At 37.3% G+C, this 288358-nt stretch overlaps 1 protein-coding gene and 1 pseudogene across 3 annotated transcripts; one reads left to right on the forward strand and one right to left on the reverse strand.

Annotated features, from left to right (window-relative positions):
• The first annotated feature begins 35837 nt into the window (after positions 1 to 35837).
• PTH2R (parathyroid hormone 2 receptor) lies at positions 35838 to 137791 on the forward strand. 3 transcript variants are annotated; one of them, XM_038585591.1, is made up of 14 exons: positions 35838 to 35939; positions 57598 to 57706; positions 66709 to 66819; positions 66957 to 67078; positions 75124 to 75221; positions 79133 to 79322; positions 80792 to 80945; positions 89976 to 90036; positions 93028 to 93094; positions 100883 to 100977; positions 108639 to 108777; positions 110471 to 110512; positions 111966 to 113397; positions 137629 to 137791. In XM_038585591.1, exons 1-13 carry the CDS (start codon positions 35865 to 35867, stop codon positions 112359 to 112361), a joined length of 1659 nt encoding a protein of 552 aa, XP_038441519.1. In that variant the 5' UTR covers positions 35838 to 35864; the 3' UTR covers positions 112362 to 113397; positions 137629 to 137791. The 3 variants fall into 3 exon arrangements, with proteins under 3 accessions (XP_038441519.1, XP_038441520.1, XP_038441521.1); XM_038585592.1 differs by having other exon boundaries at positions 111966 to 113388; XM_038585593.1 differs by having other exon boundaries at positions 57598 to 57700.
• On the reverse strand, positions 115697 to 188807 carry LOC100687481 (annotated as a pseudogene).
• Between the last annotated feature and the right edge of the window lie 99551 nt (positions 188808 to 288358).

The raw sequence follows: 288358 nt of genomic DNA on the forward strand, positions 1-288358 counted from the left end.
TGCTTAACAAAACTAAGATTTTTTTTAACCTAAGTTTAAAAATTGTGGTTAAAACCACGCCAAATTTATCAACTTCACCATTTTTAAGTATATGGTTTAGTAATGTTAGCTGCATCCACATTGCACATTATACCCCCCAGAACTTTTTCTTCTGGCAAACCTGAAACTATACCCATTGAACCACTCTTCTTGCTCACCCTAGACTCTGGTCACCTTTGTTTTCACTGATTTGACTACTTTAGCTTCTTTAAACAAAACCATACAAATTTGTCTGTGGCTGGCTTATGTTACTTAGTATAATATCCTCAAGGTTCGTCCATATTGTAGCATTTTCCTCTTTTTTAAAAATTCAGTGACATTCCAGGTTGAATGATGTACCACTGTTTTCTTTATTCATCATCAGTGGACATTTGCTTCCACCTCTTGGCTACTGTGAATAATGAGCATGGAAGTGCGAATGTACTTCAAGATCCTTTGAAAAATTGAAAAATTGTTTTGGATAAATACAGACAAGTGGGATCACTGGATCCCATGGTAGTTCTGTTTTTGTTTTGAGCAACCTCCACATTATTTCCCCTGGCAACTATGCTATTTTACAATCCCACCACCAGTATAGGAGGGTACCAGTTTCTCTACATCTTTTCCAACACTTTGATGGTAGCCATCCTAATGAATGTGAGGTAATATCTCATTGTGGTTTTGATTTGCATTTCTCATGATTAGTGAAGTTGAGCATATTTTCATATGTGTGTTGGTCATTTGTATATTATTCTTGGAGACATGTCTGTTCAAATCCTTTGGCCATTTTTAAATTTGGCTTCCTGGGGCACCTGGGTGGCTCAGTGGTTGAGCGTCTGCCTTTGGCTCAGGTCATGATCCCGGGGTCCGGGGATCGAGTCCCGCATCGGGCTCCCTGCATGGAGCCTGCTTCTCCTTCTGCCTGTGTCTCTGCCTCTCTCTATGTGTCTCATGAATAAATAGGTGAAATCTTAAAGATTCGTTGGAGGGCTATTGGAGGGCCCTTGAGATTCCATATATGTTTTAGGATGAATCTATTTCTGTCAAAAGAAAAATGCCGTTGGCATTTTAGGGACTGTGTTGGTTCTGTAGATTGCTTTGAGTAATATGGACTTTTTTTTTTTAAGATTTTATTTATTGAGAGACGCACACAGAGAGAGGCAGAGACACAGGCAGAGGGAGAAGCAGGCTCCATGCAAGGAACCTGATGTGGGATTTGATCCTGGTCTCTAGGATCACGCCCTGAGCTGAAGGCAGACATTCAACCGCTGAGCCACTCAGGTGTCCTGAGTAATATGTCCTTCTTAACAAAACTCATGATCACAGGATGTCTTTCCACTTTTGTGCTGCTTTTAATTTCTTTCACTGGTGTCTTACAGTTTTCAGAGAACAAATCTTTCACCTTTTGGTTAGGTTTATTCCTAGTATTTTATTTATTTTGGTGCTGTCATAAATGGACTTGTTTTCTTAATTGCCTTTTCAGAGCAGTCATTGTGTATAGAAACACAACTGATTTTCGTGTTGATTTCATATACTACAATTTTATTGACTTTAACATTTTTTGTGTGTATATACTCCTTAGGGATTTTTACATATAAGGTGGTGTTATTTTATCTTTTTAGTCTTCCTTTGTAATTTCCATACCTTTTATTTTGCTTTCTTGCCTAATTGATCTGGCTGGGGCTTCAATATTGTTTTTTATTTGTTTAAAGATCTTACTTATTTATTCATGAGACACACACACACAGAGAGAGAGAGAGAGAGAGAGAGGCAGAGACATAGGCAGAGGGAGAAGCAGGCTCCATGCAGGGAGCCCAACGTGGGACTTGCTCCTGGAACTCCAGGATCACAATCTGAGCCGAGGGCAGAGGCTCAACCGCTGAGCCACCCAGGCTTCCCTGTTTTTTAAAAGACTATTTATTTATTTGAAATAGAGAGTGCGTGTGCTGCACTCAGGCATGCATTGCACACAAGCAGGGGGGAGGTGTGGAGGGAGAGGGAGAAGCAGACTCCCCGCTGAGCAGGGAGCCAGATGTGGGGCTGGATCCCAGGGACCCTGGGATCAGGACCTGAGTCAAAGGCAGACACTTAACCAACTGAGCCACCCAGGTGTCAATGTGACTTTGGATGTAAATGCTGAGTGTGGGCATCCTTGTCTTCTTCCTGATCTTAGAGGAAAAGCTTTCAGTCTTGCACTGTGGAGAGCGATGCCAGCTGTGGACATTTCCTATGTGATCTGTATCATATTGACATTGTCTATTTTTAGTTTGTTGAGTGTTTGTATCATGAAAGTGTGTTCAGTATTGCCAGATGCTTTCTCTGCATCGATTGACATGGTTAAGTGGTTTTTATCCTTCATTCTGTTACTGTGGTATATTACACTGATTGATTTTCTTATGTTGAAGCATCCTTGCCTCTTGGGGATAAATCTCATTTGGTGCTGGTGTCTAATCCTTTTAATGCACTGTTGAATTCAGCTCGCTAGTATTTTGTTGAGGAATTTTTCATCTATATTTAGCAGGGATAGTGGCCTATAGTTTTCTTTTTCTTGTAATGTCTTTCTCTGGCTTTGACATCAGGGTAATGCTAGCCTTATAAAATCATTTTGGGAGTTTTTCCATTTCTTCAATTTTTAGGGAGAGTTTGTGAAGGAGTGGCATTAATTCTTATTTAAATGTTTGGTAGAATTCACTAGTGAAGCCATCTGGTCCTGGATTTACTTTGTTGGGAGGTCTCTGATTTTTTTTTAAAGATTTTATTTATTTATTCATGAGAAACAAGCAGAGACATAGGCAGAGGGAGAAGCAGGCTCCATGCGGGGAGCCCGATGCAGGACTCGATCCCAGGACCCCGCCCTGAGCTGAAGGCAGCTGCTCAACCGATGAGCCACCCAGGCGTCCCGGTTTTTGATTATTGATTCATTCTCTTTACTAGTTAGAGGTCTGTTGAGACTTTCCATTTCTTTCTGATTGATTCAGTCTTGGTAGGTTGTATCTTCCAGGACATTATCCATTTCTTATAGGTTATCCAATTTGTTGGCCTACAGTTGTTCAAAGTATTCTCTTATGATCCTTTTTATTTCTGTGACATTAGTTATAATGTCCCCTTTTTCATTTCTGATTTTACATATTTGAATTTTCTGTCTTTCTTTATTGATTGGGGGACTGTCCCATTTTTTTGATCTTTCCAAAAACCCAACTCTTTTGTTTTTTTTTCTATTCTCTACTTTTTCTCTGTTGTAATCTTCATTAAATCCTTCCATCTGCCACATTTGGGTTTAGTTGTTCTTTTTTTCTAGTTCCTTGAGGTGTAAAGCTACACAGTTGATGTGAGATCTTTCTTTTTCGGTATACATGTTCACACTTGTGAACTCCCCTCTTCAGCCTGCTTTCACTCTATCCCTGAGTTTTGGTATGGTTTGTCTAATTTTTCATTTGTCTCAAGATATTTTCTAATCTCCCTTATGATTTCTTCCTTGAATTTGTGATTGTTCAAGTGTGTGTTGTGTAATTCTCACCTATTTATGGATTTTCTGTTTTTCCAACTGCTTTGATGTGTAGTTTTATTCCATTGTGATTGGTAAAGATACTTGGTATGATTCCAATCTTAACAATTCATGCCCAAAAGAAAACTTATGTTCTAGAACATGTATTCTGATGTCTTAGGTTGGAACAAAAGAGAAGGGAGATATCTGAGTAAAAAGTTTTGAAATTGAATGTCATGAATGAGACGTGACTACCAGTTGCTACCCTAGGAGTTTTTCTCAATGTTTTCACCTATTGAAAGAAGGCGGTTGGTTTTTTTTCCCTCTTAATCTCTAGCCCTGATTTTTAAGACTGAAAATAAAAGCTATGAAATTATACTCTGGTAAATGTCCTTTAATGCATCCTTGGAGTTAGCTGTCTTGAATTTGGCTCTGATCATTTGCTGTTTGCTGCTTATTACATTTAAAATTCTCAAATTTTCAGAATATGTGTAACAGGGTGGAGGAAACCTTTTAACCTTATACATCCCTACCTTTAAGACAGTGAATGCACTTATATGGCTCTCAGCAAGATATCATAAAAGCTGCCCCTGCTCTCATGGTTGAGGGAGGAAGGTTGAGGAAGGAAGGTATATTCAGGGAGTTTGCTAAGGTTGAGTATGGACCCAAATGAGGTTGCGGTGGTTAGAAGTGGCCACTAGAGGGCTCTGAAGTACTAGGATCTAAAATAATGCGAACTAGCTCTTCAGAGGTACCCCTGGGACAAGGGGACCCATGTGCCGATTTTTTTTTTTTTTTTACCAGAGTCCTACGTGCCTTGAAGTTACTTTTTGTCAAGAGTCTGTTATATCTTAGAATACGTAGTTTTCAGAGAGAGGTGTTAAGTTAGAAGTAGTTTAGTATTCCCCCCCCAAATATTTTATTTATTTTTTTGAGGGAGGGGGAGAGAGATGGAGGGAGGGGGGAAAGAGAGAGAGAATGTGTGTGTGCAATCAGGGGGAGGGACAGAGACAGAGGGAGAATCAGACTCTCCCCTGAGCAGGGAGCCCAACGCAGCCTCAGCCTCGATCCCAGGACGCCTAGATCACAACCTGTACCAAAGGCAGACACTTAACCCACTAAGCCACCCAGGTGCCCCTAATTTAATATTTTCTACTCAGAATTGGAACTCGTTTTTTAAAAATGAAAGTAGCACTAAAAGCTTTTCATTTGAAAGAGCACATATTTGATAAATTTGATGTCCATACACCACTGAAATAGAGTCATAAGTACAAACAAGTGACTATCAGAAAAAGGGACATTAGGAAGAACTAGGCAAATCTCAAACGATGGACTTTGAGAAGAAAGCATCAATGTCAGTTCATTAATTGTGACAGGTGCACCTTACTGAATGTAAGATACCAATAGTAGGAGAAGCTGGCTGTATGGAAACTATCTCTACTCTGTGATTTTTTTTCTGAATCAAAAAACTAAACAAGGGATTATATTGTAGATAGGAAGAGCCTCACTTTAGAGATACTGAATTTAATGAAATTAAAGCAGAGGGTCGTTTTTGTCCTTTATTGTTATTATCTTATTAAAATACTTTCTTCCTTCCCCGAGTCAAAAAAACTAGCTGTCCTTTAGAAGAAGATAGGCAAGCGAAAAGAGGCTATGCTTGCATTTCTGGTGGCTTCTTCCCCCCCCCTCCCCCATCCTGCTGTGGGCAGTCTCCTCATGCAGCGAAGAGCAGTGCTGCTGGGCACCCCACCAGCTGCAGGTCTCTGGGGCCCTCTCTGGGAGGCCCTCTGGTCTCCTGTACTCTGTCCCACAAACTCAGCTGCCTTGGGTCTTCCCTAAGGAGTAGAACAGGATCCTCCTCAGTTGCTCCTCCCTCTGCGTTGGCCTTCAAACTTTCTGAGCATAATCTGGGACAAACTGGGCTCACCCCATTTGTTTGTCACCTCTCAAGGATCCACTGTCCTTTATTGGCTGATCCCCAGTTTTTTTTTTTTTTTTTAATGATAGTCACAGAGAGAGAGAGAGAGGCAGAGACATAGGCAGAGGGAGAAGCAGGCTCCATGCACCAGGAGCCCGATGTGGGATTCGATCCCGGGTCTCCAGGATCGTGCCCTGGGCCAAAGGCAGGCGCCAAACCGCTGTGCCACCCAGGGATCCCTGATCCCCAGTTTTGAAAACTGTTGTTCTATGTATTTTGCCTGGTTTTCATGATTGTTCCAGTAAATCTGGACCCTACTACCTCACTTTGGCCAGAAGCAGAAGCCCAAGTTAGGTGGAATTTATAAAGCTTATATCTAAATGCTGTGTTGAATTAAGATACAATGTTTTCTCTGTCAAGGTAAAAAGTAAAAATGTTTTTTTTGTAAACATTGTAAAATGTTTAGCTGTTGTAAAAATGATTTAAAAAATCTAATCTTTTCCTATTGAAGTCCTGTTTTCTACAACGAATTAAAATAGAAAATGTAGGGATGCCTGGGTGGCTCAGTGGTTGAGTGTCTGCCTTTGGCTCGGGTCATGATCCTGGGGTCCTGGGATCGGGTCCCACATCAGGCTTCTCGAAGGAGGCTGGCTTCTCCCTCTGCCTATGTCTCTGCCTCTCTTTCTGTGTCTCTCGTGAATAACTAAATAAAATCTTTAAAAAAATGTAAGTAGGAAAAAATTGTATTTATTTTTTTTGGTGGGGGGAGGAGAAGAGGGAGAGGGAGAGAGAGAGAATATCAAGTGGGCTTCATGCCCAGCATGGAGCCTGATGTGGGACTTGATCTCACAACGCTGAGATCATGACCTGAGCCGAAATCAAGAGTCAAGATGCTTAACTGACCAAGCCACCCAAGTGCTCCTAGGAAAGGAAATTTTAGTTCAATATGCAGAAATATGCCTTGGGGTGCCAGCAGGTAATTGTGATCCTATACACGGATATACAATGTCACCGGGCAGGGCATGTTCTGGGGAGAAAAGAACCCTGAGCCAGGCTCCTGGTATTGCCACCATGTTTCAGCTTCTTGGTTTCTCATCTTGAAAATGCTATTGAACTTCAAGGTTGTTCAAGAATGTTGAACATTAGGCATAACTAATTGCCCTCTAGTTTATTGGTAGCAGAGCTTAGTAGGTAAACTTGTAGATTTTTCCACATAGAATTCGACAGGCATTTCTGTTGCTAACACACTGATGGATCTGGGGGAAACCCAACGGGCAGCTCCAGCCAGTCCTGCAGACTCTGATTCTTGTCATTCCTTGCAGGGATGCCACATAAAGTGCCAAACTGCAACATGTTAATCATTAAGCAAGTACTCCTTAGGGGGAGTCCAGCTCGAGCTGCTAACAGAAAAGCACACCTTGATGTTCTAGAAGTGATTCCTCTAGTACCATCTATTTTGACTGGTCACACCATCATTGTATAGGGGCCCTGTTGGATCTTTTCCACCCTCATTTCTAAATACCCAGAGGTGGAAATTGCAGATGTTGCTCTTAATTTCAGAGGTATTGCTTTTTCCTTGTTCACTAGAAGTGAGTGCATCGTAAGTGATGCTACAGAAAATGGGTGTGGTGGCTCTGAGAACTCCTAGCTCTACGATTATGATGGAAGATGGACATGCACTGCCTTAGTCCAGGCCTGGAAGCTGCTATCTGTTGCATTCCATCTGGCTGCTGCCAGAGTGAGATTTTTATCTGCTACTTCCCACTAACATGGTATGTGCTATTTCACAGTACTGAATCAGCAACACTTCCGTGTTGGCTACTGGTGGTAATAAGCACCTTCACTCATTCAATCAAGAAACATATGGAATGTGCACTCTTGACTAGGTCCTGCTGCTGCAGAGATGAACGACCCCACTCTCAGCCTCAAGAAGCTTATGGTTCAGTGGCAGAAATGGATATAAAACAACCATAAGGTGTGAGGTAAAGACTGATAAATATTTGTTTTGTTAATGGGGGTAAACTGTATTCTCTGAGAATATACAGTTAGCTACATGACAAATTTGCTGGTTTGAAGAATGCTATGTTTAAGCGACTTTAGAAGAGATCTGTTTTTTTTTTTTTAATTTTAGAGAATGTTACAAAAATATTTTTTTTCTTTACGGCGTGAACTTGATGCAATCTGCTTTGTAAAGTGTTGTGTCTCCCCTGTGAATGTGAAGAAGAAAGCTTAACGTGAATAATTTTAAGCCTCTCTCATGGAACTAACTGAATTGTTCAGTGAGGGAGGTTCTCTAAATTTAGGCAGGAGGATAACTCAAAACCCTTGTGAAGACATCTAAGGGAAATCCCACCTAAAAACATACTATTAATAGATTGAAACTGCTCTGTGAAGGCAGAGACCTTTCTTTACTCATTATTGTGTCCCCCGTAACAGTTTTTTGCATAGTTGAACTGGAGACAAAGCGATGACACTCTTGGGACAGAGTGCTACTTATGCAGCCACAGTTTCTTCTGTATAAACTCTCATGATTTTTGTCATGAGACTTGGTGGTTTTCATGATTCTTACTGGTTGACTCCCCTTTCCTTTATGCCCAAAGCGACTCTCCAAATAGGCTAGATATACAGAGCCTACCAGCCTGTGAGATGATCTGGTCTGAGGAGTGTGTCCAGTAGAAGGACTCCATGTTGGATGGTGCCTAATGGATCCAGTCAAATTCTCTTCTTTGGTCATTTGGATTTTCAGAGAAGGCAGTAGAAGCAAGGACTGTGTGTGTAAGTTGTGTGTGTAAGTAGCTGAGGGAGAAGCTGAGAAGGCAGCTGAGTCATGAGTAGAGTGGGCTCAGGAGAGGAAGGAGTGAGACAAAGCTGGCTTCTGAAAGGTTGACTAGATGCCCCTGTCTCCAGCCCTTGCCACTCTCTCCTGAATAACGACCATTTTTCTAGATCTGCATGAAGTCCACAGAGGTCCTAGGGCTTCCTTGCTTTCTCGCATGTGCATAATAAATACCCATCAGGTGAGGTGGGCATCACCTGCTCCTTACAGCCTCTAAGAGTCTCATACAATATTTAGGCAGTAATAATTCTAAAAGGAATTAATGCTTCCATTGCCATATCACACATTGTAACAGCATGCCAGCTTCACCATACTATTCACGTTTAGCCTTATGTTGAATCTGTTTGCCAATTAGTAATGCTTGCATTTTTTTGCCAAGATAATATAGTGTTAAATTGTAATGCTTGAAAAACTGTGATTTTAGTGTAAACTAGCACTTTAAAAAGTATTACAAACCAAATTAACTAGGTAAGAAGGAAATTTTATTATACATATTATTTTGGAATAGTTCTTATTATTTTGGAATAGTTCTTATTTAAATCAAAATGCCTGCTGTTCTATTTTAATGTGTTTTGTACATATAAATAAAATCAAGACTGGCAAAAACATGATTTTCATCAGATAGACTTCTTTGAAGATTAAATGCTTTTGTAAAACCTGTTTGAAGTTGAAATTTCATGTTGCCATGAGAATTGATCAGCAGAAGCTCATTTACAATTGGTAAATTGATTTATAAGAGTACCCGCAGGGTTTTAGCTATTATTTTTGGACTTGCTCCCCAACCCACACAGGCAATTAAATAAGAGCGAGAAAAAAAGGAAACACTCATCTGAATCATCTATTAAAGTCTAGGTTACACTTTACGACACAGCATTTTATTTCTTAGCATATGCATTTGTCATATTCACATGGATGGGCTCTATTTTCTGCAGTAGACCAATTCTCCTTTCACCTTTCCTTAGTATGTAGTCCCCTATTGATACTTGCCTCTTTCAAGTATCTAGGGTACATTTGATCGACAACTGCCTTCAGCACCTAATGCTTCCTCCCCTCCTTCAAGGACTTGAGAACATGTGCCTTTTTTTTTTCTTTTCCTTTTCCTTTCTTTCTTTCTTTCTTTCTTTCTTTCTTTCTTTCTTTCTTTCTTTCTTTCTTTCTTTCTTTCTTTCCTTCCTTCCTTCCTTCCTTCCTTCCTTCCTTCCTTCCTTCCTTCCTTCCTTCCTTCCTTCCTTCCTTCCTTCTTTTTTTAATGGGGCTATTCATGAACATAAAACCGGGAATTCAGATTGAAATGAGGAAAAACTCAATTATTCATGTATGTTTGGTCTCCCAGATGGAGCTGGTATCCTTGCTACTGAAGACTGATTCAAGCTCTAATAGAATTCAGATATGTTTTGATTTAATTTAAATATAGAGGTAACTCAGTGGCTGTGACATTCAAGGGTTTCCAAGTAGAAAGGACATTGTAGGGCATCTAACAATGAGTGTGATTTCCCTAGTTTCCACTGCTCTGTGAATTTAAAAGCATTTAGCAAATATTTAAAATGATCAACCCAGACCTTTCACAAGCAAATGTTATAAATAAGTATAACATAAAATAAGCATGTATTGGAAATATAATGGCCTTTTCATAAAAGTTCAAGAATTTCATAAGGACCTGAAAAATATAGGAAGGCAAGGAGGTAGCCAATTGATTAAGAATAGTTGCTAGATTTGTATTAGGCTCCTACTAAATTAAGTCTTGAAATCACAGGCAAGCATTTATTGCTAGGTCAAGATTATGGAAGTTCCAAACAGAGCCTGATCCACCATTGTGTAGATTTGGGCATTTTTCTTTTCTTCTTTGTTTGTTACCTTGCTTTTGATTCATGTATTTGGGAGATCTTCTTTACTTACTGAAAATAATGAGTCACATACAAGGAAGACCCTCTTCTGCAATGAATAATTATTTCTGTTTCAGTAAAATTCAATAAATAGCCACTTCCTCTTAAACAGGAGTAATGCCAGCAGCACATTACAGAGATACCTGTTCTCAGTAATTCTCTTTGGATTCTAACCAGTTTGATGTAAAAAATTCTTTTGGTGCAATCAAGATTTATGTTCTAACAAACAATCAGTCTACACATTATGGGCATTTTCCATCTTAAACTAGAGGTAAGATCCTGGCTTATTTATATTAATCAAAATACATAATTGTTTTGTTGTTTTCCTGGAAAATAATTTTACATTCATTGCAATTTGTTTGCTAGCCTAATATTATAGATCAGTAGAGCCTACCTTTAGTAATTTCTCTTCTGTAGACATAAACATAGCCTGTCTAGAGAATAGAGAAATTATTGAAGGTGGGTTCTACAGATCTGTAATATTAGGCTAACAAGCAAATTGCATATAAATGTAAAATTGTCTTCCAGAGGGGAAAAAAAGTCTTGTTTAACTTATGACATCCACCCAAGAGATTGTGTTTTATTTTTTCCCAAACCAGTCTTGAAAGGAGAATTTGGTTTCCATAAAGCTTGAGTAAAATATTTTTACTAATAATTGTGCAACCCCTATTTTCATGAAATCAGCACCATACAAAATTGATTAGGCATATTAAATATTCAAATACTTTAATAGAACAAGAAATGCATGAATGGTGTTAAAATCAGTACAAAGAAAATATTCAGAAAAAATATGGTTTACTTTTGAGTCATTAAAAAAAGATGTTTCCTTTCATTTTTCTATTGCCTTTTTAAGCTAAACTTGGGTTCTTTTTATTTTTTTTTTTTCTTTAAGGAGGCACCATGCTATGATGGAATGCCACGTTTGGTAGGGAAGAGGGGACAATGGCCCTGACTTTCTGTTTCAGCTCCCATCACACATGCACTCTGTGGCCTTGGCAAGTCACCAGAGTCTTGGTTTATTTGTTGATAAAATGGGGGTGATAATAGCTACCTTATCAAGCTAAATAATACATAGGAGTAGAATGGCTATGGTGTGTATTATGGCAAGTATATGTTTATAATTATAAATTACCGAACTGTTTTCTACAATGGTTTCACCATACTTGAGTTTTAAAAGAAGACCTAGATTAGCTACTTTGAGGCCGTATATCCACAACCTTAGAGAATCAAATAGCTTCCTGGTCAGTGCAGGAATTGTGCAGGTAATGCATGGAGACGGTGGAGAGATGGAGCAGGTACATGGAAAACCTGGGCTGGAAAGTTTTGCTTTAGCTTGCTCATCCTACCACCTTGTAGAGTCTGACCTGTACACACAAAGAGATGGATTCTTCAGCCTTCAGGCCCTTTTCTGCTCTAGTTACTGAACTAGCACACAGAGGCAGGAAGGATATATGCTATTTCAGGGAAATGTTGATATTACTTTGTATTTATGGATTCCCTGAATGGCCATGCAGGTCACCCCAGCTGCCAGCTCAGCTGGAGGTTTATTAGCGCGGTGTTGACCAGTACACTCTGTCATTGTGTGAGGTTCACTTCATGCTGTTAGTGTGTGCCCTGGCTCAAAAGCAGGGTCTTCAGCGTTGGTTCTACACAGACTCCTTGCTCTGCCTTCCCATTGCTGTCCCCTTGGGTCCTGGGCTCCATCTTATCATTATTATTAGTCTATTCTGCCTAAGAACTGTACCTACACACTCATCAGGTCACTCTTTCTGTTTCATCCTTATGGAAAGATCTGGGGCTATACCAAGCCTTTTTTACAGTAAAATTGTTAGGTTGTCTAGAAATTTATCAGTGAAAAAAATACTTGCAGGGAAGTAGTTAGAAGCTGTAAGGTGCTAAATATTTTTTCTTTCTTTTAAGTGTAATTCGGATTACACTTTAATTATGTGCACAATGGGCACATAATAATTGCACAGAATTATTATGTGGGCAGAATTGTGTTAAAGAGCATGGCATATCTTTGTTTGCAGCCCTGGATGAGTCTGAAACTGGTCCCCAGTACATGGGATAAAGGGAGAGACTGGGGAAGGAAGCAGAACATTTCACATTGGTAAGTGGCAGCTTTAATAAGCAAGGGAACTTACATAGGGGACTTCTCTTGGGCACCTGCAAGATGAACCAAACTCTGCAACCCGACCCCTATACCAGACTCCCACTACCCTCATGAGAATCTTAAAAGTTTATATGGAGGCCTTCAGTGGGTTCAGTAAGTGTACCACCCAGGTGGTCTGAACAATACATGATTTTCTCAATGCTGCATCCTTGAAATGGCTCCAGCTGCAGGAATGGGGGACAGAATGTACATTCCAAGGACAAGAGAAAGGACGAGGAAACTTTGATTTTCTGGGTCCAGCTTGTATGGTAATCGGTGGTCATGTCCTCCCGATGACCTCTTCCAACAGCCTGGTGTCTCTGCTGAACCGCTCACACGTAACTGCCAGTGGAGATTTAGGAGAGTCATACACACAGCCGAGGAGAAATAATATTGTCGGGGACCCCAAGGCACTTTATTTTTTATTTTTATTTTTTTCCCAAGGCACTTTAGAGTAAGGTATTCCTTAAATTTTCTGGTAGAATTATTGCAAAAGGTAGAAATGCATAAATGTTTAAGATTCTTGTGACACTCATACAACATGCAGTGACAACTCTAACAATTCTAAAGGTTGGTCTGTTCTGGCTACCTTGTGCAGCATAGAAAAAAAAAGTCATTATTTTTAGCTTCTTGACCTGTTAATGATCCCAGGGAAACAATCTAGCAATACAACATTTCACTGATGTCATGAATGGAGAACATATAGATTCCCAACAGCAACATGCAAACCTAAGCATGATGTATGAGTGTGAGCACGGGTGTTGATGATCCCCCATGAGAACTGTTGTCACTCCCCCGCTGAGACAAGGGGCACATCCCAGTCCTGCACTGAGCATCAGTGGGATCCACATGATCTGGGCAAGACAGAGCTCTTCCATGTTGAATGACTATTTGCCATGACAAAGATACTCATCTGGAGCAAATGGAGGGTGGGACATGGGGAAAGATCAGGCTTTTCCCTCCAAGTAGGACCTTCTCTGTGTAAGCTAGGAGTAGGGAATTAATGTTTCCACCTAATATTACTTTGAAAGGGAACATATCAAAAAAAAAAAAAAAAAAAAGAAAGAAAGAAAGAAAGAAAGAAAGGGAACATATCTGTGTGAAAAATAGAGTCTCACTCCAAACAAGTGAGTGTATGACCAAGCAGCAGCATGTGGGGCACAGAAAAACAAGTGCACAAGCAGTTTAGCAGAGTACTCCCTCTGTGTGGGCCACATGGGTATGAGCAGGCTTCTTGGTGAAGGTAGGGCTTGACCAGGTCCCTAAGGATTTGGATTGGTGGAAAGAAAAGGTGGGTGTCTCACGCCAAAACCCAGCCATGCCAGTGGATTTGAGGACACATGAGTTTTCGTGTCAGAAAACCCAGTAAAAGTAGCGTGTGATGAAAAGAAGGAATCCTTGAAAGTACAGAGGCTCTTTCTTGATTTCCATTTGGAGGCATGTTGATGAGGCACTCTGGAAATTTAAAGAGCTACATATGAAAGCTTTTTTAAGATCTGAACTTGATCAGCAGAATGAGTTAAACCCCAAACATCTGACCATTCTGTTACCTCTTTGGCAAGGAATAGTACCCCTGATAACAACTTAGTATAAAAAAAGATTGTTGATTCAGTGCTGAGTGCCGGTTTCTTTATATGCACACACACACACACACACACACACACACACACACACACATTCTTCTTTTGAGAATTTTTCTATCAGACAGATGAATTGTTGTTTTAGACTAAAGTCACTAGTCCTGTAAAACAATAGACCATTTAGTTGCTAACCCTCACAAGGGAGATTATCGCTAAGTATATATAGCAAACCCAATTCCGAATTCCGGTTCAGTGTTTTGGATTGAAATAAAAAAGCGTAAGCAAAAACAGCAGGAACATTTGAGAAACAATCATCTCCCTTCCAACACTCCCTTCTTAGAACAGACATGAAAGCCTTGTGCTTTAAAATATTGGCTAGAGAAATTTTATTTGTGCTTGCCCTTCTCCATGTTACAACACCTGATAGTGTTAATACTTTTATTTAGTACCTTTCTTTTAAAAATACAAGGAAATGACATGTTCCAAGAACTGTGTCCTTTAGCTTAATTGTGTGTGTGCTTTGATTATTTTTAAAATGGCCTGTTGAGTAAAGGACATGAACAGGTCATTTAAAAGACCAGCAGTAAGCAGGGTTAATAAACACGTTAAAAGTGTTCCCTTACTAATATTCAAAGAAATGCAAATTAAAATAATGAGATACCATTTTGCCTCTAAAATTAATGCTTTGAAAATTGTTGTGTAAATTTTATGGATGGGATTGCAAATCAACACAACTCTTTTGGCAATTGATGCACATAATAAAAACCCTTATGATTTGCCCCAGCATTTCTACTTCTAGACTTTGCTGCATAGAGCTCTGTGGTCATCTGAGAGAGAGCCTGATGAGGTCCAGAGGCATCAGAACAATGCAATCCTCTCCTGGCTCTTTCTTGCAGTGGTTCAGGCTCTGATTTTCAATATTAGGGTAAGTCAAGCTCCTAAGTCAAATTTATTTGTAGGACTCTGGATCTGAAGGGGAATCGGGCTTTTAGACATGCTATGGCTTCTCCCAGCTTCACACTCAAAGGCCTCTGAAGAGCTAGACACAGAAGATAAAAAAAAAAATTCCTAGACAAATACCTTATTGCTGGAATTACCACCCACTAGGTCAAAAGAGCTAAACCGAGGAAAAACTGTAAAGTTTTCTTCTTATTAAACAAAACAGCTCTACCCACCTGAAACACATATGAAGAAACTGCCCACCTCTACCCTGACTCAGAGACTCCAAAATCTAGGCACTCTTTTTTACTATATTCTGTGTGAGTGATTACTTTTAGCAACTAGATCTCTGTCCCCACTGTTGATTTTACTATGTCTCTTCAGATACAGAAAGTCCCAGGAAACATTTGAATCATCAAATCTTTGATTTGTTTCATATATCTGGCACAAGAAGGTGTCCTCATTACCTTATGCCAGAGAAAGTGAGATTTAGACTTACATTCTTTATCATATTCATCTTCTGGACATCACAGATTAAATCCTGATGAGTTGTACTCACATAAGTCACATCGATACGCATATGCATATAGCACATCGTGCTTGTGTTGTAGTTTAATTAATTAATTTGAGAGAGAAGGAAAGAGAGAGCACATGAGCAGGGGAAGGGAAGAGAAAAAGGCAGAAGGGGGAAGCAGACTCTGTGCTGAGTGTGGAGCCTTAAGTGGGGCTTGATCTCATGACCCTGAGATCATGACCCGAACCCAAATCAAGAATTGGATGCTTAACAGACTGACCTGTCTAGTGCCCCTGTGTTGTGATGTATTTAGATGTAAGTACATGCAGATGATGATACAGGTGGCATAATATTGTCATAGATACAGCACAGCTGTAGAATTCCATTTATATTTCATATTCATCTAGAATGTATCTAACACCAATATCTTCCTGAGTTTTTCTTCCTTTATTTTTTTTTTAAAGATTTTATTTATTTGTGAGAGACACAGAGAGAGAATAGCAGAGACACAGGCAGAGGGTGAAGCAGGCTCCTCCCCGATGTGGGACTCGATCCCGGACCCTGGGATCACACCCGGACCCTGGGATCATACCCTGAGCAGATGCTCAACCGCTGAGCCAACCAGGTGTCCCTCTTATTGAGTTCTGAGGCATAAATAAGGTGATACATGTGAAACTCTTAGCACAGCACTTGGCACATTGTAATCAATAATAATTACAGAGAGAGCAAGAGATAGAGAAATATAGGGAGACGGGCAGAGAGAGCCAGACACAGAGAGAACCTGCTAATAAATGTAACTTATTTGGTAATATCTTAGTTTGGGCTGCTACAATAAAATATCACAGAATGGATGGCTTACCCAACAGACATTTCTCAGTTGTGGAGGCTGGGAGGTCCAGAATTAGGGTTCCAGAAGATTCAGTTCCTGGTGGAGGCCATCTTCCTGGTTTGGCCACCTTCTTGCTGTATCTTCAGATGGCAGAGAGATAGAGACAGAGATAGAGATAGAGAAAGATATAGAGATACGGAGAGATAGGGAAAGAGAGAGAGAGAGAGAGAGAGAGAGAGAGAGATTAGCTCCCTTGTGTCTAAGGGCTAATCCCATCATGGGGGCTCCACCCTCATGACTTAATTACCTCCCAAAGGCTTCACCTCCAAATACCATCACATTGGGGCTTACATATACATTTTGGGGAGACCAGATGTTCAAGCCCATCACAGGTAAGTTGCAATATGTTAAGATTTTGCATTCTTTATGTAAGAATCTGTCATTAATGACAGATATTTAAGTTTAAATGGCAATTTGTAGTCTGTGTTCTCTCTTTAAAAAAGTTCTTTTACTTTTCAGTTCTTGAACTTCCATATGCAAAGGAACAATAGTTTGACTAAAGGATTCTGCTTTTGGAAATCTGGATTGTTATTTGCACTATTATAATAATGATCATCCTATAATCTTATATTTGCAGAGATGGCACTTTATATTATTAAAAAGTTTTATGTGCTGTATCAAATTTGGTTTTTCATGAAACATTGTACGAGGTAGAAAGGTCATACATGTTTATTTTTCAGATTAGCTCCAGGTGGAGTCTGGGGTAACTTATACAGCTAGAACATAGTGGTGTTAAATCCTAAATAAAAAGGCTTGTTTTTCCAAATGCACATTCAGGTATCCACATCCCAAGCCATCCCATTAATCTGACAGGCAGTACACTATACCCTCAAAGGAACACCCTCCTGAAAGTCTCTACCCTATTATACTTTTTGTCCTTACTTTCCTGATCACTGAAGCTCCTGTGTCTGCTGCTTTGGCTCCTTTAGAAAAAATTCCTGGGGCTTCAGAAATGTGGAGCCACTTAATTACATTAGAACTCTATCCCCCTCTTGAAAGCGTGGCTCTGTTCTTTGCAATTAGATGATCATTTTCCATAATGAAAATCACTGAGACAAAATAACATTCAGGTGATTTTGCTTCTTTGTTCCCCCATCATGCTATTATTACCTAGAGGATGTCACACCATTGTCATCTTTTTACTTGACTATTCTCTAAAAGAGAGTTAACCACATCTGTCTCAATCACTAATTACAACATTGCAACAACTCTGATCCGAGTGTCCCTCTCCACCCCCCCCCCCTTTTTAAATTAATTAGTTAAGAGAGCGGCGAGGGGTAGAGGGAGAGACAGAATTTTAAGCAGGCTCCATGCTCAGCAAGAAGCTGGACTCAGGACTTGATTTTGCAATCCTGGGATCGTGACCTGAGCTGAAATCAAGAATCCAACACCCAACTGACTGAACCACCCAGGTGCCTCACCCACTATTTATTTTACCAAGAGCAGGAAACTGGTGTTCAAGTGTGAACTTATCTCAGGATCGCAGATGATCCTGGTAGTTTCAGAACCTAGATTAGGGTGCAGAGCTCACTTACTCAAAGTCAGTCCATTAACACTGTGCCATGTTTCCTAGAACATAGGTTACAGAGTTGTGGATAGAGCCACAGTGGACTTGCAATGCTTGAAGACTTCAGCCTTCAATCCACATTGGTCTCAACAGCACTGAAGTTCTAATTCCACACATTATTTCTGTGAGGTCTCACCTTGGGTGATGTTACATGCCATTGATTGACAGTCATAAGATGTTTCTCTTCCACTGTGGCCGCTCTTGAGTCTCATTCAATCAAGGCTTGACATAACCTTTTTAGGTCATATTTATCTCCCTATCTACCTACTTTGTGTTGGTACATAGATAATGTGAATCCTGAAATCCTCTATCTTTGCATAAAATGCATTGTTATGAATTGTGTGCTTTGAATTTTCAAGTAGTAGTAATTGCTATGCCACAGACGTGTTAAGATAAGAATCATATCATTGGGCAAAGTAGAAGTGGTAAAATAAACATGACTTAGAAAGAAAACCTTCAAAGACCTTGGCCAAACTATTAGGAGGAAACACAGCAATTCACTGCCCAGTATCCTTGAACTTCTGCTTCTCTTGGTGTTTGGTTGTAATTCTACCCCCAGTAGCTTCAAATGCAATTTTTAGTGGGCATCTACACAAAAGGAGAGACTACTAACCCGGGATTTGATACCCAGTAAGTGCTCATGGATGTAACCAACACATATCCTGTAGCCCAGACTCCTTGGAGTATAACACACACATAAGAAAGCAGTGGAAGATTATTTGAACGTTTCATGAATATGTTGAATTGAATAAAGTAGCCTTAGTATCAATATCTTTACCCTCTTCTTAGAATCAAGAGATTCTGATTAATAATTACAGGGTGTTCATAATGAAGATGCTCTCACTATATCCGAATTTAAGCATTAGAGAGTATTATACATTCAAGATATTGGAAAAGCCTAAATTTCTAATTTATTTTCTATTACTCAGAATGTTAGAAGTATGCTATACTTTTTACATATATTAAAAGCAAGCACAAACATAATTTATTAAGAAAACATCTCTAAATAGATTGTCTATACTCCTTAGTGCAGGTCTACAGCATTATGCACCATTTCATTAAAATTTTTCTCATTATTTTTAGCTCTTGCCAATTGTTCTGCTTAATTAACTCAATCAATTGTGGATTACTGCCAGTTATGTTTGCAGAAACTATGGTGGTTTATTAACTCGCATAAATGCCAAAAGATAACAGAAGCACTGGAGGACTGATAATTAAATGCATCTTTTAATTTCTAGCCTACAAATAAGATTTAGCTCATGTTAGTTGGCAGCTTGTCAATGTGTAGACTCTGGAATAGTGCTTTCCTCAATGTCTAGGCTGTATGTAACCCATGAGAAGTTAGTGAATCATGTTAAAGTGACTTTTGCATTACTGCTGACACTGTGTTCCCAACATTGATATTTTATTGCAAATCAACAATCAGCAAAATTTTAACCTTCTTGAAAGAAGATTTTTTAAAAAAAATTACCGTATTGCCATAATCTAGAAAAGCCACTGGAACATATTAGGTATTCAAAAAATTTTGTTGGAAAGATGAACAAGTTGCTTTTAGTCCTTTCTTTCAGAGGGCACTAATATTTTTCTTGGTCTCCAAAGATCACATATCAGAAAATATTTATTGAAAGTAAATATTTAGCCCTTTCACGAAGATGGCACCGAAGGCAAAGAAGGAAGCCCCTGCCCCTCCCAAAGCCGAAGCCAAAGCAAAGGCTTTGAAAGCTAAGAAAGCTGTGCTGAAAGGCGTGCACAGTCACAAAAAAAAGAAGTTCCGCACATCACCTGCATTCCGGCGACCCAAGACCCTGAGTCTCTGAAGGCAGCCCAAATATCCTCGAAAGAGCGCCCCCAGGAGAAACAAGCTTGATCACTATGCCATCATCAAGTTCCCCCTGACTACTGAGTCAGCCATGAAGAAAATAGAAGACAACAACACACTTGTGTTCATTGTGGATGTCAAGGGCAATAGCACCAGATCAAACAGGCTGTGAAGAAGCTCTGTGACATTGATGTGGCCAAGGTCAACACCTTGATCAGGCCTGATGGAGAGAAGAAAGCATATGTTCGACTGGCTCCTGACTATGATGCTTTGGATGTTGCCAAAAAAATTGGGATCATCTAAACTGAGTCCAGCTGGCTAAAATCTAAATATATATTTTATCACCATATATGTTTGTTTGTTGACTTCTGGTTGGGTTTCAGGGAGGCCATACTAGGTATATATACACACTTAAGTAACAGGGATTAGGCAAGACTCTTGGTCTACTTACCCTGTTGGAACACTGCCTTATTACTACACCACACTTCTTAAAATCCCAGCAGTGGAAGCTCAGATATTTGGGGCCCAGATTGGGGTTCATTGTCCTGGGACAACTACAACTTGCCACTGTTGGGGGTGTAAGAAAACAAACAAGAATCCTTCCCTTTATCTGGAAGAGGCTTTGTAGGGAACCAATACACTGAGTTCTCATTAGCATCCAAAAAAAATAAAATAAATATTTATTCTCCAGTTAATTATAATACATATGATTTATTATTAGAAAGCACTTTATCTGATCTAAAAATAATGTCCAGCAATAGAAAATTAACTTTTTTAGTCTTTGATTCTTAATATTCTTTAAGCCAAAAAAAAAATATTCTTTAAGCCATAGAAGTCTTGGAAAAAACTGAATTTATGGGATACGTAGGTGGCTCAGCGGTTAAGTGTCTGCCTTTGGGTCAGGGTGTGATCCCAGTGTCCCGGGATAAAGTCCTGCATCAGGCTTCCTGCATGCAGCCTGCTCCTCCTCTGCCTATGTCTCTACCTCTCTCTCTCTCTCTGTGTCTCTCATGAATAAATAAACAAAATCTTTAAAAAAAACCCCAGAAAACAAAAAGCTGAATTTATTACTCTAGTTGTTTCATTCAAAAATACTGGTTTCTTTTTCTTTCAGAATGGTGTAAATGTTAGTGCACATATATCTTCATTATCTTTATTGAAACGGTAATGTTTACCTAATTTTTAATATATAACATCCATATCCCACATTTAGCACTCCTTGGTGTTGTCTTCAAGGATTTGATGCCAAAATGGCCATGAAAGCCAAACACGTGTCTCCTGCAAGAAATGGATTAACACATTCACAGTGGGTGTATAGTAATGATTGTTTGGAAGGGTTTATTTGTTTCTAGCAGCTAAGATCAATGCTCTACCCCTTTCCAATCACCGTGGTGATTGGAATGGATGAGTTAAATCTGTGTCATTAGATACAGAACCTGAAAAAGGGCAGAAAATTACACTCTTGCATTCAAAATGAAAAGCTTTTTAAGGGATATCATTATTTAGAGAGTCATTTTAGAACCTGTATATGGGGAGTATGCGTGTGGTTTAGGAATGTAATTACACCATTCTGCTAAAATTTTTTTTAATTTTTTTAAGGATTTTATTTATTTATTCATGAGAGTCACACAGAGAGAGAGAGACAGGCAGAGACACAGGCAGAGGGAGAAGCAGGCTCCATGCAGGAAGCCCGATGTGGGACTCGATCCCGGGACTCCAGGATCATGCCCTGGGCTGAGGGCAGGTGCTAAACCGCTGAGCCACCCAGGGATCCCTCTGCTAAAAATATTTAAGGGGACTTCTCTCTTCCCCAAAGTTGTTATACTACTAATTTTTAGTAGTAGTAAAATTTAATTTTACTAAAATTAAAAAATTTTAATTTTTTTCTTGATTTTGTGCTATTTGATACATGCCTAGAATAATTTGGGTCTTAATGTAGAGAAGAGTTGTCTTGTTGACCCATGTCCTTTGTGATAACACTGCAGAGGTTTGACTTATCAAATTAGACCCTCTTGAATACTAGCTCTTAACCAGCACCAAACTTGACTAATGGTTCAAAAGTTCAGGCAAACACCAGTCACGAATAAAACTGTCTTTTCTTGGAGAAGTCTGAGTCCATTCAGCATGGCTTCTTAAAATGGCCCTATTCTTACACAGTAGGGTGAGCTTTGGTTTAGATTTAATAGACAAGATTCTTCCTAAGCAATGTATGTGGAAACATTGTTCAAAGGGAGTAATTTGGGTTAGGGAATATTTCTTCTTCATAGCCCATTGATTAACTCTTTGAATGATCAACCCTTATTAAGCAACAAACCATATCACCAATAAATCTGCAAATTCTATGTTTTTTTTTTAATAGACAACCTACATAATCAAGATAAATCCTCCCAAACATTTTATAGATACCAACCCTCCATCATCTTTCCTCTCCTAGTAAATACCATTAGTAAGTTTCCTGGGACATCTGGTCATCAGCATATGTGCAGGAAAGGGTTAACTGAGCAGGCCTGGGATGCTCAAACCCTGCACATTCCCAAGAAAGGTCAATCTTCAGGACTTGGCCCTGAGCTGGCTCCTGGGTGACCAGATCTGAGTTTTTGGAATACTCTGCTGGATAAGAGGGGTTTTATATGCTTGAGGGCTTGTTTGCCTCAGTTTGACCAGGTAGTTTGCACTAACAATGTGATCTGTGGCAAATGTCTGTTTTTGCTTGAGGTGGAAGAAGGCTGGAGTAGATGAAGTTAATAAAAACAATGGCCATCAAACCTCGGGTGAGCTTCCTTGGTTTGCAGTGCTTTGCATGAGTTGTCATGCTTCATTCTTCAGAGAGTTAAGCTTGTCTGTGCCACTCCACTGGGAGAAGACACCTGGAAGCTTGTGTTTGACTCCTCTTGAACTTTGCATTGTGTGCATTTTCCCTTCATTGAGTTTAATCTGTATCCTTTCACTGCCATGAACCGAGGCCAAGAGTATAACAGCTTCTGAGTCCTATGAGTCCTTCAAATAAAACACCCAGAGTGAAGATGGTGGGCTTGGAGACCCCCCAATACTGCTTGTTTACAAAGAGATTTGAGGTTTGACCTTCCTTTCTGATAGAAAGTTTGCAGACTTTCTACTAACCTTTTTCTTCTTAGTATATTATTTTAGAGGAGTGGAGCGCCACACCTCTCTGTAATATCCTCCCAGTCCTTTATATCGACATTCACTCACTCTGTCTCTGGAGACTTAAACTTTCATTGACAATCCTATAGGGAAAAAAATTCAATAGCTCTTCAGTTAAATCACCTGGAAAATTAAACTCTTCCTAAATCTCACGCTACTTCTTTTAGTTATTTGGCCCAATTTGCTTCTGCAGAGAATGCTGCGTTTATTGCTTACCAAAATAAATATTATAGTGGTTATATGTCCAGAGGCTGGTAACATACTTGCTTATTGCCAACAAAATAGAATATGAATTTTGAATAGTAATGTCCAAATTTCCCAAAATGTGAGGGATAGAATTGACTTCAGTAGAATTTTCTCTTTTGTAATATTTTAATATCCTGAGAAAAACTTGCCAAAAAATCTGCTCAGTTATTAAATTAGTCATCAGTACCTATCTTTGGGACCACCTAAAATGAAAGGATATGTCTATTTACACTGCAGTGGGATATGTTTATATTTTCAAAAATAGCAAGAGCTATTTGAATTTCCTCATTAGAGCTTTTTTCTTTGTCTTTTTAAAAAGATATTTAATTTAGCCTGGTATTGTGATAAAAACAGCAACATTACTCAGATTTCTAAGGGGTGGTTCATAATAAATTATATTAGGGATTATTTTGGCATTAGGCGTAGTATATTATCTATAACTTTTTATACAGATCCTGTTGATTTCTTCTAATTTAGGGAAAATTATTTTAGACATGGGAAAATCAGTAACTTAATTTTATCTAAGTTTTTTCAAGTTAAGTCAGTAAGAGTTAAATATATAATCGTTAAGAATAGTTTATTTAATTTCTAAAGACTATCTATATTTTATTAGAAATATGTGTTATATATTCACATTACAATATACATTCTATATATATTCACATACTAGAAATATGTGTGTTATATTGAACTAAGCAAGATTTTCTTTTATTGAAAGACATTTGATGTCTAACTGGATATTTAAACAGATGTATTTGTATCTCTTGAACCTTTCCCTACAAGCAAAAAAGTTTTGTGAAGAAGATAAATGTACATTTTATAATAGATCTTAATCAATATTTGACAAGTGTTGACTTCCTGTTTCTGGAGTAGAAATCAACTGGATAGGATACAAGAGGCAATCGATCTAGTTTAGCAGCATTGTGCTTGTACGTTCATTAATTATACTCCAGGTATGTGTGTATACAAATTCTATAAGGAAATCATTTGCATTCTTGCATATATTGAGTTTCTTCAAGTAACTCATCCACTCGTGGTCTCAGCTTCCACTTGTATCTGGACTCTTCCAAATTTAAAATCTGTCTTCAGGGCTCATCTTTGCCCCACTTCCTCTTCTCTAAAGTCACGAGTTGTCCCCCTCCTGCCACCTGTATGCTCTAATGTTACTGGAAAGGCAACATGAAGTGTTAAAGATGAGCATCTCTCCCTTCACAAAACAGTGTATCCTTTCCTGCCTTTGACACTGTCCCCATTCTTTGGTCCCCAAAACTTGCAAAAGGGGATTTTAAAAAATTAAGTAATTTTTAAGATTTTATTTGTTTATTCATGAGAGACACAGAGAGAGAGGCCGAGACATAGGCAGAGGGAGAAGCAATCCCCCCATGTGGGACTGGATCCCAGGACCCCAGGATCACGACCTGAGCCGAAGGCAGACACTCAACCACTGAGCCACCCTGGTGCTCCTATTTATTTATTTTGAGAGAGAGAGAGCAGGGGGAGGGACAGAGTCTTAAGCAGGCTCCGACTCTAATGCAGAGCCCAAGTAGGGGCTCCATCATCCCACCCTGAGATCATGACCCTGAGCCAAAACCAAGAATTGGGTGCTCAACCGGCTGTGCCATCCAGGAGCCCCAAAAGGGGATTGTTTTTAACCCCACCATCCCTTTTACCTTTCAATGTCGGTCAGTGACTAAGTCCTGTTAATGTTTTTGTTCACATTTTCTCACAGCGCTGTCCCTTCTGGTGTATTTTCCTACTTCTCATTTTGATCCTCTGGGTTTATGGGTTGCACCGCTCCCTCCTCCTCACAACTGCTATTCTAGAGCCCATCATGCTCTCCATGTCTCCCTCCCTTTGCACACGCTTTTCTCTCTGCCTGGAACCCCCTCTTCTGTGTCCTCCGTTGACTCAGGCACAGCCGCTCTGCACACTCAGTCCCCATGTTCTCCGAAATCCTCTCTCACCTGCACAGGGCTACGTGTCCCTCTTGGGGACACACTGGAGGCAGAAGAGGATTGCTCCCTGTGAGGCTCTGGCATCCAGCTCTGGCCCTTCCTACTACAACTGGTCCTCTGACGTGGCTCCCTGGCTCCTCCTCCTGCATCTGTCCTGCGCAGGCCCAACAGAACGCTTTTTCTCATGCAAACATTTTAATGTCTCAGCTTTGCAGGTGCATGATTGGCTGCCATGCCGTTGCCAGTTCTGTGCCTTAGGTAATGAGGGACACCCAGCCCCTGCTACTTCTCACCTTCCTGTTGTCACTGGCAAGGCCATTTTCTTCCTGCTTCCTTGTACCTATTATACAATGTGGTTCTATCATAGTCGTATGATATACCCAGCTTTGTAGTGAGTTTGGGCCATGGCAAAGCACATAAGTATCCTTTCCTGTTGTCATATCACCTTAGAAGCTTTGCAAATCTTCCTACCTTCCAGAAGCCTCCTTCGGGTCCCCTCAGTCCCAACTTGATCACTCCCTCACTCTGTACCCCATAGCTATTTTCGTAATACGTTGTTTTGGCTATGTTGGCATTATGCTTTGTCATATATATTCTTTTTTTGTCATATATATTCTTTAGGACACAAATAATATGTTCTGTTTCTTTGTTTTTGTCAATATTTACTTCTTATAGTGAGCTTCGATATCTAGAAAGCTCCTAGTATAAATTGCTAACAAACTCTCACTTTAAAGTCTTAATCAGATTAGCTTCTTCAAGATTCCTTGAACCTTTTATTTTTTTTAAGAGTTAGAGAAAGAACTACATTAAAATTTTCAATGTTCTGGGTGCCTGGGTGGCTCAGTAAGTTAAGCATCTGACTGCAGCTGAGGTCATGGTCTCAGGGTCCTGGGATGGAACCCCATCAGCAAGGAGTCTGCTTGTCCCTCTCCCCCTGCTCCTTCCCCTACTCATGCTCTCTCTCTCAAATAAATAAAATCTTAAAAACAATTTTCAATGTTTTTTTCCTAATCCATCTCCAAATTAAAGTGTCATTCTTTTTCTTATCAGGGTTAAATTTCACTTTTAAGTGTTATTTAGTATATCATTGGGAGCATATGGCTCCTTGTGTTAAAAGGCTCAAAAAATAAATCACTGATAGATATGTCATACTGCCTGAAATGTGACTAATCCTTTGGTTTAACAAGAATCTCTTAAAAAAATGTGATTCTGCTGGAAATTGTCTTTGTGGGAGAAATGGGAAAATAATTGAGAAGTCACTTAGTAGGTTTGTGGAGTTTTACATAGATGCTGAAGTGCATTCCAGAAGGGTAGGGTTGGCTAGTAGGGAAAGTGATGGATGTGGAAATGGAAGACCCAGGCCATGGTCCCTACCTGCTGCCGTGTGTCCTTCTGCAAGTCACTTGGCTTTTCTTTGTGTTGCTCTTTCCTCATCTAAATGGTCCCATGACTGAAATGAGTGCCTTAGTTTCCTCATCTCCTAGGATTGTTTGGGGCATCAGGGATATCTTGTTGACACAAATATTTTGTAAGATATGAATTTATGAAGGGAATTTGTAAAAATTTTATAGAGCACTATGAAATCCAAGAGATTGTAATTGGCAGCCGACTGTAGCCCTTTCATCTGGGCTACTGCTCTGTCCAGTCAGATGCTTTCCATGTAAATCTCACTACCTCAGGAATCTTTTTATTGAGGAAATATGGCTATAGGTTTGTAGAGGTGATTTAAGTATCAGGAAGAAATTGAAAGATTTTTCAAATACTTGTATTTTATGGCATCTCTGGGGAAGAATCACATTTCTCAGAAATTCTTGACAGAAGAATGAGTCAACTTTGAGAAAGCCATATGATTTTGGAAAGACAAAATGGAGTTTTAAGGCAGAAGGGGTTACCTGTCTAGTCAACATTTGGCCAAGATTGAGTCATGGTTACAAATGACCTAATAATGAAACCAAGTTATTCTCATATTCTATGCCAATGTCTAGATGAGATTTTTAAGAAGAAGACTTTATTATTTTTTTAGAGTAGTTTTAGATTTACTTCAAACTTGAGAGGAGGGCACAGAGATCTCCCATATGCCTACTGCCCCCACACATGCATAGCCTCAGTTTTGTCAGTGTTCTAGATTTTGGCCATTCTAATAGTTGTATAGGGCTATCTCCTTACTGTTTTAATTTGAATTTTCTTAGGGACGTGTGGTGTGGAGCATCTTTTCATATGTTTATTTATCACCTGTGTATCTTCTTTGGTGAGGTGACCGGAGAAGCTCTTTGGTTCATTTTTTATTTTTATTTTTATTTTATTTTTTTTTTTAAATTTTTTAAATTTTTATTTATTTATGATAGTCACACAGAGAGAGAGAGAGAGAGAGAGAGGCAGAGACACAGGCAGAGGGAGAAGCAGGCTCCATGCACCGGGAGCCCGATGTGGGATTCGATCCCGGGTCTCCAGGATCGCGCCCTGGGCCAAAGGCAGGCACCAAACCGCTGCGCCACCCAGGGATCCCTGGTTCATTTTTTAAACTGGGTTGTTTGTTCCTTACTGTTGAATTTTAAGAGTTCTTTGCATATTTTGGATGACAGTCTTTTATCAAATGTGTCTTTTGAAATATTTTCTCCCAGTTTGTGGCTTCTCTCCTAATTCTCTTGATACTGTTTTTGCAAAGCAGAATTTTTAAATTTTATTGAAGTCCAGCTTATCACTTACTTCTTTCATGGACCATGTCTTTGGAGTTACATCTAAAAGTCACCACCATATCTAAGGGCATCTGGGTTTTATCCTGTGTTATCTTCTAGGAGTTTTATAGTTTTGTATTTTACATTTAGGTCTATAATCAATTTTGAGTTAATTTTTTAAAAAGTGCGTAAGGTCTGTGTGTAGATGACCTTTTTTTTTTTTTTTTTTTTTTTTGCATGTGGATGTCCAGTTGTTCCAGCGTTATTTGTTGGAGAGATTATCCTTGCTCCATTATATTGCCTTTCTCCTTTGCCAAAGATCAGTGATCCTATTTATGTGGTTCTGTTTCTGGGCTATTTGGTTCCGTTGATGTATTGTCTCTTCTTTTGCCAATGTCACAAAATTGTGATCTTGTATCATAATATCACAATTTTGACTACTGTAGCTTTACAGTAAGTCTTAAAGTTGGGTAGTGTTAGTTTTCCAACTTTTTTTCTCCTTCAGTATTGTGTAGGCTATCCTGGGTCTTTTGTCCCTCTCTATAAACATTATAGAGAGATCTCGTGACCACAGGAAAAATTGTTTGATGGTGCAATAGTGTTCAGTTATTGCTGTGTAACAAGCTAACTCAAATTTGAATGACTTAAAATAACTACCACCATTTATTAGCTCATAAATCTCTGCTCTATAGCAGTAGCTGAGGCAGCTCAGCTTGGGTTAGAGGATCCATTTCTGACAATGCTCACTCATATGGCTGCTGAGTTGGCACTGGTTGTTGCCTGGAATATCAGAGATGAGAGCTGAGGTCCTCAGTTGTCTCCATGTGAGTTCCTCTGTGGGCTTTTTGGACTTCCTCAGAGCATGGTGGCTAAATTCCAAGAGTGAAAGGGAGTCCCTAGAAGTGAGAGCCACCAGTTTCTGAAGGCTAGCATTCACTTCCACTGTATTTTGTAGGTTGAACAGTCACAGAGCCCAAAATCAAGGGGAAGAGACACAGAATCCCCCACACAGATGGGAAGATTTTCAAAGAATTTTGGGAACATATTTTAAAATCTCTACAGATAGAGAATATAAAGAGAAAACAGGGGGCAGAAGTCTTGGAGGCAAGGGTAAGTTGGGGTGTGAGTTAGCTATTGGGAAAGAGGTTCACATCTAATTTTCAAGAAACAAATGAGAAATACTGGGCATTTAACAAGCCAGGGAAAAGGGAGATGTGAGCGAGAGGAAGTGTGATGATGTCAAATGCATAATTGTCCAACTTCCTAATTTTCTTTAGGCTTTATCCTGACTGAGGTGGCCTCTGACTTTATTTATTATTTCCTTTAATTAGCCGTAGGAAAACCTTAAGATTTGCTGTTGCTTCCTTTTCATTATTTTCCCTTAAGCTACAAATTAATTACTGAGTATTTTGTAGGACTTTTCATCTTAACAATTATAACTTGAATGTAATAGCTATATGAAAGTATCCTGTAAATACCGACTCACTGTCGTTTGTGTAATTCTGTACAGCTGATAACTTTCTTTGACTTAATTGCCTCACTTAATTCTCATATGAACATTGGAAGCAAGTTATTAATGACAACAACCATCCCAGAGTAAACAGACAGAAAGCCACTTGGATGAGAGCCACTGCACATCAGTTTGTGGTCTGGACAGAAGCCCACTCCTTGTGGAGCACCTCTTCCCTTCTGAGTAACTGACCTACACCTGTGTATAAGTGGCCAGGCTTGGGGTGCCTGGGTGGCTCAGTTGGCCAAACATCAGACTTTGGTTCAGGTCATGATCTCAGGGTCCTGGGATGGAGCCCCTTGTCAGGATCCCTGCTCAGTGGGGAGTCTGCTTCTTCCTCTGCTTACTGCCTTCCCCTGGCCCTTCTGCTCTTCTGCTCATGGCTTGCTTGCTTACTCTCTCTCTCAAATAAATAAAATTAAAAAAAAAAAAAAAAGGCCAGGCTTTTCCCTGCTGCTATCTGCCTACTTCCTGAGTTCCAGCCAGAAAGCCCTCAGATCTGAACCTCAGAGGCTTCATTCCTTCCAGCTTTCCAAATCTTAACAGTTACACACTTGGAGGGAACCCTTCCAACAGCTTGACAGGGACCTCTCACATCTGGGTTTGAGGAATGGGATTCTTCCCCTGGGTAAAATGGAAAGATGCTCTATTAAACCCTCTGCAAACTCTGCTTTTTTTCTAAGCCCCTTCCAGCATAGCAGCCTCATGTGGGCCTGAGTTTGTGATTTCAGAGCCATCAGCAAACTTTCATCCCTCATCTCTTTTCAAAATGTCTTTCCCATTAAAGAGATGGATTCTCTAACACCTCGTACTGTGTTAACTGGGTAGGTACTTGGGAAAACTCTTGAATCACCACTGAACAAATTTGACTCTTTAAAATGTTAAATGTAAAGTTATGAAATAGTAGAAAATAACTAGAAAAAAATCTGGTGAAAAGCCACTCTAATTTTTAGTGTGCAGTTTCCTTTTAGCATAGAAACTAAGGAAGAACTGTCAGAAAACATTGATAGATTTAGATACATAAAAGTTTTTGAAAAGTTTCTGCACTGATAAAGCATGACAAGTGTTTAATTGTACAAATTAGGCTGAAAATAGTGTTGGGACAACATTTTGGTATTTATGCCAGGGAAAGATTTACTATTCTAAATGTAGACTGTGCTTTTCTGTACTCTTCATACTTTGTTAACTCATTTAACTTTTCCAATAAACTTTTGCCCCAGGTTGCACAGCTAGGGTTTCAAATCCAGGCTATCCGGCCTCAGACTACACGTGCCACTTCGTTTCTTCCATCAAGAGGAAAGAATGGAAGATTTTAAGAAGTCATACAATTGCCCAGTAAACCCACATAATAGTGAACCTTATCAGCAAATTAAAAATTAATATTAAAGCAATAATTACATGTCATCTTTGTTAAATGGACAGGATTCTAAACGTAATGCCAATGAAAGCAAGAGGAGAATGCTCTATTGAGACTACAAATAGACTCACTTTGTAAATATCCACAATAAACTTTAAATTTGAGCATATCTTTAATACAAATTCTGATTTAAAAATTTAAGATAATATTCAGTGATTCACATAAATATACCTGTTCAAGGAAAGTTATCACAGTGATATTTTTGTTTCTAGAATATTTTTATGACTTTTTTGTTTCCAGAATGTTATCGTACAGTAGCCATATAGAGAGTATAGAAAACTAAAAGTAATAAAGCCCATCCAGCACAACATTCTTATTGAATCTGTTTGCTTCTCCTCCTTTAAAACATGTTATGTACACTGCAAGGCCAATTTTACTTTAAAATAATTATGAGTAGACACAAGATGAGATAAAGGAAGTTTGGCTGACTTTTGTTCTCTTTGTGATTCTTCTGTATTCTCAAAATTTGCTTTTGGAGTATGTATTGTTAAAGAAAAGTGTGACTAAGAATTTCTAAATATGTATTTTACCTTGCATTTCCAGAAAAAGATGGTGGGCTGGGAATATACATTTATTTCTACTTCCTATTGAAAGCCTCATTAGAATGAGAGAAAATGTATATAGAGTTGACCCTTGAACATCATGGTTTGCACTGCAAGGGTCCATTTATATGTGGCCTTTTTTTTGATAAATACGGGATTGTATATAAATTTTCTCTTCCTTATGACTTTGTTAATTGTATTTTTTTCTCTAGCTTACTTTACTGTAAGAATACAGTATTTAATACAGATAACATACAAAATATGTATTAATTGACTGTTTATGTTATTGGTAAGGTTCTGGTCAACAGTAGGCTATCAGTAGTTGTGTTTTTGAGGAATCAAAGTTATACATGGATTTTCGACTGAATAGGGGACAGTGCGTCTAATTCCTGCATTGTTCAGGGATCAAAATCTGGACTTTTATTTTTATTTTATTTTATTATATTTTTAAGATTTTTGATAAAAAGATTTTATTTATTTATTCAGAAGAGACACAGAGAGAAGCAGAGACATAGGCAGAGGGAGAAGTAGGCTCCCTGTAGGGAGCCTAACACGGAACTTGATCCCAGGACCCCGGGTTCATGACCTGAACCAAAGGTAGACGCTGGATCACGGAGCCACTCAGTTGCCCCAACTCTGGATTTTTAAAGAATCAAACTTCATCTTACTGGAAAACATCAAAGAATGAGATTTGTGCACTCAAATTTTTGAGAAATTCCTGGAATGTTAAACGCAGATACACCTTCAAACACATACTGTCACAGACTTACGCACCCCTCACACCCACAGACACACAAACAGAGACACAGACACATTCACAGATACACATAGAGACACATTCACAGACATAGCAACAGCAGCAGAGACCAGACACAAGCTTGGGATTAAAAAGCTTGAAAGAACTTAGAGAAGTCATTAAGGCAATTAAATTACATTGATTAACGAATCTTAATTTAATTAATTATTTTAGCATTTTAGTTGCCCTTTCCCCAAACACAGAGCAGCTGATAGCAGGGACCTTCGCTCCCAGAATAAAGCTTTTCAAATTGTTCCTTAGAGACCGTGTGTGGGTCTGCTCAAGAGAAGCTCAGCAAGGAGCACGGGAGCCTGAAAGAGCAGAGCAGGGCTTCAGGTCCTTCCTACACTCAGAAATGGAAAAACAACAACAAAAACAAAAGCAGTCCGCCTCACAATGCGACTATTCTTCTATAGTTGTGGGGGAGTCGGCCTAACAACCTACTGTCCCCATATCTCCACCTTACAGAGCAGGCTGTTGACCCGTCACCCCTGCTCCTTCATTGCAGAGGATAGTGCACTTTTCACAGAAGAGAAGTCTTGGGGCATCAGACCTCACAACTGCCTGTGAAGCTCACACCAGCTGCGTGTCCCAATCAGCCTAGACAGTGGTGCTGAAGCTTCATCTTGTATGAGAATCACCCAGGAGCTTGTAGAAATGTGGATTTCCAAACCCCAGCTTTGGAGATTGGGGTTCAGCAGGTCTGAAGGAAAGCTCAGGAATGTGCATTTTTAACAAGCATGCTGACTAATCCTGATACAGGTCGGTATGTGACACAGCGGACCTACAAAAGATAGCAAAACAAAACTGCCAGAAATCACATAATTTCCTTGGGGCTACGATTTTCTTGGGGGTTGAGTCTCTTAATGATCAAGATCCTGTTTTTCATTTGTGAGTGGGGATGCTCAGAACTGTCATTATCTTTCATTGAATTTAAGGATTGACAAGATGTCATTTGCAGAGATTTGTTGGGTTAAGTCACTCCATCAACTTTGCATAAAGGTTTTTTTTTTTTTAAAAAAGATTTATTTATTTGAGAGAGAGAGAGAGAGAGAGAGAGAATGAGTGCGAGCAGGGGGAGGAGCAGAGGGAGAAGGAGAGAATCTCAAGCAGACTCCCTGCCAAGTGCAGAGTCCTACACAGAGCTCGATTTCATAACCCTGAGATCATGACCTGAGATGAAATCAAGAGTGGGATGTTTACCTGATTGAGCCACCCAATTACCCCTACGGGTGTTTTTTTTTTTTTTTTTTTTTTAATCAGTTTACAACTAAAATACTTATTCCAAGTTTACCCCTAATATCAGAATCATATATTTTATGACAAGAGTCACAAATATCCTGATGATATCACAGCAGTTTTTGTAATTATTTTACCTACCTTTTTTCATTTAGCATAATTTAATATCTTCAAAACTTTATATGCTCTAGTAGAGCCTGTGGATTTTTATCCATTTATATGAACGAACCATTTGTTTTTTGTTTTTTTCTTTTTGAATGAACCATTTGAATGGCGGAAATTTCACACAAATTGATTTTAAGTTCCAATGTATAGGCCTATCTTATTTTATTGACTATCTAGTTGATAAACAGCTAACAATTTGGGGTACCCTTTGTGCTGTAGAGTTTCTCAACCTTATCAGTAATGACAGATATTTCTGTCACGAGAAACTGTCATGTGAATTGTAGGATGTTGAGCAGCATCACTGGCCTCTGCCCAGTACGTACTAGTAATGTGTAGTGAGACACCAAAAATATGACACAACTCAAAATTTCTCCACACGTTGCCAGATGTCCCTGGGGAACAAAATTGTCCCTGGCTTAGAACCACTACTATAATACACAGTAAATTATTCTCTAGTTTATTTATTTTTTTTTTAATTTTTTTTTTATTTATTTATGATAGTCAGAGAGAGAGAGAGGCAGAGACATAGGCAGAGGGAGAAGCAGGCTCCATGCACCGGGAGCCCGACGTGGGATTCGATCCTGGGTCTCCAGGATCGCGCCCTGGGCCAAAGGCAGGCGCCAAACCGCTGCGCCACCCAGGGATCCCTATTCTCTAGTTTAGAGATGGGGAACAAACAAATGAAAGTAAAAACTCCTGGAAGAGTGTTTCTGGTTTTTGAGGCCTAAGGAATATGGAAAAAATCTGTAATAATACTTTTGCACAAATAGAAGGACACATGATTAGTGGTGCCACAATGATAGAACACCCGGACCTTGGGCAAGTGACTTACTATCTGTTTCCTCATCTATAAATATGGAAAGCAATAATGCCCATCTCACAGGGTTAATGGAAAATTGGCTAATTTTATGTGAAGTACTCCGAAGAGTAACTGCAATGAAATAAAGCACTTAATGCTTTATACTAATAGATAATAGATACCTAATGTATCAGTATTAATACTATTACCACTATTTTCCTGCTTGAGTAGGATAATAGAAAAGGTAGCAGTTCTCATTTATCTATTTTAAAATATTTTATTTATTTATTTGAGAGAGAGAGAACGATCAATGGTGAGGCACAGAGGGAGAGGGAGAGAGAAAAGCAGATGCCGGCTGAGCTAGGAGCCCACCGTGGGGCTTGATCCCAGGACCTGAAGATCATGACCTGAGCCCAAGGCAGACGCTTAACTGAGCCACCTCAGTGCCTCAGTTCTAAATAATTTAACCAAACTGAAGACTTTAGATAATAGTCACCATAGAGAGTGTTATAAATCTTTGATAGAATAGTAGAAAGTGAACTTTACTTGGTAATTTTACGGCTCTGTGCATATGCATATGTTGAATATATTTTGCTACTTCCAAAAAGCACAAGATAGTTCACAATACACACAAACAATGTAAACGATGCTATTAAGCTAGAGATAGGAGCGAACATTTCAGACCTGGGGAAGTGGAAATAGAAGTTACCCCTTTCTAGTGTTTCAGGGTGGCCAACCATTCATAATCTGGAAGTTTTAAAAGCAAACCCAGTTTTCACTTTGGCACTCGTATGAAAGCTGACGGTGACAAATCACAGATCGTCACGGTCAAGCGGGGAGGGAGTTATCATGTTCTGTCTATGGGGGTCACTCTTTCCAAACTGCATCAGATGCTGGGAGACTAAATATTCCCGGACTCAAGGTCCCTAAAGCAAGGTCTCTGGCGTCTTGATGGTTGCACCTATTAGAATAAGGGAACAGGCTTTGTCCCAAATGAAGATATTTAAACACACACACACACGCACACACACACACACGCACACGCACACACTCTATAAACAAATATCAGTCGTCTTTCTATGATGCCTGGACCCAAAACTCGCAAAATGATGCAAAGAAATTTTGACCTAGAGATTTCTGCTGGAGTAGACTGTCCCTCCCTCCTTCCGTCTCTCTCAATCGCCCGCCCCCCCCCCCCCCCCCACGCACACACAGACTTGATACTAGTGTGGTTTGGAGCCAGGCAGTCGGGAACCGGAGGGGCCGGGAGACGGCGGGGCGGGGCGGGCCGCAGGGGCAGCGCCCGCCCGGCCGCACCACCGGGGCCTCCCGTGAGCCGGGGCAGCGCGCGGCTGGGCACAGGGAGCTCGCGGAGCCCTCCCCGAGCCCCGGGGCGCCCCGAGGGGCCGGGGGCCGGGGCCGAGCGGACGCACGTGCAGACGGGACGCCGGGACCCCGACCGGGAGCGCCCCCTGCAGCCCCGCGGGGCGCCCCGCGAGCCGGGCCGGGGTCCGCGCGCCCCCTCCTCCCACCGGGCCCCGCGGGGCGGCGCGTCCGGGCCGGGAGCCGAGCGGGGCCCCCGGGCGGGAGGGGGGCGGGGGCGGGGGGCGGGGCGGGCCTCGGCGCGGGCCCGCGATCCGACGCGCGCCCCGGGCCGCCCCCGCCGCGCCGCGCTCCCCGCCCCGAGGGTGCCCCGCGCCCGCCAACTTGCGAGGGCTCCGGGCGCCGGGCTCCGGGCTCCGGGAGGGCGGGTCCGGGCATGGCCGGGCCGGGAGCGGCGCCCCAGGCGCGGGCGTGGCTGCTGCTCGGCGGCTGCCTTCTCGCCGGAGCCCAGGTAAGAGCAGGTGCGGCGCTGCCCCTGCGGCCCGAGGGAGCCTCGGGCTCGGCGCTGACGGGCGGACCCCGCGCCGCGCGCCTCCCGCGCACACGCACACGCACACGCACACGGCCGGGCGCTCCTGCACTCACACTCACGCGCACACACACGCACACCGCCGGGCGCTCCTTCACTCACACTCACGCGCACACACGGCCGGGCGCTCGTGCGCTCACACTCACGCGCACACACGCGCACACGGCCGGGCGCTCCTGCACTCACACTCACGCGCACACACGCGCACACGGCCGGGCGCTCCTGCACTCACACTCACGCGCACACACGCGCACACGGCCGGGCGCTCGTGCACTCACACGCACACTCACGCGCACACTCACGCGCACGGCCGGGCGCTCCTGCACTCACACTCACACGCACACTCACGCGCACACTCACGCGCACGGCCGGGCGCTCCTGCACTCACACTCACGCGCACACACGCGCACTCAGAGAGCCAGGCGCTCTCACACACACGCGGACACACCCAGGCACTCGCGCGCGCGCACACACACACACACACACGTGCGCGTCCCTCAGCGCTCGGCAGGCATCTAGCGGAGCCGCGGGGGATGCTTTAGGCGAGCGTCCCGGGCCCGGTACCGCTCGGACCAGGACCAGCGTCGGGGCGTCTGAGAGTCGGGGCTGTGCGCACGGGGGTGTGTTCTGGGTCAGGAGGGCCGGACTGGGAGGCGAACGAACTTTTCTTGCCCGGAGACTCCTTGGGTCCCGTTTCGTTAGTCGAGATTATCTTTGCGGGCGGCTGAGCGTCACTTTTGAGAACTTAAACTTCTCGGATCGACGGTGACGACTAAGCGGATGAGCGGCTCCCCCGCCAGACAGTCGCGCATCATTAGAGAGAAGACACTTGGCAGAAAACAAAATACAGTGTTAAGTAGGGCTCAGCTTGTTCCTGTGAAGAGCAAACGTTAGTTGTCATTTCGTGTTGCTAATACTGTTTAGAGATTTTCTGGGTGATCTTTTGGAATAGGGCCTCTCTAGTGTGCAAGTGGCAATTCAACCTCACATTTTTTTTTTTTTTTGAGTCAAATAAAATAGGAGGTTTTCACGCAGCTTTTCGGATGAGCTGTATGGACGAGGTGTATGGCGAGGTGGGTGTAAGGCTTAGGAGCCTGTGAATTTAAACTCTATCAACGTCATTTCTCTCTTCTGTTCAGCAGGGGGCGCACCTCGACCGTCAAATGGAGCCCTAAATATTTTGTTTTTGGTTTTTTTTTTAATTATTTAACCGTGAGAATATTAAGGCATTGATTTATGTACTGATACTACCTAAACTTAATATTATGTTCTTGGCTTTCAGACGATCGGTTTAAAAGTCAATTATCCTAAAAGCGCAATTAAAAAAGTATTATTATTATTATTATTACTATTGTTATTTACCATATAGCCCACATAAGTTAAAAAAAATTATAGTACCCTGCCCTGCTAAATACTGGGCTTTACCTAGCGTGGCTGGGTTGTTTAATGCAAACTTGTTTTGTTAAAAAATCGAACAATATGTGTGTTGTACGTTGACTAAGAATATTAGCAATGGATGCTTGAAGGTAGGGCATGCTAAAACCTGAAAAATTTCACCAGAAGGAATATGAGCAAATGGGAAAAAAAGGATTTGGTGACAGTTATGGAACTCTGGTGATCTCTAATGTACTTCCTACATTTGCATCTTATAAGGTATTTGAATAATATGCTTAAAAACACTGCTCCCTTGCACAAGGGGCAAGTGAACTGTAGCCATTTACCTTATTCAGTGTTCCAGATTGCTTTTGTGAGGGGAATGGGGGAGATACTGCTTAGCACCACAACGAAATATCATTTTGAGATTGTGGGCAGAATATTTCTCTTACTTTTAGTTTTCAGTAAACCACTCAAGACATTGGATAATTTTTCTATAATTTAAACCTCCACTGGTACTGCTGACATTTTGGGCCATATAATTTTTTTGTTGTTGTGAGACTGTCTTGTGCATTAGGATATTTAGCAGCATTCCCGTCCTCTCCACTAGATGCCAGTAGTGTCCCCTCTGCCCGGTTGCGACAACCACAAAATGTCTTTAGATGTTGCTGAAAGTCTCTCTCAAAAATGAGCCCTGGTGGAGATACCTTGCTTTAAGTTGACTTCTGTTTATGTTTGTTAATTAAGAATGTATGAAATGGTAGTTTATAGTAGTGTATTAAATTTTTGGCCCTGGGATCCCTGGGTGGCGCAGCGGTTTAGCGCCTGCCTTTGGCCCAGGGCGTGATCCTGGAGACCCGGGATCGAATCCCACATCGGGCTCCTGGTGCATGGAGCCTGCTTCTCCCTCTGCCTGTGTCTCTGCCTCTCTCTCTTTCTCTCTCTCTGTGTGACTATCATAAGTAAATAAAAATTAAAAAATTTTTTTGGCCCTTTAAACAAAATCTGAAGGTTAAAATAAAGTGAGTTACATTGACACGTTGACACCTTCTCTGGTCTTCAGTCTCTTCATCTTCATTCCTACCTAACATATATATTAAATTTAGAAAATATATTGATAGAACAATGAAGGGAATGTATCAAAGCAGAATAGCTTGTGTCGAACAAATGTTTAATATTTAATAAACATCACAAAATAGATACTATAGACTAGTATCTATTAATTGTTTTTAAAGATCCCTGTGGTTTTTGGTTGGCAAAGAAGAGGCTGCCTTTGCTTCAAAGCACAGTTCAGAACTCATGCGATCACGTATCAGATGTCATTACAGTGCCTCATAATATATTTCTTGAAGTCAGATTATCACATGGGAATGGGGAGCACTGTATAAGTATGTGTAGTATTTTGTTTGCTATGTCAATGGGTCCTTCTGGACACAGACTCTGAGATGGAGTTAATGGTACAGTAGGTTTATTGGGGGTACTGTGAAAAGTACCTGTGAGAGAGAAAATAGTGAGAAAGTAGGATTGAACAGGGAGAGCCACAGACCAGGACGCAAATCTGGCACAGTCTTGGCCAACCTCATGGAGAGCTCAGGATACAGGTTGCCCACCAGAGGAGCCCCATGTGATGATAGAATGGCCAGGTCCTTGTACTCTAACTGTTGCTTACTCATTAGCTCAGGATTGTTTATGTAATTGTACACTTGGTTTCAAACTTGAGACAGATGTTTGAACTGCAGCTGGAGGCTGTCCCAAAACCACACTCCTTCCAGACAAGTAGTTGGTTCTTTCTTGAAGGACTGTGTCGGTGGTGCACCTCTGTGTCTGCCTTCCTTATGAAATTATCAAGGAACAATGTTGGTTTTGCTGGGCTTGACAATGGGCTGACCCCATGTGATTCAGTCACCTTCCCCAGGCTCCATGGTTGCGTATCAGTGGTTCTGACAGTGTATGTGCCTGAAGAGAGTACAAATCCATCACCATGACAGGAGAAAATTCTCGGAAGATATGACCTATTGAGTGGAAGTATGTAAGTTCTATACAATACTAGGCATGAGCAGATACTAGTGGGCAGGTTTTGTTTTCCAGTAATCATTCATTTTTTGCCTGCGTGGAATACCAACACTCTCGTGGACATTCTGATGTGGGCAAAGAATGGCCTGGGAACCCAAAAGCCACATTCACATTCCTCCTCTGAAAACATGCAACCTCGTTGGGTGTGAAACTTGATGTTTCTACTCTTATTCTGTTCAGTGAGAAGGATTAGCTCTACTGACCTTCCAGTGTGAAGATTCAGTCTTTGGGGAATCAGAAATCTCTTATTAGGGGGGAGGGGACGACAATCAGTGATAATATTTATTTACCTACCAAGTGCCAAATACTGTGCTAAGCACTTTAATCCATTATTATGTCATTTAATTCTCGTAGTAACTTTGTGAGATAGACGCTGTAATTATTCATTTCATAAGTGAGAAAATGGGACTAAGATGTTAGGTGATATTCTCAGGTCACACAGCTAACGAGTAGTCATGATTCACACCCAGACTTCGACCCTGGAACCCCTCCCTCAGGTTGGTGTCCTCATTGTGGAGATCAGTTGGGCACTGCTTAGCTAAATTATGTCTCTCCAGCCCTCTGTCCCAACAATATCCACCCCTGTGTATATTTCCCAAGGAATTTCTTACACAAGTTCATAGTGGTTATTGCAATAATTCTGTGGTATTGGGGTCAATATGGGTATTTATAGTGGGGTATGAGGCAATAAAAAGCAGTGGATTCAATGTACACAAAACAGCATGTATGAGATGTTTCAAACAGAATAGGATATAGCATATAAACAATGCGCTATATGACACAGTGCTGTTTACATATATTTAAATATATGCACAGTCAAGCAGCCATACATATTGTGTAGACATCCAGATAAGAGATATATGTGTATATAAATTTCACATAAGTGGTTGCATATGGGAAGGCAGAGAAGTAGGAGTGGGGCATAAGATAAAAAAAGAGAGATAGATAGAAAACCAAATAAATAAGCCTGCAGCCACATCTCAAGCTCTGTATCAGTTGGAGATCGTGGTGATAGCAGATGAAACTAGCAACAAGCCATCACTGGTAGATTCAAGGATGAGGACGTCATTAGGACATAGGCAGCTCCTCCGAGACGCTGGCTAAGAGACTACTCTCAAAAACATCGAGGTGAAACTTGGCTGCTGAGTGTGTCTGCATCATGCATACTTCCAGAAGCGCTACTGTGGTTAAAGATCCAGTGGTTCGTTCGTTCTCCTTCTTTCCCTTCGACAGCCAGGACAGTTTTCATTTGTCTGCCGGGCCTGGGTGAGCCTTGTATCCCTGGGGTGCGGCCTTCTGGGTGGCTGCGCCAGCTGTGGGTGGAATCCTCAGCCCCCCAGGGCCTCGGAGCTGCAAGGGCGGGGAGCAGGGGTGGCCTTTTCCTGGCAATGCACAGGGAGGTTTCATTTCCTTGGAACTTCCTCAACTCTTCATGAATAAAAATTGAACATTTTCATCTAACATTCACACATTCCATTTATTTTCCAGTTGTGAGCTTCAGTGGGTTTTGTCATCGACTAGAATCCATGTTCTCTTGTCTCTCTGTTCGGGTTTTGCTTTCTCCCTGAGTTAGGCTTTAAATCTTTTAACAGCAATGTGATTCTCGGCCGTCAGTACCTTCTGAGCCTCCTGTTTCCTCCAATCTATTGTGGCAGTGATGATGGTGTTTATCTCAGGGGATGTGGGAATATTGAATTGAAAAATATGCAAATGCACAAAAGCCTTAAGGTGCCCAATAATGAAAATGCCAGCTCTTTTCTATTAGTAGATTCGTTAAGGGCTTTTTAATGGAATGATTATTAGATTGAGATTATTTCTAAACTGATTGGGAGTCCCTGAAAGATTTTATTTATTTTTAAAAAAGAGTTTATTTATTTATTCATGAGAGACACAGAGACATAGGTAGAAGGAGAAGCAGGCTCCCCGCAGGGAGCCTGATGTGGGACTCTATCCAATGACCCTGGGATCACGACCTGAGCCAAAGGTAGATGCTCAACCACTGAGCCACCTAGGTGCACCCCCCTTGCACTGAAAGCTTTTAAATGGTGTGTGTGTGTGTGTTCTTTCTGCCTCCAAAAATGTGCCTTCTATACCTTACAGTTTCCCCTTTAGAACCCAGTTGCATTCTGACAGCAATTGGACATTTTATTCTTTGCACTGATAGATGTTATAATTTTACAGTTATTAATACAAGTATTGGTTAATATCTGTCTTGCCCTTTGAAGAAGTCATTCTGAAGACAGAGCCATTAATCAGAAGGCAGTTGCAGCTGTTCTCACAATCACTGGTGTGTCCTTGTAGAACTAGAGATGCAAGAAGGCAGATGGATTCAAGAGATAGAAGGTACATTCAGCTGAAGGACGAGTGGATTGGAGCAAATACAAGGAGTGAAATTTTTAGATAAGCTGGGAGTGAAATGCCTGAGATATTGACTAGATGGTTGGATATTGGATTTTAAAAGCTTAAGAAAACTCTGGATTTAGCACCAGCACTTTATAGGGAGTACCTGAAACCACATGTGTGAATGATATTCTCAATGAGAGTATCATGGAAGTAAAAGCACTGGCTAACTTGTTTAAAAGAGGGTGTACAGATAGATTTTCTATAAGATTACCTCTAAATTGTAAATTCAAAGGGAAAACTGGACGAACAAACAATTTGAAACACCCTGTGACAATCAGCATGGTGTCTTTGGATAGTAGGTTCTGCAAAAATGTTTGAATAAGCTTATTTGTATTTTTTTTCTTTTTAAGACAATTCATCCTCTTTAACACCACTTGGAACCGAAGGCTCTAATCATTTACTCTGTTTTAATTTAATTTAATTTTATATTTTTCTCTGTTTTAATTTTAAAAGGGTCACTCTCCTCTGAGGGCCAGAGGTCAAAGATCCAGTATCTGGTCATGGAGATGGAAAGACAAGAACTCTAAGAGAGTTCAGTGTTTCGAGAGCTCCCTCTTCCTAATGGCTGATAAAGTAGGCTCAGTGTTGAGCTTGACAGTTATTCCATTGGCTGATGGAATTTTATAGATGCTCACTGAAAGTAAATCATAGCTTTCTGGAGGGGGAAGGAGTATATAAAATGGTTAAGATTATGGACTTTGATATCAGAACTGAGTTTGGAATCTACGTTTCCTTCTCTCTAGCTGTTACTTACATCTCAAGAACCCATTTGAAAAGTGGGGATGACCTGATACCAAATTCATTGAGTTGCTGTATGGATTATACACCATGAAAACCTCAGAAGGAACATTTACTGTAGCACCTGTCACAGAGTTTGCTCACTCTCTTAGCCATTACTGTTGTTGCTATCGTCATCATCATTTCTATTATTTTTCTAACTAGCTATTGCTGGTATAGAGACTCAATTATTTTTTTAAAAAGATTTTATTTATTTATTCATGAGAGACACACACAGAGAGAGAGAGAGAGAGAGGGTCAGAAACCACAGGCAGAGGGAGAAGCAGGCTCCTGGAGGGGAGCCCGATGTGGGACTTGATCCCAGGACTCCAGGATCACGCCCTGGGCCGAAGGCAGGTGCTAAACTTCTGAGCCACCCAGACGTCCCTTGATTATTTTTATTTACTGATTCACACCTACCAAGTTTATTCTGGAGCAGTAACAATTTTCTCCAATAAGTATATCTATTTTTTTTATCTATTGTCTTATTTACTGCATTAACTACAACTCCCAATGTAATGTTGGACAGTAGTAATTATTACGTGCATCTTATCTTGTTTATTACTTCAATGAGACTTCTTCTAAAGATTTATCAAGTATGATATTTGTTCATGTTCATCAGTGCTAATTTTATTAAATTGTTAAATGGTAGGCTATTGTAGAAAGTTCTGAGTTTATATCATGTAGGATTTTTAATTTAAAGCCATAAATGACATGCTATTTCTTTTTTTAAGATTTTATTTATTTACTTGAGAGAGAGAGAGAGAGAGAGAGAGAGAGACAGCATGAGAGGGAGGGGCAGAGGGAGAAGGAGAGAAAAAAATCTCAAGTAGACTCCACGCTGAGTGTAGAGCCTGACACGGGGCTCAATCCCAGGGCCCCGTGATCATGGCCTGAGCTGAAACCGAGAGTTGGACACTGAACTGATTGAGCCACCCTGGCGCTCCTGATATGGTATTTCCTTAAAAATATGTCATATTAATTGTTTTGAAGTTCTGCCACAGACAGTGCCTAACTGGTTCTTAATAACTTTTCTACAGTATATGGTACCTCACATTAGATGATTAGATACTCATTCAATATTGGTGTTTCCATGATCATAGGTGGAGGATGTTATATATTATTATACATTGCTGCTTGAATCACCAAATAAGTCAAATACTCTTCTTAATAATAAGATACATACTGATAACACCCTTAAAAACCTAGCAAACAAACAAAAGTGTTGCTTCGTACTCTATTTGGCCAAATATTTATATGACTAGATTGGAACAGACTTCTGTGTGTGATTGAGGTAACTGCTGCCTCTCCTTTGTGAGACCATTTACATCAAATTGCAAACTGGCTGCAATTTCTTAAATGAGAGTCATTTATACTTCTTGTCACTTTCCTTACTTCTATAATCAGGCTAGTTCTGTTTTCTATGAGAACAAAATTTTTAGTTATTTTTTAAAATGCACTTTCTAAGAGCAAAGATTGTGTTTAAAAAATGCATTTAAGCACATGTTGTGGGCATGAGATAAGCTTGCATATTCTTCTGCCTACACCGCGAGAGAATCTGCCTTCCGAAAGGTGCTCATGCGTGTAACGAGCACCAAGGTGGAATTTCTTTCAATATATATTCTGGTGTCTTATTTCCTAGATGAATAATGTCATAAGACACGACATCCAGAAGCTTTTGGGTAGTCATGTAAGCAAAACTTAAGCATGATTTTCACTTTGATTCATTGAACTTAGAGATACCTAAAAAACTAGAAGAAACCATAAGTAGATATGTGGGGCTTTCCTGCAGTCTTAAAAAGGCCTTTTAAAATCAATCCAAAAGACATAGCATGCTTCTCTTTCCCACCAGATTGGTAATATATTAGTAATGGCATTTTGTTTGTGAGTCTAACACATTTTTTACCATTCGTGCTCATTGTGTAAGAAGTGCCCAAGAGCCATACTGTAGCTCCTGACGTACTTGAAGGCCAGATCCATGGCTTGGGTTTCTTTTATATAAATCTTCTGCCACAATGTCTGTGAATAGTGTCTTGTCCATGAAAGGTCTCAGTAAATATTGTAGAATAAATATACTCGATGATCCTCACTGCTAAACCAGCACAGTGAGTTGTGTAGAATGAGCAGACAACTGGCTAACAGGTTTTCTGTGAGCATAAGGAGGTACCTCCAAAAAATTCTTTTTCCCTAGGTCTTCTCATTTTCACTTCAGCAAAATTGCATTGGACTATTAAGCTTTTTTAAATTGTTTTTTTAAAAGATTTTATTTATTTATTCATGTGAGACACACACAGAAAGAGGCAGAGACACAGGCAGAGAGAGAAGCAGGCTCCATGCAGGGAGCCCAGTGTGGGACTCAATCCCAGGACTCCAGGATCATGCCCTGCGCTGAATTGAAGGCAGATGCTCAACCACTGATCCACCCAGGCATCCCTTAAATTTTGTCTTTACTGTGTAGGCCCTCAAAGTGATTAAGAGATGGCCCTGTTCTCTAAGGGGCTTCCACTCGAGGGGGAGACAGAAAGCCAACAGTGCGAAGTGGGGCTCTGTGCCTGGCATCTCCTGTCCTGCAGCATCTGTCCATTTTCCTTCTTCCCAGTGTACCTTTTACTCCCATGCTTGTGTGGTGTAGACAGTAAGTCCTCAGCTAGAGATGAGAAGGGCCTGACTGATTTCTGCCAGAGGTTTTCACATTCAGCATTTTTGTCTTTTTGCTTCGTTAAGTCTATGTTGGTCAAGTATAAGTAGAAGGTCATAAAAGTATAGATTTGTTAATACTGGTTAATATGTATACAGGTTTGCCCTATAAAGGCCCTTAACTAGGCACCCTATGTGCATTTTCTTTAATCCTTACAACAAACTTAAGAGGAAGGAAGGAACATTTTTACTGCCTCTCTAACATCCATCCCATTCCTCACCAACTTGGTGGCAAGTGAGTACAAGTGGTTGAGTAAGGATGCACTGTGAAAAAATGCAAAACTCAAAATCTCTACCCTTGTGAATTTTGCATTCTCTCGTTCTCCTGAAGCCTGCTCTACCCATGGATGCACATGCACTTGCCAAAACATTTCCTTAGGTTATCCAGCCAAATGTACATTGGCACAGGTTTACATTGAAGGCAAAATAAGCTTTGTGTTTTATTATGCAGATACAGGAAAACAAAAACACCTTATCTATTGACCAACACCTTTTTAGTAAAGCTTCAGCTGTGCTAGGTGAACAAGTTCTAGAGGTCTCCAGGACAACCTAGTGCTAACAGCAATACAGCATTGTTCATTTCCAAATTCAAGAGGATAAATCTTGTAACTCTTCTTACCACAAAAAAACAAAAAACAAACAAAAATCATGAGGACATTTTGGAAGATGTTGGCTACATCTATTACCTTGATTTTGGTGATGGTATCATAAGTGTTCGCATATGTCCAAACCAATCAAAATGTGCCCGTTAAATATATGTATTTCTTTATATATGTGTGTATATATATATATATATATATATATATATATATATATACACACACACACACACATATATATTTTAAGATTTTACTTATTTGAGAGAGAGAACATGCATGTGCACGAGCTGGAGGGATGAACAGAGGGAGAGGGAGAAGCAGACTTGGTGCTGAGCATGGAAGCAGACATGGGGCTCGATCTTAAAACCCTATGATCATGACCTGAAACCAAGGGTCAGATGCTTTAACAGACCGAGTCACCCAGGCACCTCTGGTTTTTTGTATTTCAATACAGCTGTTAAAAAAATTGAGCACCTTACCTAACAAACAAACAAAAAACTCCAAACAGGATAAAATGGGTAATGTGGTCAATGGTACAAACTTCCAGTTTGAAAATAAGTAAGTCACAAGGGTATAATGTACAGCATGATAACCATAGTTAGAATACTGTATTGCATATTTGAAAGCTGCTAGGAGAGTAGATTTTAAAGTTTCTCATCAGGAGAAAAAAATTTTGTAAATGTATGGTGACATGTTAACTGGACTTAACTGTGGTTATCATTTCACAATATATAGAAATATAAATCAGTATGCTGTACATCTGAAAATAACTCATATAATGTTATATATTGATTATGTGTCTATTTTTTTTAAAAATATTTATTTATTTATTTATTCATTCATTCATTCATGAGAGACAGAGGCAGAGACACAGGCAGAGGGAGAAGCAGGCTCCATGCAGGGAGCCTGATGTGGGACTCGATCCTGGGTCTCCAGGATGAGGCCCTGCGCCGAAGGTGGCGCTAAACCGCTGAGCCACCCAGGCTGCCCCAATTATGTGTCTATTAAAACACAACAATTAAAAAACCCCATAACCTTCTATTCATGACAACTCAGTTCAGCAAGTACTTTGAGGGTCTCACTTATGCTGGACACTGTAATAATCACTGAAAATAGAAATACAGTCAAGCACATGCCCACATTTTCAAACAGATCATGTTCAGCATTCTTAAAAAGATTTCTGCATTTGAATTAATGTTTAATACAACCTTTGAGTGATGACCTTTCTTTTGGGAGAGAAGTCAACCTGATAAGGCACTGTTATCATTGAGTGGCTCCCTCTGTGTCTCCTCATCTGTCCAAAAGTTTGGGTCCCAGACTACACTGACCTCACACAGTCTTGTCAAATACAGCTCTTTCCTGCTCCCCCAACCCTTGACCCACTAGATTCAGTTTTTTTTTTTTACTGCCAGTAAGTCCATGTGGACTCTTACTTCTCACTGATTTAGAACCCCTGTATTATTCCCAGATCTACTGACTAAATTCCTCATTACATGTTACCTTTCCCTATTCCCTGCCCCCTATTACTCATTCAATTATCTAAAAACAATCATACCTTGACCTCCTCTCTCATCCATAAAGCTAACTGTTGTGTGATAGGTGGTCACATCGTTATGTTAGAAATTAGGAAAATCAAAGTTTCATTCCAATATTCATTCCTTTTTTTGATAGGTCATAGAATATGGTTTACTTTACAAGTTCTCATAAATTTCCTTTATTCTCTTAACAGACATGCATAATTTGTATAGCTACTGAGTGCACAGAGTTTCTACTATGTGAAACTTACCTTATAGTTTGTTGACCTTATTATTAATGGTGATTTTACCTCATTGCTGTTGCTCAAAATTAGCCTTCTCATTCCCATTGGATATCAATCATGTTATTTTTCCCAGCCGCTACTCTTTCCCAGGATCCCACAGCTATGCTGCATGACAGATGTGTTGCCTGGGGTGGTGACACTATAGATACAAATGGATGGAATGTTGGCCACTGAAATTTGGCCTGCAGCCTGATTTTCTCTACCTCAAATTCTGGTTGCCAACTGCCTGAAGGAAATAATCATCTTCTTGATGATTTGTTACATCCCCAAACAGGCCAACACTGGTTGTTAGGGTGGGGGTAGCTTACTTATTTTGTATTGCATTTCGTTTTTTTTTCCTTTGGTTGTACAATGTGATTCTTTTAAAGGTGTACAACATGATTTAGTATATATATACATTGTGAAATGGTTATCCAGTTGATTAACAAATTCATCACCTCCCTTTTTGTGTGTTTGTGTGATGAGAACACTTAAGATCTACAGGCTTACCCTGGAGATATTACAGGTTTGGTTCCAGACCACTGTAGTAAAGCGAATATTGTAAGAAAGTGAGTCAAATAAATTATTGGGCTTCCCAGTGAATATAAAAGTTTTATTTATACTATACTGTAGTCTGGTAAGTGTGTAATAGCATTAGGTCTGAATAAAACAATGTGCATTTCTTAATTAATACTTCATTGCTGAATAAATGCTATCATTTGAGATTTCAGTGTTTCATAATCACTGATCACAGATCACCATAAGAAATATAATAAGAAATGAAAGAGTTTGAAGTATCGTGAGAATTACCAAAATGTGACACAGAGACATAGAATAAGCTAATGCTGTTGGAAAAATGGTGTCAACAGATTCACTTGATGCAGGGTTGCCACAACCCTTCAAGTGTAAAAAAATATAGCGCCTGAGTAGTGCTACAAAGCAAAGTGCACTAAAACGAGGTATGCCTGTATTTGAAATTCTGTATTTCCCCATAATTACAGGGACACCATTCAAAGCAAATTTTTAGCTTTTCTATGTTCATAGAAAGCTTTCCAAATTTTCAGTGTGAAATGATTTTTGAAAGCCATTCTAGATGTACCAGCTAGTTAGGTTTTTAAGTAACTAAAACTCTTGTGCCAATTTTGCTGAGATTTGAAAATAGAGCTTTTGACTTGGGAATTGAATGTTGCACAAACCTACTTGACCCTGTGTGCATAGTTCTTAACTTGGCTAATTCTGAATTTGTGTTTTGATGGCAACTTCCCATAAAATAAGTAAATTACTTTTGAGGAAGATACAGTTACTTCACTGAATTGCCAAGGGAGTCATTTTAAATTAGTTGATGATTAATAGTTGACAATCTCTTGCTTGGGAGATCTAATAATGGGTGGGAATTTAAAAATTGTCAGTTGTAATTGATTTTCTTTGAGACGGTAGGGAATCTTTCAAATTTATAGGAGCCTATAAATTTTGGGGAGCTACCAAATCCATGATTTTCTTTTGCTCTCAAGTTCTTTGCCAAATAATCTAAACATATTTGAACTTAATTTAGTTCAAACTAGTAGATTATATTGCGTTTAATTGAAAACTTGGTTGGTCTTTCTGTCACAGTTATAATCATTAAACTAAATACAATTCGCTAAAAACTCTTTATTATATGAATGAAGAAAGTATTTTGAGAAAATTGTAGATTCATATATAGTGTAAGAAATAATATAGGGATATTGTATACCTTTTATCCAATTTCTCCCTGTGGTAATATCTTTTATAACTGTAATATAATAGCCCAAGCAGCAAATTGATGTTGATGCAGTCCACATGCTTAATTCAGGTGTCACTGGTTTTATTTGTATTCAATGGTGTGTGTGCGCATTTACTTTTATGCAGTTTTATCACACGTGCAGATGCACGTGACCACCACTGTAGTCAAGATACAGAACAGTTTCAACACAGGAATCCCTCCTGCTACCTTTATAGCTACAGCCTCTTCCCTCTCTTACCGTGTCCCTTGCTCTCTCCAATACCTGGCAACCACTAATCTGTTCTCCATCTCTATAATCATTAGATGACTTAAAAAATTAACTATGCTTGGTTTCTTTCGTTCTTTTTTAGATTTTATTTATTTATTCATGAGAGACACAGAGAGAGAGAGGCAGACACAGGCAGAGGGAGAAGCAGGCTCCCTGCAGGGAGCCCACTGGGGGACTCAATTCCAGGACCTTGGGATCACACCCCGAGCCAAAGGCAAGATGCTCAACCACTGAGCCACCTAGGTGCCCCCTATGCTTGATTTCTAAGGAGTATTTGGAGCTCTACAAATACCTGATAATTTTGAGTGGTTAAAATGAAAAAAGGTTGAATGATAGGTGTGAAGGATCCTAACTGATTTTCAGTGAGGCCACGGATTAATACATTGCATTCTTAAACTGTTTTCAGTTTGCTTCCTGCATGAACAGAGTCCTGGGAAGTTTTATGATTTACTGTCTAATATGCAAAATGGACTGGTCTTTAGATTTAGTTCCGAGTTAGAGTTCAGTTTGTGAAAGGATTAAAAAACTTGAGAGGTATGGACACTTGTGTGGTGGAGTGCATGTGTGCGTGTGTTTATGCTGTGTATTTTATCTACATAACTTGTTTTACTTGTTTGAGTTAAAAAAGGACAAAGGGGGAGACACTTCCATAGTTGATGTTTTAATTAAAGGTGGATGGTTCAATATTTTCTCCAAAGCTATCAGTTTATTATAACAGAATCCTTTTCTCTATTTGAACCCAATATTACAGACAGTAAATTCTAAGTAATTAAAAACATATTTCATCTCAGATTCACTTTACAATGTAAAACTTTGGCTGCTCTTAAGGGAATCGCACTCTTAAGAGTGAGATCAGTACTTAAGAAAGTAAAATAAAATATTAATAGGTCTGTATGAACTCTTCTGAGACCTGTGTAAAAACATGGGTAGAAAATTAATAAAACTGATTTATTATTTGGCTCATTGATACTAAACCATATGACAAATCCTGAATTCCAAACAAAAGTCCTTATTGTAGACCAGCTCACCTTTCTCTTGGGCTGTGGAAAGTAGTCCAAAGAAATGCATTCTCTTTAAACATACTCTTTCAATCTTTTCTGAGTTAGAGCCAAATCTAGTATATGAATATTATAATAGCTTTCTAAGAAGGCATTATGTACATCAAGGAAACTTCACTTTATAAAGGAGATATTTCTGCAAAACTATAGTCATATTTTAACACTTCTTATTTACCTTTGTTTTTTACAACCACCTTGTGGCAGATCCTCATGTACTAAAATGAGGTAATATTTTTATATATATTGTGTTTTTTCAAGTTAGGACAGATTGATTCTTTTGAAAAAAAATTAACTTAGATAATTATAGATTCATATGCAGTTGTAAGAAATAATACAGAGAGAACCTGATACCCTCTACCCAGTTTCTCCCAGTGGTAACATCGTATAAAAGTATAGTAAATATCACAACCAACATATTGACATCAATACAGTCAAGATATCAGGTTTTCTATCTCCAAAAGATTCCCCGTCTGTTGCCATTCTATAGATACACTCACATCTCCTCCTCCTCAACCCCAGGGCAACTACTAATCTGTTCTCCATTTCTATAATTTACTTTGTGTCTTCTCTCTTTCTTTCCTTTGTTCATTTGCTAGAAGTTTGTCAATTTTATTGTCTTTTCAAAGACCTAGCTCTTTTATTTTATTTATTTGTTTGACAGAGAGAGAGTGAGAGCGAGCGAGTGCACACAAGCAGGGAGAGCAGGAGAGGGAGAAGCAGGCTCTCTGCTGAGCAGGGAGCCCAATGTAGGACTTGATCCCAGGACCCTGGGATCATGACCTGAGCTGAAGGCAGATACTTAACTGACTGAGCCACCCAGGTGCCCCTGATTTCTATTTTTATCTTTATTGTGTCCTTTCTACCTGCTTTGGTTTTAGTTTGCTCTTCTTTTTCCAGGTTCTTGAGGTAGGGCCTTATGTTATTGATATGAGGTTTTTCTTCTTTACCAATGCAGATATTTAGTGTTGCAAGTTTCTCTCAGCATCTTTTTAGCTATGCCTTCACATTTTGATATTTTGGATTTTCATTTTCAGTCAGTTCAGTGTATTGTTCTGATTTCCTCTGAGACTTCCTTTTTGACCCGTGGATTATTTAGAAGTATGTTCTTTAGTTTTCAAGTGTTTGAATATTTCCCTGTTATCGTTCTCTTTTTGATTTCTGGTTTGAACCCATCGTGTCTGAGAACATAGTCTGTAAACTTCTTGTGATCTATCTTATGGCCCAGGATATGGTCTGTCTTGGTATTTATTCTGTGAGCACTCGGAAAGAATGTGTACTCTGACTTGTTGAGTGAAGTGTTCTATAAATGTCTATTAGATCCTTTCAATTGATGGTGTTGTTGAGTTCTCTATCTTTGTTGCCTTTCTGTCTCATTGTTATATCAATTGAGCAGGGAGTATTTAAGTTTCCAAGTATAATTGTGGATTTATCTATTTCCGCTTTCAATTCTGTCAATATTTGCTTCACATATTTTTTCTGTTTTTTTAAAAGATTTATTTGTTTATTTTAGAGAGAGAGAGTGAGAGCGTGGGCTAGAGGGAGACAGAGAGGGAGAATCTCAAGCAGACTCTCTGCTGAGCACAGAGCTCCCCGAGGGACTCAGTCTCATGACCCTGAAATCATGACTTGAGCTGAAACCAAGAGCTGGTTTACCGACTGAGCCACCTGGGTGCCCCTATTTTTGTTTTTTGATGCATACACTTTTCAGATAGCTATTTTTTTTTTTTTTTGGTGGAATGATACTTTTATTCTTATATAATGTCCCTCTTGGTGGTCTGTGGTACTTTTGTTTGCTCTGAAGTCTACTTTATCTGGTGTTAATATAGTTGGGGAAGTGAGAGTATCCGTAGAAGTAAAGGTTTAGTGTCCCCAGCCAGCTGCTGTTGACACCCAAGGTGGGGAGCTCCTTGTTGCTGATGGGTGGGGATGTGAGTTCTCCTCCCCATGTGGTCTCCACTGACACCACAATAGGGTGCCTCATTGCTAGGTTGACTTCCTACTTGGTCTTTTCTGACAGTGCCCCAAGGAGGGTACCTTTTAACTGCCAGCAGGGAGTGGAAGTCCAGGCTCCCACGGTCTCCATTGATTCCTGAGGGGTGATGGCCATGTCACAGACCAGTGGGTAGATGTCCTGGCTCTCTTCTTTGCTCTGAGACCTCTCTGGAGGGAGTGTAGGGTCACCTCCTTACAGCTCGCCAAGACTGAGAGTCTAGGCTCTCCACTTGGCCGTGGCTCCTGCCAGTAGGCATAAAAGTGCAGGTTTTTTCCTGTGGAGTTTGGCTTAGTTCGAGCTGTTATTGTGTAAAAGTTTTCTATCTAGTCAGGCCATCTCTTTACCTCCTTGCTGTACAGAGCATGGTTTTCTTGAGGCTTTCTTTTTTTCTTTTTTTTTTTTTGGTCAGTATCTGTTGGTGTTTCAGAATTGCCAGCGTCTCAACTCCAAGCCCCAAGTACATAAGGCAGAAAGAAGACAGAGAATTTACCACTGGTGTTGTTCTTTGGGATCTACGGTCCCTGGCTGGTCTGCTTCCTGCTCTTTGCCTTTCAGAATCCTCTTATGTTCAAACATCTAATTTATGGGTTCATGTTTGCTTAAAAATGGAATGAGTATGAATATTGCAATTATAAGAATTTGCATATTCTGACTTTAACCAATCAGTATCTATAACAACAATTTTATTTTCAGGAAAAGACAACATTTTATTTCAAATTGTAAATGGTCACTTGCCCAGAAAAATTACTAATATCTTTTTTTTTAAACTAAATGTGCCATTTTATTTTGGATGCAATTGTTGCTCTTGGATTAACAGACATTGGACATGAAAACTCTTCTGTTTTAAGTATGCTATGATTTTACTGTCCATCTATTGTGAAGAACACTTGTATCTGTAACTAAGGAGGGAGAGAAAGCAATTTAAAAGATGTTAAACATTTCTTTATTCTCACTTGAAATGACTAAAGGCCAATTTAGAATATCATAAATTAGCACAGTCTAACCAAATTTGCTTCTGGTTAAACTGGCCACATTGTGTAGGGCAAAATATCCATAGCAGCTACAGATTATATGATGCTTATGTTCCTGGAAAGGTTATCCCTATACAAAGGCTAAATCTGCAGAAAAGAAAACAAAAAATATATTTATTCAAGTAAAAATGGGCAAGGGATGATTTGCAATGTTCATGTTTGGTAACTGAAGTAAAATTTCTCTTAATCAAATTTATAGTTCTGAAGGTCACAGCTTACTTAGTGTTTTCTAGGATTGAGGTAAAAGAAAGTAACTATTGAACTGAAAATACAAACAAAAACCCAGCCAGAAAACAAAACGAAAAAAATGTGTATGGTGCCTGGCTGTTTCTGGATAATGAATGGGAAGATGTCAGTTTTCCTACAGTGCCCACATTTCATTCTCCCTTTAGGGTTAGTGAGATTTTTAGGGCTCACTTTTAATGTAGGTACTTTTAACTCAAGATCTGCATTGTGTTCACCTGAGGACTAAATTATGGTATGTATTCCAATCCAAAAAATTAGTTTTTGTTTATTATCTCTTTTCATAAATATCATTAAATGTGAGCATTGAACTATGAATATTATCTAGAAATCTCTAAAACTATATACCAGACTATTCACTGAGCTACTTTTTTTATAATAAATATATTAGGAAATAATAAACTCGTAATTTTCAGGAATAAGACTTTAAAAAAAATTTTTTATGGGTGTTCAACTTGCCAACATATAGAATAACACCCAATGCTCATCCCATCAAGTGCCCCCCTCAGTGCCTATCACCCAGTCACCCCTACCTCCTGCCCACCTTCCCTTCCACCACCCCTAGTTCATTTCCCAGAGTTAGGAGTCTCTCATGTTCTGAGGAATAAGACTTTTTTTTAACACCGAAACTAGTTCTTCTGATAGATTTTTTTCTGTATCCTTTATTTCAAGGTAACCTGTCGGTCTGTCATTTTATATATTATTTAAAATAATAATAATCAGTAATCTCTAAGTTTTTATGACTAATAATGCAAACATCTATTTCTAATGTTTAGTCTGTAGTGTCTTATTGCACAACATAAAAAGAGTTATTTTCCCACTTTCCTTAAAGAATGATTCTAGAGAATAAGTATTTACAGCCTGAAATTAAAGATTTGGGGTTTGCAAAAGATTGTATTATTGGGAGTTGGTCACTTAGTTAAATTGATGGATTTTATCATCTCATTTGATTTAAGAATTTCTAAGTCCCTACAGAAAAACAGAATTGGCAAAGCTCTGGATGTTGTTGCTGTTGTTGTTGTTATTATTATTATTATTATTATTTTATTTTTATTTTAAAGATTGTATTTATTTATTTGAAAGAGAGAGAGTGAGCATCAGTAAGAGAGCAGTAGAGGCAGAGGGAGAGGGAGAAGCTGACTCTCGCTGAGCAGGGAACCCAACATGAGGCTCGATCTCAGGATGCTGGGATCATGACCTGAGCTGAAGGCAGACACTTAACCAACTGAGCCAGGCAGGTGCCTCTAGACCCTATTATTGTTAATAAATCTACAAAACCACAGTACTCAGTATTCTCTTTCTTTTTTAATAAGATTTTATTTATTTATTCATGAGAGACACAGAGACAGAGAGAGAGAGGCAGAGACACAGGCAGAGGGAGAAGCAGGCTCCCTGCAGGAAGCCTGATGTGGGACTCCATCCCAGGTCTCCAGGATCACGCCCTGGGCCAAAGGTGGTGCCAAACCGCTGAGCCACCTGGGCTGCCCTCTCTTTGTAGAAAATAGATGACCACCTGTAGAAAATTGTAGTTGTTTAAAGATATATTTATAAATTTTTTGCTGTCTTCCTTTGAAAAGGTAGAGATTAATTTCTCTCCTCTTGAGTGAGACTTGGTGGTTTGTTTTAGCTAATGGAATATGATCAAAATGACCATGAATGAAATCTGAGACTAGATCATCAAAGGCATGGTGGCTTTCTCCTTGCATTCTTTCTGGAATTGCTCATCTATGGGAAGGCAGTTGCCATATTGTAAAAACACTCAGGCACCATATGTAGAGAACTGTATGGTGAGGAACTAACATTTCTTCCTCTTATCAGCCACTGAGGAACTTAAGCCCTCTGCCAATAGCTGTGTGAGTGCGCCATCTTGGAAGTGGATCCTCTAGTCCCAGTCAAATCTAGGTGAAAGCATCTATAGATGAAGTCCCTTTTTTTTTTTTTTCCAGATGAACCCCTAAGTGAAATCTCATAAGAGACTGAAACCCAGAACCACCCAACTAAGCCTCTCCCACGTTGTGAGATAATGTTTAAGCCACAGAGTTTAATATGTTACATAGCTGAAAATAACAAAGATCTTTCCCTCCTTAAAATTCTGTGTTTTGGATTAATTCTTGGTACCAAATGAATTATATCATGTTAGATGAAGCATGACTTTGTTATTGAGTTTTCTGGAAATTCAATGTGGTTTAAAGAGATGTGTATGGGTGCCAAGTTGGCAGAGGTGGATTTTGGTGACTTTGTTGGCTTTGTCAACTTGGCTATGTTAAATGTTTTTTTCTAGAATCCACATTCCCTTTAGTTTCTGGTTAGGGTGACACACAAGACATTTTTTCATGAGCACTGGAGAACAGAAGTGAAGCAGCAGCCATTTTGGTTTTTACATTCAGATGGTCAAGGCAGGTACTTACATATCTCACACGTTGTTGTTTATTTGTTGGCTCAGCTCACTGGGGAGAGATAGCAGCCAAGTCTGTAGATGCTTCTTCTTTTCCTGGGTCCTCATTTAACTTCTCTGGTTCCTGGGATAAGTGGTGTTTAGGTCCATGATAAAGAATGCCAGCTTCTGTTGGACACCTACAGTATGAGGGTTGGAGCTGCTAAGAATTTGCATGGACTCTAGAGTGTCCTCATGGTTTCTAGCTCATGCTCATGGTTCCAGTTTGTTTTTACTTTCCCTCTGTTTACACTCATCTTCTCTTTTTTACTGGCTGATCTTCAGATTTCCACATCCAGCATAGGACCCCCTGCCTCAAAAAAAAAAAAAAAAAAAAAAAAGCCTTCTGGAGATTGTTTAACTACCTCCCACAACCATTTAATCAAACCCCTAAAACAAGTACTTATTGTCTCTATCTCTACCTGTATTTCTCTATAATCTACCTTAATCTCTTAATAGTTCTGCTTCTCTGATTTGTAACTTGACTAATAGAATGATCACACTTATTGTGTGCCTTCAAATATGTTCATTCTCAAACCCATTAAAGTTAGTGCAAGAAACACAAAGTGTTCTTGTGAAACATGAGGATTATCAGTCTCCACCTCCAAAAATAAATTCTGATTCACTGAATCTGATGTGTAGCCTAAGGATCTGCATTTTATATGTGCATCAGATTCAGGTGGTCCAAGCATCATTCTTTGAACAAACATTTCTGAATATTTTGTCATGTTTAAAATATATTTCATTGAAATGAAAGTTTTCCAAAGTAGAATTTCCTCTCTATGACTGGTGCTGTTAAAGTCAAATCAAGGTGAACTCATTCAATAAGAAATCATTATTCACTTGTATGTTAGAAGCGTGTTCCAGGGTGAGAATGGGTATCAAGGTGTCTGGTGAAAGATGTCTTGTAAAAAGTTTGACTCAGACAGAAGACTATTCTAGATAGCTGGATATCAAAACTTTAATTTTCAAATATATTAGAAGGTAGATTAATGAAAGATTATGTCATGGCTTAAAAAAAAAGAGGTAATGGGAATATTTTTCTGTTTGTATTTTGTTCATTTCCACAGCTGGATTCTGATGGCACCATTACTATAGAGGAGCAGATTGTCCTTGTGCTGAAAGCTAAAGTACAGTGTGAACTCAACATCACAGCTCAGCTCCAGGAAGGAGGTAAAGGTGCTGAAAATTATGTCTTCTTGTGTTCCTACCCCAATCCTCAAAAAGACTCAAGTTTCCCTTTTAAGTAGTAGCAGAGTGTTCCTCACTAGTCTTTCCATGTTTCTATACGGAGTGTGTAGAATGGATTCAGGCTCTTCTCATTTCTTTAACCGCAAGCTCTTCCCTCCATATGGACAGAATGACTTGCCTGATTTTTGAGTTTCAGAGTAGCAGCTGGGCATGTGCATGTCAGTCTCTTTCTCAGGCCTCAGATCTGTTTGTGTGCAGAGAGCATGAGTACTGGTTTGCCCTTAACTAGGTAGTAGGCTTGGAGGGGGCAGGCTCTGTTTCTTGCGCATATTGCTTGCACTTTTGGGTAGTACAGATAAATATCAGAAGAACAAACAAGGAGGCCCTTTTATATGTACCTAAGCCCTGTTCTCAAAAAAATTTTTTTTCTTAGTGAAATAATCATTTAATTTCCATATGCCTGACTCTTTGTGTAATTTTTCAATTAGTTCCAAATTCAAGTGGGGAACTAGGAAAACAAAACAACTCTACAGGTGAGCTTGTGGTGGTGTTGGTGCTTTTGAGTGGTTCTCCTCTTGTAAATATACAGGAACCTGTGGCTTGTGCTCCTTGGGGCCTGGTACTCACTCACAGTTCTTATTGGGGCCATTGAAAAAAGTTACTTATTGGAATCTTTGGAGTAGTAGGTAAATTATAAGAGTTTACATGGGAAAATTTCTTGCCTTGATAGTTGATTATAATTAAGGAATTTTTTTTTAAAAGAGAGGTGCTATTGACTGAATTTCCTAACTTCCCAACAGTCAGAATGCAGCAGATAATGTCTTTAAAGCTATGCCTTACTAAAATTAGCAACTCAGGAAACAACAGATGTTGGCAGTGATGTGGAGAAAGAGGGCCCTCTTGCACTGTTGGTGGGAACGCAAGCTGGTTTAGCCACTCTGGGAAACAGTATGGAGGTTCCTCAAAAATGTTAAAAATAGAACTACCCTACAACCCAGAAATTGTGCTACTAGGTATTTATCCAAAGGATACAAAAATACTGAGTCAAAGGGGCACATACATCCCAATGTTTGAAAACACAATGTCCATAATAGCCAAATATGGAAAGAGACCAGATGTCCATTGACAGAAGAATGATTAAAGAAGATGTGGTATACATATACAATGGACTGTTAGCCATCAAAAAGAATGAAATCTCGCCATTTGCAATGACTTGGATGGAACTAGGGGTATTATGCTAAGCAAAATAAGTCAGAGAAAGACAAATACCATACAATTTCACTCATGTAGAATTTAAGGAACAAAACAGATGAACATAGGGAAAGGGAAGGAAAAAATAAAATAAAATGAAATCAGAGCAGTAGACAAACCATAAGAGATTCTTAGCTATAGGAGACAAACTGAGGGTCACTGGAGGAGAGGTGGGGGAGGAGGGATGAGGTAATTAGATGATGGGCATTAAGGAGAACACTTGATGTAATGAGCACTGGGTGTTATATGCAACTGATGAATCACGAAATTCTACCTCTGAAAAGAATAATACAGTATATGTTAACTAAACTGAATAAAAAAAAAAAACAAAACGCTATGCCCTAGGGTACTTGGATGGCTCAGTTGGTTAAGCTTAAGACTTTTGATTTTGGCTCAGTTCATGATCTCAGGTTTGTGAGACTGAGCCTGGGGTAGAGCTCTGCACTGGGTGTGGAGCCTGCTTAAAATTCTCTCTCTCTCTACCTACCTCTTCCCCCACCTCTCCCTCCCTAAAAAGAAAAAAAAAGCTATGCCCTATAATGAAATATCTGGTTTGATCTACTTCATTCTAATCTCCAAATACTTAATTTAAGAATTTTTATTAAAGTTTATAACTTCTACCTCTTGAATAATATAAGCAATTTGAAATATTTTAATTTCTTCCAAATTATATGTTATTGTCATATAATTTTACATTAATAAGGTCATATAGTTTTATCTTAATTATATATTTTAATTTTTCTTCAAAAATTTACAAGAATGTCTTTTTGTAAGATTTCTTTATGTTAGAAGTTGCTTGCAGTGAATACTCTCAGTGTTCGCTTGTCTAAAAAGGTGTTTATTTCAGTCTCGGGTTTCAAAGGTGCTTTTTCTGAACATAGGATCCTTAGTTGAGAATTATACTTTTAGCACCTGAATATTATTTAATCTTTGCCCTAGCTTCCATTGCTGTTGGTGACAAATCAGTTTTTGGTCTTTGTTGATGATTAATTTTTTTTCTCTCTAGTTCCTTTTAAGAGCTTTTCTTTGAGTTTTATATTCTGCAATTTTATTCTGTTATCTAGGTACAGATTTATTTGATTTCTGAAGTCTGAGGATCTGCCTTTAGCCATTGGTGGGAATTGTTTGCTATTTTGTCTTTGAAACTTTTCTTTCCCTCATTCTCTTAGTCTTTCTATCTGGAACACCAATTAGACAAATCTAGGATCTTTTCACCCTACTCTTTGTGTCTTCATGTCTTGTATATTTTTCTTTTCTTTGTTTCTCTACAGTTTCTTTACTTTGTTTCTCTACTGTTTTGGTAATTTCTTCAGATATATTTTCCAATCTGCTAACTCTTTGTTCAGCTTTGTCTAATGGCTGTTTAATCCATCCATTAAGTTAATTTCGATTATCCATTTTTCACTTTCTGGAATCTTTATATTTAGTATTTATAGTCTTTTTTATCTTCAATATCTTTTCAATTTCTTCTCTTTTTTATTAAACATGTTTTATATTCTTTTTTCTTAAAGATTTGATTTATTTATCCATGAGGGACAGAGAGAGAGAGAGAGAGAGAAGCAGAGATACAGGCAGAGGGAGAAGCAGGCTCCATGCAGAGAGCCCGACGTGGGACTCAATCCCGGGTCTCCAGGATCAGGCCCTGGGCTGAAAGCGGCGCTAAACCACTGAGCCACCCGGGCTGCCCTATGTTTTTTATTCAAATAGCAGAATTATAATATTTGATAATTCTAATATTCATAGACTTTGCTTTTCAATACTTATTACCTCACACGGTGGTTTATTTCCTGTGTCTAATGATTTATGATAAACAACTCATGAGGTTTTCATTGAAAACACATTTAAAAAAATATTTTATTTATTTGAGAGAGAGAGAGCACACAAGAAGTGGGGATGGGCAGAGGGAGAAGCAGACTCCTTGATGAGCAGGGAGTCTGATGAGGGGCTTGATCCCAGGGTTCTGGGATCATGCCCTGAGCCAAAGGCAGATACTTAACTGAGCCACCTAGGTGCCCCAAAGACACATTTTTCCAGAGACGATTTCTGTTACTTCTGTTAGGTGACCTAAGTCTACTTTAATCTAAATTTAAACCACATATGAATGTGAGCTTTTAGTTAGAAATTTTCAGAGAATTGTTTCTTCTGTTGTTTTCTATTCTAATTCTACATGGAGCCAGGAGTGAAACAAGCCAATCTCTTTCTGAAGGATAGTTTTGTTTCTTGTTCACTAACAATGGGGTCATGTCTGGATGGGATCCTGACATTATACATGGAGTTCCTGTTCAATTTCTTGACTGCATCAGGCCTCAGGCTCATCTTTTGTTACTTGAACACAATCAAAATCCAACCTCTAAGCCAACAGATCAGTAAAGGCCTCCAGGGTAAAGCCCTAAATACAGTGCCTGCTGATCCTATGAAATAATTTCTGGCCTCAGCTCTATTCCTTTCATTTATAGTCAGCAAAGCCATGTTTTAAGAAAGCAGGTTTTTATATTAATCCAGTCTTTGTAGGTGTTTTTTCCTAGGAAGGAGTTCTCTAACAGTGTCAGAAAAGAGATTCATTCATGTACCTGTAAAGAGCACTGATTCTGATAGCTCAAACATGCAGGTCTACTAACAAGGAGTAACATCACCATTAAGGAATTTATAAAGATTATTATCTATGAAGGCTAAATGAACTATTTTCTATAAAGTCCCATGAAATATTGAGCTGGAATATAGAGACTAGCTAGTCCAACATTGTCATCTTTAGTGTCTCTTTAACAGTTCAACAAATATATTATTTGCTCACAGTGTATTGTTTCTGTAGTAAGTACCGGAAAAAATGACCCTATTCTGTCCTTGCCCCATGGAGATGATGGAGATGTAAGTTTAACAATAGGAGTATGTGTGTGTAAGTTTAACAACAGAAATATCACAACTATGGACCCATTGAAAAGGTATCTTATTTGATTGAGGATGATGGATTGGAGGAGGCTTCCTGGGGGAATAATCATTTCATTTTCAGAGTAAGGGGGTGGGAATTAGATGTGTAGAGGAGGAAAGGAAAAAGACATTCCTGGCAGAGGGAATAGGATAGGCAAAGCCAAGCAACGATGAAGAGTCACATGTCACATGAGTGACACATAAAAAGAATAAAGGATCTGGATATAAACTTATGTCTAAAACTTCTGAAGGTGTGAATCATGGGAAACATATAGGTGAATAAATATTTAAAGAGAAAAGGCACTTTCTTTGAGGTCTTTCTTTGTACAAATAGGATAGAATTAAATCTGGTCAAATTTTGATTTACCTTTTAATGAAAATATATGTAATTATAGTAAATTGACTAAAAAATGTCTTCAGTTTATATGTAAAAAAACTAGAATGATATTTTGAATTCACTAGTAATTTAAGAAATTTCCATCTTTAAGTTCTCTTAAAGTTGAAAAAGGTGTATCAAAATGTTTAGGAATGAGCTGTTGTGCTGTCTACAATATACTCTAAAATACCACAGCAAAAAATAAATTAGATGAAATACATATGGGAAAATATTAGCAAGTGTCAATTCTAGGTGATGTATATATACATATATACATATATATATAACATTCTATGTTTTATTTTTGAAAAAAAGTGTAATAAAAAGAAAATACAAATTTTTTCATGACTATGAAAATGAAAGTTTAAATGCAAATACCTATCTATAAAATGATTCAAGTAGTTAAAAACAAAACCCAAAATATTATTGATCCCAGTTCGATTTCACAAATGTTTGGTTACACTTATTTCGGGTAACTGTGGAATTGAAAGAGAAAAAGTTAGAGTCTCCAAATTTTAGACCATTCTGTGTAAAGATCATAGTTTGACAAGCATCACTAATAAGTAGTTTGTCCTGGCATACACAAGAGATAACAAGGAATGTAATTAATAGTGTTAATTTATAAAGAGAGATGGGTGAATCATCAGGCAATTAATTAGTTTCTTGGTAACGAATAAAAGTATTTACTCGCATAGGATGTGAAATGATGATCAAAGAGTAGATGTTAATTAAGATCTCTATATTAGCTGTGTGAGGCCATGGCTTCCCCAATCCTTTCAACCTTTGTGAATATTTATTATTCTCTTTGCCAAAGAGCCGCCAGAGAGATGAACACAATCTACAGAAACACTATTTTTTTTTTAAATTTTTTTTTAAAATTTTTATTTATTTATGATAGTCACAGAGAGAGAAAGAGAGAGAGGCAGAGACAGGCAGAGGGAGAAGCAGGCTCCATGCACTGGGAGCCCGACGTGGGATTCGACCCCGGGTCTCCAGGATCGCGCCCTGGGCCAAAGGCAGGCGCCAAACCGCTGCGCCACCCAGGGATCCCCAGAAACACTATTTTTGAGGAATGTTGGTTTTCTGAATTTTGGGGAGTGTGTGTGCATGTATGTGGGGTGGTATAGGGAACTAGAAAACTGTCCCCTTGAGCATGAGGAAAATATCAGCAGATTTGTCTCCATAGTAGTTTAAAAACTACAGTTATAGAATAAATGGTCATTAGGTTTTAAACTTGTATGAACACCTTATTCCATTATGTAACTATTGCCAGAAAATTGCAACATTGCATTTTATCTATTTTCTTTTTCTATCTATCTATCTATCTATCTATCTATCTATCTATCTATCTATCATCTATTTATCTATCATCTATCTATCTATCTGAGAGAGAGAGAGAGAGAGAGAAAGTGCAAGCAGCAGGGAGGGACAGAGGACCGAGGAAGAGGAGTCCCACTGAGAGGGACTCAGTGTGAAGCCCTACATGGGGCTTAATCTCACAACCCTGAGGTCATGACCTGAGCCAAAACCAAGCATTGAGTGCTTAACTGACTGAGCCTCCCAGGCACCCCTCCAGCATACATTTTAGAGGGGCAACTATCGGGATATAAGAATGTGTGTCCAGGTCCAGTTTTTGTAGAGTGCACGATAGCTGGTAAAGGATTGTAGGTAAATGAGGATGAATGACTTGTTAAAGACAGCGTGAATGAATGGGAAGCCATATGGAGTGGCAGCAAGATACAAAAGAGTGTCTAGGGTAAAGTTGAAGGAGATTGATTCACTGCACTCTGTTTAAACAAGAAAGTAAAACAGAACACAGGTAATGATGGAAAGGAACAGGTGAAGCTGTGCTCCAGCAGCAAAAGCCAGTGTGATGGATTCCTGGGTTGCTTGTGATATGGGAAGCACAGGCTTCTATTGTGTGAGCAAAGTGAGGCTGTTTCCAAGAAAATGTCCTCTTCTGTAAGAACAGTGTGGGCGACAGAAGACATTTCCTTTTTCTTATTGTTTCAGCAATTCCCAAAGCAAATCAAGTTATTTGTTTCCATTCGATATGGAGGACGCTAAAAAGTTAATTTCAGGTTTATGCTGAGTTCTTTTCTGTACAGATCAGGGTTTGTGGGACTGTTCGAAGCTGAATAAACAACTTGACAACATGAACATCAGCTAGAACAAAATTCCTCAGCTTCAGTAAGTGTGATTGGCAATTAAAAAATTGAGAAAGCTGTAAGGGATGGTACTCATGGTAGCAGAATAAGGGTCCCCAAAGATGTCCAGACCCTACTACCTGGTGTTATGCCTGTGTATGCTATGTAATGTGGCACAAGGACGCTGCCGATGGGTTTAGTTATGGGCCTTAGAATAGGGAGGTTATCCTGGATTATCTGGGTGGGTCAGATTTAATCTCTTGTTCCCTTTAAAGTCTCAGAGGAGGGTGGACGAATCAGTAAGGGGAAAGAAGAGTGGAGGAGAGACTGGAAATGTAAGAAGGGTTCAACCTGCCTTGCTGACTTTGAAGATGGAGGAAGGGAGTCATTAGCCAAGGAATCCAAGTGGCTTCTACAAGTTGATAGCTAGTGAGGAAATGGGGAACTCAGTCCTGGCTGAACTCACTGGAGTTCTGACTTAAAGCAGAATAGTGAGATAATAAGTCTGGGTTATTTGAAGCTGTGAAGTTTGTGGTAATTTGTTATGGTTGCAATAGAAAAATGAATACAACACTCATTAAAACTAATCTCATTTTGAAATGGAGGATATGCTCTTTTCTTGGAAGTTCAATATACAACTAATGAAGAGGAGTCCTGAAGAACGGAGTGTTGACACTGACTGAATATTTGTTAAGCCCTTGCCAAAAACAGACAAAATTCCCCACACTTACTATTGGAATGCGATGAGAATGCAGTTAAAAAATATAGAAGGAAAGGGGATAAGGAGTACTTTGGATGTAATTGTAAGTGGGGAGAGTTTACTCAAAAGTGAGCTGTGAATAAAAGTCTGTAGGATGGAGGGGAATAAGCCTTCAGGCCATTTGTTGAACACACCAAATTGGAGGGAGAACTAGGAGGATCTTAGCAGAACTGAAGTTGAGGAGATAGCGGGGAAAGTGGATTTTGCAGGGCTTTCAGACACTGTAAAGACTTGGCTTTTGCTGGGAGTGAGATGGGAAGCCTTTGGGAGATTTTGGCTTATTGTGTGAACGAATGAAGGGAGAGCAAAAATGGATCCTGGAAGACCAGATTTACCTTTCAATGAAAAATTTCTTCAATGTATGTGTAAAAAACTAGAACAGCATTTTGATTTCAGTAATTTAAGAAATTTCCACTTTTAAATTCTTTTAAGGTTGAGAGCTGCATATCAAAATATTTAAGAGTGAGCTGTTACGCTGTCTGCAATTTACTTTAAAATACCACAGCAAAAAAATAAATTAGATGAAATAAATATGGTAAAATATTAGCAAGTATCAATTCTAGGCGATGTGTGTGTGTGTATATATATGTGTATATATATATATTCTGCTATATTTATGAAAAAATTTTATAATAAATATTTTCCTAATGTCTATGAAACAAAATAAAATATAAATGTAAATGTATTTGCATACCTACCTATAAAATGATTCAAGTAGTTAAATTTTGGGAATTGAAAACCCAAAATTTATTGATCTCGGTTTGACTTCACAAATGTATATTACTTGTGTTATGGTTACATTACATTATCAGTTCAGTTATAGAACTGAAAAAAGACAAACTTGGAGTTTCCAAATTTTAGATTGTTCTGTGTAAATATCATGATTGATGAACTTGGACCATGGTGTGGCAATGGAGGTTTTAAAAAGTACTGCAGTTATGGATGCATTTTGTCAATTCAATACCCTCCACTCCAAATCCTTTTATACTTGATTCTTGAGGAGAGTAGAGCTTGTGAGAATTTTGAGATGAGTGTTAGACTCAAACAAATTACTAGAATTATTGGTAAAAAAAAAAAAAATAAGCAAAGACGTATTGGTAAAAAGGCAAACTCAAGTCTTGGAGCTTACCTGGGAAGCTCAGTCTGTTTCACATATCATATTTTTTAATAGCAATTTTTAAAAATCTCAAGTAAAAAATGTAGTTATAACTATGGTTGAATTTTACTAAAGTTGTTCACAATGAATTCCAGTGTTTCCTTTATGTTACTTGCTCAACTCACATATAGTGGAATCACTAAAATGTTTTTAATTTATGCAAACCAAATGTTCCTATTAATAGATCTTTATGAAACTAGGTGGATGACTCTTAGGACATTTGCCTCATATCAACCCCATTCTAGTTTCCACAATCACCAATTTGTTTTACACTTTGCTAAGATAGAGACCTGGAATTTTGTATTTTGAGTGCATCTATTATCTGGTTCCAATTGCATTTTTGTTTATTTGCTTTTTAATTTTTTTCTTTATTAGAGGGAAATTGTTTCCCAGAATGGGATGGACTCATTTGTTGGCCCAGAGGAACAGTGGGGAAAATATTGGCTGTCCCATGCCCTCCTTATATTTATGACTTCAATCATAAAGGTATTGAGTTTTTCTGAAATGATTAATTTGGAATAGAAATGTACTTAAAAAAAAAAAAAAGAAATGTACTTTTTTTCTCCCCTAATGAGGGCCAAGTGAATTGAGCAATCTCAATGTTTTTCTTCATGTCTTTACAGGAGTTGCTTTCCGACACTGTAACCCCAATGGAACATGGGATTTTATGTACAGTTTAAATAAAACATGGGCTAATTATTCAGACTGCCTTCGTTTTCTGCAGCAAGATATCAGCATAGGAAAGGTAATGATACCTTTGTATTTGTGAGCCCCTAAGGGAAAATGGAATAATATTTTTATGCATTTCTTAATTGTCAACTATCACATATAAAAACCTCTTTATTCTAGGACACAAAGATTGTAAAAGATGAAAGCAAAGTTGGAATCTTTTTAGCTATCCAGTTAAGGAAAGGTGTAGGACCTGAAACATTCTAGTTTTTTTCTTTAGGTTAGAGTTATCTGGCTGAGATATATGCATATATACTTATAAATATGTGTCTGTGTATATTGTGTTATAGTATGTTATGTGTACATTATATTTAGCTATACTACATTAGATTATGCATACAAATCAAAATAGGTAGCACCATGATTTACAATTTCTTGTTACCTGTGAATGGCTACATCTCATTTCATTCTATATTCCTGAAGGAGATTTGTATTCTATTTTATTACTTATTTTATTTATTTTAAAGATTTACTTATTCATCAGAGACACAAGAGAGAGAGGCAGAGACAGAGGCAGAAGGAGAAGCAGGTCCCTGTAGAGAGCCCGATGTGGGACTTGATCCTGGGACCCCGGGATCACACCCTGGGCCAAAGGCAGATGCTCAACCACTGAGCCACCCAGGTGTCCTGAGATTTGTATTTTAAAGATGTATTTTTCATTTCATAAGATTAGCCAGTAGGTGATTTCATTAGCATAAGAAAGATTAGAGTTGTAGAATTAAGGATTAGAAGCAAGGGGCATCCTTTAGGTCTTGCGGACGATGCCTTAATTTTATACCGGAGTCAGCTCAGAGCCAGAGATTAGGTATTAGTCAGAGTGGCCCAGCTCACTGATGACAGGCTTTAAAGCAGAATCCTGATATCCAAGTTCTTCATCAGTGCTGTTTGCAGTATAGCAAACTGTTGTAAACTTTGGAAACTTCTAGATAGTCACTTTTAAGTGATACATGGTGCTTTAAAAGTCATGCTTAATTTCCTATCACTCAAACCTCATGAGTAAAATGCATGATGATACATGCATATGATGTTAAGAGTGAACATGATAAATAGATGTATAAATGATTTTTATTGGGACCCTGAGAACAGTCTGTCATACATAAACTCTACGAGCATTAGAGATTTTTCTTTATGCTTGATTTTTTTTGGAGAGGGGAGAAGCAGGGAGAGCAGGAGGAGAAGCAGTGAGTTACAGATTTCTTTGATTTTGCATTTTGCACTAGTCAGGACTTCCTTTCTTAACTTCCTTCTTTTCTACACAAAGCACTACCACCTTAATGAACTCTTTAGTAAGTTGCTGAAAGACCTTCAGCTCCATTTAGTAAGTTGCTGAAAGACCTTCAGCTCCCCCCTGCTTTTGTATTTCACACATTATCTAAATGTTGACAAACTTTTTGGATAAAATTAGTCAATGTGAAGAGATGATGTATTCCACAATGGAGCTAAAACTAACAGTGACTTTGTATAAAATGTTTGAAAATAATTTTAATTTCATCAACAGAAAGAAATACTCAATATTTGGTGTACTCTGTGATGAATTTATTTGTACGTGAAATGATGAATGCATGTCTTTCACAGCTTTTAAATGGACATTAAGTTAAATCATGGTTTTATTTACACTGAACTCTAATCTTGTAACCACTCTTTGTGATTACTGTGTATTCCAACAATCAAAGTAGCTAAGGATGGTAGTATACCCAAGCATGTATTGTTTCATGTAAACATGATCTAAAAATTAACTGAAAAAAATTGATGAATTTTGTTAGCATCAATGTTATCTCCATAATTAAAAATGTAAAGAGTGTTTTCTCTTGTTTATAACCCTAAGCAATAATTTGAAAAAACTTGAGAAACCTAAATATCCCCTAGTAAGAAAACTGGATATCTCCTGAAATTTTGATATACTCTAAGGCAAAGTGATATTACTTATTTATGAGATATTAATTATTAATGGTTGTAATGAGAATTTTTATATAAGGAAAAAGAAATAAAAAACAAAAATGTGCACATTAAGAATAAACATCTTTACTGGGATAAATAAGACTAAGGTTTTTTAAACATCTATTGTTTTGTTTCTTTAATAATTTCTTTACTGTTGGTTTGACAAGATAAGACAGTTACTTTTAGGAAAATGATGGGAAGGAACACTTCTGATAGGCCAGAAGTTTATTAAATTCATTAGAGTATTATATTTAAAGCAGTAGCAGACTGTAGAAATTACCATATAATACGTCTCATGTTTAAAGGTTAAACGAACTTCTGGATAGCAATTTAGAAATGTATATTACAAAAACTTCAAAGCAGTCATATCCTTTGATCTTATAATGTTATTTCTAAGATTCAAGTATAAGGATTTGAAGTGGGAATTGAATGGACAAAATGTTCATTGAACCATTAATATTTATAGTCAATATACTGAAGAATTTAAGTTTCTAGTGAAGAACCTTCCTGAGAAAGTTAAATAAACTCCTATAATTTTTTTTTTGTAAAGAGCTCATGGCCTTAGGAAATTCCTTTGTTATGCAGTTAACCCGAAAAACCCCCAGGTAATAAAGTTATGTGTAAATTGGGAATGTAAATGCTCAAAACACTAGAAAATGCTGCATAGAGATAGAATAAAAAGACATACATGAAATATAGTGTTTCTTTTTGGTAGGAATTCAGAAGTTCCCCATCACCCCTGCTTTTGTATTTCACATATTATCTAAATATTTTCTCTTTTCCTTTCTTTTCTTTTCTTTTGTTCTTTCTTTTGTTCTTTCTTTTCTTTTTTTAAAAGTAGGCTCTATGCCCTGCATGGAGCCCAATAAGGGGCTTGAACTCATGACCCTGAGATCAAGACCTGAGTTGAGAGAGACCAAGAGTCGGTGGCTTAACTGACTGAACCACCCAGGTGCCCCCAAATATTTTCTACAAAAAGTTTTAGTATTTTATTAACTGATAATAATACGTAGTAAACATTTTTAAAAAAGGAACAAGAGGCAAAATCTTTTGCTTTCAGTTAGGATGCAGGAAGTTGTCACAGTAGGAGTAGATTAAGACATAAAATCAGTTATTTGTAATAACTCATCAGTGAGCTGAGGATGCCAAGCAAGCCTAATGATCCTCATTCTAGAAGTGGGCAAACCCTTCCTATAAGAGAAGTGAGCCATGACTGATATTTATCCCTGGGTTTGTAGCAGAAGAGGAACAACCAGGCCATAGAAGGTGATTGCAAGAAAAGAGCCAAGCTTTTAAATCAACTGTTTATTTATTTGCTTTAGAGAGAGAGAGAGAGAGAGAGAGAGAGCAAGTGTACGCATGCACAAGCAAGCTGGGGGAGAGGCAGTGGGAGAGAGAGAGAATCCTGAAGCAGACCTTGCACTGCGTCACAAGCCATTTGGGGCATCAGACTTGGGGCTAGATGCAGGGCCAGGTCTCAGGACCCTGAGATCCTGATGTCAGCTGAAACCACGAGTCGGCTGCTAAGCCAACTGCGCCCCTCAAACCAACTTTTAACAGACGAGGGCTGGCATAAGGGCTTAGAATCCCAAGAAGTGAGCCCCATTCAGTGTGCTATCACCCATTAGCCAGTTTTTTTTTTCCCATGGAGCCTTCACTGAGTGTGTGGAGGCCCTGTTGTCAAATTTGGTCTGGGGGCAGCACGGGGGGGGGGGGGTAGCTAAGACAATTTCCCCGAGAGGTGCAAAACACTCTCTGAGTGAAAGGCAGCACTTAGCCAAAGGCATGGAACAGAACATAGCTGTTAAGAGACATGCTTTAAGGTACATGGTGCTTGCTTGCACAGCCTGCATGCCAAGGGAGGGCGGCAGAGCGAAGTAAAATCCTTAACATCTCAAAAAACTGATGGATGATTCATATAGCAAAAGTTCTGTGGTTCAAAAATGTCAAGGGGACTAAAATTCACATAATGGCCAGTAGGGGCTGCTAGTGCTAAGATCTCGAGGTCAGCTGTATGAGTCCAGATTCTGCTCTCAAAACCTAAAACCAGGATAAAAGGGTCACAAAAAAACATAAAACTACAACAAAGCTCAACTTAGTTTAACAACAGAGTAATCCAGCCTCCTTACCTGATGGAGGAAGAGGCTTGCACTTTTCAGGCAGTTGACATCATACACTTTAGTCTCTACTATTATTTCACTAACAAACAGGTCCTGGAATGTGATACCAAATTATGAGGCAGAGACCCAAAATCTAGAGTAAAAGTGAGAGCAGGAAAAAAACAGATGATCCAGATGTTGGAATTTGCAGACGAGTATTTAAAAGAGTATTTAATAATAACTATTATAAACATGTTATATTATTTAGTGAAAAAGGCATGTAAAACAGGTGGGAAAATCAAAGAAATAAAAACCTCAAAAAATAGCAATATAGAAATTCTAAAGTGGAAATATTCAATTCAAAAATGAAGCATTCATTTGATATGCTCAACAGCATACTGGATACAGCATGATAAAAAAGATCGATGCACTTAAAGAGAGGTTGATAGAAATTTTCCAACTGAAGCATTAGGAGAAAAAATAAAATAACAGAAGCATCTGAGACTTGTGAGACAAACATTTAATTGTCTAACATAGGTGAAAGTAGAGGTAAAGAGAGAGAATGGGACAAAATAAATATTTGAGGAGACAATGGCCAAGAATTTTTTAAATGGATGAAATCAGTCAACGCACACATTCCAAAAACTTAGCAAACCCTACGCAAGATAAATGAAAAGAAAATCATACTTAGGTACATCATAGTTAAACTGCTGTAAATACAGTAAAAGAAAATCTTAAAAGCGGACAGAGAAAATGGCACATTAATATGCAGGGAACAGCAATAAAAAGGATACCTGTCTTTTAGGCAGGAAACAATGGAGGCTGAAATACAATAGGGTGACATCTTAAAGTGATAATACGCATTAAGATAATGGTAAAATAAAGATACTCTTCAGACAGAAAATATATAAGAGAATTCATCTTCATCATACCTTCAGTATAGGAAATGCTCAAGAGAGTTCTCCACGTCAAAGAGAAATATATCAGCTAGGAACATAGATTGGTAGGAAGGAATGAGGAGGACCAGAACGGTATATACGGATAAAAATGACAGACTAAAATAATAAATGAAACTATATTCTTTTTCTTATTAGTTGTTATATTTATATCTATCTTTATATCTTTAGCTATAATTCATTTAAGTCTATTGACTGGGGTGCCAGGGTGGCTCAGTCGGTTAAATGTCTGCCTTCAGCTCAGGTCATGTTCCTGGGGTCCTGGGATCAAGTCCTGCACTGGGCTCTCTGCTCAGCAGGAAGTCTGCTTCTCCCTCTGTGCTCTTTCTCTCTCAAATAAATAAAAAAATCTTTAAAAAAGTCTATTGACTGCTTAAAGCAAACATAATAGACTCTTATTAGGGTTTATAAATTATGTAGACAAAATCTAAAAGGGACAAAGTCTGGAAAGTGAATTTGAATATATGGTTGTAAACTTTTTATGAGAAACTTTTTGTGAAATAGTTCGATATTATTTAAGTGGAGGCTCTGATAAGTTCAGGATGCATAATTGCTAAAAAAAAAAACCCACAAATGAAATATTAAGAAATATTTGATTGGCCCTCCCCTCCTCAAATAAAAGATAAGAAAGCAGGTACAGAGGAACAAAGAAAAGATAGACATATAGAATGTGAATATTAATGTGTTATATTTAAGCCCAAACATAGCAATGATTATGTTCATTGTAAATGAACTAAACAGCCACTTGAAAGGCAGAATGGGTAATAAATGTATGACTTAATTATATACCATTTGCAAGAAATGTACTCTAAATGTAAAGATATAGATAAATGTAGAGATAATAGATCTGTTGAAATTAAAAGGGTGAATAAGTCATATGCAGTGCATAGCCTAAGCCTAAGAAAGTTGATGTGGCTAACTAGATTTTAAGACAGAGTACTACTAAGGTGGAAGGACATATCAGAATGATGAAAGAATCTATTTACCAGGAGGAAATAGTGATAATAAATATCCATGCATTTAGGAGCTTCATATTGCATAAAGCAAAAATTGTCAAGGCAAAAGGGAGACATGATCAAATCCCACCAAGTTGGAGTTTATAAAAGTACCATTCTCTCAGTAATTGGTAAAACAATTAGACAAAAACTTTCATAGGATTTCTTTCATACAATTTGATGAAAATGACATTTATACAATCACCAAACACTACAAAGTTCACATTCTTTTAGGTTACAGACTAAAAGTTCTTCAAGATTTAACATATACTAGACTATAAACAAATGTCAATAATTCTCAAGATTAAAATCATATAGAGTGTATTTTCTGACCACAAAAGAATTAACTGGAAATCAATTCAAATGGAATATGTGGACAATTCACAAATAGTTGGAAAATATGTGACCCATGGCAAAAGTTTGAGTAATTATGAAAGCTGGATATATAAAAAATTGGGGAAAACAGGAAAAGCAGAGTTTAAAAGGGGATTTATAGCTTATTATACGCTTAATGAAAAAAGAAGAAAGGTAAGTATTCAGTAATCAAAGGCTCCACATTAATACATAGAATGACCACCAAAAGCAGTATACAAAAAGGGACATCAAAATGGAATTCTGCAAAATGTTCAAGTAAACCACAGGGTGGCAGGAAAAATAAAACAGAGAAGTGAAAAATAGAACAACAGAAAATAAAAAAATAAAATGATGGGCTTTGCCTTAACATATCAATATTGTATTTAAAAAATGGTCTAATTATGCCAATTAACAGATTGAAAGAATCCATTAAAGAGCAAGACCCAAATGTATGCTGTCTACAAAGTTTGAAACATTTCACAGATACTGATATTCGTAGGTTGCATACATACCATGCAATGGTATTTAGCCATAAAAAAGAACAAGCTTGATATATACAACAGCTTCCATGGATCTTGAGGTCATTATTGTGAGTGAAAAAAGCCAATCTCAAAAGGCCACATACTGTATGATTCCATTTCTATAACATTTATGAAACGACAAAATTACAGAGATAGAAAACAGATTAGTGGTCATAGGTGTCGGGGATGCCAGGGAAGAGGAGAATATGGGTGACTTTAAAGGACAACGCAAGGCAGATCTTGGACGGGGTAGAATGGTTATGTTGATTGCAGTATTGGTCGCAAAAATGTACATATGTGATAAAATGACACAGAACTGAACTATAAACACACAAATTGCACCATGTCAGATTTCTGCCTTTGATATTTTTTTTGCCTTTGATATTTTAATATAATTATGTTAAGATGTAACCATTAAAGAATACTGGGTGAAGGATACATGGACCTTTTTGACTATCTTTACAAGTTCTTGTAACTTTATAATTTTTTTTAAATTACAAAGGAATGGACTGTTGATTCATGCAACAATATTGGTGAATATCAAAAGTAGTATGTTGCCAAAAATGTATATCCTAAGTATATACTATCTAATTCTAAGAAGTCTAAGAACAGTTAAAAAGTACACGAAGTACATGAACAGATAATGCCAATTTGTGATGACCGAAATGGGATTGGTAGTTACCTGGGAGCGAGTGGTGGGTGGGTTTTTGACTGGCAAGGTGCACAGCAAACCTGGCTTGTCAAAACTCATCAAACTGCTCATTTAAGATCTGTACATTTTATTTCATGTAAATTGCAGCTCAACAAAAAAAGCTTAAGGAAAATGAGAAATAGTATTCCAAAAATGACATTGTTTTTACCAGTTTCCTCTTAAAACAGCCCTGCAAAATGTGTTTTGTTTACTTCAAATATCACGTCTGGTATACAATTCCAGTTAGTCAAAACGACAGTGCAAAAATTCATGAAGGAAATATTGCAACATTTAATTTGGCCTCACTTGAGCAAGAAATTCCAAATATTATTATTACATCTTTAACTCTGACTTGAATTTAGGAAATAAAAGAAAGGCCAGATGAATAACCCACATTATATAAATGTGATAATACACTGCCTGTCTCTAAACAGGAGTGTGATTTGTTAGTTTATTGACATGTACTTGTTAAAAGCTATTTTTCTAATTAAATCTCTTCGCTTTCAGCAAGAATTCTTTGAACGCCTCTATGTCATGTACACAATTGGATATTCTGTCTCTTTCGGTTCCTTGGCTGTGGCTATTATCATCATTGGTTACTTCAGGTGAGTGATTCCCAGCCTCTTTCTCTATGAAGGGACAGATTCTGTGTCCTACGCATAGAAGACAGAGTTGTCACAATTTCTGGCCCAAATACTTTTCCCAGCACAAGTTTTTGAATTCAGCCTAGTGCTATAATATTATTTGGCATTGAAAATTTATTTTTCATGAGGAAATTCAGGGTTTTTGTTTTTTTTGTTGTTGTTTTAAAACCAAAAAATCTTTAAAAACATTAAAGCAGTATAAAACCTAAATTAAACACATAGATCTGCACTGTAGTGTATTTGTTTGCAAAGTGATACAGATTTAGAGCAGAATGAGTTACAAAAATTTTCATTCATGATACAAAGACTTCATTTTTTCCCAAATGATTTTGGTGTAATTGGACAGAAATCCATTTTAAATCATGAATAAATAAGCTCCCAAATTATTATATGGAAAGAAGTCATATTCTGTTATGCTTCTGTTATGGTTTATTTTTTATTCACTGAAATTTTTGTCCATTCAATTCAACTTAATCTAAATCAGTACAAAATTTTGAGCACCAATATGTAGATAAAACAGTGTACAACAAATATGGGAAGTGTGTACTCATGATGCTTGTGATACAAATAGCTGAGAAAATGATTAGCGTCTAGTGTGAGAAGTGCTACGAGTCAGGTGGTATATGGTAGTTGGGAAGGCAGAGTAAGGAGATGTGGGGAGACCTCTCAAATGAAGCCAAATCTCAAAAGATACATGAGTATAAAAAAGATTTAACCAAAAGAGAATACTGGGAGACAGAATTCCAAACCCAAGTTTAGCTCAAGAAAGGCATGGAATAAAAAAAAAAAAAAAAAAAAAAAAAGAAAGGCATGGAATATTTGAGAATTCAGAATTTTGGTACAAGTTAAGTGTTGGGCAGTGAGACTGGAAAAGTGAGCAGGGTTGAGAGGGTTTTGAGACCTGTAGGTTATATGAAGAAATTTGAACTCTACCCTGAGAGTGATGAATAGCCATTGAAGGATTTTAAGCAGAGGAGTGACATGAAAGGTCACTTGTAAGGTGAAGTGGTGGGAAACATGATAGGAAATCCCTTTGTAAGAGGCTATTATAGTAATTCGGGACAAGAAGATGGTGGCCTGGTCAAGGGCAGTGGCTTTGAGGATTGGATAGAAATGGAAGGTATTGAGGTATATTAATTAAGACAATAAAGTTTTAAGAATTCAGTGCTAAATTATGTGTAGGAAAAGGAATAAGGGTAGATGACATATTTAAAAAACAAAATGTTTTATATTTTGTTTCTTAATATCTTATCATCCTCTCTTCCCTGAAATTTCTTATACTTGTTTCATGGTTTGTTGTCTCTTTTGATTTATCACTGTCTAATGCACTATCTGATGTTTTACATTTATTTATTTATTTATTTATTTATTTATTTATTTATTTATTTATGATAGAGAGTGAGTGAAAGAGAGCATGAGTGTGGGGTATAGGGAGAGGGAGAAGCAGACTTCCTGCTGAGCAGGGAGCCCAGCACAGGGCTCCATCCCAGGACCCTGGGATCATGGCCTGAGCCGAAGGCAGATGCTTATCAGACTGAGCCACCCAGGTGCCCCTTCTTTTTATTTTTCATCTCTCCCTCTAGAATGTACAGCCACATGAGAGTATGAGAGTATGTATGTATGTATGTATTTTTTGCTCATTATAGCATTTTTAGTAGCTGTAATATAATTGATATGTAATGGTGCTTAATAAATACTTGTTGAATTGATAAGTAAATTAGTTTAATATTCCAACTACTTCTTCTAAAACAATTACTCATATTATGGTGATATAGTTTATCTTCCTAAAACTTTTGTTTTATTCACTAGTCCATCTACACAACAAGCATTTTTCTGTACCATATGATAGCCTCTTTTTAGTATTGATGGAGAGGACAAGTTAAGATATGTTACATATTAGAAAAGCAGTATATATGAGAGACTGACTCATTAAATGATTATCAAATAAAATATTGTTAATACCATAATATAGTTTTTATAAAGGGTTTTGGGAACACCAAAGAGCTAGGCTAAAACCAACTAGATGAGAGAAACTTCCCAGAACACTAACATGTGAACTGATACTGCAATGATGAGAGGGAATTCAGTATATTCCAGATGATAGGAACAGAATGTGCAAAACTCAGAGGCAGGAAGGAGCAGAGTAGACTCTGGGAACATAGAAGAGTCCCATGTAATGCACTATTTGATGCAAAGGGTGGAGTGGCCACAGAGCAATGGCCAAGAAGAAACTAGATTCTGTGGCCCTGGCTTTTGCAGGCCCTTGTCAAAGGCTTTGAATTTTGTCCTGTAAGGGTAGAGAATAGGGAGCTAATGAAGTTCTTGAGAATGGGAACACAATCAGATTTGTGGACTTATGGAGGAGTTCCCCAAAACAGCCCTGTAAAACTAGCTTGGCAGTATTATCCCATTTTACAGACCAAGAAACTGAATTTCAGTGTCCAGGATCACAAGGTCATAGGTGGTCTGGCTGGAAACAGAATCTTCATCTTCCAACTCCTATCCAGAGTTCATTCCATTATACCAAGTGTTGCTCTGGTTCTTCAGAATAATAGATGAATATTTACCAAAAAAAGGCTACATAAAATTTCAGGAGGATATAAATCATTAAGTAGTAATTCTTCAATTCACATAGAAATTTATTACTCTATTTAAAAGTTCTTTCTATAGAATACTTTTTATATAATTACTATGCTACATAGCAGAATATTATACAAATTTCAGATCTCTTTTTTTTTTCACAAAACAAAATACTTTTTTTTTTTGATAGTAAATAGTGTTGAGTCTTCTAAAAATCAGTACCTATTTATATACTGTGATGGCACTATTCACAGTCAGAAATTTCCACCAATACCTGATAACCTATGTGGTCAAATTCTGCTCATCTGTGAAGACATTCCCTAAAAGAAATCAATCAATGAGGAGGACTATCTGGGCACAACAGACATGCATACATGTCCCTAACATACTAACAAAATAACAATGCCAAAATGTCTAAATTTAGCTCATTCTCATTTGGCCTAGCTCTCCTATATTATGAGATATAAAAATATATTATTGGATTAAAATTTTTCTTACTCCCTTACAGTTGTAGAGTTTGTCCTTTCTGGAAGAGAAGTAGTATTAGTATGAGCATTGTACAGGAAAGTTGTACTTTCTCATGGTCAAGCGATGGTAGAGGGGGGCCAGATTATATAACCTTTTCTTATTGTTTTTCCCACCAAACTTAAGAAAAGGTTTCTTTCTTTCTTTCTTTCTTTCTTTCTTTCTTTCTTTCTTTCTTTCTTTCTTTCTTTCTTTCTTTTTTTTAAGAAAAGGTTTCTTTTGGAATTAGCTTTTTGTACTGAAATTAGTAGTACTGGGTCTACTCCTAAGTGTGTTTATGACTTGTGTCTAATATTCTTTTATAAACCAAACTTTTTATATTAAAGTCAGCTTGTTTACTCTTTAACATTACTAGGACATAAAGCTGTATAATGCTATCAAAATATTTTACTTTTTCTGATAGAGAATGTGCTGAAAATGTGAAAGCTCCACTTTTAACAATATTTATCCCTTTACAAAATGTGGTTCTCCATTATTCATTTATTACTTTAATACACAGTTTCATATAATGCTATAGTATAATAGTTCACTCTGCAAAATTGGGATAAACATGGTAGTAGATGAAGATAAGTTTGAAATTATTCTCAGAATATTTTAGTTTTTGATCCCAGCTGTTTCTATTGGAAATAGATAGTAATGGGTTTCTGTCTTTGTTCAGGTTTACTAGATTTTCTTCTTTTTTGGAGGTGTAAGGACTCATTTATCTATTTTCTTTCCCCCTTTCAAATTTCATTCAAATCTAAATATTAAATGTTTTCTCCCCATAGACGATTGCATTGCACTAGGAACTATATCCACATGCACTTATTTGTGTCTTTCATGCTGAGAGCTGCAAGCATCTTTGTCAAGGACAAAGTGGTCCATGCTCACATAGGAGTAAAGGAGCTACAGTCTCTGTTGATGCAGGAGGACCTGCAAAATTCCATAGAAATGCCTTCTGTGGACAAATCACAGTATGTAAGTGTTTTCACCATTTTCTTTCATTACTGATTCATATCACATTACAGACAAGTAAAATTTTACAGTCCATTAAATATTAACTTGTTTTGGCTTATGTAATCTCTGAATGAACCGAAATAGGTGACCAATTTATATAATGATGTTTACTACCTCAATTCTGTACTTAAGCTTTATGCCTAATCAGTCATCATGTTAGACAATTAAAAGTCTTGGGCTCTTTCTGCAAGAACATTCTGGAATGGAAACTTCAAAAAAAAAATCACATGACTCGAGTGCATTTGATGTATGGTTCATAGTAGCTGTCATGGCTTATGCTGTTCAAAAAGTAAAAAGCCCACTTGCAAAACTAGAAGTGTGATTGATTGATTGATTGATTGATTGATTGATTGATTTATTTGAAGTGTGTTCTTTAAAAGCTCATGATATTTAGTTTCTTTATTGTAGATTCAAAGACTTGTTCCAATATAAAATTCCAGGGTATTTGATTCAGCTCTGAAATGTCCTGGTGTTATTTAGTAAATACAATCACTTAATAATTCAGTTAATTAGATCACTGATGCACTGTATCTGGAAATTAAGTATAATAGATTATATGTCTTGATGGTATAAATTATGTCCTTTCTGTGGCTTTGGCTTTTGTCCTGTAACTTTGTATTCCCTGCTGGTTCTGATTCTGGGCTAGATTTTGTGACTTGTTTATCCAAAAGAATGAAGTGGCAGTGATACTGTACCAGTGAACAGTGAAGGGTAGAGGTCTGTGAGTGAGCTGAGCCAGTATTAGCTGAGCCTGGCCCAGATCAGCAGAATCACCTAGCCAATCCAAAGATTCATAAGATATATTGTTTATTGTTTTAGCCATTGACTTTTGAAGCATAAAAAAGATGAGAATAAAATAAATTTGTGGTAGAATAGTGGCTAATACCTCTTCTTTATGCTTTTCTGTACTTTCTTAATTTTTTCTGATGATCCAGTATTAATTTTATAAACAGGGAAAATTAAGGAAAAGTGATTTTTTGGGTTACTTCTAAAGGAAAAAAATCTTTTTTTTCAAGTTTATTTTTTAATTTTTTAAAAGATTTTATTTATTTATTCATGAGAGACACACAGAGAGAGAGAGACAGAGACACAGGCAGAGGGAGAAGAAGGCTCCATGCAGGGAGCCCTGGACTCGATCCCAGGACTCCAGGATCACGCCCTGGGCCGAAGGCAGGCACTAAACTGCTGAGCCACCCAAGCTGCCCTAAAGGAAAAAAAACCCTTATTTTAAAAATAGAATTGAGCTCATAGTCTTAGAGATGCTGTCTTAAAATAACTTTGTTCTGATCTCTTTCAGTAGTCTGGGCTTTCCTATATACAGGAAATAGATTCTAAAAAAAGAAATACAGAATGACTTGTTCATGGTCTGATGTTGCATGTAGTACAATTAAGAGTTCTAATATGAGGCAATTCTGATTTATTTGTAACAGATTGGGTGCAAGATTGCTGTTGTGATGTTCATTTACTTCTTGGCTACAAATTACTATTGGATCTTGGTGGAAGGTCTCTACTTGCATAGTCTAATCTTTGTGGCATTCTTTTCGGACACCAAATACTTATGGGGCTTCACCTTGATAGGCTGGGGTAAGGTATTTATGTCTCCTTTCTTTTTAAACTGGATTATGATTTCTGTTAAGCTACTGATATGGCAAACAAAGGCAAAAGAAAAAATTAAATTTCCGTACTACTTACAGCTCATTGACAAGTCATTGGAACAGGCAGAGTGACATTTCCTTTAGGAACTCAGCTGCCTCCATGTTAATGCTTTGCTAGGGGCAAAAGGCAATCTTAACATTATGCTGACCTCCAGGATCCTGTAAATCTTCTTTTACATGTTAACTTCCTTTCTCTCTACCCCACAAGATCTATGTTAGCAATCATCCTCCAAGCATATGGCCCACTGCCATACATCTGAACGATCTCAAGACTGAGTTTTTACCAAACAGTAATAAATGATTGTTATTTAATAATAGCTAGCTCCCGCAGGGTCCTGGAAACCTTCTTTCCAAAATTCCTTGGAGGCTTGTGTTGTCCCTAACCACCCCCCAACTTGGAAGTATAGAATCAGACACCCATCACAACCCCAGTGCAGCTCCTTCTACCCATAGGTCCTGTCCTCGTGTTTTAATAAAGCCCCCTTTTGGCACCGAAGACATCTCAAGAATTCTTTCCTAACTGTTTTGAACCCAACATTTTCCTACATGACCTGTCATTAGCATACTTGCAGCATTTTCCTGAAATCTTTTCCTACCACTGGGGAAAGTTATTAAGATCAAGTTTAAAATCCTCCCAGTGGTATAAAATTTTCATGTTTAACTTATGGTTAGTGTTCTTAGGTCAGATTCTTGAGAGAATTTTCTGGTGGAAATATAAGAACACATTGTTAACCATACACACTGAGAATTGCTGTGCTTAGTGTAACTGATGTCAATGTCCTGACTTAGCAATAATTTCATCCTACATATTTTGATTTTTAAATTTCTAAGCTATAGTGATGAATAGTTGATTTGTATTTTTAGGTTGTATGATGAGAACACCAGAAAGGAATTTATAAGACTATCTTGGCTGCATTTAATGATACAAATTCCCAAATAATTATGTAGATTTCCATGTCTTTGGGAAGAGAATGATCCAAATTACTTTCTGCATAAGTAATTTTTGGAAAAAGGGTATTCAGCTCACATTCCAAAAATGCCTTGTCAGCACTAGACTGGACTAAGCACTAAGTCAACATGACACGGGGAAAAGGATGTTGCTTGTTTGTTCAAATTTAAAAGAAGTTGAAATTCATCTGTAGTTACATTTAAGAAGCCTCATGATTAACAATTGCAGATCTCCATTGTTTTTTTAATATCCACATTATAGGTGCTCAGCATAGGAAAAAATTAACTGAGTGGCTCAAGATTAAATTTGAAGGTTTTTTTTTTTCCCCTTCCTCCAAAATAAGAGTATTTCTTATTTTGCTTGTTTGGCTCTGCTTGTTTGGCTTTAATATTGTGTTTTTTTTTTTTTAAGATTTATTTATTTATCCATGAGAGACACAGACAGAGAGGCAGAGACATAGGCAGAGGGAGAAGTAGGCTCCTCGCAGGGAGCCTGATGGGCATTCGATCCTGGATCCCAGGATCACGACCTGAGCCAAAGGCAGGCACCCAACCACTGAGCCACCCAAGCGTCCCAATATAGTTTTTTAACATTAGAAAATGTGAAAGAGGGAATATTGAATTTCCTGCTAGTTACTAAGTAACCTTTAAGAAGACAGAGGGTCTATTTCCTATAATATTTCATTTATTATGAAATGATTATTGTGACTCAAGTTTTATTTCTGAAGGCAGCTTGTCTGTTTTAAAGCTCTCCCTTTGACTAGCAGCTACTAAAAATAAAAAAAAAAAGACATTTTATTTTTTAGGGTACTTTGGAAATTTCTTGAATAGTTTGTGGTAGTTTGCCTTCAAATCAAAATGATATCTGTGTACCCACATAATTACTAGAAGTCGGTAAAGGTGTTGGTAGAAAATTCAACAATGAATGTAGACATTTGTCTGAGATACATTTTGTATTTTGGGTCTCTACACCACTGGTCACACATAATGAATTCATTTTTCCTCTGTGTATTTATTGGGTTGATAGCCAGCTCCTCCAGTAACTCTTAGTTGGTCTCTACTGATGTGATTTGAAGTGGGGTTCATGAGCAAATGGTGAATAAATAATTCTTGACACATTTTTTTTTGGTGCAAAAAGGTGCTTTTATGAAAGCGTGGGGACAGGACCCTTAGGCAAAAAGAGCTGTCCTGAGATCATGAGAAGCAATTGATTATATACTTTGCAGTTGGGGGAGGTAAAGACAAAAAAGTTTCCAAAAGGATTTTCAGATGCTAAAGAAAACTTAACAGGATCCTGGAGGCCAAGCTGTTGTCGAGCTAGGGTTGTTTTTACCTCTAGCAAGGCATTAACATTAAGACAGTTGGTAGTTTCTGGATGAAAGTCATACTCTGTCTGCCTCAAGTATTTGTCAATGGGCTGCAAGTTATAAAGAAGTTTAATTTTATTTACATTTCCTTTTGCCTTTGTTCTCTACATCTCTGATCACTCAGTCTGTTCCTCTTTAAATTCAGGAGTTTGTCTCACTTAAATGCAAGAAACTAGTTTTCAAACCTTAGTTCTATGAAAAACAATAAAATATAGTCCAGTTGATGTAAGAAACAAAGGCAGAAGAAAAATTGTTAAATTTCCTTACTGCCTGCAGCCCACTGACAAGTCCTTGAAACAGGCAGAGTGACATTTCCTCTAGGGACTCAACTGACTCAATGTTAATACTTTGCTAAGAGCAACAGGTAGTCTTAGTCAAACCCCCAAGATCCTGTAAATATATTTTAACATAAAAATTCCTTTGGAAATTTCCTTTATCTCTGTGCCAGAAATATATTTTGGTGATCTTGTCCCCCAAGCAAATGACTCACTGATATACATCTGAAGGGTCTCATGACTCAGGTTTTATTAGTTATAAATGACCATTTCCCAACAATAGGTAGCCCCCCTCAAGGTCCTGGAAACCTTGCTTCCAAAGTTCCTTAGGGACTTACCCCTTCCCAACTTGAAATATATAATAGGCTACTCCTCATGACCCCGGTACAGCTCTTTCTGCCCATGAGTCCTGTCTTCGTGCTTTAATAAAATCACCTTTTTGCACCAAAGATGTCTCAAGAATTCTTTCTTGGCTGTCAGGTTCGAATCCTCATGTGTTTTCCTGCATCATAGTGAGCTTCTATATGAGTATGAATTTCTTACCTTTCTATAACAAATTCATTGATTTGCCCACAAGAACTTTGGCATTGGAATGATGACTACAGTAGATAAGCATTATTACTTGAAGTCTTCTTTTCATCAAATGGTTTAAGAACAAACAGAAGAGCAACTAGGCTTTACACAGAAGCTTGCTTTGAAAGCATTTTACATGTGATATATCACATACAATTAACCACAACCTAAAACACCAATAACCAATCTTTATAGAATTACAGTTCCCCACTTAGTCTACCTTCTGACTCTCTCTCTTTGCTACTCCACTTTAAAAATGCTCTAGTTTAGGGCATATATAATTATAGTCATATTCTTTAAAGAATATCTCCCTGCTACTGGGGTGCCTGGGTAACTCAGGCTGTTAAGCACCTAACTCTTGGTTTCAGCTCAGGTCATGATCTCAGGATGGTGAGATTAAGCCCCAAGTACAGTCCTGCCTCAGCCCTGCATCAGGCTCCAAGCTCAGCCCAGAGTCTGCTTGAGATTCTCTGCCTCTGCCCCTTCCCCCCACTCATGTGTTTGCATGCCCATGCTCTTTCTCTCAAATAAATAAAGTCTTAAGAAGAAAGAATATCTGTCCATTACTTAAATGTAGCTCTATTTAATGAAGTAAATACCTAAGTCTATTTGATTAATAGACTATCTTCCCCTTATCACTGACAGTCTGATTTTAGAATATCATTTTGCTTTCTGACTCATTTTTCTAAATTCCTATAAGAAAAATAATGATCAAAACCATTATAGCTGCTTTGCAGGATCTTCTACTAGAGTAATTTGTAGTGAATCCAATTTCATACTTCCTTCCAATGATGTCATTTATTGGCTTCACTAGAGAGGAGTGCTTGGATTCCTTTGTTACTTATTGGACCCAACCATGATAACTTTAAGCTCTCTTCAGCTAAATAAATAGTCAGAACTTTACTACTCACATTATAGTGACATGTGGGGCTATATTACTTACATTGATTTTGCTGATTCTTTTTTTTTAAAGATTTTATTTATTCATGAGACACACACACACACACACACACACACACACACACACACACACACAGGCAGAGACACAGGCAGAGGGAGAAGCAGGCTCCATGCAGGGAGCCCAACGTGGGACTCAATCCTGGGACTCCAGGATCATGTCCTGGGCTGACGGCGGTGCTAAACCGCTGAGCCACCTGGGCTGCCCTTGCTTATTCTTAAGAATAAATTGGAAGGGAAGGAAATTACAATCTAAAGAGGAGCAGATGCTGCCGTATCTGACCTTTAGTAAATTGAAGGCAAATGTTTAAAATAACTGTTTTTACACATCTTCATCACAAAACAAGATGTATAGAGGAGTAAAGGCAAATTCCAATGATGACTATATTATTTGTCTTTCAACCAATCACATTCTAAATTTTCCCTATTCTTGCTTCAATTTTCTCATAAATAAGGCACTTTATTCTTGGTTCCATTTTGTTCTTTCAAGTATATATTATTTTTTCTATGTATTTGATTTTGTGTTTAAAAGGTGTCAGTCTTATTTCTTTATCCTTACTTAATGTGGTAATTTGCTTCTATTTTAGCAATCATCCTTAATTCTAGCTGTCAGATAAGATGCCAGAATGTACATATTATCATATAAGATCACGTATCCTGATTATACCATGTAGTTGTATCTCCACTGCCAAGCTTTCCTGTAGAATATTTTCATATTCTGTATTCTCTGAAGATAATCAGGAGATTTATTATCTCTGTATCAGGTGATCTCAATTCAGCAAATATTTTTTGACTATCCAGTTGGCAGTAAATATAATTGAAATACAGATGTGTTAAGTTCTCTGCACACAATTAGCATGTAGTCTGACCCTATAGGTTATTTTATTTTGTGTTTTGCTGTTCTGATCATATATATTATATTCAAAATATTTAGTTCATAAGATCTATTCTCCAAAAAATTTATGATAGTCAATATAATACCTTCATACAATTAATAATTTTCAATTGGCTTCAAGCAAAATTTAAAAATCTAGAAAAGCTATCTCTCCATTCCCTTATGATTTTTAATGCCATTATTACATATGCTGAAAGTTGCCTTAAAGTTAAAATTACATTTAACAATTAGTTAAAAACGATCAAAATTTTAACCCTACTTTATGAAAGATACAAAAGTTGAATCTCTCTGCTTATCATTTTCCCCAAACTTTGTACATATAATTTGGGGTTTTGCTCCTAAGCACTTATTTTTTATTTTTTTAAAAGATTTTATTAATTTATTCATGAGAGACAGAGAGAGAGGCATAGACACAGGCAGAGGGAGAAGAAGGCTCCATGCAGGGAGCCCGACGTGAGACTCAATCCCGGGTCTCCAGGATCAGGCCCTGGGGTGAAGGTGCCACTAAACCGCTGAGCCACCCGGGCTACCCATGCTCCATTTAAAATTATATAGATTATTACCTCTTCTAAAGAAAACAAATTATAGTCATGTTTAGATTTATAGTCGTAACAATTACGTAGATTTATCTTAGTGGGTTCAGCTGGTTTCAAGATTTCATTTTATCTCCATCAATTCAATCTTTTACACTTTCTGCCCACTGGCAATATTTAATTCAGTAAACATATTTCTTTTTTATTGTAGCTCTTCTGTTTCAGACTGATCTTTTCCCACAATACCTTACTCTATTCTTCTAATAATTCTTCTAATTTTTGGATTATAAGTTAGATATATTTTTAAAATATTTCTTTTGTTTCCTGTAGCAATTCCATCTCAGGAGGAGGTAGCTCTTCTAACTTTTCTTGAATAGACACTCTTCTTTATGACAATGGAAGACTTCAAAGGCTTTGCAATTTTCTGGAAAGAGAGATGTACTCATTCAGTACTGGCTTAGAATCTTGTGAGAGTTGAGAACAATTATGCCAAAATCATATGGAGAATGAATAAAACATAGGTGATGGGTTTTGAATTCCAGCATTCTGTGATGAGTAGTGAGGGAACTGGAAGCATAGCCTAGAGCTACATCTCTGAGCAGTCAACATGGATGGATTCCTAGGAGAATCAAGGTTTCTGTTTGGAAAGATACTATATGTCTGTAGCAAAGCTAGGCATCCTATGTCATGATGGGTCTCTATTTTTTAGAACTAACTTTACACTTTATTTATTTATTTTAAAAAAGATTTTTATTTATTCATGAGAAATTTATTTATTCATGAGACATAGGCAGAGGGAGGAGCCAGCTCCATGCAGGGAGCCAGATGTGGAACTCAATCCCAGAACTCCAGGATCACTCCCTGAGTTGAAGGCAGACATGCTTAACCGCTGACCCACCCAGGCATCCCAACTTTACATTTTATGATCAACCTGTGACTTTACAATAGTACAGTAGCACCACAGGAGGAGGGTAAGGGTGTGGTATGGTTCTATGAAGCTTCTGAAAAATCCCAAACAAGATGAAACTACATAGACCAAGGTGAGAAGATACTATTAACCCTCTTTGGCTTCAGAGCATCTCTGTTTTATGCAGCTGGTTGCTGCATAAGTTTTTATTTGAAGAAAAGGTTTAGTTGTGAAAACCTTTTGACTACTATTAGTCCAAAACTTCATTTTAATGGAGCCACACAAGAACCCACATCTATTTCTTTTTAGGCTAGAGACTGCCTCCCTCTCAGAGATACTTATTTATACTCATATTTTATGAATATAACTGCTCTCAAGGTAAATGCATATATTGAGTAACATTCAAATTTACATTAAATTTACTTAAATTAGCATTTAAATTTAAAATAAACATCTAAATTTCAAACATTTCCCCCTGTATTTATGTGTTCTCAATTATGTAATAATATGATACTAAGTTTGGTGATCAAAAATCCTCCAATCCCAGAATGCTTTCAATTTTTTTTTCAATTTTTTTTTCTTCCATGGTTGCGTCTGTGCTAGTTTTGTGAGCGAGAGTATTCCAAGATGACGAGAAAAGTAATTTCATTAAGACATGGTGTCTAATATAAGATATTTGTTCTATCATCTAAAACAGAATTCCAACTCAAGCACCATTGATCAATGTGTATAGAACGTTATTCAGGAAATTGCTTGATCAGGAGATTGTAAAGGAAGCAAAAGGTAAAGACCTGGAAATGAGAAAATGTGAAAATTCTGATCAAAGACAGATGCTTTTTAAAGATAGCCAAGGCAGGAAATCAGTAAAGGCATCAGGCCTTTTTGAACCACCCTGTCAGAAGGAGCTCTACTTCATTATACAGCATCATTCTTGTTTTTTTTCTTCATAGTGCTGATTGATAACCAAAGTTATGTTATTAATTTTGTATCTCCTTCCAGAATATGCTTAAGAAAAAAAGGGATATTGTTGATCTTTTTATTGTTTTATCTTCTGAAACTTGACACACACTTAATAAATGGTTACGGGATAGATGGATGGTTGGATAAGTAGGTGAGGAGATATAGAGATAATAGAAAGATAGATAAAATATGTGAAGTAAACCTAAGAAATAACCAGAATTGAGTAGATTTACTTTGAAAAAAAAAAAAAAACCACCAATTTCTTGGAACATAGAATTTGAGCATATTTATTTATTATGTTTGAAATTTAGATGTTCTATACAAACAATAAATAAGATTTGAATGTGGAATCATAAAATTAAATAGCCACACAGGCAGGCTGAGGCTAAATTCAATTAAGTGATCACTGAGGAGGCCAGAACATTTTCTATTGCAGTGAATCATCTTATTTTCACTTTTAATGGCATTTTCCTTAATCTGAACCTATTCTTTTCCACTTTTTTTGCTAAAATAAGAGTATTTGAAAAATGACAAATGTGTTTTTAAAAGTGAAGAGTTTAATATTGTGTTCAATAATCTAAGTTAGATTAAAACTTTTCCTGTCCCTTTATAGGTGCTTCTTAACTTCTGCAGTGTTTCCATTATGCTCTCTCTTTCCTTTTTTTTTTTTTTTCTTTCTTCTTTCCTTTTTTAAAACCACTTTCATAAATTCCACAGAATAAGAAGTTGTCCATTAAATCCTTTGGTCCTGTTTTGTCGTGTTCCATAAAAGTTATGGTTTGTGAATTTTTGTATGTGATGTCAAGAGTCTAATTAACTATAACATAAACTGGACAGTCAGCCTTTACCATGGGCAGCCTTTTCAGACTTGTGGAAAGTCACTGTAATAGATTTGACATTGCAAGCTCATGAGGTGTTTAACACTTATGAGAGATACATATCTCATGCTCAAATAATCAGATTCACGTAGTGGCCACCCTTTGCTATGGTCTAAATGCATGCAAATGCTTAAGTTGAGCCGATATGAAGCCGAAAGAAAGAAGAGGCTAAACTGATCCAAGCTTCCCAATTTTATAACTTCTCAGTATAGCTTCTTTATGGCTTGCACTTTTAGAATGGCTAAGTTTGAATTTTTTAAAACAGCCTCCCCGCTGCTCCTCATGACATCTGTCATGTTGCTTCACTCCTCCTTGAGAGCATGTAGCTGTCAGGGTGGCAGGAGTCAAAGTCCAGTGCTCCAATCACTGCCTGCTTCTGGCCCCAACAACTTCTATTCCTTCCCCATAAAGCTTGATCCTATATCCCTTAAGGGAAAATTGGGCCAACCTTCAATCTTTAGACTTTCAGGAACAAATGACGGCAAGGTACCTTGTTCACTTAAGTGGACAAGATGAAGACTAAATGGAATTTCTTGTTGATATATCAACATTTACCATGTCTTTCTCTCTTTCAAATTTTAATAGTATATTCTTATGTGTGCTGAGTATGAGATTAAAAATTCCCTTAATATTAAATATGGCCTCTGATTCCCTTTTTGATTGCAGGGTTCCCAGCAGTATTTGTTGTGGCCTGGGCTGTGGCACGAGCAACTCTGGCTGATGCAAGGTGAGTGAAAAAAGGAGAAGTAAAGAGAGAGCCACAGATTTTCTCAAGACTCAGTCTTCCTGCCTGGAATTTACACTTGCTGCTATTATTGATCACATGTCCCTTTAGGGATGTCATGTAGGAAATTACCTTGATGTGATTGTAGCCTTTGATACATCTCAGAGGACAGAAAGACTCATGGACCTGATCAGGAAGCTGGACCTCTTTACTTTATAATATCATTTTAAATGTATTGTGAGAAGCAAGGGGAAAGAGATGGGTAAGTTAATACACAGGAATGATGCCAGCATGTGGAAGGGCCACACCACCTGAGTCCTGGGATGGGCAATATTCAGATCTCTTCTCTCCGTTGGAGCCACATCAGCCTTTCCCACATAATGTCTGATCAAAAATAATGTTTTTATTTATTGTTATTCCATTAGAAAGCAAGATTTATCCTTTCATTAATCCTAGCTAATGATATTTATCCTCTCAAGTTGGTGGAGCCTTGATTCTGCTAAAGTTAGAGCTTAAAAATGAGGCTGGAGAAGAAATGGGGGCCAGAATCTTCCAGACCTTTATAGATCATACTAGGATAGTTGGTTTTTTTTTTCAGTGATAATGACAATAAATTTGCATTTTGTAAAGATCATTTCCAGTACGTGGGGGAAAGATTGGAGAAAAATAATAATAAAGATGAAGCCAGCAATTTTGAATGATACATTCCAGGCACTTTCTAAGGGTTCTGCAAATAGTAATTTAATTGGACTTCATTTCAGCCCTATGAGACTGAGGCCAGAAAAGTTGTACCTGGCATTGTGTAGCCATGAGTGGTAGAGAAGGAATTTGTCTAGATGATGGGGCTCCAGAGTCACTCAATAAATACTATGAGCAGACTAGAGGTTTCTATGAAGATCAGTAGTATTTGTTTTCTGTGGAGGAGGAATGTTGTAGAGGGATTCTTTTACGATACCCCGACAGCTGCTCACTCTTCAGTTGTTTAGATACCCCTGATAATGAGGAGTGCACCATGGGCAATGCCCGTTGTACACAGGACAATTTTCATTATATCTACCCTTTGTCCTTCTACCTGTTGTAGTGCTTCCTATTCCCTTAATCAGAAATAGTCCATTGCCTATCATGGACTTTTCAATAGTTCATATTTTTTTTGCTGAGATACGAGTTCAAGCTCGTGCATTTGTACTGCATGGAAGTGTACAACGTTACTAGCACATGTGTTTCTCATTCACATGATAAAATTATATCTGCATTTCGTGGTGTTCAGAAAGGGAAACTATAACTACAAGTACTCTACCATTTCAGGATGTTTCAGATGCGCCACTCCCGCATGTAAAATCTCTCTCAAATTACTGCATTTTGTATGTAGATTCTATAATTATCCCTTTCTTATATACTATCTTATTTCTCTTGATGTGCATGTGTAACTGTCAGATTAAAAAAACCAATTGAATTACAAATGGGCAGGAGTGAAATTCTCTGTTTTATAATAGAGAACTCTCCAATGCTTGCGGATCAGTTCTTAGGGATCTATTTAGCCACTTTCCTCCATTTGTTGAGTGTCTGTTTAGCAAAGAGAATGTTTGACTCCATGCAAGTTGTGAGTTACTAGGAAATGTATATTCTCATCCATTCGTTAATTGGCAGTTTTGGTGTCTCAGCCTTCCCATTTGTAAAATGAGAGTATTCCTGGCTACGAGTAAGATTGAGTTTACAGGGGGTAGATTTGAAAATCGATTAAATCCCATTTATGAAACGGCTTTGTAAACTCCAACTTCTATACAAATGTTACGTTAACAGTTTAGGGTTAATGTTATTAACATTATCATCATTGCTGTGTATATACAATGATACTGGAAATGTCCAAGAAAACATATGTCTGCTAATTGATTTCTTGGAAGTGGTGGGTTGAGTAAGCAAAGAGGTACTAGATAATGCTAAATAATTTTACCATGAGATGTAGAACCGTGTAACAGATTTGGAATTTTAGAGAAAATAAATCCTAAGGCATTTTTTTGGTTCAATCCGCTGATTTGAAAGATGAATAAAATGAGCCCCAGAGACATCAGGTTGCATCTTCAAATCCTGTAGCAATTTTGACCCATTCATTTTGAATTATGCATTATTGTCAGTATTCTACAATGTGTAATAACACAGAATTACTAGAACTTCTGAAAGTGAGAGAACTTTATCATTCCAGTGATAAGAAAAATGAAGTATCAGGTGCACCACATTTATTTGTTTATTTATTTATGATTATTTCAGAGAGAAAGAGAATGAGTAAGGAGGGGAGGGCAAAGGAGGAGGGAGTAGAGAAGCAGGCACCCCACATTGAGCATGGAGCCTGTCATAGGGATCTATCCGTAACCCTAAGATCATGACCTGAGCCAAAACAAGAGTCAGAGTCGGATGCTCAAATGACTGAGCCACTCAAGTGCCCCCAGGTACACCACATTTAAAAGGTAACATTTTTTTTTTTTGTGGTTCTGGAAATGTGGTTTTGAATCTTGTTGCTATAAAAAATAAACAATATTTATATTTCTCTACCACTAATAGTATGGAAACTAGGACCCATTACACATTTTTTTTTTAAACTGGTTTGGGCGTTTTCTGAGATTTCTTTTTGTCTACTTATTTTTATTTTTATTTTTAAGACTTATTTTTTAATAAGTCTTTTTTTTAAATTTTATTTATTTATGATAGTCACACACTCACACACACACAGAGAGAGAGAGAGAGAGGCAGAGACACAGGCAGAGGGAGAAGCAGGCTCCATGCAGGGAGCCCGACGTGGGATTCGATCCCGGGTCTCCAGGATCGCGCCGTGGGCCAAAGGCAGGCGCTAAACCGCTGCGCCACCCAGGGATCCCTGTCTACTTATTTTTAATAAAAAGCTTGGGACTGGAATGTTCAGTAAAACTTAAAATGCTACTTAATTCTCACTGCCTATTTGCTTTGCCAATTTATTCATGAAAGTTCTTTATCATGTCTCAGATGCTGGGAACTTAGTGCTGGAAACATCAAGTGGATTTACCAAGCCCCAATCTTAGCAGCTATCGGGGTAAGTGTTAAAATCCTGTGTCATGGAAAGAAAGAAAGAGGATGCATATTAAACTGCTGCTAAAATGGAGAGACAGTGTGTCTCTCACTTTGTTCTGCAAAGGTTTAGGAGACTCACATTACAGCAATAGCTGTTGGGAGAGTCTGGGCTGGGGATCATATCCATTTTTGTGGCTGGCACTGAGATCCATGCAGAAAGGACATCCTTCCCTTTAATCAGCAAGCACATGGGTTCAATTCAGGTCTTCAAAATATCTGTGAACATTTACATGTTCAGGCAATTGGAAGGTCTTTAAAACCTTTCCCCCTTTACGTCCATTATGTTAGAGCTCCACTTTAACTTTCTGATTACTTGGTAGCAGGTCAGGAGGAGAAGACAAATAGCCAGAGAACAGAGGAATTACTGAGAAAGAGAAAAATGATAGTATGATTCATTATAAAGGATTGACAAAAGCTCTTACTTGGCAAACGTCCCTGAGGAGTTAAGTTAATGCCATATGGAGACATATCCCACAGAATCCTGTCTAATAGGTCACAGGAAAAAGACTGAAGTAAGCAGTGCGTATTGTGTGGATCTTTTCTGCCTGTAGTATTTCACCTGCATATAACATCTGTGTTGTGAAAGAAAACAAAGTTATGCTTCTTTGTGTCTAACACAACTCTTTAAAATGTTTACTCTTGACTTCCCTTGAAGATTTTATCTCATTAGCTTCTCCATGGTTTGATGAAGAAATTATACTTGTAATAATTCAAGATTATAAACATCTTAAAAAGAGGACTTATGTTCCCATATTAACTGTTAAATCACTTGAAAGTAATGTGGCAGCCTAATTTTTAACTTTGTCTTTGTTCTCCAGTTTCTTGCTTTCCTCAGTTTGTTTTCTGTCTCCTAATGCATCCCCAGGTTTGTCATTATGTTGCCATGCTGGGTACAGAGGGACGGCTATATTAATGGGACTGAGATTTTGTAAGATCAATCCAGAATCGGAGAAAAGCTTATTTATCTCATAGGAAAAATGCGGAAAGAGAAATAGAGAAGCATGAAAGGGATTCTTCATTTCAGAAGCCCATTGCATAAATGTTTATAGGGGGAAATAAAATATGGAACACTTCCAGAGAGGCTAGTTTGTATCCTTGCTAAAACAGCCTGTTAGCAAATTAGACCTCATTTTTATGTCCTATGAGAAGCTGGAAATGTACTGTGGATAAATGAATGAATAACTTAAATTTGTGAACTCTTATCATTTTAATTTTAATGAAGTGCTGCTATCTTAGTCTAGTGATAAACCACCCCATCAAACCATCAGGTGATAAACTATATCCCTGGGGAACATCAGTGAACTAAAAAGACAGAAATTAATTTTATAAAGTAGCATCTGGTGTTTACTACCCTGATTTCCCTTTTATCCACTGATACTGTATCATCATCTGTGTTGCCCAGCCTTTCAGTTTCTTTCCTCCTTGTTCATCCTCCACTATGTTTGCTTGTCCATCACTTACTATCCTCTTTTTAAGGGGATGACTCAGGTCTTACTACTTTTTTTGTGTGCCTGGGTACATTGTACTGAAATTGTGAAATAAGAGATAATTAAATATTATATGAAAATATAGGCAAATTTAAAAACATTGAGTTTTCATTTGATGAAAAGAAAGTATGTGTTAAAACTCCAAGAGATCCTTTTAAAAATTAAGAATTGAAGCAAAGGACAGGAGACAAAAGTAAATTATAGGATGTCTTCCATTGAAACAGTTGATTTTTTATCCAAAGCTTCGTTTTTTTGTTTGCAGATCCTATTCACATTGTCAACATGGATGAGAAGTCTATATGCTGAGGTTTCTAAATTGCAAAGAACAGCAGTAAAGTTAGGTGGTTATAGAGGTTCTAGAAGATTCCCTGTTGGAGAAATAGAGCTAGAAATGATGGTATACTCAGCGCATAAGCATTTTGAAGAAAACTTAGATGGAAGCCATTTTCGTCTTCCTGAACTAAATGATGACAGCTCCAAAGCAAGAATTCTTAAATGTTTTTCCAAAATCACAGCATCCATTTAATCTAATAATATCCTAGTCATGATCTCAAGGTCGTGAGATCGAGCCCTGCAGGGAGTATGCTTGAGATTCTCTCTCTCTTCCTCTCCTCCTCCACCCATGAGCCTCTTTCTCTCTCTCTCTCTCTCAAATAAATAAGTAAATAAAATCCTTAAAAACATTCAGAGAAGATTCAAGAGCACCTTTTTGTTCATTGAGTTACTGTTTTAGTATTGCAATTCAGTTATTACAGTTTTGTTTAAAATCCCCTCATTTTACTGTAGAATCAGTCTGTAAGGGAAGAGATGTGCCCGAACTCCATCCTACTGTTTTGAATGAGGTGCTCCTTCCTCTCAGCTAGCTGTTCAGTGTCCTGAAGCCAGGAAGGACGATGCAAATAATAACAATGGACACTGCATTGTATGGGTACTGTTCTGGGTACTTTATTTACACAGATTTATCTAATCTTCTAAATGAGGAAACTGCCCAAGGTCACACAGCTAGTGAGAGGTGGAGTGGGATTCTAACTTCAGGTTCAGTATCCCTACCCAGTGAGCTTCCTGCACTTACAGTAAAATCCAGTGTCCCAAAATAGTCTAGAGAAGACCCTGTCACTCGTGCCTGCATCCTTTACTTGCAATACCTCAGCCACGTTGTTTTCCTTTCAGTTCCTTGAATCTGTCCACCGCTGCCTCCTCAGGGCTATTCCCTATTTGGTGCTGTAGCCCTGGAAGCTTGGGATGTGCTTCCTTCTATTCCTTGCTGTATTTTTAAATTATATTATTTTTTAGATTTTATTTACTTGAGAGAGGGAGAGAAAGAGAGAAGGAGCAGGGGGGAAGGGCAGAGGGAGAGGGAGATACAGACTTCCAGCTGAGCAAGGAGCCCGATGTGGGGCTTGATCCCAGGACTCCTGTATCATGACCTGAGCCAAAGGTGGATGCTCAACTCACTGAGCCACCCAGGGGCCACCCCTTCCTTTTTTTAGATTCCTGTTCCTCACTTTAAATGCCACTTCTTCATTGTGGTCTCCTTGATGCATCCAGTCTAAATTAGCTCACCTATTATAACCCACAGAGCAAGGTGAAGTTTTTCCTTCTCAAGATCATCACAATGTAAAAAACTTATTGTTGAATGTCCATCTTGTGCACTAAGCTATAAGGTTTATGTGAACTACAGCCATATTTTCCCTAACCTTCTAGATTTCTAGTGCCTAGCAAGCTTTCTGGCACATAGTGGCCACTCATAAATACTTGTTGAAAAAATAAAACCAGTATACAAAGTAAATGCCTTGGGGAACTGGTAAGAGGGAAGAGGTGAAATTAGAGCACAAAGCAAAGTTCTGTATGATTACAGAACCCCTGAGTCCATTCCATGCAACCTTTTCATTTCTAGAGACAGAAGCTAAAGCCCACACATAAAGGTCACACAGCTAGTGTGACAAAATAAGACTACAACCACATTTTTTTGGCCATGTTCTTTTCATTTGCACTCCAAAACATGTCAAGATTGTTTGAATTTATGGGAAAAAAGATCTTTCCATTTTTAAGGCAATATTTATAGTTTTTTTTAATATATTAACTCTGGATAAAATATTTGTTTTTCAAACTTTTATGTAGTATGGTTTATATAAATAGATATGCTCCATATATGCTATCAAAAATTATTTATCAATAATTTTATTTATTTAAATTTTTTTAAAAAGATCTTAAATACTATAGAGAGACAGCAAGAGAAAGTATGAGAGAGCGAGCAAGAGCAAGTGAGAGGATGGAGGGGAGAGGCAGAGGGAGAAACTCAAGCAGATGCCCTGCTGAGAAAGGAGCCCGATACAGGGCTCCATCTCCTGATCCTAATATCATGATCCAAGCTGAAATCAGGAGTTGGATGCTTACCTAACTGAGCTGCCCAGGCGCCTCACCAAAAATTTTAAGTATAAGTTTAGATCCCTCACTTATTTCTGGCTTTGGATATTAGAATAGCAGAAATCCTATTAATTGGAATTTTGTGTATCTGGGAGTAAAATCTGATAAAATGTGAATAGAATTTCTAAGCAATATAGGAAGGAGTTTGTAAAGGATAAGCATTTATAGGTTCTAATTTGAAGAAGTCCTATCAAGAAAATTGAATTTTAGATATAATCATAGAATTCAGTATAAACTTAAGAGGAACCACTTGACTTTGAAATCATGAAATGTAAAGTTATTGCACTGTTGTTGTCTGTGTTTTGTTCCTATGTGTTAAAACTATGCTTAAGAGAATAGAGTCATTAGAAAACATTAATTTTTGTTCTGAAAATAAGTATCTGCAAATATAACGATTTGTTATTCACCTTGCAACACTTAATGTTGATTTGAGGATAATTTTTAAAAATTCTTCTAGAGGGTTTAGAGAGGGCATCTCTCATTCAATCAATTATTCATTTACTCATTTAACAAATCTTGATTAAACACCAAGAACATTGTGGGTGCTGTGTGAGGTAACGGCCGGATACGGTTTGGAGACAGACACCAACCCTGAAGTTTAAGCAGAGTGGGTGAGGCAAAAACTGAAACATGACAAGTGCTGGGTGGAGCTGGAAGAGCTTCTGAGAAAAGCTGACATTCAGCATGAAACCTGGGAATGCGCTAACCTGAGAAGGAAGGGAGTAGGAGAATGATCCAGGCAAAGAGGACTCTAGGAACAAAGTCTCAGAGCTAGCCTAAGGGGCCAGAGGTTTCAAGTCTGAAATTTTGAGTTGTTTCAATTCATCTGTGGTTCATTTTGAATACATCTTTAAATTTTTAATTGAGAAAGAATCTAATGTTTATATTTGCATTATTTAAAAACCATATTTGCATAAAATTTATTCTCTGTGTGACTGGTTTTAATGCTTGAGAAGTGGTCATTTTATTCACCTTCTCGGTTTTTTATTTGTTTTATCTGTACTTTGCCTGAAAGAGACTAACGTTAAGCAAAATTTTACAAGGAGTTCACAGGAGAGATACCATGACTCTCTAAATAGTTTTCTTTTAGAATTATTTCTACATCTTTTAAAGCAAAATTTAAAATCTCACCAGAAGTTTCCACCTGGTTTTGTTCTTTTTTGTTCCACTTGCCCAATGTATAATATTATTTAACAGGCTCAGATCTTCCTTTAGTACAGGGATTTTCCTTTAACATTTTTATTGATCTGTTCAATTTATCATAATCTTTTCTACAGAGAGAGAAATAAATCTGCACGATGACTCTCAATTCCATGTTACCCATGAAGGCATGTCTCTCTTCATCATACGGGTCTTTGTTCTTTATCTCCCCATTTGGGGAGAGTCTTCAGTGGTTTTCTACATTGCTGAATGTGTTCTCTTGCTTTGTTAAATCTATTGTTTGCTGTTTCTAATGTTGATTTTAAAACTTGATGATATTTTAGATTCTTTACAATCTGTTCTTAATCCATCCTGTTCTTTAATAAATTTCTGTTTCTGGGGCACTTGGGTGGCTCATTCGGTTAAGCACCTGCCTTTGGCTCAGATCGTGATCCCAGGTTCCTGGGATCAAGCCCTGAATTGGGCTTCCTGCTCAGCAGAGAGCCTGTTTCTCCCTCTCCCTCTGCAGCCCCGCCCGCCTGCCCTGCTCATACACTCATTCTCTCGCTATCTCAAATAAATAAAACCTTAAAAAAAGAGCATGTGTGTGCATGGTATATTTTGTTGACTGATCTTTTAAAGCATCATAGTTTACTGAATCTTACATTTTTCTTAATTCTTTCCATAATCCACTTCATTGTCCTTAAATGCATCTTCTTAGCTATTTAAACTTATGTATTGGATGTGTGTATCTTCTTTAGTCAAATTTCTGCCAGTTTTCAGTATTTATTTAGTGTGGTTTACTGGCCTGAGAACAGAGTTCCTGGTCATGGGCTTTTTTTTTTTTTTTAATAGGAATGGTGTTTAGGGTTGGCCCATCTGAAGCCATCTATAATTCTTCCTTTTCCAGGGATAGGAACTGACCAGTGACACTCTCCAGCTGGCACTGCTTCCATAGCACTGTCAGCTTCAGCTCCTACCCCTTTGTCCTTTGCATAGTAATTATACAGCATTGCTTCCCACCATTTTCACGCCCAGCTGCATCATATTGCCAGGGGCTGTGGTTGTAGGGAGTGAAATAGATGGGGCATGACATAATTGGCCATTCAAAAAGGAAGCATTGATGTGATATCCGTGAGCAGCTCTCATCCTCTTATTGAAAAATATTCCGTCTTAAGCCAGATGTTGGAATGGGTGAGGATGAATGGAGATTCTCAGCTCTCATGTTTTGCATCTTTTTATCATCCTGAAGAGAAGGTATAAGATGGTGGTTAAGAATTCACATTACAGACTCACATAGTCATGGTTCAGAGTCCTCCAATAGCTGGGTACCTTTGAGCTGGTGTTTTTTTTATCCATAATAAAGGGACATAAAAAATGCTTGTCCCATAACCGTGTGTGCTAAACTCGAGGGCTCCATAAATGGCAACTCTTACTAGCCTGAAGAATCCTTCCATCAGTTCACAGCACACCTCTGTCCTTCCTCCAGAGTATGAGACTCAAGACTCTGCCCCTAGTTATTATAGAAAGCTGCAAAATTAGTGAGAGGTGAGAGGTTCCAATAGTGTAGTCAGTAGTAGGATGGCAAAGAAGGTGGCAGGGGGTTAAGGAGGGGCTGATTCAGTTGATCATCTGTATCAAGTGGGGCACATGAATTACCCAACAACTCAAATTCTCCAAATTCCAGAAATGGTTGAAAACTCTGCAAGACATCTTATTTCCAAGAATGAAAAACTTGATGATTCCTCTCTTCCTGCTCTCTTCCTGCACTTTCTGGACTGCAGACATCTCCCTGAATATAGGGACTCCAAGAGTTCAGGCTTCCACTTCCTTATGACCCTAGATCTGGAGATCTTTTCTTTTTATTCACTCTTCACTCCCCTTGAAGCCTTCAAGCCTCCACAAGTTATCCTACCCAAACTTTCCCTCCATTTTTAAAACCAGAACTTGATTGTCACTGGGGTGCTCACACCTGTAATATTTCAAATTCAATCTAATTGCCTACACTGGGGGCCTTTTCTCATCTAGCATCTAGTTTGTGTGTGTATCTGAGAAGTGGGTTTAAATAATTTTTTTTTAAAATTGAAGTATAGTTAACATAGTGTTATATTAGTTTCAGGTGTACAGCATAAGGGCTTAACAATTCTATACATTACTCAGTTCTCATCAAGATAAATGTGTTCTTAATCCCCTTTATCTATTTCATCCATCTTCCCACCATTTTTTTTAAAAAAAAAAAACCTTATACTTCATTCAATACTTTTCATATGTCATAAGAGGGATAGTATCCCCCAAACAATTCTATTATTCCCCTCCCTAAAATAGATACAGAAGCTGGAAATTCATTTCAAAAAGGGCAGTTGGCTATATTTATATAATAACTATTATCCTTTCTCCTGCTAGCCTGCCACAGGACTTTATCTAAACTTTGGTTTGGAAATTCCCCATGGATTCTTACAGATCATCCTCTGGTATTCTAGTTTCCAGGGCTGTTGATACTTTTTATCTCTGTGTTTTCATGAGGGCAATTCAAGAATCACTAATTGTCCAATATCTTATCTCAGAGTCCCTCATTCACATTTATGGAATAGGTAACTTTCTGCTTTTGAATACGAAGAAGTTCAATTTGTATAAATTTTTATAAACATCTTGAAGGCTGACTTAATAATTCTTTGTAATATTACCTTCTCTTTCAGCTCAATTTTATTCTGTTTCTGAATACGGTTAGAGTTCTGGCTACCAAAATCTGGGAGACCAATGCAGTTGGGCATGACACAAGAAAGCAATACAGGTAATGTAACTGCAGGACAGGCACCCACCAAAGGAAATATCTGGGTTACTATTTAAAGAATAGATATTAAAAAAATAAAAAAAAATAAAGAATAGATATTGATTGATCTGAAATTTTTGTTTGGTTTAATTGAATTTAATTGAATTTTAAAAATTAATATGAATTTTCATTTGGTTTAATTGTGCAATTTATCTGAAAAGTGTATGTATTTTATGAAAATCTAAGTAATCCAAAACCTTCTTAATGTGCTTAAATTTTAAGTATTAAGTATATTTATTTTATTTTATTTTTTTTAAATTATTTATTTATTTATTTATGATAGTCACACACAGAGATAAAGAGAGGCAGAGACATAGGCAGAGGGAGAAGCAGGCTCCATGCACCGGGAGCCCGACGTGGGATTCGATCCCGGGTCTCCAGGATCGCGCCCTGGGCCAAAGGCAGGCACTAAACCGCCGTGCCACCCAGGGATCCCAAGTATATATATATATATATATATATATATATATATATATATATATATATTTTTTTTTTTTTAAATCTGTTCTTAGCAGATTGGGATTTTCCCATAAACTATGTGACTTCCCGGAAAGTCTCTTGTGGATGATCTTGGCAGACAATTTTACCTGTGTTCTTAAAATAATGTCAAAACTGAAAATACCAAGAAAGTAGATTTGCTGTGTTGTTTCCAATCTGTCCATCATACTGGCCCGTACCAAATGTAAATTTTTAAGATTATTCCGTCTTTCAAGAAGGAAAGGGCAAATTGAGTGTTTATGATCATCATCAAACTATCTTGAGGGTATACACCTTTTTCCCAATGATCAGTTTAGGAGTTCTGAATAATAGCAGCCTCTATCCAACTGAATACACATATCCAGTAGTCTGGTGGATGTGGATTGATCTGTATAACCCCAAAGCAATCACTATTTCTGTCTGGAACTGTTATGAAATGCTATCTGAGACACAGAAAGGAAGAAACCATAGTTGGCATTTGGTCCTGTGTCACAAATGTTCTTGAAGCCCTTTGTTGAGTCATTTCCCTCTATGTTTAGACAACATTCACTGTCAGGCAGAAAAGATGATGGGTATGGACTGAAGTCTGGAATAGGATGTACAGTATGGACAAACCAGCAGCAGTAGGCTCCAGTCATTTGTATTGTGCTACAAGCAGTAGTGTTATAAAGTAAATTGCGCCTAAGAGTTTACTGTGAATGGCCTTTGCTATATTCATATAGCATGTCTCATGTCACATTCCACTGATGAAGACAAAGGCCAAAGGATGATAGAACGATGGAAAATGTAAATAGTTTTCAGTCTTCTCTGTAAAGAGGAACAGTACAAAGGTTTTTGAAAGCTGTTTATTTCTCTAGCTCTGAATAAAAAGCTCCTTATTTCTCTAGTTCTGAATGATATGAACTTGTACTTTCAGTTGAAAGTTAGTCAAGAGATTTGAAAAACTCTGGAGAGAACAAAGGGTGAATTATCTTAAAAATAGTATAGACAATATTTTGAATTCATTCATGCGGGATTATTTCTCAGAATAATGGAAGAGAAAAATTTATCAAGGACTAAAATAGTCTAGTATTCAGAATTCAGAATAAATTTTAAGGAATCTGGGGCCCAGAATTTTTTTAAGTTTGGAGTGATTAATTTGAACAGGGTTTAGACTAATAATAGGGAAAGTATTTTCCAGCCAAAAACATTAAAAAAAAAATAGCCAAAACACATTAAGTATTCTTACTAATATCTAAAGTTAAGTTACAGATAAAAATATTGCGAGGAATGACTCTTTTTGGATAGGAAAATGTGAGTACTTACTTGGTAGTGAATTGTTCAATTTAGTATTTAATTTCTGAGGCCTTAGATTACCAAGTTTAAATAGCTTCTCATTTTGTAAATAAAGAAACCTAGAAAAGTGTAATTTGTGTCTCTGTCCCAGTGAAATTCTACCTATGAGGTTTAGCTGAGTATTTAAATTTATACCCACTCATTTTTGTACCTTTAAACTTATATTTCATTTAGTTATTACCTTTGTCAAACAAATGTTCAAATATCAAATATTCTTGCTAACAATGAAAAAATATATTTATTTATATTATATTTATATTTCCAAGTAGTAGCATCTAAAACAGTTTTTAAAACACATTCCTTTGCAATGAAAAAATATATTTATTTATATTATATTTATATTTCCAAATGGTAGCATCTAAAACAATTTTTAAAACACATTCCTTTGCATATTACTCCCTGAAAGACTGAAAACATCTTTCGAAGTTGAGTCTCTCCCAGTAAGCATGCGCATACACAAGACTTGGAATAAGTACATGGTATCCCTGCGTTGATATGATGGTTTAAAAATGAAATAAACTGGGCAGCCCTGGTGGCATAGCGGTTTAGCGCCACCATCAGCCCAGGGTGTGATCTTGGAGACAGGGATTGAGTCCCACATCCGGCTCCCTGCATGGAGAAGCACTCCCTCTGCCTGTGTCTGTCTCTGCCTCTCTCTCTCTCTGTGTCTCTCATGAATAAATAAATAAAATCTTAAAAAAAAAGTTGAAGTGAATTAATACGAAAGCTTTTAAGAAACTTTTTATTTTGAGAGAATTGTAGAATTATATGCAGTTATAAAAGTAATACAGAGATTAAATAACACATACACATAATAGAGAGTTGTAAAAATAATGCACATATATGTAATATATAACATATATACCATTTACCCAGTTTCCCTTGAAAGTGATATTCTACATAACTGTAGTTCACATCAGTTATTTAAAAAAAGTATTAGGGGGGATCCCTGGGTGGCGCAGCAGTTTAGCGTGTGCCTTTGGCCCAGGGCGCAATCCTGGAGACCCGGGATCGAATCCCACATCAGGCTCCTGGTGCATGGAGCCTGCTTCTCCCTCTGCCTATGTCTCTGCCTCTCTCTCTCTCTCTCTCTCTGTGACTATCATAAATAAATAAAAATTTTAAAAAAATCTTAAAAAAAAAGTATTAGGGGTGCCTGGGTGGCTTAGTCAGTTAAGCATCTGCCTTCAGCTAAGGTCATTATCCCAGGGTCCTGGGGTCAAGTCCTGCATCAGGCTCCATGCTCCATGCGGAGCCTGCTTCTCCCTCTCCCTCTGCCTGCCACTTTCCCTGCTCCTGTGCCTCCCGCCCCCCGTCAAATAAATAAAATCTTAAAAAAAAAGATTGGTGTGTAAAAAATTAAATAATTTATCAGATTCAACAACAGGACTAATGCATTTTTTTTTCTCTTTTAAATGACAACTCAGTCCCCTTGCAAAGTAAGAGAAGATTGCCAGGATGGAAGAACATGAGACAGGAAAAATGCAAGATTCAATGGAAAAGAATACTTGAATGTTTTGGCTAACTTGACTTTTCATTCAGTACTAGCCAAAAATCATTATTTATTATTTATTATTTTTGGAATGAATTAAACCAGTATCTATTATGCAATATGATAGTAAGGAGGACAGATTTTTAGGTTGAATCCTCTACTCATTGTCTAACTTTGGGTGAACACTTTCCTTTTCTGAGCCTCTGTCCTCATTTGGACATGGGAAAATAATGGCTCTCCCACATGGTTGACAGAGTAAAAGAAGGCAACCAGTACAGGATCTGACAAGGGCATGATAGCCAACAGCTTCATTGACTGGGTGCCCTTCTTGTGCCACACAAGAGATTCAAAATTAAGAACATATGGTTTCTACTTGAAAAACAAATTTGAGAGAGGGAGGGAGGGGGAGAGAGAGAGAGAGAGAGAGTTAGATTAAAGTGAGGAGAGTACTAGTAGAGGCACTTACAAAGTGTTATTTGTATAGAAAAAAGGAAAGATTAATTCAGGCTCAAGAGGGATTGAAAAAGACTTAAGGGAAATAATACTTTTTTAAAAAGCTAAGTTGACTCTTAAAAGAAAAGTAGCAATTTTCCAGCCCTTTTCACCTAGGGAGAGAGATATTGCAAGAATTGGGTATCTATTTTCTAAAGAGGACACTGAGTCCAACAAACCATTTGATTCCTTTATATTCCTCCCATGGCTTTGCCCTTGGACGCAGAGCCACCATCATGTCTCCAACAAGCCAGAAGGCTACTTTCAACTGGTGCACCCCTGATCATTTCATTAGACAGCTGTGCCTTTCCAGAGAGCCGGGCTGCAAGGATGTATAGTGTGCATGAGTGACCAGATGGATGCTGAACAAATCAGTGCCCAGGATAGCTGAATGATTTGATATGAGTGGAAAAATCCTTCTTTATAAGTGAACAGACAGATGACCCATGTATGCATTGGCCTGGCACATACCACTACTTCAACTTGTTCACTGTCATTGAAGGATAAATTTTAAAAGAACATGTAACAATAGCTCGTATACAAATATAAATGAACACACTTAAAAGATTTTATTTCACTCATTAATGAAGGAAATGGTAAGGCATTACACACACTTAAAAGAATTATGAATGCTAAAATGAATTTACAAATGGATGCAAATTGTTAATATCTACAGGGCTATAATTAGTGGCATTCCATTGGACACAACTTACATTTCTATGGGCAGGAATTATTTGCACTGCTGTGTAGGCATATTTCTAAGATGCATGCCACCCCCCACCCCCGCAAGATTACCACCTCCCTGGTGTGCATGCCTTATATAATCCTCATCCTCCGCACCCCTTCTTGAGCAAGACCTATGAAGGAATAGTTTCTCCCTCGATTAGGTTACATTATATTGGAAAGGTGATGGGGTAATCACTCCTGTGACTGGCTACATGGAGAGAGATCTTCTGCTGGCTTTGAAGAAGTAATCTGATATGTTGGGAATGTCTGTGGTTAAGACCTGAGGGACTCTGGCTAGGACCTCTCAGCAACTGAGAGAATAAATGGATTCTGGTTTAAGTCACTAAATTTGTGATAATCTGTTTCATAGCAATAGAAAATGAACTCAATTATTATCTGTTTTCTACAAATTAACTTTTATCTCTGCAGAATTGTAAAAGAGCCTAGTCATAGATAGAAAACCCAGATGGCTGAGCTAGCAGGATTCCCACTACATTTTAGTCTTGGATAACTTTTTTTACTCTTTATTGAACCAAACCGTCCCTAAACTTTTATGTTTATCATTTCACATTGTGTTGCACTTATTTGTCTTTCCCTCCCCTCCCTTCTTTCCTTCTTTCTTTCCTTCTTTCCTTCTTTCCTTCTTTCCTTCTTTCCTTCTTTCCTTCTTTCCTTCTTTCCTTCCTTCCTTCCTTCCTTCCTTCCTTCCTTCCTTCCTTCCTTCCTTCCTTCCTTCCTTCCTTCCTTCCTTCCTTCCTTCCTTCCTTCCTTTCCTGTTTTACTCTAGTTTTTGGCTCCTAGTCGCACACAATAGGACCAATAAAAGTTAGCTTGATTTTGAGAATTGTCTCGGTGGGGGTGGGGATTCATCCATTCATCTTAAAGGAGGAAATTCAACTTTCTTTTCAGAGTCATGTTAAACAAGACTTCTAAAGTTCTGTATGTGTAGTTAATGCTGTCCCCCCTTACCTAATTAGACTGAATTACGATTACATGACACTCACAGTGTCTTGCTCATATATGTAGTGATGGTAAGAGGGTAGTCACTAGTCAGGATTCAGGAGGACAGCATATCCCAAGGAGCCTCTGGAAATGAAAGGATGAGTTAGGTCAGAGAAATCCATTACCTTTTCAGAGATGCTGCCTTGAATGAAACAGACTTAAGGTAGAATTTTCAAATTAAGTAGACTATAGGTTAGTTCATGTAGGAGGTGTGAGATTAGAGCAGCATAGAGAAAGCCTATAGGCCGCACCAGGAAAACTATGGGTGTGAGGCAGAGTAGATGGCTCAGAGCCAAAGAGGAGCAGATGGTTTGGGCACTAGTGACAGATACGAGAGGAAGAGGAGAATGAGATGGGGTAGATGTACAACTCCAAATGCCTAGATTAGACATTTCAATATGATTTTATGGGACACTCAGCTCCTGCAGGAGCCAGAAAGATGGTTATGATAGGAAAGTGGATGTGTTTGGAAGATGTGCCCTAGGAAAGTCTTAGACTATGAGAGTTCTTATAAATGTCTGGGCCCTGTTCCCTCATTTTAGAGAAAAGAAAACTGAATTATAATCACTTAGAAAGTAATGGAAAATCTGGAACATGAATCCAGTTCCGTTTGGTTTCAGTTCAGTGTGATCTCTACTCACCCACACAGCTTATTTCTAAGAAGAAAACTAAATAAGTATATAAGTAAGTACATAAATAAGGAAGGAGAGAAGAAAAGTAGCTGCAGGAAAGATCAGTAAGAAAGGGAGAGGGTTGTAATTGTTTGAGATTACTGAAGTACAAATGATGTGTAAAGAAGGGAGTATTTGAGAAATATGAAAGAGGAAGCCAGATTTGGCAATTTCTTGGATAAAAAGTACAAAAGAAACCAATGATGTGCTTGGGTCTACCAGCTGTCTATTGTGCAAATGACCACAAACATCTGTGGCTTAAAACAACACTCTTGCTATTTCAGTTTCTGTAGTCAGGAATCTGGGCATGGTTTAGCTGGATCTCCTGCTTCAGGATCTCTTATAAGGCTCAACTGAGATGGCAGTCAGGACTGCAGTTTTATCCTAAGACTGGGGAAGAATCCACTTTCAAGCTTATGAAATTGTTGACAGGATTCAGTTTCTTGCTAGCTGTTGGCCGATGCCACCTCTCCTTGCCAAATGGGCTGCTCAGTAGAGTAGCTCACAACATGGTTAGTTGCTTCATTGAACCAAACAAAGGAGAGAGTTTTCTCTCTTAGAGTAAAATAAAAGCTACAGTCTTATGAAACATAATCACAGAAGTGACATCCCATCCTTTTGGCTGTAATCGTTTGAAGCAAGTTCCAGGTCTTTGTTCACACTCAAGGGGAGAGGATTAACAAAAATGTAAATACGAGGTGGGGATCATTGGGGGCCATTTTAGGATCAACCAACACCTTGGAAATATGGCATTCCTCCAGATACACAAGAAAATGTATACGAAGAGGTAGTTACAGAAAAATAAAGTAAAATTGCTTAGCTTGCAAAAAGAAAAGAGCACAAAATCTAGAACTGTAGATTTTTGTAGAATATTTGACAGAGGATATTTAGAGAAAGAAAGTATTTACCACTTGCAGCTCATAAGAAAATATGAAGTGATTAATGCAGATTCAACTGTAAGAAGAAACTAGGGAGTAGTTAATTTTAAAATGAACAAAACAAGCCAAAATGTGGTCTGTGAAAGTAGACAGTTAACATGGATGGGAGTAATACTTGTTGAAGTCTCAAATCTAGACGCTAAGAGTTGAAATCTCAAGCATAGATGTTAAAATAAATTTAGGACAGAAAAAAAGGACATTTCATGGCTTCATGATGATAGTATCCTATGTCAGGAGAATGGGAATGAGATTAGAGAGATGTAAGGGATAGTAATCATGGGAAATGAGGATAAATGATTTGATTTAGTATAAAAGTGACAGGGAGAGGAGGGAGGGGAAAAAAAACTAGCAGAAGTTGGGATCCCAAGAGATGGGGAGAAGTTAGCCCCTGTTAGCTCTCCTCAGCTTCATTTTTTTTCCCCCAGCAAGTTGTCCCTCCTGATGGGCACTCTCAATGGATGAATAAAAAGGCTTGGCATTCTCTTTCAGGAAACTGGCCAAATCAACCCTGGTCTTGGTGCTGGTCTTCGGAGTGCACTACATCGTGTTCCTGTGCCTGCCCCACACCTTCGTGGGGCTGGGCTGGGAGATCCGGATGCACTGTGAACTCTTCTTCAACTCCTTCCAGGTAGAGAGAGCCAGTTCGTTATGTGGTTCTTCCATTTTGCTTCTCTTCTCCCCTTGCAACTTTGCCCTCTGCCCCTGTCTCTGGCTTTCATGTACCTGTCCCCAGAGGGCCACGGGAGGGCATCATTCCCTGGAGCCCATGCTTTTCACTTCTGACCAGAGGAGGAGCTGCTTCTCACAAACAGGCCTGGGCAGCGAGACAGGCAAGCACGTTGTAGAACGTGTGCTGCATGCAGAGCAGGGGCCTCTGCATGAATGTATGGAAAGCAGACAGAAGCCAAAGGAATAAAAAAAGGTAGGGAAGGAAGGGAAAAAGGGAAAGGGAGACAACAAAGAGGAAGTAGCTTCTACACGTTTCATCACATTTGAAAAGACGATCACCATCATCCCTCACATGGCTTTCTGAGAACATCTAATTCCTCCTCCTGGCTACTTACTCGCTGTCACCCCCTGCCGCCTTAAATCTAGTCTCTGTGCAATAGTCTGAAGGATCTTTTTTTTTTTTTTTTTAACATTTTACTCATCCATTTATGAGAGAGAGAGAGAGAGAGAGAGGCAGACATAAGCAGAGGGAGAAGCAGGCCCCATGTAGGGAGCCTGATGTGGGACTCGATCCCAGGACTCGAGGATCACATCTTGGGCTGAAGGCAGATGCTTAACTGCTGAACCACCCAGGCATCCCTCTGAAAGGTCTTTTTTTTTTTTTTTTTTTTTATTATTTTTCTTTCCTCTGAAAGGTCTTAAAAATAAATCTGATCACCTCATTTATCTACCAGAAGTACCCAGAGGTTTCCCATTGCACTCAGAATAAAGCCCAAACACGATTTGCTGGTGTGCACAGCCCTGCATGGCAGGGATCCTGGTGTTACATCACGCTTCTGGTCACCCACTAAGTTTGAGTCACACTAGTGCTTCCACACTTTGTTCCTCGAGCTCATTCCTGTCTCAGGGCCTTGCTCCCTTTGTGTGGAAAGCTCTCCCCGCTAATATTCACAAGGCCTGGCTTCTTGTCACTCAAACCAGCTTAAACGCCGTCTCTTCAAAGCAGTCTTCATTGGGCTTCCCATTCAATCTACTCCATTCTTCTCTTTCACACCACTTGTTTTGCCTGGAGAGCCCTTATTATCTCACATTTTTCTAGTGTGGCTAGTTTATATTTTACCCATTATCTGTATTTCCTTCTAGAATGTAGCTCTAAGGGAACAGGGACCTAGTCTGTCTTGATTGAATTGTTTATCCCTGGCATGCTGAGCAGTTTGCCCTGTATAAGCCCAATAAATATTTTTGAATGAGTGAGACAAAAAGTTTCTTTGTCCTTTTACCATATATTAGCATCTGTCTATAGTTTCCAGCACTCACAGTATATAAGTATCTTTTACCAACCAGGGGATATTCTGTGATCCTTGAGTGACAACATGAATGAAGCTAATATAATAGAAATCAGTTATTTCTGTGTGTCTTGGAGTGTTTTATTCAGTTACTTGTTTGGTTACGCTGACACCAAGGAAGGATCTCAGACAAATGTAATATAAACTTAAAGATCTGGAGACACCAGAAGAGAATAGTTCATATATTTTTCTGAAGGAATCATAACACAATCCAGTTTTTCAATGTACTTATCGAGACACAAGACATCTCGGTTGCTGTGATCTTCATGAGTTGTCCACATGCTAACCTTCTTTCTTATTCTCCAGGGCTTTTTCGTGTCTATCATCTACTGCTACTGCAATGGGGAGGTAGGTTTGAAGAACCCCTGAACATCCCACAGGGCCAGCTCCAAGTAAGCTTGGTAAATGGCCATTACAGTGTGACCGGAATCTCTTTAGGATCCCCCGGAGTTACAGGAAACAGTGAGCAGGGAGAAAGGAGATATTTCGAGAAAGCAAGAATTAATGTAAATAAGCTAGAGTCTTTCTCTTCTGGCACTTTTCAATGTTAATTCAGTTGGAAACTCTGATAGCAAAGAGCCACCTTGTTGGAATGTAAATCGATACTTGGAAGGACAGTGCATTTCAGATTCCAGTTAATACTTATACTCAATGTCATGTTCTATAAGAAACTAAAAAATAAGTGTTCTTGGGACAAGTCCATGAGAATATTTCGATATTTTTAGAATTACTTCATGGTGATGCTTTCCGTTCATGTAGGGGTTAGCTGGAGACAAGCAGCCCTACTGTTCTTTTAGGCGACATCAACTTACCAAGTGCCACCGTTTCCCACGGAACTTCCAAATAAGCTCCCTTTTGGTAAATGGCAATAGCAGTAGAATTGAATCTTCAACCACAGGTTGGAAGCAGGAGCCTCTCTCCATTAAGAATGCATTTGCAGGGATGGCTTTTCCCATTTTTTCCTCCTTCGGGATGCCCATGCAAAGTGCTAGTGTTACATTTTAGGTTGAGTACCTTCCATGCCATCCCTGGCACTATTTATCTCTCCTTCTTTCCAATCCAGAATCTTCCTTCTCCCATAAGTTGGATCAATCGTCTCTGTCTTTCTTTTCTTCTTCTTTCTTTTTTGGGGCGTGGTCGGTCTGTCTGAGGGATGTCGTTAGGGGAGGGAGGGGGTTTTGCGTGGAGTGTGTCGGGGATTTTTCTTTCGTCCTTCCTGCAGTACTTCTTCGACGTCACTTCACTTCCTCCTTCACTCCTTCCTTCACCTTTACTTCATTTCATTCCTTTCTTTCCTTCTTCTTTCCCCTCCCTCCCTCCCTCCCTCCCTTCCTTCCTCTCCTTCCTTGGTTTATTTGAGAGAGAGAGATTGCAAGCAGGGGTGGGGGGAGGTGGGAGGAGAGGGAGAAAAATTCCCAAACCGACTCCCTATGAGAGGGGAGCCTACCTGGGGCTCCATCCTGGTCCTGGGATAGTGACCTGAGCTGATGCCAAGAGTCCGCCCCTTAACCGCCTGAGCCACCCAGGCGCCGCAAGCCAGCTGTTTCCACGGGCAGCACTTCAACTTCTGTGCAAACACTAGTCTTGGCTTAGGTCCCTTCACCTCTCGCCGCCTCCCGTTATTCGTCTCCGCTAGCCCACCTAGCTCCAAGGTGTCTTGAGGCTGGGAGAGACTATGTACATCGAGTCCCTGGCGCGGCGGACACTCAGGGATCAAGGTCACGGAAGGGCCAACGTCGGTGTAACAAGGCTGCGGGGTCTCGCCCACGGCGCCTGACGCTCCGTGTTTCCCGCCACCTAGGTTCAGTCTGAGGTGAAGAAGTTGTGGAGTCGGTGGCATCTCTCCATCGACTGGAAGAGGACGCCCCCGTGCGGCGGCCACAGGTACGGCTCCGTGCTCACCACGCTGACCCACAGCACCAGCAGCCAGTCGCAGGCCGCCGCCAGCACCCGCATGGTGCTCCTGTCGGGCAAGACGCCCAGGCCCGCCGGCCGCCAGCCCGACAGCCACGTGACTCTACCCGGCTACGTGTGGAGTCACTCGGAGCACGACGGCCCGCCACACTCGATCCACGAGGAGCCCACGGCAGGGAACGCCAGGCTGGGTGACGAGATGCCCGCCGCCGAGTCTCCCGGGCCGGTGGCCTTGAACCCGGAACCGGAAGGAAGCCGCGGAGAGATGGAGGACGTCCTCTGAGGCGACATCGGGGACTTCCGCTTCCGAGGGCGGGTCCTTCCGGTTGGGTCTGCGGAGTTTCCCTGGCGTTTCTCTGCTTGAGCCAGAACTGAAAATGCAGTGTTCAACACGTTCCTTCACCGAAGTTTTCAGGAGGCGACGACTGGATCCTGTAGATACTCAAGACCCAAAAGAAGACGTGTCAGAGGAGTAGTCAGTTACCTTACTCTGGCATCGGCTTCTCTTCTAAATGGTTGTGTGGTACTTGCTCTGTGGTGATTCTTTTTTTTTTTTTTTTTTTTTTTTTTCTGCTTCTTTTGAGTAGAAGATGTTTCAATGGCTTGGCTCTAGCTTTCTGTCCGAGATACCACTCTAAGTATGATGGCGGGCACTCCCTGTGTGTTATTTCCCTTTGAAGAAATTAGCATTCTCTTTTTCTCTCATTTTAATGTACTTTGACCATTGCGTTCCTTTTGCCTGTGCGTAGGAGCAATTCGGGTCTGAAAACATACCTTGGACGATGAAAGAGCTAAGCACCAGTAACATGCTAGAAAAAAAGTGGCTGGACTTTGATAAGATAATTAATTTGTGAAATAGTTGTTTCTTTCCAGGAACAGGGAAAATTACTCAAAAGGAATGTTGCACATGTTCCTTCTTTTGAATGTCTCCTCTGTGACCAGCCAAATCTCAGGTCTTCACTTCTGTGCAAACCTTGGCATGCCACCCGGTTTTCTCAGTCCCCGAGCTTGTGTGTGCAAACTGCTTCTGTTTGTGATCCTCTGCGTGGATAGCAAGGCACGCTGCATTTGTGCCTTTTTCTTCTTTGTTCTATTACTGTATTCCAGATGGCATGTGGAAAAAATTAAAAGTTTGTTTTAAAAATACCTTTTGGGTCACTTTTAAAGATTTTCTCTCAGCATCTAATAACTTTGTTTTTGAGAACCAACCAAATGTTTCTTCTTCAAACTTGCAGAGATCAGCATGTAGCTCCAGCACTTTCCCGAACTTGAAACTTCAGTATGTTGCAGTAACGAAGCATTTATTGAGTGTATGTCAGGTACCCACCATCCTGCTGTTTTTTTTTTTTTTTAATAGACTACATTTTTAAAAAAATTTTTTATTTATTTATGATAGTCACACAGAAGAGAGAGAGAGAGAGGCAGAGACACAGGCAGAGGGAGAAGCAGGCTCCATGCACCGGGAGCCCGATGTGGGATTCGATCCCGGGTCTCCAGGATCGCGCCCTGGGCCAAAGGCAGGCGCCAAACCGCTGCGCCACCCAGGGATCCCCCTGCTGTTTTTTTTTTAGATATATAAGCATTAACTTATTTAATTCTCACTACAAACTTATGGTTCAGTTTTATCACTGTCACCCCATTTGTTTTTACAGAGGGCTCTGTAAAACTCTCGTGTCTCATAGAGGTGGAGTAACTTGCCCATAGACACAGCTACACATTGACAGAAGGTGGTTTCAGACACAGATCTACTGACTTCAAGTCCTGTGTTCTTAACCATTGTGCTCCAGTGTCTGCAATATATATGTTGCCCATTAACCAATCAAAGCATTCAATTTCTCCTCGGTTGAGAGTGCTTTAAGAACTCTTATGTTTTAGCTTCTGACCTTCATGAAATTTCCACTGTAGTGAGGTAGACAAATATATGTAGGAAAGGAAAATATTACAGAGCAATGTGTTTCTAAGTGAAACAACACGTCAAACTAATCTGTCTCATTTTGCTGAATGACTTCCCCAACATGCAATTGGAGTCATGATGAATAAGGTGCCCTGATGTCTACACACCTTCTTGAAAAATACTATACTTTCCTTCTATACTCATTTTTACCACCCTCTTCTGTACTACACAGAGGTAATTTCCTCCGCATCCTGTTTATGAAGATCCATTGTGAATATTTAATTCATCTGATTCTATGCCTTATTGTCACACTTCACACTGTCTCCTTTTCAGGGGAGAGCCATCATGGGCTGAAAGATTAAGTTTAGTTCGATAGCTAATTTTCTGCTAAAGACTTTTCTAAAGTCTTTATAAAATTGCTTAGCTTCCTTCGTAGTTCAAGTTTTCCATCTCTAAGATGAAGATATTATCTACCTTAGAGAAATGTTCTGATAATAAGAGAAATCACATACTGAAAGCACTTTTTTAAAAAAAAAATTTTATTTATTTATTTATGATAGTCACACACACAGAGAGAGAGAGAGAGGCAGAGACACAGGCAGAGGGAGAAGCAGGCTCCATGCACCGGGAGCCCGACGTGGGATTCGATCCCGGGTCTCCAGGATCGCGCCCTGGGCCAAAGGCAGGCGCTAAACCGCTGCGCCACCCAGGGATCCCTACTGAAAGCACTTTGTAACATAAAAATTTACAAATACTTGGTTTAGGTTGTTATATTACAGTTTCAAGTTAAGATCTGGCTTTGCCCCTTACATTATAAAAGATCTTATTGGTCAGTGCAACATAATGATTGTTAGAATATCTATCTATATATCTTGATAATACGGAAAATATTAAGGTTTCTTACTTTAAAATTTTTTTAAAAAGATTTTATTTATTTATTCATGAGAGACACACAGAGAGAGGCAGAGACATAGAGAGAGAAGCAAGCTCCACACTCAGCGTAGAGCCCAATGTGGGCTCAATCTCATGACCCCAACATCATGACCTGAATCGAAATCAAGAGTCAGATGCCCAACTGACTGAGCCACCCACACGCCCTAAGGGTTCTTACTTTCTATGCTAACCCTACATTTTATAGGTCGCTACTTCTTTATGCTAACAAGTATGAGTATAATCCTCAGAGTAACCAAAATTTTCTTTAAAGTTAAGTTATTCATTAAACATTTACTTAAAGCCTATTATGTGACAGATACTATGCTATGTGTGTCATAACAAAACATGAGGCATAATTGATTCCCTGTAAGGAACAAAGAACCCCTTAGGCGCATGCTAAGGTTCTTTACCTCATCTGTGTACACACATTTTTCTTCTAGGTTTTGATGTTTGCATTCAATTAGACAAGTTATACCACTGTTGATTTTTTTTATCATTAAACTTTTGTTTTAATGGGTCTCAAAATTCTGCGACAGCTTTTGGTCAAGTTGTTTCCATTAAAAAAGCACTGATTTTAAAAACTAGTAACTTAAAACTGCCACACACACACACACACACACGCAAAACAAATGGTCCACAAAACATTCTTTCCTTCTGAAGGTTTTACGATTCATTGTTATCATTAACCAGTCTTTTACTATTAAACTTAAATGGCCAATTGACACAAACAGTTCTGAGACAATTCCTTCATCACTGATAAAGACTGGGGTGGCAGGTATTGGGGATAATATTCATTTAGCTTTCTGAGCTTTCTGGGCAGCCTTGGTGACCTTGCCAGCTCTAGCTGCTTTCTTGTCCACTGCTGTGATGATGCTCACAGCAACCATCTGTCTCATGTCATGAACAGCAAAACGTCCTAGAGGAGGATAGTCAGAGAGGCTCTCAACACACATAGGCTTGCCAGGAACCATATCAAGACTGGCAGCATCACCAGATTTCAAGAACTTGGGTCCATCTTCCAGCTTTTTTCCAGAATGATGATCTTCTCCTTCAGCTCACCAAACTTTCAAGCAATGTGAGCTGTGTGATAATCCAGCACAAGTGTATATCCAGCACTGATTTAGCCTGGATGGTTCAGGATAATCATCTGAGCCATGCAGCCAGCTGCTTCCATCAGTGGGTCATTTTCGCTGTCACCAACCACATTGTCATGACAAACATCTTTGACAGCTACATTTTTGACATGAAAGCCCACATTGTCCCTAGGAAGACCCTCACTCAAAGCTTCATGGTGCATTTCAATAGACTTTACTCCAGTTGTAACATTGACCGGAGCAAAGGTGACCACCATGCTAGGCTTAAGAACACCAATCTCCACTTGGCCCACAGGGACAATATCAATGCCATCATTTTTGTAGACATCCTGGGGAGGCAGACACAAGGGCTTATCAGTTGGACGAGTTGGTGGCAGAATACAATCCAGAGCTTCAAGCAGTGTGGTTCCACTGGCATTCCCATCTTCATGAGTGACTTTCCATTCCTTGAATCAAGGCATGTTAGCCCTTGGCTTTAGCATGTTGTCACCATTCCAACCAGAAATTGGCACAAATCTACTGTGTCAGAGTTGTAGCCAATTTTCTTATTGTAGGTGCTGACTTCTTTAACGATTTCCCTGTATATCTTCTGGCTATACAGTGGCTCAGTGGAATCCATTTTGTTAACACCAACAATTAGTTGTTTTACACCCAGTGTGTAAGCCAGAAGAGCATGCTCATGGGTCTGCCCATTCTTGGAGATACCTGCTTCAAATTCACCAACACCAGCAGCAACAATCAGGACCACACAGTCAGCCTCAGATGTGCCTGGAACCATGTTTTTGATGAAGTCTCTGTGTCCTGAGGCATCAACAATGGTCACATAATACTTGCTGGTCTTGAATTTCCGCAGGGAGATATCAATGGTGGTACCAAGTTCACATTCAGCTTTCAGTTTACCCAATACCCAGGCATACTTGAAGGAGCCCTCTCCCATCTCAGAACCTCCTTCTCAAATTTTTCGATAGTTCTTTTGTTGGTCTCACCGTATTTGTAGATCATATGACTAGTAGTGGTAGACTTGCCCAAATCTATGTGTCCAATGGCAATGATGTTGATGTGAGTCTTTTCCTTTCCTATTTTGATTTAGGTTTAGCAGTGGTTTTCACACTTGTGTTCTGATGGTAAAGCTGTTGCAAAAAAAGAAGCACCGCTCTTGATTTTATCAAGTAAAATACAGGTAGTTGTTAAGGATTGGCTGATCTCGATTCAGAGGTGCAAACTACTGGCTGATTAGCTAAATTTGGTCCATGGCTGCGTTTTATTTCTGTCAAGGGATTGGGATATATTGTTAAGTTGTCAGCCTTGAAAACATGAATGCTTCCACATAAAAATTATATTTTCTGAATTATAAAAATGTCAGACAATTTTATGAACCAACAATCAGCTGTTAGAGCTGAGGTGGCTGACCTCTTCAGATGGAATAACAAAGACAGTAGTACACTCAGTGCCCACCTGGCCTCATCCACTTATTTCTGTTACCTGCCTGTGCTCCAGACCCCTTTAACCTACATCTCTTGACCCAGACAATGTACTTACATAAAACTTTGAGAACAGTTTTCTAAACTGTTCTCAGGGAGTGACATTCTATATAGCTTTAATGTTTCTAATGTTGTTAAGCAACCAAATATTTAAAAAAAAATTTTTTTTTTGCAACCAAGTCTTTTTATGTGTGGTGTTATTTAGGCTTGAAATCACAATTATTCTTTGGATGAGCCTATTAAGAGAAAAATTTATCCCATAGTTTCTGTGCTTTCAGATCCCAACCACACTATACTTAGTAATGACTTTCTAAGTCATTACTCTGACTTACTGAAAACAGAACAGATATTTTTCTCTTTGGAAATACAGCAAGTTCTAGATGCAAAAAGGAGTAAATAATATGATGGGTTACAAGGGTGTATGAAGACAGCCATATATGACTTGTTGACATGGAATTAAATTTGGATACCCTATTTTTCCTGTAGCCAAAGGAACCTGACATCAGAGAAAATAAAATTCCACTGCCTTGTGTAAACAGGAATGATTTTGGTCATGTAACTCTTACTGTCAGAGCATTGTCTCTTGCTGCTCTTGAGTCAAATGAAGTCAAATGAAACACCTTTGCCAAAGTTGCTGAGAGAACTCCACTGTTTTTGAATCATTGCAAGAAAATGAATAAGGTATGCGTGAGCTGCAGTGTATTATTTACAGCGAGAGATTAATGGTATATAATTCAGAGGTGATCTTCCTTGGAGATTATGGTAGACAGAATAATGCCCACTTTTCTCTTCTCAAAGATATTTCCCACTAATTCCCAGAACCTGTGACTATGTGGGGTTACTTGGCAAAGATGAATTACATTGTACCTGGAATTAAGTATTGCTAATCAGTTGACTTTAAGATTTTATTTTTTTATTTATTAGACACACACACACACACACACACACACACACACACAGAGGCAGACATAGGGAGAGGGAGGAGCAAGCTCCCCACAGGGAACCTGTGGGACTCGATTCCCAAACTGGGATCATACCATGAGCCAAAGGCAGACATTCAACCACTGAGCCACCCAGGTGTCCTAATCAGTTGACTTTAAAATCAATGGATTATCCAGGTAGGCCCTGTGTAGTCACAAAGGTCTATAAAAGTGGAAGAGAGAGGCAGAAGAGGAAGTCAGAGTGGTGTAATGTGAGAAGGAATGCCTCTTATTCCTGGTTATGAAGATGGAAGAAGGGGCTATAACCTGTTAGGCAACTAGAGAAGGCAAAGAAACAGATTCTTCCCTAGAACCCACAGAAAGAGTACAGTCCTATTGACATCTTGATTTTAGCCCAGTGAGCCCCTTGTTGGATTTCTGACAGAACTGTAAAATAATCATTTTGTGTGCTCTTTAAAAAAGATTTATTTATTTATTTCAGGGAGAGTGAGAGTATGAATGGGAGGGGCAGAAAGAATCCCAAGCAGACTCTGCTCAAGACCCAAGATCTCAAGACCCTGAGATCATGATCTGAGCTGAAACCAAGAGTAGGATGCTTAACCAACTGCACTACCCAGACGCCTCTCAATTAGTGTTGTTTTAAGCCATTAAGTTTGTGGCAATACGTTATGGTACCCATAGAAACCTATTATAGATATTTATATAGATGATCCACATCGAAAGAATTATAATGACAAATTAGAATTATACTGAATAGTTTCTGCTTGTCTACTTGCTTCATGAAGATCAATTATTTCACTAGTGTTCATGGTATTTTATGTGATGCAAATACTATAGAGAGGAAAAGTTGCCTAACTCACATTTTTTTTTGTGATTCATTTTAGAAACAAAACTTTTCATCAGTAAAAGACATTCTCATCTTTTCTAAAGAGTTATTAAGTAGCTGGTTTTATGAGTTGGATTTCAATCTTTGTCTCTTTTTAGGCCTGCTCTGCCTATGTCCTCTACCCTCAGCCCCTCTCTGTGATTCAATAGGGATTCAGTTGTTCAGTAAAGCTCTTGCCTGCTCATCCGGGGAAGTTGTAGGCTGATAAGATGGCTCACTCCATGGGTAGTGTAGGAATAACATAGGAACTGAGCTCAGACTTTTTTGCCTATTTTATCATATAATCTTCATAACACACTGTGTGGTTATTACCATTTCAAAAAATGTAGAGATAATCAGAAATTAGATCATTTGCTCCAGATCGAAGAGACTGACTCCGGATTTGAACTCAGTTCAGTTTGACTGTTCTCTCAAGCATATGGGCCGTTTTCCTTTCTTTATCAAGAAACTAATAGTATGCCAAGTCAACCGGGGAATAAATAAGAATTTAACTATTGTGATGGTAAATTACCAACAATTATGGGAATGTAAAAACAGTAATAACATGATTATTGTTTTGGGTAAAAGCATTTTTATATCTCAGTATTTTAGGACTATCAGAATAAAAAATAACTTTTTAATCTTAGCTCTTCTTTTAATTCTAGACAGAAACTCTAACTAGAGGTATAGAGATCTAAATCTTTCTTAAGCTGCCTCATGAGACCATGGAAAATTTGCCCACGTATTGTTGCAAAGATGACTTTGAGCACTTTGTCTTCATATTACTCATCTTTATGGCATTTAAAGAGTTTTTATGTGGGCTTCCACTTACTATTATAAAAACCACGGAGAGCAATGGAAGTATCTATAAATGGTGCAGAAGCCAGGCAAAATGGTAAACATCCTTTTCTCTCACTGACTCTTAGTTTCATGTTGTTAGCACTTAAACTCAGCTCCTACTTAGATCCCTAATCTCTTCCAACACCACATTTCATTTTGGGAACTTATGGGCTCTTTTGATTCATGTTTTAATATACTTATATACTATGAGTTTGTCTAACATTTTTTTTCACATCTCTAGGACATATAGCAAATTCCTGCTGACCAAAGAAATTTCCGAAGTCTGCTACCCTTGACCTCCCCAGAGCATGTCAACAGAGATCTGTCTCTGTCCTGCATCCTCACCCCTGAGTCTTGTGAATGCTATCTTTATTCTAGTTGAGTTTCTGTTCCATTGAAGAGAGTTGGAAAGGAGCTCAACTCTTGTAGTTTTATTGTATTAGCTGGAACATCATCAAGTATACTATAGATATTCTTTTGGGTGCTTCCTTTTTTGATAATTTCCCTTTTGTGACGGTATCAATTTCTATAATGTAATCTAGATCACATATTCCCTTTTGAAATGAAGAAGTCAAAGACAGGCAGCCCTGGTGGCGCAGCAATTTAGTGCTGCCTTTGGCCTAGGGTGTGATCCTGGAGACCTGGGATCAAGTCCCACGTTGGGCTCCCTGCATGGAGCCTGCTTCTCCCTCTGCCTGTGTCTCTGTCTCTCTCTCTGTCATAAATAAATAAAAAATCTTAAAAAAAAATAAGTCAAAAGACTTCCATTTTTTCCTTTTGTCATAATTCTCATACATTTAATGATTCACTGATTAAAGTTGGCATTAAGTTATGTGTAGAACTTCTTTGTAGAGTTTTAGGCTGTGCTGTTACAGCCTTGGAAATTTCCACCTGAGTAACAGTGAAATGTAGCTCTTTGATTTAGCCAACATCTATTGAGCTGTGATTGAAAGCCATATATTTAAGATAGGGAAATCATGGACTATCTCTACTCTCAAAAAGCTCACAGTCAAATATAAAGACTATTACGAGAGGGGAGAATTAGTTGTGAGGCCACAGAAAGAAGGCACTTAGTTCAGACATGGAGTAAGAAGCAGGCTTCCTGGGGCAGTAAAGCAGGATCTAAAGAATAGAAGGGGATGCCTGGGTGGCTCAGAGGTTAAGCGTCTGCCTTTGGCTCAGGGTGTTATCCCAGGGTCCTGGGATCGAGTCCCACACTGGACTCCCAACAGGGAGCCTGTTTCTCCCTCTGCCTGTGTCTCTGCCTTTCTCTCCGTGTCTCTCATAAATAAGTAAAATCTTTAAAGAAGAGAGAAGTTCTGATAACTTCTCTTGGGAGGAAGGTGTTCTAGGCAGTTGAAACTGCAAGTGGAAAGCTATAAAAATATGGAAAAATGCAATACTTCAGGGAACTGCCAGGGTTTCATGATGAAGTGTGAGCTGGGATGGAGGAGATGTCAGAGATGTGGCTGCAGAGGGAGGCAGGGAAGATATGAGGAAAGGCTTCTATCCCTTGGTATAATCTAAAAGGGGGAAGAATCCCTGATAGAGGTAAGTAGGAAAGGAGCAGTTATATATTTCTAAGATAACTCTCAAGCTGTGTGAAGAGGAGCTAGAAAAGGATAAATAGGCACAAAAGACAGGAGGTGAGTGCAATGATGTAGGTGACATATGTGAGTCTGAACTATGACAAGGTCAGCAGAAATGGGAGGGAGAAGGTACTTAAGAGGTAGAAGACAGGGGAGCCTGGGTGGCTCAGTCCATTAAGTGTCTGCCTTCTGCTCAGGTCATGATCCTAGGGTCCTGGGAGTGAGCCCCATGTTCAGCTCTCTGCTCAATGGGGAGCGTGCTTTTTCCTCTCCCTCTGCCTGCTGCTCTACTTGTGCTCTCTTTGTTAAATAAATAAATAAATAACTCAAAAAAAAAAAAAAAAAGAGGTAGAAGGCAGGCAGAGGTACTAAAGAGCAAAACTGGTAATTCCAGGGTTGAATGTGCTGAATTCAAGAGCTCTGTAAGTCAAGGTGGCCTGAGGATGGAAGCAAGAGGAGAAGTCAGAGGAAATTCCTCTAATGCTGAGACATTACTCTCAGTCACCCCTTCAGCAACTGCCAACCACAAAAGTCTACCTTCCTACCCACTAAGCAAGTATTTTCCAGAGTTCTGCTGGCTATACCACCAAGACTTTCCCAAGTATTATCTATTAGGTTCCAGCTCAAAGAAAAGAGCCATAGTCTAATAATTTAAAGCTGCCAAAGAGGGAACGAAACTCCATGAGAGTGGTGATCTCCCTCCCTCTGGAGGCATTCAGGCAGAGTAGCAACCAGCTGTTAGAAGGTGTAGAAATATTCATGAACAACCAAAGAAATATTAAATAACATAGCCTCTGCACTCCTTTTTGTATTCCTTATTCTGAACAGAAATAGCAAAACTATGTAAATCTAACTAACATCCAAATAAAAGGGATAGGTTTGAATCAGGCTATGATTGACTCTAGTTAAGGGATTAGAAGAAAGATACTATAGAGGTCATCTTTTGCTTGATGCCCAGCATCTGCTCTTTCTAGTAATAAGACCCCAAACTTCCTTTGAGAAACCACCTCTCCTTCATTCTCAATGTTGTGAGTTGAGTAGAATTGACTCCACTTCTAATCCCAGCTGGGACATGTTGGGCTGTAATCAAGCACTTTATTTCTTCCCTCTGGCCAGCTATTGGGTTGGTGATGAGGGTACAACCAGGGAAAAATAGGTTGGGCTTCCATGAAAAAGTAGCTCTCTCCCTTCCCGGACTGATTGTTAAAATGTGTGCCTGAAGCAGAGTTTGACAACAAAGCCAGCCTTGAAGATGCAAACAAAGCTGACATGTGCATCCTGGTGACATTGTTTCAGGTAACAATTCCTTTACCTCGTATATAATCACTTAAATGGTGAAAGCAGTCAATTTATTATTATTATTATTATTATTATTATTATTATTATTATTTTTGCCAGTAGAGGTTTTTCTGCCATTTTCAACCCAGAGTTATGTAGATTATAAAAAGTATAAAAAGTCACACTTTATTTAGAAGTTTATTTTATTCATTCAGCAAATATTTATCATGTGCCAGGTTGTGTCTGAGGACTTGAGATTAAAGCAGCAAACAGATAGACATGGTCTTTATTCTCAAGAAAATTGTATTCTTTGGGAAAAGATAGCATAGACTGTAAATAAATGAAGTCTTGCGCAGAAGAGAGAATTCCAGATTGAGTTAGCTGTTATGAAAGACATTAAAAGGGTGATGTGATAGAGAGTAATGTTGGGGGAATTGCTTAAAATATAGTAAGTCAGAGAAGGCCTTTATCTGAGGATGTAGCTTCTGAGTTGAGACAAAAAAGCTAGCTATGGAAATATGTTTGAGGCAGATGGCACACAGCAAGGGCAAAATTCTTCAGCAGGGAAGAGCTTTGAGTACTCTAAAAACAATGAAAATCAGTATTATTTGAAGATAATGACCAAGAAAGGGAAAAAGGTGAGCGTGGTGTATCCCTCTCATAAGTAAATACTACCTCCTATTTTTAATCCAGATGGATTTCTACTTCATTAATAAATTATGCATTTGACTAATATTATGCCTTTTATGTACCAAGTTATGTGATATATACAACAAATAAAAGAATGAATAACTCAGAATTCTTGTTTCAGAGGATTTCACAGTCTTTGAAAGATCTTTTCACCCAGAGCCTCTAGAACCTCATGTACTTTGCTGTTCTTTTTTTTTTTTTTTTTTTACTTTGCTGTTCTGTATTAACAGCTCAGTGTTTGAAACTTGAGGTCTGTCTCTCTTTTCACAGTCATCACCTGGTCTACCATGCATTATAGCTTCTGCCCATATCCCTTTTACATCGTCTGTTTGATCTTCTCAGACCTAAACCTCTTTCCTTATGGTTGAAATCCCACTTTCTGGTTTGTAGCAGTTTTCCAATGCAAATATTTATGTGCTATCAGATGGCACAAAATCATTAAATGTGGTGTGTAATTTGTGATCATAGTCACTGGTGATCTTAGCAATGCATGCTTGGCAGTGTAATGTTTTATATATGTATCTTTTTAAAATTGCCTCAAGTTTGTAACAGTAAATTCAGGAATTCTGTACAGAATCTAAAACTATTTGAATGGTATTAATGAAGATTATATGTTTATGAGATTTTCTAGAAATTTTCTTAGGAGACAAAGCTAGACTGACAGATTATGAAAAGTAACTAGAGAAGTTTTCACACACACAAAATCTGCCATCTAAATCTGCCATCTAAATGAGGAGACCCAGAAAAAGTAGTCTTACCTTTTTGGCAGTCTACTAGAAGATGTTTTATATACTAATATCAGAGAGACTATCAGAAAAGCAGTGACAAAGGCAAACGAGAAAACGAGATAACTTTCATTGGCAAACATTTATCAGTTGTTACTTTATGTAAAGCACTGAAGCAAGATTAATTGACATGGGGCCATTCAATGCGCATAAATCTGTATTTTTGAAAATAACATTGGAAGACAAACTGATGAAGCATCATGAGGCAGCTCCAAACATTGGAAAAGTCTGAAGGCTCTGACACACCAAATCTCACTTCATGTTGTCATCCAGCCATTGTCCAAGTGGAAAATTCATTGAATTCATGAATATGAAATTAATCTCGCTTTACTTTCCCTCATCTATTATGTAAACTTCCTTAAGTTTCTAAAAAAAAAGTCGTAAAGAAGCAGTAAGCATTCATATAACTATGAATGTTATATTCCCGTAGATAGATGTATTTAATGACAGACCTGTTACCTCCTTTCTTCTTTTTTTTTTTTTTTTATGATAGTCACACACACACAGAGAGAGAGGCAGGGACATAGGCAGAGGGAGAAGCAGGCTCCATGCACCGGGAGCCTGACGTGGGATTTGATCCTGGGTCTCCAGATGGCGCCCTGGGCCAAAGGCAGGTGCCAAACCGCTGCGCCACCCAGGGATCCCCTCCTTTATTCTTGATTCTAGTAGAAAGCATGAGAAAATGAGGGGCACATCATGAATATTACAATGAAAAATCATGATGTTCAAAAGAAATAACATATAACTTTCCAAAAAGCGATTAAGCATGAAATATATAAATTCAACCATGTAAACTGTGAAATACAAGCTAAAGTTTGATACTGAGTTTATGTAAACACCAAAGCTGTGTGCCAAGATAGAAAGAAAATGCAAAGATAAACACAGATATGTCATCTCCTAGCATGACTTATCAACAGTGACCCAGGTATGCGAAGTTCGTGGCTACAGTCATCTGCTTCTGCTTCTGCCTTGACTTGGTGGGAGTAGGGAGCTCTGCTGTCAGGATAAGGGAAGAAGGTGGTGATCTGAACCCTCTCTTGTGTTACTAATGAGGTACTACAAACTATTTTTCCTTGCATCAAATTGTTACTCTCACCATATGGTACCATCCTGATTGTAACTATGTTTTATTTTTATTTTTTTAAGGATTTTATTTTTAAGTAATCTTTCTACCCAAAGTGGGCTCAAACTCAAAACCCAAACATCAAGAGTCATACACTCCACCAACTGAGCCAGACAGGTGCCCCATAACAACATTTTATTTAAAAGCATCTGTCTGTGTCTGGCTATAAACAAAAACAGACTTTGAAAATTCACATTTTTCATGCTGTTTCAGTGACTCCCATTTCCTTAAAAAGGACTTTATTGTGTTAACCTAAAATGAAATGTACCTATTTTAAGTGTGCTGCTGGGTGAGTTTTGAAAAAAACATATGCCTGTGTACTACTACCACATTCAGGAGTATTTTTATCACCTAGAAGAGTTTAATTTGTTGGCCAATCCCAGTCAATGCCTGTCACTCATGGGACCAGACAACCACTAATCTCCTTTTAGTCACTACAGACTAGATTTGCCTTTCTGGTGTTTTATATACATGTAATCATACACCATGCTGATTTCTTTCCTTCAGCACAATGCTTTTTGACAATCATCCATGTTACTGAGATATCAGTAGCTTGTTCTATTGCTGAGTACTATTCCATCACATGGATGTATAATACATTTTTTATTAGTTTATTTGTTTATCTGTTTGATTTTTTTTTTTTTAAGATTGCATTTTATTTGACAGAGCACAAGCAGGGGAGCAGCAGGCAGGAGAGGGAGAAGCAGACTTCCTGTGGAGCAGGGAGCCAGATATGGGGATCCACCCCAGGACCCTGGGATCATCATGACCTGAGCCAAAGGCAGATGCTTAACCAATTGAAACATCCGGGAGTCCCATTAGTTCATCTGTTGATGGACATGATAGGCATCCCAGGTTTTTAGCTAATATGAATAAATCTATTTGCATATGTAAATAGGTCTTTGTGTGAACCTGTGTTATTTCTCTTAGGTAAATACCTAGGAATGGAACTGTAGTGTGTGAAGTATTTGATTAAATTTATAAGAAACTATTAAATTTGTTTCAAATTAGGTTGTATTACTTTGTACTTGCAGAAGCCACATATAAAGACTTTAACTTGGGCCATTGTCATGGACACAGAGTAATATCTCACTGCAGTTTTCATTAGCAGTTCCATGAATATGAGTGATACTGAATGGTTTCTCATATTTATTGGCCATTTATGTATCTTCTTTTATGAAGTAGCTTCATATATTATTTCTCATTTTCATTTGGCTGTTTGTCTTTGAATCATCGAGTTGTAAGAGTTCTTTATATATTCCATATACAACTCATTTCTAGACAAAAGATTTGTGGCTTTGTGAATATTTTCTTTGTCAGCGCTTGCCTCTATATTTCCTCAATTATATCTTTTGAAGAGTAGAAGTTTTCAATTTTGATGTAACGCAATTTGTCAAAAATTTTTTTTTAATGATTCATGGGTTTTGTGCCCTTAGGAAATCTTGGCCTACCCCAAGATCACAGGAAAGATCCTATTCTGTCTTCTAGACTTGTTAGGGTTTATGATGAGAATTATCCATTTTGAGTGCATATTTGTGTATGAGGTGAGGAAATATGCAGGCTTTATTTTTTTCCCTAACTAGATATCCAGCTGTTACTGTGCCATTTACTGAAAACACTATCTTATTCCAGATTGGCACCATTGTCTAAAAAGTTAGATTTTGATTGGGATTAAATGTATATATGAATTTGAGTATCACTGACCCCTTAACAACATTGAGTCTTCTGACTCACCAATGTGTTATATGCCTTCATTTATTTATATCACCTTTTAAAAAATTTATATCAGCAAAAAAATTTATATCACCTATGATTTTACTCAGTAATATTTTATAGTTTTGTGTGTATGTTCTTACATATATGTTGTTAAATTAATCCTTAAGTATTCATATTTTTGATGTGATTGTAAATGGAATTAAAACAGTTAAATTTCCTGGAGTGCCTAGGTGACTCAGTTGGTGTGAGTCAGCATCTGCCAAAGCATCTGCCTTGGGCACAGATCATGATCCCAGGGTCCTGGGATTGAGACCTGTGTAGGGTTCCCTGCTTAGCAGAGAGCCTACTTCTCCCTCTATGTCTGCAGTTCCCTCTGCTTGCGCTCTCTCTCTCTCTCTCTCTCTGTCAAATCAATCTTTTAAAAAGTCATTTAAATTTCCAAATGTTCATTGATAGACTTTTAGTAGAAATATTTTTATTCTGATTTTGGAATATTAACTTAGTATCCTGCAACCTTACTCTACATGCTTAACAGTTTATTTATTTATTTTTATACATTTTTAAGGATGTGTCTTCCCAATCATGTGAACTGTGAATAGTGAGTTTTACTTCATCCTTCTTCATATGTTTGACTTTTATTTCCTTCCCCCCCTTATTTTTTAAAAAATATTTTATTTATTCATGAGACACACATACACACACACACACACACACAGAGAAAGAGAGAGAGAGAGAGAGAGAGGCAGAGACACAGGCAGAGGGAGAAGCAGGCTTCATGTAGGGAGCCTGACGTGGGACTCAATCCCTGGTCTCCAGGATCAGGCCCTGGGCTGAAGGCGGCGCTAAACTGCTGAGCCACCTGGGCTGCCCCCCATTCCACCCTTAATTATAGCAGTGAGAACTTCAAGAGCAATGTTGAGTAAGTGTGATGAGAGTTGGCATCTTTGCTTTGTTCCCGATTACAAAAGGAAAGTGATCATTCTTTTATCATTGAGCACAGTGTGAGCTATAGGTTTTTCATAGATGCCCTTTGTCAGGATGAGGAAGTTTCCTTCTCATCTAGTCTGCTGAGTTTTTATGATGAAAAAGGATTAAATTTTGTCAAATATTTTTTCTATTTCTTTTTTTATTTTTTTATTTTTTCTATTTCGAATGAGATGTATATCATTATTATTTTTTTAATATGGTGAATTACATTAAATGATGTCCTAATGTTAAACCAATATTGTATTCCTGGAGAAAACCTTTTTGGTCATGATATATTATTATTTTTGTAGCTTGCTCTTAATGATATCTGCAGCTAAATTCCTGAGGACTATTGTCCTGTTTTATTTTCTTGTACTAGTTTGGCCTAGTTTTGGAATCAGATCAATATTGGTCTTACAAAGTGAGTTAAGAAGTCTTCCTTTTTCTCTATTGTTCGAAGTAATTTGTGTTGGCTTGGCATTATTTCTTCCTTAAATGTCTGATAGAATTTATTAATGAAGGCTCTGCATGTGGACTTTTCTTCATGGAAATATCTTGAATTATGAATTCAATTATTTTAAAATTTGATATGGGGCAATTTGGCTTTTCTACTTGATTCAATTTGATCTTTGTGTCTATTATTAAGGTGTTTATTACTTTATCTAAGATGTCAAATTTGTTAGCATAACTTTATTCCTAATATTTCCTTAATTATCCTCTTAATGTCTGTAGTTATGCAGTTACGTCCTCTCTTTCCTTCCTTGTGCTGCTAGTATGTGTTTTCACCCTTTATTTCTTAGTTCAGCTAAATGCTTATAAAAATCTTCAAGATTTTCAAAGAACCAGTTTTTAATTTCCTTGATTTTTCTCTATCCTTTGACTATTTTGTATTTCATTGAATTCTGCTCTTATTATTTTCTTGTATTTTGGGATTAATTTGTTCCTATTTTTGCAGCTACATAAAATAGAAACTTGCTTATTTTAGAACTTTCTCCTTTTCTTAATAAGTACTTAAATTCACAAATTTCTTTTTTAGGTACTACTTATTAGCACCACATGTATTTTAATATGTTGTGCTTTATTTTTATTCTTTTTAAAAAATAGTTTAATTTTTGGAGTAATTTTAGGTTCACAGCAAAATTGAGAAAAAGATACAGAGATATCCTATATTTCCCCTGCCCTACACATGCATAACCTCCCTCATTGTCACCATCCCCTACCAGAGTGGTACATTTGTTACAACTGATGAACCTATACTGGCATAAAATCATAACCTAAAATTCATAGTTTACAGTAGGGTTCATTCTTGCTGTGTTATATATTCTATGGGTTTGGAAGTGTATGATGACATATCTCCATCCCTGCCTTAGGCTTGTCTTCTAATTCTCTTGATAGTACCTTTCATAGACAGAAATTTTTAATTTTAGTCAAATCCAGCTTATCATTTCTTTCATGGATTACAAACCCAAGATCATGTAGATTTTCTCCTAGGTTGTCTTTCAGGAGTGTTATATTTTACATTTAGGTCTGTGACTCATTCTGAGTTAATTTTTTATGAAAGGTATGAGATCTGTGTTTAGATTTATTTCTTCCATGTAGATATCCAGTTAGTCCAGTACCATTTGTTGAAAACTCTGTTACACAATGTTGCTTTTTCTCCTTTGTCAAAGATCAGTTGCCTATAGTAAGTGAGTTTATTTCTGAGATCTCTATTCTGTTGATCTACTCATCTATTCTTTCATCAATACCACACTGCCTTATGATTACTGTCACTTTATAGGAAGTCTTAAAGTCAAGTAGTAACATTAATCTTCCAACTTCTTTCTTCTCCTTCAATATTGTATTGGCTATTCTGGGTCTTTTGCTTCTTCATATAAATTTTAGAATCAGTTTGGCAATATCTACAAAATAGCCTCCTGGGATTTTGATTGAGATTGCATTGAATCTGAAGATCAAGTTGGGAAGAACTGACATCTTGACATTATTGAGTCTTTCTATCCATAACCATAAAACATCTTTCCATTTATTTAGTTTGATTTCTTTTATAGTTTCATAGTTTTCCTTATATAGATCTCACATGTATTTTGTTAGAGTTATGCCCAAATATTTCATTTTTGGAGGTGCTAATGCAATGACAATGTGTTTTCAATTTCAAATTTCACTTGTCATTGCATATGAGAAAGTGACTTTTATATATTAACTTTATATTCTACAATCTTGCTATAATTGCTTATTAGTTCAAGGAGTGGTTTTTTTTTTCTAATTCTTTCAGATTTTCTACATAGATAGCCATGTTATCTATGAACAAAGGCAGGTTTGTGTTCTCTGTCCCAATGAGTTGTCCTATGGCACAGCATAGGACTTCCAATATGATTTTGACATGGACTGTGACATGGACTGTGAACATTCTTGCCTTGTGGGAAAGTTTCTAGTTTATCATCATTAAATGTGTTAGTTGTAGGTTTTTGGTTATTATTTACAGGTGGAAAGACATTTCCCTCTATTCCTAATTTACTGAGAGTTTTTATCATAAATGAGTGTTGGATTTTTGTCAAATGCTTTACCTGCATCTTTTGATATGATCATGTGATTTATCTTGTCTTTAGTCTGTTCATGTGATAGGTTATATCAGTCAATTTTCCAGTGTCGAAACAGCTGTGAATATCTGAGATTAATTCTACTTGGTTGTGGTATATAATTCTTTTTACACATTGTTGGATTCAATTCGCTAATACTTTAAGTCTTTTTGCATCTGTATTCACAAAAGATATTGCTCTGTGGTGTTCTTTTCCCATGTCTTTGTCTTGTTTCGTATTGGGGTGTTGTTGGCCTTTTAGAATGAGTTTGCTCTTTTAAAAATATTTTCTAAACTGGACAGTCACATGCAAACAAACAAACAGAAGTGGACCACCTTCTTACACCATACAGAAAAATAAGCTCCACATGGATTAAAAACATAAATGTGAGGCAGGAAACCATAAAAATCCTAAAGGAGAACACAGGTAGTAATTTCTCTGACATTGCTGTAGCAAAATTTTCCTAGATATGTCTCCTAAGGAAAGGGAAACAAAAGCAAAAATAAACTGTTGAGACTTCATCAAAATAAAAAGCTTCTGCACAGCAAAGGAAGCAATCAACAAAACCAAAAGGCAACCCATGGAATGGGAGAAGATATTTGCAAGTGACATATCTGATAAAAAGTTAATATCCAAAATCTGTAAAGAACTTATTACTTACCAAGTAATCCAATTTACAAGTGGGCAGAAGACATCAACAGACATTTCTCCAAAGAAATGGCTGACAGAAACATGCCAAGATGCTCAACATCACTGATCATCAGAGACACACAAATCAAAACCACTATGAAATACACAACTCACATCTATCAGAAAGGCTAAAATAAAAACCACAAGAAACAAGTGTTGGCAAGGATGAAGAGAAAGGAGAACCCTCTTGCACTGTTGGTGGGAATGCAAGCTGACAAAGATACTGTGGAAAACAATATGGAGGTTCCCCCCAAAATTAAAAATAGAAGTACCTTATGATCCAGTAATTGTACTATTGAATATTTATCCCTCAAACACAAAACCCATCATTAAAAGGGATAGCCCTGTGTTTATTGCAACACTATTTACAATAGCCAAACTATGGAAGCATCATGAGTGTCCATTGACTGATGAAAGGATAAAGAAGATGTGGAATATATATATATATATATATATATATATATATATATAATATATATATATTCATATATATATGAAACATTACTCAGCCATAAAAAGGAATGAAATATTGCCATTTATAATGATGTGGTTGGAGCTAGAGTGTATTATGCTAAGAGAAATAAGTCATTCAGAGAAAGGTAAATACCATATGATTTCACTTATGTGTTGAATTTAAGAAAAAAAGCAGATGAACTCACAGGAAAGAAAAAAAAAAAGAGAATGAGAGAGGCAAGCAAACTGTAAGAGACTCTTAACCATAGAGAACAAACTAAGGGTGGATGGAGGAGGTAGGTGGAGGATGGGCTACATGGGTGATTGGTACTAAGGAGGGCACTTGTGATGAGCACTGGGTGTTGTATATAAGTAATGAATCCCTAAATTCTTCTCCTGAAGCCAATAATACACTATGTGTCAACTAACTAGAATTTAAATAAAAATTTGAAATGATAAATAAATAAGAAATGACACTGCATTTGGGACACCTGGCTGGCTCAGTGGTTGAGAAGCTACCTTTGGCTCAGGTCATGATCCCGTGTCCAAGGATCGAATCCCACATCAGGCTCTTTAAAGGGAGCCTGCTTCTCTCTCTGCCTGTGTCTCTGTCTCTCTCTGTGTGTCTGTCATGAATAAATAAATAAAATATTAAAAACATTTATTAAAAAAAGAAATGACACTGCATTTGATAAATTATGTAAATATATAATATAATAAATAATTATATATAAATATATATAATATAATTCTCCCACCGACCTCATTCAAAAGTATACAAATGCAGACACACACATGCACATATTAAAAATGAGAGAGGGAAATTGCCTTATGCTTGTTTCCTTTGTATCTTGGTTTAGCTCTTCCTAATTTAGAGTCATGGATTTTTTCATTACTATAATGATTATGTGTGTTTATATTACTAATAAATAAGTACATAGACTTTGAATATGAAGCTTCACTAGATTTAGGGAATAAAGTGATGCTCCCTGATATTTCCTCAAACTTCTTAATCACCCAGGTTCCTGATATTGGAATCGCCATTCAGTTTTTATACATGAGGAATTTAGTGTAATTATACATCCTTTGTAGACAAATTGTTTATCGCTGTCCATGCTCAAATTCTAAATGCACCAGTACAAAGTTCAGTTCTTCACTTTAATGTAGCTCAGGACACCTTCTAACTCAGTATTAATCACCATGACAGGACTTTTGAAGAAAAAAAAAGAAAACCTGTCTTATCTTGTCTATTACTCTATAGTAGAAATTTTAGAGAGAGTAGTAGACAAACCATGTTGTATTTCCTTGAGTTGCAATTCCATGCCTCACTGGAGAAAAAAGAAAACCTGTCTTATCTTGCCTATTACATCATAGTAGAAGTTGTGGAGAGATTAGTAGACAAACCATGTTATATTTCCTTGAGTTGCAATTCCATGCTTCACTATATCCAATTCCTCTCAGACTACTTTTCATTTGGACTTTAAAAGAGGTATTTTGTTGGTTAACAGAGCCATTTCTATGCTTTGAAAAAGGTTACCATGGTTACACATGGGTCAGTAGACAGCTTGTTGTTTTTCTTAATTTGCTATAAGCCAAATAATAGTAGGACAGAAATTTACAAAGTGCATGGACCTTACATCTTAGAATCAATGAATGATTCTCTATAAAATGATGTAACTGCTTGCTGGTTATCTAACTATTCCAATGCTACAATGCCTACCTTAAGTCCTACTTCTTTCAGAAAGTGTCCTCCCGTGTTGGAATTTTTTTTTTGTTCATTATCTCTCAAAATGTGAGCTACTGAACTATCTTCGAATGGAGCACCTGGAATGGTTGCTAAGCCTACTGATTCCTAGGTTTCATGTTAGGCCTAATCAATCAGATTCCCTGCTGTGGAATATAGTAATCTAAATATTTAGCAAACATCCAGAAAATGTGCACGGTAAGTTTAAAAAATATTTTTATCATTTTAAACTTACTTTATGAAATAGAATTCTACATATGTAATAAATCTCACAATATATAGCTTTTGCTTTAAACAGTCAAATATGTTTTAAGAAATCTTATATGTACAATTTTAACAAATGTATACACCTGTATATACCTTATCATGAACTAAAACATTTCCATGTCTCCAGAAAATTCTCCCATTATTTATTTCCTGTCAATCTCCCTCCCTGGAGAACTACTCTAGTTCTGGGTTTTTAAAAACATATTTTATGTGGTTTATATTAATGCATATACCACCTCAGATTATGTCTCTTATTGATGTATAACACAAAGGCCACTCTCACAGTTTCCAAGCCTATGCCTTTGACTTTTTCCTGGTTGGTAGGAAAAACTGTTTCCACTCAAAATACAAATTTGATTAAGGACTAAACCATTGTTAGCAGCTGGAATGGATTTGGGTGCAAATTGAGTGTGACTATACTGCTCTTCAAAAAGTCAACCGCACCTGCTTCCTTAAATATTTCCAGATGAAAATAAATGGATTATTAATTATTATATGGGTGTACCTTAAAGTATTTCCTGTGAGAGCCCCAAAACTCTCATCAAAAGATGTTAATAATGTGTGCCTCAGTGACTAATATAATATTCTATTCTATACCTAACCATACAAATGTTGATATAACTCCATATTAATTATAATTAACTCTTAAACAGAATTTACATTGTTTTCAAGTGGATGTGGAATATTAGCAAAAATAAGCTAAATAATGTTTCATAAAATAAGTTAATAAATTTAAAAGGATGAAGGAGTTCCACATATGATATTAAATTAGAAATAAATAACAAATATAACTGAAAAGTCTTCCAAATATTTGGAAATTAAATAATAATCTATTGGCCAAACAAGAAATCACAGGAGAAATTAGAAAATATTTTTTGTTCTTTTTTTTTTTTTATCATGATAAATGTACTCTTTAATCCCCAGCACCCATTTCAGCCATCCCCCCATCCACCTCCTCTCTGGTAACCATCACTTTGTTCTCGATAGTTAAAAGCCTGTTTCTTGATTTCTCTCTCTCTCTTTTTCCTTTGCTTCTTTGTTTTGTTTCTTAAATTCTACATATGAATGAGATCATATGGTATTTGTGTTTCAGTGACTTATTTCGCTTAGTATTATACTCTCTAGCTCTATCCATGTCATTGCAAATGGCAAGATTTCATTAGGCTGAGTAATATTCATATATATTCTTTCTCCTTTCATGTGGCTGTTCAGTTTTCCCAACACCATTTGTTGAAGAGACTGTCTTTTTTACATTGGATATTCTTTCCCATTTTGTTGAAGACTAGTTGACCATATAGTTATGGGTCCATTTCTGGGTTTTCTATTCTGTTCCATTAATGTATGTTTGTCTTTATGCCAGTACCATACTGTCTTGATCACTACAGCTTTGTAATATAACTTGAAGTCCAGAATCGTGATTCCTCCAGCTTTGCTTTTCTTTTTCAAGATTTCTTTGGCTATTTGGGTTTTTTTTTTGTGGTTCCATAGAAATTTTAGGATTGTTTGTTCTGGCTCTGTGAAAAATGCTGGTGGTATTTTGATAGGAATTGCATTATATGTGTAGATTGCTTTGGGTAGTATAGACATTTTAATAATATTTTTCTTCCAATCAATTAGGGGGGAATGTTTTTCCATTTCCTTGTGTCTTCTTCCATTTCTTTCATCAATATTCTATAGTTTTAAGAGTACATATCTTTTTGTCTTCGGTTAGGATTATTCCTAGGTATCTTATTGTTTTTGTGGAGTTGTAAATGGGATCAATGCCTTGATTTCTTTTCCCGCTGCTTCATTATTGGTGTGTAGAAATTCAAGAAGTTTCAGTACATTGATTTTATGTCCTGCAACTTGGCTGAATTCATGTATTGGTTCTAGTAATTGGTTCTGTTTTTGTCCATGTGACCCAGGGAACCCTCAGACCAAACTACCTGCTCTCAACTCTCTGCCCTACTTCCCCCAGGAGTACTGCTAAGCTTGCCAGGCATGACACAGGTGATGATGCAGACTTTTAAAACTTTGGAACTTTGAGCTCCACTGCTTGTAAAAACTTGTGGTAATCAGACCCTCTTCTTTTCCCAGTCAGTGGTTTTGGGGAAGAGTTTTTCTTGTGCAATCCCCTGCATGCTGCTTTCACTCTCTGTCTCTGTCTCGGTCTCTCTTTCTCATTCCTCTCTCCACAATCAGGGCTCTCTCCCTCCACAGCACCTATAATTCTTTTCTCTTCCAAATTAATTCTGCAGCTCCTACCTTCCACAGTGTGATTGTTTTTCTCTCTAGTGGTGCAGTTTCAGTCTTCAGATCAATTTCTTGGGTGTTCACAATAATTTGATATTTATCTGGCTGTGTTCAAAGGATGAGGCAAGCCTAGGGTCCCCCACTACTCCTGCAGTGTCATTTAGATAGACATGGTAAATATGTAGTGATTTTATTAAAAATTGAAAATTAAAAAATGAAAGAAAGCTTAATTAATGCAGAAATACATTTGAATTTATTTAAAAGCTGTCACATTTAGTGAAAATATTCCCACAGTAACTGTGATTAGTTTTAAAATTTCTGCATAGATTAAAAAATTTGAAGCACCAGGAGTATGTTGCAATGGCACTATATTGGAAAATGATGTATCTTTATCAGATGATGTGCATAATTCTAAATTAATGGCTTGTTGAAAGACATGGTTAAAATATAGAAAGGAGGGGATCCCTGGGTGGCGCAGTGGTTTGGCGCCTGCCTTTGGCCCAGGGCGCGATCCTGGAGACCCGGGATCGAGTCCCACATCGGGCGCCCGGTGCATGGAGCCTGCTTCTCCCTCTGCCTGTGTCTCTGCCTCTTTCTCTCTCTCTCTGTGACTATCATAAATAAAAAATAAAAATAAAAAAATATAGAAAGGATATTAAAACAGAATACTTGAATACTTGTGCATGTTCACACAGAGTGATATTAAGAATCTATAAAAAATGGGAGTCCTTATCCTTGAATAAGAGTAAAGAGAGTTAATAAGTCACTTCAGAATGATGAGAATACAATTAGAACTGGTCTCTTGCTTTTTTTCATTGAGTCCTTTTGGCCTTTCACTCAAGGAAATGATGAAACCTTATGGGAAATGAAGACTTAAACCTATGAATGGGGGAATAAAACACAAAATATATTTAAATACAAGAGATATGACCAATGAGTGCCCCGTGCAGAAAGTCCCTTAATCAGACAGCCTGTCTACATGGAAAAGAAAAAAAAAATCATTTGTTTTCATCAGTCCTTACTGGATTCTCAATGAGTTTAGGGTTCTACGCTAGACATAAGAGCTCAAGGTTTCAAGGAGTTGCAGCAGAGACATAAAATACTGCATTCTTTTCCATCACTGTTTATATGACTATCATTAATCCTATATATAGAGTGAATAAAGTAATTTGTAAACAATAAATAACACCTCTTCTTGAGAAACTGTCTTGTACCAGGTGCTCAGCATTTCATGTGTGTTATGTGGTCCTCACCACAACCCTCCTTTATGTAATGAAATTGGTGCCCATGGTGTGACCAGGCAGGATTCAAAGTTCACTACCCACAGGTTATTTATAAACAATGTTCACAATGATAATTTATTGGCTCTAATTGCTAAGTCCTTGTTCAACAGGAATTAAACCAGAAAATTGGGGAATTAACCTATTTAAGTGGAAGCTGTACAGTACTGGGAGCCACAGAACCTGTTCGAATTCAGCCCTGAAGTGACCTGGCTGTTTGACCTGCTGCATAAGCTTGCAAGATATTCTATTTTAAAACAGGTTGGTCACTTTTCAAGCTTTCTATCTGAAATCTTCATGTCTGAAAATATAATATCTGGATAACATGTAATCTTTCCATTTGGAAAGCAATGTGGTAAAATACTAAACTTAGCATTATATTTTAAATTAAGCTCTGTTATGTTCTATCACAACTTAGGGGGGACTATTTCTGCTCCCCGTCTTAACTTTCACTATTGGTTGCCGTGGTGGTGGGCTGCTGAGTGGAATGTGCTCCTCGAGGAGCTCAGAGCAGTTGTCCTCAACTCAGAGCAGTCTGCGTGTTTTAAAGGGAGCCTTGACTCTCTCAGGCAGTGTGTGATAGCACAATAGCCCTGGAGGTCTTAAATATTTGGTTAATTCTCATGTATGTAGTCATTTGTCTAGTTTTTAGATGACCACAGTGCTATATAGATGAGTAATAATTAAACACTTTGTCAGAAATACTTGGTTGCCTTAAATCAAGAATTATCAAAATATAGTTTAATTAGAACACTTCTTGATAAAAGGATCAATGCTAATTTTTAGGGTATGAATGTGGTATTATTAATGCATATAATTGATGTATATTCTTTTATTTTTTTAAAGATTTTTAAATTTATTAGAGAGAGAGAGAGCACAAACAAGGGGAGTGGGAGAGGGAGAATCAGGCTCCCTGTGGAGCTTGATCAAGACCTGAGCCGAAAGCAGACACTTAATGGACTGAGCCACCCAGGTGCCCCTAATTGCTACATACTCTATTGAAGCATTGAATCTATTCTTTTGATACTAATATGCAGAAAAAGTGATTTACTTTTGACAATTCACTGATAAAACCTTTGATGCCACTTCCTGGAATATGGGACCAACAAGATTTTATTTTGAAGCAAAATGGTCACGTTTAATATTAGGTTCAAGAGAGTGGAGATAAGCTTAATTTCCCTATCTTTGTTGTCAATTTGAATATTACTCCAATCAAGACTTTATTTGGTCCTTGGTAAATAAAACCTTAATAATTTGTAGATGGATTAAAAGATCAACTTATGTGTGTATGTAAGTATATACATTCTCTATTTTAAATAAAGCCAATTGGCATTTGGTATTGCTCTCCTTAGTAATATTTTATTATAAAAATGAAGACTAAATATATTCTCTATCTTTTAGAAGCCTCACATTTAAAAATGAAGTTGATATTTAAAATATTTGTTAAATCAAGGACAAAAGTGATTTTTAAAGTGTACGGAAAATGGAAAGTCTCATGAAATTAGGGCACATGGATGTAGGCTTTCAGTGTTCATTTTTCTAAGTATATGGCAATATTTAATTTGTGTTTTCTTACTATGAATCAGCTAAAGAACTCTTAGGAGTTATGCTGTTCATTTTATCACTCTGAGCAGAAACTGCATTATAAAGAGGAAATTGTGGGGGTGACTGAGTGGCTCAGTCGGTTGAGTGTCAACCTCTTGGTTTTGGCTGCGGTCATGATCGCAGGGTGGTAAGACTGAGCCCCGCATCAGACTCCACACTTAGCAGGGAATCTGCTTGGGATTCTCTTCCTCTCCCTCTGTCCTTCCCTTGTATTTATTAAACAACAACAACAACAAAGCATTAAAGAGGAAATTGTGATATTATGAGGACTGGAAATATCTACCTATCATTTTGTATACACCTACTACAATATTTTATCATGCTCCTAAATGCACTTTCCCAGCAAGTATTATTGTCCAATAACTCAATTTTTAAATTTTATTTTCCATTTCTGTGGGTTATTTTGTTTCTGTGTACTTTTTTCCTTGTCAATTTTTATTCATACAGGTGCAACCACACTACTTCCCATTCCTATGAAAGTGAATGAAACTAGAAAGATGCATTTTAGTCAGGGACTCCACTCTTCCAGCAAGCATTTTACTAAAAGGGCAGGGATTATGCAAAAAAATATTCCAACTAACACTACAACTTGGGCAAATACAAAGTCTTCTAATTTTGCTTTCAGGAACATAGCTTGCCCCTCAAGCATGAATTTTAAGTCCTTAGTCAGAACTATAGGTAGAGAAAATATTCCCTTATTTTGTGTAACTAGGGTAACTCTTCAATTTCAGCTGGTCTACTATAGAGCATAGAGTGTCTATCCTCAAGGTGTGTTCCCAGGATTTCTGGAACTCTCTAAGACCTTTATCCAGGGTCCATGAAATTCTTCTTTTTCTAACTACATATCTCTTTGAGGGTGGATTTTCTTCATATATATCACCCAAAATAATACATCACAATGAATTGGATGCAAAAGCAGGTCTGAAAACTCAAATGTCTTCATTAGACCAGACATTAAATAGATTTTACAAAAATGTAAGAGCTGCTCTCACTATTTTTTGTTTTCTCACTATTTCTTTCCTCCAATTTTTTATTTAAATTCCAGTTAGTTAATATACAATGTAATATTGGTTTAGGTATAGAAATTAGTGATGCATCGTTTACATACAACACCAGTGTTCTTCACAACAGTGCACTCCTAATTCTCATCACCTATTTAACCCATCCACTCACCCACTGTCCCTCTGGTAAGTATTATTTTGTTCTCTATAGTTAAGAGTCTGTTTCTTGGTTTGTCTTTTTTTTTTACCCAACCCCCATGTTCATTTGTTTTATTTCATAAATTCCACATATGAGTAAAATCATATGGTATTTGTCTTTCTCTGATTGATTTATTTTTCTTAGCATGATACTCTCTAGCTCCATCTACACATTGCATATGGCAAGATTTCATTCCTTTTTGTGGCTGAGTAATATTCCGTACTATATATATTGCATTATATATTATATATAATATTGTATATTATATATTATATATAATATTATATATTATATATTATATTGCATTCCCACCAATAGTGTAACATGGATCTCCTTTCTCTACATCCTAGCCAACATCTGTTGTTTCTTGTATTGCTAATTTTAGCCATTCTGACTGGTGTGAAGTGATACCTGATTTGTATTTCCTTGGTGATAGGTGATGTTGAACATTTTCTCATGTGTCTATTGGCCATTTGTATATTTTCTTTGGAGAAATGTTTATGTCTTCTGCCCATTTCTTGACTGGATTTTTTGGTTTTTGGGTGTTGAGTTTGATAAGTTCTTCATAGATTCTGAGTACTAACTCTTCATCAAATATGTTATTTGCAATTATCTTCTCCCATTCCATAGGTTGCCTTTTAGTTTTATTGATTGTTTCCTTTGCTGTGCAGAAGCTTTTTTTTTTTTTTAAGATTTATTTATTTATTTTAGAGAGAACATAAATGGGGGGAGGGGGAGAGGGAGAAAATCCTCATGCAGACTTCCTGCTGAGTGCAGAGCCTGATGTGGGGCTTGTTTTGAAGACCCTGGGAAAATGACCTGAGCTGATATCAAGAGTCAGATGCTTGCTTAACTGACTGAGCCACCCAAGTGCCCCTATACAGAAGCTTTTTTATCTTGTTGTAGTCTAGTTTATTGTTTCAAAGCATATATTTTAAGGTAGTCTTCATGACGCTAAGTGGTATGCAGTTTTGAAAATATCATTGCTCAAAATCAACAAATGATTTATTTCTTTACTACATTTGGTCATCCAGTTTCCTTCCTGAAAATTCAGTTACCTTCTTTTTTATTTATTGCATACTAGTCTGGATTTGTTCCTTCTACAGATTGTAAGTATCCTGTAGAAAGAGTTGTGGTCAAATTCATTGCCCCTAAAATACAAATCATGGTAATGCACATTAGGTCCAAAATAAATGCTTATTAAATGAACTGTAGGTGTTACAAAACTTGTTTGGTACAATTAAGATTTAACCTAATAAACTCTTAGTTCTTTTCTTTTGGAGAAATTGCATAAATATTGGTAAGACTTATGTGATTAGACCATTCCTTCAGTTTTCTTTTTATAATTGAGTTTCTTATTTCTTCCAAATAGTTACAATTTCAAATTATATTTGTATATATATGTGTGTGTATGTGTGCATTTTGCTTACTGTTTACTTCTTTTTCAAGGTATAAAAATATAAAATATCTCTGTGAAATATTTATTTCATGAATTTTAAATACGGTTATTATGATGCTAAAGATATCAGATGGATGACTCAGTAAAATTGAGGAGTTAGCAAAACCACTTTTTTGCTCAAAATATTGGTAAAGCTGGCCAAGTCTAGACTGTTATACAATCACCCTCATTCTAAAGTCCTCTCCAAGGGAATAATTAATCTTATAAGAAAAGCTGATATTTTTCTTTCATTAGTATCTTCCCCAAAATCATTTCACTAAAAAATTTTAACTTAAAAGTCTAAAATTTAAAATAGATTCAACAGTTGATATAGCCTACACAGAATTAGGAATAAAATTATTAAAAGTAAAACCTCCACCAGTAGCAGTTGGAGGGGTTGGTCTGAGTGTGGCAGAAATGGCATCACAACATCCATAACTCTGCCCTATGGGGGAGGGGCACTTTGAGAATTGAATGGAAGTTGGAAGCTGCCACATGCTGCGTTGTTCAAACAGCAAAGCTAGTAATTAAAAGGGAAGGCAGTCAGAGATAGGGAGGGAAGAAGGGAGGGATGATAAACTACAGGGATACACAAAGGAAAAAAGCCATTCCTATTTCTTTAAATTTATGTAAATCAGGGCAGCCGGGGTGGCTCAGCAGTTTAGCTCCACCTTCAGCCCAGGTCATGATCCTGGAGACCCAGAATGGAGTACCACTCAGATTCCCTGCGTGGAGCCTGCTTCTCCCTCTGCTTGTCTCTGCCTCTCAATCTCTCTCTCTCTCTCTGTCTCTCATGAATAAATAAATAAAGTCTTAAAAAAATTTATGTAAATCAGAGCTTAAGCAGTTTCATAAGCAAAACCTGAGACTTTTCCTGCCATTAGTAAATTCTCTGATTAAAAAGTAGCAATTATCTCAACACAGATCATCAAGAAACATGAGAGATTAAAAAGAAGATTAGCAAAATTATCTGATTTAAAAAGAGAATCAGGACAGTCTTCAACCAGGTAATTCTTAGTGATGCAGGATTTAAAGCCAGTATTATTTGTAAGGGTTCATATGTAATTAACTGATACACAAATCAATTATATTGTATTTTGTGAGTTATCATTCTGTACTAATGTTTTCCAACCTGTTTTTCATTATTAGCACCATAAGGAGAAAAATTAAATTTAACTTTAATTTCTCCCTAGTGAGAGAAATTGAATACTAAGGAAAAAGATCTTTTTGTGTGTGTAAAATGGAGCTTTGGAGGATTTCAAAACCATTGTAATATATAAGATAACCTGCCTCCTCCCACCTCTTCACTCCCCTGGGGGCAATATTGCTTCACTTGAAAAGACATGTTCTATATGGATTTAGTTATTCTGTTATTTCTGGCATCAATCATTTCAAACTCCCTCCAATTACAGATAAAAGAAATAAGAAAATCGGTGGGAAAAATGACTTATCCTCTACAAACTTATTTGTCATTAATTAAATGATGTTAAATGGCCTAAACTTGCTTTTTTTTATTTATTTTTTATTTATTTTTATTTTTTTAAATTTTTTATTGGTGTTCAATTTACTAACATACAGAATAACCCCCAGTGCCCGTCACCCATTCACTCCCACCCCCCGCCCTCCTCCCCTTCTACCACCCCTAGTTCGTTTCCCAGAGTTAGCAGTCTTTACGTTCTGTCTCCCTTTCTGATATTTCCCACACATTTCTTCTCCCTTCCCTTATATTCCCTTTCACTATTATTTATATTCCCCAAATGAATGAGAACATATAATGTTTGTCCTTCTCCGACTGACCTACTTCACTCAGCATAATACCCTCCAGTTCCATCCACGTTGAAGCAAATGGTGGGTATTTGTCATTTTTAATAGCTGAGTAATATTCCATTGTATACATAAACCACATCTTCTTTATCCATTCATCTTTCGTTGGACACCGAGGCTCCTTCCACAGTTTAGCTATCGTGGCCATTGCTGCTATAAACATCGGGGTGCAGGTGTCCCGGTGTTTCACTGCATCTGTATCTTTGGGGTAAATCCCCAATAGTGCAATTGCTGGGTCGTAGGGCAGGTCTATTTTTAACTCTTTGAGGAACCTCCACACAGTTTTCCAGAGTGGCTGCACCAGTTCACATTCCCACCAACAGTGTAAGAGGGTTCCCTTTTCTCCGCATCCCCTCCAACATTTGTGGTTTCCTGCCTTGTTAATTTGCCCCATTCTCACTGGTGTGAGGTGGTATCTCATTGTGGTTTTGATTTGTATTTCCCTGATGGCAAGTGATGCAGAGCATTTTCTCATATGCATGTTGGCCATGTCTATGTCTTCCTCTGTGAGATTTCTGTTCATGTCTTTTGCCCATTTCATGATTGGATTGTTTGTTTCTTTGGTGTTGAGTTTAATAAGTTCTTTATAGATCTTGGAAACTAGCCCTTTATCTGATATGTCATTTGCAAATATCTTCTCCCATTCTGTAGGTTGTCTTTGAGTTTTGTTGACTGTATCCTTTGCTGTGCAGAAGCTTCTTATCTTGATGAAGTCCCAATAGTTCATTTTTGCTTTTGTTTCTTTTGCCTTCGTGGATGTATCTTGCAAGAAGTTACTGTGGCCGAGTTCAAAAAGGGTGTTGCCTGTGTTCTTCTCTAGGATTTTGATGGAATCTTGTCTCACATTTAGATCTTTCATCCATTTTGAGTTTATCTTTGTCTAAACTTGCTTTTGTCTAGATAGGAGTTGAGCAAAGGGTGGCTGTGTCTGGAAGGAAACCCAGGAAAAGAAAGTAGACCTCTTCTTATGGATGTCCTCTGTAGGGAAGGTAACCAGTGGATTCCAAGGATGGGTACAGTGATTAGACTGGGAAACAGTAATTAAAAATTAAGTGGTTGCATCCAAGTGATCATCTGAGATGTGGTACCAGGTGTAGGAAATTTTTTATTATTTTAGAGACATTTAACTATGTGGGAAGTTAGAAGTCCTTCAATGCTTCAGTAATTACATATTTTGACACAAATATGAATAGCCACTCTTTTGGGTCTTGTAGCTTCTTGAATCCTGAGATAAAGTCATATTTTTTGTTCCACTCTGTGTGCAAACCTACATTGGGACTCTTCTTATTTCTCTCCTTTCTTGCTTTCCTTAAGTATTTACCTTGAAGTTTAATGTAGAGGGCTTGGAAAGTATTTCTGGTCCACATTTGTGGTCCTCAAAATTGTCCAAGGTTATGCCTATGAAGCATTGACTATGTTTCTAAATGTTCTCTGCCATCTGAGGTTTAGCTGCTATCTCCTTAGCAACAGAAAAATTTCATTCTTCCCCATGAGGGTAACTTCTTGTCAGACTCATCCATAGCCTATGTCAAAAAAAAAAAAAAAAAAGTAAGCAGTTGAAGCAACGCTGTTATCACCAAAAAACAAACTCCTGCCCCTACATTAGTTCTAAGTAGTATTAATCCCCTTAAAAAGGAAGCAGACATTTTCTGATACATTAACTGAAGTTTTATTATTAATGGAGAACACTTTGGACAACTTACTTCTCTGGAGTAAATGTCTGAACTATATTAATAATTTCTGGATTACTAAAGATCCAATTAAATTCCATGGGAGATGGTTGTCCAGGAAAAGAACTTGGAATAAGATGATTTTTTGAGAGAAAGTAGAATGAACATGAAGATTTCAGTAGGGAAACCAACTCCACCTGTACTGGAAGATAAAACTGAGAAGGCCTACACTCTCTCCTCCTCCTCTCTCTTGGTCTCCTCTCCCCACTCTCTTTGCTCTCCCTCCCTCACTTTCATTTTCACCCCCCAACCCCGGTCTGGCAAAGATATTTAGGGATTTGATTTGTGTAACTGCCTGGGCTAAAGTATTTTAATTTCTTCAGAAGTCTTCTTCTATAGATTAAGAGAAGAAATGGTTTCAAATTAGAAGTAAAGACCTGTGGATTATCCCAGAATTTAAAACCCTGCACTTACATGGAGACTGTCCCAGAAACAGTGCTCTGGGAATTAACAGAGGTATAGCTAGATGGGTGAGGGACAGTATTTCTGGAGGAAGTAGTAAGGAAGTACTCCCCTAAGTAGGAGACAAATGATAACCCAGGATGCAGATATTCATATTTTGAATGAAGGCAAGAGGTGCCTTCATTCAACCATTAGATATACTGGAGATATGCCAACTTCAGAGAAAAGGGAGACTCCATTCTATCTGACACAGAGGAATAGGTATATCTGACACAATTCCAGGAGGTAATGGGTTTTGTTTTACTGTATTGGCAGTCAATTTTAAATATTGTCTGATGTGCTTTTAAACTGTTATAAAAAGTATAAATAATATTTTAAATCATATATCTTCCATAGATATCCGTTTGTTCTTTAAAAGTTTTGTGTGACCCTAATTTCAAACATTACATAATAGTACACTACACCTGAGCTATCTTTCTTTGTCCAAGTGACATTTCATCCTTCATGAATAAACATTTCAAACTCTAACAGTGGGAACAATTCAGTGATAGAAGCATTGCCATACTTGTATAACAGTGTTAAAACAACCTGTTTGAATATTTTATTTTTTCCTTAGTGTTGAGTGATAACGAATGATTGAAAAATGCAGCAAAATGACTAGTGATACTAATGGTTGGCTTAGAGACCTCATAACACCTTCAAAATGAAGATGGGGTTCATTAAAGTTTTAAAAATAGTATATCTTTCATCCTATTAGTTTTAGAATGAGGAATTGTGTATTAAACTGAAATACAGAATCAAAATTTAAAACTATAAATCTGGAAAAAATAAAACTATAAATCTGGAAAATAATAAGAGCATAGGATTTCTACCTTATGTGTTCCTAACTCCTATGTTACACATAAGATAACTCCAAAATTGATAAAATACTTTTTTAAATTTAAAAATGGTAATAGGAGAAATCATGGAAAACTCTTTTATTATTTCAGAGTGAGCAAGTCCTTTCTAATAAAAGCCAGAATGCCTCAAAGAAAAGATCAACTAAAACTTACAAAAGAATCTGTTTTGCAAAATCTATTAATAACATTAAAAAAGAATATTTTTAATTCACATCTAAGAAAAGTAGCTTATTTGTCTAATTAGTTTAGATATTCCCTAATGTGTGAAAAAAAACTCACTTCAAATAATTTACAAAAGAAGATAAGAGAAGCAATACAAAATGGGCAAAGAATAAGAGAAACCATCTCTTCTACTTCCTAAGAATGAGGAAATATTTTTCAGAAGTTTCCTGTGGACTTTGTTTCACTTCAGCCTTAACTGAATCATGTGCTTATGTCATGAAGAACAAGGGAAAAAGTTTACCATTATGGGTTTAGATCGACCACCTACTGGATGTTGGTTATGCAATCATAATGATCACTTTGGGGGCTCATACTTCAAGCTAGAGATGAAAAAGCAAACAAACTGATTTATATTCTGTTTCCTTATTTGTTTAAATAAAGAAAACTATTTTGATGGAAAAGAAGCTAAGATTGCTATGATTAAATGCCCATTCTCAGGAGGCTTGTGTTGAGGCAAGGATTCTAAAATTGTAAATAAATTTAAAATTTCAGTATCCCAAAATCATAACATCATGAAGTGCCTCCTTCTTCAAGTACTGACACCAATATTTTGATGAAGTCCCAATAGTTTATTTTTCTGGAGACCTATCTAGAAAGAAGTTGTTACAGCTGGTGTCAAAAGAGGTTACTGCCTGTGTTCTCCTCTAGGATTTTTATGGTTTCCAGTCTCATATTTAGTAAGTCTTTAATCCATTTGGAGTTTATTTTTGCGTATGGTGTAAGAAAGTGGTCCACTTCTGTTCTTTTTCATGAAGCTGTCCACTTTCCCCAATACCATTTGTTGAAGAGATTTTCTTTTTTCCCATTATATGTTCTTTCCTTTGTCAAAGGTTAATTGACCGTATAATTGTGAATTTATTTCTGGGTTTTCTATTCTGTTCTGTTGATCTATGGGTCTGTTTTTGCAGCAGACCATCCTGTTTTGATCACTACAACTTTATGATATAATTTGAAGTCTGGAATTGGATACCTCTGCGCCCCCCTCCTCCGCCCCCTGCCCAAGATTGCTTTGGCTATTCCAGGTGCTGATTCTGTTCAAATTTTAGAATTGTTTTTTCTAGTTCTGTGAAAAATGCTATTGGTATTTTAATAGAGATTACACTGAATGTGCAGATTGCTTTGGTAGCATAGACATTTTAACAATTTTGTTCTTCCAATCCATGAACATAGAATGTCTTTCTATTCAATTTCTTTAATCAGTGTTTCATAGTTTTCAGAGTACAGGTCTTTCACCTCTTTGGTTAAGTTTATAACATCTTCCTTATTTCTTGAATATTTGATATCTACAAGACCAGTATATTTTTATACTAAAGGGATGATTTCTCATTAATTGATTCCACTATTCCATTTGAAATTTGATTCAAAGTCCTCTGTGCTTTTTTTCTTTTGGGGAAAATAAAAAGACAAAGTAATGGATTCCAAGGAAAATTTCACATTGTGTAACATAATAGATTCTTTGTTGAGGTCTCTGAAATCTTTGTGGTTTTTTAAATGTAATTTATTGTTATGAATGTAATGTAATTTATTAATGTAAACAGCTCAAATCTAGGATAACTTATTGACTCAATATTCAGAGTTATGAGTACAAATATGAGCAGACAAAGTCACTCTTAAATTATATCATCAATATCTTTATCCTTATTTAGAGAATAAAGTTCCTTCTGTTATATTCTATTGGTCATAGAAAGTCACAAGTGCAGACTAGATGCAAGGAGCAGGGAAAACATCCTATTTAATAAGAAGAACTGCAAAATCATATGGCAAAAGGAGTGGAAATGAAGATTGGAATATTGCATATTGCACTTTGTATATTGCATATTGTAATATACAAAGTCCCTCTGAATGTCCTTTTGTTATTTTTCTGTTGAGAAAACAAGGCCCATCAAGGTTAAACAAGCTATCCAAGATAATGCAGTAAGTAAATCGCAGGCTGAAATGGACTTTGCATCCAGGCCAGGGATCATGTCATTTCACCATGCTGTCTCTCCAAAGGAGCAGTAGCATTTAAACTAATGTATTTGGTGTCTAAACTCTAAAAAGGAAGAGGTGGATACACTTAAGGGCTCATGATAAGCAAACTTGACTACTCATTTTTGAAAGATGGTAATCTTAGACACTAGTCAAATTTCTTATACCATTAGTTCATTTTTTTTACATCAGGCATTTTCTCTGTTTTTGCATGGATAGTAAATTTGAGTCCAGACTAATAGACAGCTATTAGCACTTTTCTTTCCCCCTTTTCTTGTAATTATTATCTAGGATACTCTAAGATTATGCTAATAATGCTATTGCATATATCCTCAAACAGATTAATCTGAGTGGACTTGAAGCTGATGGCTTGTTTCATTTATAAGCAGTTCTGAACCAAATGTTATCTCAGTGTGGCAAGGCTAATATGCAAGAGGGAAAATCTGGGAGCAAGTTCAAAAGGATCTCTTCTCTACTGCACATAATTATAATGCCATTCTCAGTTTTCTTGGAGAGACGCTGCATCTGTTTTTTTTTTTTTTTACCTGATATAATAAATGATCTCCATAATGAGTAAAATAGGTCACACTATGATTTTTTCCCTTTTTCTTCTTTCAGTGGACAATTGGGAAATTCTTATTAATCATAATTATATGATCTCATGTTTCTGAACTGTTTTACTGTATTTCAGCCTCTCTAAAGTTAGGTCTGTTTCATGGCATATTATCCTTTTCTCATGGTGGATGGTTCTGTTTGATGAGCCTCTTATTATTGTGCTGTGAATAACATACTCCAAAATCCTAGGCCAATGACAAGTTCTCTATAGTGATGTTCTCAGACTTTAAAATAAAACTCATCCTCAGTATCTTCGCAAAAGTTAGCCAGTGATTTCCATTTCAAGCAGGAGGTACAAATAAGGAAGGTGGAAGCAGTAGTGATTAAGCATGAACCAATTTCTGGTCCGGTGGTAACTGGCAATGTCACCAAAACCTCAGTCATCTGACTTATGGCTTCCCCTTACCACTACTCTTTGCCATTTCGAGTCCTTGGAGGTGTCTCTCTTGTACTGCTGAGTGATACCTGCCTCCTGACCAGGTTGGGGCATCCTTTCCTTTTCAATAGTCACTGATTGGCTAGTGTGTGCTTCCTGACACTGCTTCAGTGCCTTCCTCTTACTGCTGTGGCCTCCAGCCTCCTTAGGTTGTGTTCCCTTGGTCACCACATTGAGCTAGATGGGAACCATTCCCCTACTCCCCCTCACCACCACCACCACCACCCCTGCCACATCTGTATGAACCTGCTTCACAGCCCAAACAGACGTGGCTTGTGGGTTCTCAGTTTCTCAGGTATTTCTCCAGGTGCTATTCTCTTTGAACAATTATTGATCTAATTCATTATCACTTTCCCTCTTCACATTGTGTCTACCTCCATTCTCCTTCATAACCTTGGCAAAAGTTTCCTAGGGCTGAATCAGATGACAATTTGAAGAACTCAAAAATTATTACTGTATCCAAAAATCCAAATAAAATTCCAAGATCAAATGAAATTTATACACCTAGAGTCTGTTCTCACTTACAATGATCTTCCTCCTCTCCCAATCTTCTACTGTACAACCGGGGAGGGGAAGGGGTAGTCACTGTTTTCTTCCTGGACTACTATCAGCCCAAATACTCTAAATCACTATGTCCCTTCTAAGGATTACTATGCTTGTTGCAGCCCACCTGCTTCTGTTTAGCTGAGGCATTCCAAGCCACGTAAGAGAAGGCTGTAGTGGTAAGATCTCAGACTTATTAGACTCATCTGAACAAACTCTGTATAAACTCTTCCTCTCCTGGCCATGTTGTCTCTGCTTTGCTAAGCTTTTATCTTAAATTCCTACCCATTGACATATGAGGTGTAACAGAGTCCCCAGATGTGCAATGATCAAATCACTGTAGTTTCTAACAGCTGGATCAGGAAATATCCAACCTTTGCCCAGAAGCCCTGCTCAGATAAATGAATGACAAAATTGATCAGAGAGCTGTATAAATCAAGCTTCCCTTCAAAAATTTAAGAAGGGGTATCTTTAAGCCTGTAAGTTGAAGGGAATTGAGAATAGAGTACTTAGTCTTTCTGTTCTCCAATATTGATTCTGGACAGGGCTCTCTTCATTCTAAAATGGATACATAAAATCATCCAAAGAAACTCAGTTTCAGAGTGCTTTGCTATGATAAAAAAAATGTTGGAAAACATTTTTAAGTCCTTACCAAAACGCAGAATAGATGGCTTAAATGGAACAGGAGTAGAACCTTGCAGTGGAAAATATGTAAAGTTACCATCCCTGTGTAGGAGAAGAATGTAGACTGGATGTGCTATAATGCTCCAGAAGTGCTGAAAAATACAGCTAACATCCTTTAAATATTTGAATTTGTGAGACAGGAAAATCTCAGGAGATAAAAATTATTAGGAAACTCCTACTACATCATTTGATTGATTTTGTTCTAAACACTTGATTTATACAAAGACTTATTTTTATAGAGTAAGTAATTAAAGAGGTAATCTGGGAAATAGAAGATAATAGAAAAGTGAAAGAAATTGGAAACAGTTTGTGATTAATTACACTAAAATTTTATTTTTTAATTGGATGTGTCAATTCTGTATTTGATAAAAATGATATCTTTTAGTATTTTTCAGCTCATTGCATGCTATCTTAAAATGGTAGTCTAGTATTGGAATAATTAGTTTCTTTGTAAAAAATATTTCATTCTTGCTAGAAAATATATGGTAATTTGTATTCTTCATCCCCTACAGATACATTTATTTGAAGTTCTTCAAGGAAAATGTTTATTTTCTAGCTAAAAAACCAGTTAGCTTTATTATAGTATACATCATCGTGTGGTAGACTTTTCTCAACTTTATAGCTGCTGACCATTTTGTGAATGCCTTTTACAAAATATTTCTCATGCAATTGGTGTTGCTATCTGAAGTTACAAACCAACTCAGTCTCTCCAAACCACTTTAGTATGAAAGACATGTGATCTGAGGTCCTTCAACCAGACAAACTCACAAGGCTTTCATTAGGCAGTGAATACTCTGAAGAAGCAGGTTCTTCACAGGACAGAGCTTATAGGTTCCTGTCAGGATGGTGCTTCTGGTTAGCATGGGCTTCTGACTTCCCTAGGGAAGCTAGAGATGAGTGAGAGGTAGATGACTATAGCTGTGGGGAGATACTTCTGGAAGGGCAGTCAAGGGACAGTTTGGAGATAAAATGTTGAGTTCTGCTCTTGCCTCTCCCTGACTTTGCTTTGGTGCAGTCATTGCCTGCTTCTTCACTATGCTGCTAGCAGGGAAAAATCAGGGCAGTGCAAAACCTTGTTAGGCTGGACCTTAAGCCCTTCTGCATTATGAAATGGCAGGCAAAGTACCATCAGAGGAAAACACACGTTCACCATCCAAAATTACAAGACCCAAGGACTGCAGTTCTCATAAAGGAGAAGTAACAGCTAAGCAGCATATGCCATTTGAAGCTGGATTGAAACAGAACAAAAATATAAAACCTATGAAATATCCTTTAGTAGATAAGGAAAATATTAACACATTAAAATAAGGAATATAAGGAAAATTATAAGGAAATGAAACTGTTCCTTGGGGAAAAAACCTAGTAAAAATAACTGAAAGCATAATATAAAGAGTAGTGTGGACACAATTAAGATTGAAGTAGTCTCCTAGAAGGCAGGAGGAATGGATAAAAGAAAAAATATATAAAAGACATAATGTGCCAGCATATAGATAAGGGGAGCTCCAGGAGAAGTAAAGAACACATTTGAAAGAGATGAAAGCATTTGAAGGAATGATTAAGACCAGGTTCTCAGAGTTTAAAAGCAATATGAAAGACCTCAGACTGAGAGCATTTATGGATGTCATGTAAGAGAGAGGAAGAAAAACTAATACCCCTATGCAGAATTACAATAAAATTTAAGAGAATTGCCAAGTATAATTTTCAAAAGTTCTTATGTGGTTCTTATATACAGAATGGGCAGTGTGAAATACTTTTTTCAATTAATGAATGAGGGGACTAGTATGATGATAAATTTGTTTAAAGAACATTTGAGGGACAAGGATTTATATAGTGGATTAGGAAAAACATTTCCAGTAAAAGAATGTTCGAATAAGACTGCTAAATTCATACAAAATTGGAAATGCTAGTGTAGATCAGTAAAATTTGTCAGTAGTACTACTAGTCTTCTTCCTCTCTCCTTCCCCCAAAGAATGTGTTAAACAAACCAAAAAAAAAAAAAAAAAAAAAAAGGTTTTATTTCCCCTCTATAGGAAGTGCTAGTATGATATGAAAAAGAGCTTGCTAATGAAAGGAAGAGAAGATATGTTTTTGTAGAACTTGGATTAGATAAGCTCTAATGACTTGTAATGTCGTTATAAATGTTTTCACTGTTGTCTATTAAGTTGTTGGAATTATTAATATCTTTCAAAGTCTGGTGATTCTATTTTTCATGTTAATATAGGCTAATAATTCAAATATACCCCAGTCCTAATAGAGAAATGAGTTAGTTTTCTTATGAAAGAAGAAAGTATGGAGACTAAGGATGCTAAAGGTGGCAAGATGGCACTTTGCTAGGAAGACAGGAACCACAGGGCAGCCCCAGAAGGTCCAATCTTCCAAGATGGCAAGAGCACTGACCCAAAACTTCAAAAGTTCCTTTATTACCTAGGATCTCCAGTGCCCTGATGTTGCCCATTACTCAGACTCTTAAGTTCTTTAACAGACCAAATGTCTTTTCCCATTTTGTAATTCTTGAAGTCAAATGGTATAATGTTCTATCTAGTGGGGCTGTTCATAAATGGAATGCTCATAAGATATTCCTAACAATATCTTCCACATTCCTGTTAGCTTTTTACAACTCTTACTAAGAATCAATTCTTTTGAAATAGAGTTTCAAATTGAAATCAGTAACTTGTCATTGATAAGTTTGTGTTATGATGCGTATGTCATATGTTTGCACTCAATGACATGTCTCCCATACCTCCCTGACAAGCAAAATGATTCACATTATTCATGATTAGCCTTTGGAGTTCCATGAAGTTTAAACTGTTGTCCTGGATCCAGAAGGAGATCTGTTACTGTTTTTTGGGGAAAACAAAATCCTGACATACATGATTTAACACTTATCAGCAAATTTGGTTTCAGTAAAGAAATCCATCCCTACCTTGCCTGAAAAAAGGAATAGAATGCATTTCAACTAGCAAAACATTAAAAAAAATTTGGTTTCTGAAGACAGGCTAAACAGCTATGCCAGAACCTAACCTTATGTTCTCAGGCTTTCATTGATGTAGTTACTTCTGCAGGGAAGTCATGGTGTCCCTTGTGGCATAGCCAAATCGATATAATGATAACATTATTTCAAGACTAAACTGGGTTATTATTATCTTTTGAACTATATTATGATTATGTCAAATTTTATCTCAGTTTATTCTAAGCACTAAACAGTTTTATAGTAACAGCAGGCACTTATGAAATCTTTCTACTGCAAGTGATACACAATTCCTGTCCACAGATGCAGATTAATTCCCTTTAGGTCCTATGCCTACAATTCCAGTATATAGTCTTTGGACAGAGATGTTTTCTATTAGTGGAGCAGAGTCTATTATATGAGGTTGGTTCTTTCTCTTCAGGGATAATACAGAGACAAAATGTAATTTTTCCGGAAAAAATCTTGCTCAAAAGAAAGAGGTTTGGGAGATATAGACATCCAATTAAAGAATGAATAAGTTACAGGAATAAAAGTTACAGCATAGAGAATAGAGACAGTGGTATTGTAATAGTGTGGTATAGAGGCAGATGTGATGAGCACAGCATAACATACAGACTTGTGGCATCACCATGTAGTACACTCGAAGTTAATGTAACATTGTGTCGACTCTATTTCAATTAAAGAAAAAGACAAAAAAGAGACTTCAATTGCTTCTTTAATATGGAAAGTAAATACATAAGATAGAGAATAGAACAAATACTTTCAACACGCTGTTTATCAATCGACTATATTCACTGCTTAATCAAACAGTTTGCCTTCCTTTCTTTCAAAAGCAATCTTCAACCTTTCCACCTGCAATGGTTTAGACAAGCTCATTGCTCTGCTTATTATTTCTATCTGATCTTCATGAGGAGTGTGGGTATTGGCTTCAGCCATTCCCTCTATCACAGTATGTAAAAAGCTATACTCATTTCTTTAGTGATTCTCGGAGGAGGCCTTTATTCACCTACTGCTATTCTATCTACTTACTTGGTGCCTATGAAGAAAAGCTGAGTGGGGTTTTTGGTTTTCAGAGTGACTCTGTTTAGGGGGGCATTTTGGTCCCATTGTAAAAATTTAAAGACCTTAAGGTCTCAGATTGTATCCACAGTACATTTATATACCTTTATTATCATAATGATGCTATATAACAAATAACTACAAAATGTCTGTGGTCTACAACAATAAGCACATTTATGCTCACATGTCAGGGTGGTCAGCCAGGGTGGTTCTGCTGGTTTTAGCTGGGCTGGCTGTCGACTGACCTAGGCTGGTTGTTGTGGGTTGAATGGTTTCCCCACTGGCCCCAACCAAATTTCACCTATAGAGGTCCTACCTCCTCATACCGCAGAATATGACCTTATTTGGAAAAAAATATTGTTTATAATTGTTTTATGCAGTCGTCTTTCAAATCAGATAGAAGAAAAGACTTTCAAACCTTCTATCTGATAAAGGACTTATATTCAAAATATACAAAACTCTTAAACTTGATCATGAGAAAATAAAGAACCCAATTTTTAAAATGGGCAAGAGATCTGAACAGGCACTTCACCAAAAAAGATACACAGATGGCAAATAAGCATATGAAAAGATTTGTTACTAGGAAAAAGCAGCATTTGTTACTAGGGAAATGCAAATTAGTACAACAATGAGATAGCATCACACCCCCATTAGAATGGCCAAAATCTAAAACACCTGGCAATACCAATTCCATGTGAGAATGAAGAACCAAAGGAACTCTCATTCATTGCTGGTAGGAATCCAAAATGTTGCAGTCACTTTGCAAGAGAGTTTAGCAGTTTCTTACAAAGCTGAAGGTTATCTTACTAAAGGATCCGTCATCTGTACTTCTATGTATTTACCCAACTGATTTGAGAATTTACATGCACACAAAAACCTGCATGTGAACATTTATGACATCTTTATCACAGTCACCAAAAATTGGAAGTAATCAAGATGTTATTCAATAGGTGAGTTGGATAAATACACTGTGGTACATCTGTACAATGGAATACTATTCATTTCAAAAAGGACTGGGCTATCTAGCCATATAAAAGTATGGATAAATATCAAATGCACATTTCTAAGCGAAAAAAGTCAGTTTGACAAGGGTGCGACTCATGACATTCTGGAAAAGTAAAACTATAAAGATAATAGTAGGATCAATGATTGCCAGGGATGTGGGGAGTGAGGAAGGTTGGATAGATAAAGCATATAGGATTTGTTAGGATGGTGAAATTATTCTGTATGGTATTCTAATGGTAGAAACATGACATTTGTCAGGATCTATAGAACTTTAATAACACAAAGAATGACTTTAATGTATACAAATTAAAAGAGGCCTTTGGACCCTCAGATGACAAGAAGCAGAATCAGAAATCCACAGAGCTGAAAATATGGATCATTTCTTATGGAAAAGGAAGCCTAACTCAGAGTCCAGATCCGGAAACCTAGTAGGCCAACCAGAAAACCATGAAAAAGTACTTTGAGGAAGCAGAACTGGGTTGCATTTGGGAATTGGTGATATGACCATCTGAACTTCAGAATTGCTATGGAAGAATGATTGTTAGATGCCTCCTGCTCCATTTTTTTTTTTTTTTGAAAATGATTATAAACTCTTGGTAATTGGGCCCTTGTGTAACCTGTTCTCAAATCTGAGTTGGCTCTGTGACTCTTTTTTTGACCAACAGAATGCAGCAGTAGTGACAATTGCTTAAGGACTTTTGATGAAAGAATCTGCACAACTTCTTTAGAGAATAATAATTTATAGGTGAATAACTGATATTTAAGTTGTTCTGTAAAAAAAAGAAACAATAATTTAACTGAGTAAATTGTAAGCATCTAAATGGCTTTACTAAACAATTCATGAATCAGTCCATAGCCTAGCAATAGAAAGGATTTCCTAAAGTCTACAGAAAGTGAAAAGTTTTTTTTAAAAAATTATTTTTTTATTCATGAGAGACACACAGAGAGAGGCAGAGACATAGGCAGAGGGAGAAGCAGGCTCCCTGTGGGGAGCCTGATGTGGGATTCAATCCTAGGACCTTGGGATCTCACCCTGAGCTGAAGGCAGACACTCAACCACTGAGCCACTCAGGTGCCTGAAAGAAAAAAGTTTTTAAAGGCAGAGAAAGTTGGGACAAGGAAGTCATAAATTTTAAAAAGATTTATTTCAGGCAATGTCACCTTTCTTTGAGAGAATGATAGGATTTATAAGGAGGATTCCTTCATTGAAGCTGACCAGAAAATTTCCAACTGGTTGGTTAGGATGCATTTCTGGGAAAGGTTGAGACTGCCGTTGGGTCAGATACTAAATCTTGGTTTGATATTGTGGGCTTAGCCTTAGTGACATCATTTTGGGTTCATTGCTTTTTTTCTTTTTTTTTAACAGCTCCATTTATTTTTTTGTTTTTATGATGTTTAAAAGCATCATAAAAATTATTTTAGATTTTTGTATTTTTCTGAGTCTTAAAGGAGATATTGTCTTTATAAAAGTACAATTCATATTAAGATTTCATTGAGTGACATTTGGTAAGAAACAAAATGACCTTCAAAAATTATTGGACTCTGGGCCTAATTGAAGAAAAAAAGAACTTGATGGAAGTGAAGTATTCCTGGGCAACATGATTTTGCTTCAGAGAAGTCATCCATTACTTGAATTTAATCTAATCTAGGGTTATGTTTACTTTTTGCTTTTCATTTGTTTTACCCTTCTATTGAAACAGAAGAACTAGATTCTTTAGTGAATGGGGGCATACCTTTCTAGAATGTTAGGCTTAACCTCAGGATTTCATCTTGAGGGTCTTACAGTAGAAATTCCATTACGAATGGCATCCTTGTGTGAGTCTCATTTGTGGTTCTTCTGAGTCAAGTAGAGAGAAACAAGTTATCTTGCCAAATGCAGCAAAACTACATGTTGGTGGTCAAGATAATAAAGAGAATCTCCATCCCCTCTCCATCCAGGAAAACGAATCACAGCAACAACAAAACAATAAGAAAATACCATAAACTCTCTAAAGCCTAAAAAGTGACCAAGAAATAAAAATTTAGAGCAGCCTAATATCTCCACCATGTAGTAAAGTCCCAGGGGTTGGGTTGAAATCATTAATCATTATTGATCAACAGTCCTTCACAAGTCCTATATCCAAAATGCTGTTTGCAATATTTTTAAAAGCTGGCTAAATTATGCCTCTCTTCTGAGTATTCCTATAGCTAGGAAGATCTTATCCATAATTTTTAAAAATGTCATCCTGGGCTTCCACAAAATAGAATCACCTAGTGTGCTAGCCATTAGTGCTTATTACTATGAAACTCTAAAATTGGGCTTTTCAAACAAGCTTTTCTTTGTCCAGTAATAGCACCCAGATTTCTTTTCTTTCTCTTTTTATGGGAGGTGGCAGGGGAGGGGAGGGGAGGGGGGGGTCGGGCGGTAGGGGCAGGGGAGGGGAGGGGAGGGTACGTGGAGGGGGAGGGAGGAGTGGGAGGGGAGGCGGGGAGGGGCAGGGGGAGGGGAGGGGGGAGAAGGGCAGTGAAGGTAAGGGGTATAGGTAATGGAATGGAAGGGAAAGTGGAATGGCCGGGAAAGGGACGGTAATGGAAGAGAGGAGTCAGCAGAAGATAAGCGTCCCGAGAATATAGCGCCAGCGCATAGCCGAGCGTCGCACCGCTACCCGAACAGCCAAAGTCACCTCCCTCACCTCCCCTCCCCTTTTTCTTTTCTTTTCTTTTCTTTTCTTTTCTTTTCTTTTCTTTTCTTTTCTTTTCTTCTTTTTCTTTTCTTTCTTTTTCTTTTCTTTTCTTTTCCTTTCAGAATCAGCTCTGTTACTCCCAGTCCATGTGACTTGGCTCATAGAATGCAAACCTGGAGCTGCTGGTGTCTATGCCTCCTGTAACTTGCAGAGATCCTCTCTGGGAATGAAGCTAACACAGAGGGGTACAGAGAGACACATTTCGATAATACCATTTAAATACTTGGATTCTGTTATTTCTGAAGCTCTGTTGATTCCTGCACTGTTCCTTTTTAAGTCAGAAAATTAGTTTATTTTTAAATGAGTTTGCGTTAGCTTTTGATTATTTGTAAACGTAAGGATTCTGACTAAAGTAGTCACCAAATCAGAATTTTTTGGTGTAGATTATATCAATCATCTATTGTTATGTTATGAACAACCATAAAATCTCAGTAAGTACTTTGCTCCCATATCTGTAGGTTAACAGGAGAGTAAACTGATGGAGGGTGAGTTTGGCAGCTCTGCTCGTCTTGTCTGGATATTCATCTGGGAGTCAGCTGGGTTTAGCTGGATTAACTTGGCTCTGCTCCACCCTTGTCTCCCTCCTGCGACTGGCCTTCTGGGTGGAGCAAATTTTCCCTGAGACAGTGGAAGAAGTGCCAGCGTGCAGGCTGGATCACACAGGTGCTTTCAATGGCTCAGCCTGTGTCGTATCTGGTAACATTGCCAAAGCGAGATACATGGGCTCAGCAGAAACCAAGGGCTGGGGAAGGTATTGCCCATCTGTGGTGGGAAGGCATTGCATACTTAAGTGGCAAAGTGTGGAGGGAGATGACTTGACACAACTGTCTAGACTACCACATTGAGACTGAGAGATAGAACTTCTTCACAGGCACTCCAGCTGATTCCATACACCCTAAAATTTGAGAACTTCAGGCTTAGCGCTGAGGTTCTCAGGGCTAACTGAATCATCTGGGGGCTTAAACATTTCTGATGCTTAAACCCCAACCCCCAGAGATTTTAATTTAATGAGACCTGAGCATTGGGATTTTAGCATAAAAAATTCCTGGTTAAGAATTACCCTCCTAGAAGAATTTGAGTTTCAGAGGAAATCTCTGTTAGGTTTCTCCCCTCTGCTGAAAGTTTTAATAGAGATGAAAATCAGGGGAAAGTATCAATGGAGAACCAAATCTCAGAAAAGCAGCTCTTAAAGACTAGTCACAAACAAGTCTTTACTGAATATCTCCTCTGTGCTGGGTGTTTGCTGGCCACCAGGGAAATTGCAGATACTAGATGTACAGAGTTGCCTACATGGAGCTTAGAGAATCCTCAGGAAGATGGATGATAAGTAAATATTTACAAGTTATTAAATAGTAACAGGTATGCACAGTACTGAAAAACACAAGTATAAGCTGCTATGACAACAAATAACAGAGACCTGTTTTCAACTGCAAATGCATTGATTGACAGAAGGAAGAGAGAAAAACTGTAAAGGTAAGAAAGGAAATATTTTAAATAGTCACAGCTCTATTTTATAACTAGTCTCTCCCCTCAAACTGTTTTGGTGCCCTTACTACCTAGACAGCCTGTCTTAAATTGCATGGAATCAGCGGGAGTCACTTCTTAGGATCTCTAAGAAATGTGAGAACTGGACCATGATAACAACTTTGGTTAGGTGATGAGCTGGAATCTGGGCAGTCTGTCAAATTTAACTTCTTGTTGATCCTGATGGACTCTAGCTCTTTAAAGAGTAAAAGTTATTATATTATGTAATGTCTGTCACATGAACTGCATTTTGTCTAATTATGTGATTCTAAAGCTGACTTTCACAAGAGAGACTTGCTAAAAGTTATCTTTTTACAAAAATTTTTTATTTAAATTCAATTTAGTTAACATATACTGTATTATTAGTTTCAGGAGTAGAATTTAGTGATTCATCAGTTGCATATAACAGCCTGTGCTCATTACATCACATGCCCTCCTTAATGCCTATCACCCAGTTACCCCACCCCCCATCCATCTCCGCTCCAGCAACCCTCAGTTTGATTCCTAAGAGGTCAGGGTCTCTTATGGTTTGTCTCCCTCTCTGTTTTCATCTTCTTTTATTTTTCCTTCCCATTCCCTATGTTCATCTGCTTTGTTTCTTAAATTCTACATATGAGTGAGACCATATGGTCTTTGTCTTTCTCTGATTGACTTATTTTGCTCAGCATAATACCCTCTAGTTCCCTCCATGTCATTGCCAATGACAAGATTTCATTCTTTTGGATGGCTGAGTAGTATTTCTTTGCGTATATATACAACATCATCTTTGTCCATTCATCTGCTGATCCTGATTGACTCCAGCCCTCTAAAGAGAAGTTTTATAGGATGTAATGTCTGTCAAATGAATTGCATTGTGCCTAATTATGTGATTTTAAAGCTGACTTTGTTTAATAAGTGAGACCTTCTAAAAGTTATCATCTTTAAATCAGAGATAGGGTTGGAATTCATTCAATGTGGTAAATCTGCCATTTTGAGTGATATTCTACTGGGTGAGAATCCTAACATAAATTCAGCCAAAAGAAAATTACTGCCAGCAAAAATAGATGTTTTTTTTTAGTCCCAGAATAATGCATCTGCCACTCTACTTCACAAAGTTATGAGACTTTTATTTAGTTACTCAATATTTAATCAAATCTATAATGTTTTTTATTTCATTTGAAATGACTTTATTGCATTACTGATTATTAGAGGCATTAAGGGTGATAGTCTAAAAGATGTTTTTTTGCTCTGTTTTCTGCTGTGAGCATTTAAAAAATTATTTAAACATTTTAAATCGAAAGATGTCAATGAGTTTCAATTTTGCCTAACCAATGATCAGAAAACATACACAGTGCCAGTCAATAGTTGGAGTAAACTTTAAAGTAGTATTGCCACAATAATAATTATTTTTTCCCTCATGGAATCATGACTTTTAAAAAATCTTAACTCTATTTTTAGGTTGCTGCATTTATCAAATTTAACATTTAAATTTGACATGTATATTAGATTGCTTTGCTGTGTAACAAGTTATCACGAGCCTAGGGGCTTAACACAACACACATTAATTATGTTATAGTTTCAGTGGGCCAGGGATCCAGTTAGGGTTTAGCTGGGCCCTCTGTGCCAGGGCTTCTCCGAAGGCTGTAATCAAAGTGTTGGGTTCTTAACTGGGAGCTGTGCCTTCTTCCATGCTCAGCTGGCAAAATATATTTCTCACAGCTGTAGAACTCTGGGAAGTTGACTTCTTCAAGGCATCTGTGTCAGGCTTCACCTTTGAGAATCTCTGATTTAGATCAGGCCTACTGAGGATGGTGTCCCAATTGATTCACTGATTAGTAACCTGGTCACAGAAGCGAAAACCCATTATGTTCACAGGTTCTGCCCCCATTTGAAGGGAGAGGGTTGGGGTGAGTACCTTGGTCGGTGGGAATCTTGGGGGATTCTAGGATCTGAATGCGTCCCCTAAATTCATATGTTGAAATTCTAACTCACAAAGATGATGGTTTTAGGAAGTGGGGACTTTGAGACGTGCTCAGGTCATGAAGGCAAAGCTTACATGAATGGGATTAGCGTCTTTATAAAAAAGGCCCTGGGAAGATACCTTGTACCTTCCATCAAATGAGAACTTGGAGAGAAGTACTTTCGACCCAGAAGAAGGCCCTCACTCAACTGTGCTGGCATCCTAATCTTGGCCCTCCAGCCTCCAAAACCACGAGCAATAAATGTCTGTTTATAAGCTACCCAGTCTGTGGTATTTAATTATCTTAAAATTTTGCTTACCCCAGAGTGAAACTAAGATCTAACATAGTTCTAAAATATTTTGGAAAGGAAAAGTTTTAATTTGGAGTTTTATTTGAAGCTTTTATTAAATCCACATGCAATATGTACTTTATGTATTTACTATGTTTTACTTTGCAATGCACACACACACACACTCATTCAAGAGTGTACTTGTATACTATAGTGCAGTGAACATTCAGAAGAGAATATTTGGAGACTAATTTTTCTTTTGACTATCCTTCAGCCCACATTTTCAAAGCACTTCAAATCAAAGGCCAATTTCAAGGGTTTATAAAGAAGGAATTTAGTTGTTCATCAGCTTGTTCAAAGGCAGAGAGAATACTAAATCAAGTCAATAACCAGTTGTTTGATGAATAAAATGTTTTCATTCAAAAATAACATGCAGCTAAAGTTGAGTCATTTTCTTTTGCAAATATGTTTACTTTGTGGAAAAACAGTCTAAGAAACGAACATAAAACCCAGTAGGAAATCAGTGGAGTCTGATTCGGAATTACTTCTTAATGTGTAAGTGTGTATACATCTTTTCCGGGGGGGGGGGGGGGAGAAAAGACTTGCCTATTTTTCTGACATCATTATTAAAATATGTTACTAATAAGAAAATACTGTTTGGAAACCATTGAAAATTATTCCAGCTCATAAAAAAAGATCATTTTGGAATTTCATATTCCTATGGAGTTTAACTATTTTCCCAAAGTTGATCTTCCCATGCTTTTTGCAAAAATAAACCCAAATTAATAAGTTAACTTTAATGTAATTATTTGATTGGTACAAAACCTATTTTAGGAAATTCCTAAAAGCAGCTGTGTGAATGATCTGAAGAGGTCTCTTAAAATTCTTTGTATCACAAAATAAAAATTGATATTTTAATAGTTTTCTTATTTGTTAGCCATGATATATAGGTTATATCCTTGCTGATAGTCCACAAATTTAATGAATTAAATTAAGAGAGGTAACAAAAATTAATAAAATTACAAATAAAGAAAGTTGATTGGAAAGTAACAACAGAAAGCAATTAAGAAGGAGGAAAGAAGCTGGAGTTAAGGAAGCTGGAGGACCTACAGGGTAGGTCTTGAATGTGGTAGTAAGCATTCTCAAACCAGTGAAATGGAGAAACTGAATTCTGATATTGATGCAAGCAGGCTGGGTCCAAGGACCCAGAGGCGAGGGTCCCATAGGACCAGCCAAGAGAATCCTTGGCTTCATACAAGATGGAAATCAAATGGGAGCCAGAGAAAGTGAAAACAGAATTGACTGAGTGGGGTGAGTGACAGAGAATAGCAGACAGAGTGTCTGGGAGACTCAGAAAGAACAGGAAAATGAGTCTCATTGTTGCTTGGAATAGGGGTTTATAGTGGAAGAGGATCGAGGGTATGTGTTTCTTTAGGAATTCAGCAAAAATCGGTGTTTTTGTTTGTTTTTTTTGTTTGTTTTTGTCATCAATCAAAGGTGAATGTTAGGTGAACAATAGGTGTTGTTCCATAAATCAGCAAAAGTAGAGATGTTGATGCCAGTGTCAGCTGAGGTTTGTTTGAAGCTAACATCCTGGAACATGTTTGGGATATGGCTCTTCTTAGATGTTATCAGGTGTTTGGGACCTAGGACAAAGCTCAGAGAAGGATGAACTTTTTGGCTTCCCCTTGAGGTGGGAACATAGCTTCCTTGGCTTCTTGCTAGACATGGGACCTAGCAGAAAAACTGCAAAGATGGAGTGTTTCCAAAATGGAGTCCCTTCAGCTTCCTTATATCAATATGAATACGGAGAAGATCTTCACCCTCTAGATTCTTATATAATGCCACAGCATGATTCATTCATTCATTCATTCATTCATCCATTCCAAAATTGTTTCTAAGTGATAACTATATGTCAGGTGTTATTTTAGATGTTGGAGTTATGACAGAGAAAAAAAAGCAGGAAATTCCTGCTCTCATGAAGTTTATGTTCACATTCTATTACAAGGCATTTATGTTTACATTCTATTACAAGGCAGAAGATGATAAATAAGCTTTTTTTTTTTTTGAGGCATATATATCTAATAGTAAGAAGTGCTATGAAGAAAAAAAGACACATGGGAGAGTAGAGCAATGAGTGAGTGGATGGGAAAGTGGTGGTCAGTGAAGGCTTTTGTGATGATGTAATAGGTTTTGGACCCATATTTGAAAACATGAGGGATTGAACCATGTGGTTCTGTGGACAAAGAGCTTCCGAGGCCAAAGGTAAAACAAATACAAAGGCCATAAGGTAAGAGCATGCTTGATGTGTTCTATGAATAGCAAAAAGGCCAGTGCATTTGGAAGGAAGGAGAGCTAAAGATTTTATTCTCAGTGAGATGGAAAGCCATTTGGAAAGTTTAGATAAATAAATGATGTTATTTAACTTACATTTTAAAAGGATCACCTTGGCTCCTGTGTTAAGATTAGACTGTAGAAAGTGAGTGGAAGCAGGGAGATCAATCAGGGTTTTATCAAGATAATTCTGATCAGAAGTGATGGTGGTGTAGATTAAGGAGGTAGCAGTGAAGGTCAAGAAAAGTGGTTGAATTCTGCATGTAATTTGAATAGGGGGCCAATTAGTTGGCTGTGAAGTACTCGAGAAAGAAGAGTCCAGGAAGGATTTTGGTTTGGGATGATGAGTTTGAAATGCTGATTAGACATGTAAGTGGACATAAGAAGGAGCTATACATGACTATCACTATCCTAGGTTGAAGGTCAGGAGAGAGATCAAAGATAGAGATATAAATTTGGGAATCATCATTATGTGCATTCTACTTAAGGAACGGGATCAAATGACTAAGTGATGTGAATAATGAGGAGGAAGAGTCCTAAGATTGAGACCATGTGGCAATTTAACATTTGGAGGAAGTAATCAATCGTTGAGCAAGTTGAGAACTAAGAATGGACCACTGAATTTGTTAAGTAGAGGTCCTAGTCACTGGTGACATTGGCAAGAACACTTGCACTGGAATTGTGCAGATAAGATCCAAAGTGGGGTGAGTTCAAGGCAGAACAGAGGGAGAGGAAATAGGGATGGCAAGTAGAGAAAATTTGCTTAAGGATTTTTGCTTCAAAAAGAGCATAGAAATAAGGCAGTGTTTGGCAGGAGAGGGGTGAACAAAGAAGAGTTTTCTTCTAAGATGAGAGATGTTATAGCATGTTGTGTACTGAAAGGAATAATCAAGTAGAAGAAAAAAAGTAATGGAAGATCCAAAGAGAAGAGCAGATGATGCTCAGAAGAGCTTGCTGTGGTGTGCTTCATGAACCTAAGTGAAAGGGAGGGTTGGCTTGATCCTCATGAATGTGCCTGTTCTCCATAACACCCACAGAAGTGAGCAGAACTGCTGGGTGAAACCTTCCTTTTCTGGAGGATGGAAAAGGATTCTTCCTTCCTGGTGCTTCAGAGAGGCCTGGCAGCCTGGCCCTGGCCTACAACTGACCCACAGCACTCACAGTCTGGTCTCATTCTCTATCTTTTCCATATTCTGCATTACAAAAGCTGAAGCCAGAGGAGAACACAGGATTCTCTTTATAGGATGAGGCATGTAAGAAATGGAATAAAGGCAAAATTCTCACAGTTGTCACCACTTCACACAGATAATTGCCAATGTCTCTGTCAAGCATAATGTAGAACTTCACCCTAGAATAAGCATAATAAATCAGTGTCAAGAATGAAATAGTAACTCCACAGGGTGGCTCTGTGAAAGGGAAGTTTGAGAAGCCTTTTTTCCTGGCATCTCACAGAGATTTTAGACCTCAGGCTATTATTAGTCTGGTAAGAAGAGCTCTTGACAGCTCCTAATAATAAGAATGAGTAAGCGGCACTGCCCAAACAGGTCTTTGATCCTCTGGAAAAGAACAATGAAGTGCTTTCTAGTCTTGCTTACTAGGTTTTGAGCCTTTTGTTGCTTCTCTCTTGGCAGTGCCCTGGAGTGCCTGTAAAATCCCATGTGGTGGCAGAGAGCTCCGGGCATGTAGACAGCTGTCCCCAGGTGCATTATGATTCATACCTTATTAGAATCCTATTTGCTAGGTAAATGCTATAATCAAAAGCTAAATGGAATAAATTAGCTATAAACTCTTGGTGTCTTCTGATTCCTGGGCTACCCCCTATAGCTTTATGATCACAGGGAATTTTGTCTCAAAGTACTAATTTTCCACACCCATGATTTCAGGTTGTAAAGAGCAGACTTGATTGCGGCATTATTTCTCATTCCTCCTCAAATTCTTTTAGCAATGCGACGCTTTTCAAAAGAAAGATTACTAATATAAAACTAATATAAAACAGGTAAGAGCAAATGAATATGACTTCACAGTTTAATTAATCCTAATTTAGATTGAAATGAATCACTGTTTAAACTTTAGGAGAGAAGAAGCATACCCTGAAATCTCTCTTCTCCATATATGTATATATGCCTATAATGTTTTTATGGTTTAAATTCTATTTTCTACATTTTTTGCACAGTTCTTATATGTATGCAACAAATAAGAAAGACGGAAGAGAATTTTCATTTTGGGTCATAGTAGATATATAGTCAAAACACCTCGAGTCCAAGTCCCAAGTCTGCCACTTATGGGCTGTATGACTTGGGTGATTCACTTGCTGACTGGAGGCCAGTCTCTCTTTATTTGCCACCTGAGAGTGTGTGTGCTTCCTTTAGGACTTTTGCTCTTGCCCCACTTCTTGATTTTTTTTTTTTCTCTTATAGAGAGAAAGGAGAAGAGATTAAGGAAGTAAGAAAGACAGTAAATGTTGACTAAAAGAACAAAGTTACACTGTTTGGAAAAAATGTGCAGTGGGAATGTCCCCTCTCATCTTTCTTTTGCAGCCAGAGCAAGTGGGGGAAGGGCAGAGAAAGAGAGAATCTTTTTTGTTTGTTTGTTTGTCAAAGGTTTTATTTATTTATTCATGAGACAGAGACAGAGGCAGAGGGAAAAGCAGGCTCCGTGCAGGGAGCCCGAGGTGGGACTCGATCTGGAGACTTCAGGATCCTGCCCTGGGCTGAAGGCGGTGCTAAACCGCTGAGCCACCTGGGCTGTCCTAGGAGAGAATCTTAAGCAGGTTTCACGCCCATCCTGAAGCCCAACAGGGGCTAATGAGGGACTTGAAATCAAGAGTCAGATGTTTAACAATTAAGCCACTGAAGAACCCCATCATCTTTCTTATTTTTAGGCAGCAGTTCCTCTTTCTTTCCCAGAACCAATCCCTCATCATAGAATAGAAATAAAGTTATTCAAAATTGCATGTACTGTTGTCAAGTGAACACAAATCTAAAAGGGGAAAAATGGAGTTTTAAAAGGGAAAGAGGCTTCCTTCCTTCCTTTTTCTTAGAGTGTTTACTTTAGAAAACTTTTATTTTTGTATTCCTTCTTTATTCCTTTGATATGGATGTAAATCTTTCTAAAAGCTAAAAGCTTTTGCTAGCTTTTCAATCTGAGAATGTCTTTTTCAAGTGCTTGGGTACCATCTCTTTGAATGTAAATATCAAGGAAGAGAAAACCTCTATTTCCCATCTTCATGGGTTTTTAACTTAGAAGGCTGGCTCTAAATTGTAACTCCCTATCTTAGAGATATGATATTATTACTCTTTTGGATAAAGGCAACTAGTGAACATGAATGATCACTCCAATTAGCATGTGAATTTAAGATGAGTTATGGGTAGCAGGGGGTGTTGTTAAGTTCTCCTACTTGAAGATTAGCTATTGTTTATCTTGGGAAAGGTGGTCTCAAGGACACAGCCTTTGACTCCTACGGGAATGGGCCTTAGCCCTGGAAGACTTCCTTACAGTAGGCTGATGTAAGTGTTCTGAGCAAATTTAAGGAATGCTAGGCTAAGCTATGATGTTTGATGGGGTGGATGTGTCAAACACATTTTCAACTTACCCATATTTTCGACTTACAATGGTTTATTGGGACATAATCCCATCATAAATCCAGGAAGATCTAAGTAACTAAAAGTCTTTCTTCATTTTTGCCTTGTTGCTTTAACTGACTATTGCGATATCTGGCAGCTCAGTTCACTCTCTCCCAGCTCAGCTGAGTCCTGAAGACTAAAAGCATTATTTTTCAGACACTAAAGAACAAAGTCTTGCTTACCAAGAAAGGCAAGCATTGGTTGAATTTAGGCCAAAGGAAAGTGCAGGTCTTAAACTACACTTTGGCTGTTAAAGTGAAGAAATATAAAACTTAAAAAATTTAAAATTTCTACTTTAAATGAAAGCTTTTAACTTCAAAGACAAGTGTGATTGAAAATAAAAAAAAAACTTTACTATTCTGTGTTGCATGTGTGCGTATTGGTTAACACCAGTAATTCTTCGGTTACAATGTCTTTGTGACTTTTTTGTTTATAGAGTGAACTGCAATTAAAATATTATGAAATCATTTCTAGAAAATGCTCCTTGATAGGAACTTGATATGCTTATATACTTCATAGCACAGAATCAATCCCTCTCAGTCCAGACATGGTCATTGAATGTTCCTTATGTGTCTGAAACCATTAAGTTTTCTGGTGGGGGAATGGGTTGTTATAAACTTAACCTTTAACTCAAGAGTTCAAAGAAACCACATAACACCACTGAAACAAACAGAGGCTAATCGGACTGTGCTGGCAACACATTATTTAGAGCTTAATTAATTAGAGCTAGAGATTGAGAGGATCCCAGGAATCTAATGGGATTCACAGGGAAGCATTCCTCTTCCTCCTTCTTACTACTTCATCTCTCAACTAGAAATACTCTATTCTAAAAAAATTTTTTTTAAGTAGGCTCCACCCTGGATGTGGAGCCTGACGTGAGGCTTAAACTCATGACCCTGAGATCAAGACCTGAACTGAAATCAGAAGTCAGTTTTAACTGATTGAGCCATCCAAGTGCCCCTAGAAATATTCTAAGTAATTAAAGCTCTAACTGCAAATGGACGAATGGGGGCACATGTTAAAAGGAAGCTCCTCATTGCTTTGGTCAATTTACATGCAATTCCTTATCTTTTCACTCTTTCCACATTTCTATCAACACAGTGAAAGGAAATAGGTTGCGCTTTCCATCCTGCGTATCAGAGAGACATCATCGTCATATCCATGCTTTCCTCTACATCACAGGAGTTGCCTTGCAGAGAGGGAACTTGTGGGTCATTGGGGGTGTACTCTGTATTTCACTCCATATCATTTTTGCGTACAGTAATGTGTTGTTTGGAGACTGAATTGTAGCATAATGCTTGAGTTGGTGTAGCAAAACTGTTTATTTTCTAATTTTGTGCCTCATCCTTGATTGCTGGTTTTTATTAGTTGGGATACATGAGTAATAGTTTTCAGTGGACCAATGGCCCATTATGAAAAATAACCTTTTATCTAGTTATTCTGGTTGTAGACGAGCTTAGTTCTGCTATTTTTGAAGTTATCTATTTTTAAAATTCAATCTACTTAACCATTACTGTAGACTCTTGCCTAATTTGCAAAAAAAAAAAAAAAAAAAAAAAAAAAAAAGAACTATTCAGAACACAGGTTCTTGTTTTATATCCAAAGGGAAAATTAGGACAGGAACATGTAGAGGAAGAATTCAAAAATCGTACCTTTTGATCTATGCATCTTCTATTTTTTTTATTTTTAAAAAGATTTTATTTATTTATTCATGAGAGACACAAAGAGAGGCAGAGACATAGGCAGAGGTAGAAGCAGGCTCCCTGTGGGAAACCTGATGTAGGACTCAATTTCAGGACTCTGGGATCATGACCTGAGCCAAAGGCAGACACTCAACCACTGAGTCACCCAGGTGTCCCTGAACTATGCATCTTTTTAAAAAATAGCCATCCTTTTCTTTTTCTGAAATTTATTTATTTCTTTATTGTCTTATTAGCAGTGATTGAGACTAGCTTTTAACTCTCATTGAATCTTCATGAAACTACATTTCTCCAGACAGTGCTTTGTAAATATTATTTATTAATCTTATCAGTGAACTATTTATATCATCTGTTTAAATATTGCATTGCAGGATGTAAATATATGCAATATAGCCATAAAAACTTTTAATATATAACACTATTTTTTTCTAGACTTGTATTCTCAACGGTCACAAGTAAAAGAGGCTTTTGTTGTTGAATACGTTATCTTTATTAGAAAATATAAACAATCTTTCTGAATTTTGGAAGACTATATGTTTTATATAAATAAAATCTAGTCATTAATTATATTTCTCTTGAGGAAGAGGAGCACTTCCACCTTCAATATGCCAGAAGCTGTGTGGTACCCACTGCCCAGCTACAACCCCCTGAAGAAGCAGGAACTTTTCACCTGAGTCGGGCTGCTGCTTAGTCTTGGTTAATAGCAGGCTGGGTCACTGTGTTTCTCTGGAAACAGAGACAAGCCTGCCTGTTTCTCAGGCTTGTCACATTCCTAGGCAGTACCTGATTCCTCAGGGAAGGATGCCCATTTTGTTGTGCTATGTCTTCCACTTATTACAGCAATATTGTCAAAGCAAATCAGCCCCAAATGTTTTGGAGGGTGGGATGGCTTTCTCTGTCTGCATGAGCATTCCTCCATGGGAATACCATAGGAACTTCAGAATTTTCCACTCCTATGATTTATAGTTTGAGAGGAATAGGGGATTTAAAGATGTAAATTTTAATCCATTTGGCCCTGCTTCATGAGGTTGACCTCTACAAATGTTGTCACTTGGGCTTCTGGTTGGATTCAGCTAGCGGGAGGCCCTGGTAGGAGAATGGAGGGTGGGAACCAAGACAGTTTGAGATAATTTTCCTTTTTTCCCCCAACCTGGCCAAATTTTGGGCACAGGTACATTTCTGCAGATAGTAGCTCTTGTTAGTCTTGTTTCTAAGGTTTTCATTCTCACTAGGTTCTAGTTTTTCCCTTTGACTCATCAGACCTGGAATGGTATAAGATTCCTGCTATTGCAAGTCCCTAGGTACCTTATCTTTCTTTCTTGTTTCCTCAATCCTGTCCAGACTTCTCTAAATAGTCTCTTCATTAGATTCCCTTTTATTCAACCCTTTGCATGTTACTGGTTTCCTACCAGAACCAGTGGCTGATAAAGCATAAGCTGGTTAAATGCTTTAAGTATAAGCTCATATATCCTAATGTAATTTTAGTTATTCTTATTAAGAGATTTCATTTATTTGAGAGAGAGAGAGCACAAACATTGGGAGCAGCAGGCAGAGGGAGAAGCAGACTCCCTACTGGGCAGAGAGCCCCATCCCAGGACCCTGAGATCATGACCTGAATAGAAGGCACTTAACCGACTGAGTCACCTAGGCACCCCTACCCCAATGTCATTTTAACAGGGTTCATCTCTGTAGCAGTTGTATTTACATTAGTAATTGGTATTTAGACTTCCCAGGAAAAGAGGGATGATTGGCAGGGTGGGTTCTGGTATTCCTGGGTCCCTGGCCAAAGTCATATCCTAGTACTGACTAAACATCACCCTTGACTTCCTTTCTTTGTTGTTTTGGAACTTTGCACATTGTTCTGGTAGGTACCAGTCATTGAGTAATAATTGTTAAGTAAGTTAATTTTTGCATATGGTTTTACATTGTCGTGTTCACATTGCATGAGCAACTTTGTATTTTTTTCACTAGGGATTAGACCACAATAATTTCTTAATATTAAAGAAAATTTGATAAATACTTAATGGAAATATAACAGTTCAATATACATATTTTAGATGGCACAATAGATCAGCCTTCTACATTCTTTTGCTAAAAGGAGAAATGCTCATATTATCACTCTTGAGAGAAAAAAACTCCCCCACTTTCTTTGATAGTTTATTAATTCAGAGACTGGATAGTTCATATACACATCATACCGTTTCAATTCTATTTTCCAAAATCAATATGCCAGCCTTCCTCAATAAATAGCCAATGCAGGAAGTCACATTGCTAGTATCAAACTAAGAACAAAGCAGCCAGTATTTTAGAACAAAAAATTGTTTATCCAGGAATAGCAGAGAATTGCAATTCAGAATATGCAAGCAATGGCAAAACCCCAGGCAAGTATGAAGAGACAAAGGGAAGGTGAGCTCTTACTAGATTTTAGGAGGAAACTGGGAAGGGTTGTTTTGAACAGAAATTCATTAGAGAACAAGAGTTAGAGGTTGTGGTGGTTGCAGGCAGTAGTGTGCTGCTGCTGGAAAGAGCTATTCCTTCTTTTTCTTAAAAGCCAGAAGAGAAATTTTTATAATGAAAAGTGTCCTCCCTTGTCAAGAATGATCTTCCTCCTGCCTGCTGGTTGTGTAGGTAGTGATGTATGGGATGGGCATGAGAGGCCCCCCTTCAGAATTTCCCAACTCTAATTTAAATGAGGCTTTTTAAAAACTCAATAGCAGTGAGGGAGACAGAACATGAGAGACTCCTAACTCTGGGAAACGAACAAGGGGTGGTGGAAGGGAGATGGGCGGGTGGTTGGGCTGACTGGGTGACAGGCACTGAGGGAGGCACTTGATGGGATGGGCACTGGGTGTTATGCTATATGTTGGTAAATCGAACTCCAATAAAAAATATACCAAAACCCCCCTGATTGTCACACTAGTTATGTTACTTTCAAAACCCAATGGATAAAGAAGATGTGTTATATATATATATATATATATATATATATATATATATATCCCCACCATTTGCTTCGATGTGGATGGAACTGGAGGGTATTATGCTGAGTGAAGTAAGTCAATCGGAGGACAATCATCATATGGTTTCACTCATATGTGGAATATAAGAAATAGTGAAAGGGATTGTAAGAGAAAGGAAGGGAACTGAGTGGGGAAAAAATGAGAGAGGGAGACAAACCATGAGAGACTCCTAACTCTGGGAAACAAAGGGTTGCAGAAGGGGAGATGGATGGAGAATGGGACAACCGGGTGATAGCTACTGAGGAGGGCACTTGATGGGATGAGCATTGGGTGTTATATGTTGGCAAATTGGATTTAAATTTAAAAAATGTAAAAAAAATCAATCAGTTTGCATCAGGAAAAAAAAAAACACCCAATAGTAGTACGATCATCGTTACAGCCTCACCTGTAAAATGTGTTTGCACAAGGATGCAATAACCCAGTTGAGAGGGCTATTTCTGCACATCACTGCTCTGTCTGAATCCTGCACTGGCCAGGTCTTTGGAGACCTGAGTGGACACTAGCAGACCCACATTAACCTGATCAATAGGAGGCACATTAGTGTGGCACCGGGCTACCCCACAGCTTCTCTTCCCACTCCCAATGCCTGGAATTCTATTTTGAGAGTGGTGGTTCTTGAAGTGCAGAGCTCTGAACAGAAACATAAGCATCACTTGGAAAAATTTTAAGATACAAAATTTCAGGCTCCACTCAGACTTGCTGAATCTAAAAAAATCTGTGGATTGGGCCCAGCAATCTGTGTTTTACAAGCCCTTCAGGTAATTTTGATGCTAAAATTTGAGAATCAATTGCTTACAGCATGGATATTGAAAAGACATGTATTCACTAATGGAATGTGGAAATTCAGAGTCAGTTTGATAGGAGATGGAAGGATGTCAGAGGCAGGATCTAGCCTTGAAGTGGGAAGAGGCCTGATGAAGTGATAAAGAGTAGACTTTCAGGGAAGCCAATGCCTCAGTTTATTTTATTTACTTCACAGAGAAAGCAGCTGAGAAAGAAGCACTTGACAATTATACTGAATTTAATATGGTCCTTTTCATGGCAGGAAATGAAAAATGAGATACGGAGGGTCAATAGGTTCCAGAAGGCAAGATGTTAGTTGACACATGTGTATCCATCTAGGTATCTAGCACTGTGATGTCTGTCCTTTGAAGGGAGGGAGGTTTGTGTGTCACCCCACCCTTTCCAGACTCTCCAAATCCAGCCCACCTGAGCTATCTTAAGGCTGCTTTTCCTTCTCAAACTATTTCTGAAATGCTATGAGGTCTTGGGAGTGCAGGAACCCATCCCTCATTGCCATAGGACCTGCATCAACACATGATATCACATGAACAAAGATAATTGTAGTAAGATTTACAGAAAACTCACTCCTTTTTCTGCCTTGGCGATAGAGTGTGCCCTTCTTGTAAACTATATAGATTACCTCATAATAAGTGCCACATTATTAACATATATAAAGGTAATGATTACAATTTTTGCAATCATCAGTGCTATAATCATTTTGGTCGATAGCCTCTGGAGATCTACTAAGCACTGCTCCTCAGTCATTAATGCCCACAAGAATTACTTGGATCTAGTTATGGTGCAGGTTCTGATTTAGTACCTCTGGACTGTGACCCAAATTGGTGCCAATAATGCTGAGTACCTGGATCACACTTTAACAAAGAGTGAGAACCACACCAATTTCTTTTTCCAGTAGAAAAAAATAGAATGTCAATCTCAGGTCCTGCAACTATCAAGAACCTATTATTTCTGTTCATCACAGTTTTTGTGGCAAAAGAAATTTTTAGTGAGTATTATGGGATATGTAGGCTAATTTGTACCAATTTTGCATGGCAATCAAAAAATAAAGCTCAAGCCAGCTTTTATCCTGTAAAGCTCTTGCAGAAGCAGTCTACTCTTCAAAGCAACGGGGACAACAATGAAAGGGGCCATTGCAGCCTGTGTATACTAGAAAGCATCAAGACTATGATATTTTGAGGGGCACCTGGGTGGCTCAGTCAGTCAAGCGTCTGCCTTTGGCTCAGGTCATGATCTCAGGGTCCTGGGACCAAGCCCCATGTCCAGCTCCCTACCCAGCAGGTGTCTGCCTTTCCCCATGTCCCCTGCTTGTGCTCTCTCTTTCTCTTTCTCTCTCTCAAAGATATAAAATCTTGAAAAAAAATTAACTGTGATACTTTCTAAATGTCTGGGAAATTAGGTCAGTACTTTCAGATTTAATTCAGGAAGGCCTGCTCTACCAGAAGTCCTGATTGCCAATTAAGATCTAATGCTGATGCTTACTAGCTACTGAGAATTAGCTAGTAATGAAGTTGAAGGTTCGTGTAGTATCATAATATAGATGAAGAACTTCTAAAAATTGAGTGACTAACACTGTTCTTGCATGCTGATGGGATATTATCTAATTGCCTTTCAGGGGCTGCGACACTCAAACAAAATTTTCTTCTTTAGAATTTTACTTAAGGCTATTTATGATGCAAATCAGATGATTGCAGAGTTACACAAACAGAATAAATATCAATTAAAGTAATTTCATTTTTACTGTTACTTAAGTAATGATTACAAAACATATATTGGTCGAACAGATGAGTAAATATTGACTTTATTTTAAAGAGGGAGGCATTGTCCTAATGTCAATGTATTGTATTGACAATACAGGTTGTATTGCATCTACTGGATCAAAATTTAGAGTAAGATGCTTCCAGTGTGGTACAAAGCATGTACCATGCTGCTCTTCTGGGAAGAATGAATAGTTTAGGTGAGGAGGAGCAGTGGAAACTAACTGGTCATGAAAGCTAGAGTTATATTGCTCTAGTAGTAATCATTTTACTGTAATTCAACTTCAGTAGAATTTTAAAAAAATATTCATTTTATGGTCTGAAATGTTTTAATTTATCCTCTTGGTTCCCTGTTATATATAGATCAGTTGTGGAGGCCATAAATGAGAGGAGGCCAGAGTACTTGTGGTTGGTGGAATTTTAAGATGGTCCCCAAGATTCCCACTCCCTGGTGTAAATGTCCTATATATTCCCTCTCCTTGATGTGGGCAGGGCTGAGAATAGGATGGGGTTTAACTCCTATGATCAGGGTATAAGTACAGAGTATAAGTACTCCTATGATTTTATGGCATAAGTACAGAGATTTGGCAGGTATAATTAAGGTTTCAAATCAGCTGATTTTGATTTCATCAGAAGGGGGCTTATCCTGGGTAGGCTTGAGTTAATCAGGTGAAACCTTTGAGAGACTGGGCCCCTCATAGAGGGACAGATGACCTCCTACTGGCCATGAAGAACTATGTCATAAACTGCTTGTGGAGAGTGACAGCCTCTGGGAGATGAGGATCCCAGTCCTACAGCTTTAAGGAACTAAACTGTACCAACAAACTGATAACAAAATACAGCCTCTAAAATATGTGCCTCAAAGATTTATATCTGAAACAACATGATTCACACTGGTTGAAAACCAAGAAATTGGATATAAATTTGCACTTCTAGCATTATGGATGACTTCCTGCTATAGAGTAAATGAATTCCACCCAGGGAGAGCTTCTCTATTTATTGATGGATATCCAACAGAATACTGTGGAAACAAAACAAAATAGATCTGGGATTGGGGGACAAGGCAGTACTTTTCTGGATGGTGTAGACTTGCCCTGGAGATGAACATGTATAGTAAAATCACTGTTTAGATTATGAATCATGAGCCAAGGATTAGCAAAACCAAGCTGGTATTAAAAGTAGAGATAGTAAGCTTATAATGTAGGAGTAAGGTTGTGTAAAAGTGGTCCCGATGTCTACCAACAGAATCAAATCTTTGGAGGAAATTTTTTCTAACCCATGTGAAGTAATTAGATAAAAATAAATGATCATTAAGCAATGGAGAAGGTGACTCATCAAGTGTGGGATTCAGTAGAAACAATAGGGTATGAGACCTATTGGTCTTTATCTACCTATTTATCATGTTATTTGTTTGCAATAAAGTAATAGTTAATAAAAGCACACCATGAATATTTTTGTGCCAATAAACTTAAACTTAGACAAAATATAAATAACTACACAAATATTTGCAGTTAGGTGAGTCAACTGATTCAAAGTAGAAGGGATGTATCTTGCAAGAATTTGCTGTGGCCAAGTTCAAAAAGGGTATTGCCTGTGTTCTCCTCAGGATTTTGATTGATTCTTGTGTCACATTCAGATCTTTCATCCATTTTGGATTTATCTTTGTGTATGGTGTAAGAGAATGGTCTAGTTTCATTCTTCTGCATGTAGCTATTCAATTTTCCAGTGGGTTCTGGGTTCTATATTCTGTTCCATTGATCTATGTATCTGTTTTTGTGCCAGCACCATGTTGTCTTGATGATCACAGCTTTGTAGTACTTGAAATCCAGCCTTGTGATGCCCCCAGCTTTGGTTTTCTTTTTCAATATTCCCCTGGCTATTCGGGGTCTTTTCTGATTCCACACAAATCTTAAGATGATTTGTTCCAACTCTCTGAAGAAAGTCCATGGTATTTTGATAGGGATGGCATTGAACGTGTAAATTGCCCTGACATAGACATAGACATTTTCACAATATTAATTCTTCCAATCCATGAGCATGGAATATTTTTCCATCTGTGTCTTCCTCAATTTCTTTCAGAAGTATTCTGTAGTTTTTAGGGTAGGCATTGAGGGGGGCACTTAACGGGAAAAAAGGAGACAATATCTTAGAAGGTCTTAAAAACTCCAAGAGTGAAAATTTTCCTGGAATAGCTTCCAGATTCCATTGGTTGTTAGAGGCCTATTCTAACACACTTTCAAGAAGTTGACCTAACCTTAAACAAATCTTTTCAGAGAATTGACAAAGAATTCACTGGTTAATTCTATGTTATTTGTATAACTTTGTTTCCAAAGTAGAGAAGTACAGAATAAAAGAAATTTAAAAAGAAAACAAGCCAATCTTAATCCAATGAGATATGAGGAAGATAATATAACACAATCAATTTGTAGTTTTCCAGAAATGCAAGAGTACTTTAATATTATAAAAATCTATAAATGTTATTCAACACATCAACTAATTGAAGGAGGAAAAAAATATAATCATCACTTTAGAGCATAAAGAAATATAAAATTCAAACCCAATTAGAATAATAATAATAACAAGCTAGGAATAGCAAAAAATAGCACTGATAAACTCTATGAACCACCAATGAACGAAAAAGCATCATTCTTAAAGGGAAAACACTGAAAGCAATTACTATAGAATCAAAAATGCGAGGACACCTACACTTACTGTTTCTATTTATCATTAAACTGGATGTTTAATGTAAGTGTTAATGTTTAATGCAGTGTAGTAAAACATAAAAAGGAACTTGAAATATAAGGATTGGAAAGAAAGTGTTATTTTAAAGAGAAGATTATCTACATAGGAAACCTAAAATAATCTGAGAGATTGTTAGAAATAAGAGAGTATATTATCAGAGAGTACACCAAGAGTATGAATATAGAAAGACGGCAAACCTTTAGATCAATATAAAATTGTTTATAAGGAGTACTATCGAACAATGACAATTTCAGTCATATGGATGGTCCATAGAACAGTTTTGTTTTTTAGGGAGATCAATCTCCTTAAGCCAACTGGCAGGACCATCTTTAAAATCCTAGATTTCTGTAATTTTTATTTATTTATTTATTCATGAGAGACACACACACACACACACAGAGGCAGAGACGTAGGCAGAGAGAGAAGCAGGGAGATAAGCAGGGTTCATGCAGGGAGCCCCATGTGGGACTTGATCCCGGGATATCTGGATTACGCCCTGGGCCAAAGCCAGGCGCTCAACTGCTGAGCCACCCAGGCATCCCTGTAATTTTTTTTTCTTTTAATCTCCCATTCTTCAGACCAGTGGTGAGATTCTCAATACCAGTGTTTCTTCTGGTTTTCTAGTCTTTATTCACTAAAAGTTTATCTTTTTTCCCCACCTCCTGGAACACTTAGAAAAGGATTCTCTATTCTACCAAGAGTTGACTGTCATCATGTTGTTTTCAAAGGAGGCATGTTCTCCCTTCTCAAATATCTCCTTCTTGTGACTGGGAAATTAGTGCTTCCTGACTTTGTGAATTTGTTTCAAAGAAACTTTACTGATCAATGACACCAGCAGAATATGAAGGCAAATACATTGAACTGGAAGTCAGGACCAGGGCTAAGTGTGTCACCACTCTTCATCCAATGCTCTAGGGCTCAAAAGACCTGAGTTCTAAATTGGTAGAAAGTCAATTCATCCTACTGACCTTCTGTTTCCTTAACTGTAGAAAAGGTTTGCTTGTCTTATGGAGGTTAGAAACAAATAAATTATGTTATAAATGTGATTGAATTTTGTGTATTAAAATTCTGAATGAATTGGAAGTTATATGGTTTTATGCATGTGCTGTTTGTTGAGTTAATCCTTTAAACTCTTTTCTGTGCAGTGCTATCCACTAGCAAGATAGGCATAATAATTGTAAAGAATAAATGTAGCTTGCCTTCAACTATTGTGTGATGGAATTGAAAGACTAATTGTCCATAATCCTGAGGCACAAATAGGTATCATTAAACTCATTTAGAATCTTAATCTCAGCTTTGCATCTCAAGGAAATTGTGTTAAGGTTGTCCATAAAATACTTCTCCCTATTTTACAGGTGTGAAAAAGAGTAAAATAATTTGCCTAGAGTTTTGGATATTGACTATATAGGAGATGTGTCATCCTGTTTTGGCAAAATTCCTCTTGAGTATATTTTCTTTAGAAATAAATTGCCTTAGTCTCAACTTGTTCTTCAAGCACAATTACTTCCAATAACTACTTTGGCTGCTCTAAAGATGATGAAGCTAAATTATTCAGTGTTCTGTTTTACCAACAAAAAAGCAACTAAGCAAATAGACAAAAATGCTTGGTTCTCTCTGTATAATGATGAATTTCTGCCAGTTTCCATGGAAGGCTTGAAAATACTTTATCGCTAATGTAACTATAACTGTCAGTTATTTGACTCTTTTCTTCTGATGAAGGCAGAAAATTTAAATTACTGAACAAAACGTTAGCCTTCCAAAGTACACTTCGTTGAACAAGTCCTGTTTTCTGGGGAATATAGGTAGATGTTTCATATCATTCAGAGTCCATTCCTTGTTTGAATGTGAGGCGCTATGTTACCTTCATTATTAGCGTATGTTCTTATATTTTATTTCAGCATATAAATTAGATTCCATTGAAATATCCTAAATTGAAGAAAGACAATCTTACAAGAATGTCAGCATGAAAAACTGACTCACGTTTGTTAAAATTGTTGTTCTTTCTTGTTTCTTTCTTTCTTTTTTTAATCTACGATAGTCACAGAGAGAGAGAGAGGCAGAGACACAGGCAGAGGGAGAAGCAGGCTCCATGCACCGGGAGCCCGACGTGGGATTCGATCCCAGGTCTCCAGGATCGCGCCCTGGGACAAAGGCAGGCGCCAAACTGCTGCGCCACCCAGGGATCCCTCTTTCTTGTTTCTTAACTGAATATTTTTGGGTTCATTGTGATAATTAAACTGATTGAACTCATCAGCAGTGTTTCTCAAAAAACCTGAGAGTTTGGAAAGAGGAGTGTCAGTTTTACACAAAATAAAATAAAAGAAAGTATTTGTGAAATAAAATTATACTTTTATTTTTTATGACTTTACAAGAGTATAACTTTATTTTTAATTTAGATTTTAAAAATTATATTTGAAGCTTTAAATTATAAAATTATACCTTTACTTTTATAATTATTACTTCATAAAATTATAATTTAAATGTTGAGTTAGTTGCAAAACCATATGGAATAATTATTTTAAGTTACTTCAAACATGTGCTATAATTGTTTATCCCAATAAGGTATATCCTAGGGACAAAAAAACCTATAAAAATCATAAACTGTTTTCTATAATTATAATGTTTAGAATAGTTTTAGTTTTGTTATTTTGAGGCCACTGCATGTTAATTATATGATAAACCAAATGAAGAGTTGTGAGAACCAGAATTTTCAGTGTGGGTGTAAGGCTACATAGTTGTAATATCAAAATTTAAGTGAACCTTGTAGTCTTGAATTTGTATTAGAACTATCTGTGTGAACTTAAGATGCATTTTATCTTAAAAATCAAACCAAACAATTGGGGCACCTGGGTGGCTTAGTCGGTTGAGCATCTGACTCTTGATTTCAGTTCAGTTATGATCTCAGGGTGGTGGGATTAAGCCTCAGATCAGTAGTCTGCTTGAGATTTACCCTCACTCTGCCCCTGCCCTTGTGCACACTCTTTCTCTAAAAATAAATAAATCTTAAAAAAAACAACAACCAAAAGCTTAAAAAAACCCACCCGTTTATTTATATTCATCAAAAAGGCCTAAAACAATGGCCAACATAGTAGCAATGATCATCCCCACTGTGCGAGTTGTAGTATCTAAATATCATCACTCACTAAAGAAATTAGGGGTCCTTTGGAGAGATGGCTGGACCCAAGTTTGGAGAAAAAATAAAAAAGATGAGCTTTGAATGTCTTGTCAAACCAGAAAGTGAAAAAACCATCAAAGGACACAGAAGCCATCATTAAGAGATTTCTATTAGTAAAAGTTTGAACACTTTGAACATCACTAAGACTAATACCATCAATTCATTATTATAGTAAAAATCACTGGTTACATTTGGAGGATATTAGGAAGTAATACATTCTGAAAAATAGTAAATAAAGAGAAATAATTGAATATTTATCTTACTTTTTCTTTATGGACTGATACACCAACGAAAAAGGTTCTCCAAATGGAGGTTTCCAGTTAACAAGTAAAAAAGGAACAATAAAAGCATTACTATTTTGGTAACCTTAATGAAATAATGAATGCTATCAAGGATTTTCAATAGCCGTTAAAATACAAAACAAGAGATGATCAGGTATTTTCTGCCTTCTGATGGATGTACCCAACACAACTTAGGAAGTATTCTTGCCAAAATTCAACTCTGAATCTGATCATTCATCTAGATCTCACTACTAATTTATGGGAAACACAGGACACAAATATTAGACAATGTGAGTAAAATCACTAAAACCCACAGTCTGAAAAGCTGTAGGAAAAACAACTCAGTTTTTTTTTTTAAACAAATTAATTACAAGTGACAAAAAAAGAAGGTAAGCCATAGATTAAAAGAGACTTATGAAAAAAGTCAGCTAATTTGAAATGTATACCTTCTCTGGATCCTGATTTACAAACAAACTGTAACTTATTTGCCTGTGTGTTGTTCTACTGGGAAAACCTTAGCAGATGGTTCTTCCTGATATTTGTATGAGAGTAGAATTTTATTTCTTTTGTTGGTAGGTAGGACTCATTTTGTATCATCAGATAGATGGTCATTTTCATCATGATGGTGAACTTTTGTGGGTCCAGATTTCCACACATGACTTAAGAGTTCTCCTGGGAAATATAATCAGTCTGGTGCTAACTTAGCTACTGTGGCCCTAATACTTCAGCCACCCAGGCTGCAGCTTTTAGTGATCAAATTCACTGTCTGTGACATCACAGATAGAGAAATCCTCCTAGAGATTCACTATTACAGGCCAGGCCAGTTTCTTTCCAGAGCCCTCAATACATTAACACAGAAGACACACTGAATAGAGTAATTGAGGAGGTTTAATAGACTGTGAATAAAGTTATGGTCAGGGTTTAGAAAAATCAATGAAGGATAGAGTGGGATGTGGAAGCAAGAAATAGTGAGGAAGTTGCCATAATCCACATGGGCCTCACTGATGGCTTCTGCTACAAGGCAACAGATAAATCCATCTGTAATCACTATAAGATGATTTCTTTTAATATGAAGAAGTATAACCACTTGGAAAGAGTCCCTGGGAAGGAAAATTACTTCTTAGTCATTAAGAATGTTGTATGAGACACTTTTCCTGTTCCCTCCTGACTCTTTCACCTTGTCTTGTCTCATTCGATAGATGCCCAACAAAAGTGTAAAGCGGCTACTTTGAAAATGATTGGGCATTTTGCAAATTAGAGCCTCATCGTTTTGAAATATTTGATTTGAAAAAGTCTGATTGGATTTTAAGTCCATTCACATGATCAGAATAATTTTCAACATTAGAGTTGTCAATGGATGAAAAAAACAATTATATTTAAGTTCAATTTTAACTGTTAATATTGAATTGCAATTAAAAAGGGTGTTATTTCTTCCAATCTCTAACTCCTGGCAACTACCATTCTTTTCTTTGGTAACTATGTGAGGTGATGAATGTGTTGATTAATTTGATGAGATAATCATTTCACAATATATATGTCTATCAAATCATGTTGTACACCTTAAAACAGCACATTGTACAACCTAAATATATACAATTTTTGTCAATCATACCTCAATAAGACCAAAAAGTACTGTTTTATTTAGGAGGGGAAGGGTAGAGAGAGAGAGAGAGAGAGAGAGAGAGAGGGAGAATCTTAAGCAGGCTCCACGCCCAGCACAGAGCCTGATATGGTGCTCTATCTCACAACCCTGAGATCATGACCTGAGCCAAAATCAAAAGTCAGACACTTAGCTGAATAAGCCTCCCAGGTACCTCCAAGGTACTGTTTTATATGCAAAAATATAGAACGAATTTGCACCAAAGCCTCTATTTTCCCAAATCACCACCAGTTTGTACCAGCATCCTATCAGATTTTATCATTTGCTGTATCTGAAAAAACCTTTGCAAAATACTGCAATAGATTACATAAAGAACCAATGATAGGCTTAAGAGAGAAATTTCTTCCAGGTTTTAGTGGAGCTTTCTTTCACATCAGGTTTCCCACTGTCAGAGAAAGGAACTGCAATAAGGAAGCAGAAAAGACTAGAATGAATACTGTGGTGTTGAATTGGAAAATGGAGGCATCAGGGTATTCTGATAGTTTTTAATACAGTTAGCTATAAAGGTAAATAAATGTTTAAGCAGATATATATATACTGTGTATGTTTTTATGTTTGTTTATGTAAACCTCTGCATCCTAGTTCTGCCTGCTGAGCAAGAGTTGAAGCAACAACACACAGTACCTATAAGCACAGTGCCCAGATCTTGGTTCTGGATACCACTCTTTGATAGAAGGAATCAGGGCTCTGGACAAATGGCTGAAATAGGGAAAGTACAAGATCAATCTGGAACATATTGTGCTGAAAGTTAAGAAAGTGATCAAAAAATGATGGGGAAGGGATCCCTGGTGGCCTGCCTTTGGCCCAGGGCGCGATCCTGGAAACCCGGGATCGAATCCCACATCAGGCTCCCAGTGCATGGAGCCTGCTTCTCCCTCTACCTATGTCTCTGCCTCTCTCTCTCTCTCACTGTGTGCTTATCATAAATAAAATAAAATAAAATTAAAAAAAAATGATGGGGAAGTGTTAAAGGATATAGGAGCCAACTTAAGCCCCCAAGGCCCCCCCCAAATAATAATCTATTATAGTCTATTGAATACAACACGAATTCATGAGTCCATAGTGATACAAATAATTTTTAAAAAATCAATGGGAGAGAAGAGAAACCTCTTCTTTAAAGCAGAAGTCCAAAGTTTAAGTATCTTTAAGATATTGATAAAATTGATTAAATATCTTTGAGAGAATGGTGAAACCAGAAATTGTTATCTGGGAAACACGGCAGTAATTGCTTCTGGCAAGAATCACCAATGGATGCTAGAATTAGTGGCTGAAAGTGTGGTGGAAAACAAAATATTCAAACTGTGTAGTCTTAGTTTATTTGTCCATAAGATGCATATTAATTAGAAAGGGAAAAATGGTAATTTTATGATGGAGAAATAAGACAGACACCACCTGTTGTGGGTTGAATTATATTCCTCCTCTCCAAATTCATATGGTGAAGTCTTTACCCCCAGTCTCCCAGGATTGGGGCTTATTGGGAAATAGGATCATTGCAAATGGAATTAGGATGAGGTCATACTAGAGTAAGATGAGCCCCTAATCCAACATGATTGATGTCTTTACTTTTTTAATTATTTATTTAGTTTAAATTTTAGGTAGTTAACATACAGTGCAATATTGGCTTCTGGAGTAGAAATCAGTGATTCATCATTGAACATACAACACCCAGTGCTCATCACAAGTGCCCTCTTTAATACCCATTACCCGTCTGGCCAATCTCCTGCCCAACTTCCTCCATCTACCCTCAGTTAGTTAGTTATTGTTAAGAGTCCCTTATGGCTTCTCTCTCTTCTTTTTTCTTTTCCTTCTTCCCAAATCCTTCTCTAGGATTTTGGTGGTTTCTTGTCTCCCATTAAGACTTTTCATCCATTTTGAATTTATTCTTGTGTATGCTATAAAAAAAAATGGTCCAGTTTCATTCTTCTACGTGTTGCTGTCCAGTTTTTGCAACACAATTTGTTGAAGACTATTTTTTCCACTGGATATTCTTTTCTGTTTTGTCAAAAATTAGTTGACTTATTGTATTTTAATTTTTTTTTTGAGAGAAAATGTGTATGGGGGGGGTACAGAGGGAAAAGGGGAGAAAGAGAATCTTAAGTTAGCTCCATGTCCAGCATGAAGCCTGATGTGGGGCTTGATCTCATGACCTTGAGATCACAACCTGAGCTGATGACTTGCTAGCAAATTATGCCAAATCATTAGAATCTAGGGAGAGGAATGGGACAGGGTCTTCCTCAAGGCCTTCGGAAGAAACCAACACTGCCAATACCTTGCCCTGACTAGTAGCTTTCAGAACTCTGAGACAATCAATTTCTGTTGTCAAAACCACTCTATTTGCTGTACTTTGTCATAACAGCCCTAGCAAACTAGTACACAAATATGGGTGGTCATATATTTTTTTAAGATTTTATTTATTTATTAATGAGAGACACAGAGAGGGCAGCAGAGACATAGGCAGAGGGAGAAGCAGGCTCCCTGTGGGAAACCTGATGCAGGTCTCAATTTCAGGACTCCGGGATCACGACCTGAGTCAAAGGCAGACACTCAACCACTAAGCACCAAGTGCCCTTGGTCATATTTAACATCATCAGTGATGAAATAAATGGACATTATGTTTTTCTGATAGAATGTGCTTTAAAAAAAGCACATTATTTCTGTGGGATTTCACCAAAAATGCATACCTGAGTTTCATAATGATAACATGGCAGATAAAGCCACATTGAGGGACATTCTATAAAATAACTGGCCAGTATCCTTCATGAAAGACACAAACTAAGGAATTGTTCTAGATTCAAGAAGACAGACAGGTAACACATAAATGCAATGTTGGTTCTAGATTGGATACTACATCAGAAATAAATCACTTAGTGGAGCTATTGGAAAACTTTCAAGTCTCTAGATTAGCTGATATTATTTTATTAATATTAGTTTCCTCATTTTGATAATTATACTGTAGTTACCTAAGATGTTAATATTCGATGAATCTTGAAGGAAAGGATACAGAAATTCTTGTGCTATTTGACAACTTTTTTGACTTGATTTTTTTTTCAAAGTGAAAGTTAGAAATATTAAAACAAAAACAAAGTCATGTTTTAGATGCAAACAGAGAAAAGGTTTTTTTCCCTTATCATTCTGCAAACAAAAGCCTTATAGTCCTTTGAGTCGATCAGAAGCAATTCTGGAAAATTATGTGTTACCCCCAAGGCCTTAACAGTATTATATTCAAGCCATCACAGCCAAATAATTTGGCAATAAGATTCAAATATTAATTCCTTCTTTTATGTCATTTTAAAATTCTTCCTCCAAGACTTCTCTAATTTTTAAATTATTTTAAACTACTTCAAAGATAGAAATCAAATCTTCTGATTGTCCAAAATTGCATTTAAACATGGTAAAATTGAAGGCACATCTCATTGTCTTGCAAAGGACTTCACTACACTGCCTTGATAGTCACAGAAATGTTTATTGGACTTTCAGAAAATTAGGTAACACTGATGGTAGATAGAATAGTCTTTTAATGAAACCACATGCTTTCTTAACAAGGACAGTCTCTTCATCAGCATTTCTGATGAAGAGAGTTTCAATCTTTTCGGAGATTAGTAACACATTTGGATAGAAAGATTGATGGAATGTATAGTGTGCATAGGAGATAAAGAAATTTCATCCTTGTAAAAGTGACAAGTTTCACTCTTCTGTATATGCTGGACCTCTCAAATCTTAGTTTTGTTTGGTTTTGTCTGCTTTCTTTTTGTTTTTGTGGGACCCAAGGGATATGTAGTAGGGTTTAGGAAAGGTCCCAAACCATAAATGAAGCATATTTAATATAGAGACAAATAATATCTCAGAGTGTGGTTGGTTATTTGGTGTTGTTACCATGGCAGCTTATAGACAGTCCCTACCATTTGGCACAATTAACTTACAGTACAGCTTGTGAGTTCATGTTTGCAATTTAGAGCATGAGAGAGATTGTACACACCAAGACATTCAGGTGGATAAAATCTGAGAGGAAACATGACTTGGGTTGTGTTCTCTAAAAGGGAAAATAATAACCATATCTGTGTCTCCATTCAGGTTGGGATGTCACTAATTTTCCATAAGATTGTGATATGCATCTTTCTGTTAGTTATATCTGAATGTGTCTATTGCTTCTTGGGATAGCCGCATCCTAACATGACCCTGAGTGAGTCACACTTTTGTATAATATCTATCACTTGAGTGTAGGTGGGTCCTGTGACTTTCTTCTAACCCGTAGAATATGGCAAAGGGTGGTGGGATGTCACTCCCTAGATTAGGTTGCACCATATAAGACCTCCACTTAACAGATGGAATAGACTACTGGTGCTGGCTTTGAATAAGTAAGCTGCCATGTGCTGAGGGCCTATGGAAAGGGTTGAGAGCAGCTTTTGGTGAATAGCCAGCAGTGGGACAGGGATCTTAGTCCAAAAGGTACAAAGAGATGAATTCTTCAAACCAGTCTGGAAGGCTGGAAGTAAATCTTTTCCAGTAAAGCCCTAGATGAGAATACAGCCCCAGCTAACCCGTTGATTTTGAGTAGTAAAATCCTGAAGTAGAGAAGCCAGCTAAGCATACCCAGATTCCTGACTTAAGGAAACACTTTTAGTATGGTACAAGCCATTAAATTTGTGATAATTTATTACACATCAATGAAAAAACACCCTCTCCCTACCCAAATCCTTGTATTATGGTGAAATACTCCATCTTACTTCAAAAGATGACCACTTATTTGTCATTCATAAGGGGCACGGAGTGATTCCTCATCATTTATTTGCTTTATCTTGTTTTTGCTAACATATAGGAATGGTAAATGTTTTTGTAAATTTAAACATAATCAGTTGCACACAAACAATGGCACATTCTCCAGCACTAAAAATCATATATTTAAGGAATATTCACTGATATGAGAAAATGCCTGTGGCAAAAAATCATGATGTTCTCCAAATACCCCATAAGTTTTCCACATTTCTCAAACCCCTCCCAGGGGCCATATGATGATTCCATGCCATTTACCATCAGCAGAAATAAGTTTGCTTACAGATGAGGTAGTGAAAAGTCTTTGTATGATGCTAATTCTTTCTTCTCCTGTGATGACAGCTGCTGTGGTCATGGTTCCAGATGGCCCAGCTAAAAATGATGAAGTTTCCTTAAACCTGTGTCCTGGAGACACTTTTGGAGAGGAGTGCCTGCTGTCCTGTATGGTGCATCTAGCATGATGGAGAAATAAAGATTTGTTGTCATTAATCACTGGGATTTGGGGGTTGCTTCCACAGCACAATCCAGTTTATCCTTATTAATTAAACACTGTTACAATAAATTTAAGATTATGATAAAACATTGTTTTGTACAGACAAAATAGCACAAAGAAAGATAGGATGGTATGTTTACTAAAAGGCCAATAGTGGCTATTTCTAATTGGTGAGATGAATGATAAGATTATAAGCAATTGCTGATTACTTTGTCATATGACAAGTTTTCCAAAATATTTGTAGCCAACACACATACACATGCATGTGTGCATTACAAACACACATATTATTATCTAAGAAATACAGGCCATTTTTTAAACTGGAATCACTGATGAGATATCTAATGTTTGTTTACTTAATGTTTTTTTATATCTAAGTCTCCCTAACTGCTAAATTCCACCAACCACCACGATAATATGTTATCCCACACCAAGATAAAAAGGAGCAGTTTAATATTATTATTGTGAAACTACTTGTGTATTTTCAAGACTTTTAGAAATTAAAGAGCTAGTTTTCATTTGAAAGAAAGAAAAAGCGAAAAGTGGGATATGATAACATTGTCTTACTTACTGGAGCAAAACTGTAAGCCACTGCTTTCTTTTTCTTGTTTAAGACTCCAAAACACCAAAGGCTAATGCAGTCTAAGAAAATAATGTAGCAACTACTTAAAGGTATATCAATTTCTGATGATTTTCAAAATTCTGAAGTCTTTCACTGCAAATGGATTTCACCACAAATGGATAATGTCGAAAGGCATCTTTTAAAGTATTGGAAATAGCTAAATTTGGTTCATTTTAGATAGAGTTAATATTTCCCACCTAAATTCTTCTCTGCAATTAAAAGAACTTGACCACAGACAGGGGAAAAAAAAAAAAAAGAGCAATGGATTTTGACCTTGGGCAGCATCTCATCTATCAAGCTGTTACTTCTAACTAGTGTGTGTGTGTGTGTGTGTGTGTGTGTGTATTGCCATTTCATAAAAGCAATCCCTCCTCTTAGCTTAAAATTGGAGAAATCCTAGGTAATACTACATAAGCCTTTTATAAAAAAATAGATTATTTAATAGAACACTGCACCTAGCCAAACTATTTCTGACCCCCAGACAAAGGGGCAGATGAGTCTGGGTCTTTTCTGAGTGCTTCTCAACTGATGAATCCATCAAATGAGTTTTTACTTAAGACTGTGCTTTGAGGCCCGTCTTCCTTTCTGAATGCAACCATACATGCGTGCGCGCACACGCACATACACACACATCCATTCAGTCACGCACTCACTTGTACATTTTATGGATAAGAATATCCAGAATTTTAGAACAGCTGAAATGTGTCCTTGACCTTCATACTTTGTAAGAAGAAAACCAGAAACTGGATTTATAGCCAATTGTCCTGGATTGAACCATATATATATATAATGAATGATTCAGATTATGTAGAGGTTCTTGCTAGTATTTTCATTTTCTGCTTAAAATTCTCTTTCATTCTCTGCTTTAAACCTGCTTAGCATTCCAATTCTAGAAAGATGATTTCTACTTTTGCCTCAACTAAATTCTGATTTATGAAACAGTCCATATTGCAGTACATTTTTTGGTTCCACTGGCATAATTAGCAAGGTATCAAATGCCAAGCTGGCATTACCTCATAAGGAAAAGATATTTTCACACCATTTCTCATGGAATGAAGGAATCAAGCACTCTTGTATTCCTCCATTGCTAAGGCCCTTCAAGCAATGCTAACGCAAAGAAAAAATTCTGGCTTTCTAAATTAGCTAATGACTACCATGGCACCTGGGATTTTTCCTGGGAATGACTAGATGTGTGTTTTCTTAGCTATTGAGTGCTGGTCAAGTGCTAGCTCTAATATAAACTCACCTGTATAAAAGACAGTGTTTGCCCAACCTAGGACTTTGACTTTATTATCTATGCCTTTTGTATGACTGGTGAAAGATCCAAGTCATTTTCCTAATTGTTCAGTTTTTTCTAGCAAATATGCAATCCTGATCAGAGGGTCTATGTTGCAGAAATGAACGAAAATAGAAGTGTTCATCAGAACTCAAATGAATTGCTTACTTTTATCCTATATAAGTTTTTTAGTTAACAAGACCTACTGCCAGCTGGGAAGAAAAATTGATGGGAATGCAGACACAATAGATTGTTCTCCTCCATTCAATATTCAATAGTTGATTTGGATTGGACAATGCGGTACAGGCAATTTTTTTTCACTAATTGGCTACTGATTTTATATTGTGTTTCAAATAGGAACAATATAGAGACACCATTCTATCACATTCAAGTTAAAATAAATTTTTAAAACTTGATTCCAACAGAGGTGGACAAACAAGGCATTTAAAGGGCTAAGTAAATATTCTGACCTACAGAGCCAGACAAATATTTTAAGTGGTTTTGGTTCTTCTGTGAGAAAATGAATTTCTGTGCTTTCCCCAAAGACCCCATTCCTTTCCCTTTTTATCTGAATTGATCACATTTTCATGGTTCACCTATAAATAGATTTGTGGGATCAGGAGATTCTGTCAATATCAATGTTCTATAACCTGGAGAATGGGAAGAGGAGAGTTGGGGGAAGAAAGAAGGGGGCGGGTGCTGGAGAGAGTGAGCACAAGGACTTACTCTAACACTATTGAGGGTTCTGTGGGACGTCGGATTTACTGTGTTCATGGCACACTAATACCATAGTGTGTGGAATCACTGGTGCTAGGCTGCAGAATACAGATTTGTTCTCCGATTGGGATATCCTGCCTAATACTTCATTTCTGGATGCCCTCCTTTCAGGGTTTATGAGCAACTAGGTTTACACATCCCTTTCACTGAAATCTCTGTTGCACACAGTGAAAGAAGGAAGGATTGTTTTTGGTAGCCACCTAATTCCGAGATTCTTCAAAGTTACCTGCACTTTAGACTCACCTGGGACCTGTGCATAGTAATCCAGAACCTCAGGGCCACATGTCAAATGTTGACGTGGAAACGCTTTTCCCATATGTTCCAAATGTTTCTAATGTCAGGAAGGCTTAATTACGAACCCTTGCACTGAAAAATAGTCGTGGAAGGAAACCAGCTAGGCAAAGAAACCAAGGAACTTGAGGTAACATGACCTGACTCCAGTGCTCAGCTGTGCCTGGGAAGAAGAGTTCTCTAGATCTTGGGGGTAACAGAGACACCCACCTTTCCAGGTTCCACAGCAGAGACAGGCTGTACCAGGGAAAGTAGGCACCAGCATGGGTTTAGGGAGGTTGGAAGACAGTGCTCTTACATAACCACTTGGGTTCTGGGTTTCAACAAGTACCAGGAGCAGTGGTCACAGTGAGATGGCTCACACAGCATCCTAGACACGGAAATTCTCTGTTACAGACATGGCTGGGGAAGGAACCAAGGGAAGTTCCCCCATTAAGGAAGGAACAAAGGGGAAAATGTCATATCTGTGAACACATGGAAGACATGCCCTGGAGATACCAAAAAATGACTTGAGGAAGAGCTACAGGGCTTGAAATAATGAGCAGGAACAAGAAATATAAATGCTGTTTATTATGGCTAATCTAGTCACATTTTCCCCTGGGCTGAAGGGGTCTATTGATACAAGGGTAATAAACTCAATACAAGTTTTAAAGTAGTAAACAAACTTTTAGGCAGATAACAAAAGTTATCTAGTACAACATGAGTTGGCATGGGCAATACACTTGTGCTAATCATGTTTGCTCTCTTGAAAAAAAAGTGTATTACATAGGCTTAGGAAGCTATATACTGTGGTAGTTAAAAGTGAGTGGTCTGAAATTAGTCTGAGTTCTGGCTCTTCAAAGTAATTAGCTATGTAATCTCAGTGTTTGGCTTTTTCTTCATTGTATTATGGAAATTAAGTGAGATAATACATTTTGGAGTTCAGTTAGTACCTGGTACAAGTAAATTTTCAATAAATTCTTAGGTTTCTTTTCATATGCTTTAATAGCATTCAGTGAACAAGACTGATTTTGAATCTTGATTCATGGATTTGGCTTGTTCTGCTTGGGTTTTGTGCTATTTTCCAAACATATATTATGAGATGTAGAAGATAAATTTTGAGGTACTCTTTAGTGGTTATAATAATAAAATGGGCATCTTTAACTTATCATGATGTATTTTTAACTACTATTACAGTACTTTACAAACAATGTCAGAACTTTCTTTTTTTTTTAATGTCAGAACTTTCTATCAGTATAATTTCATTTCGCCTTCTTCCTGCCCTTTGAGTTCTTGCTGTCATATTTTACTTTCAATGTAACAAATGTCACAATATATTGTTATTATGTACATGTTAAGTCAGGAAGTAGCCTTTTAAAAATATGAATGTAAATTCTGAACATATATAGCAAATATGTGTTAAAATGTATGTATACATATTTTGAGTATATATTGAATATATATTAAAATTTTAGATATATTATTTTTGGTATTGTGATTTTCTAAGATTTGTTGATTGATAGCTTTCATAAATCTTACAAAATTCTTGGCTGTTATTTCCTTTGATACCTCCCAAAGATCTTAATACTTCCATTTCCTTATCCTTTTTTGGGGGAGAAGGTAATTAGTTTGTGTAATTTCTGTTGACCTCTTTCCAAGGTCACTGAGGGTTTTTTTCTGTTATATTCAATCTTCTGATATTTCTTCAAATGAATTAACTTTTCAAGGTGAAAATTGTAACTTCATATGTAGCATCTGTTTGTTTTTCATAGTTTTCTCTGCCAACATTCTTGGTTTATTCTTTAATATGATACCCAGTATAGGGAACATTTCTATCTCCCTAAAGACACTCATTGTGTCCCATTATAGGTGATCCTGTCTGTCCATTAGCACTGGGCCTTGAGCATCTGTTGATTTGCTTTCTTTTACTGTAGCTTGTGTCTTCTACTTATCTTTCCACTTACATCAATTACTTTTTTAAATAATTTGTAGTTCTTAGGGTACTTATCTTGTATATCTTTTAAAAAATATATTCCTAGAAACTTTTGATGCTATTGTACCCATAGGTAAGTGAAAAGATACTTAACATCACTGACTAATTGTCAGAGAAACACAAATCAAAATTACAATGAGACATTACCTCACACTTGTTAGGATGACTATTCTCACAAAAAGATAGAAGATAAGAAGTATTGATGGGATGCAGAGAAACTAGAAACCTACACTGCTGATGGAGATGTAAAATGGTACAGTTGCTATGAAAAACAGTATTGAGTTTCCTCAAAAAATTAAAAATAGAACTACCATATGATACAGCACTTCCACTTCTGGGTATATTACTCAAAGGAATTAAAATCAGGATCTTGAAGAGATATCTGCACTTCCATGTTTGTTGCAACAACAACAAGTAAGTCATGAAGTAACCCAAATGTCCATTTACAGATGAATGAATAAAGACAATTTAGTATATACATACAATGGAATATTATCCAGCCTTCAAAAATATGGAAGTCTTGCCATTTAGAGGACAACATAGATGAACGTGCAGAACATTATGTTAAGTGAAAGGAGGTCACAAATAAACAAAACAAATTATTTGAGGCACCTAAAATAGTTAAACTCATTAGGCAGAGACTAGGATGGTGGTTGCCAGGGGTTGGGGCGACTGAGAATTAGGGGGTTGTTCAAATTAGTATAAAGTTCCAGTTATGAAAACTGAATTAGCTTTAGAGATCTGCTGAATAGCATTGTGACTATAGTCAGCAATTTTGTATTGTTCATTTAAAAATTTGATGAGGGTAGGTCTCATATGAAGTGTTCTTACCTCAAAAAAAGAAAATAAGCAAGCAAACAAAAAAAGGGACATGAGGAAACTTTTGAAAGTGATGGATATATCTATCATCTTGGTTGTGGTTATGGTTTTCAAGGGTGTATGCATATGTCTAATCTCATCAAAGATGTATATTTTTGTGATCAATTACACTTCAATAAACTATTAAAATTCTTATTGATTGTTGCAAGTATATAGAGTTACAATGAATTTTTAAAATATTTACCTTGCAAATTGTGATATTGCTAAACTTACTTTTTATAGTAACTTACTTATAGATTTTTAGGATTTTCTATATAAATAATCATGAAAATGTCAGAGTTTTATTTTCCTTCCCAGCCTTTGTGACTTTTTTCTTTTTCTTACATTATTGCACTAGCAAAGATCGCCAGTGCCATAATAAATTAAAATAATGAGATGAATAGACTTGTCTTGTTTCCTAATCTTAGGTAAAAAGCTGGAATATTTCAGTACTGAGTATGAGGTTACCAGTAGGTTTTATTTTGTAGATATTCCTAACTGGTTGAGGAAAGCCCATGCTATTCCTAATTTGCTGACAACTTCTATCATGAATGAATAGTAGAATTTATCATATGCTTTTATGGTATCTATTTTCTTCTTCTTCTTCTTTTTTAAGACTACTTTTTTTAGAGCAGTTTTAAAATTGAGAGGAAGGTAGGGATTTCCTAAATACCCCCTAGTCACCCTGCCCCACATGCATAGCCTTCCCCATTATCAATATTCTCCACCACAGTGGTATATTTGCTTCAGTTGATGAACCTACATCATAATCATCATAGATAATAGTATTATCATTTAGACAATATATATCAAGTCGTGGGATATATGATTTCTAAAATAAACTAAAAACTTTACACAAATCAAGGTTAAATTAAAGAAGAAAATCGTCATTATTTATAACATATTATTGACACACCTTTGTTCACTGGGAAAACATTTTTTAACCAGGAATGTTAGATGAATTAAAGGTTTAAATAAGAATCCATTTAAAGGATAGCATTTTTGGACATGTTATTGATTGACAGTTTGATTTTTTAATGAAGCTAACTTAGTTGATTACAGTTATAATAATTTCAGATAGACTAGGTTTATCATTTTATTTGTTGTTGTAGTTTAAAACTTTGAAAGAATATATATTAGTCCCTTCATTCTGAGTAAAATGCATCTTTTCAGAATGTTAATCCTTTATCCCATAGAAAAAGATATGGTGTTGTTTTTGTCTTTTCTAGTACCGTGTGTGTGTGTGTGTGTGTGTGTGTATTTAAATTTATCTTCAACTGTCAACTTCTGAATCAGTATGATAAAGCATGCTGAGGGGAAATCATATTTTTGATAATTTATCGAGTCATAGATATTCTAAGAAACATTATCTTATTTTCAAAAGTCAATGTTAGCAAAAGACAAATATTTATGTGTTTTAAACTTCAGCTTTATTTTGTTTGTCTCTCAGCTAAAAATGCAAGCAAGAAGAAAGAAATGATTATTTTAGTGATGCAGGAGAGCAGTGTAAGAAACAAAGCTATAAAAATAATAAATATAAATTGGAATATAACATCAAGTCTTGACATCACACAAATATACACAGAAACCCCAAGATAGCTTGCTTTATAGTTTTGCTGAGCCTAAATGGTTATTGACAATAATCATTGAGGAAAAGTTTTCACTTTCTATATATGAGCTATAGACTTTCAGTTTTTGAATTTATCTAGTTCAGCTACCTCATTAAACAGATAAAATTATTGAAACTCAAAGATTAAGCAACTTACTCATGATTACATAATTGTTTGGAAATAGCTGGTCATGGGCTTTTGACCTCCAATTTCATTAAACTTGTGTCTTAACTCTTTGATTCCAGTACATTTAATCTTGTTCTTTCTAAATAAGTATTACTGTTAACTATATTTGGTATTTTTGAATTTCTCTCATTTAAGAATATTATACTTTTTCAAGGATCAAATCCTGTTGCCTTAGGAATATGGTGCCCAGCATTGCTTCAGAGTATGGACTTTTCAGTTAAATAACCGGAGTTAGAATCAAGGCCCCAATTGAACACCAATAAAAAATAAATTTATGTATATAAAAAAAGAATCAAGGCCCCATCACTGTAGTATTTTTGTGATTTAGGGAAATTATTTAACCTTTATAAGCTTCAGTTTCCCAAAAGATGATATGGCCAAACTATTGCTTTCAGTGTTAGGATAAAATTTTTAAAAATCACATGACCTATTAATATATCAGTCAGTCCATGTATTACAAACTTTTGATAAATATGAAGATGATTTTCAATATTTTGGTGAAAAGACCAGAAAATCAAATAACTTTCTTTTAGATAATGGTGTCCAGTACCATTTTTTTTGCAAGTATGTATGGTTGCTATGATAAAATTAAAAACCAAAGTAACATTTAACACCTTCCTTGAGGAGTGTATTACTTGCTAAAGACAGCTAATGAAGATAGGACATATGAATAGGGAGTTGGGATTCAAGAGTGGGAAAAAGAGATATTTGAGAAGTATTAATTTCGATAAGATCCATAGAGGGTGTAAGCTGAAGAAGAGGACACAGTTTGTCAACAAAAAGGGAGAAGGACATTCTAAGTAGTAATAACAGGAGGTGAAGTAGCCCAAAGCTTTGATTAGGGAAACCAGACGCATAGTTTCTGACTGTAGGATACTTTACCCAAAATAAGATTTTAAATTAATTTATTCCTTATTTCACTATTTTAAGATAGTAATTCTATAGAACATAGATATAATAAAGCAACTTAAAAACAGAATAAAGTGATATGAGTCTGAGGGAGAGGCACTTGACCATGTTCACTGCCAAGAGAAACTTTTTTTTTGAAAAATATTGCTGTAATGAGAAGACTTTGTTTTGTTCCCTTGAGACTCTGGATCTTTCTCCAGCCCAATTGTTATACCCTTGTTCTTCACATCCTTCTCCTCCATGGTTATTTGCCATATAAATGTTGAATCAGTAATAGTTTGTTATCCATATTAACACGGTGCTTGAACACAGAATACTAACCTAAGGTGGTCAAAATCAGATTGGGGTTTAAGATCATTATATTGCTTATGTGACAATTTACTTTAAAATAGTCCATTTGAATCGCATGATGCAAGTGGTCAAGTATTTTACCTTTAATATATAACCTTGTATACATGTAGTATACACATTACAGGATAGTATAATTCACTAATTAGTATAAAGAATGTTAGAAAGTTAAAAATAATTTTTCATTGGTGAAGTTGAGATACATGATTGGCTAAAACAGTGGTATAGGCACCATCACCTTCCATAATCCAAGTATAAGAAACCATTAAGCCTTACTGCCTACCATTTATAATGTAGTGTTGCACACCGTTGAGATTCATTTGGTAGCATGTATCCTGCATTTTTCCTGTTGCTCGTACCAAAAAAATGTTGGATGACCTATTAGGATATTTTTGTATATGTCTTAGAAGGAGGATTTCCTATGGTGGGCTTGTTGGAGTGCATTTGGTTGGAGATTTCTCAGCGGCTGAGCATAAAATAAGTTTGTGTGCCTTTTTTGTATATTTTTGCTAATAAATGTTCATAAGTTTGTCATTTGCTTTTACTATAATACAACAGACAGATTACTAGGGAAAGAGATGCATAGACTTCTCTTTCTTCTAATCACTGGAGGTCACTGATATTTACCCTGAAGAGCTTGGTATTACTAATTGCCAAATGGGCTGAGATAAGTGCAAAGCAGCCAGTCAAAAAAGATCTTTGAAAAATATAAGAATTCATTCTGCATTTCCTCCTAAAACCTGAGTGTCTAGTTGCCTCGTTGATGACCTTTTTATGCCTTCTCCCATGATTATTCATAACACGTGAGGTCAACTATAAAAAAAAAACACTATATCATATACTTCTTTTAAGCATATTTTAATAGAAAACAAGCTATGGACCTGAAATAGAATTATATATTTTTTAGTACATATATACTAAGATCTATTAAGATAAATGAAGGACATTGAGCCTTGGACTTGGAAATTTTTGAGATTTTATTGGCCAGTAGGATGAGAATAGGAAAACAGAAAGAAGTCATGGTACAAAAGAACAAAGATCATTGTTTTGAATAACAGAGTGGTTTTGAGCCCCTAATGTATAGAGAACATTGGTAGAGAGGTAGAAGATGTAAAACAGAACCCCATGCCTTTAAGGGGTGATAATAACATAATAAAAAAATGTATGTAGAAGATAATGAGGAAGTCTCAGATGAGAAATCACTGTGTGTTAAATCTTAGGTGAAGACTAATCAGAGCATTTTCCTTTTCTTTTTCTTTGTTTAATCAAAGAGAGTTTAATCAAAGAGAGTTTCATCTCATCTCCTCTGCAGAAAAGAGATGGCATTAAGAAACTTATTTGGAACTGAAGTATAAAGTACAAGGACTGATTGAAATGACTGTAAATGACACAAGGATCTCTCCAGAAAGATCCCTTCTACCTTGAGTCCCTATTGTCTGTTTTGAGAGCAGCCTGGCTTTTGGCCCTTTTATTTCTGACCAGTATTTCTTGGATCCAAAGTGCACTCAACACCCAAATATAATTTTAATATAAATGAGTGGAAGCCAGAGGAAAAACTGGCTGGCACCTAAGTGCTTTATCTACTTCCAAGAAATCATTCTTTCAGGAAAGAGCAAGCAAGACATTTTTAAATTAAAACTTAGGGTGAAGAATTATTTTTTTCACTTTTGGTTGAATGAGCTCTGAACTTTATAGTGTATTATCCAAAGATCTGGGGTTTTAATTCACATATTGTTATTCTTAATAGCATATCCCTCAGCTTATATTTCTTAGCTTTTTAATGAAAGCTAAAATTCTCTTCTTTCTTCCCTTGTTCCGTATAAAAAGATTTTTTTTAGTTGTTTTAGGCATGAAATTCTATAAGACCTACCTTTCCCAGTTTAAACCTTATCTAAGGCAATTAGGATGTTAAAAAAATATATCAAATGAGATGCGATTAAGGCAAGAATCTAAAAGGGAGGGGATCTGTAACGTGACTTCTAGATTAGTTCAGGATACCTCATGGGACAAATTTAAAGTACCTTCTGATATCTCTGGTACTTTTCATGCCTAAATCACCAATAAGATAATTATTACTTGAATATTAATTATGTGCCCCTTTCTCTTCTATATAATATAATAATGGGAAATGAAGTGATAAGACATAGTCCATGCATCCTCAGCCACTTCTGACCTATTGGAGTTTATTCTGTTGTGTTGCTTATATATAGAGACCTTGTATATATAGTCCAATAGGCCCCAAGTCTTCTAGTATTCTAGGGTCTCCTCTGCTTTAATTCAAAAAGAAGCTCACATTTTGAGTCATGTAAAAAGGGAAAGTACAACCCTTTGTTCATATTTTTCGAGATTCTAAAGATAGTACTTACCTTTTCCTGGTGGTTTTCCATCATTTATTGCCTTGAATTTCTCTTCCTAACTCAGTTATTGATTCCTATCTGTCAAGATACCTTCCTAGGCTATTGTCCCACTTTATTTTGTTCTTCAAGTGGCCTCTTGACCTTCATTACTTTAGTGCACTAACACAAGGCTTCATGTAACAATCTTTTGCTGAAGTTTTATTTATTATTTTTTTTGCTTTTTGATTTCTGTTTGCTTCCCCCACCCTTTTTTTCCTTTCTTTCTTTTTCTTTCTCTTTTTCTTCTCTTTTTTTCTTCCTTTTTTCTTTTTCTCTTTTCTTTCCTTCTTTCTCTCCTCTTTTTCTCCTTTTCCCAATACAACCTGTTTTTGGCCACTCTGCACTGAGCAAAATGACTAGAAGGAAAACCTCACCTCAAAAGAAAGAATCAGAAACAGTCCTCTCTCCCACAGAGCTACAAAATCTAGATTACAATTCAATGTCAGAAAGCCAATTCAGAAGCACTATTATACAGCTACTGGTGGCTCTAGAAAAAACGCATAAAGGACTGAAGAGACTTCATGACTTCAGTATTTAGATCTAATCAGGCAGAAATTAAAAATCAATTGAATGAGATGCAATCCAAACTAGAAGTCCTAACGACGAGGGTTAACGAGGTGGAAGAACGAGTGACTTACATAGAAGACAAGTTGATGGCAAAGAGGGAAACTGAGGAAAAAGACAAACAATTAAAAGACCATGAAGATAGATTAAGGGAAATAAACGACAGCCTGAGGAAGAAAAACCTACATTTAATTGGGGTTCCTGAGGGCGCCGAAAGGGCCAGAGGGCCAGAATATGTATTTGAACAAATCCTAGCTGCAAACTTTCCTAATCTGGGAAGGGAAACAGGCATTCAGATCCAGGAAATAGAGAGATCCCCACCTAAAATCAATAAAAACTGTTCAACACCTCGACATCTAATAGTTAAGCTTGCAAATTCCAAAGATAAAGACAAGATCCTTAAAGCAGCAAGAGACAAGAAATCCCTGACTTTTATGGGAGGAGTATTAGGGTAACAGCAGACCTCTCCACAGAGACCTGGCAGGCCAGAAAGGGCTGGCAGGATATATTCAGGGTCCTCAATGAGAAGAACATGCAACCAAGAATCCTTTATCCAGCAAGGCTCTCATTCAAAATGGAAGGAGAGATAAAGAGCTTCCAAGACAGGCAGCAACTGAAAGAATATGTGACCTCCAAACCAGCTCTGCAAGAAATTTTAAGGGGGACTCTTAAAATTCCCCTTTAAGAAGAAGTCCAGTGGGACATTCCACAAAAACAAGGACTGAATAGACATCATGATGACACTAAACTCATATCTGTCATTAGTAACTCTGAACGTGAACGGGCTTAATGACCCCATCAAAAGGCGCAGGGTTTCAGACTGGATAAAAAAGCAGGACCCATGTATTTGCTGTCTACAAGAGACTCATTTTAGACAGAAGGACACCTACAGCCTGAAAATAAAAGGTTGGAGAACCATTTACCATTTGAATAGTCCTCAAAAGAAAGCAGGGGTAGCCATCCTTATATCAGATAAACTAAAATTTACCCCGAAACCTGTAGTGAGAGATGAAGAGGGACACTATCTCATACTTAAAGGATCTATCCAACAAGAGGGCTTAACAATCCTCAATATATGCCCCGAACGTAGGAGCTGCAAAATATATCAATTAATAACCAAAGTGAAGAAATACTTAGGTAATAATACACTTATACTTGGTGACTTCAATCTAGCGCTTTCTATACTCGATAGGTCTTCTAAGCACAACATCTCTAAAGAAACGAGAGCTTTAAATGATACACTGGACCAGATGGATTTCACAGATATCTACAGAACTTTACATCCAAACTCACCTGAATACACATTCTTCTTAAGTGCACATGGAACTTTCTCCAGAATAGACCACATACTGGGTCACAAATCGGGTCTGAACCGATACCAAAAGATTGGGATCGTCCCCTGCATATTCTCAGACCATAATGCCTTGAAATTAGAACTAAATCACAACAAGAAGTTTGGAAGGACCTCAAACACGTGGAGGTTAAGGACCATCCTGCTAAAAGATGAAAGGGTCAACCAGGAAATTAAGGAAGAATTAAAAAGATTCATGGAAACTAATGAGAATGAAGGTACAACCGTTCAAAATCTTTGGGATGCAGCAAAAGCAGTCCTAAGGGGGAAATACATCGCAATACAAGCATCCATTCCAAAAACTGGAAAGAACTCAAATACAAAAGCTCACCTTACACATAAAGGAGCTAGAGAAACAACAGCAAATAGATCCTACACCCAGCAGAAGAAGAGAGTTAATAAAGATTCGAGCAGAACTCAACGAAATCGAGACCAGAAGAACTGTGGAACAGATCAACAGAACCAGGAGTTGGTTCTTTGAAAGAATTAATAAGATAGATAAACCATCAGCCAGCCTTATTAAAAAGAAGAGAGAGAAAACTCAAATTAGTAAAATCATGAGTGAGAAAGGAGAGATCACTACCAACACCAAGGAAATACAAACGATTTTAAAAACATATTATGAACAGCTATACGCCAATAAATTAGGCAATCTAGAAGAATTGGACGCATTCCTGGAAAGCCGCAAACTACCAAAACTGGAACAGGAAGAAATAGAAAACCTGAACAGGCCAATAACCAGGGAGGAAATTGAAGCAGTCATCAGAAACCTCCCAAGACACAAGAGTCCAGGGCCAGATGGCTTCCCAGGGGAATTCTATCAAACGTTTAAAGAAGAAACCATACCTATTCTCCTAAAGCTGTTTGAAGTTTTATAGATAATGTAAAGACTGAAGCAAAGAACAGAAACTAATGAAAACAATATCAAATATATTGAATTTCACCAATTTCATTTCCTTTTCAGAAAATTATTCTTTTGTGTTTGTTTTACTTTTTTTTTTTTGCCCTGGCTGCTCCCCCACTGCTAGACTCCTTTACTGAGTCTCTTTCTCTCTTTTCACACTCTGTCAAATTTTCTCACATCTATCCCTCTTCAAATCCCAAAGTATCAGAATTTCTATCTTGAGCCCTGCCCCCATCAATCACATTACAAGTCTGTTTATCGAAATCAAGCAATCCAACTCCTTTTAAAAATCATTCTTTTATGTCCACATGTGTCTTGGGTTTTTGCTCTCAAACAAAATGTCCATAAGCAGGTCTTTCCAAACTAAAAGCACTGTTTACTGAAAGAGGAAATGAGTTTGAAGATAGGTTTCATTTTTAATGGTACCATTTTGTTTTATATACTATTATATTTACACAATTATAAACTATAAGCAGTTTATATATACTGTTTACTAAATTCTCATGAGAACATTGTAGATAAGATAATTATAACACTTGTGGAAAATGTACACAGGCATTCCGTATTTATTCCCAGCTCCTCTTAGTGCCTATCATATAGGGGCTAAAACTCTGAAAACCACATTTTCCCAACTCCTTTGTTAGAAAGGTTGAATCAATTGGATGGATTACACAAGATTTGGAAGATGGAAGTGAGGTAGTAGTCATTTTCCTCCACCACCAGTGGGCTTTAGCACACAGATTTTATGTAGCAACAAAACTCCTCATTCCTCTACCGCTATTTTTGGCAGGTTGTAGAGAAGTGGTTTCCTGAAGCTTACTGAATCTGGAGTTAGTGATTTTACAGCTCCAGCAAGTTTGTAAGTATTTAAATTCCACACTTAGATCTGTACTAGTTGGCTATTTCTTTACAAATATTGGTTAATAATCCACCCCAAAATTCAGTGGTTTAAAACAACTTATTTTCACATATCTATAGTTTGGGATTTGCTGACTTAACCTTTGTGTGACTAAGCAATGTGGTTCTGCCTTAAACTCTCTGTCCAGTTTGGCCTGGCCAACTCTATTCCATGTGTGCTCAGTCTGTCTCTGTGGCAGAGGCAGCAGCTACCTGGCCGGAGAGGAAATTTTCTCTGGTGGTGGCAGAAGTACAAGGGAACAAACAGAAATCTTCAACGGCTCTCAAATCCTGGGTCAAAACTGGTCCCTTGTTACTTTCATCTGGAAACCAATGGGCAATGCAACTTACATGATTAAGCTCAAAGCAAAGAGCTGGTGGAGCATACTTTGTGCAGAAATTATGTCAATGTTGTTAATAATAGATTTTCAGGGCAACCCTGGTGGTGCAGTGGTTTAGCACCACCTGCAGCCTAGGGTGTGATCCTGGAGACCCTGGATCGAGTCCCATTTCGGGCTCCCTGCATGGAGCCTGCTTCTCCCTCTGCCTGTGTCTCTGCCTCTCTCTCTCTCTCTCTCTGTGTATCTCTATGAATAAATAAATAAAAAATCTTAAAAAAATAAATCTTTAAAAAAATAATAATAGATTTCCAAATTTATGGAAAAGACTCACGAGACTCTGCAGAATATATTCATAAAGATTTTTATAATGAAGGTTATGGTGAAGCAAGAGAAAGAAAGCACAGGCACATTAGAGAGGGCCAGGTTGCTCAGGATAAGCTTGGTCTTTGCATCATAATTTTACATCAGGAGATGCACGAAATACCTTGATTTAAAAAAAGTCAGTCTCATCTGAGGACGAAAGGCCTTTTGTTCCTCATTGGTCATATAGCTAAAACCAAGCTGTGTGACCAAGCTCAATGACAGAAATTCAGATAACATAACCCAAACCAGTTGTAAACCACCAATACATGCATTTCCTATAAAAAATGCTGACAAGTGCATAGAGGCTTTCCTTTGGTATGTTCTGAACTCTAACACAGAACTACACTAATTATTTATTTGTATCGTCTTTTCAGGTCTGGTTAAGGGTCAATACCATGATGCAGAGTTCCTAGAGAAAAGCCCAAGGTTGCAATGTACAAACTCCACTTATGATGGGTCCATGGCAAAGATGTGGAGAATTGAAGCTAATAATCTTGTGTTTTTATAAGACTAGTTATACTTGGAAATATAGAAGGTTTTCTGTTTCTTTGCAGTGAAACCTGATGGACACAAGCCAATGTTTAAATATAGACCTTGAAGATTTAGTTGACTCAATTAGTAAACTATGCAATCAAAATCTGGAAAAAGGTATTCTGAGTGCATAAACAGCATTCTTTCACTTTATCCAGTTTTTGAACCAATATGAGACGAAAATGTGGTATGATCAAGAATCAGTGCAAATTTCTAGTAAAACTCTGAAATGGGTAATTTGGCATTAACATTCAACTGACTTTCATTCTGGTAGCTTTATAGCCACAGTTCCATCTCTCTCTCTATCTCTCTTATACACACACACGTGTGCATGTATGCACATGAGTTTTAGAGTCCTTTTGGGATATTGTAGATACTAAGATATCTAGTTAGCTATCCCATAAGATCTGTGCTTTTCAAACTTTAATGTATATATAAATTACCTGGATATCAGGCTAAAATGCAGATTTTGGATTTTGATTTAGGAGGTCAAAGGTGGGCCTGAGCTTCTGTATTTCAAATATATTTCCAGGTATTGTGATGCTTCTACTCTGATGGACTACTCTTTGAAGATTGATGCAGTAGAATAACATTTCTCTACATCCCTTTCTACTACTTTAAAACTTTCTTTTTCTATATTATATTCCTCCAAGTTCTTTTAGAAGTAACAATAAAAAAACCCAGAGAAAAGTTTCTCTTATGCTAAATGAAAAAATCCTTTTCTTATAGATAAAGCTTTATTTATATTTTATTAAATTTTATTCAAACATTCTAAGGAAGACTGTATTCAAGACTGGATAGACTCTAAATATCCCTTGTTGTTGCATCTCTGGATTAGGTTAGCCCAAAATGCAGACAAGACTAGACTGGTCTAAACTGCCTAACTCTCTATTCTTCATCTATAGCCAGTAAACAATCTTCCCCTTTAATATCTGGAGATAGGCCTTCTTTTACTTAATGTGGAAGATTTTTTAAAAAGGCTACAGATTCTTCTCTCCTGCTTGCATGACTTGCATGCAACTTTGCAGCTACTTCTATGAAGTATTGTCTATTTCTTGACCCCATGAATTTGAATTGGTCTTCTGACTTGCATTAAACACCAGAAGGTAGAAATACAAATTGTGTGATTTCTGAGCCTGGATATCCAAGAAACCCTTTATGCTTCTTCTTACCGTCTTGGGACCCTGAACAAGTATAGGGTAGCTTTTTGATGATGAGAAGCTTCTGGTTCAGCAGAAATCATCCAAGCCCCAGAAGCAAAGTCATTGAGCTGACTGGCAACTGACAGAGACTTAGGAGTGAACCCAGCGAGATCAGTAGAACACACTCTTCTGACCCACACAGAATTGAATTAAATAAATGGCAGTTGTTTGTGACGGTGTGTTACCCAACAGAAACTCCTTGATACATTTAGGGAGGATTTATAAAAACCTGATTTATAAAGACAGCTTTGTAATATTCCATTGTATACATAAACCACATCTTCTTTATCCATTCATCTTTCGTTGGACACCGAGGCTCCTTCCACAGTTTGGCTATCGTGGCCATTGCTGCTAGAAACATCGGGGTGCAGGTGTCCCGGCGTTTCATTGCATTTGTATCTTTGGGGTAAATCCCCAACAGTGCAATTGCTGGGTCGTAGGGCAGGTATATTTTTAACTGTTTGAGGAACCTCCACACAGTTTTCCAGAGTGGCTGCACCAGTTCACATTCCCACCAACAGTGTAGGAGGGTTCCCTTTTCTCCGCATCCTCTCCAACATTTGTTGTTTCCTGCCTTGTTAATTTTCCCCATTCTCACTGGTGTGAGGTGGTATCTCATTGTAGTGGTTTATGTATACAATGGAATATTACTCAGCTATTAGAAATGACAAATACCCACCATTTGCTTCAACGTGGATGGAACTGGAGGGTATTATGCTGAGTGAAGTAAGTCAGTCGGAGAAGGACAAACATTATATGTTCTCATTCATTTGGGGAATATAAATAATAGTGAAAGGGAAAACAAGGGAAGGGAGAAGAAATGTGTGGGAAATATCAGAAAGGGAGACAGAACGTAAAGACTGCTAACTCTGGGAAACGAACTAGGGGTGGTAGAAGGGGAGGAGGGCGGGGGGTGGGAGTGAATGGGTGACGGGCACTGGGTGTTATTCTGTATGTTAGTAAATTGAACACCAATAAAAAAAAAAAAATAAAAAAAAAAAAATAAAATAAAGACAGCTTTGCTAGGAATACTATCTTGACCCTGTACCTTAGTTCTGGTGAATAAGTGCTATTTTGTTCCTGTGAACAATCATCCTCACCTATCTTGTACTTCACTCAGGTTTAGTAACAGAACTAATTTCACTTTTTCTTCCTTTGAGCCTGAGTTCTTGCTCCATTCTGACAAATTGGGATCTTCTTTTGCTCTCTGCATGTGCCTAAGCAGGAGTCTTGACTTTGAAGCTTGGTCTGAGGGCTGGGTAGTGCCAAACTATCAGACCTTGGGCTTCACCTGCTAGGTAGCCTGAATTTCTGTATGTTTCCTGAACCTTGACTCATGGTCATCATTATCTTTCTGCCACGGTGGCCCCTCTTCTTTTTTTTCCCCGGAATTCACAACCTTCAGTTGCTTGACCAGTCTATTACTATGGGCACCAGATTATATTCTCATGTGAGTATCCACTTCAAAATTCCTTATTGGCTCCCTCTCTTCTAAGAACAAAATCCCAGCTCTCCACCATTGCTTGCTAAAACTTTTATGACTTGCCTTCTACATATTCCTCTAGCTCTACCCTTCATGGCAACCCCTTTATTGTATCATCCTAAAATAGTGAACCACCTATGTGAATTTCTATGATTGCCTCAGTTGTGTCTTGCTTGTTATAGGAGATAATTTATTCACATTACCTCCTCCACTTAAAATGCCTATTTCCCTTTCCTTTAACTGCCTAGCCTCTGCTCAGTGTTTATGATCATTTTCCAGACTGTTTAGATGCCTCCATGGCACCTTGTAAACAAGATGGTTCTTGCATGGGAGCTGTTATATCTCATATAATAACAATGTTCTTGTCAGTATGTATGCTTGGAGACTGAACTATTTAAAGGCAATGAAATGCTCTTTTTTTGTCCTAATTCCCAGTGCCTAGCAAAGCAATTGATATTTATTTATTTATATTTATTTTTATTTTTTCAGCAAAGTATTTATTGAGCAAATATTATGGACCTTTGCCGGACTAGGTCTATAAAATACAGAGTGAACAAGATAACCAATGAACTCCCAACAGGTGAGATAAGCCATAAATAGATATTTAGAATGCCAGTTAAAAAGTCAATGAGAACTGCTATAGGATTATAGAAGCAAAGATGTAGTTTGCCCCCTGTAGCTATGAGGATAATCAGAAGGAATCTGGCAGGCATATGAAGGGAGGGCTTAAGTTAATACTGTATTTGTGGGTTGAGTGAACAATTGAATGAATTACCTGGATGAATAAATGGATGAAAATGCAGCTTTATCTTTTCGAATGATTTTTTTTCCCCCATGAACTAGTGAAAATAACATGCTTCAAAAATAAGAAGTTCTGTTCATAGGACTCTGAAAGCCTTTTTTTAAAAAAATGGCTTTCCAACAGAGATAATGTTGACTCATAATGACAATTTGAAAGCTTGCCTCTTACAGGTTAATTTGAGTTACTATGATTTAATAAATGTATCTTGCTATTTCCTTATATCAGTGGAAGTTCCTGTTGATAGGTAGGTATCAGGACCAAAGAAAATTTTCAAAGGCTACAAAATACCTTACTGAGTACTTGTATGGAGGATGTTAGAGAATGTTATCAATGTGCTTCAAGCATTTCCTTAGAAATAGGCATTCAGTATACATTTAACATTTTTGTCAAGTATTAAAATGTAATACTTGGTAAAGTGAAAATCCCTTAGATCTGTAGGGTGAGAATGCCCATCTAATTAGCTAGTTTTCCTCTCTGAATTTCAAATTCTCTATTAATTATTCGTGTTCCATCATGGAATATTTTTGTTGTTATTGTTCTAAAATCTAATGTCTCCAATACAGTGGGTGCATTAATGTTCTATTGTTACATGACAAATTATCACAAACTAGTAGTTTAAAGCAATGCGGTTTTGTTAACATTGCACAAAAAAGCTCAAGTTCTGTAGGACAGCATGCAGGTAGGCTCGGCTGGGTTCTCTTCTTAGGATCTTGTAAGGCTGAAATTAACGTGTTAACCAAGATGCATTCTCATTTAGAAGATCTGAGGAAGAATTAATTTTTGAGCTCACTCAGGTTGTTGACAGAATTTTGTGTCAACTTAGGTCCCTGTTTTTTGGGGGGCTATTGGCCCAGAAGGTTTCTCTCAGCTCCTAGAGACCAACCTTAGGTCCTTTTAATGTAGCCCTTTCCATCTTTAAAGCCAGTAAAGAGGTGCCACATTATTCTTGCACTTCAGATCTTTTTGTCTTCTGCAACCAGACAGAGAAAATTCTCTGCTTTAAAGGGGCTCTCATGATTATGTTATGCTCCCTTTGATAATCTCTTCCACTTTAAGGTCAACTGTGCCATATATCATAAACATATGTTCCACCTACACTCAAGGAGAGAAAGTTATTCAAGAACAAAGGTCGTTTGGCAGCCATTTTAAATTCTGCCTGCCTCAGTGGGGTGAAGAAAAGTCTCAGGTAAACCTTGCTTCCACCTAGCAGAATGCTGCACCCAATCTGTGTCCTCTGAATTTCTCATCTTAAAAAGAGAAAACTCCACTTTTTTATTCCTGTTATAGGAGAAAACCTCAGTTCAGTCTATCTCCTGTGTGTTTCTTCCCTGTGAGTCTCCTTTGCTTTTACACAAATACTTCACTTCTGACACTTCTGATCACCAAATGTGTGGAGGCTTTTTCCCACCAACAACCAATTCTCAGACACCAGCAGATATCAACTTGATTTTGACACTATCTACCTGGAGATAGCATCAGATTTTGTAGATTAAGGGCTCATCCCACACAGCTCCCCTATTTCTCCCAACTTCAGATGCCAGTAGCAAGCCCAGGCAGTTACCCTGGATTCTGATCAACCAGCTATAGATTGAAGGTTCCAAAGACTCCTCTTCAGGTTTGATTAATTTACTAAAGAGCCTCACAGAACTCAAGAGAAAATTTAATTTACTTTTACCAGTGTTTTTTTATAAGAAGATATGATAAAAAGATACAGTTGAACATCCAGATGGAAGAGATGGGTAGGGCAAGGAATGTAGGAAAGGATATGGAGTTTCCATGGCCTACTTGGTGCATCACTCTCCCAGGACTACAATGTATTCACCAACAGGGAAGCTTTCCAAACTTTGTCCTTTTGGTGTGTTTAAAAAAAAATTTTTTATAGTGGCTTTTTTACATAGTGATGATTGATTAAATCATTGGCCATTGGCAACTGATTCAACCTCTAGCCTCTCTTCTCTCCCAGGAGGTTAGTGGGGAGGAGACTGAAATTTCCAACTCTCTAATCACAGGATTGGTTCCCTGGTAACCAGCCCCCATTCTTTTTTTTTTTTTTTTTTAATATTTATTTATTTTTAATTTTTATTTGTGATAGTCACAGAGAGAGAGACAGAGAATGAGGCAGAGACACAGGCAGAGGGAGAAGCAGGCTCCACGCACCGGGAGCCCGACGTGGGATTTGATCCCGGGTCTCCAGGATCGCGCCCTGGGCCAAAGGCAGGCGCCAAACCGCTGCGCCACCCAGGGATCCCCCAGCCCCCATTCTTAGGTGCGTCCCAAAGTTCCCTAATTCACATAACAAAAGACACTTTTTATGCTCTTAAAGCTTATAAAATTTCAAGGTTTTTAGGAAGTCTGTGCCAGGAACGGGTAGGCAGAGACCAATATGTATTTTCTCACATATCTGAAAGGGCCATCTAGTGAATTTGCCAACTGAGAGATCCTAATTTCACAGAGAGGAATGTTTCTGAAGATGTAAATCCATTTCTGATTCAGGGTTTGATTCTTCCAAAGGAGAGTGTTGCTAGTTACCAAGTCTGAAGATAGAAATCAGAAAATCTGTGCTCAGTTCTCACATCTGTTACAAATCGAGTAAGAGCTTGTGTAAGCCACATATATTTTCTGCTTTCTATTTACTCAGGAAGTAGATTTTTCTTGGCATTCTCAAGAAGCTAAAGGATCAAATTTAAGAATCAATTTAGAGCATAGGAAATGAAAGAGATTATGAAGAATAAGTTTGTGTTGGATTATAAAGTGTCAAAACTTCAAACTCTTTGACCTTAAAAAAGTAATAACAATACTCACGCGTATTCTTTGATTTTGATCAAGGTACTGTTTTGGAATTTTGAGTCACTGCACAGAATTTTATTTGACTAAGCATCCAGCTAATTTCCAGATTCTATAAACTCAGGGTTAGTCATAGAAGACTCTGTGTCCTTAGGTTTATAAACACAGGCCCTACACTGAATTCCTGCTGGAGTTCCACCCTAAGAAAAAGTCCGTCTCCAGAAATGACCAAATCTGCTTTTACTTGTCAGAAAGTGAAAGTTGTACAATGAAACTGAACCCATTGCTCAAATGCTTTAAATCTACTCAACTATATTTATTTTATGTCAAATGGACTCAAAATCCATTTTAGTCATAAATATTTGTTCTTTTGAAAATTTTACAAAATTCCAAACCTTAAGGAATCTCTTTTAAGAAAGAAGATATACATACATTTTTTGGAAAATATATTGAAAAAAATCTGAGAAAAATGCTTATAGCTTCCTATCAGTTATGAGGAAAAATTATTCGTTGTCTCCCATAGGCTCTAGAAAATGTGCAATATTCTCTAAGAATGAAGTGTGAACTACATACATTATATAATACTTAAACTTGTCATCACAGTATAAATAAGGTTTGTAATGGGAAGCCTCATGTTTCTGAATACTAAAAGACAAAGTGGAGAGAACTTCCAAGTTAATGAAAATGAATTTCAATCAATTCTATATTTACAGTTACTTGGAAGAAATAATTTCCCATTGCCCAGCCAGAACACTAAAAATCTGTTCTTTTCATATACCATAGGAATAGGTTATGTGAAACTTCAAATTTAGCATTTTTTTTCCCAGGTAAACTATCCTCTCCCCTTTCAACAGATCCTTCTTTCATATCATCCCTTCCACCACCCAGTTCATCATGGTATTTTAAATAAAGTATTAAAATTCAGTGGATAGTCTTCTACATAACCCACCTGTATGTAGATGCGCCTTCATAGGAAATTATTAAAGGCCAAACAGCTTTCAAAACCAAGAAAATCATCTCTCATGTCAGGCTGTCATTATGATAGGCAGTGGGGAAAATTAAATAACTGATTTGTTGTTTCAGTATTAAAAAACTTTCCCAAGAATGAGAGGCATATCTTCTTCATAATCTCATTTCATTTTCTAGCTAAAAATGGTGTTCCCAACTTAACATCTTATTCAAAAGTCTTGGTTGGTGCTGAATACATTTCAATTATTTCCATACACTGGTTCCAAATCAAATAGGAAATTTGTTTCCATAGACAGTAGTCAAAAGAATGTGTCAAAGGTTATCATGGCATTTCTAAAAGCAAATAACCCCAATTTCCTTCTGAAAAAATGGCAACCTTACTGGAAACATTATTTAACTACCCAGCAGAGCTACCTTAGAAAGCCAGTACACATGTTTTTAATTAACTTATTCAAATATTGAGACATATACTATATGTATTAAAAATTCAGTGTTGTGAATGAACTGTCATTTTCTAATGTAGAGCATGAACTCTTTTTTTTTTTTTAAAGATTTTATTTATTTATTTATTCACGAGAGACACACAGGGAGAGGCAGAGACACAGACAGAGGGAGAAGCAGGCTCCCTGCAGGGACCCCAAACAGGACTCCATCCCAGGAACCCTGGGATCATGACCTGAGCTGAAGGCAGATGCTCAACCACTTAGCCACCCAGGTGTCCCTAGAACATCAACTCTTGATGTCTGTCTACATAATACATGGAAAACACACCATGAATTTCTTACCTTCTAAAGTTTAACTCATGGCCTTTGGAAAATTCAATGGGGGAGCTCCATTTCTGTCTCTAACCAACCCCCTCCTCTATAACTACTGGTTGTGTAAGAAAGGTACTTCAGATTCTTCTTAACTATGACTCACATTTTTATTTATTTTATTTTATTTTTTAAAAATATTTTATTTATTTATTTATTTACTTAGAGAGCCAGAGCAAGGGGTGGGGGTGGGACGCACAGAGCAGAGGAAAAAGGAGAGAGAGAATCCCAAGCAGACTCTTCGCTTACTGCAGAGTCAGATGCAGAGACCAATCTCATGCCCCTAAGATCATGACTGAGCCAAAATCAAGAGTTGGATGCTTAACTGACTAAGCCACCTAGGTGCCTCTCTGACTTAAATTTTTAAATGGAAGAGGGATTCCCCGCCCCCATTTTCTTGCATTATTTTAAGTAAAGCCACTTGTATTTTTCTGTGTAAAGATTTCTTCTAAAAATGTGATTGTTTCTGATCTTTCAAGACTTGTGAAGACTTAATTCAAAGCCTACTTGTAATCAGGATGTTGATCATACCCACAATGGAAACTCACATGGAAATATACTAGAGTTAGTGTTGTTTAGAGACTAATTGTATCATTTAGGAGGTTTTCATTTACAAGTTATAGGAAACTCAATCTAAATTAGTTTAAGGGAAAAAACAAAAGTGGTCTTTACTGGCTTATGTAACTCAACAGTCCAAGAGTGTATATGTCTTTAGCCAAGTCTTTATCCAGGATTTAATCAATATAACTAGTTCCAGTTTTTTCTTTTCTTTCTTTTTCTTTTTTAGAGAGGGAGGAGGAGGGAGAGAGGCAGGGGCAGAAGGAGAGGGAGAGAAGAGAGAGAATCTCAAGCAGGTTCTGCCCTTAGGCATGGAGGTTCAGCAGGCTCACAACCCTGAGATCATTCACGAGCTGAAATCAAGAGTCAGATGTTTAACCAACTCAGCCACTGATGTGCCCAATCCAGTATCTTTCTTTATTTCAGTGTCTTTGATTTCCCTAGATTTTCTTAGAAACTGACTCTGAGATGTTATTAAATGTACAAGGATATTATTAGGGGAAGTAGCTATGTGAATAGAAATGGAGAGGAAGCTGGTTGTGTCTGGAGAGCCATCAGACCTCAATGCAGCAAAGGACAAAGAGAGAGACAGAGATAGAGACACAGAGATAAAATGAGTAGAAGTGTCCTAGACATCTGGGTAGTGTAAGGAAGGCTCAGTAAGGCTTTCTGGGAGTCCCTGAGCTAAAGTAAATGAACATAAGTGTTCTGTGTTTTCTAGGAGCTCAATTGCCAGTGGGGAATAGCTCTTGGTGGGCAAAACCTTGTTACAAATCCAGTAATTAATTTCAAAGTGCAGTACCTGAGGCTCCCTGTCAGTCATGTTCCTATAGCAGGAGATATGTAGGTTCATTCTGTTGGCTGCCATGGGCAAGTTGTCCCATCACAATCCCAAGAGAGCTGCTAGCAGGACCTAGTGCAATGAATATTCTAATTTATATTCACTGAGAAATAAAAAGAAAGTCAATGCCCCCAAAAATTCAAGGTTCAGATTCAAATCTCTTTAACCACAATTGGCCAGACCTGGTGATATGCTCAATCCTGACCTACTCATTGTGGATGGGGTTTGGATACAATCATTAACTTAAGTCCAAGAGGGCCTCCTTGGAACTAAAAAAAGGTATTAGTCTTTCCCTATATCTGTTACTTAGCAACCTATATAGGTTGTTTTTGACTATATGTGAAAGAAACTGCAACTCAAATTAACTTAAAAATGAAGACAGTTATGATCTCATGTAATAGAGAACGTGAACTCAAGGAACCGTTCAAATAAATTATCAGCTCCATGTTTTTACAATTCTCTAAGGGTTGGCTGATTTCTCATGAGTGTAAAGAGGTCCGTCAACAGCAATGAGGTAAAATGCCCCCTTTGTTCATACTAAGCTTAAGAACCAACCATGGGATGAAAGACAATCACCTTAGCCTAGCTGGGCCACATGCTCATTATATAACTATTCTTGAACAAATGAAGGGTGTCAGGGGAGTTCCATACCCTGTTTTGCTTACACTTGGTTTCTAAGGCAACCATTGGAAAAGAGGATAGGATAAGTATGATTGATTTGTAATAATCAGAATCTAACCTTGAGCTGATGATTAGATCAGTTTCCTTGAGCCATCTGGACAGTGTGATGGTTAATTTTATGTGTCATCTTGGCTAGGCTGATGGTGCCCAGCTGTCTGGTTTCTACATCAGTCTTGTGAAGTCTTTTATGTGTGATTAAACATTTAATCAGTTGACTTTGAGTAAAGCAGATTACCATCTGTAATATGAATGGGCCTCATCCAAACAGTTAATGGCTTTAAGAGCAAAGACTGAGGTTTCTCAAAGAAGGAATTCTGCCTCAAGATTGCAACACAGAAATCCTACCTGAGTTTCCAGCCTGCTGGCCTGCCTTTCAGATTTCATTCTCAAGACTACATCAGCTCTAATCTGAATTTCCAGCCTGTCTGCTTGCTCTATGGTTTTGACTTTTTAACCCTTACAATAGGACCATCAATTCCTTAAAATAGCTCTCCTTTTCTCTTCCTCTCTCTATATCCTATTGGTTCTGTTTCTCTGGAGAATTCTGACTAATAAGGGCCATATGGGGGAGGATTTAATATTAGAACAGAATTTTGAGTTCTGTGAGAAGCCAAATGAAGGAATATGATATAAGGTGGTCAACAACAACATTTATTATACTGCTAGTGACTTCAGTCAGGAAATTTAGAAAAGAAGGTAGTATAATGGCTAATGGGAACACTGACAACAAATGGTCCTATAACAATGTAGGCTTTTCATATTCGGTTGATAATATGAATAACACTTTTACTTTAGTATTTAATGATTTAGTATTTAACAATTTAGTATTTAACAATATACTTTAGTAAATTTTGATAACTCAGGACTAATCATTCCTGAAAAAAAAAAAAACAGCTATAGATTTCAGATAGATAATAAAGGAAACCACCAGGTCACCTAGTTTTGATTCGGGTCTTGGGACATGCAAAGACCATCTGACACATCATTTTTGAAGGAAAGAAGCAGGAAAATGTAACTAGGACTGGAACAAACAAATAAATGACTCATAATAAACCGTATAAGTCATATCTCTAAAAGTATTGTACTTATTTTCATTATTACCGATTTTATGATGGTTAAACCATTTTCTCACAATTGATATTCTTTTTAGTCTTGGCTTCTTTGATGGAGGGAGCACAAACACATCAGACCAAAAGCATGCTTCTTGCATGGAAGGTGCACTTCTCCACTGTTCCCAACTTGCCACTTGTTCCTCTTGACCTTGGAGATTCCTAAGTGGGGTCATTGGAACAGAATTTGATAGTCCCTGATTAAATGAAGCAACTTTTTTTTTTTTTTTAAAGAATAAACCAGCTTCTCTGTGTTCAGTCATACCTTTCGTCCTGCTTCTTTGTGCTGAATGTGCAGTCTTTTCTTCAGTGATTATTCCCTGATTCCTAAGAAGAAGATTTCCATTTTGCTCTGGTACATGTTCCATGTTGCATCATACTGACTGGTGATAGTGGTTATGGCTAAAAGACAGAATAAGCCAGAATTCGGTTTCTCAGATCAGACCAACTTTTAGTTCAAATGCTCACTGGTCCTTTCCTTGAAGAATCCTTTGGATTAATTTCCTTCCCTTTCTTCCCTGATTAGCTCACCGTGTTTCTGGTTTAAAAGAGAAAAGAAAAAGAATAGAACTACCATGAGTGAAATTTAAAAAGTGGATGCTAAACCCTGAAGTTATTGTACTATGAGAGCATTTCCTCAACTGTGAAATAATTTACCTGTGAATTTAAAAAGTAGAAAAGCATCGGGCAAAATCCTATCACTATGTCATTACCAGAGTTCAGAGAACCAAGAATTTCTGCTCTAAGCTATTTTTGTCTTATTTTATATCAGTGATGCCAGTGTAGGGAAAACCAACTAGAGTAGGTTAATTTTTAGTTTTCAAGTATCCTATCAAACCGATATAGTCATTTATAAATTACAAGTATACTGATTTTAAATAAAGAAAAGAAATTAACCTAATATTTATTGGGCATTTACTCTATGCCAGGTACTATGGCAGGTGCCTTTACTTCTCTCAGTATTCCGGTTTTTACTGACAAGGTAGCAAAGGCCCAACAGAGGTTAAGCAATGTGCCCAAATTCAAACCAGTGTCAGTAGTTCTTCCACAGTCTGCTGTGCAGAATTTTCCAATGACTTTAAATGTATCTCATCATGAATTAGATGGAGCAATCATTTTTGGGGAGATGGGAAAGTTACCCACAGATATTGAACACCCAGTTTTTACCAAGTGCATGCTGGGCAGCTTTATTACATGGCATCTTACATTTCCCGTGTTTCTAGTTGAGGAAACTAATAGTTTGAGAAGGTAGGTAGTAAGCCCAATATCATGCTGGTGTAAATATAGGTGCAAGGAATTAAAACCAAGTACTTTTGACCTCGCTTCCTTTCACTGGGCAAAAGCTGCATCACATCGTGTTAAAGTGTATGAGACTTCAGTGTAGCATTGCTATTGAGACTAAATTATTAGTAACTTTGAATATCATTTTGTAAAGCATGCAAGAGCAATTAATGACAAACACAAAGAACAGGCATATATAAACTCAGAGACTGAGCACATCATGTCTTCTCCCCACATATGAATGGGCCGAGAAAGGACGAGTCCTGAGAAAACAGTTTGGAAAATGCTCCACAGCCTTGTGTTCCTAAATCCAATATAGATAAATAGAATGGTGATCTTGTTGGAAGAATCCATTTTCCTCCTTGCATGCCCCTTCTCCTTCTCTTATGTGTTGTCGATATCAGGGCATATTCATTGTGAAATAGCAGTCAAAATGGAGTTAATCTAGGTCTTCCTTACAATTTATTAGCCTATCCTGCCTTCCTTAGCATTACTATGGATATGACATGTATTTAAGACTTTAAAACCCGTAAGTATATTTTAATTGAGAGTCTTGTTTTTATAGCAAGCTCTGAAAGTTATGTGACTATATTTCTATACTAATATGTCCTATTAAAGTGGATAGTTTTAATTATGCTAACAGTTACCCTTTTCACTTTCTTCCACCTTTACAAATATTTTTGGACATCTATCATGTTTCATGTCCAGCTGCCCTGAAGGCGACAGATAGACAAACAGATGGTTCCCACATTCTAGGATAAGAGATAAGATGAAGATGTAGGAGGATACAGAAAGGTAGGAATGTGCAAGTGATAGACTTGCCTGGAGCAGTTGACCCAGATTCTCAACTCTGAGAATTCATTGATTTGTTCATTGTCTGATTTCTCTGTGGCTATTAGCTCTTTAGTATGAGGACATGAGCGTGGTAAGTTCTATTTCCTTGCATACATATTTTCATGCTTGTGCCTTAGATAACTTGGTAAGTTAACTTAGAATGGAGAACAATGTTGTTTTTTAAAAATTATTTTTGTAATTTATGATAAATGATTAGTTATATCATGAAAATATTTAACACAATCAGAAAGTGACCTGAATTTTCAACTCTTATTTGGTATTCTGTAAAGCGTTTGTGTTTTTCCTTCTTTTCCCTTTTTTAAAAATTGAAGTATAATTGACACACAATGTTTCATTGGTTTCAAGTGTACAACATAGTGAAGAATATGGTTTTTAATGTGGGTTATTCTGACCATTAGAGGAACATGACTTTCTAACATTACTTTGGGGTGAACACAACCATTAAGTGCATACCATATGTGTGACATAGAATTCACATTCATATACATTTGAGCTGAAGATTTGTAATTTGGTCCTATGAAGCTGCATTTCAGGATACTACTCATGGAGAATCAACCATTGTAATTTATCTCATTTCTATTGTTCAGTAAAAAGGCTATTCAGATCTTCAATTAGAGAAAAAGGTTTTCACAAAACAAATAATGTTCATTAGCTGTTAGAAAAGCAATTCATTAGAAGAGTGAGGATATAAAGAACTTAATAAATAGGTTAAAATTTGGGGAAGATTACCTGAGGTGAGGATTTAAGTTATCTCCATTTCTTTGTTGGACATGTATAATAAACATGCTAATGGTAGACAGGAAAGCAAAGTTTTTGATGAAGTCACAAACAGGAATACCTAATCATCTGTATAGGTACTCAATCTCATTCATAATAAGAGAGATGCAAAATAAAACAACGATACATTGTTTTTTGCCTTTTTGATGGGAAAAATGGAGAATTTCAACAACATATGGCAGAGAAGAAATTGTTGGAGATTACAAAATGGTAAAATACTAGTGGAGGAGAATCTGGTAGTTTTGTTGTGTATAAGTTGATTATTGTTGGGTAATAAACTATACTGAAACTTGGTAGCTTCAAACAATAGTGTTGTGGTTTACTCTGGAACCTGGACAGTAAAGTGGACTGAAACAGTAATGTGGGATGGAAATTTAGGCTACACTCAGCTAAGTAGTTCCTCTAATCATGGCTTCACTCTCATACATCTATCATCATGACCAAGCCATCTCACATATCTGGGGCACTGGCTGAGAAAAGCAAGTTGACATGGCTCTGTCTTAGGTGGTCTTTTGTCCTTCAGTAGGCTTGACTGAGCTTGTTCACTTGGTGGAGGCAAAGATTTCAAAAAAGCAAACAGAAGTGTTGCAAAGCCTTTTGAAGACTGGAATCAAAAATGTACATAATCACTTTCAGAGCATTATATTGGCCAAAGCAAGGTACAAGGCCAGCCCTAATTCAACTGGTAGGAAGATAGACTGGAGGAATTGAAAAATATTGAAGTATGTAAATATTTTACATAGGAGAATAGTCGAAGTCATATTTGGAAATAATGTACCACATCTAGTAAAATGACAATTGCCTTTACCCAAGTCTAGGCATTTATTTCATAAAGAAATCCCAAGTCTAGGCATTTACTTCACAGAAAATATGAAAAAGTCATATGTATAAAGCTATTCACTGGACTACTATTTATTGTCTTCTAATAAAAGACAGAAAACAACCCAGAAGTCCATCAGCAGTCAATAGTTCAATAAAATATGGTGCATTTACACAATGGCATATTGAGCAGGGGTACAGTGCTAGGAGTTGAACATTGTTGAGCTGGTTCTTAGTTCATTAGTTTTTTTCTTTACCTTCATATGTGTATTATTTTTTTCACAATAAAGAGGAAAAATGGATCTGATTCCTTTTTAAGACCAATTATATACAAAATTAAAAAAATAGAATGAAATAGAAAATAAACCACATACCAAGTTTTTGTCAGAGGATAATGCTCTGTCTCTGAGAGGTAAGCTATTTACATCTCAGGTGCTATAAACAACTTAGCAGTATTCAAAAAATACTCATCAAAATTCAGGCTTTCTTGGCTGAGGGAAAGTTTCTTCAATCAGAAAGCCTGACAGTATCTCCCTAGGGGTACAAATGTTACAGGGAGAAAATAATTGTGTGTTCAGACTAAACATTCTCAACTTTTCTGCAGCCTGCATCTGTTAAATAAACTATTTGAAGTGAGTTTTAGAAACTAGCAGCTGATGTAAAAAATATAGTTTTTCTTTTTGACATATCTTTTTTCTTTGCCTTTGTTATATCAGTACTTTGTTTAAAACATAGACTGCTACTCTTCATTAAGATGCCACACATCCAAAAGTCTAGTTCTAATCCTGAACATGTTAACAGATTGCCCATAGATTTCCCAAAACAACCCTATTCTGATATCTCAAGTTTCAAAAAGAGCTGCTCTCATCCAACTATTTGACAAATATTTACAACCACATAAGTGGCCAGAAAATATCAGAAGTGTCATATCTTTAAGAGATAAAAAAATCTCTCATTTTGAATTCCTCTTGGGGTTGTTGTCATCCCATCTTTGGAATGGAAATTTAGTCTGAAGACTGAGCAAAGGCCTATAGATGTGTTGACCAATAAATAAGCAGAAAGCATTTTCTGTTCCTGGTCTGTCAAATTATCCTTCTAGACTCATGAAACTGAATATTACAACAATTCCAGAGACTCATTAACTGGACTCTACATTATCTGACTTGTTTTGGTAGGTGAATGTGTGCAGTGACCAGATAGCAAGGAGGCTGAATTTTAAAGTGACTGAGTTTTCTTAACCATTTGCAATTGATTTCTTCACTCACTATGCTACTGAAACTTTTTTTTTTTTTTTTGCTACTGAAACTTTTAATGATTACCAGATGGTATCGTTTCTCCTCCATGCTTATTTTCAACTGAATATTTAAATTTTTTTAAAGATTTTATTTATTTATTCATGAGAGACACACAGAGAGGCAGAGACATAGGCAGAGGGAGAAGCAGGCTCCATGGAGGGAGCCCAATGTGGGACTCGATCCCGGGTCTCCAGGATCAGGCCCTGGGCCAAAGGCAGTGCTAAACTGCTGAGCCACCCAGGGATCCCTATTTAATTTTTTTTTTCATCAATTTGTTTCCATTAGCTCACCAGGAACCTTTTTTTTTTTTTTTTATCTGTTTGGAAACTCCTCCCATCTCCATTGTTTGTCCCACACTCTCCTTAAACATCTCTGATTTGTTTATGGGTTAGTCAGCAAACTCATCCTTGAGTTTATTTATAATCAACATCATAAGGCATACAGTATCCAAAAAATCCAGAATCCATATGAATATACAGTTGGAATGGTTGTATTGGGTTATTTTTTTTACTGGAATGTTTCCCAGATTACTTCTCATTTTAACAGAAAAATTAACTCATCATGCGATGAAGATCCCATTAACAGACAAGCATTGTTCCTTAGAAAAAAGTTTCAAAGCCCTGCATCATTTTAATGGATCTCAAAATAATTAATCTGCCTACTGTATCAAGGAAATGAAGTAACTTCATGATTAATATTTTACTCTTTGTGAATATCTCCTTCCCAAGTTCCACCATAGTTAATTTCCAATGTTCAAAATTCTTCTCAAATATTGCCTCAATATTTTCCTTAACTAATTTCTACCTAAAAACATGTGGCTCATTTATCTGTATCAGAGTTGAATCACCATGATTACAAGTACTTTAATAGTAAAAGTCAAAAGAGGAGTCAAAACATCACCCGTGATTATTAAAATTCAGAAAGAAGAGTGATCTCCGTAAAGAACATGAAGTGATAAAAAACAAAATTCTATAAGAGCTGCTTAGTAATTCAAGCAACAAATCTATGATGCATTTACAATGGACGGGGTCCTGACCTATGTACCTGACACAAATAGACTCTTTCTGTGCTTGAGGAGATGATTAGTTTCTTGTGGAAAGAGATAGGCAATAACCAACAGAATAAATGTGTACATTATGTAGGATGTTAAAAGTGACTAGTACTATAGAAAAAAGAAAGTACAGAGCAGGAGAGGGTGACAGGGGGAGGGGCAGAGAGAAGAGAGTTGATTTCAGATTTAAGTGGAATGCTCAGGGAAGCCCACTTTAGGGAGAGATATCTGAGCAAACACTTCAGAGTTCAAAGATTTAGTCACAAGGGCATCTAGGGGGAGGAGCATTCTTGATGAGATGAACGGTCCTTGCAAAGCCTGGTTTGTGGGAGAAATAGCAAAAACAGAACATTGGTGCTGGCAGGCAAGGCAAAGAATGGTAAGAGAAAGGGTTACATAGACAAAAGGGGAGCAAGAGGTTTTGAAAGTTACTATTAGACCTTGGCTTCTGTTCTGACTGAAATGTGGAACCTCTTGAAAATTTGAACAGAAAAGTGATAAGATCTGACTTACATTTTAAAAGGATCAAATCTTGGTTGGTTGTATTGATAGTAGACTGAAGGAAGCGGTAAGGGCAGAATTGAGGAGCCTAGTTAGGAAGCAATTGCAGTAACCCAAGATAAAATGATGGTGGCTCAGACCAACGTGGTAACATAGAAATTGTGAGAAATAGTCATATTTTGAACATGCAGTAAAAGTAGAACCAAAGAATGGTTGTATTTACTTCTGGAGAAGGCTGAGCTTATACCAAGTGTTCTGATACCAAATTGAGTTCTGAAGATAGAGTTGAAACTCCAAGTGCTTGGGCCTTTCCCCTTTTCTAATGAGAGTAGAAGATCTAGGGGAGCCATGGTCTTAATCCAGTGGAGGGTCATTTTGGACCCCAGTAGGGCTAGGATGAATTTATTCCATGTGTGGCTTCATCATGCACACTGTTGATGGATGCTCTTTTATCAAAATAAGAAATGCATGCTTCATTTTATTGTCATATAAAAACTTGTGTAGTGAAGGAAGTCAGTTACGGTCCTCTAAACATGAGCAGAAGTTTGTTCACTAAAACATTTAGAGGCAGTATAGAGCAGAAGTTAATGGCATGACTTCTACAGCCAAATTTGCCAGTGCCAAATCCCAGTGCTGATATTTTACTGGCCTGTCTTACTTACCTTACTAACCCTACCTTACACAGTTGTGAGCAGTAAATGAATTTACGTATGTAAGGAACTTAAAACATTTCCCATATAATAATAAGCAATACATAAGTATGTGCAAATATAGTTTCCTTTTGACGCAGGGTAAATGTAATGTTATATTGCTGTTACCACTGTCATCTAACACTTCTCATCAAACTTTCTCCAAACTCTTCATTAGATTCTCAGCTAATTCCTCACCTATAAGATAGTTAATGCCACCTTTTGCTCTTCTTTGCATGTGTGTACACTAAAAAAACCTGGTTACTCTATGACTTCAACTTATTCCTCCACAAGAATGACTTATAAATTGATGAGAACCCATTCTATGTTATCCAATGGCTTCCAACTACTTACTGTGTTCAAGTTAGAGGTCCTACCATTATCCAAAACATATTTGAAAATAAATTTAGAGATTTTTGTTGTTGGCAATATGTCACACCAAGTCTTATGAAGAGTTCCTGCTACATAATCTCATAAAATGCTGAATAAAAATATTTTTAAATTGCCATTTTTAATGAATTAATGATCTTGTAAGAAATTTGCTGAGTGCTAGATAGAGGTCACATACTTAGAATAATTTCACCCCAACCCTAATGGAAGTCAAGAATGCCACCAAACATTCAAGAAAGACATTATATTTTAATCTTACATAATCACTTCCAAGAATAGAAAAAGAGGAAACATTCAGTAACTTGTTATTTGGCTGCAAACCCTTGATACTAAAACTTTATAAATAAGAGTGAGAAAAGCTAGAATTGAATATCATTCAAGAACAGAGGTATAAAGACCCTACACAAACAATGTATCCAGTACTGAATGAAAAAAGATATACACTATCACTGAAGTAGGTTTTTTTTTCTCCCAAGAATGTAAAGTAGATTTAGTATTGCATAAAAAACTAATGCAATTTCCCTAGGAATATGTAAATGGGATAAACCACATGATTATTTTACTAGATGCAAAAGGCATTTAATAAAACTAACATGCATTTATGGTGAAATCTCTTAACAAACTAGAATTAGAAAGGAAAGTAATTAAAATAATGAAGAGACTACACACACACACAGAGACAAGATAAAAAGCAAAATTCAATTATGAAACACTGAAAGCTTTCCTTTCAAAATCAGGGACAAGACAAGAAAATATGCTACCTCCACTTCATTTCTATTCACTGGTGAACTGGTAATCTCAGCCATATATTAAGTTAAAGACAAAGAAATTGAAAGTATATGGATTAAAAAAGGAAGGTATGAAGCTATTATCATTTACAGATAACATGATTTAGTATGTAAAACAAAGCCCAAAGAATCTGAAGATAAAATACTGGAATCAATAAGAGAGTTTTACAAGCAGTTGAATACAAAATCCAATTTTGAAAATTTTTTGGATGTGATATATTTCTACAAAGCAGATATAAAGTTTTAGAAAATACAGTTTTTTAAAAAGATTTTGTTTATTTATTCATGAGAGACAGAGAGAGAGACAGAGAGAAACAAGGCAGAGGGAGAAGCAAACTCCAGCAGGGAGCCTGATGTGGGACTCGATCCCGGGTCTCCAGGATCACGCCCTGGGCGGAAGGTGGCGCCACATCGTTGAACCACCGCGACTGCCCAGAAAATACAGTTTTTATAAAAGGTAACATTTAAAATGGTACCAAGAATAAATATAAGGACAGATGTTCAAGATTAGTAATATACAGGATGAAATCAATACAAAGTGATAATAAAAAGACAAAATATCAGAAAAATAGTCAAAGGCTTGAGCAAATACTTCACAAAAGAAGAAATTCAAATCACTAATAAACTTACAGAAAGATGGCACAACTTCAGTAGTGATTAGAGAAACGGAAAAAAACCAAAAAGCACCCAGCAATTATACAAACATTTAAAATTCTGACACCACCATATGCTGATGAAGATGCAGCAGAGACATCTCACACAATGTTGGTACTCAAGTGCTTGGGACAACCACATTGTAGAAGAGTTTACTTTCTCTAGAAAAGTTAAAAATATGCATAATCTATGATCCACTAATTCCAATCCTAGAGAAGATTTTGTATATATGCACCAAAATATAAAAATGTTTATAATAGTTCCAAGCTGAAAAAACCCACTTATCTAATGGTAACCAGATAAATGGTTTATGGGCCATTCATACAGCAGAATACCATTTGGCACTGGAAGTAATACTATAGCTGCTCACTAACTTAGATTAATCTCACAAACAAAATGGAGGCTAAAAGTAGCAGGTTACAAAAGAAAGTACATAATCAAAATTCATTTATAAACAAATTTCAAAATCAGACAAAATTAAATTGTATTGCTTAGTGATGCACACAGTGGTGGTAAATTATCAAGAAAAGCAAAGACTTTTATTATACTAAAAGTCAGAATAGTGGTTACCCCTGTAGGATGAAAAATGGTGATCTAGGAAAGGTGGGAAGTGGGGGTGATTGGTGATGTTGTATTTCTTAACCTAGGTAATGATAGTGGAGGATTCCATCAATGATTACTTCACGTATCTACTTAGCTAGCTAGGTAGCTAGGTATCTGTGATCCATTCATCCATCCACGCAACTATTCATCCATCCATCCATCCATCCATCCTTCCACCCATATATACACCTATCTATCCATCTATTCACCCACCACTTATCTATCTATCTATCTATCTATCTATCTATCTATCATCTATCATCATCTATCTATCTATTAGCTCCTTCTGGATATATTTCACAATTGAAGAAGGTTTTAAAAAAATTGTGGTAACTAAAATGTCTATGTGCTAATTAGAAAAACTTTGTGCTAATTAGTAAAACTCTTTTAGAATGTCAGATTTTATTTTAAATAAAATCTTTAAAAAAATGTTATAGCACACAGTGATAAGTCAGCACACAGTGATGCAACAGAGAAGACAAGTTGATTGGTTGTGAGTATGTCAAAGAGATTTGGTAAGCAGGGAGTGGTGTATTAATACACCCCCTAGGTGACTAAATAATTCTAAGGAAAAGGTGTCTTTAAAGAAATATAGTATTTGAAGAGATAATCTTCAAAAATGAGGTTAGCAAAAATGCTAATTATTATTTTGCTTTGGCTTGTCATTACTCTTTTCTCATATAAAATAAAGGCAAATTGGAAAAATACATATTTATAATTTAAAAATATTAATTTAAATTAATAAGCATTCATATATCTACACTACTCTTCATAGATATTTAAAGCTAAAACGTATGATTTTTGTTTATTTTGTTAGCTACTGTTAGGATTTAATTAAATGAATGTCAGCAGTAAACAAACCATCTCTAAAGTCTGTCATGAGACTCCCTAATCATAGGAATATCTCAGAGACACTTGATTTGAATCCTGGCTCGTGCTCTCTCTCTCTTACTTGCTCTTGCTCTCTCTCAAGTAAATAAATTGAATCTTAAAAAAAAAAAAAAAAAAAAAAAAGCAAGCCCTGTTTTCAGAAAAATTCTGAGTGACCGAGTCAATTGATCCATGGAGGAGAATCTTTTTTATTTTTTTTTTCTAAGCATCTCTTTTAAGCTGGCCGACACAGACACTTATTATTAGATCCCTCCTACAAGCTATGTAGAGTTCTGCTCTAATGAAATGTAAAAATTTAGCTTCCTTTAAATTACATTCAAGAGTCAGTATTTTGCACATACCAACCTTTTACTGACGATCTCCAAGGACTTGGGGACTCAACCCTTCAACTAGAAATTGAGTGAAATCCCATTCTTTTTTTGTTGTGCAAAATTCATTTTTAAAATTCTTCATTTTGAAATATAAATGCATTGTGAAGGACCCTAGACAAATCTAAGGAAGGCTTGGTGTAGTTTTTATATGTATAGATATGATGCATTTTGAATGACTAGTTGTAGACCAGTTGACCCTAAGGCATTAGAAAAGAAATCTGAATGGAGCTAAAAGTAATATCCACTGCTTGCAAGTACTTCTTAGTGGAAAGGAGAAGGCACAGACCTTGCAAACTATAAGATGGATATGGTGATGGGCATAGCACACCAAGGCAGTGGGATTGATTCTAGAAAAATTAGCCAGAGGCCCACATAGAGGGCAGGGTATGGCTCAATGCCTCATAGGGCTTTACACTGTCAGATGTCAGGATTTGATAATACACCTGTTTTAGCATCTCTACTGTTTATATTTTCCCAACGCAAAAAGCTCTGATGATCTCTTGAGTCATCAGAGAAAATGACATTGTCTTTTTTCATTTGGGGCTCAGAACCTATATTTTTTAAAATAAAATCAACATTTTCATTTTAACTTAAAAGTTGTGTCACCTGGAGCACCTGGGTGGCTCAGTGGTTGAGCATCTGCCTTTGGCTCAAGTTGTGATCCCAGGGTCCTGGGATCGAGTCTTGCATTAGGCTCCCTGCATGGAACCTACTTCTCCCTCTGCCTATGTCTCTGCCTCTCTGTGTCTCTCATGAATAAATAAATAAAATCTTTAAAAAAATGTTATAGCACACAGTGATAAGTCAGCACACAGTGATGCAGCAGAGAAGACAAGTTGATTGGTTGTGAGTATGTCAAAGAGATTTGGTAAGCAGGGAGTGGGTTCCATTAATGCAGCAACTATCATTAAATTTGTCATTAAAAATACAAATGTCAGATACTAGAGAGAAAAACAATTTGTTGGGGAGAAGATGGTGATGAGTTGGAAGCTTTCATATCTACTGCTTGAAGAGTGATGCCAAAACCAAAGTGAGTCAGGATGCATCTTATGAGTTCTTCACATAGATTCTTAAAGGATAGGACATTTTTTAGACTCTGACTATTGTTAAAGCTATGATACAAGAATTATGGTTGAAATTATGTATTTACTCTCACACTTCAGATTTATATTTTAGATAAACATAATGAGATTAGAGATTGAGCTAGATCTAGCATAGAGAAAAATATACTTTTTTCTTAGTTTATTGACATTTAATTTACATACTATGGAATGCACAAAATATACATATACTGTTTGGTGGGTTTTGGCAAACATATATACTCATCTAAAACAACAACAATCAAGATAGAAACACTTCCACCGGGATCCCTGGGTGGCGCAGTGGTTTGGTGCCTGCCTTTGGCCCAGGGCGCGATCCTGGAGACCTGGGATCAAATCCCGCGTCGGGCTCCCGGTGCATGGAGCCTGCTTCTCCCTCTGCCTGTGTCTCTGCCTCTCTCTCTCTCTGTGTGACTATCATAAATAAATAAATAAAAAATCAAAAAAAAAAAAAAAAAAAAAAAAAAAGAAACACTTCCACCACCATAGAAAGTCCCTGTGCCCCATTCCAGTCAATATTCCTTCCTGTGCCCTCAGAAATCATTCTTCTGATTTCTTTATCATAGATCAGTTTTGACTATCCTAAAACATCATATAAATGGAGGGGGGGAGGGGCAAGACGGCGGAAGAGGAGGGTCCCCAAATCACCTGTCTCCACCAAATTACCTAGAAAACCTTCAAATTATCCTGAAAATCTATGAATTCGGCCTGAGAATTAAAGAGAGAACACCTGGAACGCTACAGGGAGAAGAGTCCCCGCTTCTATCAAGGTAGGAAGACGGGAAGAAAGAAGTAAAGAAACAAAGACCTCCAAGGGGGAGGGGCCACGAGGAGCCGGGCTGAGGCCGGGGCGAGTGTCCCCAGGACAGGAGAGCCCCGTCCCGGAGGAGCAGGAGCTGCACTGACCTTCCCGGGCGGAGAGGGGCTCCCGGGGAGGTGGAGCAGGACCCAGGAGGGCGGGGATGCCCTCGGGCTCCCGGGGACACTAACAGGCACCTGCGCCCCGGGAGAGTGCCCCGAACTCCCTAAGGGCTGCAGCGCGCACCGGAGGACCCGGAGCAGCTCGGGGGGGCTCGGGGGCGGCTCCGCGGAGGGGGCTGCGGGCAGGAGCAGGAATCCAACCGCGCAGGCTCCGGGGCACAGGGCGCCGGGACACAGCCCAGGATCCGGCCTCCCCCCGGGACAGGCAGAGGCCGGGAGGGCCCAGGACAGCGAGGACGCTCCTGCCCCAGCTGAGCAGATCAGCGGCCCCGCCCGGAGCCTCCAGGCCCTGCAGGCAGAGAGCTCTGGAGCTACTGCGGGAGCTGACTCCAGGGCTGCAGAGCTGGCCCTGCCACTGGGGTTGTTCCTCCTGGGACCTCACGGGGTGAACAACCCCCACTGAGCCCTGCACCAGGCAGGGGCAGAGCAGCTCCCCCAAGTGCTAACACCTGAAAATCAGCACAACAGGCCCCTCCCCCAGAAGACCAGCTGGACGGACAAGTTCCAAGTTCCAGGGGAAGTCAAGGGACTTAAAGTACACAGAATCAGAAGATACTGCCTGGTGGTTGTTTTTTTTTTTTTTTTTTTTTGTTTTGTTTTGTTTTGCTTTTTGATTTGTTTCCTTCCCCCACCCTTTTTTTCCTTTCTTTCTTTTTCTTTCTCTTTTTCTTCCTTTTTCTTTTCTCTTTCTCTTTTCTTTCCTTCTTTCTCTCCTCTCTTTTTCTCCTTTTCCCAATACAACTTGCTTTTGGCCACTCTGCACTGAGCAAAATGACTAGAAGGGAAACCTCACCTCAAAAGAAAGAATCAGAAACAGTCCTCTCTCCCACAGAGTTACAAAATCTGGATTACAATTCAATGTCAGAAAGCCAATTCAGAAGCACTATTATACAGCTACTGGTGGCTCTAGAAAAAAGCATAAAGGACTCAAGAGACTTCATGACTGCAGAATTTAGAGCTAATCAGGCAGAAATTAAAAATCAATTGAATGAGATGCAATCCAAACTAGAAGTCCTAACGACGAGGGTTAACGAGGTGGAAGAACGAGTGAGTGACATAGAAGACAAGTTGATAGCAAAGAGGGAAACTGAGGAAAAAAGAGACAAACAATTAAAGGACCATGAAGATAGATTAAGGGAAATAAACGACAGCCTGAGGAAGAAAAACCTACGTTTAATTGGGGTTCCCGAGGGCGCCGAAAGGGACAGAGGGCCAGAATATGTATTTGAACAAATTCTAGCTGAAAACTTTCCTAATCTGGGAAGGGAAACAGGCATTCAGAGCCAGGAAATAGAGAGATTCCCCCCTAAAATCAATAAAAACCGTTCAACACCTCGACATTTAATTGTGAAGCTTGCAAATTCCAAAGATAAGGAGAAGATCCTTAAAGCAGCAAGAGACAAGAAATCCCTGACTTTTATGGGGAGGAGTATTAGGGTAACAGCAGACCTCTCCACAGAGACCTGACAGGCCAGAAAGGGCTGGCAGGATATATTCAGGGTCCTCAATGAGAAGAACATGCAACCAAGAATACTTTATCCAGCAAGGCTCTCATTCAAAATGGAAGGAGAGATAAAGAGCTTCCAAGACAGGCAGCAACTGAAAGAATATGTGACCTCCAAACCAGCTCTGCAAGAAATTTTAAGGGGGACTCTTAAAATTCCCCTTTAAGAAGAAGTTCAGTGGAACAATCCACAAAAACAAGGACTGAATAGATATCATGATGACACTAAACTCATATCTGTCATTAGTAACTCTGACCGTGAACAGGCTTAATGACCCCATCAAAAGGCGCAGGGTTTCAGACTGGATAAAAAAGCAGGACCCATGTATTTGCTGTCTACAAGAGACTCATTTTAGACAGAAGGACACCTACAGCCTGAAAATAAAAGGTTGGAGAACCATTTACCATTCGAATGGTCCTCAAAAGAAAGCAGGGGTAGCCATCCTTATATCAGATAAACTAAAATTTACCCCGAAGACTGTAGTGAGAGATGAAGAGGGACACTATATCATACTTAAAGGATCTATCCAACAGGAGGACTTGACAATCCTCAATATATATGCCCCGAATGTGGGAGCTGCTAAATATATAAATCAATTATTAACCAAAGTGAAGAAATACTTAGATAATAATACACTTATACATGGTGACTTCAATCTAGCGCTTTCTATACTCGATAGGTCTTCTAAGCACAACATCTCTAAAGAAATGAGAGCTTTAAATGATACACTGGACCAGATGGATTTCACAGATATGTACAGAACTTTACATCCAAACTCAACTGAATACACATTCTTCTCAAGTGCACATGGAACTTTCTCCAGAATAGACCACATACTGGGTCACAAATCGGGTCTGAACCGATACCAAAAGATTGGGATCGTCCCCTGCATATTCTCAGACCATAATGCCTTGAAATTAGAACTAAATCACAACAAGAAGTTTGGAAGGACCTCAAACACATGGAGGTTAAGGACCATCCTGCTAAAAGATGAAAGGGTCAACCAGGAAATTAAGGAAGAATTAAAAAGAATCATGGGGACTAATGAGAATGAAGATACAACCGTTCAAAATCTTTGTGATGCAGCAAAAGCAGTCCTAAGGGGGAAATACATCGCAATACAAGCATCCATCCAAAAACTGGAAAGAACTCAAATACAAAAGCTAACCTTACACATAAAGGAGCTAGAGAAACAACAGCAAATAGATCCTACACCCAGCAGAAGAAGAGAGTTAATAAAGATTCGAGCAGAACTCAACGAAATCGAGACCAGAAGAACTGTGGAACAGATCAACAGAACCAGGAGTTGGTTCTTTGAAAGAATTAATAAGATAGATAAACCATTAGCCAGCCTTATTAAAAAGAAGAGAGAGAAGACTCAAATTAGTAAAATCATGAATGAGAAAGGAGAGATCACTACCAGCACCAAGGAAATACAAACGATTTTAAAAACATATTATGAACAGCTATACGCCAATAAATTAGGCAATCTAGAAGAATTGGACGCATTGTTGGAAAGCCGCAAACTACCAAAACTGGAACAGGAAGAAATAGAAAACCTGAACAGGCCAATAACCAGGGAGGAAATTGAAGCAGTCATCAGAAACCTCGCAAGACACAAGAGTCCAGGGCCAGATGGCTTCCCAGGGGAATTCTATCAAACGTTTAAAGAAGAAACCATACCTATTCTCCTAAAGCTGTTTGGAAAGATAGAAAGAGATGGAGTACTTCCAAATTCGTTCTATGAGGCCAGCATCACCTTAATTCCAAAACCAGACAAAGACCCCACCAAAAAGGAGAATTACAGACCAATATCCCTGATGAACATGGATGCAAAAATTCTCAACAAGATACTGGCCAATAGGATCCAATAGTACATTAAGAAAATTATTCACCATGACCAAGTAGGATTTATCCCTGGGACACAAGGCTGGTTCAACACTCGTAAAACAATCAATGTGATTCATCATATCAGCAAGAGAAAAACCAAGAACCATATGATCCTCTCATTAGATGCAGAGAAAGCATTTGACAAAATACAGCATCCATTTCTGATCAAACTCTCTGAGTGTAGGGATAGAGGGAACATTCCTCAACGTCTTAAAAGCCATCTACAAAAAGTCCACAGCAAATGTCATTCTCAATGGGGAAGCACTGGGAACCTTTCCCCTAAGATCAGGAACAAGACGGATGTCCACTCTCACCACTGCTATTCAACATAGTACTGGAAGTCCTAGCCTCAGCAATCAGACAACAAAAAGACATTAAAGGCATTCAAATTGGCAAAGAAGAAGTCAAACTCTCCCTCTTCGCCGATGACATGATACTCTACATAGAAAACCCAAAAGTCTCCACCCCAAGATTGCTAGAACTCATACAGCAATTCGGTAGTGTGGCAGGATACAAAATCAATGCCCAGAAATCAGTGGCATTTCTATACACTAACAATGAGACTGAAGAAAGAGAAATTAAGGAGTCAATCCCATTTACAATTGCACCCAAAAGCATAAGATACCTAGGAATAAACCTAACCAAAGAGGTAAAGGATCTATACCCTCAAAACTATAGAACACTTCTGAAAGAAATTGAGGAAGACACAAAGAGATGGAAAAATATTCCATGCTCATGGATTGGCAGAATTAATATTGTGAAAATGTCAATGTTACCCAGGGCAATATACACGTTTAATGCAATCCCTATCAAAATACCGTGGACTTTCTTCAGAGAGTTAGAACAAATTATTTTAAGATTTGTGTGGAATCAGAAAAGACCCCGAATAGCCAGGGGAATTTTAAAAAAGAAAACCATATCTGGGGGCATCACAATGCCAGATTTCAGGTTGTACTACAAAGCTGTGGTCATCAAGACAGTGTGGTACTGGCACAAAAACAGACACATAGATCAGTGGAACAGAATAGAGAATCCAGAACTGGACCCTGAACTTTATGGTCAACTAATATTTGATAAAGGAGGAAAGACTATCCGTTGGAAGAAAGACAGTCTCTTCAATAAATGGTGCTGGGAAAATTGGACATCCACATGCAGAAGAATGAAACTAGACCACTCTCTTTCACCAGACACAAAGATAAACTCAAAATGGATGAAAGATCTAAATGTGAGACAAGATTCCATCAAAATCCTAGAGGAGAACACAGGCAACACCCTTTTGAACTCGGCCACAGTAACTTCTTGCAAGATACATCCACGAAGGCAAAAGAAACAAAAGCAAAAATGAACTATTGGGACTTCATCAAGATAAGAAGCTTTTGCACAGCAAAGGATACAGTCAACAAAACTAAAAGACAACCTACAGAATGGGAGAAGATATTTGCAAATGACATATCAGATAAAGGGCTAGTTTCCAAGATCTATAAAGAACTTATTAAACTCAGCACCAAAGAAACAAACAATCCAATCATGAAATGGGCAAAAGACATGAAGAGAATTCTCACAGAGGAAGACATAGACATGGCCAACATGCATATGAGAAAATGCTCTGCATCACTTGCCATCAGGGAAATACAAATCAAAACCACAATGAGATCCCACCTCACACCAGTGAGAATGGGGCAAATTAACAAGGCAGGAAACAACAAATATTGGAGAGGATGCGGAGAAAAGGGAACCCTCTTACACTGTTGGTGGGAATGTGAACTGGTGCAGCCACTCTGGAAAACCGTGTGGAGGTTCCTCAAAGAGTTAAAAATAGACCTGCCCTACGACCCAGCAATTGCACTGCTGGGGATTTACCCCAAAGATACAGATGCAATGAAACGCCGGGACACCTGCACCCCGATGTTTCTAGCAGCAATGTCCACAATAGCCAAACTGTGGAAGGAGCCTCGGTGTCCATCAAAAGATGAATGGATAAAGAAGATGTGGTTTATGTATACAATGGAATATTACTCAGCTATTAGAAATGACAAATACCCACCATTTGCTTCCTCGTGGATGGAACTGGAGGGTATTATGCTGAGTGAAGTAGGTCAGTCGGGAAAGGACAAACATTATATGTTCTCATTCATGTGGGGAATATAAATAATAGTGAAAGGGAATATAAGGGAAGGGAGAAGAAATGTGTGGGAAATATCAGAAAGGGAGACAGAACGTAAAGACTGCTAACTCTGGGAAACGTACTAGGGGTGGTAGAAGGGAAGGAGGTTGGGGGGTGGGAGTGAATGGGTGACAGGCACTGGGGGTTATTCTGTATGTTGGTAAATTGAACACCAATAAAAAATAAATTAAAAAATAAATAAATAAATAAATCATAAAAAATCATATAAATGAAACCATAATTATGCATTAGTTTCTAGCCACTTTTGCTTAACATAGTATTGAACAATTTATCCACATTGTGCACTTTTGTGATTCATTCTTGTTGTTGAGTAATATTCCAGTCATATAAGGTATATTTGAATTATTTATTTTCTTGTTTTGTATTTTAGGTTATTTCAGTTTTAGTCATTGTGAATAAGTGGAGTTGTGACTTTGTTAAATTAACATTTGTTAAGTAGAGCCCCAGGGTGTCAAATGGTGAGCCAAGTTTCACCAAAAAACTGCAAGGAAAACTGAAATAGAGTTTATTACTCACAGGTAGGGAACAAGGTACACAGCAAACCATGCAAGGAGATCAAGGCAGGGTTTTGGGAGAGAGAGCAGGGTAGGACATGGGCCACATGCCTTTATTAGGGGCCGAGGGTGAGGTCCTTTGGGGATCCCAGGCTGAGACAGAATTTGACATTTAAACAAGTAAGAGTGGGATTTGAGGGGGGTGCCTGGGTGGCTAAGTTGGTTAAGTGTCTGCCTTTAGCTCTGGTCATGAACTCAGGGCCCTGTAATGGAGCCTGATGTAGGATTCCCAGCTCAGCGAGGGTCTGCTTCTCCCTCCTGGCCCACTCTTCCACTCCATCTCCCAACACCTGGTTGTGCACACTCCCTCTTAAAAAAAAAAAAAAAAAAAAGCTTTGGGCAGGTTGAGGAGTGGTGTCTCTTCTAAGAGGTTCACAAAGGGTAGGGCCTGGGTGGCAGAAGACAGTGCTTATGACAAGGGTCACTGAGGTAGTTGTATCAGGAAGTTAAATTTACTTTTGACCTTGCAGGCTGTTCCCTAGGGCCTGTCCTCCCTGGAGGGGGTGGACTCTGCCAAGGCCTCTGCAGGTTGCATGGCCATAGAACATGGATGAAATGGATGCTGAGACAGCAATATTATGTAGTTCAGCTAAACTCTCAACAAGTGGCTACTAATACCCTTAGAAATTCATTTTAAGAATAAATATATCTTTAATTTTACAAGAAAATGCCAAACAATTTTCAAAAGTAGTTTGTCATTTTTACTTTTACAGATGATAAATGAGGTCCATTTGCTCTATAAGCTCACCATTTGGTATTTTCAATCTTTCTAATATCGGCAACTCTACTGTGTGTATTGTGGTATCTCATTGTGTTTCTAATTTGCATTTTATTGATGACTAATTCTATTGAGCAAGTATATATGTGTAAAATAGACAATCTGATTATCTTCTTTTGTGAAATATCTCTTCAATACTTTTACTCATTTTACAAATAGGATTGTTAAAATTCTTAACTTTGATGGAGTCTACTTTATCAATTTTTCTTTTATGGCTATACTTTCTGTGGCCTAAATTTTTGCTGACTTCAAATTTACAAAGATATTCTCCTATTTTTCTTCTATGAGCTTTATAGATTTGACTTATGTTTAGTTCTATGATCAATCTTAAATTAATTTTTGTGTATCATGTGGGATAGGATTGAGTTTAGTTTTTAGTTTTTAAAATAAGGATTTGAAGTCATTCCTACACCATTTGTTGAAAAGGCTTTTCTTTTCCTTTTGTCTTTGAATCAAATGGTCATGTTATTGAAAATATACTGGTCAAATATGAGTGTGTCTATTGGTTCCATTGATTTGTCTATCTTTACATCAATACCTCATTTATTTAACTTTATGGTAAATGTGAAATTGTGATAATACAGGCATTCCAACTTTGATCCATCTTTTTTTAAAAATTTTTTAAAATTTATTTATGATAGTCACACACAGAGAGAGAGAGAGGCAGAGACATAGGCAGAGGGAGAAGCAGGCTCCATGCACCAGGAGCCCGACGTGGGACTCGATTCCGGGTCTCCAGGATCGGGCCCTGGGACAAAGGCAGGCGCTAAACTGCTGCACCACCCAGGGATCCCTGATCCATCTTTTAAAGATTGTTTTGGCTCTTGTAGGTCATTTTAATTTCAGTATAAATCTTGCACTCAGTTTTTCATCTTCTACCAAGATATCTGTTGATATTTTCTTTGAGAAGGCATTATATATTGTTATCTTGACAATATTGAGTCTTGTCATCTATGAACATAGTATAGCTCTCCATTTAATTAGATCTGTAATTTCATCAATGCTTTATAGTATTCAGTATGGTAGTGTTTCATATTTTCTTTAAATTTATTCCTAGCTATTTTACATTTTTGCTTACTAATGCAAATTCGTTTTTATTTCATTTTATAATTGTTTCTAGTGTACAATAGACTTTTTGTGTTTTAATCCTGTATGCTACAACTGTGTTAAGTCACTTTTAGTTTTAGTAGATTTTCTAGATTTCCTATTTATACAACTATGACACTTGCAAATAGACTTTCAGGTTTTGTTTTCTAAATTTTATGCCTTTTTTCATTCTTCTTTGTGCCATATTTTACTGGCTAGTGAAATATTGCATAGAGATGGATAGAAGGAATGATCTTGTCTTGTTCCCTATTTTAGAGGGAAAGCATTCATTAATTCACTGTGCTACTAACTATACATTTTCACAGATGACTCATACCAGAATGAGGAGGTTTTTCCTATCCTTAGCTTGCTGAGATTTTTTTTCATGATTAGGTTGAATTGTTTCAAATGCTTTCCCACATTTCTTGAGATAATCATATAGTTTTCTCTTATTTTTTTTTTTATCATGATGAATTACATTGATTTTATTTGAATGCTAAACCAACCTTGCATTACAGTGGGGCACGTGGGTGGCTTGGTTGGTTAATCATCTGCCTTTGGCTCAGGTCATGATCCCAGTGTCCTGGGATGGAGTGGGCATCAGGCTCTCTGCTCAGCAGGGAGTCTGTTTGTCTCTTTCCCTCTGTCCCTCCCCACCCCCATTTGCTCTCAGTTATTTCTCTCAAATAAATAAATAAAATCTTAAAAAATAAAAACTAACCTTGTGTTACAGAGATAAACTCCACTTGGTCATGATGTATTATCCTTTTCATATATTGCTACATTTAATTTGCTGATATTTGACTGAAGACTATTGTATTTATGAAGTCTATTGTTCTGTTTGTTTACACTTGCCTCATTAAACAAGCTATCTGGGTTTGGAGTTCTCTTTGTGTGAAGTCTTTGGTTATGAATTTAACTTCCTCAAGATTAAGAGCCATTCAGATTTTCTATTTCTTCTTTTTAGTAACTTGTGCTTATGAGGGATTTTGTCCATTTCTTCCAGTTGTTAATTGTATTGTCATCAAGCTTTATAACATTCCTTTATTATCCTTTAAATATTTGCAGGATCTTTTAGTGATGCTTCCTCCTATTTCCTTATATTGGTTATTTTCTGTAAGATTTGGTGTCAGGGCCTATTCATGTGGTTGACCCTTAAAAGACAACATTCCCCACTGTGGCCTTTCCTTTGCAAAGCATCAGGAGGCCCCTTCAGGATCTGCCCCTACCTAGGTGGGCTAGATAAAGAGAGCTGCTATAAAATGAATAGATACAAGTACTAGCCAGAGTGTAATAAAATAAGTTAAAGGAGCATCTGGAAAGCTGGACATTTTTGTTGAATAATTAAGGGGACATAAGTTTGAAAAGGGGAGGTATTATGGGTTTGAGAGTACTTTTTCAAGGTACAGTATTGAACACCTAGCTAATATCCCAGTAGATGATTCTAGCTTGCTGCTCAGAAGGCCTCCAGAGGCCTGGAGAAAGTGAGGGCTCATCCAGAATGATGTTGCAAAGCTTGAATTGCTGTGGAAGCCAGTGATGAAGAGAATAAAAGGGTCAGGTTCAAGCATTACAATTTACAGGAAGACCCAGAGGACATACATTTACCAAGGCCATCAATATCACACCGGTGATTAACAAAAAAAAAAAAAAAAAAAAAAAAACACTGATAAGACTGGTACCAGCATCCTCAGTTGTGGCTCTTCACTGATGATCTGAGAATATTCATGGAGTTTGATTTGCTAATGGAAATGGGTATAAAAAAGAGGGCCCAGTTAGTGGCTCCTAACCACCTCAAATGCAAGGCGTTTCAATCATTGGGATGACCAGCAAGGTCAGTGGTCTTGACCTTCAAAGAAATGTGCAGATGGTGAATGGAACATGGCTTCCTTAGGAGAAACAGATGGATAGCCAACAAGTGTACTGCTTAATTTATATGATGAAAAGAAAAACAGAAAGGAGCTGGGAGGCTACTATTAGTGGATAAAATAGAGCCAAGGGATATTAATCAATATCCTTACACTGTGTCCCTTTCCATAAAATTTCTAAACACCTGTGAGCTCCTTCATGTATTTTATTAAGTGTCTGTGCTTTATTTATCCAGGTTTTCCCCCATTTCATCAGCCAGTTAGCTCTCCAGCATATTAAAATTTAATTACAATTTGCTTCAGTTTTTCTGTGAAAATGTTTTCAAGTCTTTGATTCACAGAGCTCTGATGCTTATTAATTTAAATTTTCCTTGTACATGCAACCAAAGTTTTTAATTCTGCAGTTGAATACTTGGTAGCAATTGGCTCTTACTTCCTACTGAGAATCCTTGTGGTAATGGACATTTCCAAGTCTGCCTATGTTTTGATACATGGCTCTTATTGCTGTCTCATTTCTTTATATTTATTTATCATGAGGAAAATTATAATAACATGCCAACATAGCAAGAATGGTTCTTTACAAATTAAAAATTTATTTTTATTTCACTTTATTCCACTTTTCAAAACCTCTGGGATAGCCAGAACAAGAACAAGAATGACTTTCTTTTTTTTTTTTTATCTTCGTGATCCTTCTTTATTTGTTGTTGTATTCAGGTACCTTTTGCTTTGTCAATTTAAGAGTTGAATAACTTTGGCTTACGGTGCTGGAAATGATTTTTACATATTGATTACTTAACTCATTGGATTTACTGTTGTTTAACAAGTTTCTATTTTATTGCTAACACTTAATTGAGTGCTCAAGGCAAAATTGTTGTTAATCCTTTAATGCTCCTTTTAAGACTGTTTCTAAGGATACAAGGGATTTCCTTTTTTTCATTTCTTTGTTGTAACATACTGAAATATTTATTTTAATAAGTTTATTTTTCCCCACCACAAAAAGTATTTGCATTTTAAAGTAGCCATTAGTATGAGGCACTTTCGATATTAGGGAAGATTTACAATAGAGTAATCCTACTTTGTGGAAACTGAATTCTCTTCTAATTTTATCTTCAACTTTCCAACTGTGTCTGTATATCCGGAAGTATAAAATAATCTCTCCCCCACCTTCCCACCCAACACCACTACCAGGTCAAAGATGTGAAGTAACATAAAATTGAACAAGTGGCCCATCACCATTGAGCAGGACTCTTTTACAGAATCAATAACAAGCTCAGTTTGCTATAGGGTACATATAGTAGATAGACAACACGAAGGAGAAGAAAACGACTACATTAAGAAGAAAAGCTATAATGTAAAAGTAGTAATGACTTTTCCATTGATTTGGTAATTTCTGATTTATCACAGACATACTGCTGAGCAGGACCATTGCAGCTTTCACTTTAGTTCAAATTTCTGGAAGGAGAAAATAATGGATGATTCACAGCTACATTTCAGACTGTATTAATAATTCTCATTTGCAAGTGATCAAAACCTAATTTAAATCAGCTTAAGTAAAGAAAAGGACTTATTAACTCATACAAGTGGAAAGCCCAAGGAGGCAGCTATTCAGTGTGGCTGGATCTGAGGGTTCAAACAATGTCAGCAAGTCTGTGTTTTCAACTTTCAGCTCTGCTTAATCTGTATTGATGTCATTCTTAGACAGGTACTCCCATGGTGGCAAAGGAGACTGTCATAGCTCCAGGCTCTACACTGACTGTAGTAACTTCAGGAGAGAAAGAGCTTCTACTCTGGTAGCACTGATGGGAAATGTAGAATAATCTATTTGATCTGGATTGGGTATGTACCCACTCTATGGTGAAAGAACACGGGCAGACTGTCTTGACTGCTTAAGATACCCTCATGAAAAAAAGAATATATTACCAAAAGAATGGAGAAGAAACATTAAACTGACAAAACTAATGGAGGTCTCTATAAATGCCTGGTACTACCACCCTTAAACTATGCCTCCTCTCTCAGTCAGTGAAATATTACTCTGTTGTCTCTAAACTGAAGTGCACAGTGTCACCATTTTGCATAACTGATGCCACAGCAACCAGTTCCAGCCTTAAGGAGAGATAGAGAAAGAATTGCTGCATTTAGTGGAATGAACTAAGTAGGCTGGAGCCTCCTTGTCATTCTCTGTGCATCTATAATAATCTCTGTATATACTTCTATTCCATTATATTGTAATTTTTGCTAACCCATATGTCTTCTTCACTAGGCCAAGAATGTTTTCAAAGTAGGGAACCTGTGTATCATGCGTTTTTAGCCCAGTGTCTGATAGTGGGTTCTTATATGCCTGTTGAATAAATATATAAATACCAAAATAAATACTTTTTTAAAGGCAAAGTTTATATCATAACCCAAATCATATCATAACCAAAATCAGAGGAAAAGGCCTTATCAATCTTTTTCCAGAATTTATGAACCAAATATTTTAGTATCAAAGATTTCATTCTTCTTCTTATTGTTGTTGTAAATAACAACAAAAAGCCCTTAAATTTATTCGGTACTTCATCATTTTTCATAGAACTTTTACTACCATTATCTCTTTTGGTCTGAAACAATAAGTTTCTTTATCTTTGATTTTCTGTAGATTGAAAATGATATGCCTAGGTATGGTGGGGTGGGGAGTGTCATTTGTTTTTGGTTTTTGTTTGTTTTGTATCTTTCCTGCTTGGTATTCCCTGAGCTTCCTGGATCTGTGGTTTGGTGTCTGACATTAATTTGGGAAATTCTCAGCCATTATTGTTTCAATATTCCTTCTGTTCCTTTCTTTCTTCTCCTTCTGGCATTCCCATTACATGTATGCTCTGCCTTTTGTAGTTGTCCCACAGTCCTTGGATATCCTGTTCTGTATTTTTTTTCAGTCTTTGATCTCTTTGCTTTTTGAATTTTTAAGAATTCTATTACTATATCCTGTAGTTCAGAGATCCTTTCCTCAGCTGTGTCCAGTCTACTAATAAGCTCATCAAAGGCATTTTTCATTTCTGTTACAGTGTATTTTTATCTTTAAGCATTTCTTTTTGATTCTTTCTTAGGATTTCCATCCCTCTGCTTACATCGCCCATCTCTACTTTCATGTTGTTGTTTACTATATACATTAAAGCCCTTAGCATATTAATTAGTTGTTTTAAATTCCCAGTCTGATAATTCCAACATCCCTGCCATGTCTGGCTCTGATGCTTGTGCCGTCTCTTTAAAAGTTTTTTTTTTTTTCCCTTTTGGTATGCCTTGTAATTTTTCTTTATAGCCAGGCATGATGTACTGGGTAAAAGGAACTGCTGTAAATAGGTTTTTACTGATGTGGTGGTGAGATGTGGGGGGAGGGGAAGTGTTCTATAGCGTAATTAGGTCTCAGTCTTTTAGTGAGCTTAAGCTTCGGAACTGTTTTTCTCAGTTTTTGTCTCCCTGCTTCCATGGGACTGGATGACTAGAGTGGGTTGAAGTTCGGTATTCCTCTTTCCCTAGGTCAGTTGGCTCTGATCATGCCCCCTGCAGATCAAGCTCTGGTTAAGTAGTTTCCCCTGAGGGCAGGCTCTGTTAAGAACAGAATGCTTGCTCTGGCATATTTCAAAATTGTTCCTTTTTCACTTTTCTTCCCAGAAGACATAAGGGATTTTCCTCCAATATTTATTATGGGAACCTGGTTGAAATCCTGGAGGTAGCCTAGCCTCCCTGTGACTAGGTCCCCCTGAAGTTTATAATGCTCAGAGTTGTCTGCACTGAGCCTCTGATAATTTGCCAATTATGAGTCAGGTTTCTTTTCTTTCTCTAGCACTGGTTTCTGTGACAGTTTCCCCTTGTGAGTCCCTGCTCCCAGTAAGCTGTGACTTGCGGTATTTGTCTGTCTCAGTTTTGGGGGTAGTCATTTGCCCTGCATCCTCCCTTCTCTTATACATCCAGAAAGGGTTGTTGAATTTTCAGTCTGTTCAGCTTCTTCACTTGTCATTAGGACAGAACGGTGATTTCTAAGCTCCTCACATGTGGAACCGAAACCAGAAGTCCAACAATAAATTTCTCAGAGCAGTTGTTATAATTTTTATATTGTGAAGGTATGGTGAATTTAAGGTATAATGGTATAATGAATTTAAGACAAATGACTATGGGTGCATAGGTAGTATTTAAGCTAGTACAGAAGTTAAATATTCTTGTTCCATAATGGGTTGGGTTTATCTCATGGTTCTTCTTCATCATGGGTAGTATATCATAGCATGAGATCCCAGGACATCTGAAAATAAAAAAAAGGTCCTGAAAGATAGAATAATGTGAAAAAGGGCACAAGTGAGGTCAGCAAAGTTACGATGCCATTAATTCATGCTCTATATTAAGAAAAAAACCACACAAATTTCCTACACTGAAGACAAAGTTTAATCAGTCAATCATAGAAAGATAAGCCAAGATTTTCCATAGGTGAGTACATTGAGATTTTCGTGTTGTTGCGGTCTGAAAATCAAGGGACCATAACCTAGAAAAAAGTTCAAAGTGAAAGATAAATAGGATGCAGAGACCCTAATCATTCCAGATGCATGCCAAGTAGAGTTGTTATTAACAATTTAAAGACTCAACTTGGGTTTGAACAGCACTAAAATCAAGATTATTCAAACAGAATATCTTAATATAAGCATTGTACATTAATAGTAAAAATATAAAGGTCAAATATGGCACAGCTCAAGGTATAATCTTTGATGGCTGCTAAAGATATAAATAATAACAGAAATGAGTACAAACTACAATGAGCGAATTTGGGTAAAAGAAATGAAAGCCTAACTTAAGGGTGGCAGAGCTGAGCATTTTTAATGGTGTTGCTTGGCAAACATTTCTCTTCTCTTTTTAAAAGATAGGCTAAATCTATAAATAGCTTGACAATAAAGCCTTTTATAAATAAGAATCTGACCAAGGTGTCCAGGACCTGTCCCAGCCCCCTTTCACTTTGTGAAGCAGGACTCAGGACTCCTGACAAGTAATTGTCAATATATATCTCTGTGGTGACAGATGGTGGCTTAACAGATGGTGCTCTTGATGAGCATTATTCTTTTTTTTTTTTTTTAAGATTTTATTTATTTATTCATGAGAGACACACACACAGAGAAAGAGAGAGGCAGAGACAGGCAGGGGGAGAAGCAGGCTCCATACTGGGAGCCGGACATGGGACTTGATCCCTGGTCTCCAGGATCACACCTTGAGCCAAAGGCAGGTGGTAAACCGCTGGGCCACTGGGGCTGCCCAAGCACTCTTCTTTAATCCTGAGTACACGTATGAATTTTAGGGGACAAATGGATGCCTCAAGTTGAATAAAAATGTTGTTTGCATCAAGTTGAAGATATTGAAAGAGAGGAAATAGAGCTTTCTTTAGAATATCAAAGACATTTTTGGCAAAAATGTTAACCACTGTTAATGGAGTCTCACTAAATGGTCCTCATAACACACCTCTTGCAACAAAAGTATTCTAAATTTCACATGCTTCAACTCTGACATTATTACTATTAATCATCTCTATCTCCCATTTCTCCAATGCCATGCCTAATATTTCATATATTAACTTCAGCATTAAATATTCGATTTCTAAAATTGTTTTTTTTTTAAATTCTTTTTTTTTTTATTTTTATTTGTTTGTGATAGTCACAGAGAGAGAGAGAGGCAGAGACACAGGCAGAGAGAGAAGCAGGCTCCATGCACCGGGAGCCCGACGTGGGATTCGATCCCGGGTCTCCAAGATCCCGCCCTGGGCCAAAGGCAGGCGCCAAACCGCTGCGCCACCCAGGGATCCCTAAAATTGTTTTTTTAATGTATGAATGCAGTTTGCAATTTATGTGGTTTGCTCTGCACTCTAATATTTCCTGGACTATTTGAATAATAACTAGCTTTCATATAATTACTTTTTCTCTTTCTGGCTAAAATTGGCCATAACTCCCAAATGTACTCAGGTTCCTGTTTAAATTCCAGATATCCAGGAAAAAGGCTAAATGAAGACAATGATTGGAGTTTTCCTCCCTTTCAGTGTCTTCTCACTTGGGATATATGCTTTCTCAACATTGACAACCAGTTGTCATGCCATGTATAACTGAGATAAGGGCTTTCTTTGATCACCCCAGCCTGAAGCCCTTTCTCTCGTCGGAACCCTGAAGCTCTTTTAGATCCTTTCCAGTTGATAACTGACCACTTTCTGCTATTTCTTATGGCATATGTTTTCTTTCATTATCATCTATTCTATTTTGTCTTATTTGCTGCATATTATGCAGCACATGTATACCTTTTTTTTTCTCCTTGTAAGTTACACAATATTAAAGTGAAAGAATCATAACTCATCCTACATTGTATCCTACATTGTATATCTCCTAGTACTTAATAGAATGGGTACCAGGCACTTATCTTTATTTATCAAATAAAATGTATCAAGGTTCCCATGCCCTATAATCTTTGCATCCATTAAATCAATCACTTCTTCCTCAACTCTAAGAGAAGAATTACCAAAAATTTGGTTAGAATTTTAGGATTTGGTTTCATATCTACTATAAGCCGTAGCTCAAAGCCTATAGGTTAGCAATTTTCCTTTTCTTTCTCATTACTATCTTTTAAATAGTGAGTCTCAAATTCAGATACCTACAGAGGCCAAGCAGATGACATATCTGTATATTATGATGAAGCTTTTAATAATTCCCAGGATAGTCAAAGCTATCATAAAGCAAAGGAGCTAGAAAAATGAACCTCCCTGATTCTGTACTATGTATGTGTAAGAATTGGATAAAATGTTCTTTCAAGAGAAAAGAATAGCTCATTAGTGGCCTCAATTAGGTCAGCCTATTAATCTCACAGAGTGGCAGTTCCACAGGCATTTCCACCAAATGAAAGAACCTTCAGAAACATTCACAGGAATCCAGGAGTCCACAGGTCCTGTGTTATAATCAGATGTTTTCTGGTCCATTAAACAATTACTGTGACCTCAAGGGTGCATCAGGGGGAAAAGTAATAGCAGGAAGACAATAAAATTGCCTAATTAGATATTCATTATGACAGTTGAAAACCTCCTCCAGGCACAAAACACAAAAATGTGGTTGGATCAATCAGTGACAGGGAGAGAAAACAAAAGGGTAAATGTTTTACATATAGATAGGCTCGGCACAAAAGAGGCTCAATTGGCATGAAAGAAATTAAAGGAAAAATTGAAAAACTTTGCAAATCTTCATAGCTCTCTAGGAATATATTCTATTCTCTAAAAAGGCTCAAGATATTTAAAAATCAAAGGATAGTTCTAGCTGATGTTAAATACAATATGAAAAATCAAACACTGATATTTTATTCTTTACACTTTTCTGTTTTTTTTACATAAGCATGTAAAAACACTGATTATAAAGCATTAGTTTTATGTTTTTAGGTTGTTGTGTAATGAACAAACATAGAAAAGGCTTTTTAATGGGATTTTTAGAAAACAATTGTTTGCGGGTCTCCCAGGTTTCTGTATAGTTTCTGAGCAGTTGCACCTGACTGCCCTTTGCTCTTGATTATTTTTCAAGGATGTTCATATAGTCCACAGCCTTGGATGATATAGATAGTTTCTTGGATATTAGAGATAGCTTACTACTCATTTTGAGTTCCCTAAGCTCTGGGTTCCTTTCCTGCAAATAATCTATCATGTATGTAGATACTATCTACATTTTGCTATGTGGGAATTAGGCTCAAGGAATTACTGCAACAAAATGCTGATAAGTTGACTTCCATTATTGCTGTGAGTAATAAACTCTTTTTTGTCTCTAACCCAGGAGCCTTGTGTCTTCTATTAATGTCCATAAAATTGTACATCTACATTTAAAATTGTATAATTAGGGAAGCCCGGTGGCTCAGCGGTTTAGTGATACCTTCAGCCCAGGGCCTAATCCTAGAGACCCAGGATCGAGTCCTGCATTGAGCTCCCTGAGTGGAGCCTGCTTCTTCCTCTGCTTATGTCTCTGCCTCTCTCTCTCTCTCTCTGTGTGTGTCTCTCATAAATAAATAAATAAATAAATAAATAAATAAATAAATAAATATCTTTAAAAAAAGATTTAAAATTGTACAATTATTCACAGCTCTTGATAAGGTTTAATTACTTCTTAGGGTGTATCTTAGCACCATCATTTAATGAGTTAACAAAAAACACTTATAGTATATAGCTCTGTACTCTTTGGCTAAAGCGTAGAGCTTCCTTTTTCTTTTCCTTTCTTTTTTTTAAATCTTAGTCTACTCTTACTCTCTTACTTGTCTTGTCTGATGTGCAATGAATCATATGTTTGGTTCCTTTTCAGTGGTAGAGAATCATTTATCCAAGTCACTATTTTATCAGAAAAATTAACAGTTTGGGATATTAACACAATTTAGTTGTATTTCAATTTGTCTTACCCACCTAGACTGAAATAGGTTTATAGTTACTTTTTTAAAAAAGATTTTATTTATTTATTCATGAGAGACACAGAGAGAGAGGCAGAGACATAGGCAGGGGAGGCATAGCAGGCTCCCTGCGAGTAGCTTGATGCAGGACTCGATCCCAGAACTTCACAATCACCACCTGAGCCGAGGGCTGATGCTCAACCACTGAGCCACCCAGGCATCCCTATAGTTACTTTTAAATTTAAGATTAAGTCTCTGTGTACCATTTTTGTGTATGATTTGTATAACAGCTAGCTGTTCCATTAGGAATTCATCTAATCACTTCAAAATTTCCAAAGGAAAGACTTGTCTTTTTGCTTCCTATATTTCTTTAAATAGATCGAGATAATATCTTCAAGAATTACTGTTATGCAACCAAAAAGCTAAAAGTAAAGATGGAAAGGCAAGATCACTTGAAAAGCAAAGAGTCCTCTTGCCAGTAGCTACAACTGGCTGGCAAAAAGAATAGTTTGACATGGGGGAGAAATATCTCCTCAATATTTAGCTGCTAATAATCCATAATCTATGTTCTATATTAGTCTTTATTAACTATTTCAATACATAATCATAAATCTCAGTTGCTTAACAAACAAACAGGGCAAATCTTGTTGTATCCTGGTCCAGTATTAGTTGATTAGTTAATGGTAGCCTCAGGTTCCAGGGAATCTCTTAGGGATCAAAGGTTCATTACGTGACTCCTCCACCTTCTAAAGTCTCCAGCAAATAAGACTGTCAGTCCAGAGAAGAGAAAGAGAGGAAATCAAATCTGATTTCCATTGGGTGGGTTCCTTAGGAAGAACCCTCTGAGATGAAAGTCTGTGTTTAAGAAGGTTCCAGGGGAGTGCTCTTAGAATCAAAACCTGGGAAAGAATGAAGGAAGCATAATTGGGCAGAAAGAAGACTTGAGCTGTAATGCAGTGAAAACAGAGGTGTCTCCTGACCCACCAGAGCAGTCCAGAATTTAGGGTAAGAAGCCAGGACTTGATACCCACGCAGTGATGTCACTAATATGGTTGTCCTCAGGAAGTAAATATAGCCCTTGTGGGGAATGCAGCTCTCTTCAGTCAAGAGAAGTCACTGGGAGGGACTATTTAGCTGTGAGCATTGAGCGATCAACACAGACAGCAGGTAGAGGAGTGAGGGCGTCAATCCAGAAGAGGGAGATCTGGTGGCCCAACCCAGGGTCCACTACAAATATCCTGGCTGGGAGCTGACTTGTACTGCTTCTGCTCACATTGTGGTAGTGAGAACTAGTCACATGTTCCCAGCAAGATCTGAGGAGGTTGGGGGAGTACCGTCTACTACAGTGCTGCTCAAAGTAACTATTCTACTAAATCCTTGGGACTTAAATGAGAATATAATAAATCAACACATTACTTCCTTCATTAAGAAAGTTTTTCTAGGGAAAAAAGTGTTAGCTGAACTTAACTGTGTGCTTAGTGATATGGTTGACTCATAGTCTGGCTTTAGCAACATGAATTATAGAGTTTATAGAGCAGTGCCTGTCCAAGCACTGCACTTTGAGGAGCATGGGTCCAGCTGTGTGCCCAGGAAGAGAAGGCGTGGGTATGGTGAATGCTAAGGTCTCTACCACTTTCTGGGATGCCTGCTGGCCAGCTTGTACCATTCTGCTCTGTCTCCCATCTTGATTTAGTCTCTCTACTTCTCAATCAATTTTACAATCCGAGATCACCAGTTGTCTCTTCTTGTCTCTTTTTTCTTTTTTACATTGACCTTTAAATGCCAGTGGGATGCTACTCTTGCTATTGCTTATATCCTAACTTTGTAACACAAAGGGTGCTGTGAACTTTGGCTAAAGGACTTGTGGAAACTATGTAATAGAGCGCTGGGCCAGTGATGTTGGAGGCAGGTATAGGAGACACTGGAAAAGCAGAGGAAGAAAATAAATGTGTAGGAGGATGTCATTTTAAATGTTTAAGTGTTTTGTTTTTTTTAAAGGCCAATTGCTCTTCAATCTGCTGTTTCACCTATTTTCAGAAAAGAACAGGTCCTAAAATTCTTTTACCAAGTTGACTGGGATGATCTTGGAAACTGAAATCCAACAAAATCAGACGATTTTCATGTATAAAATAGATTTATACCTTTTAACTACTTGATAGAACATATGAAAGAGAAAATTCTATAGGAGTTTGAATAATTTCAGGAGGATAGAGAAAATATAAGGAAAGAATAATTTAGGATTTGGACGAAGAAGCCATTTACAGAAGAATGGACAGAGTGACACTGAACAGTGTCAGTAGATTCTCCTAGGCAGACTGAATCCTTATGTCAATTATATTGGAATAAAAAGCCCCGAGGCTGTCCGATGAGCTATTTGTTATTCAGCTAACATGAGAAAGCTTTGTGCACCAAATAATAACAAAGTGAAAAGGATTTGGGTCCTTAAAAGACTGCCCTGAATGGTGGTGGTCCATCATCAAGAAACACTCCCCTAGGTACTATACTATGAGAGAAAAAGAAATGTTTGTTGTCAGACACATTCAGGTGACCTCTGACAATGTCCTCTCAGCCTCATTACGAAACATTCAATGTATTTGACGGTAAGATTTTCAGAGGTGTTAAATTTCTCTTCATTTCTTAAATAAAAGATCAATTTTTCTTATTTGACTAAATAATGTCTTTTACACTTCTAATTCTTATAGAATTTCATGATAAGAAAAATAAGGAGCCTTTGATTGATTTATTTTGTATTGCATAGGGACTCTAATCTTCATTCTCTCTAGCCTGTAGTGAAGGTTTTAAATTTTTTTTCTTACTTTACAATGATGAATACTCACCCAAATTTTGCTGCACTGGTGAGCAGCACTCTGAAATTTGTACCTGTAAACTTTATAACTATGTTTGGATAGTTTTTTTTTTTTTCTAGAGAACAAAAGTCTTGCCACCATTTAGTTATGCTATTGCTTATTAACTACCAGTTCTTCTTTGCAGAAATTAATTCACTGAGACAATTATGGTATAACTATTTCTAATGACTGGACATTTAGAAGTGACATTTTAACCTAATATGGAATAGCTTCTTTTTGTAGAAATCTAAAACATAAAATGGTAAATGTGCTTCAATTTAATTAATGTTGGCATACAAGGTTCCAATCAAATGTGATGAATTTCAAAAGCTGCAGATTTTCAAACTTAAACTCAGACTGCAATTAGACATTTTTACCTCTTATCAACCAAAAAACTTCATGAGAAAAAAAAACGTTAGCAGTCAATTCACTGTTAGTCAATGGAAAAAGACAGTGTAGCTTCAGAACCAACTATTCTAGTTTGGATAAAAAATTACCCAGAGACTATCAAAGGACCACACCAATAAAATCAACATATTTTGTTAGTTACAGGATGACTTTATACTCTTAAAGAGCTTTTGTCAGTGGATTATATCTATCACTATTTATTGTATTAGAAATTAGAACTGAGAAGCTCAAAATATTTATTATTTTGTTTAATAGCAAGACCAATCTCATTATATGTTAATGTAAGTGACATATTTTTAGATTAGAAACATTTTCTAAAACAATAATTCTGTGGAACCATGAAAACTAATAGGGATCAAAAATCCAATAACAGAAAAGAGCTTTGACTGAATGAATAATTACTATGAGCCAGGCACTGTTGTAAGCCATTTAAGTACATTAAATTAGTGACCGCTCACGATGACATGATAACTCTATTAAGTGTTATTATTATTTCCATTTCACAGATGGGAAATGAAGCCAGAGAGAGGTTAGCTTACTCATAGTCAACCATATAGAAAGTGGGAGGGCCAGAATTCGAACTGAAACAATCTGATTCCCAAGCTTTCACGTGTGAACTTATGCTATATTAAGAACACAATATGCATGTACATTTTTATTATCTTAAAGTGACAAAGTTACTTCTAAGCAGAACAGATACCCTTATTTTCATCTTAGTATATACTTATTACTACCCAGATCTTTTTATTTAATTTTTTTGCTTATGATATTTAATTTTATTTTATGTCTCATATTCCAAAATTTGATATTTACTTAACTTGTCAAATGATTTTTTTCAGGCCTTTAGCAAATAGGGCAGTATACTATTTTAGAAATTTATATTTTAATATAATGCTAAATTTATAGAAGAGTTGCAAGAATAGTGCAAAGAACTTATAGCTTTACTTATAGCTTATAGCTTTATAAAGCTTATAGCTTTACCAAAATTTGCTCATTGTTAACATTTTCCCTAATTTTTTGTTATTATCTCTTTCCTTTGTGTTTTCTTTCTTTGAGTCATTTTAAAGTAAATTGCTGACATGGTGTTTTTTTACTCCTAAATTTTTCACTGTATTTCCTAAGGATATTCTCTTGCAAAATTACAGTTCAATTATTAAAATAAGGAGATCTACATTGATACAGTACTATTAATCCAAGTAAAATTCATATTTTGATAATTGATCCAATTATCAGCTTTATTATTCCAATTTGCTTTTTCCCAATCTAGCATCAATCATGAGTCACATTTAGTTATAATCTTTCCTGAGCCTTTGATCTGGAATAATTCTTCAGCCTTTCTTTTCCTTTCTTGATCTTGATAGTTTTAAGTGTCAAGTAATCTTGTGGTAGGTTTCTCACATTTAGCTTGCCTGGCATTTCTTCATGGTTGGATTCAGCTTATGCATTTTTAGATGGAATATCATAAAGTGTGTGTTTCCCTGTGTATCACAACAGAAGGCATATGATACCGGTTCGTTCTATTAGGTGAGGTTAACTTTGGTGACCTGGTGATGTTCTCCAGGGTTCTCTGCAGTAAAGTTACCATTTTCCCCTCTCTATAATTACTAATTAAATTGTGGAGAGTTATTTTGAGACTTCCATGTAAATATTCTCTTCCTTATCAAATACCAACTTACTATTTCCACTTCTTATTTGTCTTCTTGGTGTCTGGGTTCTAGTCAGGACACCTTGCCTCCCTCCTGGCATATTGAATTCTTTTGGAGATCATCTGTGCCCTCCTTCTTGCCAGTTTCAGGGGATTTGTTTTTTTCTTTTGTGTAAATACCCTAACAGCTCTTGATACTGTTGACTTTCTTAATTCTAAATTTCTTTATCCATTTATATAAAACTCACATTTATTTATTTATTTATTTATTTATTTGGCTTATTTTTTTCTCCAAGTTTTTCATCATCTGTCTACTGTGGATATTTCCAAACACCTAATTGTGGGATCTTCTCTTAATAGCTTCACCTCTTCTGAATGTTTTGCCTTCAATTTATCCAGTTTACCCATCTTGATCAGTGGAGCAGTAATATAGACTAAGGAAAAACAATATGGTTGCTGAAAAGAGTGGTTTAATACAGAGATCTCCTGCCTTTAAATCCTTATACTTCAGACCACTAGCCCTATAGTGTTGGGGTATTTTATTTAAATTTGAAAAGCCTTATTCTTTGGGTTCTTTATGGTATTCTTTTTATGTATTGTGTCACCCAAAATGTGGAAAGCAGCCTCTTTCAATCACATATATACAATCACCTATATTTTCTACTGATAATGTGAGGAAATAGAGTATCAGAGAAATAAGGAAATACATGAATCTTGGGTATATATATGTTCTTGAAAGTCCTTCAACCTTCTCCTGATCTCTCAAACTCTTTGCTTCTATATTTTTGAGTACCCCTTTCTTAGGCTCCTGATCAAACTCAATTCCTCCCCCTTTATGAGACAAAGCCATTTCCTCCCTGGCCTCTTCTGTGCTCCAGGAACTACCTCCGCCCATGCAGACCCTCTACTAGACCCCACAGAACCATGTGCTCTGATTCTAGGCCTCACCCTTCAGTGGCCGAGAACTGAGTAGATGCAGTGATTTTCATCTTTCCCCTTCTACCCTCACCTGTCCCTGTAGTCTCAAAATAACTCTCTGTTGAAGAGATCTAACCACAGACTCCCACTAATGTGAATCTGCAACATCCTTTAGAAGACAGAGTTACAACCAATTTTGGCATATCATTTTTGTATATACAAATATATATTTCTATGAAGAGACTTAGAAAATATTAAGAACTTATAACTCAAGGCTGTGTGACTGTAAATTTTTATGTTCTTTGTGCTTTAAAAGTTACCTATTTTTGTAATGTGCACATGTTACTTCAATGATCAGGAATAAAAAGTAAAGAAAAGCTCTTCTGTCCACCCCCCCTTATGTGCCCTTCAGTTCTGTACTTCCAAGAGACTATGAGATGCCTCCACAAGGCTGACTGGAATTCACAAATATGCCCATTCTCTCAAATTAGCTTTCCTTCCCGCCAACTTTCTTAAGCCTCCTTTCATCTTTATTTCTCCTATTATAACAGGCACTGGGTTCAGTGCTGGGCCAACCTGTGAAATCTTACATTTTCCTTCTTTTTATGTGTTCCCATCATAAGTAACAAGAATGGCATCATGAAATTTAAAAAAAACAATAGCTTGAGACTTAAAATTTAAAAATTTTTCCATGTGTGGAACTAGAGCGTATTTTGCAAAGCAAAGTGAGTCAGTTAGAGAAAGATAAATATCATATGATTTCACTCATAGGTGGAATTTAAGAAACAAGACAGATGAACATAGGGAAAGGAAGGGAAAAATAAAGTAAGATGAAATCAGAGACAAACCATAAGTGACTCTTAACTCCAGGAAATAAAGTGAAGGTTGCTGAAGGGGAGGTGGGTGGAGGATGGAGTCACTGGGTGATGGGCATTAAGGAGGGCACGTGAGGTAATGAACACTGGGCGTTATATGCAACTAATCACTAAACTCTACCTCTGAAGCTAATAATATACTATATGTTTACTGATTTTAAATAAAAAGAAAAAAATTGTAAAAAACATTCTTCCATGAGAACTGTGTTTCCACTGTAGAGTGCTATTAGTCATATATTGGTGTATATTAGTTTTGATTTCCAAGAGCTTCAAAGGTTTTGCTTAAATTATTTTGGGAAATATGACCCAAAAAAGTTTGAAGAAAGATATTTATAAGGGGCTAGAAATAATGAAACAAACCTATGCTTATGGTAGGCAATGTCTAAGATGGCCCACAGTGATCTGCACTTCCTGGTATTTAGGCCCTTCTCATGTAATCCCCTCCTTATGAGGGTAGGCTGGACTTAGTGACTCGCTTCTATTAAATAGAATATAGCAAAAGTCATATATATGTCACTTCTGAGATAAAGTCACAGAAGGACTATGTTCTCTTTCTCTCTCTCTGGGGAGAAAGCAGACATGTTGTGAGCACTTCTGTGGAGAGGCCTAGACATCAAGGAACTGATGTCTCTGACTAACAGTCAGAGGACCTGAGGACCTGAGCTCACTCAACAGACACATGAGTGAGCTTGAAGCAGATCCTCCCTGAGTTGAGCCTAGAGGTGACTGAAATCCTGGCCAACATCTGGGCTGCCCCCTATGAGAAACGACGAGCCAGAGAACCCAGGTGAGTCATGTCAAGATTCTGGATCCACAGAAACTATGTGATTATAAATGTTTGTTTGTAAAAGCTGCTAAATTTTGGTTAATTTGTTACATAGCAAGATAGTTCATATAGCCCAGTGAAAAACTACCCTTTGTATATAATGCATAAAATACATGTTGCGTGCTTTATACTTATTGTGGCATGCAACTGAATAAACTAATTATTCAGTGTTTTTGAATTGGCATATAATTTTTTCCATACACATTTGTTGGTAGAGTCTACATGTTTATAAGTTTACTGATCCTGTGGTAATATCATCATTATGATGCGTCCTAATTTTCATAATGATTAATAATGCCTTTTCTGGAACTAGGCTGCCTGAGTCCCATCCCAGTCCTATCTGTAACATTGAGAGAATAATAACATTTATCACATAGGTTTGTTATAAGGATTGAATAAATTAAAACAGGTAAATCATTTGGAATAGAGCCTAGCACATAGTAAAAAGTTCAACTAATATTAACTTTTATTTTCCTTTGTATGTCTATTGTTGGATGTTTTAGTGCATCTGACTTGTGATACGTTTTGACCTGCACCACCAATGGCCATGCTTGGTGGCCTCTGGATTTCCTGTTGCCATTTTTTCAGGGTGTCTTGGTGAAACCTCTGCAAATCTGTATCACATGTCCAATCCTGCCTCTTCCTTGACTGGCAGCTGTACAGAAGGAGCAGAAGTCAAGAGAGATCTGACTCCAAACTCAACTCTTCCGTTCACCGGTTTTGCAGCATTGGGCAAATCCCTTTCCTTTTCATTTTCCTTGTCTAGGATTGGGGTTAATTTTAACTATTTTTAGGGTTGTTGAAAGTATTGGAGACAGAGAATTTAAAGATAATGTCAGCAGAGCCTCTGGCATATGGTCTGCTTACACATGGTTTTGCCTGTGATGGAACTCACTTGTCACTGTATTTAAGCAGATACCTACCGTACCGACTTTACAGATCTTTCCCCAGATCAAAAGGCTTTTCTTTTTGTAAGGCAGGCATAGAATTTATTTTTTTCTAAATAGTGAGTCAATTGTTCCAAACCACAGCAAAGTTAACTTATATTTCCTTGTGAGACACTCTTTACAAGAAACAAATTTTATCTTCAGTAGGTTAAGAAAAGAGAGCAAGGTTTTTTGTTTTTGTTTGAAGTTTCATGTCCTAAAGGAAAGAAAAGTCAGAAGAGGAAAAAAAGGAAGACTTCCATCAGATGAAAATGTCAGCCGACTAACACATATTTTACTCACCAAAATGTGTCCTTCCTTCTCCCTCATTCATTCTCTCATCTCCCCCCTCCAACTCTCACACTTAAAGATCACAGCATAAACAATATTAAAGGAACAATATCTCAATTTTCTTTAATAAAGACCCAAATAATAAATACAATTTTCAATTTTTTTGAAGTGCTGAAACTGTCCAAAATTGTTTTATGGCACTTCATGTGGTAAGTCATATCCAGAGGTCTTGGGTGCTATGATTAATTAAATATGTTTGCCACAACAACATTTTTTATGCAACAAGCCCTAGAAATTTTTCACCAAACCTTGTAATTCCTTTGGAACTTCTTGGGATTCATTGGTATAATACCAATCTCCAAATAATTAAAAAATAATTTTTTTCCTAATTAAGTGCCTATGGGTAAAGATGATAAATTTTCAGATTTCTCAGTTGAGGTGAAAGGCATCCAGTGGTTTGCTGCCTCAAGCTCCAGTGACTGGTACCATTGGAGGAGATTCAGGTTACTGCCTTAGAAGAGCTACATACACATCCTTCTCAAATGTCAGTGTGGTGTTTGAGGGTCTGACCAAACTGTTCCATCTGCAACTAATTCCAACAATCTGGCTGGATATGGCAAGTTTTCTAAAGATCATATCTTGTCTGAAAAAAAACAAATCATTTTATTGATTTGTCTTTGCTTGCATATAAATTATACAAATCAGAAAATCGAGTGATCCAGAGAGTAAAACATTTGCCATTTCTGATACTGAATTTTGTTAAATGCTTGGGTACTTTTTGCCACTAGGATCCATAAACTGAGCTTTAAGAACTTTGAACTGAGCTTTAAAAACTTTGGCTTGCAATTTGTTGCTTCCAGGCTTTTCTGTCTCTCTCCTCAGTCTTCTCTCTCTCTAACTCAGTAAGACTCCAGGCCCAGAGAAACTGCCCTGGCCTCTGGTTCTGTGATTTTCAGAGTAAAGTTTTCTAGGTTCTTCCCAGTTTCTTGATTATTCTTCATCAATATCTATGTAATGCTTTGAGTATTCGTTTAAGACATTTCTTGTTATAATTTATTATCCCTTTTCCTGGTGATTGGATATGTCCTTGTGGACTGAGAGAAGCCAGATATGATAGACACCTTGGAAGATCTTTTGTTCTTTTAAAAAGAATAAGAGAATAAAAGCTAATGAAACAACCCAGTTACTCTGATCCTCCATTCTACCTGCAGTGCTAATCATTGCCTTTTTATAAGCCAAGAAAGAGATTTGCCTACGTTCACCCTCATCTGAACTCCCAGCCACAAAGGTCATATGCTATTTCCAAAATTAGGCTACCTTATTATTATTATTTTTTAAAGATTTTATTTATTTATTCATGAGACACACAGAGAGAGAGAGAGAGGCAGAGACACAGGCAGAGGAGAAGCAGGCTCCATGCAGGGAGCCCGCCGTGGGACTAGATTCCGAGTCTCCAGGATCAGGCCTTGGGCCGACTGCCCGCGCTAAACCACTGAGCCACCCGGGCTGCCCTAGGCTACCTTATTGTTTAAATGTAGAACACATGCTAGAAAATATTGCACCAAATCAATGATCTGTTTTCCAATCCTCTGTCCACTATGAAATAAAAATGACATGAATTTTATTTCCTAAAAGGAAGGGCACAATCCATGAGTAAATATCTAAGAAAAGCAAATAAAATCACAAACTCTTATAGAAGTTGCTTAATACATTTTGTTTTGCTCATAGGATATGTTGTTTGAAGAAAGTACCCAAGGACCTTCCTAGTATTCTTTAGCTTCTCACAGAGAAACTTTCCATTGGGAATCTGTTTCATGGAGGGTTTTTGTCACTGAAAAGGGGGCGCAAAGGGTAATGATTTAATTCAAAATGACTTTGCCTAGGGGTGCTTGGGTGTCTCAGTTTTTTTAAATGCCTGACTTAGGCTCAGGTCATGATCTCAGGGTCCTGGGATCCAGCCGTGTTGGGCTCCCTATTCAGTGGGGAGGCTGCTTCTCCCTCTGCCTCTGCTCCTATTCTCTCTTTCTCTCTCAAATAAATAAATAAAGTCTTTTTTTTAAAAAAATGACATTACTTGGGCAGCCCTGGTGGCTCAGAGGTTTAGTGCCACCATCAGCCCAGGGCGTGATCCTGGAGACCCAGGATTGAGTCCTGCGTTGGGTTCCCTGCGTGGAGCCTGCTTCTCCCTCTGCCTGTGTCTCTCTGCTCCCGATCTCTGTGTGTGTGTGTGTGTCTTATGAATAAATAAATAAAATCTTAAAAAAATGACATTACTTAACATGTATCAAAAATGTTTCATTTGAAAGTTCTGGCCTTGGAAAGGCTTATCCTAAAGAACTTGCTCCTTATGTCTCCTGATTTTTTCAGTTTTAGAAAACAAACTACTTCTGTTGTCTGTTAAAGAACAAAAATTTAGCTGATTTGAAGATCTAATTGGCTTTATTCAGTGATTCATGAATGGGGGGTGGGCTGCATCCCTTCTAGTAAATAGACGATGCTCAGAGGAGCTCTACCAAGTGAAAGTTTTTGTAGGCGTGAGGAGGGTTGATCAAGGAGGTTGTTAGCAAAGGAAAGATTTTTTTCAGATCTGGTCATCTTCTTGCGTGGAAGGGGAACCTATTATGCAGATGACCTCAGTAGTAATGATCAGGAAATTTCAGATTGACTGTTTAAAGGTAACATTTCGAGGAAAGATTGAAACTGCAATTAAATTTTGCTTTGCTGTCCTGGGGGCAAATGGCTCTATTTAGGGCCAGGTGAGAACAAACAATCTGTTCAGGGCTTTCTAGAGCAAGGGATTTAGCTACCATCACCTGTATTTGGCAGAGGCTCAAAGGCATACAGGGGAGTGGAAAAGTTTTGGAGTGACAAAGGGGAAGACTTCATGTACACTCTGATTGGAGGTTGTAAACACGGAGAAGCCGGAGACACATTAGCTAGAAGGTGATGTTATTAGTTTGGGATCATATTTGTCTTTCTCTGGTTGATCTAGAGTTGCAAGCATGGGCACAAAAACTAAGGTAGCTGGCAGTCACTAAGTCCTGACTCTTCTGGACTGATTGCTACAGAGGTTGCTGCTTGGGTCAAAGTTCTATTGTCATATATGGTCTGGCCATTGTCCCTTTATAAATTCAGTGTCTGAGATAATAGATTAAGCCGTCATTCTTTTGATGGAAATTTCAGTGTTTTTTTTTTTCTTCCCAGTGGTTTTGCTATTAAAAACAATACAGGTATTTCAATTTGATAAAATAAAATCTCAATCAACAGATATGTTAATTTTTTGTTTCAACAGATATTTTTATCTGTTCCTCAAAAAACTGGCCTTTTAATTTACCTAATTATACAATTACAATTATGAAGTTTCATTTCAGATAGATGTTCGGGAATTTTTTTTCTCCTAAAACGTCAGTTGATAAAGAGCAAATTAGACATATTCTACTGACATTAAATCTGATGAGATAATTTATAATTTAAAAAGAAATTATGGAGATCACATGAGGCATAAATAAAATGATAAATGGATTAGATTGATTTGGCTGTTTTTCATTTATCGCTTCTGGGTTGTATTGCACTATAGAAGAGCACTGGCAGTTACAACAAGATTTCATAATCAAGTCAGAAACAGCACAAATACTTTTCTTAATTGTCAAAACCACAATGCTTGGAGTAAGAGCCAAAGGAATGAAAAGATACTTCATACAAAATTAATGGAACAAGTATGAGAATAAATGGGAAATGAGATACAGGCAAGAAATAATAAATGGGCTTTAAAGTATTAAAAGACACCTGGAATGGAATAGAGTGTAAAAATTGGAAAAAGTGGAGGTGTTTTAAAGACTTGAAAAAAAAGGATGATACAAATTGAAAGCATTTTGAATGCTTCCTTGTGAGACAATTCATGCTTTAGGAGGCATCAAGAAAATCAAAGGTTCTAGTCTTGGAAACCTCATAATTTGATAAATATAGCAAATGTTTAGGTAGAAGTAAATAGAAACCAACTCAAACTGCCTGGATAAAAAAGGAAATTTATTGATTCATGATTGCAAAGCCAAGAAGAAAAGCAAATACTAAAGTGGTTTGATACAATGGCTGAGCAAAGTCAACAAGAATCTGTGAGCTTTTTTATTTGTTTTTGTTTATTTGTTTTTGTTTTCTCTCCACTCCACCTTTCATAACTCAGCTTCATTGTAAAAACGTCTTTCCTCCTGGACTAGTCGCTGGTCTGCCAATTGCTCCCAAAACAACTCTCCAGACATTGAATGAAGAGTGAGTTTTACCTTTATAAGCTAATTTTGGTTCATTTGCCTATCCATGAACCAACTGCTTATGACAAAGAGGATGTGAATAAGCCACTTGTTTTAGACCAATTAGGGCTCACACCTAAAGTTCTGAATGGGGATCATTCTAGCCACATGTCATGGCCCTTACACAATGGAAGCCAGGCTCTTAAAAGAAAATCTGGGTGCCATAGGCAAAGAGGAAGAGAAGAATGATACCAGTGCTAAGCTGGCAACTAAAAAATGTCCACTACACAATCCTGGTTGAGGGCAGTACTTGAGTATGCAAATAACCCCAAAGAACAAAGAGTATACCAAGTGTTCTAAAGCTAAAAGAGTATGCATGGGAAGAATCCACATTTAAAGGAGACTGTTTTGCCTAAATGTTGTCTAAGTGAGCTCCTGTGACTTTGTGTTATTTTTTTAGTATCATCCTACTGTTAAAAGGCTATTTTCAAGAGGGTAAAATCATGACTCTTGTACACATCTTGTACAGATTAATGAAAACAAGTTAAAGATTTCCTTTAACTCATTAATGAGGACATCTGTAAGGTGTTATAACCAGTTCCAAAGAAAAGTTCAAAAAGTGCAAACTTTATTATTTAGAGTAAAGGAATATTGAAGGAAATATGTAAATGAAGACAAAACTAGGGCAACCCCAGGTGGCTCAGCAGTTTAGTGCCAACTTCAGCCCAGGGTGTGATCCTGGAGACCTGGGATCGAGTCCCACGTCGGGTTCCCTGCATGGAGCCTGCTTCTCCCTCTGCCTGTGTCTCTGCCTCTCTCTCTCTGTCTGTGTCTCTCATGAATAAATAAATAAAATCTTAAAAAAAAAAAAAAGACAAAACTAGCTAGGAAAGTCCATTGAAGCTCTGTTGGAAAGAAGAGAATTTCCATGTCTGTAGACAAGAATTATTTTGTATTGTTATCAGTTACTGATAATTTACAAAGGTGCAAAATAGCTTCCATGGAATCATGGCCATAAAGAACAGTAGGGTGAGCTATAGATACTGTGTAATTTTCTGTTGAAGCACAGATTTTCACTATACTGTGGCTGTAAGTACATTTACACATCCAAGTTAAAAAAAATCCATTAACCTTCTTGAAAGGGTGTTGTCTACACTCAATATTTCTATTTTCCCCAATCATGGATGTAAATTTCAGTGTAAATCTCTATTATAAAATTAGACATTCCCTCCTCTTCCCCCACCTGCCTGGAACACGTAGTCCCCTGTATTTATAACAGCATAGTACATGTTGCTACTTCTGTTTCACTCTGTGTCAATTTTCTCTTTTTGCTGACTCCCTTCCACTCTAGAGCTTGGAGCCAATAACTTAGCATTAGGGCTCCCGTGTAGCTCATTAGTTTATTATTTGTATGTCCCCATGAAGGGAAGAGTGGTGTTCATTTGGAGCAGAGTTTAAAAGGCAACAAGACAATACAGTGGCCAGGATTGAATCAGGACAATCATAATTTGCAAAATTGTAAGACTGACACTTAAATATAAAAATGGAAAAAAAATGGAAAGTCACAAATATAAAGACTTAAGGGTGTTTTCATAGACTTATTGCCAAATCAATGCAATTATTTAACCCATAATCACTATACCACAGATTTCATTAGTGTAGTTTCTAAATAAAAGTGAATTGAATTGAACTAAAAGAGAGTTCAAACACAGTTCAGAGATGTTAACTGATTGTAGTGGAGGAGGATGGTTATTAAGGAATCTGTGGAAGTCCCTGGAGACTTCCTATAGGAGAAAGCCTCTCCCTGCCTAGGTCAGCTTGCTTAGGAACATTTCTTAGCTTAGCTATAAAGCGGCTCTCAGGTTATTTGCTACAGCACAGGGAGAGACTATTTAAGAGTGGATTTGCTTTTCTCTGCTTCTATCTCCATAATCTCTGGTGAACAGAAACGTGTTTCTTAAGAATAAGAGAAAATAAACCAAATGTTTTAAGCAAACAAAATTAGAAAATAGAATCATTCTCTCCCCAAGAGATGATGCTCTTTAGAAATTTGACTTTAAGTAAAGAAACAAGCATGAATGCTTCCTTTCCATTTTCAAGGTACAAAATCCTTACATACACAAAGGAATTCACACTTAAAAGAAAAATGCTAGAAAGAGTCTAAATGCCTGTTTCAGTTTAGACACAGCAGCTCAGGCAACCTGAACATGACTACAGGTAAGGGGATTCTGATTGGACACCCCAATGACCAACTACCCTAATTGTCTTTTTCCAGGCCTAGATTTTTGGTGTAAATGTTGTTTCTTTCTAAATTCATCTTTTTTTTCTCCTTTCAGCTACAGTTTCAAATCAAATAGAATCCCTGCTGTACATTGTCCTTCACTAACTCCAAGAGAGGCCACAGAAGAGGGAAGAGAACTAGCAATCAGTTCTCTCTCCATGAACCACCATCTCCAGAAATTTGCCTAATGTGCCAGTCTACATTTTTGGAAACCAAGAGAAGTTTATCTCTAAAAGTATGTGGGTTTTTCCCCCCACTGATTTCTATAAATTTCTCCAACCTGTTGGAAAGAAGATAGAAAATATTCTTTTACAGTGATGGATTTGATGTTCTAAACTTCTTTTCTGTGGCAAATACTCTACTGATGCATCTGTGTCACAACTTACTGCAGGATGCCAAAGACTCTGAGGAAGGGGATGGACTCAGAAAATCTTTGCTGTTCATTTGCCTCCTGAGCTGAGAACAGCTGCTATCTGACATGGGATATTTAGCATGGGATAAATCAACCTACATTACCCAGAGCTGCTCCTTACATTTTTACAGGGACAAGTACTTTTGCATCTGTAATTGAATTCATGTGACATATTTCATAAATATCAGCATCACCACGATTAAAAGAGTAAAATAGAAAGATGATTTTATATACATATATTTTTCTCAGTACACGAGCCCATCATTTTTGGGCCTTGCTTGAATCACTGTTATACTTTTCATGCATTTTCATTAAAATTTTTATCTTTGCACTTTGAACCTAAAAAGGGGATACATTTTTTTGAAACATTGAATGAGCATCAAGAAGCACCAATGCCTTCAAAAAATGATCACTTTTATACCTTAGCTGAAGTCTTTCTCAATTAGTCTATAACATTTTGGCTTTGCTGGGAGAGAGAAGAAATCCATTATGATATGCCAGTATATTTGGAAAGTTTTGACAAAAGGTAAGCTAAACAAAAGCCTTTATTTATTTTCAATTTAATTAAGAGAGATCCTTATATTTAACTTTTGTCTGTTTTTGGATCCAGAAGAAAATAGGAAATTTATTTAAATTATACTTTCTATTCTTTTCACAAAGCAAGCAAGGTTTTCCTATATAGATTACTCATTAAAATTAGGTGTAATCTTTTTATCCTACTACCCATATTTTTCTAAGGAAAATCTCTCCCAAAATAGAAGTATTTCTTCTGACCAATACTATTATGAGATTTATTAAGCTCTCTCACACAAACCTTCAATTGTATATCTACATTCTTACAAAGTTAAAATACTTTTCTATCTTAGAAGCATTGTTTATGTTTCATCAGAAGACTGGCAGTATGAAGAATTTACCCCTGAAAACAGAATCATGGTTGTTTTGTTTTGGTTTGCTATTTAGTATAGTTTGGGGAATGGGATGCTTCCATTAAGCAAGTATTGTGGTTTGTAGAAAGTATACTTATATATACATGCACACACACACACACACATTACACACCCCTGCCAATAGTAGAGGTGATCTCAAACTGTCCTCTCTCTCCAAAAGTGCTTTTCCTGGACCCTAGACTCAAGGACTTGTACTTAACTTTGGTTTTTCTTTTCCTTTTTGTTTTGCTTCTAGTTTGTTGGTATGTCATGATTCTATCTGTAATAATTTTGGGTTAATCTGTTTTAATCTCACAATTATGCCATTGAAATAATTCAGCTCTACTGGACTCCCAACTTCTTTGCCCCTGGTGTTCTGTTGCAATCCTTTCTTCCTGCCGAATTAATTAAAATCCCCGAATAAATTAAAAGCTGCTTTTAGGACTGTCCTCTTAAATGTCTTTATTGTCCTTCTTTGCATATGGGTCTCACATACCCTCATGACTTCTCAGCTTCTTAGGCCAGGGGGTATATGATTCCAAGTGCATAGATGTAGTAGTGAGAAAAACTTGATCCAGACAGGACTTTTTGACAGAAACGCAGTGAATAAGGTGACCTGTGTGAACAAACCCCAGAAGCCGACAGGATGTTGGGCATCTCAGAGAAGGCAGCAGGGAGAGACAACCTTGTAATCCTGAGTACACTATTGAACCCTCATTGGTTTCTGGGAGAGTTAGATGGAGTAGTGCATATCAAATACCAAGAAACATAGAAAGTACTAACAATGATTAATTAAAATGTATATTGTCTTTTACTGGTGAGGAAAATGAGACATAGAGACATGTACATAGATTTTATTTCTTTTTGCGACATATTGAAGGCACTCTGACACTTAAATTCCTCTTTTTGATATTAACATTTTTTTAAAATTATGGAAGTAGAGTTGACATACAATGTTATATTAGTTTCAGATGTACCAATAGTGATTCGACAACTCTGTATGTTAAGCAATGCTCACCAGGAAGAGTATAGTTGCCATGTGTCTCCAAACAATGTTATTATAATATTATTGATTATATTCTCTATATTGTACTTTTCTCTCTAAGACTTATTTATTTTATAACTGGAATTTTGTACCTCTTGATATCCTTCACCTATTTATCCCATCCTCCCAGTTCCCTCCCCTCTGATAACTACTAGTTTGTTCTCTGTATTTATGAGTCTGTTCCTATTTCTTTCTTTGTTTTTTAGATTCCACATATAAATGAAACAATATGGTATTTATCTTGTTCTGATTTATTTCACTTAGCATTTCCCCCCTTAGATCTAGCCATGTTGTTGCAAATGGTAAGACCTCATTCCTTTTTATGACTGAGTAATATTCAATTATGTGTTATATATATATATCATATCTGTATCCACTCATCTATTGACAGAGACTTGAGTGGCCTCCATATCTTGGCTATTATAAAAAATGCTGCAGTAAATGCAGGGGTGCATATATCTTTTCTAATTAGTGTTTTTGTTTTCTTTGGATAAATACTTAGTAGTGTAATTACTGAATCATATAATATTTTTATTTTTAATTTTTTGAGGAATCTCCATATTGTTCTCCATAGCGTTTGCATCAATTTGCATTCCCTCCACGAGGGTTCCCTTTTTCCACATCCTTGCCAGGTGTGAAGCGATGATATCTCATGGTGGTTTTGATTTGCATTTTCTTAATTATTAGTGATGTTGAGCATCTTTTTTGTGTGTCTATAGGCCATCTGTATGTATTCTTTGGAAAATATCTATTTAGGTCCTCTGTCCATTTTTTCACTGGATTTTTTATTGTGTTATATAAGCTGTTTATATATTTTGGAATTTAACCACTTACCAGATATATCATTTGCAAATATCTTCTCCCATCCAGTAGGTTGCCTTTTTGTTTTGTTGATGGTTTCCTTTACTGTGTAAGAATTCTTTTTATTTTGGTGTAGTTCCAATAGTTTATTTTAGTTTTTGTTTCTCTTGCCTAAGGAGACATCCATAAATATGTTGCTAAAGCCAATGAATAAGAGATTACTACCTATATTTTCTTCTAGGAGTTCTATGGCTTCAGGTCTAGAATTTAGGTCTTTAAATTATTTCAAGTTTATTTTTGTGTATGGTGCAAGAAAGTAGTCAATTTTCAATGTATAGAATTGTTGAAATACTATATTGTATACCTGAAACTAATATAACACTGTTTGTTAACTATACCGAAACATAAGAAAGAAAGGAAGCAAGGAAGGAAGGAAGAAGGAAGGTAGGCTAGCAAAAAAAGAGAAAGTAGTCCAGTTTTTCCAGCACCACTTGGAGAAACTGTTTCCCCATTGTATATTCTTGCCTCCTGTGTTGTAGATTAATTGACCATCTAAGTGTGGGTTTATTTCTGAGCTCTCTATCCTGTTCCATTGATCTATATGCTCTTTCCGGTGTTTTTATGGAAATCATAGTGTTTAGATGTCTTATAATGCTGTTGACACAATTCGCTTCTTTAAATGCTGCTCAACTTTTGTTGATGCAAAACAAAATTGTACATAATTCTGTACAACCTAATTAATTCATTTATGTAAACCATATGGGATGATTATGCAAGAACAAGTTGTGTACTTGCCCCAAATCATCAGTATCCGTGATAACAATGGAAGAACATAATTCATATTCATGAAGCATCCTTTAAGCTGCTGAAAGCCTTCACTTCATTCATGGATAATATTTAGTGTCAGTTTTGAGCAAAAGGTGAAATATAGAAGATGTTTTTACTGTCACATATAAAGCATTCTGTTGTTACTTCAGAGCTTTGTTTTGCATTATTAACAACTGAACATAGATGTGGCAGGTTTGCACAAATTCAAATTAATCTCAGGAAAAGAAGACACTTCAGAAAATTACTATCCATACTGAATGGGGTAAGATAATACATGTGCGGGGTCAATGTTGGAAATGAGAAGGTAGCTGCTAAAAACAGGTTCTTTTTTATTTCTTTAAAAGATTTTATTTATGTATAAGAGAAACATAGAGGCAAAGACATAGAGGGAGAAGTAGGCTCCTCACAGGGAGTCCGATGCAGGACTCCATCCCCAAATCTGAGGTTATGCCCTGACCCAGGTGTCCCTAGAAACAAGTTCTTAAGTGCCTCTGCCCTGAAGAAGAAAGGCATATTTAAGCAGAAAACTACTTTGGGAAACAATGCTTAGTTAAATAGAGTGAGAGCCATAACTACATTTGCTAAAAATGAGATCTAGATCTTTCTTTAAATATCTTCTTGTTATGAAGTCTAAATTTTGAAGTTGTGTACAATGAAGCCTTCCATGCATGTTGTTTTAGATTTTGTAAAGCTTTGTATATCTGCACACTAATTGCAGATCTGAAAACTAAGTTTCTGAGAAAAGAGATGGTGATGTTGAGAGAGATTATGTAATTTATCCAAAGTATGACAAACATAAAATACCCAACCTCCATTCAGGTGGATTTTGCACTTCTTTAAATGGGCCCATTTAAAGAATCATTCACATTTCCCACTCGAAAGAAAAAAATGTGTATTTAAGTCCTTTGCCCATCTTTTACTGCACATTTTTTCAAAGATAAGATATATAATGGCCATTAAGCATGTGAGAAGATGCTCAGTATCACAATCATTAAGGAAATGCAAATCAAAACTAGAGTGAGGTGCCACCTTCTATCCCTCAAGATGGCTACATCAAAAACAAAATAGCAAGTGTTGGTAAGAATGAGGAACCCTCAGATACTGTGGATGGGAATGTAGAATTGTGCTTCTGTGGGAAATAGTTTGGTAGTATTCTAGGAGTACTATTCAGTCATAAAAAAGGAAATAAACGGACATATGCCATGACACGGGTGAAACTTGAAGACATTACACTCAGTGAAATTAGCCAGTTACAAAAAGACGAATACTGTATGATTCTATTTATATGAGGTACTTGAAATAGTCAAAATTATAAAGGCAAGAAAGGATATTGACTCCCAGGGACTGGAGGGAGGGTGAAAAAGGGAGTTATCATTTAATGGGTAGAGAGTTTTAGTTTAACAAGATGAAAGTGTTCTGGAGATGGTGGTGATGGTTGCTTAACACCATGAATGCATTTTTTTTCCATGAATGCATTTAAATATCACTAACTGTACACTTAAAAATTGTTAAGATGGTAAATTTTATGCGTATTTTTTTCCACAATAAAAAAAGAAAAGAGAAGCAATCAAAGAGATGGCTCAAAGCCCAAATCAAATACAAATCAAATATATTAAATGAGGCTTCCTTGAATATTGTGAGCTACTTATTCTGTTTCTATAATTCATGTCCCCTTTGATATTATATTATTTCAGCAGATGTTTCACTAAGCCTGAAAAACAAGTGTTATCATTAAACTTAATTTACAGATAAGAAAGTGAGCATGTTACTTAGTTTTTGAAGGGTAACAGGATGTCACAAAATCTCAGTGGTTCATAACCAAATGAATTTATTTTCCTTCCTCATAGGTCTGTGGGTCCAGTGGAGTTTGGGTGATTGAGCCAGCATAGTCCCAGACTGCGTGTTGAGCTCAGGACTGGTCATGTGTCTCCTTGTTCTCCTGAAACCCAGGGAACCTTCTCATGGCAGGTGGCACAAGTACATGAGAGTAAGCAGAAAAATGCAACATCTCTGAAGGCCTGTTTGGATGTCCCATTGTTCCTTCCTCCACCTTCCATGAATCACTGTCATGCTCAAAGTCTTTGTCATTAAATTCTAGATTCTCCATGTCAGGCCTATCTTTCTATGCTCTGATTCATGATGCTGGATCTGGGGCCATATTTCTACTTGGTCAGATGGCTCCCAGCTTGAGTCTATTAACTGGAATTGCTAGAGGGGATTTGAAGACTGGTGAAGAGACCCTCTTTTTACCCTGTTTTAGTTGTTCCTGTCACTCTTCCTCAGGAAAATTTCATCATCGTGACAACTGCAAATGGCTCCATTTTCTAGTTTAAAATTCTTCCCCCTACATATCAGCAGAAAAAGTCTCATTAGTACTCTCCTGAATGATCCCATCACTAGCTGGGCATCGTTTCTCCTCAGAAGCCTGAGGCCCCAAATAGGCCCCTCCTCTAATCAAGAGAACCAGCAACAGCTGGACGACACCTTAAAGCCAGGTCTGGGCCTCACATTCCACACCTTCAAACTCCCACTGTAGGACCTCTCCTCCTTGTCTTCCCGCATACCCAGTGCTTTCTCACGCAACAGAGTTGGGATGGGGTGAGGTGAGTGAGGTGAGTCATTCCAGTCCCTTGCCGGACCTAGCCTTCATTTGAAACTTGCTATTTTGTTTACCATGGATTTTTGCATTAGTGTTATTCTTTATCTTGCTTCCTGAAGTTTTTGGTGTCCTCTTACATTTTTCACCTCAGGAGACTACCTCACTGATCTGACTGTGGTCCAGGCTGAACAAGGCACCAGTGCTCACTGAGAACGTTTCCAATCATTGAGTGTTTCCCAGCACTACTCCTGTGTTTGTGATGACAGGAACCCCGTTTCATTTTTTTTAAGACCTTATTTATTTATTCATGAGAGACACATATATATAGAGAGGCAGAGACACAGGCAGAGGGAGAAGCAGGATCCATGCAGGGAGCCTGATGTGTGTGTGTGTGTGTGTGTGTGTGTGTGTGTGTGTGTGTTTTTCTGACCATTTACAGAGTTTTATTCAGGGTAACTTCCTGACAGGGAGCACCGGGCAGACAGACAATCCAGGTGGTACCCAGCCATTCTCTGCCCCATCCAGACCTTAATCCCTAGCTTTTATGGAGCAGGGGGTATAGTGGTCTGTGCACCAGTCAGCTCTACCAGTTACCAAAAGTGCAGCCTTCTGTGTGTCACCTTAGGAAGATCAGAACAAGCCTTCCCTCATTCTGATCAGGACATGCGTTAACCCCCACAGGGCCCGGAACACATAACCCTGAGGGAAGTCAGGGACTTCAAGTCAGGGACTTAAGCCTGGGATTCCAGGAATACGCCCTGGGTGCTCAACCTCTGAGCCACCCAGGTGTCCAGGAATCACATTTCAAAAGGAAGGTGCTCCTTCTGCCTTCTTGCATTTCAGGCTGACTTCCAGAGTCTGTTTCTGGTGTTGGAAGCAAACCCAACCATGTATGCTTTCTCCATAAACTACTAATTTTCAGTCTTGATGTCCTATTTGCACTCGGCATCAGCTAAACTTTCAGTACGTTGTTGCCTAAGAGTCATTGGCATGGAAACATGTGCCTGATTCCTGATTTGTATGTGGGTTTTTAAAAAGACATTTTTAAAAGGACAGCCCTTAGAAGACCACAGAGGTGTGGTATTCCAATCAGCAGAACTTTATTTATTTATTTATTTATTTATTTATTTATTTATTTATTTATTTTTAATTATTTTTTTTTTCAGCAGAACTTTAGACAGTGTACCGGGCTATCTACTTTGCCGAGAGTTTTATATTGTGCTGCTACAGGAATTTAATGGAATTCTTTCTCCAACAACTCTAAGAGTACTTGTTTGTCTTGAAGAAGGCTCTTGATTTTTATGCATTACTTTTGTAATTAAGAGACATGAAGGGTTTTATTATTTCTAATTTTTTTCATGTTTTTTCTGAGTACACAACTAGCTTTTGTGTTGAATTAAAATGAAAAGATTTCTTAAAAAATAAATTTCGTTTGTATGCCCAGAATTGATTCATATTCGTCATGGTTCATTCTAGTTCTAAAATACTGCTAAGGGCTATCTCCTGATAGTTCATTCAGGTTAGCTGTTTCTGTGTTTGTAAATGTGATTTACCTATAGGTTTCTGTGTTTGTAGGAACTTTTCAGGTGTGGGTGTCTATGTTATTCTAGCTTTATTAACATTGGGAGATTTCTTTTACTTTTTACCACTGAAAAATTTTAAATTGTATGGGTATAACTTGTTCCTTGAAGGATTAGGACAATTTGTAATAATTCAGGTCTTTAGATTTTTTTTTGGTAAGGGAAGGTTTGCCAACTCTAAGTGGCTTGACTAGAGTTGATTTCTACCAATATTAGTTCTTAGAAATAATTTGCATTACCCAAATGGTGAAATTCATTTGCATTGCAATTTGCATGGTACTTTTATTTTTCTGTTTTAATAGTTCCTGTGTTTTTGGTTATTTCCCATTTCTCATTTTTGATTTAGTATACTTGAGTTTTTACTCATTTTATCTCATGTGGCTGGCTGGTGATCATTGTATTTTGTTTTTCATCATTTCGTTTTCAGAAGCAAAATGTTAGTTTTACAGATTGGTCTTAATTCTTTTTTGATTTTAAAATTATTTTCATATATCTTTTATAATTTGCTTTTTCGTTTTTACAAATTGTTTTTACTTCCCATAGATCTATTATTTTTCTTAAATTTTTGAGATTGACAGTTAATATATGTATTTTCATTCTTTCTTATTTACCAATCCAAGGTTTAAGGCTATCAATTATAAGTGGTTTTTAGAATATATCATAAAAATCCTGCATTTTGTGTTTTTTTTTCTTGACCCGATGTTCAGAGATTATTTTCCAAATTCTAGTTTGTATCTAATGATTCTTAAAATATTTTGATCATTGTATTGCATTGTATCTGAGGATACAGCTTGTCATATTTCTACCTCTTAAATTAAGTGACTTTTCTTCCTTTCAAATCAGCATATGATCTTTTTTTTTCTCTAAACACTCCGTGGATATGAAGTAGGTTGGCCAGTCTGAGGACCCAAAACGGGTCCTGGGGGACCAGCCAAGAGTCCTTGCCTTCCTGCTGGATAGAAATCAAAGGTGAGTTGGAGGAAGTGAAAGCTGAGTTTATTGAATAGTAAAAGTGATGGATTATAGCATATGGAATGGAGAGCCTGAGAGATAAAGGAGAGTAGCTCTTGTCATTGCTCGGGGCTAGGAGTTTATATTGGGGTCCAGCATATGTGTTCCTTCAGGAATCCAGGGTAGGGTCTAATCAAAGGCAAGTGACAAGTGAATAATAGCCGTTATTTCATAAATCACTGAAGGGAGGAGCTATTGATGTCAGCACTGGCCAAGGTTTATTCAAAGCTAATGACCTAGAACATGTTTGGGATCTGATTCTTCTTAGATGTTATCAGGTGTTTGGGGGGCTCGGATGAAACTCAGATTAACTTTCCTATTTCCCCCTTGCAGGGGGAACATAGTTTCCTCAGTTTATTAAGATGCAAGGTGAAATGTAGAACATGAATGAATGGGACCTAGCAGAAAAAAAACGGAGATGGAGCCTTTCTAAAATTGGAGTCCCTTCAGTTTCCCTATAGCCCACCCCTCAAAAACAGTATATTCTTTGTGTTCAGTTTAGATTAGCCAGAACAATCCTATGATTCAAATTTTCTGCATCTCTCAAATCTTTTCCCACTTCATCTGCTACAGGCTAATAGGGAGAATTATAGCCTCTCACTATTCTGAGATTTATTTAGACATTTACTAGAGTATTTTTTTTCTTTTTGTCCACTAATATGCCTGACTGGTACATTGTCATTGTGAATTGCTCTTTTTATGATTTTCAATGACTTTTTTTTTTTTCCTCATTTAACATTTTCTTTTCCGCTTGAGTTCGAACTTAACCTGACATTCCCATGGTGATTTGGGCTTTGTTTTCCTCAGCATTTACCTGGCATATGTTTGCATTCTTTGACTTCCCTCCTTTGGGGCTTTAAATGCAGCATTTGTATGAAGCATGTAGTTAAGGTCTACCTTTTTACTTATTCCTTTTAAAGACACACATTGCTTTTTTTTTTTTTTTTGATGTGTCTACAATTCCACTCCTCATCCCATTCTTTTATTTCATTATGGTACCCCCCCTTTTTTATAGATTTCATTTTCTCTTCAATTTTCTCCAAATGGTGTGTTTATGGCAAATTTCCCCTTTGTTGCATAGGGTGTTTCTGTCCTTAGAGTGGATTCTCTATCTTCTTTGTATGTTACATTCCTTCACTTCCATCTCAGAATTTAGTGAGGGTTGCACATAATCATAATAGAATAAGCTTGGTTTCTGCTCAATTTTCCCCATAATTTTTGTAAAGCTATTTATCAAAGTTGATTTTTTTCTGTTCTGGCATCTCTCCTGGGATGGCTCACAGGTTTTTTTCAAACAACTCTCAAATTTAGGTGAGATTTTACTTCATGGCAAAAACATCAAGCACTTAGTGTTTATTCTCCCCTTACCATACACTTCACCAGCCTGTCCCTGAAAGTTATATTTACCTTGCTCCCAGGTGCTCCCATATGCACCTTGCTCCTAGAAAAAAACCTAGACCTAATGTGTTCTGTGTCCACACATTAGTGATCCTCATGGAAGGAGGAAAGGTCCATGCCTTTCCTATGCCTTTTTCCCTGTTATTTGTTCTAGTTGGCTGTCTTTCTTTCAATCCTGATAAATCCCAGTAACTCTGCTGGTTGAGACCATTGACCCTGAGTATTATTCTTTCTCCTACATATCTTAGCAGCAGGTGCTAATAGACGGGGAGCCCTGGAAGACTTTCTGGTCCTTGGCGAGACTCTTGGTAACTCATGGTATCAGAGGGGCTTTTCCCCAAGGTTACCCACTCATTCCCTGCAGTCCACTTATTTATCCAGGGACTTCTCAGGAGATTTTTTTTTTCATGGAGTTTTTCCTTTTCCCCTTATTGGTGGACAGGCGTTTTTACCATGTATCTTTTCTCTTCCCCTTACTTAGAACTTGGATATGAGAGCTGAAGAAATAGGGGTCCTTTTGAGACAAATCAAAAGAATTACAGAGACTGGCCATGATATTCTGGAGGTGCTGAATTGATGCATGCAAACAGGATTTCCTATTCTGAGATCCTACTAGTTATGAAGAGAGGTTCCTGAGCTCCAAGAACTTCTGGAAGCAGCTCTTCCCTTCACTGCAACTTTTGTCAGCAGTGGTACAAAGGAGCCCGGAGCTGATGGAAAGAGACTCACAACCTGCTAGTAGACTGACTCCCCATTTATGGTCACTAACCTCAAGTAGGCCCTTAGTGCTACTCAGAAATCAGACTACATTTTCCTGATAGATTCATTTTCCTTTTCTCCTAAGTAACTATTCCATACCTTCTCATCTCTCCTTACTCCTCCAGCACCACACTCCCCTCTCAGGTGATGACCTAATTTCTAATCTTCCCTAGGAAACAGAAGCAAGCAGAGGAGAATTTCCATGGATGCTCACTGTTATGCCTTCCACCTACTTGCATCTCGGTAGTCAGAGATCCTGCCTTCTCTGTTTTTATAATAGATGAATTTAAATAATAATTAATTTCATCCGAGCTGACATTCTTAAAGTCTCCCACCTCTACCAGTCATTTCTGAGGCTCCATGTGGGTGCCCAGGCTTTCGGAGTTCCTCAGCCAGTCATCACGCTATTCCTGGGTTCCGCCACATTCTGTCAGTAGGATAACTCTGACGTGGCTGCCAGTGGTATGATGCCCAAGAGAGTTTTTTTTTTTTTTTAGTTCTGCAACATTTATTGCATGCCTATTATGTGTAAGTGGCAGGTGTTAGGGATTAAAACTAAGTAAATATACACCATCCCTATTCCTTTTTTTTAAATAATAAATTTATTTTTTATTGGTGTTCAATTTGCCAACATACAGAATAACACCCAGTGCTCATCCCGTCAAGTGACCCCCTCAGTGCCCGTCACCCATTCACCCCCACCCCCCGCCCTCCTCCCCTTCCACCAACCCTAGTTCGTTTCCCAGAGTTAGGAGTCTTTTTTTTTTTTTTTTAAAAGAGTTAGGAGTCTTTATGTTCTGTCTCCCTTTATGATATTTCCCACCCATTTCTAAGAGAGTTTTTAATGGAAGTCTGTTTCCTTTTTATTCAGAGCATCTTTGCTCCCTATGGGATTCAGACAGAAGTCCGTTGGAGTCACATGATGCAACTCCAAGTACCATAGCTAGGCTTGACTTTATATCGGTTTCTCACCTCTGGCAAATAAGCTTGATCTTTTTCCTAGGGCAGTTACTTTTTCCCTTATGGATGAATTCTATCCAAGGGAGCTCCTTAGCTCTCCTTGCAAATACAGTATTGCCCAGCCTCCTTTGCCAACTGACTCAGCAAACTCAGATATATATATATATATGAATCAAACCCAAGAATTTCAAATTTTATCTTATTTTATTCTACATGCTCCAAACAAAAAACAGAAATTCTTTTATGAGTAAATTCTACTTTCAAACAAAACCATTGCTATGGTGCCTTTAAGTGAATTTACTATCCACACAAATACTCTCCCTTCTTCCCTAAAGACTTGGTTGTTGTTCTCTTAATAAGACAGTACCAGCATCAAAGAAAAGGCAAACTGAAACTTTTACCTCCATGTCCAGAAAAGGGAGGGATGATCCAGAGCATTGTACCTGCCTTTTCAAATGAGCTGGCTTTCCTCTATTCTGTTCCCAGCATTCTTTCTTAGGAATGGGCTGACATTATGCACTGAGCCTGCCAATTCACAGTGAACACATAGGAAGTATGAACAGAAGAGAAATCTTATCACCGTATTTCAATTACAACCATTTTCTTCTCTGTTTGTGCATCTCTTCCTTTCTCTTTCTAATAAGCATACTCGGTCATAGCCTCCTCCCAAAATGGTTTTCCCTAACTGGTTCCCCAGAGGCTGCTGAAGGAATGGATATGTAGGAAGAGGATTCTTGTTCACTTAAGACTGCCATTTAATGCCATGGAAACTGGGTGAAGGTTCCTTGACAAGGTAGTGTGCAGGACCAGATGCTGGCTTACATAGCTGGGGAGGGCACCCTTCCATTTTAAGGAAATGTAATCAGGGGAAGAGGCAATGGGGGAAGTAAAGAAGGTAAGTTTCAGTATTATTGAAGTTTCTCTTGCAGCCTTGATAAGACAACTTGCATGGATGTCATCTATTTTTACTATTGTATTCCTTGCATCAAAAGAAGTTGTCTATCTTCTTTTCTACCATTCAGAAAGGAATCCCTTTCAATTTTAAAGCAGCTCGTTCTCTAGATATTCCTTGTATAAAGTTGTATTAGCATTTGTTAAACCATAATTATTTGGGGGTTAAAAGTAGCAACATTGCATGATCTCTACATATGTTATTTTCAACCTCCCATACATCCTTCTGTATATGGTATATGCTGATTTTTAAAGGTAATGTTACTTACAGACAGTGAGGGAAAATGTATATGCTTTTTTTTTTTTTTTTAGTGGTGATGAAAGAGTTTGCCTAGGCATTCATATTTTTTAGCTAAGAATTTTCATTTAAAGAAAATATTTGATGCATTTATATTTTGGGTTAACTGAATAGGCTACTATTCAGTTGTGGCCTGAATAGTGAAGCATGAAAGGTGAGTTTTCAAAAGTTTTCTGTTTTCCTTTTAATTTTAATTTATCTTCCTTGGTAAACCTAAATTAGACATGGTAGAAAAGGAAATATTGTGGGCATAGTTAATTAAGAGAGGTGAGAATTCTCTCCCAGCCCATATGGCTGGGTCATATTATACATGGTAGTATTCATCATGGATAAAGCTGTAGAAGGGCCATTGTTACTGCTATGGCCTTAATGTTTGTGTCCCCCTCAAAATTCATATGTTGAATCTAATCCCCAATATGATGGCATTTGGGGGTGAGACCTTTGGGAAATGATTAGGTTATAAAGGCAGAACCCTCAGGAACGGGATTAGTGAATTAGTGCCTTTGTAAAGGAAATCCCAAAGAGTTCCCTTGCCCCACTGGCCATGTGAGGACACAGTGAGGAGGAACTATCTATGAAACAAAAATAGGCGCTCTTCCCAGACACTGGATCTGTTGATGACTTGATCGTAGACTTCCTAGCCTCCAAAACTGTGAGCAATAAACTTCTGTGTTGTATATAAGCAACTCATCTCTGGTGTTATATTATTGTAGCCCCAGATGACTAAGATAGTCATATTGCAATAGCATTTCATTGAAGTTATTAAATTAAAAAAATATTGTTTTGGTGTCAGCATTTTCAGAGAAAAACACTTTCTCTTAGTGCTTGATTTAATACCTCACGACTAAATGACATTTAACCCAGGAACGAACACAAGGTTGTGTTCACATTTAGAAATCAATCAAAGTTACCATATTAACAAATTAAAAACCAAAACTTAAAAATAGAATATAATCATCTCATTAAATGCAGAGATAGTAATTATCAAAACCCAATATTCATTTCTGAACAAAAACAAAAGCAAAAAAGCAGTAACTCAGCAAGTAGGAATAGGAAGGAACTTCCTCAATATGATAAAGGATATCTATTAAAAAAACCCATATGGCTAACATCCTATTATTTAATGATGAAAGATTAAATACTTTCCAACAAATATTAGAAACATGGCAGAGATATCTGCTCTCACCATGTGTAGTTAACATTCTACAAATGGTACTAGCCACTGCAATAAGACAAGTAGAAGAAAGAATGTGAATAAAACTGGATTAAAAAAAAACTGGACTCAAAAAAAAAAAAAAAACTGGACTCAAGGAGGACATAATAATCTATGTAGAAATTCTATGAAATCTACAAAAAAGCTCCTAGAATTAATAAGGAAGTTTAGCAAGCTTCGAGGATATAAAATCAATATACAAAAATTAATGTTATTACTACAAAATAGTAAAAACATTTAGAAATAGAGGTGAAAATAACAAAAACAATTACAGTAGCATCAGTAAATATGAAATAGTGATAATAGTGATAAATCTGACAAAAATGTTTAATACTTCTACATTGAAAACTATCAAATATTGCTGAGAGATATTAAAGAAGATGCAATTGGGGAATTGTACCATTTCCATGGATCAGAAGATAGCATTATTATTAAGGTGACATATTTCCTTGATATTTCCATAGGAATTTTTGAATCAGCTTGGCAATTTCTTTCCTGCTGGTATTTTTATTAGGATTGCATTGCTCCATTTGTTGATAACTATTTGATTGTTTTTCTCATTGCCCAATTTCTATTGTTGATAAATTTATAAGATAATATCTTTGTTAAAAAATTCAGCCAAAGTTTTTACAGACTATATAGTTTCATTTTTTCATGTTAAGGTTAGCGGCTGATTGATCAGATTTATTAAGTGCTAGTCAATTTGGAAATAAAATTACCTCTTAGGGGAGTTATTTATTTTATTATCACTTAAAAAATGATCAGCATTAGCAAAATGAAAGAGTTTTAGAGTGTAGGTTATTATCTGTATTATAAAACTGACTCAGATTCAAGGAAAAATGTTCTCTTTTAATTTTTAATCTTATTCTGTATTTTTAATGAATTAATGACTTATTTAGATCTTAGAACCTGGAAGGAAACCAGAGAGTTTCATCTTGGAGATGATTCACTCTAAAATAATAAATGTCTCCTAGGCCTTCAGATTAAAGGTTTGATAATTTGAGAAGCTGTTTGAGTTTCAGCGCTAATAGTTTATTATCGAAGGTGGTTGCCAAAATAGCAATAACATTTGGGGGGACTGAAGAAGTAGGAGGAATAATTAATACTGTTATGAAAAAATAAGTCAAAATAATTTAATCTACAATAGAAAGTTACTAAAAGCAAAAAATTTGAAAGGACACTTAAAATATTTTTTGATTTATGTCATATGTGTTTTTATATCTGGAGTTATGTTGCATAAAATAGTAAATACAGATCAACCAATGATCAAGTTTTGGCTGTAGCTAGTCTACTAACACCAATTCATTCACTCATCAAGTATTTATTAAGTGCCTACTAGATGCCAGTTTCTCTGTTGGTTGAAGGTTAAAATAAGATGGTTTTCAAACTTCACAAGGAGCTTACAGTGAGGTTTAAGGCAATAGGGTCCCTTGGATTGGCTGTGTATTCTGAATGGATTTCCATTTCCATTTGGAATGGAAAAGCTGTGGCTGTCTAGAATGGTTTCTTGCAGATAAAGAAAAGCCAATTCCTGTATAGTCTAAAGTGGGTTGAAAAGAATTCAGCTAGGGTTGCCTTAGGGAAGCCATGAAAAAACCAACTTACCTCTGGCAGACCACATGTCCAAAATGTAACAAATAAAAGAACACCATTTGAAGGTGCAGCCAAAGATCCAAGAACAATCTTTGTATATAATGGATGGAAGAGAACAGGAGAGAGTGGGTATGTTTGTATTTTTCACTATTGTTTTCTCTAGTTATACTAGCACAGAGCAATCATATTTGTAGAAAATAGTTCTTATATAGAACCATAGTACATGTGCCATAAGATTATGTCTGTAAATGGTTTAAATAGAGAGATTAACTGGTAACCTAAAAAATCAGTTTTATTGCATATTAACTATTATCTGTTCAGAAAATACACATTAGATGAGGATTACATTGTGATGTGTGTTTCTATGGTCTTGCTCCAGTGTGGAGCTGATTTGGAGATGATTCTATCTATATCTATATATCTAGTCTCTGTGAAGGAACACAGAATTATGAGTCAGCATTCAGCAATACACTCACCCTGTTCTATGCCCATCTCAGAATCAAAGAAAACTTGAGAATTACATTTTGAAGACTTCTTTGTCAGCAGAGGTGTATTTAGACCCAGCCAATTAGGCATTCACACAAAATCTTCAAAGGTAGACATGAAGCAAAAGTCATCCTTCCTCTAACAGCAGGAGACAAATTCACAGCCTTTGTCAAACATGAAGTTTTACAGCAATCTCCAAGCATTCCACCTCAAATCATACATCTGAGGGCTGAAATGCAAAGGTGGCTTTTGCTAATAAACAGTCGCATACAATTTTTGACCAAAGCAACATTAGCTACATCCAGCATGTCTACAGGCTAGCAAAAATCTGAGGGCTAGAAGCTTATCTAATTATTTCAAAAGCACCTCGTTCTTTTTATTAAATTTCTTCCAATTGAAACATTTAGAGAAGGTTCTCTTTTTCTGACCAATTCCTGACTGATACAAGGGAAAGGACCTGCCCTTCAGGATCCAGAAAAACAGAACCTTCCTGCTGCTTTTCCTGTGGGACTAAGGCTCATATCCCAATTAGGCTCATTGCTGCTCCCAAGGTGAAGGTCAAGTAGATTATCCATTGGTGACAATAGCAGAGCTGTGTCTAGTGGCAGAAACATCAAAGTCTAATGATGACTGTAATGTCCAGACTAGCCTATTCCTGACAAGAGATTTACTTTGTTAGTTTATCTTTCTGAACAAGGAATTATTTGACTTACTTTTCATGTTTGATCCATCAGTTGTCTAAACCCTGTATATCTTTCTAAATAAATGTTTTTAAATTTTAATCAAAGCCCAAGAATCATAACTTATATAATCAAGATATAGACAGCTCATACCATATAAACCGTCTGTAATGAATTCCGGACACCAGCCTTTAGTGAGAAATACTGTGGTTATACAGGAGGTTCACTTGCTAAATTTGCAACATGTCCTGACTTCTAAAATTACATCATTTGAATGAGTGCATTTTATCTTTCTTGCCTTTATGTAAGAGTTAGAAATTATTTCCGGAATACTACAGACATATTGGTATCAATTAATATCTTAGAGGTGTTGAGACAATCAAATTTAATCCATTTAAACCACAGTTTGCTATATGGGACTATTTCAAAACTTTATTGGTAAATGTAATGTCTGATGACACTAAGAACTAGCAATTGGTTTATTGCAAAATCATCTTGTCAAAGACATAATTATGGATTACCAAGTGAAGGACAATGATGATACAATGTACATTTAGAAATATTTCTTACTCTAGTCTTCTAATAATTTTCCATAAATGTTTTGCTTAGATTTTTTATTTAGTTATCAAATATGTTTTTCAAATTTTTAATTAGATGGCAGTCATTCTTTTCTATTCTTGGACAGAGGTAGGTAAATTTTTCTAAAGTTTTTTTTCAAAGACAGGAAATGTAGCCAACTTACTTTCCAACTTATTTTGTGCTAAAGTATTATTTTAAAGTATTTTAGTTATTTTCAAGATTTCAAAATTCCTTTTTTTTTTCAATGAGTATCCTGTACCTTTTATACATATCAAGTTAGATTTTTTTGGTCCTACTTGAGAGTGAGCTGAAAGATGAGTTATAAAGTATTTCTTGTCTTGACTTAAAAGTTTTTCATTTCTTTGTGTTTGATCAATCTTTTGTTTTGCTAACTACTAATCTAGTAATTTATATGAGTTTTCTTGGAGTTCCTTTTCAGTTAATAATGTGGCTCCAGTTTAAATCTTTTACTTTAAATCATCTCTTTCACTTAAAACACAACCTGTTTTGAGTGTAGACATCTTTAAGTAATAAACTGTAAGTTTTGGGATCAAAATATTAAGTTGTTATTTGAAAAACAACTTTAAACATGATGTAAGAGAAAGCATATAGGAACTAATATTACTATGATTCAGTCCTGGTTGTTCATCAAAACTCTGTATGTGTGTTGTGCCTTGGGGAAATTATCAAAACTCTCTTAATTTCAAGTTCTTTACTTGAAAAAATGAATATGATAAGGTCTGCCTTTCAAAGTTGTTTAAAAGTTAAATTATAACACACAGCAGATATTTTAAAAATTGTCTAAAGTTTAATTATCAGGAGAAAGCAGTAACTATTGAAATGATAATATTGAAGAAAGCTACTTCTGGAAAAGAATGTTAATAAAGCCTTAGATTCTGTTATAAATTAGCTTGCAGAAGCTCATTATAAGATAAATTTTGGTCACTCTGTGGAGTATGACCCTATCTTTCTTTAGTTCAAGAGACAACAAGGGGATGGATGTTGTGATTAGCAAAACCACTGGAGAAAATGTTTCAGAGCAAAGGCCCAGAGGTTCAGTTGTATAGTTCATCAGTGCAAAAGACTGTCCAGCCAATGAAGTCTGGCCACTCTAGAAGATTCCAGGTTTGGAACAAAGTAACATAAGGTTACTCTACCCATTTAAGCGGAGACAAAGGAAGTAGTAGAAGGGGAAAGATTTAGTGTTACTCAGTACCTGAAACAGGTAAAAGCAGAGCTGGTCTGGGTGAGGTTGGCTACAAGTCCAGAGACCTGCCCTCTCTGGGCTCATTTCTCTGCTGAAAGGCCTTACATGAAGAGTTTGTCAGCTCCTGATCTAAAGAGAGGAAAGCAGGGAAGGGTGGAAACAAAACTTTGGCTAGAAGTCTTCCTAAAAGGAGAAAAAAAATCCATAATAGGAATGGAAGAGAGTTAGATGATAATAGAGAGAAGATAATATATAAGATATAGTTTATTGCCTCTAATAGGCATAAAATAAGGGAAAAGCTTTAATCAAAAATGCATTTTGAAAGATACATTTTCAAATTACCATAGACTCATGGAAGAGATATTTGATAGTGAGAGGCTTCTACTCCAGAGGTAACTGCTCATTTCAACAATATATATAAAGTCTCGAAGTCTTGAAAATAGCCCTTGGTTGTGTTTATATAGACATGCATTTCAGGATAAAAATGACTTGAGCTTGAATCATGGATCAGTCATTAAGAGTTTCAGGACTTTGAGCAAATTAATTCCTTTGGTATTATCCTTAAAATATGAGTATATCATAATATCTAGCTCATGGAGTTGCTATGAGAGTTAAATGAAGTAACACACGTAAAGTACTTGATATGGTTTCTGGCATACACTGAATAATCAATAAATGATATTTATTAGCTAAAGTTTCAATGAAATGGCTATATCAATAATCAGGATTCTGGTTCACCTTCAAGCTAAAGAAGGGAATTAATTAAAAGGGAATTTAATTCAATTAATTTAAGAACAAAATGTACTGAAGAAATATCCTCAAAGTAGTTTGTTAGCTGGTCACAGTTTTATGAAACAATTTAATGAAAAAGTATAAGAATAGAAGTAAAAATAAATGGCAAGAAATTCTAGAAAAAAATTTGGCAGAGAATAAGAAATATACTTCATTCTCCTCATACTATGTTTGAAATGTTTTAGTTTTGAAGATGTGTTGCAAAGAGTATCTTTCGAAATTCTGTGATTCATGGGACATTCTCTAGATTAGATCACATACTAGGTCACAAATCAGGCCTCAACAAGTACAAAAAGACTGAGATCACAGCATGCATATCTTCCAACCAAAATGCTATGAAACTTGAAGTTAACCACAGGAAAAAATTTGGAAAGACCACAAATGAAGGTTTAACAACAGGCTACTAAACAATGAATGGGCCAACCAGGAATCAAAGAAGAAATTTTTAAAGAAATACATGGCAACAATTGATAATGAAAACATGATGGTCCAATAGAACCGATGTATCGGAACCAGGAACTTGACTCTCTTTGTCTCATTCTCAGCTTCAATACGTTAACACTTGTCTTCTCTTAAGAATAAGAACGCTTTGTATCGTGAAGAGGTTTTTATATTGCTTTTACTCCTAAGTTGTCATTGAGATATCTCCAAGGAGCAATAAAAATATAATTAATAAAAGTATAAAAACAGAGTGAAAAAGCCAGTGATCATATTTATTTATAGAGTTGAAAATTATCTTTCCAAGATTATTATTATTTTTTTATAAATATCTAAGTTCTTAAAGAATAATTTGATAGGTTACAGATGTTTTGGCTGATATCAGCTTATTTCCCTCTGCCCAAATTGAGAGACAAAACCTAGGACAAAACAAACAAACAAACAAACCCAACAACCCCATAAACCCAGCTGTGTTTCATACACAATAGGAAGACTGCATTACAGTGAATTCATTTTGAATTGTTCCAGAAATAAACATTATAGATTGTTGGAGCAAGTTAGTTAAATTATTCTTAAGTGTTTTGCACAAAGTCAATGCATTTATAAATTGGAGACTAATTGCAAGCTGACATTGGAGTAGGAAAAAAAATCTTTCTGCCATTCTACTATCAAATTTCATTAGGTTATTATGACAATCAACCCTTTTGTGGTTGTGGGATTTCTGTTCTCTGTGTTCTTGTCCGGGAGGGTATGTACTTTGTTTATAAAAAGACTCCAAAACTGTGGCTCTCAAAACCTAGTCCCAACACTGGTAGTATTAACATTACCTAGAACTCGTTAGAAAGACAATTATTGGCCCTATACCAGCCCCACTGAATCAGGAACTGGGGAGTGAGGCTCAGGAATCACATTGTATCTGGCCCCCCATGGGATTGTAACACATACTAAAGTTTGGGAACCATTACTCGAGACCCCATCATGAAAAAAATCATAAACCAATAGGATCAGGCTGCCCTAGTGAGGTTCCTATATTTTTTCCTATATATTTCTGTGTATTCCCGAAAAAGTTTTCTCTAGTAACTTAAAACTTCCGAAGTAATTTTGAAAGATTATTTCTAAATGTTATACATTTTATTTGGTTGAATTTGTTAATTTCCTAATTAGTGGGCGATCTATGACATATGGATTCATTAAGACCCTATTATCCGTTTTTAACCTATCTCTAATGGCCACATTTATTTTCTCTCTCCTCTGAAACCTGTTAATCCTTTTATCTCTCCTAATCGTCTATTGATTATCAAAAAAAATTTTTAAACCAGTGATTGCTTAATTGCCATCTGGAAGATAAACCTCCTTCCATGTTCAGATACAAGAAGTTGCTCTAGATCTATTGATACTTTAAGCACTTCTGTGACTGAGTATTTGTAGTCTCTATGTAGCTTTCCTCTATAATTGTAATATAAGAAATTCATGGGTTTCGGGTTTATTAGCCATCTCTTTTATTTACATTATTTAATTTTTTTTTGTTAAAATAGGTTTTACTTCCCCAATTCTTCTTTAGTTGCAAATAAAGATACAGAATTAATGACTCCAAGTTAATTGGTTATAATTAATGTTGACAGAAGCATGTATGGAGTGTTTTATATATTCCTAATATTTTAATATCTTGCTAAGCACATTGCATGGATGATCACTTTTAATGTCATAATTTATTATTAATCTACAAAAAACAAACTGCATGTGCTATTGATACGGATACTTTAGAATCTAGATTTGAAATAGTGTTTTAATGCCTCCAAAAATATAAATTCAAATACATCATGACTTAGAGTACTTTCTGACCCTCTTTTGAGTTATCTTTAGAGCCATCGTTTTATGAACCACATGGAAATTCTGCCCTCATTATCAGTTAAGCGTCTAATTTCAGCTCAGGTCATGATCTAAGAGACCTGGGACTGAACCCTAGTTGGGATCCCTGCTCCTTGGGGAGTCTGCTGACTCTTCTACCCCTCCTCCTACTTGTGTTCTTTCACTCTCAAATTTAAAAATATATATATCTTTCTCTCTTTCTCTCTTTTTAAATAAAAGGATGTTGGAGGGAAAGAGAGGAAAGGGTGAATGAATTAGTATTGCTGTGGCCATGTCTTACCCTTCTTGGAATTCAGAAGATAACCTTAAAGAACTTGAGTTACTATGGGGTGTCTGAGTTGGTTAAGCACCTGGCTTCCGCTCAGGTCATGATCTTGGAGTCCTTGGATCAAGCCTCGAGTCCAGCTCTTTGCTCAGTGGGGAGTCTGCTTGTGTCTGTGTCTCCCTCACTCATGTTCTCTCTCTTAATTAAATATTTTAAAAAACCATTTGAGTTCTTTTCAAATTAGTTTTAGTGACATGGACTAGTTTTATTGATCAGAGTAACATTTTTTCTTTACTGGTAGGGAATGTAGTTTCACTTTTCCATTAGATTGGACACAGCCAGATTTATTTCTGAGTTCTTATTTACAACACAGTGAAAATGATTTTCTGAAGCTAGAAATTCAAAATAAGCACTCTGTATATCCATTATACAATTTATAGTTTAAAAATGATATGATTTAAATATTTGACCAAATAACGAGTGCTTAATAATTACGTATTATTTAGCTTTAAAAAATATTCTCTAGGAGGAAGGTGGGGGGGATTGGGTGACTGGGTGATAGGCACTAAGGAGGTCACTGGATGGGATGAGCACTGGGTGTTATAGGTTGGGAAATTGAATTTAAATAAAAAAAATTCTCTAAAGCTCAAAATGAGTGCAGGTTTTCAGAAGCACCTTTACATGATTTGATGCTTCTTGTTCCCCAAAGATATTTTCACCACTGGTAGGACAGAGTTCCAAAGCAGCTAGCCAGGTTTTATTTGTAATTCACACATATGAAATGGGAAAAGGCAAGAGGATATCTCCAGCTTTCAGATTTATTAGCTTTTTTCTCTAATCTCTCTTGATCATATGAGCATATGCATATTTAATTGACATAAGCAGGAATCTAGGGATATTCATAAACCACAGCACACTGTTCCTAAAAAACCAAAAAAAATTGGTAAGTTGACGGGTATTTATGTATAATAAGAAGTAGAAGATAGCTGAATGACTAGTTTGGCCCAGTTTTGCATAATCCCAATAAATCACAATATAAACATCTTATTTAAAAAATTATAAATTTGTGTCTTCAATATAAAATCATATTTCTTCAGGTATAAAAATAGGACCAAGAGATATGCTGCTTTCAAAAGTGTTTCCTTGTACAAAATCAACCTGAGGTTTTAAAACTCCATATAAAAAATAACACATTTAAATGAAGTCTACTTTCCTATCTCTGTCATGCAGATAACAATAACAACAGACACTAACTACACAGATGTCTGATATTTTTCATGTAAAGCAACAGAAAAATAAAGCAAAAGACAGAGAGGGGCATTAACTCATCTTCTAATATGGATTAGGTTTTGTGTTTGATGCTATTATATACATTATATATCTTAGTTCTCAAAATAATACCTGAAGTGGTTATTAGTCCCATTTTAAATGAAAGTAATTAGGCTCAGTGAATTAACATGATCAGTTCAAGGTCATATATTTGATGTATTCCATTTTTCCAGAGCATCATAAAAATAGAACAATACAGAATACACTCTTTTGTGTCCTTCTTTCCCTCTCCACATTATTTTACCCCTAAAGCCTCATTGAAAACAAAAATGTAGTTCCATTTGATAAAAATCAATGCTGGGATTTGAAACCAAACTTTTCAAATTTCAAAGTTTATGCTGTTTTTTCTTTACTACAGGGACACAGTGCTAATGTGTGGCATATCTTTGATCTCTTTAGGAGATATGGATAACAAAATATATAAAAAAGGCCTTAATAGCATTGAAGATATAAAGATAATTAAAATCAGATACCACTACTTAACTGCTAGATTGGAAAAAAATCTCAAAAACTAAGTTTTGTTAAGGATGTTGACAATGGGAAATCTGCTGGTATGAATATAAATTGATGTAGTAAGTTTTGGAAAATAATTTAACATTATTTAGTAAGTTGGAAGGTTTGCATTTTTTATGAACTGGTATTTCACTCGTAGATGTGTGTATATCTTAGAGGAACTGTGGTTATAAGTGAACTAAGATACATGCAAAACAAAGAAAAGTTCTGGAAGTATTGTTTTCAAGAGTCTGTAAGTAAAAATAGTGCACAACTACCATACCCCAAAACTGAAATTATCCTAAATATCTATCAGGAGGAGAATGGATCTATGAATTGCTGTATATTCATACAATCAATTTTATGTAGTGATGAAAATGAAGTACAGTTATATGAATGGTTATCATCAAGATGCTTACTTAAAGGGCATAACACAAGATAATGTATCCAGTATGTTTCATTTATATTAGTTTCAAAGACAAGCATCTATAGTTGACAAAATTCTAAAGGAAAATCAATAAAATTAATTGTCACAAAGTCAGGATAGAGTCTACCTTTACCTTGAGAGGAAAGGCAAGAGAATAAATGAATATTGATTAGCAGGGACTTAGGAATATGTAAATTTCTTTTCTGTGACCTGGTTGTTCCTTGAGTATTTGCTTTAAAACGATTTTTAAACTTGTAGATATTTGTGTGTATGTTATTTCACAAATTTTAAGTGAAAATATTTTTAAAAAAACAAACCAAAAAAAAAAGAATGACAAACTCTATCCAGAGGCAAAGAAAAATTAGATCTCCAGAAAAAGAACTTCAGTCAATAGTGTGAATAGGGGAAAAACAAGAAAAACAACAAAAAACAGGAACAGGAAGATTAAAATCTTATTTCATTATAA

The sequence above is a fragment of the Canis lupus genome, chromosome 37 (genome assembly GCF_011100685.1).
Source record: "Canis lupus familiaris isolate Mischka breed German Shepherd chromosome 37, alternate assembly UU_Cfam_GSD_1.0, whole genome shotgun sequence".
Classification (NCBI taxonomy): Eukaryota; Metazoa; Chordata; class Mammalia; order Carnivora; family Canidae; genus Canis; species Canis lupus.

Bases quoted from the DNA above. Each gene is read 5' to 3' on its own strand.
- PTH2R (XM_038585591.1), top strand. From the start codon at position 35,865: ATGGCCGGGCCGGGAGCGGCGCCCCAGGCGCGGGCGTGGCTGCTGCTC. The intron at 80,946-89,975 runs GTAAGGTATTTA...TTTTGATTGCAG, and splicing joins CTTCACCTTGATAGGCTGGG to GGTTCCCAGCAGTATTTGTT. The intron at 93,095-100,882 runs GTAAGTGTTAAA...CTTCTCTTTCAG, and splicing joins CAATCTTAGCAGCTATCGGG to CTCAATTTTATTCTGTTTCT.